We start from the raw sequence: 243,793 nt of genomic DNA, 5'->3' as shown, positions 1-243,793 counted from the left end.
CGTCTATCTGATTATCGATTATAGCGTTAAGTCTGGTTTCATCCTATAATCATTTATATTTATACACGAAGATAACTCGTAGTAAATTATTTGTTTGGAAAGGTACAAAAAAATATATAGACATATAAAAATAGTAACTCATAACGAGGTAAACTGAAGATATCGCCAATACTAAAGCTGATATAACACACAAGATATAACATCAGATCGGTAAAATTTTATAAGTAAGAATATAGAAAATTTAACTGATAGTGTAAGTGTGAATAATTATGCATAAAACTAAATATATTTTCGATTACTGGACTTACATTTTAAACTTTAACAGTCTTGGTTAAATAGCCAGAAGTTCGGTTTTAACAATATTTAGTATGACTATTCTTATACTAAACGTCGGTTTCAGTAGAAAATACCCATATAGAAAGCAGACATAATATATGTAAATATTTGTTGTTACTGTATTTAAAGATGTAGATGATCTCCGATTACGGTAAAACTCTAAACGGTTGAACATTAAATATTGAATTTATCTTGACGTAGCTTTATTGCCCAATTAAGGTCCACCCTAGTAAAAATGATGAAATTTAATTTTTGTTTTACTGAAACTGTAGTTCCAAACAAAAGTTTTAGTTGTTAAGGAGTTTTCAGACAACAAGGAATTCAACTGAATTATAAGGCCCTTTTTCATTATTACCAGACTGCTGATATTATGTATAACTTCTGCTATATAGTAAGCTCTATATCAGAATTTAATAAAAAATTTTTATATGTAGATAGTTATTAACAATATGGCGAGCTACTGTTTATTTTGGATGGCATTGCTTAAGAATTGTTGGGACTCGATCGGTAATGATTTTGTTATTTACCTGTGGACTTTAGCTTTGACATTCTTATGGATTTACTGGATATTTTGTGTTCCAATTGTATGGAAAAAGGTATTTATTTTTAATTACTGTTAGTATGATTGAGTAAAATATATGAATTTATTATATAGATCGGAGAATATATATAATATTTTATATAAAGTCGCTCTCTTTCAATAATATATCGAAAGATTCTAAAGAGTGGCTCTACATGAATATTTAACTGTTTTTTGATAAATTTGGCAAGCTTAAGAGCTATAGGCTTATTAGGTATAATTATAGTTACACTATTTGAATCGATTTTGCCATATCCGGCCGACTGTCTGTCCGTACGAACGTTGAGATCTCAAAAACTATAAATGCCAGAGTGATAATAAACAAGAGAGAACGCTATAGTCGAGTTCCCCGACTATCTGATACCCGTTACTCAGCTAGTGTAAGTGCGAAGGACAGTTTTTGGCGGTTTGTGGGCGTTAGAGTGGGCGTGGCAAAAAGTTTTTTGGCGAATAGATAGAAATTTACAAGACTAATACAAAAATGAAAAATATCAAAACATTTTTCAAAAGTGTGGGCGTGGCAGCTTTGGGCGGTTTGTGGGCGTAAGAGTGGGCGTGGCAAAAAGATTTTTTGCAAGTCGATAGAAATTTTCAAGACCAATACAAAAATAAAAAAATATTTAAACATTTTTCAAAAGTGTGGGCGTGGCAGTTTTGGGCGGTTTGTGGGCGTTAGAGTGGGCGTGGCAAAAAGTTTTTTTGCAAATCGATAGAAATTTACCATACCAATACAAAAATGAAAAAATATTAAAACATTTTTCAAAAGTGTGGGCGTCGCAGTTTTGGGCGGTTTGTGGGCGTTAGAGTGGGCGTGGCAACATGAATCGACAAACTTGCGCTGCGTCTATGTCTCTGGAGTCTGTGTGCTTAGTCTCAACTTTCTAGCTTTTGTAGTTCCTGAGATCTCGACGTTCATACGGACAGACAGACGGACAGACGGACGGACAGACGGACATGGCCAAATCGACTCGGCTATTGATCCTGATCAAGAATATATATACTTTATATGGTCGGAAACGCTTCCTTCTGCCTGTTACATACTTTTCAACGAATCTAGTATACCCTTTTACTCTACGAGTAACGGGTATAAAAAGTAGGAAGTTGAGATTAAGCATACAGACTCCAGGGACATAGACGCAGCGCAAGTTTGTCGAATCATGTTGCACGGCCACTCTAACGCCACAACCCGCCCAAAACTGCCACGCCCACACTTTTGAAAAATGTTTTATTATGTTTTCCATTTTGTATTGGTCTTGTTAATTTCTATCGATTTGTTAAAAAACTTTTTGCCACGCCCACTCTAACGCCCACAAACCGTCCAAAGCTGCCACGCCCACACTTTTGAAAAATGTTTTGATATTTTTTCATTTTTGTATTAATCTTGTAAATTTCTATCGATTTGCCAAGAAACCTTTTGCCACGCCCAATCTAACGCCCACAAAACGGCAAAAACTGTCACTGTTGAAGACTCTCCTTTGCACTTTCACTATCTGTGTAACGGGTATCAGATAGTCGGGTAACTCGACTATAGCGTTTTCTCTTGTTTTAGACATGTTTTTTTGAATGATTTAATTGTATTTCGAGGTGTTTGTGCGATTCTATAATTTTGTCTAAAAAAGACAGTTTTTCACCCCCCTTTTTTATATTGTTTTTATTATATTACAAATGGGTGCATCTGCGCTATTGGTGATGCATGTAAATAGATTGGTGGTAAGGAGCTTTTGTCTAATGGCGAGAGGCGCAATGTTGGCCTCAAGAGGCAAATTTCCTAATAGCTCAATGTAAAGTTGAGTAAACTTTATTTAGGACACTTTTTGGGGCAGTTCCATATAGTGGTAAAGCGAAATCAATTTTTGATACTTTTAAAGCTTTCACTACAGAAATTAGTGTTAATGTGCTACAATTGTATTTTGGATTAGATAGCCATTTAATAATATTAAGCAGTTTCAGCAGAGCAACGACAAAAAAGCCTATGTGTGATTTCCACTTGTGTTTATTGTTGTATATCAGGCCTAAAATTTTGAGTGAGGTAACATTGGGAAGTTGAAAGCTGTTAAAAGATACATCGTATCTGCCATGGTTTTTGTTGCATATATGCATGTGCTTATACTTTTCGGGTAAAATGACAGCACCAGAATAAGAGCACCAGTTGGCTATGTCATTGTATAGCATATCTAAATTTAATATCCCATTTTTTGTTTTATTCATTTCAATAATCAAGTTGACATCCTCAGCATAGACGCTTATTTGTATTTCTTTGTGCAATGCTATCAAATCAAATCAAATGCTATCAATTTTAGTAAGCTATGACAAATAAAGGCGATCCTTGTGGGATACCATTATCGAGTGGCAGTGTGTTGGAGAAATGTTGGCCAACTCTAACTTTTATCTTCCTGTTGGTCATAAAATTGCGAACATAATTAATGATTTTGGGTCCAAGTTTCCACTTTAATAGTTTGTTGATAATCGCATGTAAACCAATTTTGTCAAATGCTTTGCAAAAGTCGAGCAAGATAATAGAAAGGTGATTCTTGGTAACCAAGGTTTTGTTAACAAGAAAGTCTATAAAGAGTAGACTATCCATAACTGATTTGCCTTTCCTAAATCCTTTTTGGCTATTGTGGAGAAGTTTGTAGTTAGTTACAAACCAGCCTTCTGCCCACAAGTTTATGGAGAAGTTTGGCCAGTTAAGCGAAATTGGGCGGTATGATAATGGGTCGGTTTTATCTTTGTCAGGCTTGAGAATGGGAATGATTACACTAATTTTATATTGTTGCGGTATGTGGCCGCGTAGTATAAGATTATATAAGTCGATTACCTGGTGCTGGAGATTCATATAATCATAATTAATCATATCGTAATTAATTCTCTCAAAGCCTGGAGTTTTTGCTGAATAGAATTTAATAAAGTTAACGTCAAGCTCAACTGGCAGAGCTCGGGAGTGTGTCGTGTGCTGTCTTGAATTATTTTAGTTTTGTTTTCATTAATTTGGGAGAAATTGCAATCGCGTGATTCAGATGACAAATTTTCGCAAAACAAGCCAGCTATGTTTTGTTGGTAGGTGATGAATTGGTAAGGATTGTGTGGGTGGTTTAGACAGTGAATTTGCTTGGTAGAATTTAGCCCACAAAATCGGCGGATATTACTCCATATCTTTTGTATGGACGTCTTAGGATTAATCTCCTCGGAAAACTTGGTACTTGCGTCTCTTTTTGAGATTCCAAGGGCGCGCTTAAGGATCGCTGATTTTTAATGTTTTTGGTGGTAATATTTCTTTTAAGAGCATGCCATGCAGTATTTTTGGCAATGCGTAGGGTTTAGAGCTCTTTGTTCCACCAAGGTAATGACCTTTGTGCTTTTAAAGAAAATTTCGGTATGAATAAATGAGTTGGTCAGCGATTCAAACAATTTCCAGTCAGCTTTGTCTGTATTAAATGGGGATCTATTTATCATTGAGTTGTTTTGGGTGGAATGAAATAAATACGTGATGATTGGAAGATGATCACTTCCGAAAAAGTTGGTTTCTATTTCCCACTCTGCATGTATTGCCAGCTCTGCTGAGCAGTGAGTGAGGTCTATGTGTGTGAGAGTATTGTGTGTGCTCAAGTGTGTGGGGCTCTTGTCATTAAGAATGATATAGTTCGACTGCATAATGAATTCTTCCAGGATGGTTCTTTTTTTGTTGTTAGTGGGGAACCCCAGCTTCTATGCCACGAGTTGAAGTCTCCAGCAACTAGAGTTGGTTTGTTGTTTGAAGGCAGCCGTACTGCTTGCAAATTTTTGATATTAAACATGGATTTTGTTTGGAGGTAAGTGGAGATTATATTAATTTTTTTTGGGAGCATATCTCAATGCAGATTGCGTCAAAATCAGTCGGGAGAGAAATTTCTTTGAACTGGATTGTCTTACTAATAAGTATTCCAACACCACCATAAGAAGGTGATGAGTTGAGTGTAAGAAAAAGATATTTTGTGGAAATAGGGTACATTGAGTTGAATCTAAGATGAGTCTCTTGCAAAGTTAGTATATATGTGAGTTTGATGTTCTTTATTAATGTTTGCAGCTCAGTAGTTATTGACATAGCCATTTATGTTCCATTGTAAAATTTTTAGAGACATAAGATTCGTAGGGAATTAGATAAATGCTATTAGAGACGGAGTTAAGATGGTATGCAGATGACTGGAAGCCTACACTCTCCGACATGAACTACAGTGAGTACCGCTGTAATTCAGAGCCACTCTCCCTCCCCCGCCAAGCACCAGTCCCCACGCCTAGCGCAAATCGATTGATTTGCCGGCACTGGGAGGAGCGCTCGGCGGAGAAAGGGGAGCGGACTCAGTGAACTACGGCAGTTCATTAATGTCAACATCTAAGTTGTCGGTTACATGTCTATGTCTGAGAAGTTGACTTCATTGTCTTCTCATAGATTGAAAGTGCGTCGGAAGGTAAATTAAAGTGTTTAATTGTTTTTTTTCTTTCGCTTAAGTAGGGTCTTCGCACGATTAGATAAGTTTTTGGGAAATATTTTTAACGGGGGAGTTGAGAGGGGTAGTTGTAGCTGAGGTGGAAAAGGGTTTGATTTCACTAGTGGTATTTTGTGGTGTAATATAATTGTATGTGATAGGTTTTCGAGCCAGCAATAATTGCAGCATCTTTGGCTGTGGATGGGCTTATATCAGATTTATGCGTTGAATCGGGGTTAGTGGGATTTTCTTTCTTATAATAAATTAGTTTGATAGGTTGGTCTTAACTATACTTGAGAACATTGATCCGTAGTGGGCTTGCCTCGAGTTGTAGAGTGAAGTAGCCTTTTCAACATCGACTTTTTCTAAAGTTTTTCTGGCTTGGATATATTGCTGCTTGACAAAGATCCTCTGTGTTAACGCAAAGATGTTGGAGATGTGTCCGAACGACAGTAATTGTTGCAGCGAAGTGGTGAAGGTATGTAAGCCCGGACTTTAACTGATTCGTAGCCGATTTTTATATTCTCTGGAGTTGAGACAGAGGCGAAAGTAAGGATGACTAAACCAGTATCGACTTAAACTTCATTATTTTTTTATTTTTGACGTCACATATGTATAACGAACACGACCTTTTATCTACGCCCGAGGTCTTCTCTGTCTAACTAACTTGCCGGCTAGGTTCAGGGCTCGGGTGGATTGTTTTGACTCTCGAATTTTGTAAACCGTTCCTCCCTCAGGTGACCTTTTATATATTTGCTGAATCATATTAATTTCCATTGTGATTATCTGCATTTAATTATTAATCGTTGAATACATTCTAGTAGTTACTAGTAATAATAAAAATAAAATAAAAGTATTCTTCATTGAATTTCAAATTTAAATCGTTGCTTCAAGACTATCGCTACTATATTAAAATTTATTACATTAATTGTCGCTTAGTTCTAATCGATATTTACTATTTTCACGTTAATATTTAAGCTACGTGTAATTTGTCGGACGCGAGTTCCTGGAGGAAACATAATAATAATTGCGGCTATGCAGTACTTACAAAGGATCCCACGAAGTCAGCAGGCCTGATGACGTCCGATGTTAGGTCGATTTATGCGTTAATAGTGATTTTATGAACAAATGCTCTCTACAGGCTCGAAGTCCAACAATACGTACACGTTAAAGCTACATCTAATGTTCGGCTTATCCAACTTTCTACCATAAACCGAATGCTACCAACATTTAATTGAATTTAAACATTTTAAAGTGCCAAGTTCTCTTCCGTTTAAGTCCTCCAATAAGTACATCGAGTTTCCTATTCGTTTTATTACTTTTGCCTTATCAACTAAGGGTGCTAATTTGGCGTTAAAATGATCTGCCAGTTTGCTTATCGAAAAAGTCGCTTTAACCAGCTGTCCTAGTTGAAAACATCGTGGTCGGCTGCGAAGGTCATAAACTTTCTTATACTGCACATAATCCTTTTCCATGTGGCGATGAATGCTTGAATGAATTTTGTCAAACTCATCGGGCCGCCTTACTTATGCCGTATTATCCTCCAGCAGGCAGAGGTTTCTAAGAACGTTTTAATCCTATCATTAGTGACCATGTGTTCCATACACTACCATATAGGGTGACTGTCCGATTGATTAGTGTATGCTATTACGCAGAAACAAGTTTATGCTGTTCTTATATTGATCCCAATCCCGTTGGTCCGATCGAATGTACGTACGCAAGGCTGCGTTAATAGATCAATTGACTCTCTCAGCCGAATTGCATTGCGGCGAATAGACTCTAGTAAACACTTGGGTGATCCCATAAGAGGTCAGAAACGAAACAAACTCATGGATTTTAAATGGAGTGCCATTGTCGCTTACTAATGTTTCCGGCAGTCCTATGCAAGAGAAAATATCCTCCCTAAGATACTGAATAATAACCTTCTTACAGGCTTGAGGAAGGTAAATTTCGAAAAGTGATCAAAGATTATGAAGATTCCAATATTTCCTCGTTTAGATTGCGGGAAGGAACCTATAAAATCAACGTACAGCCTTCAAAAGGGCCGATGCGTAACGACTGGAGATCCCATCGGTGGCTTTAACGATCGCGTGGGATATTTTTAATTCTGACACAGTTCACACTTGCCTACAAAATCCCATACGTCGACAACCATACGTGGCCAGTATAAATACCTTCGGATATGTTTCAGAGTTTTAGCGATCCCGCAATGAGCAGCTATTGGTTGACAGTGCGCAGATTCCAAAACGGATTGTCTAAGACCAACCGGAACAAACAGCTTCCACTCGGTGTCGATATCTCCTTTAAGTGATGGAAATTTGGGACGATGATATAAATACTTATCAATAACTTGATAATCGGGAATAGCAGCCTTTAAAAATTTTTCTTTTAACTCTAGATATTACTTGTCTAAAAATGCGGAAGAGTCTAATTTGATTGCAGGGACATTTTCAATGTCGATGGCTGAGATATCGGTTTCTACTTCGTGTGCTCGTGAGAGCGCATCTCCCACTATATTTTGTGATCCTTTCCTATGTTCGTTCCTATGCGCTAGACGCCTGCTAAGATCCTTTTGTTTTATCAACCACTTAGGACTGGCGTAGTCGGTGATTGTTTTAAACGGGTGTCCATCGATGTACATACGAAATTTCTTTATTTGCCACTGCCAAACATCCCAACTCAGTCACCAAGTAGTTTCGCTGAGCTTGGCTTAGTTTCTTTGACATATAAGCTATCGGAAGCTCGTTTCCCTCGTCGTCAAGCTGTGCTAATACTGCACCAATACCAAAGAAAGACGCATCGCATTGGATGATGAATGGTCGGTGGTAATTGGGATGTCGTGGAAAGGGTGCCCAACACAGTTTGGATTTTATCGCCTTAAAAGATTATTTGAAGACCTTTCCTTTCAGTCGGTCAGAGAGTGCCGCAGTCACTGAGTAGTTTAAGAAAAGGTCTAGTTAGGCTGTTTAAAGACGTGTCTGATGGGGTTGGAATATTCTGTCCGAGGCTGGGCTCTTGCACCACACGCCTCGGGTTCTGGGGTCTCTATGATGACTTGTTGGTAACGTGCCAATAGAGTCCGACAATCGGATACGCAGGGTATCTGCAATCTCCAACTTCGAGTACAAAAAATCGTCGAAGCTCTCATTCTGTTTCTGCATTCGTCGCACAGTGGCGCATCCAAGAACTGATTTAAATCGGTTCAGTATTTTAGAAGTTACACGTGTTCAAAGTTGAACCTTTTTTGGGTTGTAAAAAAACAGGAATTTTTGGTAGAAAAATCTGAATTTGCGGTCGATTTTTAGGTTTAATATGTAACCTACCGGCTTGGTTATGGTCTCTATGGAAAGGGTCATCAAATCTCGGTAAAATAAATGTATAATATTCTTATATTATACATTTTTTCAACTTTGATGGAGAATATAAATCGATTCCCTTCCATTCCCTTGGTTTGGAGTATGAGGTGTTGTTCTTGAATATGTTCTTTATCAGAATCAAAGATCGGTACCCCCACGTCCCACCCCGAATTTCCTAGGCAAAAGATACTCAGCGTAAAAAACGCGCGGCTTAGTGAAAATTCTGCTACAAGCGCACTTGCTGCGCAGTACAAAACTGTATGGCGGGCATACATTTTTTCCTATATTGGCGGTTTGTTTTTCAATCCCTGACTTTGTAATGATTTTAAAGGAATGTGTAATGATTAACTATTCTTCAAAATTATTAAATTAAGAAAAATTTAATAATTATTTTAAATGGTTTGTAAAAAATAGGTAAAAATATATGGAAGATTTACAAAATAAAAAAAATAAATGTTTTTTCTTTAAAATAGATTTATTTTTTGTTTTTAAAACATAAAAATTACTTTTCATTTAAAAAAAATTAAGAAAATGTCTCAACTAGTTCAAGATTTATAATTTTTGTAACCCAAAAATTTCTAAGGCCCCTTGATGTCTTCATCTGAGCGTTGTGGTGTACGTAGTTCGACAGATTTTAACTAACTGGTCTTTTAATAGTGGGTGGTAATTACTAATAAAGAGGACCTTGTACTTCCTTCGCTAGGGATGCGCACTCTTGCTATGCTCGGTCTAGCTCGCCGTAGGTCGGGTTCTTCTAGCTTAGGATAGTACGAAACGCCACTACATTTAACAATTGCACATTATTCAAAACTCTACTTATTGATTAATAAAAGAAATGGCTTTATATTGATACGACGGATACACGCAACACGTGTGAAAATAAGCTACAGATTCTGATAAATATTGGGAATTTGGATGTTAATAATTCCCTAAGTCATTACCCTCCCTACCATGAAATGATACTTAAAATGTTTACATTTGGCCAGTCAAATAACTCTACCACATATTTAAGAAAGTGTTCAACATAAGTACTCGACAAACCATTAAATCTATTTATTCACAATTCATTTTTTTCAATATATCTTCAATTATAATTCCATTTATATTAATTCAGTTTAGTAAGCTATTCCATTAAATTATTTTACAAACAAGAGAAACGCTATAGTCGAGTTCCCGACTATCTGATACCCGTTACTCAGCTAGTGGAAGGGAGAAGGAGAGTATTAAACAGAGTATTTTTGGCGGTTTGTAGGCGTTATAGTGGCGTGGCAGAAAGTTATTGGCAAATCGATAGAAATTCACAAGACCATATAAAATGAAAAATATCAAAACATTTTCAAAAGTGTGGCGTATCAGCTTTGGCGGTTGAGGGCGTTAGAGTGGGCGTGGCAAAAAGTTTTTTGGTAAATCGATAGAAAATTACAAGACTAATACAAAGTGAAAAATTTTCAAAACATTTTTTCAAAGTGTGGCGTAGCAGCTTTGGGCGGTTGAAGGCGTTAGAGTGAGCGTGGCAAAAACACAAACCAGCCAAAACTGCCACGCCCACACTTTTAAAAAAATGTTTTGAAAAATCTTTATTTTTACATTAGTCTTGTATTTTTCTATCGATTACCAAAAACTTTCTGCCACGCCCACTATAACGCCTACAAACCGCCAAAAACTGTGTTTAAGACTCTCCTTCTCCCTTCCACTAGCTGAGTAACGGGGTATCAGATAGTCGGGGAACTGACTATAGCGTTCTCTCTTGTTTATAACTGATTATAGCGGTCTATTCGGTATTGTAAACGCAGTGTATTGCTAAGAATTTCGTCGAGCGGTATCTGCCAGTATGTATGCTTCATATCGATACCACTTATGAATTTAGCTGGTGGTAACCGGCTTAATATGCCGTCTATATGAGGTAGAGGATATGCGTCCCGCTGAAGTAACCTTGTTTACCTCTCTAGAATCAAGACATAGACGGTTCTTGTCTCCTTTCTTTACTTACACGCAATTACTGCTCCAAGCGCTAGTTGACTCTCGATAACATCTAAAGCTAGCATGTTATCCACTTCACCAAACATTAATTTTCAATGACAGGTGAAACTGGCCAATGGCGTTGTTTAACAGGACTCGCATTTCCTATATCAATGCTATGTGTGGACAAGGTATTACGCCCTAAACCTTCAGAAGCAAAGCATGGAAATATTTTTATTACTGTCTCCAGCCGAAGTCTTTCTCTTTCGTTTAGCTCATGATATTTTGGAGAATTTTCATCATCATCCAAAGTACTCAGCAATGGGTCGATTGCTCGTAATTTTTGCGAAAAATCAATGCCTAAATATACATTCTGTTAATGTTCTGGTATATAAATAATTAAAGATTGTCTATCGCATCTCCATACTAATGGAAGTTGTAAGTTTTGACACTACTTTGCTTTTAGTTCCGTTCGCAGGCGCGAATTTCGCCAGAACATTTTTTTACGTTGTTGTGTTTAAGGAAGTTTCTGAGCAGCTAATCCGCCTACACCAACTTATTGTTGCTCCAGAATCTAATAAAGCCTTGTAGGTTTGACCCTCTATATTGATATCCCTATAAAGTCTTCGGTCAGAGCTAAGTACTATAGCGGAAATAAGTTTCTGTCGGTCACGACGAACCTTCTTTCAAAATTCTCTCAATCGGCTAGTAGATCGTCTGGGCTTTAAATGAGTCCCTAACTATCTATTTACCAAATATTTCTCTACGCTTATTATTGTACTTTTGAATTCTTATGTGTAAGGGTATAAAGGAATAATGAATATCAGGCTGACCTAAAGGTTTACCTCCTGAAATTCACGGGCTTCAGTGGTTGCCTTTGACTTAGCAATTTCTGAATCTACGGATGTATCTTGTTGCTCAGAGAAACATCCTTTTGTCGGTTTCCCGGATTACAGTTTGGGCAAGTCGGGTTGTATTTTTCTTTAAGTCCGCAACCGTAACAAAATACAAGAGAGAACGCTATAGTCGAGTTCCGCGACTATCTGATACCCGTTACTCAGCTAGTGGAAGGGAGAAGGAGAGTCTTAAACAGAGTATTTTTGGCGGTTTGTAGGCGTATAGTGGGCGTGGCAGAAAGTTTTTTGGCAAATCGATAGAAATTTACAAGACTAAACAAAAAATGAAAAAATATCAAAACATTTTCAAAAAGTGTGGGCGTGGCAGTTTTGGGCGGTTTGTGGCGTTAGAGTGGGCGTGGCAAAAAGTTTTTTTTGCAAATCGATAAAATTTACAAGACCATACAAAAATGAAAAAAATATCAAAACATTTTTCAAAAGTGTGGGCGTGGCAGTTTTGGGCGGTTTGTGGGCGTTAGAGTGGGCGTGGCAACATGAATCGACAAACTTGCGCTGCGTCTATGTCTCTGGAGTCTGTATGCTTAATCTCACTTTCTAGCTTTTGTAGTTCCTGAGATCACAGCGTTCATACGGCGGACAGACAGACGGACAGACGGACAAACGGACAGACGGACATGGTCATATCGACTCGGCTATTGGTCCTGATCAATAATTATATACTTTATATGTCGGAAACCCTTCCTTCTGCCTGTTACATACTTTTCAACGAATCTAGTATACCCTTTTACTCTACGAGTAACGGGTATAATAATTATTTTAGCCATACAATCATCAAATCTGTGGCCTTGTTTGTCACAATTCCAACAAGTTGTGGTATTTCGACGTTGAATTTGGTTTACCTCTTCACCTACTCTTACTAAATCTGTCTCCTCTTCTTTGGGGTTAATTCTGCCACGCAGGAGCGATGGGGTTTTGGCTTAAACGTCCTGAGATTGTTTATAAAACTGTTCATGCCTGCGCACTTCGTATCGGAGTTGTGTTCTGTTTGGGATTTTAAGATGCAGCAACTCATGATGTAAGCTAGGCTTCGAATTTCTAACCAATAACTCAACTAATTGTGCTTCGGAAACTCCATTTTGCAGTCTGTCAATCAACCGTTCCATGGTTTCCTGGAAATCTTCAAATGCTTCATTTTCTTCTTGCTTGCGTTTTCGGATTCCCTCCCAAATATCATAATCTGTCTCTATATCTTCAAATCTGTTCCTAAATTCGCCACAAAATGTGTTCCAATCGAAATTTGGATTGTTTCGATGAAACTTCCAATACCAATCGCTTGCTTTTCCTGCAAACAGAAGGTACAAATGGTCACATAGAAGTCCATAACCATTACCTAAATTTTGTTTGGTAAGTGAGCATATCATGTAAATGAATTCATCTATCTTGATGCTTGTTTTGCTACCATCGAACATTAATCCCATTTTTAAATAATTCCTGATGCAAGTTGTCCAAATGACTTTTAATAGATGTCTCTATAGTCTTCCCTGTTGTTGGCTAACAGTAAACTGTATAAAGTTCATCAACTCTGGGTGAGTACTAAGAACCATACTGGAATTCGTTTGAGGTTCTGTTAAGATCCTATCCAAATTTCCTCTGTATGTATTTCTTGTAGACACTCCTCGTCCAGGAGGTGTACCTCGGATCCTGCCTGATCTGGTATTTCTCCTTAATGGGATATTATCATTATTATCCTGACATTCGCTTACGCCGGATGTACCAGCTGTTGCAGCATCTAATTCAGCGAACAGAGTGTTAATAGAGTGAGATAAATTCGATTCATTGCAATCAGCATTGCAAATTGGACGTGTTTGTGTACTTTTTAAGTGTTTTATAATGCACTTTTTATGAAATGTATGCCGGCACGATGGTGTTGCTGACAAAACGGTTGGTGCTAAGATTTATTTACATATGGACAGCTATTTTTAACGCCTTGTGAAACTTCAAATGCAATACCTGCACTATGCTTAGCTGAGATATTATTGTTATTAAGATATGTTGTAATTATTTGGATTGTCTTTCCTTATGTCAATCACTTCTATCAAAAACTTAGTGGTATCCCTATTTGTTAGTGGATTGTAGCTGGTCTATTGCCTCATGCTTTTGTTTACTTGAAAATCGGACACTATTCGGTCTTATTGAAGTGTAAGTATAATGTATTCCAAAAGGTATTCGCCGTAGGTCGAGGTTCTTTTAGCTTAGGATAGTACGAAACGCTACTGCATTTAATAAGTGCGTCTTATTCAAAACAATATTCAAAACTCTACTATTGATTAATAAAAGAAATAGCGTTATATTGATACGACGGATACACGCCGCCAAGTGTGAAGATAAGCTATAGATTCTCATAAATATTGGGAATTTTGGATGTAATTAATTCCCTAATTCTTCACCCTCCCTACCTTGAAAATGATACTTAAAATATTTACATTGTCCCTTGGCCAAGTTCAAAATAACTCTACCACATATTAAGAAAGTGTTCAACATAAATACTCGACAAACCATTTAATCTATTTATTCACAATTCATTCTTTTTCAATATATCTTCAATTATAATTCCATTTATATAAATTCAGTTTAGTAAGCTGTTCCATTAAATTTCATTTACACACTAACAAGTTTTAACCTTCGCATAATTATCCTAGTCTTTCTCTAACTCTTCATTTTCGTTTATATATAGTGAGTAAAAAAAGTTATATAAAAGTAAAGTATAAAGCAAATAGATATAAGTAATTGAATATAAAAATTAGCAAATATGGTTATACAATCCTTAGCCAAATGCAGATCTTATTTTATTTAGACGTTCGAGTGGCGTTTTGTAGAACTTTAATATAGGTAATTCATAATAATGTTTTTATAGTTATTGTTTTGTAGTACTCACGACCTTAAATATCCTATGATGTGCGTAAAGTTGGGCCCAAGTTCACGTTGACATTGTGGAGCTCTAGGTCAAATTTTAAAGGTCCTAATTTAAATTCCTATTCAAATGCCAAAAGTTCCGTCAATCTGCGAGTATTTAATTCAATTTTAATTGCAATACAAAAGAAAATCAAGAATCAAAACAAAACACCGAAATGCAACTGCAGCACTACAGCGATAGGACCTTAGGAGACCGCTGGCAGCTACGCTGCGCTGCGGCTGTAGAGCAACCAAATACCTTTATATAACCCTTGGCCTTCTTTACGCCTTGGGCCTTCTTGGCCTTCTTGGCCTTCTTTACGCCTTGGGGCCCTATGAAAACTGAGTTAGAAATGGGCACTCACTATATCGTATTGTTTACCTTTTTCCACATATATTTTCCATAATTTTAATGTGGTGTTTAATTGGGCAGCGTCAAAAATTGGGAGCGTTCGCCAAGAGGTTTTATCTGATAATGAATCAAGCTCTGGGAAGCTGCATGCCGGTGTTCAATGCTATAGGCTTTCCTTTCCCTAACTGTACAATCCCAAGATCATATTCTGTCCTGATTTGTCTAAGACAATTATCTCACTTTTTGGGTTATACAAAAGCTGCTATAATTTAGGGCGAGGGTATCTTGAAGAGTTATTGCAGTATAAAGCTTAAGTTGGTCACTACACCCACAGATAAGGTAATAAGACTATTTCAAGGAAGCCTTATCTGAAGAAATTCCTTGTTTTCTAGCTTGTATATCCTTCAAATGGAATACTCATAATTTCTTTCCTTTCTCATCCTCTAATTCGTAGTAGTACGAGCTACGTTTCTTATAAACTTTAGCTGGGATAAATACGGGTGCCAATTTACTACTGAATTTCTTTACGGCATTACTTTGTGTAAAGTTTCTAGCGCAAACGAAATCGCCGTTTTTAAATTCTATCTGCCGAGTGCGTAGGTTGTATCTATTCGCGTTTTCTTCATGGGCTCGGTTTAGGTTCAGTTTAGTTGCCGTCTCTGTAGTTCTAAAGCCTCCGGTTTAGATAACCGAGTGTCGTCCGCTAACATATTTAGAGTACGCAGGAGACTATAGTCCTTGCCGTTAAGGATCATATTTTGTCCAAATGTAAGGTGACGAACCTGTCTTCTATGTAACGACGCTCTTTAAGATCCGCTAATTGCGTCAAGTTGTCATCCCAATTTGCGTTAGCCTGTAGAGAATATATGGCTGTAAGTTTATGCTGTACGGCAAAACTAGTAAGGAAAGCTTGGAAATAGCTTGACTTAAACTGACTGCCATTATCAGAAAGTATTACTTCTGGAACGCCAAACGTATAGAATATAGCCCCCTTTAAGTAATCAGAGATTTTAGGAGCGGTGAACTTCTTAAGAGGTAACAAAAAGTGGAAACGGGTGTTATGGTCAACGACAATCAGCAAACCTATGTGACCTTTTTTCTGCGAGGGTATGGCCCTAAGAGGTCAATATATAATTTTTGGAATGGCCTGTCTGAGGTTAACGGTTTACCCATTGGCGGTTTTAGAACCGTGTTTGGACTTTTTGTGGTACGACAAATCACACAATTGGATATATAGTTGCGTATTTGCGTAACCATACAAGGCCAAAACAAATATCTTTCTAGTTTTTCTACAGTTTTACTCATGCCACAATGAGATGAGCTTCGTGCATCATAAGCCTGAAACAATATATCGGGTACTAACGCCGAAGGTATCCATAGTTTCCAAAGATTTTCTTTCTTTATATCGTCTGATACAGAAGTAGTTCTTTTGTAAATATATCCATCCCTGATTTGTAGATCGGGAAATCTTGATTGATTGTTTGATATTGTCTTTATTAAGTCCAAGTATTCCGTGGATTTGAAATGTGGAGAATCTACGTCAACTATGGGTCCATTTTGACAAAATTCATCGATGGCTGGGTCGTTCTGTCAGGATAAGGAGTCTGCAACGACGTTCTGAAAACCGCTACGATGTTTTATAGTGAACGTAAACGCTCTCAGCTTCATTGACCATCCTTCTGCCGCATTAGCCATTCAAGGGCTGCATGGTTTGCTATGACTAAGAAATCCTGGCCCTCAATATACGGAAACTTAATAGTTACGTTGCGCTTTGGACAATTTTTCAGACATATACGAAATCGGAAGTTCTACTCCATCTCGCTCCTGAGCCAGTACGCAACCAACACCAAAAGAGCTGGCGTCACACAACAGAATGAATTGCTTGGAAAAATCTGGTGTTAGTTGACTCTTCGATAACATCTAAAGCTAGCATGTTATCCACTTCAGCGAACATTAATTTTTCAATGGCAGGTGAAACTGGCCAATGGCGTTGTTTAACAGGACTCGCATTTCCTATATCAATGCTATGTGTGGACAAGGTAGTACGACCTAAACCTTCAGAAGCAAAGCATGGAAATATTTTTATTACTGTCTCCAGCCGAAGTCTTTCTCTTTCGTTTAGCTCATGATATTTTGGAGAATTTTCATCATCATCCAAAGTACTCAGCAATGGTCGGATTGCTCGTAATTTTTGCGAAAAATCAATGCCTAAATATACATTCTGTTAATGTTCTGGTATTATAAATAATTAAAGATTGTCTATCGCATCTCCATACTTAATGGAAGTTGTAAGTTTTGACACTACTTTGCTTTTAGTTCCGTTCGCAGCGCGAATTTCGCCAGAACATTTTTTTACGTTGTTGTGTTTAAGGAAGTTCTGAGCAGCTAATCCGCCTACACAACTTATTGTTGCTCCAGAATCTAATAAAGCCTTGTAGGTTTGACCCTCTATATTGATATCCCTATAAAGTCTTCGGTCAGAGCTAAGTACTATAGCGGAAATAAGTTTCTGTCGGTCACGACGAACCTTCTTTCAAAATTCTCTCAATCGGCTAGTAGATCGTCTGGGCTTTAAATGAGTCCCTAACTATCTACTTTACCAAATATTTCTCTACGCTTATTATTGTAATTTTGAATTCTTATGTGTAAGGGTATAAAGGAATAATGAATATCAGGCTGACCTAAAGGTTCTACCTCCTGAAATTCACGGGCTTCAGTGGTTGACTTTGACTTAGCAATTTCTGAATCTACGGATGTATCTTGTTGCTCAGAGAAACATCCTTTTGTCGGTTTCCCGGATTACAGTTTGGGCAAGTCGGGTTGTATTTTTCTTTAAGTCCGCAACCGTAACAAAATATAATTATTTTAGCCATACAATCATCAAATCTGTGGCCTTGTTTGTCACAATTCCAACAAGTTGTGGTATTTCGACGTTGAATTTAGTTTACCTCTTCACCTACTCTTACTAAATCTGTCTCCTCTTCTTTGGGGGTTAATTCTGCCACGCAGGAGCGATAGGGTTTTGGCTTAAACGTCCTGAGATTGTTATAAAACTGTTCATGCTTGCGCACTTCGTATCGGAGTTGTGTTCTGTTTGGGATTTTAAGATGCAGCAACTCATGATGTAAGCTAGGCTTCGAATTTCTAACCAATAACTCAACTAATTGTGCTTCGGAGACTCCATTTTGCAGTCTGTCAATCAACCGTTCCATGGTTTCCTGGAAATCTTCAAATGCTTCATTTTCTTCTTGCTTGCGTTTTCGGATTCCCTCCCAAATATCATAATCTGTCTCTATATCTTCAAATCTGTTCCTAAATTCGCCACAAAATGTGTTCCAATCGAAATTTGGATTGTTTCGATGAAACTTCCAATACCAATCGCTTGCTTTTCCTGCAAACAGAAGGTACAAATGGTCACATAGAAGTCCATAATCATTACCTAAATTTTGTTTGGTAAGTGAGCATATCATGTAAATGAATTCATCTATCTTGATGCTTGTTTTGCTACCATCGAACATTAATCCCCATTTTTAAATAATTCCTGATGCAAGTTGTCCAAATGACTTTTAATAGATGTCTCTATAGTCTTCCCTGTTGTTGGCTAACAGTAAACTGTATAAAGTTCATCAACTCTGGGTGAGTACCAAGAACCATACTGGAATTCGTTTGAGGTTCTGTTAAGATCCTATCCAAATTTCCTCTGTATGTATTTCTTGTAGACACTCCTCGTCCAGGAGGTGTACCTCGGATCCTGCCTGATCTGGTATTTCTCCTTAATGGGATATTATCATTATTATCCTGACATTCGCTTACGCCGGATGTACCAGCTGTTGCAGCATCTAATTCAGCGAACAGAGTGTTAATAGAGTGAGATAAATTCGATTCATTGCAATCAGCATTGCAAATTGGACGTGTTTGTGTACTTTTTAAGTGTTTTATAATGCACTTTTTATGAAATGTATGCCGGCACGATGGTGTTGCTGACAAAACGGTTGGTGCTAAGATTTATTTACATATGGCACAGCTATTTTTAACGCCTTGTGAAACTTCAAATGCAATACCTGCACTATGCTTAGCTGAGATATTATTGTTATTAAGATATGTTGTAATTATTTGGATTGTCTTTCCTTATGTCAATCACTTCTATCAAAAACTTAGTTGTATCCCTATTTGTTAGTGGATTGTAGCTGGTCTATTGCCTCATGCTTTTGTTTACTTGAAAATCGGACACTATTCGGTCTTATTGAAGTGTAAGTATAATGTATTCCAAAAGGTATTCGCCGTAGGTCGAGGTTCTTTTAGCTTAGGATAGTACGAAACGCTACTGCATTTATTCAAAACAATATTCAAAACTCTACTATTGATTAATAAAAGAAATAGCTTTATATTGATACGACGGATACACGCCGCCACGTGTGAAGATAAGCTACAGATTCTGATAAATATTGGGAATTTTGGATGTAATTAATTCCCTAATTCTTCACCCTCCCTACCCCGAAAATGATACTTAAAATATTTACATTGTCCCTTGGCCAAGTTCAAAATAACTCTACCACATATTAAGAAAGTGTTCAACATAAATACTCGACAAACCATTTAATCTATTTATTCACAATTCATTCTTTTTCAATATATCTTCAATTATAATTCCACTTATATAAATTCAGTTTAGTAAGCTGTTCCATTAAATTTCATTTACACACTAACAAGTTTTAACCTTCGCATAATTATCCTAGTCTTTCTCTAACTCTTCATTTTCGTTTATATATAGTGAGTAAAAAAAGTTATATAAAAGTAAAGTATAAAGCAAATAGATATAAGTAATTGAATATAAAAATTAGCAAATATGGTTATACAATCCTTAGCCAAATGCAGATCTTATTTTATTTAGACGTTCGAGTGGCGTTTTGTAGAACTTTAATATAGGTAATTCATAATAATGTTTTTATAGTTATTGTTTTGTAGTACTCACGACCTTAAATATCCTATGATGTGCGTAAAGTTGGGCCCAAGTTCACGTTGACATTGTGGAGCTCTAGGTCAAATTTTAAAGGTCCTAATTTAAATTCCTATTCAAATGCCAAAAGTTCCGTCAATCTGCGAGTATTTAATTCAATTTTAATTGCAATACAAAAGAAAATCAAGAATCAAAACAAAACACCGAAATGCAACTGCAGCACTACAGCGATAGGACCTTAGGAGACCGCTGGCAGCTACGCTGCGCTGCGGCTGTAGAGCAACCAAATACCTTTATATAACCCTTGGCCTTCTTTACGCCTTGGGCCTTCTTGGCCTTCTTGGCCTTCTTTACGCCTTGGGGCCCTATGAAAACTGAGTTAGAAATGGGCACTCACTATATCGTATTGTTTACCTTTTTCCACATATATTTTCCATAATTTAATTATATCACCACCTGTATGTGGTGTTTAATTGGGCAGCGTCAAAAATTGGGAGCGTTCGCCAAGAGGTTTTATCTGATAATGAATCAAGCTCTGGGAAGCTGCATGCCGGTGTTCAATGCTATAGGCTTTCCTTTCCCTAACTGTACAATCCCAAGATCATATTCTGTCCTGATTTGTCTAAGACAATTATCTCACTTTTTGGGTTATACAAAAGCTGCTATAATTTAGGGCGAGGGTATCTTGAAGAGTTATTGCAGTATAAAGCTTAAGTTGGTCACTACACCCACAGATAAGAGTAATAAGACTATTTCAAGGAAGCCTTATCTGAAGAAACTCCTTGTTTTCTAGCTTGTATATCCTTCAAATGGAATACTCATAATTTCTTTCCTTTCTCATCCTCTAATTCGTAGTAGTACGAGCTACGTTTCTTATAAACTTTAGCTGGGATAAATACGGGTGCCAATTTACTACTGAATTTCTTTACGGCATTACTTTGTGTAAAGTTTCTAGCGCAAACGAAATCGCCGTTTTTAAATTCTATCTGCCGAGTGCGTAGGTTGTATCTATTCGCGATTTCTTCATGGGCTCGGTTTAGGTTCAGTTTAGCTTGCCGTCTCTGTAGTTCTAAAGCCTCCGGTTTAGATAACCGAGTGTCGTCCGCTAACATATTTAGAGTACGCAGGAGACTATAGTCCTTGCCGTTAAAGATCATATTTTGTCCAAATGTAAGGTGACGAACCTGTGCTTCTATGTAACGACGCTCTTTAAGATCCGCTAATTGCGTCAAAGTTGTCATCCCAATTTGCGTTAGCCTGTAGAGAATATATGGCTGTAAGTTTATGCTGTACGGCAAAACTAGTAAGGAAAGCTTGGAAATAGCTTGACTTAAACTGACTGCCATTATCAGAAAGTATTACTTCTGGAACGCCAAACGTATAGAATATAGCCCCCTTTAAGTAATCAGAGATTTTAGGAGCGGTGAACTTCTTAAGAGGTAACAAAAAGTGGAAACGGGTGTTATGGTCAACGACAATCAGCAAACCTATGTGACGTTTTTTCTTCGAGGGTATGGCCCTAAGAGGTCAATATATAATTTTTGGAATGGCCTGTCTGAGGTTAACGGTTTACCCATTGGCGGTTTTAGAACCGTGTTTGGACTTTTTGTGGTACGACAAATCACACAATTGGATATATAGTTGCGTATTTGCGTAACCATACAAGGCCAAAACAAATATCTTTCTAGTTTTTCTACAGTTTTACTCATGCCACAATGAGATGAGCTTCGTGCATCATAAGCCTGAAACAATATATCGGGTACTAACGCCGAAGGTATCCATAGTTTCCATAGATTTTCTTTCTTTATATCGTCTGATACAGAAGTAGTTCTTTTGTAAATATATCCATCCCTGATTTGTAGATCGGGAAATCTTGATTGATTGTTTGATCGATTTTGACAAAATTCATCGATGGCTGGGTCGTTCTGTCAGGATAAGGAGTCTGCAACGACGTTCTGAAAACCGCTACGATATTTTATAGTGAACGTAAACGCTCTCAGCTTCATTGACCATCCTTCTGCCGCATTAGCCATTCAAGGGCTGCATGGTTTGCTATGACTAAGAAATCCTGGCCCTCAATATACGGAAACTTAATAGTTACGTTGCGCTTTGGACAATTTTTCAGACATATACGAAATCGGAAGTTCTACTCCATCTCGCTCCTAAGCCAGTACGCAACCAACACCAAAAGAGCTGGCGTCACACAACAGAATGAATTGCTTGGAAAAATCTGGTGTTAGTTGACTCTTCGATAACATCTAAAGCTAGCATGTTATCCACTTCAGCGAACATTAATTTTTCAATGGCAGGTGAAACTGGCCAATGGCGTTGTTTAACAGGACTCGCATTTCCTATATCAATGCTATGTGTGGACAAGGTAGTACGACCTAAACCTTCAGAAGCAAAGCATGGAAATATTTTTATTACTGTCTCCAGCCGAAGTCTTTCTCTTTCGTTTAGCTCATGATATTTTGGAGAATTTTCATCATCATCCAAAGTACTCAGCAATGGTCGGATTGCTCGTAATTTTTGTGAAAAATCAATGCCTAAATATACATTCTGTTAATGTTCTGGTATTATAAATAATTAAAGATTGTCTATCGCATCTCCATACTTAATGGAAGTTGTAAGTTTTGACACTACTTTGCTTTTAGTTCCGTTCGCAGCGCGAATTTCGCCAGAACATTTTTTTACGTTGTTGTGTTTAAGGAAGTTCTGAGCAGCTAATCCGCCTACACAACTTATTGTTGCTCCAGAATCTAATAAAGCCTTGTAGGTTTGACCCTCTATATTGATATCCCTATAAAGTCTTCGGTCAGAGCTAAGTACTATAGCGGAAATAAGTTTCTGTCGGTCACGACGAACCTTCTTTCAAAATTCTCTCAATCGGCTAGTAGATCGTCTGGGCTTTAAATGAGTCCCTAACTATCTACTTTACCAAATATTTCTCTACGCTTATTATTGTAATTTTGAATTCTTATGTGTAAGGGTATAAAGGAATAATGAATATCAGGCTGACCTAAAGGTTCTACCTCCTGAATTTCACGGGCTTCAGTGGTCGACTTTGACTTAGCAATTTCTGAATCTACGGATGTATCTTGTTGCTCAGAGAAACATCCTTTTGTCGGTTTCCCGGATTACAGTTTGGGCAAGTCGGGTTGTATTTTTCTTTAAGTCCGCAACCGTAACAAAATATAATTATTTTAGCCATACAATCATCAAATCTGTGGCCTTGTTTGTCACAATTCCAACAAGTTGTGGTATTTCGACGTTGAATTTGGTTTACCTCTTCACCTACTCTTACTAAATCTGTCTCCTCTTCTTTGGGGGTTAATTCTGCCACGCAGGAGCGATAGGGTTTTGGCTTAAACGTCCTGAGATTGTTATAAAACTGTTCATGCTTGCGCACTTCGTATCGGAGTTGTGTTCTGTTTGGGATTTTAAGATGCAGCAACTCATGATGTAAGCTAGGCTTCGAATTTCTAACCAATAACTCAACTAATTGTGCTTCGGAGACTCCATTTTGCAGTCTGTCAATCAACCGTTCCATGGTTTCCTGGAAATCTTCAAATGCTTCATTTTCTTCTTGCTTGCGTTTTCGGATTCCCTCCCAAATATCATAATCTGTCTCTATATCTTCAAATCTGTTCCTAAATTCGCCACAAAATGTGTTCCAATCGAAATTTGGATTGTTTCGATGAAACTTCCAATACCAATCGCTTGCTTTTCCTGCAAACAGAAGGTACAAATGGTCACATAGAAGTCCATAATCATTACCTAAATTTTGTTTGGTAAGTGAGCATATCATGTAAATGAATTCATCTATCTTGATGCTTGTTTTGCTACCATCGAACATTAATCCCCATTTTTAAATAATTCCTGATGCAAGTTGTCCAAATGACTTTTAATAGATGTCTCTATAGTCTTCCCTGTTGTTGGCTAACAGTAAACTGTATAAAGTTCATCAACTCTGGGTGAGTACTAAGAACCATACTGGAATTCGTTTGAGGTTCTGTTAAGATCCTATCCAAATTTCCTCTGTATGTATTTCTTGTAGACACTCCTCGTCCAGGAGGTGTACCTCGGATCCTGCCTGATCTGGTATTTCTCCTTAATGGGATATTATCATTATTATCCTGACATTCGCTTACGCCGGATGTACCAGCTGTTGCAGCATCTAATTCAGCGAACAGAGTGTTAATAGAGTGAGATAAATTCGATTCATTGCAATCAGCATTGCAAATTGGACGTGTTTGTGTACTTTTTAAGTGTTTTATAATGCACTTTTTATGAAATGTATGCCGGCACGATGGTGTTGCTGACAAAACGGTTGGTGCTAAGATTTATTTACATATGGCACAGCTATTTTTAACGCCTTGTGAAACTTCAAATGCAATACCTGCACTATGCTTAGCTGAGATATTATTGTTATTAAGATATGTTGTAATTATTTGGATTGTCTTTCCTTATGTCAATCACTTCTATCAAAAACTTAGTTGTATCCCTATTTGTTAGTGGATTGTAGCTGGTCTATTGCCTCATGCTTTTGTTTACTTGAAAATCGGACACTATTCGGTCTTATTGAAGTGTAAGTATAATGTATTCCAAAAGGTATTCGCCGTAGGTCGAGGTTCTTTTAGCTTAGGATAGTACGAAACGCTACTGCATTTATTCAAAACAATATTCAAAACTCTACTATTGATTAATAAAAGAAATAGCTTTATATTGATACGACGGATACACGCCGCCACGTGTGAAGATAAGCTACAGATTCTGATAAATATTGGGAATTTTGGATGTAATTAATTCCCTAATTCTTCACCCTCCCTACCCCGAAAATGATACTTAAAATATTTACATTGTCCCTTGGCCAAGTTCAAAATAACTCTACCACATATTAAGAAAGTGTTCAACATAAATACTCGACAAACCATTTAATCTATTTATTCACAATTCATTCTTTTTCAATATATCTTCAATTATAATTCCACTTATATAAATTCAGTTTAGTAAGCTGTTCCATTAAATTTCATTTACACACTAACAAGTTTTAACCTTCGCATAATTATCCTAGTCTTTCTCTAACTCTTCATTTTCGTTAATATATAGTGAGTAAAAAAAGTTATATAAAAGTAAAGTATAAAGCAAATAGATATAAGTAATTGAATATAAAAATTAGCAAATATGGTTATACAATCCTTAGCCAAATGCAGATCTTATTTTATTTAGACGTTCGAGTGGCGTTTTGTAGAACTTTAATATAGGTAATTCATAATAATGTTTTTATAGTTATTGTTTTGTAGTACTCATGACCTTAAATATCCTATGATGTGCGTAAAGTTGGGCCCAAGTTCACGTTGACATTGTGGAGCTCTAGGTCAAATTTTAAAGGTCCTAATTTAAATTCCTATTCAAATGCCAAAAGTTCCGTCAATCTGCGAGTATTTAATTCAATTTTAATTGCAATACAAAAGAAAATCAAGAATCAAAACAAAACACCGAAATGCAACTGCAGCACTACAGCGATAGGACCTTAGGAGACCGCTGGCAGCTACGCTGCGCTGCGGCTGTAGAGCAACCAAATACCTTTATATAACCCTTGGCCTTCTTTACGCCTTGGGCCTTCTTGGCCTTCTTGGCCTTCTTTACGCCTTGGGGCCCTATGAAAACTGAGTTAGAAATGGGCACTCACTATATCGTATTGTTTACCTTTTTCCACATATATTTTCCATAATTTAATTATATCACCACCTGTATGTGGTGTTTAATTGGGCAGCGTCAAAAATTGGGAGCGTTCGCCAAGAGGTTTTATCTGATAATGAATCAAGCTCTGGGAAGCTGCATGCCGGTGTTCAATGCTATAGGCTTTCCTTTCCCTAACTGTACAATCCCAAGATCATATTCTGTCCTGATTTGTCTAAGACAATTATCTCACTTTTTGGGTTATACAAAAGCTGCTATAATTTAGGGCGAGGGTATCTTGAAGAGTTATTGCAGTATAAAGCTTAAGTTGGTCACTACACCCACAGATAAGAGTAATAAGACTATTTCAAGGAAGCCTTATCTGAAGAAACTCCTTGTTTTCTAGCTTGTATATCCTTCAAATGGAATACTCATAATTTCTTTCCTTTCTCATCCTCTAATTCGTAGTAGTACGAGCTACGTTTCTTATAAACTTTAGCTGGGATAAATACGGGTGCCAATTTACTACTGAATTTCTTTACGGCATTACTTTGTGTAAAGTTTCTAGCGCAAACGAAATCGCCGTTTTTAAATTCTATCTGCCGAGTGCGTAGGTTGTATCTATTCGCGTTTTCTTCATGGGCTCGGTTTAGGTTCAGTTTAGCTTGCCGTCTCTGTAGTTCTAAAGCCTCCGGCTTAGATAACCGAGAGTCGTCCGCTAACATATTTAGAGTACGCAGGAGACTATAGTCCTTGCCGTTAAGGATCATATTTTGTCCAAATGTAAGGTGACGAACCTGTGCTTCTATGTAACGACGCTCTTTAAGATCCGCTAATTGCGTCAAAGTTGTCATCCCTATTTGCGTTAGCCTGTAGAGAATATATGGCTGTAAGTTTATGCTGTACGGCAAAACTAGTAAGGAAAGCTTGGAAATAGCTTGACTTAAACTGACTGCCATTATCAGAAAGTATTACTTCTGGAACGCCAAACGTATAGAATATAGCCCCCTTTAAGTAATCAGAGATTTTAGGAGCGGTGAACTTCTTAAGAGGTAACAAAAAGTGGAAACGGGTGTTATGGTCAACGACAATCAGCAAACCTATGTGACGTTTTTTCTTCGAGGGTATGGCCCTAAGAGGTCAATATATAATTTTTGGAATGGCCTGTCTGAGGTTAACGGTTTACCCATTGGCGGTTTTAGAACCGTGTTTGGACTTTTTGTGGTACGACAAATCACACAATTGGATATATAGTTGCGTATTTGCGTAACCATACAAGGCCAAAACAAATATCTTTCTAGTTTTTCTACAGTTTTACTCATGCCACAATGAGATGAGCTTCGTGCATCATAAGCCTGAAACAATATATCGGGTACTAACGCCGAAGGTATCCATAGTTTCCATAGATTTTCTTTCTTTATATCGTCTGATACAGAAGTAGTTCTTTTGTAAATATATCCATCCCTGATTTGTAGATCGGGAAATCTTGATTGATTGTTTGATCGATTTTGACAAAATTCATCGATGGCTGGGTCGTTCTGTCAGGATAAGGAGTCTGCAACGACGTTCTGAAAACCGCTACGATATTTTATAGTGAACGTAAACGCTCTCAGCTTCATTGACCATCCTTCTGCCGCATTAGCCATTCAAGGGCTGCATGGTTTGCTATGACTAAGAAATCCTGGCCCTCAATATACGGAAACTTAATAGTTACGTTGCGCTTTGGACAATTTTTCAGACATATACGAAATCGGAAGTTCTACTCCATCTCGCTCCTGAGCCAGTACGCAACCAACACCAAAAGAGCTGGCGTCACACAACAGAATGAATTGCTTGGAAAAATCTGGTGTTAGTTGACTCTTCGATAACATCTAAAGCTAGCATGTTATCCACTTCAGCGAACATTAATTTTTCAATGGCAGGTGAAACTGGCCAATGGCGTTGTTTAACAGGACTCGCATTTCCTATATCAATGCTATGTGTGGACAAGGTAGTACGACCTAAACCTTCAGAAGCAAAGCATGGAAATATTTTTATTACTGTCTCCAGCCGAAGTCTTTCTCTTTCGTTTAGCTCATGATATTTTGGAGAATTTTCATCATCATCCAAAGTACTCAGCAATGGTCGGATTGCTCGTAATTTTTGCGAAAAATCAATGCCTAAATATACATTCTGTTAATGTTCTGGTATTATAAATAATTCAAGATTGTCTATCGCATCTCCATACTTAATGGAAGTTGTAAGTTTTGACACTACTTTGCTTTTAGTTCCGTTCGCAGCGCGAATTTCGCCAAAACATTTTTTTACGTTGTTGTGTTTAAGGAAGTTCTGAGCAGCTAATCCGCCTACACAACTTATTGTTGCTCCAGAATCTAATAAAGCCTTGTAGGTTTGACCCTCTATATTGATATCCCTATAAAGTCTTCGGTCAGAGCTAAGTACTATAGCGGAAATAAGTTTCTGTCGGTCACGACGAACCTTCTTTCAAAATTCTCTCAATCGGCTAGTAGATCGTCTGGGCTTTAAATGAGTCCCTAACTATCTACTTTACCAAATATTTCTCTACGCTTATTATTGTAATTTTGAATTCTTATGTGTAAGGGTATAAAGGAATAATGAATATCAGGCTGACCTAAAGGTTCTACCTCCTGAATTTCACGGGCTTCAGTGGTCGACTTTGACTTAGCAATTTCTGAATCTACGGATGTATCTTGTTGCTCAGAGAAACATCCTTTTGTCGGTTTCCCGGATTACAGTTTGGGCAAGTCGGGTTGTATTTTTCTTTAAGTCCGCAACCGTAACAAAATATAATTATTTTAGCCATACAATCATCAAATCTGTGGCCTTGTTTGTCACAATTCCAACAAGTTGTGGTATTTCGACGTTGAATTTGGTTTACCTCTTCACCTACTCTTACTAAATCTGTCTCCTCTTCTTTGGGGGTTAATTCTGCCACGCAGGAGCGATAGGGTTTTGGCTTAAACGTCCTGAGATTGTTATAAAACTGTTCATGCTTGCGCACTTCGTATCGGAGTTGTGTTCTGTTTGGGATTTTAAGATGCAGCAACTCATGATGTAAGCTAGGCTTCGAATTTCTAACCAATAACTCAACTAATTGTGCTTCGGAGACTCCATTTTGCAGTCTGTCAATCAACCGTTCCATGGTTTCCTGGAAATCTTCAAATGCTTCATTTTCTTCTTGCTTGCGTTTTCGGATTCCCTCCCAAATATCATAATCTGTCTCTATATCTTCAAATCTGTTCCTAAATTCGCCACAAAATGTGTTCCAATCGAAATTTGGATTGTTTCGATGAAACTTCCAATACCAATCGCTTGCTTTTCCTGCAAACAGAAGGTACAAATGGTCACATAGAAGTCCATAATCATTACCTAAATTTTGTTTGGTAAGTGAGCATATCATGTAAATGAATTCATCTATCTTGATGCTTGTTTTGCTACCATCGAACATTAATCCCCATTTTTAAATAATTCCTGATGCAAGTTGTCCAAATGACTTTTAATAGATGTCTCTATAGTCTTCCCTGTTGTTGGCTAACAGTAAACTGTATAAAGTTCATCAACTCTGGGTGAGTACTAAGAACCATACTGGAATTCGTTTGAGGTTCTGTTAAGATCCTATCCAAATTTCCTCTGTATGTATTTCTTGTAGACACTCCTCGTCCAGGAGGTGTACCTCGGATCCTGCCTGATCTGGTATTTCTCCTTAATGGGATATTATCATTATTATCCTGACATTCGCTTACGCCGGATGTACCAGCTGTTGCAGCATCTAATTCAGCGAACAGAGTGTTAATAGAGTGAGATAAATTCGATTCATTGCAATCAGCATTGCAAATTGGACGTGTTTGTGTACTTTTTAAGTGTTTTATAATGCACTTTTTATGAAATGTATGCCGGCACGATGGTGTTGCTGACAAAACGGTTGGTGCTAAGATTTATTTACATATGGCACAGCTATTTTTAACGCCTTGTGAAACTTCAAATGCAATACCTGCACTATGCTTAGCTGAGATATTATTGTTATTAAGATATGTTGTAATTATTTGGATTGTCTTTCCTTATGTCAATCACTTCTATCAAAAACTTAGTTGTATCCCTATTTGTTAGTGGATTGTAGCTGGTCTATTGCCTCATGCTTTTGTTTACTTGAAAATCGGACACTATTCGGTCTTATTGAAGTGTAAGTATAATGTATTCCAAAAGGTATTCGCCGTAGGTCGAGGTTCTTTTAGCTTAGGATAGTACGAAACGCTACTGCATTTATTCAAAACAATATTCAAAACTCTACTATTGATTAATAAAAGAAATAGCTTTATATTGATACGACGGATACACGCCGCCACGTGTGAAGATAAGCTACAGATTCTGATAAATATTGGGAATTTTGGATGTAATTAATTCCCTAATTCTTCACCCTCCCTACCCGAAAATGATACTTAAAATATTTACATTGTCCCTTGGCCAAGTTCAAAATAACTCTACCACATATTAAGAAAGTGTTCAACATAAATACTCGACAAACCATTTAATCTATTTATTCACAATTCATTCTTTTTCAATATATCTTCAATTATAATTCCACTTATATAAATTCAGTTTAGTAAGCTGTTCCATTAAATTTCATTTACACACTAACAAGTTTTAACCTTCGCATAATTATCCTAGTCTTTCTCTAACTCTTCATTTTCGTTTATATATAGTGAGTGAAAAAAGTTATATAAAAGTAAAGTATAAAGCAAATAGATATAAGTAATTGAATATAAAAATTAGCAAATATGGTTATACAATCCTTAGCCAAATGCAGATCTTATTTTATTTAGACGTTCGAGTGGCGTTTTGTAGAACTTTAATATAGGTAATTCATAATAATGTTTTTATAGTTATTGTTTTGTAGTACTCATGACCTTAAATATCCTATGATGTGCGTAAAGTTGGGCCCAAGTTCACGTTGACATTGTGGAGCTCTAGGTCAAATTTTAAAGGTCCTAATTTAAATTCCTATTCAAATGCCAAAAGTTCCGTCAATCTGCGAGTATTTAATTCAATTTTAATTGCAATACAAAAGAAAATCAAGAATCAAAACAAAACACCGAAATGCAACTGCAGCACTACAGCGATAGGACCTTAGGAGACCGCTGGCAGTTACGCTGCGCTGCGGCTGTAGAGCAACCAAATACCTTTATATAACCCTTGGCCTTCTTTACGCCTTGGGCCTTCTTGGCCTTCTTGGCCTTCTTTACGCCTTGGGGCCCTATGAAAACTGAGTTAGAAATGGGCACTCACTATATCGTATTGTTTACCTTTTTCCACATATATTTTCCATAATTTAATTATATCACCACCTGTATGTGGTGTTTAATTGGGCAGCGTCAAAAATTGGGAGCGTTCGCCAAGAGGTTTTATCTGATAATGAATCAAGCTCTGGGAAGCTGCATGCCGGTGTTCAATGCTATAGGCTTTCCTTTCCCTAACTGTACAATCCCAAGATCATATTCTGTCCTGATTTGTCTAAGACAATTATCTCACTTTTTGGGTTATACAAAAGCTGCTATAATTTAGGGCGAGGGTATCTTGAAGAGTTATTGCAGTATAAAGCTTAAGTTGGTCACTACACCCACAGATAAGAGTAATAAGACTATTTCAAGGAAGCCTTATCTGAAGAAACTCCTTGTTTTCTAGCTTGTATATCCTTCAAATGGAATACTCATAATTTCTTTCCTTTCTCATCCTCTAATTCGTAGTAGTACGAGCTACGTTTCTTATAAACTTTAGCTGGGATAAATACGGGTGCCAATTTACTACTGAATTTCTTTACGGCATTACTTTGTGTAAAGTTTCTAGCGCAAACGAAATCGCCGTTTTTAAATTCTATCTGCCGAGTGCGTAGGTTGTATCTATTCGCGTTTTCTTCATGGGCTCGGTTTAGGTTCAGTTTAGCTTGCCGTCTCTGTAGTTCTAAAGCCTCCGGCTTAGATAACCGAGAGTCGTCCGCTAACATATTTAGAGTACGCAGGAGACTATAGTCCTTGCCGTTAAGGATCATATTTTGTCCAAATGTAAGGTGACGAACCTGTGCTTCTATGTAACGACGCTCTTTAAGATCCGCTAATTGCGTCAAAGTTGTCATCCCTATTTGCGTTAGCCTGTAGAGAATATATGGCTGTAAGTTTATGCTGTACGGCAAAACTAGTAAGGAAAGCTTGGAAATAGCTTGACTTAAACTGACTGCCATTATCAGAAAGTATTACTTCTGGAACGCCAAACGTATAGAATATAGCCCCCTTTAAGTAATCAGAGATTTTAGGAGCGGTGAACTTCTTAAGAGGTAACAAAAAGTGGAAACGGGTGTTATGGTCAACGACAATCAGCAAACCTATGTGACCTTTTTTCTTCGAGGGTATGGCCCTAAGAGGTCAATATATAATTTTTGGAATGGCCTGTCTGAGGTTAACGGTTTACCCATTGGCGGTTTTAGAACCGTGTTTGGACTTTTTGTGGTACGACAAATCACACAATTGGATATATAGTTGCGTATTTGCGTAACCATACACGGCCAAAACAAATATATTTCTAGTTTTTCTACAGTTTTACTCATGCCACAATGAGATGAGCTTCGTGCATCATAAGCCTGAAACAATATATCGGGTACTAACGCCGAAGGTATCCATAGTTTCCATAGATTTTCTTTCTTTATATCGTCTGATACAGAAGTAGTTCTTTTGTAAATATATCCATCCCTGATTTGTAGATCGGGAAATCTTGATTGATTGTTTGATATTGTCTTTATTAAGTCCAAGTATTCCGTGGATTTGAAATGTGGAGAATCTACGTCAACTATGGGTCCATTTTGACAAAATTCATCGATGGCTGGGTCGTTCTGTCAGGATAAGGAGTCTGCAACGACGTTCTGAAAACCGCTACGATATTTTATAGTGAACGTAAACGCTCTCAGCTTCATTGACCATCCTTCTGCCGCATTAGCCATTCAAGGGCTGCATGGTTTGCTATGACTAAGAAATCCTGGCCCTCAATATACGGAAACTTAATAGTTACGTTGCGCTTTGGACAATTTTTCAGACATATACGAAATCGGAAGTTCTACTCCATCTCGCTCCTGAGCCAGTACGCAACCAACACCAAAAGAGCTGGCGTCACACAACAGAATGAATTGCTTGGAAAAATCTGGTGTTAGTTGACTCTTCGATAACATCTAAAGCTAGCATGTTATCCACTTCAGCGAACATTAATTTTTCAATGGCAGGTGAAACTGGCCAATGGCGTTGTTTAACAGGACTCGCATTTCCTATATCAATGCTATGTGTGGACAAGGTAGTACGACCTAAACCTTCAGAAGCAAAGCATGGAAATATTTTTATTACTGTCTCCAGCCGAAGTCTTTCTCTTTCGTTTAGCTCATGATATTTTGGAGAATTTTCATCATCATCCAAAGTACTCAGCAATGGTCGGATTGCTCGTAATTTTTGCGAAAAATCAATGCCTAAATATACATTCTGTTAATGTTCTGGTATTATAAATAATTCAAGATTGTCTATCGCATCTCCATACTTAATGGAAGTTGTAAGTTTTGACACTACTTTGCTTTTAGTTCCGTTCGCAGCGCGAATTTCGCCAAAACATTTTTTTACGTTGTTGTGTTTAAGGAAGTTCTGAGCAGCTAATCCGCCTACACAACTTATTGTTGCTCCAGAATCTAATAAAGCCTTGTAAGTTTGACCCTCTATATTGATATCCCTATAAAGTCTTCGGTCAGAGCTAAGTACTATAGCGGAAATAAGTTTCTGTCGGTCACGACGAACCTTCTTTCAAAATTCTCTCAATCGGCTAGTAGATCGTCTGGGTTTTAAATGAGTCCCTAACTATCTACTTTACCAAATATTTCTCTACGCTTATTATTGTAATTTTGAATTCTTATGTGTAAGGGTATAAAGGAATAATGAATATCAGGCTGACCTAAAGGTTCTACCTCCTGAAATTCACGGGCTTCAGTGGTTGCCTTTGACTTAGCAATTTCTGAATCTACGGATGTATCTTGTTGCTCAGAGAAACATCCTTTTGTCGGTTTCCCGGATTACAGTTTGGGCAAGTCGGGTTGTATTTTTCTTTAAGTCCGCAACCGTAACAAAATATAATTATTTTAGCCATACAATCATCAAATCTGTGGCCTTGTTTGTCACAATTCCAACAAGTTGTGGTATTTCGACGTTGAATTTGGTTTACCTCTTCACCTACTCTTACTAAATCTGTCTCCTCTTCTTTGGGGGTTAATTCTGCCACGCAGGAGCGATAGGGTTTTGGCTTAAACGTCCTGAGATTGTTATAAAACTGTTCATGCCTGCGCACTTCGTATCGGAGTTGTGTTCTGTTTGGGATTTTAAGATGCAGCAACTCATGATGTAAGCTAGGCTTCGAATTTCTAACCAATAACTCAACTAATTGTGCTTCGGAGACTCCATTTTGCAGTCTGTCAATCAACCGTTCCATGGTTTTCTGGAAATCTTCAAATGCTTCATTTTCTTCTTGCTTGCGTTTTCGGATTCCCTCCCAAATATCATAATCTGTCTCTATATCTTCAAATCTGTTCCTAAATTCGCCACAAAATGTGTTCCAATCGAAATTTGGATTGTTTCGATGAAACTTCCAATACCAATCGCTTGCTTTTCCTGCAAACAGAAGGTACAAATGGTCACATAGAAGTCCATAATCATTACCTAAATTTTGTTTGGTAAGTGAGCATATCATGTAAATAAATTCATCTATCTTGATGCTTGTTTTGCTACCATCGAACATTAATCCCCATTTTTAAATAATTCCTGATGCAAGTTGTCCAAATGACTTTTAATAGATGTCTCTATAGTCTTCCCTGTTGTTAGCTAACAGTAAGCTGTATAAAGTTCATCAACTCTGGGTGAGTACTAAGAACCATACTGGAATTCGTTTGAGGTTCTGTTAAGATCCTATCCAAATTTCCTCTGTATGTATTTCTTGTAGACACTCCTCGTCCAGGAGGTGTACCTCGGATCCTGCCTGATCTGGTATTTCTCCTTAATGGGATATTATCATTATTATCCTGACATTCGCTTACGCCGGATGTACCAGCTGTTGCAGCATCTAATTCAGCGAACAGAGTGTTAATAGAGTGAGATAAATTCGATTCATTGCAATCAGCATTGCAAATTGGACGTGTTTGTGTACTTTTTAAGTGTTTTATAATGCACTTTTTATGAAATGTTGGCACGATGGTGTTGCTGACAAAACGGTTGGTGCTAAGATTTATTTACATATGGCACAGCTATTTTTAACGCCTTGTGAAACTTCAAATGCAATACCTGCACTATGCTTAGCTGAGATATTATTGTTATTAAGATATGTTGTAATTATTTGGATTGTCTTTCCTTATGTCAATCACTTCTATCAAAAACTTAGTTGTATCCCTATTTGTTAGTGGATTGTAGCTGGTCTATTGCCTCATGCTTTTGTTTACTTGAAAATCGGACACTATTCGGTCTTATTGAAGTGTAAGTATAATGTATTCCAAAAGGTATTCGCCGTAGGTCGGGGTTCTTTTAGCTTAGGATAGTACGAAACGCTACTACATTTAATAAGTGCGTCTTATTAAAAACAATATTCAAAAACTCTACTATTGATTAATAAAAGAAATGGCTTTATATTGATTCGATGGATACACGCCGCCACGTGTGAAGATAAGCTACATATTCTGATAAATATGGAGAATTTTGGATGTAATTAATTCCCTAAGTCTTTACACTCCCTACCATGAATATGATACTTAAAATGTTTACATTTGGCCAAGTTCAAAATAACTCTACCACATATTTAAGAAAGTGTTCAACATTAGTACTCGACAAACCATTAAATCTAGTTATTCAAAATTCATTTTTTTCATTATATCTTAATTATAATTCCATTTATATAAATTCAGTTTACTAAGCTGTTCCATTAAATTTATTTTACAAACAAGAGAGACCGCTATAGTCGAGTTCCCCGACTATCGTTACTCAGCTAGTGGAAGGGAGAAGGAGAGTATTAAACAGAGTATTTAGTAAGTTTCAGTTTAGGAAGCTATTCCATTAAATTAATTTTACAAACAAGAGAGAACGCTATAGTCGAGTTCCCCGACTATCTGATACCCGTTACTCAGCTAGTGGAAGGGAGAAGGAGAGTATTAAACAGAGTATTTTGGGCGGTTTGAGGGCGTTAGAGTGGGCGTGGCAACATGACAACTTGCGCTGCGTCTATGTCTCTGGAGTCTGTATGCTTAATCTCAACTTTCTAGCTTTTGTAGTTCCTGAGATCACAGCGTTCATACGGACGGACAGACAGACGGACAGACGGACGGACAGACGGATATGCCCAGATCGACTCGGCTATTGATCCTGATCAAGAATATATACACTGTTACATACTTTTCAACGAATCTAGTATACCCTTTTACTCTACGAGTAACGGGTATAACTAATAAATTTTAACCTACGCATAATTATCCTAGTCTTTCTCTAACTCTTCATTTTCGTTTATATTTAGTGAGTAAGGTATATATAAGTAAAGTATAAAGCAAATAGATATAAGTAATTGAATATAAAAACATGAGAGAACGCTATAGTCGAGTTCCCCGACTATTAGATACCCGTTACTCAGCAGCTAAATTTAAAATACAATAAATATGCCTTCATATATGTACGAAACTTTTCGCCGCTCGTATTAGCTTCCGATTAAAATTTAGAAATCGGTACCCAGGAAACACAACGTGGAGGCCGTTGAGTTACAACGGGGTCGTTTAAACCAAAATCAATTTTGGGGACCTACGACCTACGAGTCGACTTGAGTTTTTAAACTTTGGAAAATTAAATTATTAGACTTATTTTAAAATATTAATTATTTTTGTAGGCTTTTTTTGTTGTTATTTATTTTTTTGTGCTTTTTTTTAATTTAATAACAAATACATCTAATAACTAAAAAAAAAATAAATAAAATTATCATACTTATTTAAAAATATAAATTATTTTTTTAGCCTTTTTTTGTTTTTTTTTATACCTATTTATATACCTATTTAGTTTTTATAAAAAACTACAAAACCTAATCTGCCTCCCTAACGCTAACTACTATACCACTGTGGTAACTATTATCGAAAATATTTGAAAACGCCCAATCAATATCAATTGGTTGTAGACGAATTGAAATCTAGCAACGAACTAAAACCCTTTACATTTACTAAAAAATCGAAAATTTGCTTGCAGCAGCCAGAGATGGAGTGGAGGCACAAGTTAAAATCTCCTAACTTTAAACAATTACTATTTAAAAATGTGTGCTGCTGAAATAACTCCTTAAATTCAGTTTCAAACTTTATTAAGGGATAGTTCGGACTTTTATATAAAACAAGAATCCCTAAAGATCGGTACTTAAGAATAGCAAACTCAAACACTGGAGAGGCTAAATTTGAAAGATTTGAAAAAAATCGACCACTTGAGCAAAGACTAACATTCTCAAATAGTTTGTTTCGAATAAAAACGAGAATGCCTCTTTTGGTGGGGCTCCCCTAGCTACTGACTGGCAATCTACTCACTGCTGTGGTAAAGCCAGGAATTTCATAAACCTTATTTGAGTATGTTGATGCTTTAACGAAGCACAAGAGAGAATACCTAAGCATTAGACGATCGGAACAAACATCGCTAATGTGGCAGTGTAAACTTTCCGTATTATGGAAAAAAATATGAAGGTTCGGACTATTGATTAAACAATCGAAATGGGTATTCAGTAGCTTAGTGGAACGCAATTCTCGGAGCTCTGCTTCTGAAACTGAATCCTGAGCGGATCTTGGGGGGACAAAAGGTCCAATAATGAAAAGACCTGCCGCACTTGTGGCTCTACTACAGGCTACATACAGCGCAGCTCTCTGCATGCTGGAGTTAGTGTGAATGACCACTTTACTGTTCCTTGACTTTTATGAATAGTAATTGCTTCTGGAGGAACCACTGGAAACTGCTTTCGGTCAATTGTAGTTGCCTAATTAGAATTAATTTGAAAACTTTTTACAGTTTTCAAAATTGGCGTCGATGAAGCCTCCTCACAATTTCTGCGCTTGGAACGCGCATTTACTCCTATGCTTTTATCTAAAAATTGTATCCAAAGAAGATCTGGTGTGTTGGACGTACTGAAGCCTATCTCTCTAAGAACACCAGTGGCTCCGTTTACGAGACCATCTGATGTATCTACATTGACCGTCATCATATATTTGGCAGTGGTTTTTAAAGTGAGCGAGGTACATAATCCTTGTGTCTCAGATGTTTTTAGGGACCTAGCTTGTTCCAGACATCTGTTCCTCTGCTCCAAGCTTATTTGAGCAGACTTAACTGAGTCTATAGCTTCTGAGAGAAATTGTGCAGTGGGAATCGAGTTAAGCTTCTCCCTATTGTACCGATCTGTGTCCTGATTACTTGTAAAAAGGTGAATTGAGTCATTTGGAATTTGACTTTCATCGGAAATTCTAGATCTCGCATTATCTCTGTGAGTTCATAAAACCTAAAAGGACTCCACAGATACGATCCAAATATAGCGCTGTATGGATCATGCGACGGGGCCTGAAAAATCCAGCAATCACATGCGGGCCGCAATTGTCTAAGATCGCCGAATACGATAACCGAAATACCTCCGAAAGGGGTTTCAACATTAGAAACAATTTGCTTTAGGCGAGAGTCCAAATGAGAAAACATTGTTGCACCGACCATACAAATTTCGTCTATTATAAGAATTTTAAGATCAATAAATCTTGAACGAAGTTATTCAACAAATCAGGGCTTAAACTTCTAAATGCGGACCCAGCCTGATTTACAGGGAGAGAGAACATGGAATGAAGAGTGGATCCTCCGATTCCGAAAGCAGCTTTGCCTGTGGGAGCACATAGTAAAATTTTTACCGCAGTTGGTCGCATCCTACTCTACCATTATACTCCTTGGATAGGGACTGAAATAATGTTGATATTAATCTACTTTTGCCGACACCTGCTCTGCCACCGTCGAACTCATAAAAGTTTCGATTTGTCCTTGCATTATGCAAGACATGAGTAAGGAAAGTTTTTTGCTCCAAATTTAGAGATCTAACTAAATTGGCTAAGTTTAATGGCGATATAAGTGGCGGAAGCTTTATTACCCGGATATTGCTATGCGGATCAACATCTAACAAACTGTTGTTTAAGTTTAAAACATTAATTTGAGAAGATATTTCAGGAATAGCTAATGCCCTAAACTCCTCATTAGGTTCGCCCTCCTCTTCTTCATTTTCTTCTATATTATCGGCTTCCATGGCCCTTCTAAGCGCGTCTTCTAAACTATCAATGGCATTATACTTTTTAAAGTTGGCTTTAATAGCCTCCTCATTCTCATTGTAAAATTCCTCGCAATTTTTTTGAATCAAATCTACCTGTTCGTTTCTCCACGGAGAAAAAAACCTTACTAGTGTTCTAAAATAGTTTATCCTATCTGTATTAATATTAAATGGCCTATACCTAATAATACTCGCCCTATTTCTTTCCCTTATAAAGACGCTTCCATCTCGGAGCGGAAAATATATATCTCCTACGGCTTTTACAAAACTCATAATTTGCAGAAAAATCGGCTAAACACAGGCCTTCATGGAAATCTGGTCTTTCTTCTTATCTATCCAGCAATCCTTTCAGAAATATGTCAGTTGAATTCTGAGGCATATTTTGAAGGTCGCGTGTAGGTCTAAGCATACGAACTCGTTATTCTGGAGGGAAGGTGTTGATATGAACGCACTTATTACTTGCTTCGTACAACGCCATTCCCAGACAACAATACACGGCTTCCTGAGCAGATATCTCAGTGCCTGAAATAAACTTGTGACCGAGATACTGTAGCTTTTGTCGAATGCTTGAATTGCCTCTTCTAATGTCATTAGCTGCTTCTCGCATTAACTTCGAAATACCCCGTTGGGATTTGTTATTATAATTAATAATGTAGTTACAGCAAGCAAAAGAGTCCAAAATTAACTGGATATCCATATTTGCCCTTTGCATAGAAAGAATGTGTTTATTATTAGCATTTACTTGAATTTCCGCAAATTTTCTCTTCAGAAAAATCTGTGGTTTTTTCAAACTAGACCTAATAGCATAAATGTAGTCCTCGTAACTCACATGACTGTGAGAAAGAAAATTTTCAAATATGCTTAAATGGCTAATCATGTCTCTGCATGATTGCGAAGTAGAAAATCTCGAATTTTTTTTAAGTTTTCGTGATGAAGAGAATTTTGAGTTGCTTAGGGAAGTGGATTTAATATTTCCGTCCGGGGCATTGGAGGGTATGGTATAGCGAAACGACAAATAGATTGTCCCCGCACTTTTTGCCCGTGCCTTTGTTTTTGGTATTCAATATACGGAGCCAAATCTGGGTTTGTAACATCCACAGTTACAAACTGATCAATTAAGGCTATTACAGTACGCATAGACTCTTCATTGTTTAAATCCACTTTTGGGGCATCTTTCAGCCAAAACATGCCGTGAATATAAGGCGAACCTCTCTGTTGAAACTCAACTCGCCAGTAATAGGTAGTAACGAAATTACTTCCAAAGACACCCCCAGGCTTTTTCATAAGTTTTAAAACTTCTCTATATCTATAATCAAAATATCTAGCGCACGTCACTGGGTCTGTTCTTATAAGGCGCGCCTTTTCCCTAAACTGCAAGTTTGAAGCTTCTTCTTCATTTATATTAACCCTATCTACATTGCGCTTGAGCAGTACTAACAGCCTAGTTTCAGCGGCCGATAAAGTTATGAAAAAAGTTGGCAGCCCAAATTGGCGAATCATACCATGACTTTTTTCTTCTCATCTTCCCAGTGAGCAGGAGACGTGCGAATATCCCTAAGGATCCTATATCCTCATCATGACATTTGATGTTGCCCATAAAATCTTCATTTAGGACATTAGCAGCTGTAATGGCACTGGTTCTAATATATTTTCGAATTTTTAATAATTCCAACTTCTTATAATTGAACAATAACTTATCAGTTCGACAACCTTGTCTATCTACATTCCTAAGTTCAGATCTAACTATGGTTGTGTAGCTTTCTGAAGATGGTCTTTTAATGCCAGCATATATGCTAGGGAATGCCAGTTCTTCAGAATTAGCATCGAGAATTACGTCGAGAGGCTTTTGGCCCTCACCTGGAGCTATTGTAATTCTCGTCATTCCTACATATGTGTCTGGTTATTCTCAAGCAAAGTTTCTTGACCTGCAGGATTTAGTTCTTCGGCTTCTGTATTCTGATCCGAATTACGCGCCTCCGAATTTTCATCCCCCTGCTGGATGGCTAGTTGTCCCTCTACAAAGGCTACATCAGCTTGAGATGCTACGAATGGAACAGTATCGGATGTGAAGTCAGAGATCCACTGCTCGTTAACTAACACATTGTGCTTTTTATAAAGCTCAGTATTAACTAAATACCTAATAGCGTCAGCAATTTTGGCAGGCCGTATGGTTTCTGACATGAAATCATGTCCGTATTCCATTCTTCGTTTGAGGTGGAGCTGAATTACCTCTGCTTCATTGAAAGCTCGTGGAAGAGACGTCACGATATTGCTTACTGGAAAAGGGACATTAACAACTGCTCTTTTGATAGCACTTTGACGCTCATGACCTATTGACTAAATAATCATAAATGGAAGGGGAGGTGAAATCAGTTGTTTTTCCAAGGGAGTTAGGCCCCTCAAAGTGTTATGAATTTCTGGAAAATCTAAGCCATTTCAAATGGCCCCTTTGGGCTTTCGGCCGGCTTTAATGTTGCTGTGACAAGTTTTGCAAAACTTGAAAAGATTACCAGTGAAAGCAAGATGTCTTACATTTTGGAATATCTCTTCCCTGAACTCGCAATGTTTTTCCAGATACGACCTAGAAAGCTTACTTATTTGCTTGGGGAACCACAATCCTTTGCAACAAAAGCAAATCTGATCTGGGCCAAGCTTAACATTCCTATTGAATGTAGCTATGTGAGCTTTTATTTCAATAGATTCTAATGATTGATTCTAATAGTCCTATTTTCCTGAGCTATATCAAGTCTAATCTCCTGACTTCGAAGTGCATTCCGAAGATTTTCTACTTCCCTATTAGCACTAAGGCTTCTATACTGACTAACTCTTTGACTTATATTTCTAATTGCATCGATCGCTGCTTTTCGAGCAGCTAATCGTGCGCTTTTTCGAGCAAGTGTGTTTCTCGCCTGCTCGACTGCCCTGCGATCCCTACCGGCCCTAGCCCTATCACGCTCTCTTTCTAATAAGCGTTCCTGTGTATCTCTTGCCAGTGCTGGGCGCAGGGTATTTGTTTCTTGCTCACGCGCGCGATACATGGTATCCAAGCGCCTTCTTCTATGGTTGACAGTGTTTTGTTCCTGCTCCATAGCCCTTTATATTTTGTGGCCTTTCAGAACGACGTCGAGTATCGGCTGCTTGATCAACTGCGCGAAGAGCAGGATCCAAGCGCCTTTCGCTATGGCCAGCAGTATTTTGAACCTGCTCCACCGCTCGATTCTCGCTATTTTGTCGCCTTGCAGAACGACGTCGAGTATTGGCTGCTGGCTCAGCAGCTCGATTCTCGGTGATTTGCCGTCTTTCAGAACGACGACGAGTATCGGCTGCTTATTCAACCTCACGAATCGCGGAGTCTATACGCATTTGAAAGCGTCGCAGAGTATGCTTGTTCAGCTGCGCGAATAGCAGGATCTTACCGCCTTTGAGAATAAGACTGAAAGTTAGATTCTTGCTCAAGCGCACGAACAGGACGATTCAAGCGTCTCGACCTTCGCGACACTGTATTAACGCCCTGTTCTGCATTCCTGACTAACGAGTCTTCCCTACGCCTACTCTGAGATACTGTATTTGCCACCCTCTCCACCTCTGAATAGCCTTCATTTTCCCTATTTATCCTATTTCACCTTCTTGCACGTTGAGAAGCAGTGGGTCTATTTAGACGAGGCATTGCTAAGAATTATATAGACGACCTAATAAAATATTTATAAATATATATATCAAATATTTAGAAATTATTATTTATTGAACACAGAAAAAATACTTAACAGAAAAATAATAATATAAGAATAAGTATTTAAAAAGAATCAAGCTTATATTATTATTTAAAATATCAATATAATTTAATTAATAGTATTAGAACTAGTATTAGACTAACGCTTGCAGCACTATTAAACAAATACGTGTAAATATGTAAAATATGTATGTATAGAAATATAAAAATTATTATTTTAAAAAGTATAATTCTTATATTTATAAAGACTTAAACTTTTAGTACTATTATGTTTATATACGCGGAATACGTATATGGATAAAAATATAAGAGTAAGCCTTTAAAAAGGCTCAGTTCTTATATTAATATGGGTAGAAAAGCGTGGGCGATATAAAAATAAAGAAAAATTAACTACAAATTTGATACTTATCAATGAGCGCAGCGACGAGACAGCAGCGGGCCAAACGGCAGCGACGTCAATCGAAGCAGCGACAGCACTCACGATCGCGTTATAATTTAAAAATCTAATTTTACTTAATGTATGCACCTTTTTATTAAAAAATCGAATCTTTACGTTCAAAAAGGAGCTTAACACTTATTGGTTGGCAAAAAAACGTTTAAATCTGGAAAAATCGATTAAAAATCGCACTCGGCTCTAAAAAAGATGTTGTTATAGCAAAATTTAGTCTTCGACTGACTGACTTCTTCTATCTTTTCTTTTACTATTTACTTTTTCAAGAAAAGCGCGGGAAAGCACCGTAAGCTAAGAGCGTGTTCTTCCATTTAGATTTAACATTTTCTAAGAGCAATGCTCTTATTAAAATTACATTCTATTCAACACTGGATCAATATATATTCAGTTATTGAAGAGTACCTGAGAAAAGCCAATTACCATAACCTATGATTGCCTAATGATTGTAGCGCCTGCCAGAAAACAGACTTCAAGCTTTTAGAATTTTACTTTTGTCTTACCAAAAGGGAATAGTTTAGACATATATTTACTATAGTAAAAGAAGATAAATAAAAGGTCAGAAAGGAAAAATGCCACATATTGATAATATTATATTTGTTCAAAAACCGAGTTTCTCTCTTTATAAAGAGTGCTCATCGATTTCTATTTTCAAAGTGTCAACATAGACGTCTCTCTCTCTCTCTACATTCACCTGCCACGCACTTGTAAATAACGTGGAAAAGCGCCCTAAGAGAGAGAAGCTAAGAGCGAATTTAACACTAAAATTCTTTTCAACACTATATCTTTTCAAATACATATGTATATTAAATTATTGCAAAGTGGGAAAGAAAGGCAAAACATATGATTTCATTTATTTAGCATCATATATCAGCTACTTAGATATACATATGTATCAGCTACTTAGATAAAGCATTGCTCCGATCAAAATTATATAATAAGATAATATTTAAACAGATATTGATATTGGGGCTTATTTCGTGAGGCAGAACAATCATATTTCAAAGGGGTGTACTTAATAATACAAATATTTTATTTGTGCCACAAAATATCGCTTTAAGCATTTTTGCAGTTTTAAATATTGTTAGCGTCTGCCAAAAAGTCGATGCTCCGATCTATTACGTCATCGGCTGGCTGTCTCTGACGTCATATGCCACTCCTTGAAATCTTACACTCTTACAAATTTGCAATGTAATGGAGTTTTGGGCATTAAGTGTAAGAGTGGGCATTGCAAAAAGTTTTTTGGCAATTCGATAGAAATTTACAAGACTAATACAAAAATGAAAAAAATATCGAAACATTTTTCAAAAGTGTGGGCGTGTCAGATTTGGGCGGTTTGTGGGCGTTAGAGTGGCGTGGCAACATGAATCAACAAACTTGCGCTGCGTCTATGTCTCTGCAGTCTGTATGCTTAATCTCAACTTTCTAGCTTTTGTAGTTCCTCAGATCTCATCGTTCATACGGACGGACAGACAGATAGACGGACAGTCAAACGGACGGACAGACGGACATGGCCAGATCGACTCGGCTATTGATCCTGATCAAGAAAATATATACTTTATATGATCGGAAACGCTTCCTTCTGCCTGTTACATACTTTTCAACGAATCTAGTATACCCTTTTACTCTACGATTAACGGGTATAAGTAGCAAATATGATTATACAATCCTTAGCCAAATGCAGATCTTATTTTATTTAGACGTTCGAGTGCATTTTGTAGAACTTTAATTAGGTAATTTATAATAATGTTTTTATAGTTATTGTTTTTAGTACTCACCTTAAATATCCACTCCATGATGTGTGTAAAGTTGGCCCAAGCTCACGTTGACATTGTCGAGCTGTAGGTAAAATTTAAAGGGTCCTAATTTAAATTCCTATTCAAATGGCAAAATTTCCGTCAATCTGTGAGTATTTAATTCATTATTAATTGCAATACAAAAGAACATCAAGAATCAAAACAAAACACCGAAATGCAACTGCAGCTCTGCAGCAATAAGACCTTAGGAGACCGCTGGCAGCTATGCTGCGCTGCGATAAGACGGAAAATCACTAAGTTAGACCTCCGCTGGTCATATGAGGTGATCCTCACTGCGTAACGTTGATAATGTCCAAATATAATTAAATCCGATCCGCCCGTCGAAGCTTCTGCACAGCTGAATAATCTGGATGAGCTCTAGTCTTCCAATATATTTGGGCAGCTATCATTCGGCAGGTGGCCGGGTTGCGTAACTTGTTGGCTGAAGGTTATGTCGGAGCGAACTGGGTTTAAACAATGAGCTTATGCGGGGGTCGACGAGACGGGGGCAACCAAATGCCCTTATATAGCCTTGACCTTTTTACGCCTTGGGGTCGAATCCCTGTGAAAACTGAGTTAGAAATGGGCACTCACTATATCGTATTGTTTACCTTTTTCCACTTTCACACAAATCACACACGGAAATTTATTTAATATCCCTCTCGTTTGGATTGGATTTATATAATTAAATTATATCACCACGTGTATGTGGTGTTTAATTGGGCAGCGTCAAAAATTGTGAGCGTTCGCCAAGAGGTTTTATCTGATAATGAATTAAGCTCTGGAAAGCTGCATGCCGGTGGTCACTGCTATAGGCTTTCCTTTCCCTAACTGTACAATCCCAAGATCATATTCTGTCCTGATTGGTCTAAGACAATTCTCTCACTTTTTTGGTTATACAAAAGCTGCTATAAATTAGGGCGAGGGTATCTTGAAGAGTTATTGCAGTGTAAAGTTTAAGTTGGTCAGTACAGCGTTGATGTTGGTATCTTTCTCTGATCGGGTACACAGATTAATCCAATTTCTATCAGCCGAATGTCGATGAGAGCGCGAGTAGAATTTTAAAGTGGTCCTGAGAATAACAGATAGGCGAATTGGTACAAGAGTGGTTTCAATGATCGGAACTTCGCCAGCTACTGTATCGTTACAAATGGTGCATTCAGGATTTCTAACTGCATGGTTGTCGCTGCTTCTTGTAATAGGCATATTGGTACAAAAAAATTTTCTTGAAATGACGATATTAAAGAAATTTACATGATAAAGTTTGGCCTTGTTGGATACGGTTTACAACAATTCAAGCTAGGTGAGTTATCCTTCTTTTCAACTTTGTACACTATTCTACTCCTAGGGTTTTAAAAATATTGTCTGGTTAAAAGAGGAGTATTCTGAGATAATCCAATATCAAACAGTCTCGATTTCCACCGTCCAAATATACGTCGTCAAAAAATTCCCCTTTGTTGTAAACCGTTCCTCCCTCAGGCGACCTTCTATATATTTACTAAGTCATATTAATCTCCATTGTGATTATCCCCATTTAATTATTAATCGTTGAATAAGTTCTAGTAACTTAGTAATAATAAAAATAAAATAAAAGCGTTCATCATTGAATTTCAAATTTAAATCGTTGCTTCAAAACTATCATACTATATAAAAATTTATTCCATTATTTGTCGCTTAATTCTAATCGATATTTACTATTTCACGTTAATATTCAAGCTACGTGTAATTTGTCGGACGCTAGTTCCTGGAGGAATTATAATAATAATCGCGGCTATGCCGTACTTACGAAAGATCTCACGAAGTCAGCAGGCCTGATGACGTCCGATGTTAGGTTGATTTTTGCGTTAATAGAGATTTTATGAAGAAATGCTCTCTACAGGCTCGAAGTCCAACAATACGTACACGTTAAAGCTACATCTAATGTTCGGCTTAACCAACTTTCAACCTTAAACGAATGCTACCGAAATTGAATTGAATTTAAAAAATTTTTATAACGATCACATGTCGCAGACATCGATCAGCGCGGTGTGGGCAGATTCCGCCCACATGATGATCCGCATGTGGAATGCGCCGTCCGCTGGGGTGTGCACGTGACGCCTTAGATGCAACGGAGGACTTCGCTCGTGCCCAGTTTTGAATTTCAATCCTGTGTCCATTAATAACCTTAATTAGAAGGCTGATCCCAAACTGTACAGAATCCACATACTTGATTTAGTTCAAAAATAAGTATCACCAGATGCTGTCTGAATCGGTGCTTCAGCTGGTCTTTACGATTTGCACGTGACTTTGAACACGCGATTTAATTAAATTCGCACAAGCAATACGTTATACGCTTTCTTAATTCAGATCAGTATAACAAGGGACCGAACTGACGCCGACAATAAAGGCGGTAAGCTTTTAACAGCCGCAGAGTTGCATTTCGGGTGATCTCGCGTTAGAAATGTATAACAAGAGACCGAACTGATGCCGACAATTTTTTTTTATACCCGTTACTCGTAGAGTAAAAGGTATACTAATTCGTTGAAAAGTATGTAACAGGCAGAAGGAAGCGTTTCCGACCATATAAAGTATATATATTCTTGATCAGGATCAGTAGCCGAGTCGATCTGGCCATGTCCGTCTGTCCGTCCGTCTGTCCGTCTGTCCGTCCGTATGAACGTCGAGATCTCAGGAACTACAAAACTAGAAAGTTGAGATTAAGTATACAGACTCCAGGACATAGACGCAGCGCAAGTTTGTCGATTCAGGTTGCCACGCCTACTCTAACGCCCACAAACCGCCCAAAACTGCCTCGCCCACATTTTTGAAAAATGTTTTAATATTTTTTCATTTTTGCATTGGTGTTGTAAATTTCTATCGATTTGCAAAAAAACTTTTGCAACGCCCACTCTAACGCCCCACAAACCGCCCAGAGCTGCCACGCCCACACTTTGAAAAATGTTTTGATATTTTTTCATTTTTGTATTAGTCTTGTAAATTTCTATCTATTCGCCAAAAAACTTTTGGCCACGCCCACTCTAACGCCCACAAACTCGACTATAGCGTTCTCTCTTGTTTTCTTTTAACTTATTGCGTTATTAATTGATCTTCTCTTATTATGAGACTAACAATAATTATTCAAATCTTATTATATAAATTAGTTTAAGTACAATATTAAATAGTTGTATTAGTTAGAGACGGCCCTAGGATTTCTTTGCTGGCTGGAGAATCTTTGCGCTATAGTCTGCTGTGACTACATACACGCGTGAGCGACTTCGCGAGAGATTTTCGTGTGCGGCGAGCTTTGCTGATGTTTACTCTTTCTCATCTGGATTTCCTCGTTGACGAGGTTTATGTTGAGGTCTCTATGGATGCTTTCGCTGCGTAGACGGTATCAGCACGGTATTGTACAGAAGTACTTGTATTCCATACTAAGCGGACAGTTGCAATTAATAAGCCAGTGGAGATTGCCTGCTTTAAGCTCATATGAGTCCTTTTAGATTCTATATGTCGCCGCCAGTGAGGCGTCTATCTAGGTGAACCCCGAGATATGTTACTACGTCTGATTGTGGATGAGTGTATGTTTAGGGTACATGGCGGGCAGGTTTGTCTATCAGTGTCTCGGAGAGGAGCATGACGTCATTATTTTTTTTTTTCGGATAGGAACTGGGTTTTAAACATTGGTTGTGAATTCTTAATTTTTGTTAAGTATGTTCATGACCATTTTTGCATTAAAGTTCTTTTCCTTGAGCGCTTCTACGATTTCATGTGTCGAAACAGTTGCCTCAATCCCGTTGAGAACAACCTATAGGCCCCTTGCGCTTTTAGTTGGTATGTATAAAAGTTTTTCCTGCATCGTCCAGGAATTTGGTTAGGATACGATGGCTAGCCTCGGTGTAGTTTGAACTTTTGTTTCATTAATGTTCCCTTTTCTTAGGGGGATTATGTAGAACGAGTTTCCTCCTATTAATGTCGCTATTTTGTTCACTAAGGCACTTGAGCTTTTTCGCGAATGTATATTGGAGGAGGCTTAAACCTCTTAGGTTCCTCTTTGGATGCTTTGCCGTTTGTACACTTTCAGCAGTAGAATTTGCCAGAAGCTCAAATCTGTGGTGTTTGCTGGCGTTTTATTAGTGACATCGTCTCGTGTAATTTTTTGCCTTATTTTTCGGATTGTTGATTTTATTATTTTGAGGGCTAGTTTTCTTTTAATTGTTATGTAGCGTTCCATTCCAGTCTGTATGGTCGACCCGGCGTTCTTGTTTATGTTTGGTTTTCTGCTAGCACAGGCGGAACCGTTGAGTTGCGTTTTGTTTTGATCGCTGGCTCAGGGCGAGCAAGTACTTGCGTTGACGAAATTGAGCAAGCCGATGATACCGTTCCAGTTGTTGTTGGATTGCAGTTGCAGTGGTTGTTGTTGTCACAGTACTATCACCGTAGCTAGCGTAAAGAAATTTCGCAAGTGTTTGGTGCTTGCGGTTTTGTGACGAAGCTAGTAATGAGGGAGAGCAAGAACGCGCTCTTCTTGAGTGTTGCAAAAGTAAATTCGTCGGGTTAGGGTGATTGACCGCTCGCTGTCTGCAGAAGTCGCGGAGACGTATGAGAAGTACGCGTTGTTTCGTTGTAATGAGAGCCCGGCGTCGTCTTGCTCGCGTTGACGCTGAGCGCGAACGTCGTTCTAAACTCATAGTTGTTGTTTTTATTTGCTTTTATTTTTTTGTTTTTGCTCTTTTGTTTGAAGATGTAAAAAAAAAAAAAAGGCGGTAAGCTTTTAACAGCCGCAGAGTTGCCTTTCGGGTGATCTCGCGTTAGGAAATGTTAATTACTTATCCTAGACAAAGTGGTAGGGCTGCCATATCAATTACCTGGAACTCCACTAGTTATCGCTTTAGATAATAAATCGAAATCTTGAATTCTTGAAAATGGTTTAAAACCGCCCTCACATATGTTTTGTGCTTTTAATTACTTTTTATTTCTTCTGCAGTAAGGGGTCGTAAATCATTAGAGTAAATAGCACCTTTTGTGGTATTGAGCGTTGAGTGTTCCGAAACTTCATTTTCGAGCCCTTCCATGATTTTAAATCCTAGTAGTTTAAATGCTTGGAAGCCATTTTTGGTTTTAGCCAAAAGATTCCCGTCACCTGTCTTTTTAGCAAATATAACTTCTCCATTACAGGTAAAGTCAATTTGTTTTTTTTATCAAAAACGGTGAAACATTTTCCATAGATTCATTGTCTTTACGTTTTATAATTAGAAACCTTGGTTCGGACCGAATTTGTTGATAGCGTAACTGTATGGGAACTGTTTTTTTTATTTCTTTGTTTTAATTTTTGGTTCGTAACTTTTTGGTTAACTGTGATTAGAGATAACGCGCGAATAAACACTTGCGAGACACGTCTGGTCAGTACGAAAGTCAAACTCGAACTGAGTGGGCTGAAAATATTCTAACACGTAAAACGAAGCGTGTCCGACCATATTTAGTATATACATATATCCTACTAGTTAATGTGCTAAATTTCGCTAAAATAAAATTTTCAATTGTAAGTATGCACACATACTCACTACCAAATAAAGTGGCTGCATAGTGCAAAACCAATATATGGCCGTTACGCAACTTGTTATTTTAATGTGTTACTTCAGACCAAGTGTACCGGCTGTGCTGAAAAGCGGCCAATCCGGTCCAAGCCCAATCCAGAAGCGAAGCACCGCCATAGACTCCTTGCACCCCCAGCGCTGGTGCGCTTCGTGAATAGACAAACGATCACACATTTTCCGGGCTGCCGTTGGGAATCCTTGCCATCAAACAGGTGCCAAAGGTCAAGTAGCAGATCTACAGCCAACCTCAACGCTGACGCCGCACACTGCAAAACGGGGCACTGGCTACTGAGAATTCAACTCCCCCCCGACTACCGGAAAAGCAAGTCCATATAGCGTCTGACGGTCTTTCAGCTGATATAAAATTGAAAAACAATCGTGGCAGAAAGTTTTCAATTATCATAGCTTTCGGGTCTTTCAGCTGCCAGAAATTCCTAACTATGTTATTTGTAAACATGACAGCTGTGGAGACACAGTCTAACAGCCTTATCTTTGTTATCAGTTGCGTGAGCATCTAAGCTCTTCCCTTTCGCGCTCTACCTTTTTATACCCGCTAATCGTAGAGTAAAAGGGTATATTAGATTCGTTGAAAAGTATGTAACAGGCAAAAGGAAGCGTTTCCGACCATATAAATATATATATTCTTGATCAGGATCAATAGCCGAGTCGATATGACCATGTCCGTCTGTCCGTCTGTATGTCCGTCCGTATGAACGCTGTGATCTCAGGAACTACAAAAGCTAGAAAGTTGAGATTAAGCATACAGATTCCAAAAACATAGACGCAGCGCAAGTTTGTCGATTTGCCACGCCCACTCTAACGCCCACAAACCGCCCATTACTGCCACGCCCACACTTTTAAAAAATTTTTTGATATTGTTTCATTTTTGTTTTAGTCTTGTAAATTTCTATCGAATTGCCAAAAAACTTTTTGCCACGACCACTCTAACGCCCACAAACTGCCAAAAACTGTCAGTGTTGATGTCTCTCCTTCGCACTTCCAATAGCTGAGTAACGAGTATCAGATAGTCGGGGAACTATAGCGTTCTGTATTGTTTTTATTACTCTCGCATCTACACCTTTAGCTTAGCATCTCTTTTTTGAAAAAAAAACTAATAAAAATGCTCAACATTTTGGTGACCCCGACGTGATCTATGCATAAACAATGTGTAGTGCAAATTATACAAAGGTATTTAAAGCTTCAACTTTTATTCGCTGTTACTCATGAGTGATTTGTGCGTAAACAATTATAGTGCAGTCATACAAATCTGCTTAAGGCTTAAACTTTAATTCGCTGTTACTTCTGATAAGTGATTTGTGCATAAAAAATATTTATCTACAATAATAAAAAATTAAAGGCAGTGATCCCTAAAGCCAAGTAACGGAAGCTGCCGCTAATTCTTCAAAAATTGTTGTTGTGCTGTTGCCATGACTGCTGAAAATTGTGGAAACGTTACCGCTGATGCAAATTGGGTGACATTTTTGAGGCGCAAGGTGACTGCAATATATAATAGAGTGGAACCTTTAGCATATTCTTTATCAAGTTCTGCGTTAACTTCGCTTGACGAATCCGTTCATCATGTGATAGAGCTGATCGATAATCTGCAAAAAAACATTTCGGAGCGAGCTTTAAAAGCTTAATTTGGATGAAACTAAAAGCGATTTGAGTGGGAAATTTGATGATGTTGTCGTGCGCTTAAATCCTCAATCTGGGAATGTAGGCCTCGCCTTCTCCTCATGAAAGATCGCAGGCTGGAGAAACCCTTGCTTCTGACTCACATCATGCCGTATAGCACTCTGAATTGCCTGAAACACCTGCTGCTCTTCTTGCACAGGATCTTATTAAAGATGTTGCGCTCCTAGCCACTGCCACCGTATTAGTGACGAACCGTTCAAGAATCTTCCTTCCTGGCCGTGCCCTGCTCGACTCTGGATCTGAGCTGCACCTTAAAAGTGCCAGATGGTTCGTCAGTAAACATTTCAATGCGATCTCGAACGTGTAACTACTCGGCCGACGTCAATGCTGCCACCAATATTATACAAAGTAAGCCCTGCTTAGACATTAACATTTGCAACTGGAACATTCCCAAAAATCTTAAGCTCGCGGACAAAGAGTTTCATCAAAAGAGTTTTTCAAAAGCCTCTCATGGAAAATCTCCGCCCACTATGAGATCAGGACAGCCATCTAGCTTACGTGTCTGGCTTTTACACTCTGTTAACCAAGATGGCCTTCGTTGAGTATATGGACAGCTAGAGACGTTTTCGTTGGAGTCAGTGACCAAAATTCAATCAGCGTCACGATGGACAATACAGCAGCAGGATCGACGAAGCGAGCACTGAATAAGCCGCGTCTGCTTTCAACGGGGGAGAGTATGTCGGGTCTCGCAGTTGCCATTTGTAAATAACCCAAGAACCACAAAATTTCTCGAAGAAAAAATAATCTTGGACTTCTGCAGTGGCCATTGACAACCCTGGATTTGTTTTGAAGAATTCGCAGCAATTTTGAATGGGCACGAATATTCCATGCCTGGGCGGGAAAATGGTGCTCAGGCGAACACTACAGGAAGCCTATGCATCGGTGGACGTTGCTCTCCGAAACACACATTTAGCTAAACCAGAGCGGTTCCTAGTGGACCAGCATTCTGTAGTAGCTTGCGCCTGAGGATGTAATTAACACGGATAGGATCCACACGGCAATATTCTGCGACACATCAGAAACACGGCTTACCACAACCCTACTTCCATCCAAAGTCTCTCCACCGAGATAAATCCTGGCACCGCCGACAATGCAGAAACCAGCGTGGTGGGTAGCACTCATGGCAGCCCTCATTAGGGCCAATGTGAAAAAACCGAGGAGCCATCACCGCCACCGGCAACCAATCTACTAAATTAAGTCCCTGCTCAAAAGCGAGACGACAGCATCTAAGGGGCAATCAAAGAGCTTACAAGCCACGTAGAAGACAGCTCTGCAGTACTGCCCAAGCTCACCAGGAATATGCCATTAAAGATCCAGGACCTGGTGGAATCCAAAATCGTTGTGAAAATAGGAATGCTGGCGCACACAGGAGCTTTCGTTAACGGTTTTAACAACTTTCCCAAACAAACACAAGGAGGCATCGTAGCGTATGTATGTTTGTTTGTCTGCTCGCTACGGAATACGTGCGGCTAGCTCAGTAGAGTTTGTGCGTTCGTCGCACCAAATTTATAGAATAACGTAATAACAGTAATAACACTCGCAGTTACGTTCTTGGATCTTTATTTGTGCTTGGACTTACAAAAGAATCTGATTATCCGGCCTTGGTGCTGGATGGATTGTCCACCGGCCTCGTTCCCCTGTCTCGCCGCTCCTGTCGTCCTGAATGTGGCGGACCTTCGTTGTTGGGCGCTCGTCGCTTGGGCTGAGAGTTGTTATCTTACGCAGACTTACGGCAGCTAACGGCTGTGATCCCCAAGGCCTGTGGAACAGCAAAACGTCAACCCCACGTCTGGTTCGGACTGGTGGCGCCGGTATCATGTTTGGATCGCACGGACACACCTAGGCGATCGCCTGGTTCAAGTTCGCGGTCTCCTACAGAGTTCTCCGGGTCTACACCACAATCCCTGCCGCTTATCCTGTGCCCTCCTTGGTTTGGCTTCGCCAGTTGGGCGCTTCTGGACTACTCGTGCTTCGTCGTACTGGACCTCAGCTACCTGCGTCTCAATTCGGAGACCTTCTCGTCCCGAACGTCTTGACGTAGCGATCTTGCTCCTTGTTGACTACCACGGCTGTAGCTCCTCTGCTGACTTCGTTCTCACGTTGTTGACTCGTACACTTGTTCTCCTCGACTGACTGTCGCGCTTCCAGCATTCGGCCTGTTTATATAGGCCTCCTCTAACGGTTTACCCCTTTGGTCTCCAGTCTCCGGATCCACGATGTCCCGTTATTTGCCTTTGAGCCTGCTGACTCTCCAAACTCTCTTCTCGGTAAGTCCGGAGTCTCCACCCTCTCTTCTCAGTAAGTTCGGAGTCTCCACCCTCTCTCTCTCCATTTCCCGAGTCTCCAAACTCTCTTCCTCTAGAGTCTACAAACTCTCTTTCTCCAGCCCAAAGTCTCCAAACTCTCTTTCTCCGGGCTTCGCACTGCCGTTACTACGCTTTGCCTTGTTGCGTAACTGGCAACGGCAGGCCCTCCTCATGCGATCACCATCCGCATTTGTGCGGAGTTTCAACTCCTCACATCTCCCCCTTTCTTCGGGAAAATGTAGAATCCGGCCTTGCAGCTACCGCGGAACACTCCTGAGATCTCGTTGACGCTTCCAGCTCCGTGACGCTACTTCGTCCACCACTCTTCTTCCCGAATTCCGCGTTTTCGTCTTCTCGCTATCTGGTCACACTACTAGCCGTCGTTCGATTGTTTCCGATAACCTTTGATGGCGCGGCGTTGCCACTCGATGACCATAGTGTTTCCATAGTGTGACCCGCCATGTGCTGCCTTTTCCGATGTTTCTGCCCATCGATTGACACTATCGAGTGCCGATCGACCGCCTTGTGATCGACGCGCTCCCTTCCCTAAACTTTGATGACTATACAAAAAATTTTGGCGGTAAGTTGGAATATAAACAAAACGTTTCATCCTTGTAATCCTCGACTTTTTTTCCCGCAGATTATTTGGCATGCCTTGCGGTACTGCTGTACCGCCCCTCCCCTTTCCTCGGGAGTATTGGGTTCCTTGGTCCGGTGGTTGTTGAGGCAGGATTCTGGTTCGTTCGTGGTCCGTTTCCGTTGACTCTCGCCTTGGCCTGACGCTAGAACGGTTGCTGGATACGTAATCTGCACCCGTTGACTCTCGCCCTGGCCTGACGCTAGAACGGTTGCCGAGCCTAGTCCGTTCTCAGGTGCTGTCACTCTCAACTTCCCGTTTGTGCCTTACTCTTCCCTGGTGGTGGTTGTCGCGGCAACACTCTGGTTCGCTCGCGGTCCGCAGCCGTTGACTCTCGCCTTGGCCTGACGCTGTAATGGTTGTCGGACTCGCAGTCTGCATCCGTTGACTCTCGCCTCGGCCTGAACGGCTGCCGAACCCAGTCCGTTCTCAGGTGTTGTCGTTCTCCTGCATGCCTGCTTCCTTCCGATGGATCCGACTCCACGTTCTTGCCACCATTCTCCTCCTGATCCTGCTGTTTTAGGTCGCTGACATGTACCGTGCGTTCCTTTTTGTTCGTCCGTGGAATTACATATCACTGGCGATATGAAATCCACAATTTGGTACGGTCCATCGAACCTCGGAGCTAGTTTGGCCGCAAACCCTTCAGCCGCTTTAGACAAATGGTTCCTTGGCCCACACCACTTCACCAACGCTTGGCTTCCACTGCCTTCTCCGCAGGTTGTAATGCCTTGCTTGGTCCTGGGACACCCTCTCTAGGTTCCTGCGCACAATCTCGAAGACCTCTCTCATCTTTCAGCGTTTCCTTCCGGTGACTCTGGTTGCCTTCCCGTACCTAGCGTTTCTCTGTCATAGAGTGCGTTCGGTAGCCTTGGCTCGCGGCCTGTGTCAAAAATGCCGGTGAGTAGCCTGTGGAATCTGAAACACTGGAATTCACCAGCATGATTCGGGCCACCTTTCATCCCAATTCCTCTGGTTCTGTCCGGCAAACTGCGCTATCATTGTCTTCACAGTGCGGTTGCTCTCTCCATCGGATTCTCCTGTGGGATATACGGTGCCGTAAATTGCTGCTTTATCCCCATGTCGTTGAGGAACTTCTTTAAAGCCCGGCTCGTGAACTGCACGCCGTTGTCCGTGATCACCACCTTCGGTACTCCAAATCGTGAGACTATGCGTTCCCTGAACGCTTTCTGCAACGTTTCCGCCGTGGCTGTTCGCAAAGGCACCAACTCCGTCCATTTCGAAAACCTGTCGATCAGTACCAACAACATACTGTTTCCGTGCTCGATCTTGGTAGTGGTCCGACGAAATCGGCGCCCAGGGTTCCTCCGGGATCTGTGTCAACATCTTTCCCGCCGCCTGCCGCTGATTCGGTTTGAACCTGCGCAGTCCTCGCTTCCGAACGTAGGCCCTTGCGTCTCTCTGCCGTGCAATCGTTTTCCGACAGCCTACATGTCCGGCTGCTGGGGAGTCGTGGTTTTCGCGCAAGACAGTTTCTCCTCAGCTGCCGCAACACATAGCTTCCAGGTCACTATATCTTCGTTCCCTGCTCTATGCGGAATCTGCCTGTAAAGGGTGCTACCCTCCCACACGTAGTCTGGGAACTTTTGAGGCTGTGCTTTTAGTTTTTCTCGCATTTCCTTGATCCAGCTGCACTCTGATTCGGCCCCTTGTCCTGCGTTCTTCTCAGCAATCGGGTTCTGCTGAGACCGACTCTGGCAGTGGCTGCCTCGACAATGCGTCTGCTACCACGTTCAACCGGCCTTTCCTGTATGCTACCTCGAAGTCGTACTGCTGCAGCTCCAACGCCCATCTGGCAATTCTTCCCGAAGGGCTTTCTATGCTGTTCAGCCACTTCAGCGCCATATGATCCGTCACCACCTTAAAGTGGTATCCCTCAAGGTACGGCTTAGCTTCCGAATAGCCCACACAATTGCCAAGCACTCCTTTCCGTTGTCGAGTAGTTCTTCTCGGCTCCGTTTAGGGTCCGGCTGGAGTATGAAATGACCCTTTCGCCATCTTCTGTGTCCTGCGTGAGGATTGCCCAATCCCGTAGTCACTGGCGTCCGTTTGCAGATGAACGTTTCCCGAAGTCGGGGCACGCCAAGACTGGGTCGGTAACCAATCTGGCTTTTACCTCCTCGAAGGCTTGCTGGTGGTCCTGTGACCATGTCCACTTGGTACCCTTGCGGAGGAGGTCGTTGAGTGGCCTTACATGCGCGCGAAGTCAGGCACGAAACGTCGGTACCACGATGCGACTCCAAGGTATTGCCTCAGTTCTCGGACCGATGACGGTGGTTCTAGCTGGGCTATCGCTGCTACCTTCTCTGGGTCCGTGCCTATCCCTTGGCTTGTGACGCGGTGCCTAGGTACAGAAGTTCTTGTTTGAAGAACTGGCATTTTTCCGGGTTTATTTCAGGTTCGCTTTCTTCAAGCGACTGAATACCTCCCTGAGGTTTCTCTTGTGTTCCTCTAGGGTGCGGCCAATCACGATGATGATACGCAAATGCATGCGGCGACATTTCCGGTCCAATCACCTGATCCAGGGCCCGTTGAAATGTGGCCGACGCGGAGTGTAACCCAAATGGCATCACCTTCCATTGGAACAGCCCTTTCCCTGGGACCGTGAAGGCCGTGAAGCCCCGGCTTGACTCTTCCAGTGGTATTTGCCAATACCCATCCTTTAGGTCCAGGCTGCTTATCGCGCCTCCCTTAGTTGATCGAGGATGTAGTTTATCCGTGGCATCGGGTAGGCATCCTTTATGGATTCGCGTTTATCTGCCTGAAGTCCACGCATAGTCTCCATTTTCCCGTTTTCTTCACCATGACTATGGGTGAGCTGTACGGGCTCCTTGAATGCTCTATCATCCCCCTCTCCAGCAGTTCGTCCACCTTCGCGTTGATCTCCCCTTGAATCTTTGGACTACTGCAACGACAACTTCTCCTCGAGCCACCCATTGCGTCTGCCTCTGGCCGGTATTCGGATTTCATGCCCGGCGCACTTTATCTCGGCCACGACTTGCGTGAGGAAATTCCACCCCAACACCAACGTATCCACAATCCTGGTAATATTAACAGGCTCATGACGAGTGGCCTGTTGCCGAACTCCACTCCTATTTTGAGCTTTGCGTTGATTTCGCCGCACCTTCCATCTGCCAACCTAACCTGCCGTCGTATCCTTGTAATCGCTCCACGAGCAGCCAGCTTGTCCGCCAGCTCTTCACTTATGAGGCTTGCTGTTGCCCCGGTGTCGATCGGGGCCTTGTACGTGTCCCACCGATCGTTACCATTGCGTACAACTGCTGCTCCTCGATTAATTTTCCAGTTAGTTTGAAGAGGCGGCACCCTGCGACCCCTGCTCGCCTCTCTGCGGCTGAGATCGCTGACCGTTTCCCGCTCTCTGGCAGCATTCCGTACTTCGGACTCCTATTTTTCCGCACATCCAGCAGAACAGCAGCCTCTGTTGTCGTCATCCTCTTGCCCAAGTATCCCCTGGGCAGGAAGTACGTCTGGAAACTGTCTATGAACTCGGCCAAGTCCTCCAGTGCTTGTTGTTTGCTATGTACCATTTCAGAGCCTTCCCCTGCATTAATTCCGGCATGGCTCGGGAATCATGTTCAGGTCCAAACCGTACGTGTTTGCAGACCACTCCACCTTCTCCAGGAATTCGAGAGGCTTTTCTTCTCCGTCAAAACGAAAAGACCATTCTCTAACTTGCTTCGCCACTTTTCCGTAGTCCGGCTGGCTGGGCCTGGGTCTTTCTGTACTTGGCCTCCTTTCCCTGCTCGTCTCCCTCCGCTGACCTTCCCGCTGCATCTCCTCCATGCTCAGACTTGCGATGAGGTCTTCGCCCTCGGGGTTTGTTACCTTTACGCTTGGACCTGGTCTGTCTGGATATGCCGCCTCCAATTCTGTCCAGACTGCTGTGAGCTGTGGGTCGTTTTGTCTCTGCGTAGTACTCCGCTAGGGCCTTTCGCATGTCTTCTGTCCTTCCTGACAGCGATATGCGCAACCTCTGTGCGACATATGCAAAGTCTTCCTTTTTAAGACGATAGATCCAATTTCTACCCATACTGCTGTCTCGTTCCGCTGTCTCGCCGCTCCTGTCGTCCTGAATGTGGCGGACCTTCGTTGTTGGGCGCTCGTCGCTTGGGCTGAGAGTTGTTATCTTACGCAGACTTACGGCAGCTAACGGCTGTGATCCCCACGGCAAACGCCAGTGGAACAGCAACACGTCAACCCCACGTCTGGTTCGGACTGGTGGCGCAGGTATCACGCCTGTTTGGATCGCACGGACACACCTAGGCGATCGCCTGGTTCAAGTTCGCGGTCTCCTACAGAGTTCTCCGGGTCTACACCACAATCCCTGCCGCTTATCCTGTGCCCTCCTTGGTTTGGCTTCGCCAGTTGGGCGCTTCTGGACTACTCGTGCTTCGTCGTACTGGACCTCAGCTACCTGCGTCTCAATTCGGAGACCTTCTCGTCCCGAACGTCTTGACGTAGCGATCTTGCTCCTTGTTGACTACCACGGCTGTAGCTCCTCTGCTGACTTCGTTCTCACGTTGTTGACTCGTACACTTGTTCTCCTCGACTGACTGTCGCGCTTCCAGCGTTCGGCCTGTTTATATAGGCCTCCTCTAACGGTTTACCCCTTTGGTATCCAGTCTCCGGATCCACGATGTCCCGTTATTTGCCTTTGAGCCTGCTGACTCTCCAAACTCTCTTCTCGGTAAGTCCGGAGTCTCCACCCTCTCTTCTCAGTAAGTTCGGAGTCTCCACCCTCTCTCTCTCCATTTCCCGAGTCTCCAAACTCTCTTCCTCTAGAGTCTCCAGACTCTCTTTCTCCAGCCCAGAGTCTCCAAACTCTCTTTCTCCGGGCTTCGCACTGCGTTACTACGCTTTGCCTTGTTGCGTAACTGGCAAGGGCAGGCCCTCCTCATGCGATCACCATCCGCATTTGTGCGGAGTTTTAACTCCTCACACGTACTACTGCAGCGACCGCGTGACTTGTCCGACGCTGTCCAGAGGCTGCAACCAGGGAGAAAAGTGTCGTGGGCTTAGCTGACGACATTACCATTGTAATTGTGATTTTGAATGATTATGTTTTATTTGTTGGTTAGAACGAATTTTGCATCGATGCGCGCGATTCTTAATCTGAGTTTTTCATTGACTGTTTGCGCGGTCTTACTGACTGGTTGCGCGTCTCCTCTGACTGCTTTCTTAGTATACGTTTCTCATGGACTATTTACGCGTTCTAACTGATTGACTCCGCGAAATGTGTTTCGACTGTCCAGCTGCACGACCGCGTCATGACTGCACGACAGGCACCCGTACTCTGCTTTGACTTACGGTCAAAGGTCCAAGGTCCACCAATGTTCCGTTAGTTTGCGTCATCTTTTTGCTTGTCCAATGTCCACACCCTTCGCCAACTCGAGCCAAAGGCCCAGCGCGGTTCCGGTACGGTACTGTTTCTCCGCTTTGCCGGGGTTCATGATCCATTATTTCCCGTCTCACCTGCCCGCTCTTGAATCGTCCTGCATTACAGCCTTCTTCGCTGTTGATAGGCAGCTCTCCTGCACACCGATTTGTGGGCAGTTTTAAGATTCCTCACATTGTTTGGATCCATTTGAAATAGAGAGTCAACACTATACCTCAAAATCCTCTTCGGATGCCCATCGATTTCATCCGCTTACAGCCATTACGGCTTAAAACAGCTATTGTAACCCCAACGAAAAGGATTTTCTTTTTTTTTTCAAACAAGAACAGGGCGGATCGGACAACTGTATGCATAGACTTTACTTGTTCGCTTGACCACTTGAACAACCGGACTTGGCATATCTACAAGATTAATACCGCAAACCGCTAAAAACTGTCAGTGTTGAAGAGCCTGCTTCGCACTTTCACTAGCTGAGTAACGGGTATCAGATAGTCGGGGAACTCGACTATAGCGTACTCTTTGTTTTTACAAAATAAAAGAAAACACGACGTTTGCTGGTTTGTTCGGTAGTAGGAACATAAAAAAAGCCTGCAAAACAAATAAACAAAGGTTAAGTGTACCGATGAGACAAAGTAACAGCAGTGACTTTCCAAACAAGTGCATATTTCAAGTAATCTAAGAGTCGGATAGCGGCCGAAGCGAATAGATGGCAATGGCTGAGAGCTCAAGTTTGGGACCTATGACGGAGTTCAAAATTTGGTGGATGGTGCGGAAGGGTCATGATTTATATGCCAGATTGAGTGGTTCTTCATGCGACAATAAATACTGCTTACATTGCTGCAAACTATGCCCCTTGCGCCAACAGTTAGGGTTCAGGTGTACCTTCTTTGCAGGTTGCTAAAGCGAGGCATTTCTGCCAGTATTCTCAGCATTGTGCCACTGGAGCGAGGTTGTGGCTGCGCAAGGCAGCGGATTTATTGTTTTGGGGAGAAACCTTGTCGAGACGCTCTGCATCGGGCGCTCGGCGATAGAGTCCCTGAGGGGAGCTCCTGTGGACGTTTCAAGGGGATCACCATGGACGATTAAAATTTTGACCAGTTTCTTCTTCATTCGGAGTCGTCTCCTCGAGGGATCCCCAACGTTCCGTGAGAAGTTTCTACTGAGGAGGTGTCTCTGTGACCCGTAGCTGATTAGTGATTGTGTGAAGAGGAACCGCAGCTCCAAAGCCGGTTTTAACCTCGTGAGGTCTTCCCTCTACCAGCCATTAGGGAGCACCCATGTCTCCGCCATAGAGTCGCGTGTGCGCCTATAATATTTGACCAGGAGATTCCTGTTAGCCACATTTTCGTTCGTTAGACTCCCGTAGAACAGGAACTTCGTTCAGCCGTTGGATGCCTTTATCCAGAAAATACAGTATTATATTCGAGCCGTATACCTCCGATAATTTGATGATTTAAATGCCAGTGAGTCTTTCAAGGGCTTTCCGTGTCGATCAGCAGAGCTGTATCTATTTAGTGGGACCTGATAAATTCGGTCGCCAGGACAACAACTAATGGACATGAAGCCTGTCCTTAATTGAATTCCTACGTATATATATCTGCCTAAAAATAGATTAAGTTTACATTTTAGTTGCTATCATTCCGTTCCAAGTAATATCTTTAATCGCATAGGTCAAGGCAAGAGCTCCGACTACATGGCTATTAAGAGAGTTGTTAGGGAAATTCCTATAGGATACCTTCTCGTGCTGAACAAATGGCTCGCGTGATCTCTCATTTCTTTCAGATTATACCATCGGAAGATCGATCTTCGTCGTTGGATATGAAATTGAACAGTGAGTTGTTGAAACCAAAGTAAGAATTTTCCGACGTCTCTTAAAGATAACTTGCCGCGACCAACGCAACGATGAATGATGAAGTTACTCCGATTAGAGTTGAACGATTTTTGTTTAAAGTATTGAACTAAAAGAGTCTAAATTTTGAATACGACTTAAGTTTTTAAATTTTAGTGAATAATAATGTGGCGTGTGCCTATTAAGAATTTAAGAGTAAACTAATGAAATTGTGTAGAGTCGAATTCTCATAAGCATTGAATCCATAGGATACGAGGATAACATTGAAGTAAACTCTAGCCCAATTGTCCAAATTCTAGTTCTTTAATTCTATTAATTACTGGAGGATAATGTTCCAGTCTCTCCTTATTCTAAGAATTAGTATAGAGCTTATCACCCTAGGACAAAGACAATAAGAATAAATCATTGATGTTAAAATTTAAAGTGAACTGAACTCAGTTGATGTATTCGTGTGCGTAGGAAAATTCAAAGGGGTCACCAGAGCCGAGCTCTAAGGCGCGTGATCATAGGATGGGATGGCACAACGCGACCCTAATAACAGCCGTGGGTTCGCATCTCTGAATATCTCGTCATCTTTCTTATTTCATAAACTGTTTTGGAACAGATGATTCTGTTCTCTTTTACCGGTTATGTATTGCTCATTCTTTTGTCACAGCAGATAGTCGTGGAACTCGACTACAGCGTTCTCTCTTTTTTAATGTTTTTTCAATTAAATCTTGTTTTTCTTATATCTATTAGTATGCCAATATATTTTGAAAATTTCTCGTTCGCACTATCACTAGCTGAGTAACGGATATCTGATAGTCGGGGACCTCGACTACAGCATTCTGTCTTGGTAATAATTTTACCAGTAAGTTGGCAAAACAAATTTTTTAAATTGATAAATAACTAGTCTTTTTTCAAACTTTTTAGGATCTGGACATCGAAAAACATTCATTTTTAAGAAAAACAGAAAATGGGATTCAATACAATCCAAAACGAGATACAATAAATCGGTTAAGAAAAGTAAAAGTTAAAAAATTGTGGATGTGCCTCCCCTTATCCAAATGGTTGGTTATGGTATTCTTAAATCGTCTCAGCTTAAAGCTGGGGAAGCAACTTGTGTATCGTGCTTGGGGGAAGATCTAGTCATCTTTCGCACACAAAAAGATAACGTTTTTATCCTGGATGCATATTGCCCGCATTTAGGAGCTAATTTGGGTATTGGGGGAAGAGTTGTTGACGACTGCGTTATATGCCCTTTTCATCAATGGAGTTTTCGAGGGACAGACGGCTTATGCATCAATATTCCATATAGCACATCAGGTATGTAATCAACGTCTTAAGTTATAGTACAATTATATTTATTGTTATCGGACCAGGGGCACAAGCTTGTACTACGGTGATAAATTAGCAATTATACCAATAATAACAACAAATTTTAACAAATCGAACAAATCGAATATTTACAAAACTGATAAAATATGGAAAAAACGCTACCTTTTTTCTGGTTTATTTTGGATTTAAGAAAAAAGTTGAGTTCGGTGCACCAATTAGATCAAGGTAAAATTTACCCCATTTGCAAAATACATTAAAGATGCAAATTATTATACCCGTTACTCGTAAAGTAAAAGAATATACTAGATTCGTTAAACAGTAAATAACAGGTAGAAAAATCCATACCGAGCATATTAGGTATACATCTAAGTATTAGAATAATACTTTCGTTATCACGTCGCGAATACTGAGTCGACTTAAGGATCAGTGTCGCCGCTGAATAACTCTGATACAAATAAAACACGAAGAGAATTTCTGTTGAAACCGTTTTATTTCAATATCAGTTTAAGACTAAACTTTTTATTTTATTCTATTGTGGCCGCAAGCTGGCCAGCGTGGGATATGCTGACGTAGCGACAGTGGAGCGACTACAGCATTGGAGTTCGCTGGCTTAGCGTCTGGCTGATGTGCGGGCTACCTAATGGTTATTGTAGATAGGTCACTTCCCTGCCCTTAAGAAAGAAGATCGAGATCTCAGGAACTATAAAGCTAGAATGTGGAGATTAAGCATACAGACTCCAGAGACATAGACGACATAAAGGTTTTGATATTTTTTAATTTTTTTATTAGTATTATAAATTTTTTATCGATCTGCAGAAAAACTTTTTGCTACGGCCACCCTAACGCCCATAAGCCGCCCAAAAATTCCACGTCCACACTTTTGAAAAAGGTTTTGATATTTTTTCATTTTCTTATTAGTATTGTAAGTTTCTTTTGCCTCGCCCACCCAAACTCCCACAAACCGCCCAAACCTGCTCCCCACCACACTTTGGAAAAATGTTTTGATATTTTTGTATTAGCCTTGTTAAACCACAAACCGCCAAAAACTGTCAGTGTTAAAGTCTCTCCATCCTACTTCCAATAGGTGAGTAACGGGTATCAGATAGTCGGAGAACTCGACTATAGCGTTCTTTCTTGTTTTATATTTATATCATATTTTTTCTACATCTTTAAATCCTTGCATATTTAAATATATTTCTATAGTTTTCTTATTTATAAAACTAAAAGGATTTACTGAAAAAACTTCAGATTTTGAAGTCTGAATCTTCTTGTGGAACGTGTTAGAACCAAACAGATTCCATATCGATCTCAGGGTTCGGATCATGGATAGACATTTTTATTTATTTATTTTAGGAATGGTTATCTTATGTTATAGTTTTTTAGGAGTTGTAAGTTGATCAAGTCGAAAGGGAAGTTGTCCTGGTTGCAAGACTAAGGGAGACTCCGCTAAGCCCCAGCTTCAGGAAAGCAAGCAGTTAGCAGCATTGAAGCAGAAGGGATCAGCAACATATTAACGCAACAAATAAAGGCTCTGCAGAATGATATGCTAACCAAGCTAACAGAACAGATGGAGCAAATAATACAGGTAAATTTCGGGGCACATATACAGGTGCCACAAAGATCAGCCGAATCTATCCAAAACTTTAGAGGTTCGCCAGAATTAGGGGATACTAAGCTTAAGCAGATTTGAACAACCGTCAGGATAAGATCGGACAGATCATCAGCAGCTGGAAGCTGCGATTCAATGGAGCTCAAGACGGTCTTGGTGTGGATAAATTCTTATATCGAGTTTATCCTCTTGGGTTTCTTAACCCGGCAGAAGCTCAATTCCCGATTTGATTTGGTCTACGGCAACTCCAGCGTGCTCTTCGAAGGGAAGGCACGAGAGTTTTATTGGCGTTTTCACAAAGTGTCAGATAGATTTGGGATTGGCAGACAGAAGCTTTACGCCAGCGAATCTAGATGTCAATTAAAAAAGCAATTTGAGGAATTAGACGTAGATACTGACGGCAACCCGCCGATTTTCTGGCCACAGATTTTGAAGAATAAAACAATACCGGACATAACGACTAAATTAGATTAAACTTACTCTCGAAACATACAAAGAACTAGGAGCTTTTGCTGAGCAGGGAAAACTATTGGGGCTATCAGACATAAAAGTCAGGATAAGCGCCCGTATGCTGAAGTTCGCCTATTAGATAGAGCAGTACATGGCCTTTAGATACTGATGCGTCCATAAGTGCCGTGGGTGGAAGATTGGCCGAAGAAATTATTAGACAGCGAATGTGAATGTAAGAGGGTGGCAAAGACTGTAAATACGGCCGATGGCCAAATGCAAAAAGTGATAGGTCGATTTAAAACGCCGGTTCAGGAAATGACATAAGCGATAGAATTATATATTATTCCTTCTCTGAGCCAGGCTTTATATTTGGGAATTGATTTTTGGACCGTGATTGGACTCTTGCCACAAGAAATGAGTGTAGGGAATTGACCAGTGACGCTCTTGTCTTGTCTGACATAAAACGAGCATCAGGCAATTATTGATCAATTTCTTTCTTTTGTTGTTTTGGGTTTGGGGAAAACAAGCATGCTTTCCCATTCTATAGATGTTGGCGAAGCCAAGCCCGTAAAACAAAGACATTTTCCTGTTTCACCAGCTGTTGAGAAGTAACTCCTCGAGGAAGTTAATCGTATGATTCAGATCGGCGTAATTAAGGAATCGGAAGAGCCCTTGGTCTTCCCCTGTAGTGTTGGTGCAGAAACCAGGGAAGGTGCGACTGTGCCTTGACACCAGAAAGGTGAACGCAGTGATAAAGAAAGTCGCGTATCCCTTGCCACAAATAGATGCTATATTGAGTCGCCTACCTAAAGCCAATTTATTTTTAGCCAGGATCTGAAAGATGCCTATTGGCAAATTCCACTAGAATGCGGGGTTTGTCGCACGATTCCTGGCAAGCCATTATATCAGTACAAGGTGATGGCTTTCGGTTTAACGAATGCGTCGCAAACAATGACTAGGCTGATGGATAAAGGTATACCGGCTGAACTTAGAAATTAAGTTCTTGTGTAGCTGGATGATCTCCTCTTCGTCTCAGACAGCTTTGAGGGTCACTTAATGGTTCTGAACATAGTTCTAGTCACATAAAAGCTGTTGGTTTGACATTAAACGTGGATAAGAGCAAATTTTGCATGAAAAATGTTAAATATTTAGGTCATGTTGTGGGTAAAGGGTAGTTCGAACGGACGCATACAAAATATCTGCAATGACGAATTTTCCATTGCCAAATGGGAATTTAAATGCGTTGATATGGTCGGTTCATTAGCAAAAGATCTTTTAAGGACCAGGCAAAAATTTGTGATGACTCCGGAAGGAGAAGAAGCGTTTGCGAAATTAAAGAAGATGCTTTGTTCTACCACAGTTCTTCGTAGCCCAGATTTCAGCCAGCCATTTTACATTCACTGCGATGCCAGCAACTCCGGGGTGGGAGGAGTGTTAGTGCAGAAGTCCGAAAGTGACGAAAAATGCCCAATAGCATTTGTCTCGAAGAAGCTGAACAAGGCGCAAAAATCGTACGCAGTCAGAGAGAAAGAGTGTTTGGCTGGCATTATCTGCATAAAATGGTTCCCTTCACGTAAGGCCATGATGGGCATTAAAACTTCAAGGCTTTAATTTTAAAATTGAGCATAGAAGCGGCAAGCTCAATGTTGTCCCTGATTTTATCCCTGCTTTATCACGGGTTAATAAGGAAGAGGTTGCGGCCTTAGGTGCAAGTCGCGGGCTGTTAGTTGATTTTGAGTCTGAAAATTTAGCGATCCTGACTATACGGAACTTGTGGAGAGTCTTCCGGACTTAAAAGTAGCTGATGGATTTCTCTACAGAAAGACAGAGCACTTAACAGGAGACCCAATGCATGATTTTTTGTTGGAAGTTATGGATTCCTAGGGGCCTAGTGCCCGAAATTCTTAGAAAAGCTCATAATGATCCCTTAGCTTCACATGGAGGTATGCATAAAACGTAAGAGAGGCTAAGGAGGTTTTATTATTGGCCCAGGTGCCACAGGTGCGAAACCTGTAGGACGACCAAGGCATGATAGCGCTTTGAGACCACCCATGGGAATAGCTCCTGAATCCGCAAGGCCATTCTAAAAACTTTCCGTCGATTTTTTAGGCCCGTATCCGTAGATCATTACAGTAAATTCGTTTTCCTAAAGGCAAAAGGTAGCAGCTGATGTAGTAGTTAAATAATTGCAGCATGAGCTATCTCAGATAATGGATCTCAATTTAGATTTTACGGGAGCATAAGATTGGCCACACTCTTACTACCGTTTACTCGCCACAAGCGAATGCATCCGACCGGGTAAATCCATCCGTCATCGCTGCCATACGATCGTATGTGCGTAGCGATCAAAGGATTTATTAAACGAGTTCAGTGACATTCAATATTGCAAAAATGAAAACCTTACATTTACAAGTATAATACCTCATGATATAAAAACCGCTCACGAAAACCCAGTTTACAAAAGACCATACTCGTATACGTTTGCCTACGAAGAGAAAGGTTTTTGAGAAACTTAAAGAAAGCAATCTTAAACTCCAATTGGACAAATGCGAATTTTTACAAAAGCAAACAAATTTCTGGGTCATATTAAAAGTCCAGAAGGCATACGACCTAATAAAGAGAAAGTTAAGGCAATCGAAAAATTTCCTCTCCCAAAGACACCAAAAGAAATCAAATCTTTCTTAGGCTTATGCGGATACTACCGTAAGTTCATTCCAGACTTTGCAAAGATTGCAAAACCTCTGACAATATTTCTAAAAAAAGAAACTTAAATAGACACAAGAAACGAAGAATATAATAAATCATTTAAAATATTAAAAACAGTCATAATGAACGACCCAATTTTGATTTGTCCTGATTTCACAAAAACATTTCATGGGACTACTGTCGCTAGCAATTTTGCCATAGGAGCCGTGTTACCGCAAGACAATAAACCAGTAAAGCAGAACTTTAAATGATCATGAACAAAATTATAGCACTATTGAAAAAGAACTACTAGCAATCGTTTGGGCAACCAAATATTTCCGCCCATATCTCTATGGAGTCCCCTTTGAGATTTTGAGCGATCACAAACCCCTTGTTTGGCTAAATAATATTAAAGAGCCTAACATAAAACTACAACGTTGGCGAATTAGACTTAGCGAATATAATTTCAAAATCAAATATTTAGAAGGTAAACTTAACCATGTAGCAGACGCTTTATCTCGCGTCAAAATTGAAGAAAACATGGTAGGCGAAGAAGAAAATATTTCAACAGCAGCAACAATACACAGTTCATCAGAAAGCAACGAAACCTACATTGAAATTACAGAAGAACCTATAAACTATTTTGCAAGACAAATTGAATTTATAAAATATAGCGTAGACCAAGTAGAGACAACAAAATACTTTTCCAAAATAAAATTGACCATCAAATACACTGACATGACCCTGACAAAGGCAAAAGATATCCTTATTATATACTTCTTAAGCAGTGTTATTTGCCTGGAAAACGATAAAGACTTTTTAGTTTTTCAAAAAGCATATCGAGAAACCATTAACCCACATAGTAACGTGAAAATTCTGAAAAGTATCATAATGTTAAAAGACATAAAATCTTATCCTGAATTTAAAGAATTCATTATTACTTGGTACTGAAAAAATAATACGATTATTTAAAGAAACTCACTATTTTCCCGATTATAATAAACTAATTCAAAACATTATCAATGATTGTAAAGTCTGTAACCTTGCAAAGACAGAACATAGACCAACAAAACTAGTTTTCGAAATAACTCCAGAGACAAATAACCCCACGCGAAATTTATGTTATTGACTTTTATGCTATTGACAACGAACAGTATTTATCTTGTATAGACGTTTATTCAAAATTTGCTTCACTTATTAAAATAAACAGTAGAGATTGGTTAGAGGCAAAACGAGCCCTTACTAGAATTTTTAACGACATGGGAAAACCACAGAAAATTAAAGCAGACAAGGACTCCGCGTTTATAAGCACTTCTTTAAAAACTTGGCTAAACAACGAAGACATACAAATAGATATTACCACAAGTAAAACAGGAATAGCAGACATAGAACGCCTTCATAAAACCATAAATGAAAAAATCAGAATTATCAATACTGAAAACAATAGAGAAAATATAGAAACACGAATGGAAACAATTTTATACCATATACAACCACAAGATAAACATAACACAACCGGACAGATACCGGCTAAATCCTTCTTTACGCAGACACACCTACTTATGATACCCAGATGATTAAAGAAATGAAAATCAAAAATCTTAACAAAAAACGACAGGATTTCGAAATCGACACAAAATTTAGACAAGCACCCTTAACACGCGCAAAATCAAAGAATCCCTTTAGAAAAACAGGCAGAATAGAACAATTAGATGGAAAACATTATAACGAAAATAATAGAGGTCAAAACGTTATTCATTATAAAAGCAAATTTAAAAAGAAAAATAAAGTTAATGACAGCAAATACTTGCCAGCAAACCGACACCTCCCAATCATCGGACTCATAATCACTATAATAACTTGTATTGCGACACAAACTACAGCAGGAACAATCGAAATCAACCCAATAGAAAACAATCAAGGATTTATATTGTTTGAATCTGGAACAATACAAATTCCCATCACCTTTATGCATCACTGTCTCACCATAAATATTACAGAAGTTGAAGAAACATTTAATAGTATAATTAAACAATGTCAAGAATTTAAAAATGTCACACAAATTAAATATTTAACCGAGAAAATGGAAAGAGAAATAAATGGCATACGCATCTCAAAACGAAACAAACCAGGACTGGTTAACTTTGTAGATTACATTAAAATATCGTTTTGGCACACTACACGAAGACGGCAGGCAACATATTGAACAAAAAATTTCGATTCTATCACAAGACACAGTACCAAATTATTATGGAAGATATTGAAGCCAAATTCTACTCACATAACAACTATGTATGTTCTAAATACATTAACAAAGAATATTGTCAAAGACCATTGCATAGCTAACATAATAAAACACGAAACACCACACCACGAAAATATCGTAAACAATCCTATATTCAATACATTAAACCAATTATTCGTATAACCTATGACAAGAGAAAAACTTTATCACAATTGTAACGGTCAAGAGATATTGAAAATAATAAAATTATAAAAATATCCAGGTGCACAGCAGAATTTAAACAAATTACAATATCTAATAGTATTCAACAATACACAAATATAATATTTACTGAACACAATGTAACAAAAATCAAACCAATGTCACACATAGAAATTAAGGAAAGGATTTTGTTAAACAATAAGAGGAACACAATTTAAAGAAACATACTAATAATCTTCATATGTGTTTTAGTTTAAATTTACATATTTTACTTTTATATGAAATGTAAAAAAGCGCCACACAAAATTATTATCTCTTACCTAAAACCAAGTAAAACCACTTACAAAAATATCGAAAAAGAAACAGAATCAAAAACAGATAGCTGAAATTGAAAATCCAGTACCACATTTATATCCAGAAATAATCGCTTGAAGACAAGCTAATATCTAAAAGGTGGGGGATATTCACTCTTCAAATAAAAAGCTAAAGCCTATCGTTTGGAAAGCCTCACTCTTCAAAAGACTCATAAATAACATTCTCCCAAGATACGAACCGCTTAACGGTAACGAGCTTAACGATCCGATAAGCTTGACATATAAAGCTAAGTAGAACTTAAAGGCTCGTTACTCTACGAGTAACGGGTATAACAACAACCATAAATGAAAACCGATCGTATTCGTTGTTATAAAAAATAATTTTTGTTCACATTGAATTCTGTTGAAAATATTTTTTTTTTGTTTAAAATACTTGCTGTTGAAAATAATTTTTTTGTTTAAAATAATTTCTGCTGGAAATAATTTTTTTCACTGTAACATTGGCATTGATTAACAATTTTTGTATTATTATATATATTTTTTTTTTAAACGCTTCTGTGCAGCGGTTTGTGGTACAAAAATATTAACAGACTTAAAATGCGTTTAGCATCGGGGCATTTTTTTCGGTGTGTATGTCATTTCCTCACTTATTCCCTTCACTTTTCCCGCGCCGCTGTCTTTTGCTTTGCCGCAAATTTAGATGCTCTGTGGGTGGTGTTGGTGATGATGGTGGTTGGTGGTGGTTTTTACCACTAGTTGAGCGCCAATTATTTGAAGATGTATCGCACCGGCCTCCTTCGCTGGCTGCTCAGGGGGTCCGGGGAGCATAGAAAATTATTATTTACGTTGAGAGGAACTTTTCTCTTTTAACTGCCAGCCTTGTGGTCTGGCAGAGTAATTAATAAAAATGTGTTTTTACGACGTTTAGTCGGAGTTGACGAGCTGCCGCTCTTTATCCTAGTAAATGCAAATTCAAACTGAGCCAACTGCTCTAGCTCGTTGGCTTGTGTTAACTTGCACACAAAAACAAAACCAAACAGCACTGCCCACAACCGCACGGAAGACGGAGTCAAGAAAATAAATTTATTTAAACTAGATTCCCTCGCCAAGCAAACAGAGTTGTAATAATTAAATATACAAAATAAAATTATTAATAATTTATTAAAAACCGCCGCTGGTTTTGACAAACGCAAAATAAATTCGGAGCGCAGAAAAAAACAGAATCCCCATTATCAGAGAATCCTGCAGACGATCACAACCGGATCTAGCCCAAGAGTTCGTCTCGGATGACGACGATTAATAGTCATATACCAATGGTGCAGAACCTAAATCGAAGCTGATTCCTGCAGCGGCTCCGAGGGCCAAGGAAGACAAGTGACTGCAGTGGTCAATTGTCGCGGATCGAACATTGTAATCGATAGTTTGTATTTTTAATTGTGAACTAGTCCGAATATGTTAGGATTGTTATCGCCATCGCAAGTTGTCAAAAAAGCCGGGAAATCTTAGCATTTTCATTATGGCGCGAAAGCTTGGGGGTCACACTGCGGTGAGCTAGGATTAAGTTAGTTCCAACTGTTATAACCCTTAATCCCTACAGAATAAAACGAGTCTACTGCCACGGAATAAGTTTGCCTTTTGTTCGGGATCCATGGTGGAGTAGCCGTTTAAGCCAACCTCGTTCGCGCGACGACATCTTTTATTCGAAGTCCGAGGGCGACTGCAAGGGCAACTTGCACTGGATGACGGCTTAGACGGCCAGCTAGAAAGTTGCCAGGAGCCAGCAAGGAGGAGCGCAACCAGCGCTACATGCCGGCAAAGGACTCGCAGTCAGCGACAGAGTCGTCGCAGCCAGCGACAAAGGCGTCGCAGCCAGCGACAGAGGAGCCGCCACCGTCGGATGGCGGTACAACCGGGTCGCAGCCAGCGGTCACGAGGCGCAAGGAGCGCCAAACATCGGCGACCGCAGACAGCGGAAATGTTAGCGCCGTGATGAAGCAGCTGCGCTTTAGGTTTGGCCGACCGGAGCAGCTCATACGCAGCCAGCACAACAGCGTGCGAGAGGTGCCACTGATTTCGGAACACAACCTGGCGAAGATTATTCCCTTCGCCACCCAAGTGAGCAACCTGGCGGACTTCTTGAAGTCAGCGAAGGCGGAGCAGCACCTCGGGAACCCAACTCCAAGCTTTCTACAAGCAAACGAGTGGAGTGGGCCAGGCATGCTGCAACGATCGTGCCCTTCCCCACTGTAGTCCACTTCAGCGCTTGGCTACAGAAGTACGCAAACGTGGAGTGCACGGTTTTGGACGTCGAGGGAAAGGAGCCGAGGTGTCGAGTTCTGCATGCGAGCGTCGACCACTACGAAGGCGAACAGGATGATCGCCATGGCAGTTGTCCCATCTGCCGAGGACAATACGGAATCACGAATTGACAAGAATTTGTTGGAGCTTCGCCGCCTGGAAGGTGGAGCATTGTAAAGAGGCACCGAGTCTGCTTCACATTCTTACGAAGCGGGCACGCTACTGCCATATGCAATCTGAGTGCCATATTAACGGATGCCGGAGGATGCATCATCGTCTGCTACATGGCGCGGACGAAGAGCGAAGGCCGCAGCAGCAAGATGGTTTTAGACGCCACGGAGGGAACCAGCAGCCAGCGGTTTCCAGAAACAGCCTGGAGAGAAGTGCTCCGCGTGAAGCGAGACCGCCCACCCAAAAGAACCTAAGCTGCGTTGACGCCGAAGGAGGATGCCAACTGCCCGTTACGCTATACGGTGCTGGTCAGTGGGTGGATATATGCGCTCCTAGACAAAAGATCCTCGGTCACGATGATCGATGACGAGCTGCGAAGGGATCTTGGAGTGCAAGGAGAGCGTCGGCAGCCAGAGAGCCTACCAACGTGGTGTGCCTGCAGATAAGTGGAGTCGGAAAGACCACTTGCCACGCATTAAAAAACGTTAATGCCGTTTTAAGCCTGAGTCTGCCGATGCAGACATTAATTCGACAGAATGTCCAGGGCGTGCAGCGAGATGCGCGTCTGCCGATGTAGCCTTACAGCTACGCGGTGCCGAAGCTGCTCATCGGTCTGGATCATGGACTTAGAACGAGGCGGTTCTCTAGAGAGGGACCGTACGCGGACGCAACCGAGCTGGGCTGGGTTGTGTTCGGACCTGAATGTGGGCAATCGACCATGCCATCACCGAGTTCCTGCCTACTCGCCGTGTCAGTGGACGACATAATGGAGCAAATGCTGGAGGACTACTTCAACGTGGAGAACTTTGGAGTGAAGCCCGCACCACAGGTCGCAGCCAGCGACGTTGTTCGGGCCCAAAAGGATCCTCGAAGACACCACGGTAAGAGTGGGGCGTCGCTACCAGACAGGATTGCTGTGGAAGGACGACCACGTTGTGCTGCCACAGAGCTACGAGATGGCGCACAAGAGGCTGGTCAACGTTGAGAGGAAATTGAAGCGCAACAAGCCGTTGGCGCAAGAATATGACCGGATCATCAAGGATTACGTCTCTAAAGGATATGCGAGAAAGTTGCAGCCGGATGAGTTCGCGCTAAGGAGCGACCGACTTTGGTATTTGCCACACTTTGGTGTCGAAAACCCCAACAAGCCCGGCAAGGTGCGGCTTGTGTTCGATGCTGCAGCCAAAGTTGGAGATACATCGTTAAAGGAGCTGGACAAAGGGCCTCAGCACTATAAGCTGTAACGAACTGATTTTCTTGGTCTGCTCGCTACGGAATACGTGCAGCTAGCTCAGTAGAGTTTGTGCGTTCGTTCCCACCAAATTTATAGAATCCGGTTCGTTCTTGGATCTTTATTTGTGCTTGGACCTACAAAGAAATCTGATTATCCGGCCTTTGTGCTGGATGGATTGTCCACCGGCCTCATTCAGCCATGTACCGTGCGTTCCTTTTTGTTCTTCCGGTGGCGAATCTTACATATCACTGGCGATATGAAATCCACAATTTGTTACGGTTCCTTGAACCTCGGAGCTAGTTTGGCCGCACCTTCCGGAGACTCTGGTTGCCTTCCCGTACCTAGCGTTTCTCTGTCATAGAGTGCGTTCGATAGTCTTGGCTCGCGGCCCTGTGTCAAAAATGCCGGTGAGTAGCCTGTGGAATCTGAAACACTGGAATTCACAGCCAGCATGATTTCGGGCCATCTTTCATCCCAATTCCTCTGGTTCTGTCCGGCAAACTGCGCTATCATTGTCTTCACAGTGCGGTTGGCTATCTCCGTCGGATTCTCCTGTGGGGTATACGGTGCCGTAAGCTGCTGCTTTATCCCCATGTCGTTGAGGAACTTCTTAAAAGCCCGGCTCGTGAACTGCACGCCGTTGTCCGTGATCACCACCTTCGGTACTCCAAACCGTGAGACCATGCGTTCCCTGAACGCTTTGAGCAACGTTTCCGCCGTGGCCGTTCGCAAAGGCACCAACTTCGTCCACTTCGAAAACCTGTCGATCAGCACCAACAACTTACTGTTTCCGTGCTTCGATCTTGGAAGTGGTCCGACGAAATCGGCGCTTACTGTCGCGACACTGGGCGACGCCCAGGGTTCCTCCGGGATCTGTGTCAACATCTTCCCCGCCGACTGCCGCTGATTCAGTTTGAACCTTGCGCAGTCCTCGCATTTCCGAACGTAGGCCCTTGCGTCTCTCTGCATTCCTGCGCTCTTCTCAGCATTTCGGGTTCTGCTGAGACCGACTCTGGCAATGGCTGCCTCGACAACGCGTATGCTACCACGTTCAACTGGCCTTTCCTGTCTGCGTACTGCTGCAGCTCCAACGCCCATCTGACAATTCTTCCCGAAGGGCTTTCTATGCTGTTCAGCCACTTCAGCGCCATATGATCGGTCACTACCTTAAAGTGGTAGCCCTCAAGGTACGGCTTTAGCTTCCGAAGCCCACACAATTGTCAAGCACTCCTTCTCTGTTGTCGAGAGGTTCTTCTCGGCTCCGTTTAGGGTCCGGCTGGAGTATGAAATGACCCTTTCGCCATCTTCTGTGTCCTGTGTGAGGATTGCGCAAGTCCCGTAGTCCCTGGCGTCCGTTTGCACGAAACGTCGGTACCAAGATGCGACTCCAAGGTATTGCCTCAGCCCCGACTTGCGTGAGGAAATTCCACGCCAGCACCAACGTATCCACTATCCCTGGTAATATTAGTAGGCTCATGACAAGTCGCCTGTTGCCGAACTCCACTCTTATTTCGAGCTTGGCATTGATTTCGCCGCACCTTCCATCTGCCAACCTAACCTGCCATCGTATCCTTGTAATCGCTCCACGGGCAGCCAGCTCTTCACTTATGAAGCTTGCTGTTGCCCCGGTGTCGATCGTGACCTTGTATGTGTCCCCACCGATCGTTACCGCTGCGTACAACTGCTGCTCCTCCTCGGTTAACTTTCCAGTTACTTTGGAGAGGCGGCACCCTGCGACCCCTGCTCGTCTCTTTGCGGCCGCAACGAAGCCCCTGCCACAACACACGTCACGTGTAGAAGGTGTGCGGACTCAGGAGAGGGCAGCGACTCTCCTGTTGTGGCAGGGGCTTTTGTTGCGGCTGTATTTGTGTTCTTCCGCAAAGGCTTCCCGTTCCCTGTGCAGTTCCTCGTACACATCTGCCAGGATCATGAGTGCCTCTAGTTCGTCCACGTGGTAGGATATCAATGCTATTCGGAGGTCTGGCGTGCAGTTCTCCTTGATGAGTTCCAGCGTTTCCTTTTTTTCCATACCCAAGGGGTCTTATCAGGGTCTCCATCTCGACCATGTAGTCCTTGAATGCCTCCCTAAACCCTTGCTTCCTTTATCTCACCTTGTACGCGGGCTTCGTGAAGTATCCCCTGGGCAGGAAATACGTCTGAAAACTGTATATGAACTCGCCCAAGTCCTCCAGTGCTTGTTGTTTGCTAAGTACCATCAGAGCCTTTCCTTGCATTAATTCTGGCATGGCTCGGGGATCATGTTCAGGTCCAAACCGTACGTGTTTGCAGACCACTCCAACTGCTCCAGGAATTCGAGGGGTTTTACTTCTCCGTCAAAACGAAAAGACCATTCTCTAACTTGTTTCGCCACTTTTCCGTAGTCCGGCTGGCTGGGCCTGGGTCTTTCTGTACTTGGCCTCTTTTCCCTGCTCGTCTTCCTCCGTTGACCTTCCCGCTGCATTTCCTCCATGCTCAGACTTGAGATGAGGTCTTGGGGTTTATCAGCTTTACGCTTGGACCTGGTCTGTCTGGATATGACGCCTCCAATTCTGTCCAGACTGCTGCGGGCTGTGCGTCGTTTTCCGTCTCTGCGTAGTACACCGCTAGGGCCTTTCGCATGCCCTCATGCAGTTTCGATCTTGGATCTTTTTTTGTGCTTGGACCTACAAAGAAATCTGATTATCCGGCCTTGGTCCTGGATGGATTGTGGCTCGTTCCGCTGGCTCGCCGCTCCTGTTGTCCTGAGTGGCACGGACCTTCGTTGTTGGGCGCTCGTCGGTTGGGCTGAGAGTTGTTGTCTTACGCAGAGTAACGGCAGCTAACTGCTGTGATCCCCAAAGGCTTCCCAAATGGAGAAGGGTGCCTACAGCCGACAATACAACGGATGATGCGACGACGGAGTCGACCTAAGCCAGGATTCAAGGTGGATAAGAGGACCTGAGTTTTTAAGGCAGCCAGCCATATTGTGAGACATTTCCACACCAGGATGAAGCATCAAAATGTTGATGCTGCAACTGCCGAGATCCGGACGAGATTCTGGGTCACGAAGATGAGGCCGTTGATGCGGAGAGCCATCTCATCGAGATGGAAAAGATTCAGGTGAGTTTAATTGACCACTGAACCCGTCGGAGAGCGGATGGTGCTGTGCGTCAAAAGAATACTGCGTCATACCCTGAAGGAAGTTGCGCCATGGGACCATGTATTGGAGAGTCTCCTAATTGAGGCAGAGAACATTGTGAAATTTCATCCGCTTACCCATTTGCCTGTGGATGCGGACCAGGACCTACTCAAGGGAGTGGCCAGTCTGCCTGGATTGGACGCGGAGCCGCCCAAGCAGGGTTATACGAAAAAGCAGTGGACGATTACTCGCCTCCTCTGTATCCAATTATCTGTATTTTGTTAAGTAAACTTATATTGTGAACCAGTTTAAATGTGATAGGATTTGTTAGGCAAATGTGTGTGGGCTCGCTGTCTTGCCTTTCTAGTTAGAAATAAGGAAAACTTAGCATTTTCATGTTCGTGCGAAAGTCTGGAGGACAAACTGCGGTGAGCTAGCGTTAAGTTAGTTCCAATTGCTATAACCATGAATTCTTACAGAATAAAACGAGCATACTACCACAAGTTAGTTTATCCCTTTTTTATGTGATGGAGTAGCCGTTTAACGCAACTCTGTTCGCGCGACGATAGTAGTATGTACTGTAGTATGTACCGCAGTAAAACGCGGTACGCTTCAGCCGCTATCTGATTCTGCAATTACTTGGCCACCGCACTTGTTTTGGATGTTATTGATGTTACTTTGTTTTAGCTGGCATTAAAAAAGAAGAATAGGATCACTATTTAATTACTAATATTGTAGTTATTTGATTTAATTTGCTGGTTATAATCGTCACGGCACTGCTTATATATGCTAAGCACGAAAGTCGGTAGTCTCGCTTTGGACACGAAATCTACATCTCTCAAGACTGTCTTCTTCACTCGCGACTGTCTTATCATTTAGTGGGCTGAGGTCTTTTATACCGGACTAGAGCCTTTTCTTTGCCAACTCACGTAATTGGATCCATGTGTTCCCACCTAGGAGTATATTTCACAATTTTTTATATTTTAAGAATCAATGCCCTACTGCTAAATTTTGCCAATAGGTGCAGTATAATTTCATTCGTTTATTGTTGAACTGCATTTTTTTTTGTTGCATTCAGTCTCACTTAAAGAGGTATTTATACATAAAAAGAAGTCGAAACATAATCATTCGCTCTGGCCAATTCAATGCGACCGGCTTTTTTTTTTGAAACTCGTGGCGGTTATCGCGGCGTAGTTGAAAATATTCAACACTTTGATGAGGAAGGGGCCCCTTCTTGATTATGTATTGAAAATTGTTTTGGTGGCGGGCGCAATTTACTACATTTTTCAGTTAAGTTTTGACCAAAATGCGGATAATTTCCGTTATTTCAAGGTTTGATGATTAAGAAACTAAATTAAGTATTCAGTTCAGAACTTGGAGCGATAGCGATCAACAATAAAATATAACTGGTTGTGTGACAAAGTGATTGTAAATAGCGAAAAAGAGAAAATTATAAAACAGCAGAGCAGATTATTTAACGATGTCCCCTGAAGACATACTTACTTCCAAGAAAAATGCTGTACCATGCCCTACAAGGTTCTTTAATGCAATGGGCATGAGCCAAATGGCTTCTACAAATTAAAAGGGATTGGTCAACAAAATAATTAATAAACAAGAGAGAACCGTATAGTCGAGTTCCCCGACTATCTGATATCCGTTACTCAGCTAGTGGTAGCACGAAAGAGAAATTTCAACGTGGCAAATAGACTTTTGGCAAATCGAAAAGAATTTACAAGACCAAAAAAATGTAACAAAAAATCAAAACATTATTCAAAAGTGTGAGCGTGGCAACTTTGGGCAACTTTTTTGCCGTTAGCCTGGCGTCTGGAGTCTGCATGCGCCTAATCTCAATGCGGAAAGACGAACATGGCCAGATCGACTCGGCTATAGATCCTAAATAAGAATAAATTTACTTTATATGGTCGGAAACGCTTCCTTCTGCCTGTTACATAATTTTGAACGAAGTTAGTAATCTACGAGTAACGGGTATACAATCTTATAATGACCGTAATCGTCAATAGAGTGCATAATTGTTCTTGAAGTTTTTGAGAAACCGAAGAACATACCCACACTCAGATGGACACAGATAGCTCCTGTAAGCTTGCTTCGTAAGCGAAAGCGCTTCCATCTACATGTAAGTTACAAGTAGCTAATTAACAAATGTGTTAAGTAAGAAATAACAGTTTTGCTGTTCGTGGACATGGAAATACAACAATCTGTAATCTAAACATAAACTTATTGTTGCCAAGATGTAGACATGATATACGAACATGCCTAGATCAACTTGTACTTGTTCAACTTGTACATTTTTAAACAAATCCATAACACTATAAATAACGGGTATATTGGATGCCAAATATATTAATATGTCGGAGAAGGGAATGTTATTTTGAAATGGCGCCCTATCGATTTGAGTCGATTGTGAGATCTTGGTAACACTGAGATCGAGTGTGGCCCTGCTGACCCAGCTCACACGCGGCGGCAGAAATTGAAAAAGGGGAAACTACAGGGACTCGCTACAGAAACAATAACTAAAGAAATTACTATACTCCGTCAAATTTGCAAATTACTTTAATAAAATAACATAAATTTAAAAATGATTTTTTTCAATAGTCTTCTATTTTCTTCGAGACACAGTATTTACTTAGCCATCGTTTAGTAAAACTTTAAATTTCAGTACAAATTTAGCTACCAACCAATATTGGTTGCTTCAGAATATGATTTGCTGTTCGACGAATAGAATTGGGAGAACCACAGCCTAAACTTCTTTATCGATGTATCTTCCTTAGCTAAGATAGGATTCCGATGAAGTACTTTATGATTCCATATGTTAATATCACGTTCGAACTAATGGTAGAAAAATCTTTATTATATTGATGTGGTATAATATTTATACAGTTTACTTACCATGACACTTTCTCCATAAACAAAAATTTTCATAAGTGGTGCACTCCAACGAGGACCATAGAACTGATGAACAACTTTTTGCAACAAAGGCTCGATTGGTGTAATATATTGAAAAACTTTAATCTTTCCAAATGTATTTGAATTAACTTCAAGACACACACAAGACGGTCCAATCTTACAAAAAAAGATTATTTAAAACACTGAAATTTAAACACATAAATGCATATGGCTTACCTGTTTGCCAGAAATTTCCATACGAAAACAGCAAAACTTTCCAAACAGTTGCAATGAATGACTTAGGTTAACTTCCGCTAAGTATTTTAATTTTCCAACAAATGGAGACCACCTTGAGGGAAAACAAGAGAAAACGCTGTAGTCGAGTTCCCCGTCTATCAGATACCCGTTATTTAGGTAGGTAGTGGTATCGCGAAGAACTTTAAACATTTTCTGGAGTATCGGTTGTTGATAATATATCAATATATCGATATTTTTCTGAAAATGTTATATTTATTTATTTTTTTTTTTAAATGCTTTGCTTTTATTTATTGAATCTTCTCATTTACGAGACTAACAATAAGTGTATCAAATCTTATACTATAACCTAACTAGGAGTCATGTAGACTGAGACAGTGGCCCTGACAAGTTATGGCTGGGTTGGAAGGTCTGTACGTTGCAGCGGGTTCGGCTGGAGACCCGAGTCAAGACCCTTGCTAGAGGATTTGGGTGGACAGAGAGTTTTTCATTGTACGACGCTTTTTGCTTGTCTATTTCATCTTTTACTGCGAGAATGCCGAGGTCCCTGTGGATGTTTTGGTTACGAATATACCATGGTGCCCCAGTGATAGTTCGCAGGATCTTTGATTGCGCTGCTGAAATGTCTATGTTGGTTCTGCTCGCGTTCCCCCACAGCTGGGAGCCATACGTCCAGATTGGCTTAAGAGTGGAGTTGTAGAGCAGGACCTTGTAGTCCAGACACAAGGGCGATCGTGAGTTTATAATCCAGTGGAGGCTGCTGGCTTTCAGTTTTAGTGCAGTTTCTTGATTTGATATGTCTATGCCATGTTAGACGTCTGTCGAGGTGGATGCCAGATACGTTACTTCATTAACTTGGGGATCTGCGTGCTATTCATACAGAGCGGAGGGCAAGTTTGTCTGTTAAGGGTAAACGTTATGTGTTTACACTTTTGTTCGTTTATTTTAATACGCCAGTCAGATAGCCACTTCTCGACTACCACGAGTGGTTGGCGAGTTGGGTTGTTGCACGGACTGGGCATCTGGAGCGGCTAAGGATCGCAGTGTCGTCGGCGAAGGTGGATGTTGTTAGTCGGTCACTCGTGGGAATATCTGCTGTGTAAAGGACGAATAAGTTGGCCCAAGTGCGCTACCTTGGGACCCCAGCTTCGATAGTGTAGCTGTCGGAAATTGTTGTATTACATCTTACTGCGAAGGCTCTATTGTAGAGGTAGGATTCAAGGAGTTTATGGTGTACCCGGGCAAGTGTGTTTTGATTTTATGCATGAGACCTTTGAGCCAGACGCGGTCGAATGCTTGAGATACGTCGAGAAATATCGCGCTGCAATATTCCCTATGTTCGAAGGCTGTGCGAATTTCTGATGTTATTCTGTTTACTTGCTCTATAGTTCCGTGTTTTTCTCTGAAGCCAAATTGATGGGCTGGATAATGTTGTGGGCCCATATATGGTATTATGCGCGTTAGAAGGCATTTTTCGAATAATTTGGACAGGCATGATATAAACTTATTGGTCTGTAAGATGACGGAATCGTGTGATCTTTTCCGGGCTTCGGTATCATTATAATAATTGATTTTTTCCATTTCCTTGGATAGTAGCCGAGACTTATGATTCCATTGAAGAGTTTACAGATGACCTTAATAGCACAGTACGGAAGTTCCATTATCATTTTTGTAGTTATTAGGTCACCGCCTGGAGCCTTTTTTGGTTTTAGCTCCCTGATGACTTTTGATCTCGTTCGGCTGAAATGTAGTTGGCGTGGATTCAGTTTCGAGGTGGATTTGCGGAGGAACATAATCATTTGCTGCAGGGTTCGGCTGGAATACGCCTCTGAGATGTAAGGCAAATGATTCGGCTCTATCTTTGTCGCTGCGGGCCCAGCACCCTGAAGAATTCCTTATAGGGGTGACGGTTTGAATTGGAGAGCTTAGATTTGGGTGAGCCCTCCACAAGGGATGCTTTGTGCTAGTTGGCGAGAGTTTTCCAATATATTTAAGTTGTTCATTTTCAGCTTCTTGCTTCAGGGCCCGGTTTAGATTGCGGGTGGCTTCAGTAACGTTGCTTTGAACATGGCGATCTGCTGGTTTGCCACGCTCGTCGCAGACGCCTCTTTTCCAGAACCAGCTGTTCAATTTGCCGGTTGGTTTTGAACTTCTTAAATTCCCCATCCTTCCGTTTTGGGGTTGAGATCCTAGCTGCTGTGACGAGTCTTCCAGTGCGGCGGTGGAGCAGTCGATGTCCGCTTCGATATTTAGTTGGGGAGTTAGCTCAATGTGGGAACTCACATACTTTCTGTATTTCATCCAGTTAGTGTTGTGCGACGTCAGCATGTGGGGGTGGTCCGCAATTTCTGGGCTTTGAAGAAGGCTTATCAACAAAGGCGAGTGGTCAGATGAGAGATCCGGTAGTGCTATGGCGCTTATTAAATTGCGTGGGATTTTTTGTCACCGCGAAATCAATTAGATCTGGGATCTTTTTTGGGTCTGCAGGCCAATATGTGGGGCTACCAGGGGAAACGTAGTCCAGTTTATTGCTCACCTTTATAAGTGCATTATACAGTTGCCTTCCCTTGGGAGTCACGAGGCGTGATCCCCAGTGCGTGTGTTTGGCGTTGTAGTCTCCTGCGGCTATGAAGCGATCCCCCAGAGTGTTGTAGAAGTCCATGAATTGACCTTCAGAGATATTAAATCGAGGTGGGCAGTAGACAGCGGCAATGCAAAGGTTGCCGTTTCCTGAGATCACTTTTATGGACGTGGCTTGCAGGTAATTTGTTGCAAACCTTTGATGAAAGTGGTGTTTGATGCGTTCTCTGATTAAGATGCCCGTTCCGCCGTGGGCCTTGCCATCCGGATGATCTGTGCGGTAAAAGGTATAGCCTCTTATATAGAAGTTATATCTCCCTGTGAGGTGCGTTTCAACCAGCAGCATGGCGTCGATGTGATTTACGTTTAGGAATTGAGTTATTTCAAGTTTATGCCGTGAAATACCGTTGGCATTCCACATGGATATACGTAGGTTAGTCATTTATTATTTGGACTGTTGTGCTACAAGCAACTGAATTACCATGTTCTGGTTCTGAACAAGGGTTTGCATGGTTGTTTTCATGAATGACATAAGTTCCATCATACTTTGTTGCATGGTGAACATCATAGATTCCAATTTGCTTTCTGCACTGCTGAGCTCTGAGTGAGGCTGGCGGATTTTCCATGCCTGTTCTTAGTGCTTCGGCGTAGGAGATTCCCTTGGTTGTATCTAGCTGCCCAAAAGATGATCTGGCTGCCTTGGCGAAATGTTGTTGGTGCGTAGCTGTCGCTCGTCGCATGCGACTCTTCAGCTCCTTGTAGACCGCACAGCCTCTGTAGTTTGCCGTATGGTTTCCTCCACAGTTGCCACATTTTTTCATTTGGGGGTCTTCTTTGTTTGCGGGGCAGTTTACGGAGTTGTGGAAGTCTCGCAGACTACGCAGACCGTCCGAAGTGTGCAGTATGTCTTGGTGTGTCCATACTCTTGGCAGTTTGTGCATTGAACAGGGCCGTTGCGTTTGTGGGGTTCTTCCACGGGTGATTCTTCGATGCAGTAAGAGCTGCAGCTTGTAGATCGGGTGCACTTCGTTTTTCTTTAAGGCTTTTCTATCTGGTTCGAGCTCGACCTTGAAAAGTGGTTGCGGTTTTTTGTTTCTGTTAACAATATTGCTAACATTTTTGGCACAGAAGCCCCTGGCCTTAAGGGCTTCTTAAATTTTAGAGGGGGTGACGTCAGGTTCTATACCTTTTAGCACAACTTGCAGTCCCTTGCTGCTTTTTAGTTGATAGGTTTAAAAGTTCTTTTTTGTGTCTTCCAGGTACTTAGACACAGCTCGGAAGTGTTCTTCAGACTTTGTTTGAACCTTTGTTTCGTGAATGTTTGTCTGAAGAACACTTCCGAGCTGTGTCTAAGTACCTGGAAGACACAAAAAAGAACTTTTAAACCTATCAGCGGCATAAACTTGAAATAACTCAATTCCTAAACCTAAATCACATCGACGCCATGCTGCTGGTTGAAACGCACCTCACATGGAGATATAACCTCCATATAAGAGGTTATTCCTTTTACCGCACAGATCATCCGGATGGCAAGGCCCACGGCGGAACGGGCATCTTAATCAGAGAACGCATCAAACACCACTTTCATCAAAGGTTTGCAACAAATTACCTGCAAGCCACGTCCATAAAAGTGATCTCAGGAAACGGCAACACTTGCATTGCCGCTGCCTACTGCCCACCTCGATTTAATATCTCTGAAGGTCAATTCATGGACTTCTACAACACTCTGGGGGATCGCTTCATAGCCGCACTGGGGATCACGCCTCGTGACTCCCAAGGGAAGGCAACTGTATAATGCACTTATAAAGGTGAGAAATAAACTGGACTACGTTTCTCCTGGTAGCCCCACATATTGGCCTGCAGACCCAAAAAAGTTCCCAGATCTAATTGATTTCGCGGTGACAAAAAACATCCCACGCAATCTAATAAGCGCCATAGCACCACCGGATCTCTCATCTGACCACTCGCCTTTGTTGATAAGCCTTCTTCAAAGCCCAGAAATTGCGGACCACCCCTACAGGCTGACGTCGCACAACACTAACTGGATGAAATACACAAAGTATGTGAGTTCCCACATTGAGCTACTACCCATTGATATAACTACCCATATTGCGAGTTCGGTCCCAACGGCCGCACAACAAAATAAAATGGCAACAAAAACAGTTAGCTTCGATAAGCAACAAGCGGTCCCGGCTATACAGACCGGTATGGACCGCTACATCCAGCACAACAAAAGCACCGATCAAACGAGGAGCTCCAATGATCCGCTTATTAAAGGGAACATTCACGAAACAAAGGTTCAAACGAAGTCTGAAGAACACTTCCGAGCTGTGTCTAAGTATAATTTAATTATTGGTGGTGATTTTGCTGCGACTGCAGAAATTTTATCGCTGCTCATTTTTTCGAGCTTGTTTTGCCTGACACATTTTGTTTAAATTAAATAAGCACTTGTATTAAACATAACACTAGTTATGATTATATTTTTATTTGTTTTTTTTTAATTGTTAGCGTGTTTTCGCACTGTTTGGATGTTTCGATTCAAATAATAAATTGAAATTAGTTATTGTTTGAATATTATTTTTGGGTACAGGTACAAGATTCGGCTGTTGGAGCAGCCCTGGCAGTGCCGATGGTCTGGCAACGCCACTAAGCTCCGATCACTTGCCGACGTAAATTGGCAGCGCTGTCAGCTGTTGTTCTCAGCTGCATCGAATTGCAAAGTCATAAAAAATTTGGCAATTTGCCTGTCGCTCGCGTTTTTTTTTCACTGTTTATCGCGCCGAAATGATGCACATTAGCACCGAGTGTCTTTGGGCAGTTATTCCGCCAAACTCGCCCAGCCGTCTTCGTGATAATGGATTTTTTTCGCGCAGCGTATCAAAAACACGTCCGATTTTTGAAGACTCCAATTCGCAAATGTGATAGGATTTGTTAGGCAAATGTGTGTGGGTCACTGTCTTGCCTTGCTAGTTAGAAACAAGAGAGAACGCTATAGTCGAGTTCCCCGACTATCTGATACCCGTTACTCAGCTAGTGTAAGTGCGAAGGACAGTTTTTGGCGGTTTGTGGGCGTAAGAGTGGGCATGGCCAAAAGTTTTTTGACAAATAGATAGAAATTTACAAGACTAATACAAAAATGAAAAAATATCAAAACATTTTTCAAAAGTGTGGGCGTGGCATCTTTGGGCGGTTTGTGGGCGTTAGAGTGAGCGTGGCAAAAAGTTTTTTTGCAAATCGATAGAAATTTACAAGACCAATACAAAAATGAAAAAATATTATAAAATTTTTTAAAAGTGTGGGCGTGGCAGTTTTGGGCGGTTTGTGGGCGTTAGACTAGGCGTGGCAGCATGATTTGACAAACTTGCGCTGCGTCTATGTCCCTGGAGTCTGCATTCTTAATCTCAACTTTCTAGCTTTTGTAGTTCCTGAGATCTCGACGTTCATACGGACAGATAGACGGACAGACGGACGGACAGACGGACATGGCCAAATCGACTCGTCTATTGATCCTGATCAAGAATATATATACTTTATATGGTCGGAAACGCTTCCTTCTGCCTGTTACATACTTTTCAACGAATCTAGTATACCCTTTTACTCTACGAGTAACGGGTATAATAAGGAAAACTTAGCATTTTCATGTTCGTGTGCGAAAGTCTGGAGGACAAACTGCGGTGAGCTAGCGTTAAGTTAGTTCCAATTGCTATAACCATGAATTCTTACAGAATAAACGAGCATACTACCTACCACAAGTTAGTTTATCCTTTTTTATGTGATGGAGTAGCCGTTTAACGCAACTCTGTTCGCGCGACGATAGTAGTATGTACTGTAGTATGTACGCGGTACGCTTCAGCCGCTATCTGATTCTGCAATTACTTGGCCACCGTTTTGGATGTTACTTTGTTTTAGCTGGCATTTAAAAAAGAAGAATAGGATAACTATTTAATTATTAATATTGTAGTTATTTGATTTAATTTGCTGGTTATAATCGTCACTACACTGCTTATATATGCTAAGTAGACCTCGTATTTTAGTTCGGTTTTTACGATGTGACTTATTGCGGATGTGGGATGCGGGTTACGTTCTTTTCCAACGCATTGTGATGGTCAAGACGCCGCTGCACTGATCGCTTGTTGGTCATCATTAGTTTCATTATCGAGAGAAACACCAACACTATTGCTGCACGCTTAGGATCTTGTTCTTTTGGTCTATTACTTTCACGGTGTTGATTCCATTGACGGTAATGTCGGAGGCTTTAAACTCCTTGGAACTTCCTGTCTACTGGCTCGAAAAGCCGTTGTTCTTTTACAAGGTGTCCTTTTGCATTCACCGATTCATCCCAATCCATCTATCGTCCACCTTGGATACGAAATCTATCGTGCAGTTTGAACACGAAAGTAGGTAGTCTCGCTTTGGACACGAAATCTACATCTCTCAAGACTGTCTTCTTCACTCGCGACTGTCTTATCATTTAGTGGGCTGATGTCTTTTATACCGGACTAGAGCCTTTTCTTTGTCAACTCACGTAATTGGATCCATGTGATCCCACCTAGGAGTATATTTCACAATTTTTCATATTTTAAGAATCAATGCCCTACTGCTAAATTTTGCCAATAGGTGCAGTACAATTTCATTCGTTTATTGTTGAACTGAATTTTTTTTGTTGCATTCAGTCTCACTCAAAGAGGTATTTATACATAAAAAGAAGTCGAAACATAATCATTCGCTCTGGCCAATTCGATGCGACCGGCTTAATTTTTTGAAACTCGTGGCGGTTATCGCGGGGTAGTTGAAAATATTCAACACTTTAATGAGGAAGGGGCCCCTTCTTGCTTATGTATTGAAAATTGTTTTGGTGGCGGGCGCAATTTGCTACACTTTTCAGTTAAGTTTTTTTGCTAAGAATTTTAAAATCCGCTTTTCCGCCTCTACTATGATCAAATAATCTTTTTGACCAAAACGCGGATCATTTCCGTTATTTCAAGGTTTGATGATTAAGAAACTAAATTAAGTATTCAGTTCAGAACTTAGAGCGATAGCGATCAACAATAAAATATAACTGGTTGTGTGACAAAGTGATTGTAAATAGCGAAAAAGAGAAAATTATAAAATAGCAGAGCAGATTATTTAACGATGTCCCTGAAGACTTACTCAGCTAGTGGTAGCACGAAAGAGAAATTTCAACACTAACATTAGCTTTTGGCTGTTTTTGGGCGTAAGAGTGGGCGTGGCAAATAGACTTTTGGCAAATCGAAAAGAATTTACAAGACTAAAAAAAATGGAACAAAAAATCAAAACATTTTTCAAAAGTGTGAGCGTGGCAACTTTGGGCAACTTTATTGACGTTAGCCTGGCGTCTGGAGTCTGCATGCGCCTAATCTCAATGCGGAAAGACGAACATGGCCAGATCGACTCGGCTATAGATCCTAAATAAGAATAAATTTACTTTATATGGTCGGAAACGCTTCCTTCTGCCTGTTACATAATTTTGAACGAAGTTAGTAATCTACGAGTAACGGGTATACAATCTTATAATGATCGTAATCCTCAATAGAGTGCATAATTGTTCTTTAAGTTTTTGAGAAACCGAAGAACATACCCACACTCAGATGGACACAGATAGCTCCTGTAAGCTTGCTTCGTAAACGAAAGCGCTTCCATCTACATGTAAGTTACAAGTAGCTAATTAACAAATGTATTAAGTAAGAAATAACAGTTTTGCTGTTCGTGGACATGGAAATACAACAATCTGTAATCTAAACATAAACTTATTGTTGCCAAGATGTAGACATGATATACGAACATGCCTAGATCAACTGATACTTGTACTTGTTCAACTTGTACATTTTTCAACAAATCCATAACAATATAATAACGGGTATATTGGATGCCAAATATATTAATATGTCGGAGAAGGGAATGTTATTTTGAAATGGCGCCCCATCGGCGCAACTGCTCACGAGACTTATCGATAGTACGGCTTTTAGTCGGTTGTGAGATCTTGGTAACACTAAGATCGAGTGTGGCCCTGCTGGTAGAGTGGCCGTGCGTGATTTATCGAGAGGGAGAAGAAGAAAAGCTCACACGCGGCGGCAGAAATTGAAAAAGGGGAAACTACAGGGACTCGCTACACAAACAATAACAAAGAAATTACTATACTCCGTCAAATTTGCAAATTACTTTAATAAAATAACATAAATTTAAAAATGATTTTTTTCAATAGTCTTCTATTTTCTTCGAGACACAGTATTTACTTAGCCATCGTTCCAAAGTTGGTTGCTTCAGAATATGATTTGCTGTTCGACGAATAGAATTGGGAGAACCACAGCCTAAACTTCTTTATCGATGTATCTTCCTTAGCTAAGATAGGATTCCGATGAAGTACTTTATGATTCCATATGTTAATATCACGTTCGAACTAATGGTAAAAAAATCTTTATTATATTGATGTGGTATAATATTTATACAGTTTACTTACCATGACACTTTCTCCATAAACAAAAATGTTCATAAGTGGTGCACTCCAACGAGGACCATAGAACTGATGAACAACTTTTTGCAACAAAGGCTCGATTGGTGTAATATATTGAAAAACTTTAATCTTTCCAAATGTATTTGAATTAACTTCAAGACACACACAAGACGGTCCAATCTTACAAAAAAAAATTATTTAAAACACTGAAATTTAAACACATAAATGCATATGGCTTACCTGTTTGCCAGAAATTTCCATACGAAAACAGCAAAACTTTCCAAACAGTTGCAATGAATGACTTAGGTTAACTTCCGCTAAGTATTTTAATTTCAACAAATGGAGACCACTTGAGGGAAAACAAGAGAAAACGCTGTAGTCGAGTTCCCCGTCTATCACCGTTATTTAGGTAGGTAGTGGTATCGCGAAGAACTTTAAACATTTTCTGGAGTATCGTTGTTGATAATATAAATATCGATATTTTTCTGAAAATGTTATATTTATATCGTAATATTTTTTTTGCCCAAATATCGGTATTGCGATATTTTTTTTGATACATTATTGATATTTTCCATTCGCTCACTCTGATTGCGACGCGATACCAAGTACACGAGCACGTGATAAAATGAATATCAAATTACACAGAAATAAAAAACAAAACTGCAATATGCAAACTGAGCGAAAGAATTATAAAAACCAGTGGTAACACAACCATGCATTTTAAAATAAACATTACGAAAATGTGCGAAAAAGAAGTTACATATGTATGTAACGTATTTGAAATTCAAAATTTCACTGAAAATTTATTATTAGTATTATTATATTATTATTATGATCTGTATTAGATCCATGAATTTAAGTTATGATATATAAAGTTTAAATGAAAATATGAAATGAAATATGAAAATGAAGTTAATAAGAAACTTTTTTTATTGTGGGGAAAAAATTTTATTTAAAAAAAATTAAATATATTATATATTTTTTATATATATTTAATATATTATCATAAAAAAAATATATATATAATGATTTTTAAAATCACGACATCCCTAGTAGAAGGTAGGGAAAAAACAATATCTGATACCCGACCATATAGTGGAAGTGCGAAGAAGAATTTTAACACTAACAGTTTAACATCATTAACATTCAATGTTACTGAACTGCAAGTGAAATTGATAAACATTTAAAGACAAATAATAAAATTCAAAAATCTCAAAACCTTTTTATACCAACTACTCGTAGTATAAGGGCTTACTAGATTCTTTGAAAAGTATGTAACAGGCAGAAGATAGACCGTATAAAGTTATATATTCTTGATCAGGAGAGAGTCGATGTTATTTATTTTATCGATGATAAAAATTGGCAAGGCGTCTTAGTGTTGGGTGTCTTGTGTGCATTAAAGTGGGCGTGGAATCTTTCTGAAACAAACTCGCGCAGCGTTGGTCACAAGTCTGTATGTCTAGTCTCACTTTCTAGTTTTATACATAGCTCTTATGATCTGAATAAGAATAAAATATATTGTTTATAGGGAAGACAACCAATATGGTACCCTTAGTGTTATAGTTAACAGAACGCAAGAATAGGTTTTATTCGGGATGCAGCCTGCCTAAGCAAATACTTGGCTTCAAAATATAAACTATAGTCATAAGCTTACAAAAGTAGTTTAGCTGAATAGATAACGCGACAGAACTTAAGGAAATGTTATGGCGTGAAAACCCGTTTAGCATTTTCTGAAATTGGACAAGGTGGGCGGGAGTTAGGCAGAAATCTCATACGCCAAAAGATCTTAATTCATTGATGGAGGATCACCAAGGACTCTGCAGAAAGGGTGCATCGACGCATTATTAATGACGCTTCCAACGAACTTACGGTCTCCACGGCCAGAACTTTGCGTAATGTGGAAAGCAACGTCTGTGATGTGCATGGAAATATTTCTCATGATAATATAAAGGATGAGGCTTTGGTGATGATCGTTTGGTAAAAGTATCGGATGCCTTTTAAGTATTCAAGTTTGCGTTCTAATTAATCCCAAACCATACAGGTCCGTATATACATATGTATACCCGTTATCGACAGTAAAAAAGAAAAATATGTAACATACAGAAGGAAGCGAATCCGACCATATTAAGTATATATATTCTTGATCAGAATCAATAACAATTCGACATGTCCGTCAGTACGTTTAATGCCTAGCGTATGTCAGCTTTGTTCGTGATGAATTTCCCAATTATTTATGGTGGAAGTAGCGTTTCAATATATGTACAAAGTTTACTTCCTGTAAAAAAGACGATTAAGCCAATCAGAGATCAGTTTAGACCTACTGTTTCGATAACTATTTACAAAATCTTAGGAATTTGTCCGAAAAGTGGAGTTGAAGGGATGTACGCTTAGAATAAAAATAAATGTACAATTCATTGTGATATTTTTCAAGAACACATTCATTGTGATATTTTTCATTTTTTTTATTAGTTTTGTAATTTTCTATTTATTTTCCAAAGAACTTTTTTCCACGCCCACTCTACCGCCTACAAACCGTCTTCTCAATGTTACAAAAAGTAATATGTGAATTGCGCTGCGTCTGTTTTTGGAGTCTGCATGCTGGATCTCTTTCTAGGTTATATAGTTCCTGAGATCTCGACTTTCATACAGACAGAAGGACATGGCCAGATTGACCAGATCTCGATCTAGTATACTCTACGAGTAACGGGTATAATTAATTGAAAATACGTATTGCACAGGTAAAAGGTTAAGGGGCTTAAATGCTTCAAGCATTTTTTGGTGACCAGATTATTAATATTTTTATTATATATTTTGTCCCCGTCAATGTAAAAAGAATGTTCTTATTATGTAACGTAATGAAATGCTTGAAAACTTTTTGACCCAACAAAACGATATTTAACAAGAGAGAACGCTATAGTCGAGTTCCCCGACTATCTGATACCCGTTACTCAGCTAGTGGAAGGGAGAAGGAGAGTCTTAAACACAGTTTTTGGCGGTTTGTAGGCGTTATAGTGGGCGTGGCAGAAAGTTTTTTGGCAAATCGATAGAAACTTACAAGACTAATACAAAAATGAAAAAATATCAAAACATTTTTCAAAAGTGTGGGCGTAGCAGCTTTGGGCGGTTTGTGGGCGTTAGAGTGGGCGTGGCAAAAAGTGTTTTGGCAAATCGATAGAAATTTACAAGACCAATACAAAAATGAAAAAATATCAGAACATTTTTCAAAAGTGTGGGCGTGGCAGTTTTGGGCGGTTTGTGGGCGTTAGAGTGGGCGTGGCAACATGAATCGACAAACTTGCGCTGCTTCTATGTCCCTGCAGTCTGTATGCTTAATCTCAACTTTCTAGCTTTTGTAGTTCCTGAGATCTCGACGTTCATACGGACGGACAGACGGACGGACAGACGGACATGGCCAGATCGACTCGGCTATTGATCCTGATCAAGAATATATATACTTTATATGGTCGGAAACGCTTCCTTCTGCCTGTTACATACTTTTCAACGAATCTAGTATACCCTTTTACTCTACGAGTAACGGGTATAAAAATGCTGTTGATTGTCCACGAAAATAGTTCAGGACACAAATTAACTATATATGTATTGATATCCATGAAAATTAATTATGTGCCAGTCCGAGGTGGGAAGGTGCGGGTTGCAGCGCTGCAGCATGGTGAGGATCTGGTCCGGCACCTTGATGGATGCCGGGATCCAGATCCTTGCACGGGGTCGGCAAGGTACGTCGGACCAGCTCAGCTCAACAAGTCCGGCCCCTCATACACCTCCACTAGCTCTTTTACTGCGGCTTTGTATAGCTCTGCAGAGCGTTCATCGTCACAGGCGATCACCTTGACGCCGCCTTGGAACCATCCCACGTCTTTGCAGACAGGAGGGTGGCCAGGTTCCTTGGCTAGAATCTCGAAGCATTTTATGGCTAGGCTGCCTTCACCAACTTCCACTTATTACGTGGAATCCTGCCACTCGGTCGTTTCTGTCGACCACGCCCAGGAGAATGCGGTTTTTCGCGGGGTCGCTTTGCCGAGGGTCGGAGGGAACGTCCTGGAGCGCTCCCTCTTAGGTGAAGGTCGCTTTTTGACCTTTGTAGGCTTGGGTGGTTTGGGGACTTCCTTGCCGAAGTTGGGCAAAACGGATTTAGCCCGAAGGAGCCGTTTTCGATCTCTCCTGGCTGCGTAGGATTTGACCTGCAGATCGTTTCTCTGCGTAGGTGTGTTTGCCTTTACCGGTTGCCACTGGGTGCTTGCCGTCCTTGGCTGCGCCTGAAAGGGGCATCATGGCACTACGGCCTGGAGATGTTCCATGGCGAAGGCTTTGGGCGGCTTGCACTCAGTCGCCTCAGATTTGAGGCGGGACTCACTCAAACCCGATCCTATGGTGTTGGCCAGGCAGGTGGGCTCACTCGCCAACTTCGCCGCCTTGAAGTTTGTACGGCCAGGCTCAGTCGTCACTGCCGTTTGAGTAGGTTTTTTGGAAGATCCTGACTCCTTTTTATTTATTTTTATTGACTCCATGTAATTCCCACGAGTTGCGGAGAAGAGAAGCGTCCGAACTACCATTTGCCAGTATCGTCTGGCAGGGACATAACCTTGCCAGGGACCTGTTTCCAGCCGCCCTCGTGTGAAGAGTATAGTCGCACTTCCGGGCGTATGGGCAATTACGGCGCGTTCTTCTAGCAAGCTTGAAACTACACGTTATTCCCCTTGTCCATCACCCGACTGACGGCCAATAATTATAATAATTAATAAATACTAACTTGGAATCGCTGGATCGCACAAGTCTTGACAAAGTGACTTAGGCCGTGTTTGTGTTTGAAACTCTGATAAAAAAAGAACCGTTTTAAAAGTGACAGCCGACTTATAGAGAAGGAATAAACGGAGTGAATGCAAATCTGCACGTTCCAACAGAAACCAACTTATGCTATAATTATTCCCATTCCTCTTTCGTTCGCACACACGCACTCCGCTAAATAGGCTAAGTAAGGAAATTCCCCTTTACAATCCTTACAGTTGCTGAGTAAGAGAGACACTCTCTAGCAACCAAAGAAAACCAAAGAAAATAAAAAGTTTTAAGGCCGAGTACGCATTACAAGCTCTAAAGAGAGAAGCAGAGTAATGGTGCAAGCCAAAGCATATATAGAATAGCAAAATAAAGAGTTTTAAGGCCGAGAACGCATAACCACCTCTAAGGAAAGAAGCTGAGTAATGGTACAAGCTAGAGCATATTAAGAAAAGCCAGACAGGGTATTTTTGAAACCGAGTACGCATTAAAGAGAGGAGAGGAACCTGAACGGCCGATTACCTAAGTCCGACAGGAGCAATATAATAAATTGCTTCGAGTTATTTGTATTTTCCAGGCAGCAACTTTCGTTAAGCCAGGTACCGAAGAGATTGCTTTATTTATAGTTCCACCTTGGAATATATATTCCAAAAAACTTACTCTCCGATGTAATATCTAGCTTTTGCCCCAAATTATTCGTAGCCCATTCTAAGAAGATACTTATAACACTTGATTTTATTTTTATCCCGTCATTAACGTCGTTAGGCACAATCACATAATCATCCTATCAAGTATTACAATGCACGAGCATCTCTCGTAAAACAGACTTTATAAACCTAGTAAAAACTGCAGGCGAAATGCCAAACGATACAAATAAAAATTTGTACTGCCCACTTTGAGTCACGAACGAAGTGTATCTTCTTGAACTGCTCTACGGGCACATGAAAAGACCCATTAGTCAAATCAAATGTTGTATATGTCTTCGCCTTCTAAAGCTTGCCTAAAACATTGACCATGTGTCATCTGAAAATTATTTTGTATAATTTTCTCATTTAATTTGCGATAGTCGCAGAAAAGGCGTTTTTTCCCATTTTTTTAGCCACCAGGACAACGGGCGAAGCGTACTCGGATGTACTTGGCTGTATTACACCTTGCTCATTTACAAAGTTTTGGTCACTATAAGGCTCTATCCTGGGATGCTGATAAACTGTAACGTCAATTGTTTCAAAATAATTTTCATCTCGACAGCGTCTGTGTTACGAATTGGACAAAATTGTTAGATCATCTCCAATACCGTTTTAGCTTTACGCCGATTAGGATGAGGCACAGTTATTTTGACGAAATTTTCTTTCGTGTTCATCAGTACTCTTTGATCAGCAGCGTTCAAAGAGTGCGCACAAATTCACAAATAGCATATTAATAATAGCAATTAATAAAAAGTAGCAAGAATTTTAGTTCAAGTTGATCAAAGAGTACTGAGAAACACGAAAGAATAGTTCGTCAAAATAATTTTTCCTACCAGTGTAGACCCGCTGATCCACAATTCGAATAGCTTGAAATTATTTAGTTCCATTGTTGTTTTCGTTTTAAAAGTACAAATAAGACTGAGCTCCTCAATGAATTTATATTCAATTTCATATTTATTACCTGTAGTAACAATAATAAGAGCCAACCCCTTTTTATCCTTTATTACTGCACCATAAATCTCGAAAACAATATTTCATACCACATATTATATTAAAAAGGGGGATCAGGTAGCTAAAATGTATGCTCAAAATAATCATTCAATGTTACTTCATTTAATATTTTTCTGAAGAATAGTTTATCATTATACATTCATTTAAAATCATTACAAAGTCAGGGATTCAAAAACAAGACGCCAATACAGGAAAAAATGTATGCCCGCCATACAATTTTGAACTGCGGAGCGACTGCGCTTGTAGAGAATTTGCACTAAGCCGCGCGTTTTTTACGTTGAGTTGAAAGTATCTTTTTGATTATGATAAATAATATACCCCAAACCCAAAATCCGGAAAAATCCCCTTCACGTGAACAGAATATTATACATTTATACATTTATTCTACCTTTTACAGAGATTTGATAACCCTTTCCATAGAGACCATAACCAAGCCGGTCGGTTACATATTTTATCTAAAAATCGACCGCAAAGTCCCAATTTTTCATAAAAAAACACCTTCTTTTGCAACCCAAAAAATGTTCAACTTCGAGCACGTGTAACTTTTAAAATACTGAACCGATTTTAATAATTTTCATGGATTCAACCCATTGAACTATTGCCAGTCGAATGCGATATCCTCTGCAACGATCCGTTGTCATCAAAAATTTGATTTTTGTATAGTATCTGTATCTTTTGCGCCATTGTGCGTCGGTCATCCAACGGTTCAATTTGACCGATCACTGGTAACTAAAACGAACTGCGTCAAAATTTTGTCTTTACACTTAAGTACATTCCGGACGAGCCGCCAATTTGTAGTTCTTAGTTTATATGGTTTTTATTAAACGAGTTATATAGCTTAAATGTGTAAAAAATTATTTATGTTCTTCCAGATTTCACAGTTAATTATATAGACTTAAGACGAAATTAATTATTTAGGTTTAGTAACAATCGCTCTTGACAACCTTTTCACTCGACTATACACCCATTCCTTTCTATCGATAACTTGCTCTTGGGTAGTGATGCATTTTAATCAGGGCTGCAATGTAGAAGTATCAAAACATTAAAACCTGTTACCACTGTGAGTAATCTTACTCGAACCAATTACCAAATGATAGGATTTGTTAGCTAAATGCGTGCAAATATGTTTTATCGGCGTTACTAGTTGAAAATTAGCCGGAAAAACTAAGCATATTTATTGTCGTGCGAAAGGCTGGAGGACACACTGCGGTGAGCTAGAATTAAGTCAGTTCCAATTATTATATCCATGAATTCTTACAGAATAAATCGAGCGTACGACCCCAAGTTAGGTTATCCCTTTCTATTGGGATCCATGGTGGAGTAGTCGTTTAAGGCAACTCCATTCGCGCGACGACAGTCCGAGGGAGTTGCCAGCCACTAGCAGACGCAGTGGATCATCAGCCAGCGGTCACAAGGCGTAAGGAACGTCAAGTATCGCAGTCCGGAGCCAGCGGTAACTAGGCGTCGGGGACGCCATTTAGAGCGCGCACAAGCGCCGCCATATTGAAGCCGGAGAAGATGCAGCATTCTGCCGTTACAGCTGCGATCTTCGCGACGGAGATGAACCAGTCCCTCACGTTGGATTCCATGTAGGGAGGATCGCAGCATTGGAAAAGAAGCAAGTCACGACTACGCCGCGACTACGCCGTATGGAACCCAGGGAGCACAAAAGCTTCCGGACTTGCATGTATTTGGAGGGCAGGCCGAGAAATGGCCCATCTTCACCTGCGCGTTCGTGGAGACGACCCGAGCGTACAATTGCACGGATCTGGAGAACAACCAGAGGTTGATGAAGCCGCTGAAGGACGCGAGACGGTGAAGGCGCTACTAATTCATCCAGGAAATGACGAAAAGGGCCTCAGCATTATAAGTCTTTGCCTGCTGTGCACTTCCACTTTAGAGGGGAGCAGTCGGAGTCTGCGGTGAAATCAAGGAGATGTTCCACAAAGTACTGATCCGTCCCGAGGACGGAGAGATGGCGACAACAAGAGAGATCCAGATGACTACTTGATGGACGTAATGACCTTTAAAGCAGCATGCTCGTCGAGCGCTGCACATTACGTCAAGACTGTGAATGCCCTGAAGTTTCGGGATTCGGATCCGAGAGCAGTCAAGACCATCACCGACTACTACTATGTCGATGATTATGTGGATAGTTTCGTGGCCAGCTGTTTGTCGGCAACCGAGTGGCGGAGATTCTGGATTCGTCAAAGGCTTCCCAATGGAGAAGGGTGCCTACAGCCGACAATACGGCGGATGATGCGACGCGGTCTCAGAGAGGAGTCGACCTAAGCCAGGATTCAAGGTGGCCTTACTGCAGCAGAATGTGAGGTCGCAGAGAACCTGTTGGTCAGACAGGCACAACTGAAGTCGTTACCCGACGAGATAAGGTCGGCAGAGGCCAAAAAGGACGTCGATAGCTCGACGACATTCGAGGGTTGGTGCCTTACTTTGACGAGCACAGGATTCTGCGAGCCTATGGCAGAATCGACGCCGCAATGTGCATGCGTATAGTGCGAGAAGGGCCATCATACTCTCACGCAGGCACTGTCTAACGGAGTTGATTGTGCGACACTTCCACGCCAGGATGATGCATTAAAACGTCGATGCTACAATTGCGGAGATCCGGACGAGATTTTGGGTCATGAAAATGAGGCGTGTGATGAGGAGAGTCATCGCATCGTGCAACGAGTGCAAGTTGCAACGAGCATGGCCGATGCCGCCAATAATGGGACCCCATCCAGAGGACAGATTGGATGCGGGTGGATGGCCATTTAAGTACACTGGATAGGTCTACTTTGGGCCTGTGTCCCGTCACAAGGAGAAGCGTTGGGTCGCCTTGTTTACGTGCTTGACAACAAGGGAGATATTTTTGGAGTTGGCGCATGACCTGTCGACGGATTCCTGCATAATTGCGATCAGAGGGCAAGTACATAGACAGCGCAGCGATAACGGCAAGAACTTCGTGGGAGCTGACAGGGAAGCCAGACGCTTTGGTAAACCCGTCTGACCGCCGTCCGGCGGAGTATAGGAGCGCATGGTACAGTGCGTTAAACGAGTACTGCGTCATACCCTGAAGGAAGTTGCGCCGAGGGACCACGTATTGGAGAGTTTCCTGGTTGAGGCGGAGAATATTGTCAACTCGCGTCCGCTTACCCACTTGCCTGTGGATGCGAACCAGAAGGCGCCGTTGACGCCTAATGACCTACTCAAGGTAGTGGCCAATCTGCCGGATACGCCTGAATTGGATCCGGAGCTCCTCAAGGGGTGTTTTACGAGAGGATTGCTCGCCTCCTTTGAGACCGTTTCTGGAGGAGGTGGGTCCTGGAGTATGTACCTACGCTTGTGCGCCGCGAGAAGTGGTGCCCAAGAACGGAGCCCATCCACCAGGGTGATCTGGTCTTCGTCTGCGATCCTGCCTTGCCCCGACGAGAGTGGTGCAAGGCATCTAAAACGCTCAAGCGGTTTTTCAACGTTTTAGTAACAACAATTTCGTAAATATGATTCTCAATTTCCGAAAAAGGCATCAGAGCAGATGATAAGGGCATTGAGGCTGTACAAAATTTTCCGAATTCTTCTAAAGTTCAAGCAGTGCTAAGTTTTTTGGGTCTTGCCTGATGTTTTCGAAGGTTTATAAAGGATTATTCAGCAATAGCAAAACCATTGTATGACCTTTTGAGAAAGACAAATCATTTCAATTTGGAGAACAAAAAATAAATGGTTTTAGTAAGCTTACAAAAAAATTTATCGAGGCACCGGTACTAGCAATTTATACAGTAGAGTCCGGTTATAGCGACCTTCAAGGGACCGACGATTTTACGTCATTATACCCGGAAGACGCACTAAAAGAAAGGTGGAAATCAAAAATTTTGTTTTTGTTTATTCTATGGTTGCCATGTTAGTAATATGTTTTGACATAAAACAAATTAATTGTTTAATCAAACAAAAAATGTAATAAATTTAATTAATTAACATGGTTTTTCGTAAGAAAAATGCAGAAAAAACTAGAAATATAACGGGACATCTCATGGAATATAGGCATGAAGTCTGCACACGCACGCTGTAAACATTTTTGTGACATCGGTCACAGATATTTACATTCATTACTAACAGAGTCGTTTGATGATTAAATTTGTTTGGAACGTCGCAATATCCGGTTGAATTATGAAAAATCGGTTTGTCGCTAAAAACGGAGACGTACTAACCGGAGGTCCTTTCATACAACTTTGTATGGGAACCAACCAAGCGATCGAGTTTCCGTCGCAATAACCGGACTGACGCTATAAGCGGAGTCGTTATAACCGGATTCTACCGTAATTACAAAGGTGACATAAAATTATATTGCGAAGCGAGCGCTTTAGGATTTAGTGCAATACTTTAACAAATGAAAAACGATAGCAAATTACATTCCCCATTATATTTTTCTATGCGTACATATCCGTTACTCGTAGAGTAAAAGGGTATACTAGATTCATTGAAAAGTATGTAACAGGCGGAAGGAAGCGTTTCTGACCATAACGAGTATATATATTCTTGATCAGGATCAATAGCCGAGTCAATCTGGCCATGTCCGTCTGTCCGTATGAACGTCGAGATCTCATGAGCTACAAAAGCTAAAAAGTTGAGATTAAGCATACAGACTCCAGAGACATAGACGCAAGCTTGCGCAAGTTTGTCGTCCACTCTGACGCCCACACACAGCCCAAAGCTGCCGCCTCCACACTTTTAAAAATTGTTTTTATTTTTTTCATTTTTTTTATTAGTTTTGTAAATTTATCTCGATTTGCATAAATTTTTTTGTCACGTCCACAAATTACCCAAAGCTGCCACGCCAAAACTTTTGTAAAATGTATTGATATTTTTCACATTTTTGTTAGTAACGTAAATTTCTATCGAAAGCATATGTGTTAGTATATAGCCTAATAGAGGTTAGTGTTCCAGAAGTAGCGTTTTCACGCATACGCTTTTGTTTAGAGGTCTTAACATTATGGCAATTAGAGCATTGGTAGTAATACAGCTCAAATTGAGTTTCTTCGGATCACGAAGTTTTCGGTCTATGTCATCTAATTTTTTCTGATGTTGCTCTCTTTCTCCCTCGTTGGCTGCTAAACGTATTAGGTATTTTTCTAACCTACGTTCTTGCAGCATGCAGATCCTCCGGCCGCCTCGTTATTTCTGTACTCAGCTATCGTGAGTGGGCGTGGTCCCTCGTTGGGATTAACCTTTAAAGCCTCTTGTAGGCTTGGTGGATCCCTTTGTACGACAGGTGTAGTATCCTCCAGTTTGCTGCTTTTCTTGTTTATAAATTCCAGCGTTGGTGTTGTAAGCGGACTGCCTATTCAGTGTCTTTCAATTGATTTTCCCTCATGACCGTAGACGTCGGTTTGCCTCCTTCACTTTTCCAGCATCCGTGTTGTTGTCTTGATTTCGATTTGTTGCACTTTTAGTGTGATCTATCGCTTTGGATGTGGTTTAATTTATTATCTTGCTTCTCGTCTTTGAAAATGATATATTGTAGCGAAGCAGCTCAACTAATCGTTGGTTATTTCTCGTAGCGCCTCTTCTAGGTCGCTCTGGAATTTGAATGATATTCTTTCAGCTTCTAGGTCTTCCATATCATGAATTGATTAGTTTATTTGACTGTTAGTCATTTTTCCGTTACTAATGCTGGGTGTTGGTTTTATTACTGCTGCTCTGCTGCCGTATGTTATATTGTCTTTATATTTGATTGATGGAAACCATTTCACTCAGTATGCACGTTTGTTTTCATTATTTTTATTACTGCATAGTATTTGCATAGCCGAGAGGAAATATCTTAGTTGTATGTTCCTTATATATATTTTATGCGCAGTACTTTTTACTTTATAGTTTGTAATACTTTAGTTGTACTTTCAAAATTTATACTATTTTTGCTTGTGACTCGCAGTCACGGTCGCCATGTCACTTCCAATACTTTTATTTAAGCTGAAACATTCGACTTCGGTACTTTGCCGGACATAGGTCCGTACCTTGTTCTTTATTTGGATTCTCTGCATGCTTATGTCTAAGTACAAAGGGTTTTTATATCATTCGCGTCTAGGCCGGCAGCGTTGCCCCTGGAATCATTTTTTATGGAGTCTCTACTCCATGATGTGCACATGTCAATTGCGTTGTCGGCATGGTCAAACATGCAGACACTGCATTTTTTCATGCCACTTGAGATATGCTTATGCCTTGAAGAGGTTTACATAAACATTGTGATTTAATGTGAAAATGTTTGTACAATGTATGTGCCTCACTAGGATCAGTATTCTAACGTATAAGTAACTTTCGGGATTAATATATGTAGGATATTTTAGGACAATATGAATGTCATATATCTGTGAATGAATAAAATTATTTACGGCTCTAAATAAAATATTCTTTATTTATATTTTGTTTCTTGATATTTAATACTATTGTAATTAGCAGTACTACAGATACTCGCTAATATTACTTCTGAAATAGTGTCCGACGTATACTGCATGTAGAGGTTGGGACCCATCCAGCTGGCAAGGGGCTCCGTCCTGAAACACGCTGTTGTGGCATTTGACTACGAAGGAACGTTTGCAGAGATTGTCTTTAGCAACTTGTGATATGGTCGGAAACGCTTCCTTCTGCCTGTTACATACTTTTCCATATCATCGATAAAAAAGACCGCTTAGAATAATTAGTAATCCAACCGTTGGCACACCGAGCCGCTCGGTCTACCGGAACTCGTCTCACTGGTTGCTGAGCGGGTTTTATTTCATAATCGATGGAATGTTTTACTTCGATATTTTTCCATTTTGGAAAAGGCGCCATTTCTTCAATCCGGTTAATGTTTCTTTCCAGTTTAATGGCCGTGTTTCGGTCCAAAAGAGATTGTTTCCCATTTTCAATAACGTAAAATGAAGCAATATACGTACGAGGCCTTTTTAGGTGGTTCCTGTCGGACTATGGGAATCGGCTGTTCAGATAAGTTCGGCATTTCTTAGCTAAGTGGCTAAGGGCTTCAAGTATTTATTGAAGGTGAAATTTCTTGCCGTAATGCGTGACCAAACTTTCCGCACCTGGGGCATTCCCTGCTTTAAACCTCGAATTGCAATTTTACAGATGGTTTCTGCAACTGGTCTTATTGTCATTGCTTTTGATTCCTTGTTTATCTATTCCTCAACCTGACACGCTTCGATCACATCTTCTAGTGATTTTTTTTTCCTGGAATCTTTTTCTAAGGGGTAGGGGTGCGCGGAACTATGAATTTATCTTTAAGGCATATTTCCTCAACCTACGTCTTTGTAGATTCGAACGTACATCTTTGCATTGGCTGACGGAGTCGCATCAAGACGTGTCAGGCGTCTAAATAGATGTCTCTCAAACGTTGAGCTCTTGTTCGGTAAGAAGTGTTTATTTAGATGGTCGATGAGGATTTTGTAGACAGTTTTATTTATTTTCGTCGGTGGGCTCAACCAGCGCACCAGGTAAAGAATATACTACTGACTTTTACTGGACTCACAAGCTGGACTCCCAAGAGTAACAGCTTACTCCATTTCTGATCTAGAGTTGGCATTTACAACGAAAGCAACTATTAGATTTAAAACTTGACTTGTAATTGTTTTGTGGTTGCGAAAAGTTCTGGAGTCCTGCGGTACTAATTCGCAGGGCCAGGAAGCGCCCTGTGTTCCCTAGCTAGAGTCCTGTTGTCTCCGTGCGGTTCTTTCTCTTTCAGCTTCACGCAGCCGCTTCATCGCCACTGCAGCGAAGTTGCTGATCTGGCCCCAGAATGTCTGGTCCGAGATCATGCGCTCCCCTAGGGTCGACGGGTCCACTTTGTCCTCCATGAAACCTTTCCTGTCGTGGTCAAGCCGCAGGCAATTAGAAATTATGTTCTCAACGGTTTCCTCTACGCCGCATTCTGGGCAGTCGTTGCTAAACCTGATCAGATAGCTCCTGAAGCATCCATGCCCGCTTAGAATCTGGGTAAGCCAAAAATTAACCTCGCCAAGCTGTATTCGAGTCCATGTGATCATATCCGGGATAATTCTAAAGGTCCATCGCTCCTTCGTCGACTGCTGCCACCGTCTTTGTTACCTTCCCAAGCTGTTAGCTCCGGTGTTTGCTTTTATGGCTCGCTCCTGAGCAGTGCTGCAATCTTGTTAACCTTGTCGTATATCTCCTTTGCCTAGGAGTAGTTTACTTCCCTGCCTTAGGTCCCTGCAGTAGGGCATTATTCGCGCTAGAGCCCTAGCGACGCTCGCCGCCTTCCTGTACGCTTCCGCCAGATGCTCTTTGAACGATAGCCTAGTGTCTAGCATAACTAGGTATCTTATCGCTCGTGCCGACATGACCGTGGTGCCTCCGACTTGGATGGTGGCTGGCTCTACCTGTTTGCGGCTAGATATAAGACCGTCATCCGTTGAGCCATGAGAGCCACTCCCCTATGGTGCAAATAGATGCATTAGCAAGGCTCTCGGTTTCTTGGACGGTTTTTGCTTCAATTACCGCTGCAATACCATCCGCGAAGCCAATCACCTTGGTTCTTCCCGTAGTGGCAACCTGAGCACCCAAAGCAATAAAGGCCCAAGCCTTGGGGGACACCGCAGATTACCCATTGCTCATGTGTGCCTCCGTCTATCTCGTACAGTAGTACTCTGTTGCTGAAATAGGACTTAAGTATGCCCACTAAAGCGTCCGGTACCCTAGGTGCTGTAAGGCTCTTATGGTAACGCCCCATTTCGCTGAGTTGAACGCATTTCTGATGTCCAGCGTCACCACCAAGCAGTACTCCTTTCGGCCCTTGCCATCTTGTACCTTTAATGGTCTTCGAGGCGATCTCCTTAACCTTTGCTATACCATCCACGGTCGATCTCGCCTTTCTAAAGCCCAACTGCATTTGCTCCCCTGCAGCGGACATGGCTTTGTGCAGTCTGAGGCTGATACTGCTTTCGAAAGCCATGCCATATGGTCAATAAGGCATATCAGTCGGTATGAAGATGGGCTCTCGGGAGGCTTGTTTGGCTTGGGGAGCAGTACTCATTCATGCCTAGCTAGACAGTGAGGTCTGGGCAGGTTGCGGAGCCGAGGGCACAGAGGGTGGAACGAGAAGGGAAATAATTTTTTCATGCAAAACTGATTGCACTTTGTGCTCAAAGTTGGTTTCTGTTGGCAACATGCAGATTTGCATTCACTCCGTTTAATTAATGTCTCCTTTTCTTTATTATTTCCATGTATATGCCTTTTCCCGACGGCACGTTCCTGGCAACCTTATGAATTTCATTCGGTTGGCAACATGCAGATTTGCATTCACTCCGTTTATTCCATCTCTCCTTTTCTTTTTTATTTCCATGTATATGCCGGCTGACACATTTAAGGCGGTTCTTTTTTTTTAAAGTTTCAAACACACACACGGCCCAAGTCACGTCGCGCGTGACTTTCAATTCCGCGTTTTTTTTCTTCACTTCTTTTTTTTCTGATTAGAAAATGTACCAAATTTTTTTCTAGTTATTATTATTATTTACCAATTCTTTCACTCGTCGCCAATGTAATGACCCGCTTCTTCAGTGATGTAACACACAATAAGGGCTTTCGGTTGAAGTCAGGACTACTAATTATTCATATCGCTTAGAATATTTAGTAGTCCCAACAATAATGATAAGTGTTTATTTCGGGACGGGAATCGAAATACTCTGTAGACGATTTCCTTGTCTATTAGGTACCCGATACTCATTTAATGGGAGTGGTAAGAATATATGTCGAAATTTAAATAGAAAGTAATATAATGATAAAGCAAATGATTAAATCAAAGAAAAAATTTAACACTATGGTCCAAAATTAGTTTTTTTTTGTCATTAAGTCCAAATTTTTATTTCAGTATATCGTATCAGTATGATTTATCAATTAATATAAATAAAAAACAAAAACAATATGGGCCGAAACCTTCACTAAAGCCTTTTATGAGCTTTTAAAAGTGCAGTGTTGAACAGCTGATTGCGAGAAGGCGTTTCGCAAATTTGCTTACTTTTGCACGTGATACGATTGTAAAACCCATCCATTAATTATAGTAAAATATGGAAAATAAAAGACAAAGTATGTAGTTCTTAACTTTAATATGTAGTCAATACATGTGTAGTTGTACTGTTTTTTTGTTGCTTAACATCAAATTTATGAGTGTTTTTTAAATAAAAAATTCTTACGTGGAGTATAGTTCGTTTTCTGACAAAAGTTAAAAACGTCAGTTTGTACCTTTAACTATTGTCTTTGACGGTAAAGTATATCTTTTGCCCATTTTTGCTCGTTTTCTAAGAACTTGATTTGATAGGCAAGTTCGAGTTCAGATATAGCGACCTCCTGGACATTTGGAGGCGTAACAATCGGCAAATAAGTTATGTTTCAGATTACGTTTATTCCGCAATCAACAACAATAATCTGGAATCGAAAAAGACAGAAGAGATTGACAAAAAAATAGTCAATTTTGAATTATTCATTAAAAAAAAACTGCCCGAGTGTAACAGACAACTAGACCGATTTACTTCCAAACATGCTAAGTGGATGGCGTCTAAGATAACAATTCTTCCTAGTGATTTTGAAAACTCCAAAACACCACAGCAAATGGGACGCCGAAACTTATCTTACCAAAATGCTGGAGCAAGATTATGTACACGTATACACATTTATTATATTTAAAAAACAATAATACCAGTAGTTAATATGGGAGGCAAGAGAGGGCGTGGTTGCACGGACTCCTAATTATACCCGTTACTCGTAGAGTAAAAGGGTATACTAGATTCTTTGAAAAGTATGTAACAGGTAGAAGGAAGCGTTTCCGACCATATAAAGTATATATATTCTTGATCAGGATCAATAGCCGAGTCGATCTGGCCATGTCCGTCTGTCCGTCCGTCTGTCCGTCTGTCCGTATGAACGTCGAGATCTCAAGAACTACTAAAGCTAGATTGAGATTAAGCATACAGACTCCAGGGACATAGAAGCAGCGCAAATTTGTCGATTCATGTTGCCACGCCCACTCTAACGCCCACAAACCGCCAAAACTGCCACGCCCACACTTTTGAAAAATGTTTTGAAATTTTTTCATTTTTGTATTGGTCTTATAAATTTCTATCAATTTGCAAAAAAACTTTTCGCCACGCCCACTCTAACGCCCTCAAACCCCCAAAGCTGCTACGCCCACACTTTTGAAAAATGTTTTGATATTTTGTCATTTTTATATTGGTCTTGTAAATTTTTATCGATTTGCCAAAAAACTTCCTGCCACGCCCACTATAACGCCTACAAACCGCCAAAAACTGCGTTCAAGACTCTCCTTCTCTTTTCCACTAGCTGAGTAACGGGTATCAGATAGTCGGGGAACTCGACTATAGCGTTCTCTCTTGTTTTGTTTGCAAACTAGTTTTGATTTAGCAAAAAAAATATACATTTCATCCTAATTTTTAGACTTTCTGCCAATAAAATCGAGTTCTGGACCACAGTGCATTGTTCAAAACCGTGGTCGTAGCTGTCTTGGGCGTTTTGTTTTAGAGTAGGTGTGTCGAAATCGCTCCTTTTTTACCAATTCAAACGCCCTATATCCTAAAATAGTGAGGTAGAAACGAAATTATAAATCTGCTTCAGATCCTGTGCGAACTGGACTGAGAATTATTATTAAGAAAATACAGACTGATTACCGGTATTTTTCCATTTGTTAAACACTCTTAACTTTTTATTTCTTAAGTGTGTCAAATCCTTATTGAACCAAGGAGGTTACTTATAGCTAGACGGTAGAACATCGAAACGCATGAGTTCATTTAAAATAATTTAAAAAATTGTTGTTAACTTTTAATTGTAAAATATATACATTTTCTAAGTGACGTATACGCCAATGCCCGGGATACGAAATCCAGTCAACATGAATTGAATAGGCCAAGATACCTGTTCATAAATAAACCGCCAGTGTTACTGTTTAGTTTGATTTATTGGTTAATTTCCGACACTTAATATTAATTAGTTCGATACCGATGCGTACGATTTCTTGTAGATCAAAATGTGACTGACTTAAGCTTTGGCTGTACTCACGCCATACGATTGAACTAACATAAGACGTAGTTACAGGTTGAAAAAGTACTGGGCACAATTACATTGATTCCGCTGATAAGCTCCGCTGCAGCTGCAGAAAATGCAAATGTAAATGTAAACAAAGATAAAGGGTGACTTGTTCGCGCGGTGTCTCGTTCCCAAACAATACCCATTACCCCAATTGAAAACTTTCCATACGCCTTTGCCGTAAACTGAAGATATAAACAATTTTCACAATTTCAGACAAAGGGCTTGGTCTTCAAACCCACTGGACAACATGCTAAAAACGTATTCATAGTTTCGGCCAATCGAAATTCTTCTGATCAAAGTCAATTTTAGAATCGCGTCGCTGTCACCGATATAAGCCAAGATTATTTGACTCTAACTTAACTGACTCTAACCATCTAACTTAAATAAGCTTAGCAAAATAAACCCCGCTCTAATATTAAAAATTATACCCGTTACTCGTAGAGTAAATGTGTATTCTTTTATATTTAAAATATTCGTTAAAAAGTAACAGGCAGAAGGAAGCGTTTCTGACCATATAAAGTATATATATTCGTGAGCAGGATCAATAGCCCAGTCGATCAGGCCATGTCTGTCTGTCCGTCTGTATGAACGTCGATATCTCAGGATTTATAAAGAAAGTTGAGATTCAGCATCCGGACTCCAAACATAGACGCAGCGCAAGTTTGTTGATTCATGTTGCAACGCCCACAAACCGCCAACAACTGCCACTCCATACTTTTGAAAAATATTTTGATATATTTAAATTTTTTTATTTGTCTTGTAAATTTCTAAAGATTTGTCAAAAACTGTTTGCCACGCCCAAACATTTAACAAATGTGCCGGCGTGAAGTCTTTGACCACTTTTTGGTGTCAGAAGACAAACTTGCGATACGTCTCAGGCAGAAGGAAGCGTTTCTGACCATATAAAGTATATATATTCGATAGCAGGATCAATAGCCCAGTCGATCAGGCCATGTCTGTCTGTCCGTCTGTATGAAAGTCGATATTTCAGGATTTATAAAGAAAGTTGAGATTCAGCATCCGGACTCCAAACATAGACGCAGCGCAAGTTTGTTGATTCATGTTGCAACGCCCACAAACCGCCAACAACTGCCACTCCCATACTTTTGAAAAATATTTTGATATATTTAAATTTTTTATTTGTCTTGTAAATTTCTAAAGATTTGCCAAAAACTGTTTGCCAAAACTTTTAACAAAAGTGCCGGCGTGAAGTCTTTTGACCACTTTTTGGTGTCAGAAGCCAAACTTGCGATACGTCTCTTAATCTTTGCATTCCTGCATTCACAATCTAAACTTTTTAGCTTGATACGGACGGACGGATAGCCATATCGACCTATGTATACTGATCTGATTAAGAATATATATACTTCATAGGGTTGAAAAGCCTAATTTTACTAGGTATACATATTAAGTATAGGTATAGGTTCAGAGTGGCGTAACAGGTTGCGCTTTTACCTCACTGCCCTATTCCTTTACTCTTTGTCGTCCTGTTGCGGTGTGTTTCAGCGCCGTTAGCGGCTGAAATCTTGCAGTTCAACTCCAACTTGATTGTAACAAAGTTTCTTAGGATGATAATGGTGGCTCAGTAATTTTACCAATAGTAGACAAAGTCATTTTTCTTTTATACTCAAAGCTTTCGGATATTAGACAGAGTTAAAGTACAAAACAAGATAGAACGCTATAGTCGAGTTCCCGACTATCTGATACCCGTTACTCAGCTTAGTGGAAGGGAAAAGGAGAGTCTTAAACACAGTTTTTGGCGGTTTGTAGGCGTTATAGTGGGCGTGGCAGAACGTTTCTTGGCAAATCGATAGAAATTTACAAGACCAATATAAAAATGAAAAAATATCAAACCATTTTTCAAAAGTGTGGGCATATCAGCATTGGGCGGTTTGAGGGCGTTAGAGTGGGCGTGGCAAAAAGTTTTTTGGTAAATCGATAGAAAATTACAAGAAATAAAAATGAAAAATTTCAAAACATTTTTCAAAAGTGTGGGCGTGGCAGTTTTGGGCGGTTTGTGGTTGAGTGGGCGTGGCAAAAAGTTTTTTGGTAAATAGATAGAAAATTACAAGACTAATGAAAAAATTTCAAAACATTTTTCAAAAGTGTGGGCGTGGCAGTTTAGGGCGGTTTGAGGGCGTTAGAGTGGGCGTGGCAACATGAATCGACAAACTTGCGCTGCTTCTATGTCCCTTAATCTCAACTTTCTAGCTTTAGTAGTTCCTGAGATCTCGACGTTCATAAAGACAGACGGACATGGCCAGATCGACTCGGCTATTGATCCTGATCAAGAATATATATACTTTATATGGTCGGAAACGCTTCCTTCTGCCTGTTACATACTTTTCAACGAATCTAGTATACCCTTTTACTCTACGAGTAACGGGTATAAATATATCAAGCACTACATAATTGCTGAATCAAATATATCCAGTGCTCATTTTAGTTGTTAACTTACTGTCCTTTATTCGTATTTATTTTATTTTTTTTTATATTTTACTTTATAGTTCCTAAAGGATCAAGGGTAAAAAAATGGATTTCGCAGGAAGTGGACGGATTTATTTTTATTTGGTATCATGCTGAACCAACAGAATTACCTTGGGATCTGCCTTCACCTATGGGAGAGGTTGACAATAAATTTATCTATCATGGTCACAATGAGTTTTACATTAATTGCCATATTCAAGAAATACCGGAAAATGGCGCTGATATTGCGCACTTTAATGCTATTCATAAAAATAGCTTTATTAATGACAGATGGGTTAAAAAATAAGTTCATTTGGTTTCGGATCTCATCATTGGAGAGCGAGGTAATGAATTAAATAATGTTTTAATCTACGCACATAATTAATTTTCATGGATATCAAATACATATATTTGTGTCCTGAACTATTTTCGTGGACAATCAACAGCATTTTAAAATATCATTCTGTTGGGTCACAAAGTTTTCAAGCATTTCATTACGTTACATAATAAGAATATTCTTTAATTACATTGACGGGGACAAAATATATAATAAAAATTAATAATCTGGTCACCAAAAATGCTTGAAGCATTTAAGCCCCTTAACCTTTTACCTGTGCAATACGTATTTTCAATTAATTATACCCGTTACTCGTAGAGTATACTAGATCGAGATCTGGTCAATCTGGCCATGTCCTTCTGTCTGTATGAAAGTCGAGATCTCAGGAACTATATAACCTAGAAAGAGATCCAGCATGCAGACTCCAAAAACAGACGCAGCGCAATTCACATATTCACATATTACTTTTTGTAACATTGAGAAGACGGTTTGTAGGCGGTAGAGTGGGCGTGGAAAAAAGTTCTTTGGCAAATAAATAGAAAATTACAAAACTAATAAAAAAATGAAAAATATCACAATGAATGTGTTCTTGTACATAACAATCTATCTGGCCTTTTATTCCTAAGCGTACATCCCTTCAACTCCACTTTTCGGACAAATCTCCTAAGATTTTGTAAATAGTTATCGAAACAGTAGTAAGGGTCTGAAACTGGATCTCTGATTGGCTTAATCGTCTTTTTTACAGGAAGTAAACTTTGTACATTATATGAAACGGTACTTCCACCATAAATAATTGGGAAATTCTTCACGAACAAAGCCGACATACGCTAGGCATTAAAACGTACTGACGGACATGTCCAGATCGAATTGGTTATAGATTCTGATCAAGAATATATATACTTAATATGGTCGGATTCGCTTCCTTCTGTATGTTACATATTTTTCATACCTTTTTACTGTACGACTAACGGGTATACATATGTATATACGGACCCTGTATGGTTTGGGATTAATTAGAACGCAAACTTGGAATACCTTAAAAGGCATCCGATACTTTTACCAAACGATCATCACCAAAGCCCTCATCCTTTATTATCATGAGAAATATTTCCATGCACGATCACAGACGTTGCTTTCCACATTACGGCAAAGGTTCTGGCCGATTGGAGACCGTAAGTTCGTTGGAAGCGTCATCAATAAATGCGTCCGATGCACCCTTTCTGCAGAGTCCTTGGTGCATCCATTTTAGCCATCAATGAATTAAGATCTTTTGCATATGAGATTTCTGCCTAACTCCCGCCCACCTTGTCCAATTTCAGAAAATGCTAAACGGGTTGATGTGGTCACGCCATAACATTTCCTTAAGGTTCTGTCGCGTTATCTATTCAGCTAAACTTCTTTTGTAAGCTTATGACTATAGGTTTATATTTTGAAGCCAAGTATTTGCTTAGGCAGGCTGCATCCCCGAATAAAACCTATTCTTGCGTTCCTGTTAACTATAACACTAAGGGTACCATATTGGTTGTCTTCCCTATAAACAATATATTTATATTCTTATTCAGGATCATAAGAGCTATGTATAAAAACTAGAAAGTTGAGACTAGACATACAGACTTGTGACGCCAACGCTGCGCGAGTTTGTTTCAGAAAGATTCCACGCCCACTTTAATGCACACAAGACACCCAACACTAAGACGCCTTGCCAATTTTTATCATCGATAAAATAAATAACATCGACTCCATTGATCGTGATCAAGAATATATATACTTTATACGGTCGGAAACGCTTCCTTCTGCCTGTTGCATACTTTTCAAAGAATCTAGTAAGCCCTTATACTACGAGTAGTTGGTATAAAAAGGTTTTGAGATTTTTGAATTTTATTATTTGTCTTTTAAATGTTTATCAATTTGCACTTGCAGTTCAGTAACATTGAATGTTAATGATGTTAAACTGTTAGTGTAAAAATTTCTTCTTCGCACTTCCACTAACTGAGTATCGGGTCGGGTATCAGATATTGTTTTTTCCCTACCTTCTACTAGGGATGTCGTGATTTTAAAAAAGCATCGTATCGATTATATTTTTTTAACAAAACAAAATGATAATAATATTTAAAATATCATAAAAAAATATAAATATATTTAATTTTTTTTTAAATAAAATTTTTTTCCCCCACAATAAAAAAAAAAGTTTCTTATTAACTTCATTTTCATATTTCATTTCATATTTTCATTTAAACTTAATATATCATAACTTAAATTCATGGATTTCTAATACAGATCATAATAATAATAATAAGGATAATAATACAGATAATAATAAATTTTCAGTGAAATTTTGAACTTTCTGAAATCAGAACATACGCACACATACAAATATGTACATACATATGTAACTTCTTTTTCGCACATTTTACGAAAACATCGTAATGTTTATTTTTAAAATGCGAGGACATGGTTGAAGTGTTACCACTGGTTTTTATAATTCTTTCGCTCAGTTTGCATATTGCAGTTTTGTTTTTTATTTCTGTGTAATTTGATATTCATTTTATCACGTGCTCGTGTACTTGGTATCGCGTCGCAATCAGAGTGAGCGAATGGAAAATATCAATAATGTATCAAAAAAAATATCGCAATACCGATATTTAGGCAAAAAAAATATCACGATATAAATATAACGTCTTCACATTCGTGGAAGCGGACGTCTTTCGATAGCGCTGCGCGAAAATCTTGTGTTAACGTGGTTGTGCTGAACAGTGTTAGCGGCAAATCTGCAAAAACAAACGGTGGACTTGTGCCATAGTTCTGCGCGTAACCTAGGCGTGCTGAATGACCGCGTGTTGCAGGTGGTTAGCAAAATATATAAGTTTGCAATTTTGCAGCTGATAAAACAGCTGACAGCGCTGCCAACTTATCTCGGAGGGCGATCATAGGCGAGTGGCGTTGCCACATCAACTGTAAGACCAGTGCTGAGGTGCGAACGTTGGGCGCGTAATTTCAAAATTAAATTCAAAATTTGATTTAATTTAATTTAAACAAATAAGTGCCACGCACAACAAGCTCGAAAAAATGAGCAGCGATCAGCGTAGAAGCTCCGTCAACCCAAGAAATGCTTGCTACTCCTATTTCTCAACTAGAGATATAGATCAACATCAGAAGTCGACAAAGAGCAACTCGACTCTACTGACCGTCGACAGCAAGAGAGCCAGCTCTTGCTACCCTCTCTGCTCACCCCAACTCCCGCATCATGGACTTACCAATGCCAAACCCCATCACCGCCGGCTTCGCTGAATGAAGCTCCAACAACAAGCAGTGCTAAAATTTCTGCAGCAAACTCACCACCAATAATTAAACCAACTACCAATACTGCGAGTTCGGTCCCAACGGCCGCACAACAAAATAAAATGGCAACAAAAACAGTTAGCCTCGATAAGCAACAAGCGGTCCCGGCTATACAGACCGGTACGGACCGCTACATCCAGATTAAGCGCAAGCTTAGTCCACCCAACACGGTTGGCAATAAACCAAAGATCAATCGAACCAACAAAAGCACCGATCAAACGAGGAGCTCCAATGAAAACCGATTCTCCATCTTAGCAGAGGTCGACAACAACCAACCAGAGTTGGGGCAGGAGACCCAAAGGAAACCTAAGCCCCCCCCTATTTACGTAAGGGAAAAAAGTTCAAGCGCCCTGGTCAACAAAATTGTTGCGCTGGTCGGGGACGAGAATTTCCATGTTGTTCCGCTTGTTAAAGGGAACATTCACGAAACAAAGGTTCAAACGAAGTCTGAAGAACACTTCCGAGCTGTGTCTAAGTACCTGGAAGACACAAAAAAGAACTTTTACACCTATCAAGCAGCAAGGGACTGCAAGTTGTGCTAAAAGGTATAGAACCTGACGTCACCCCTCTAAATTTAAGAAGCCCTTAAGGCCAGGGGCTTCTGTGCCAAAAATGTTAGCAATATTGTTAACAGAAACAAAAAACCGCAACCACTTTTCAAGGTCGAGCTCGAACCAGATAGCAAAGCCTTAAAGAAAAACGAAGTGCACCCGATCTACAAGTGCAGCTCTTACTGCATCGAAGAATCACCGTGGAAAAACCCCACAAACGCAACGGCCCTGTTCAATGCACAAACTGCCAAGAGTATGGACACACCAAGACATACTGCACACTTCGGACGGTCTGCGGAGACTTCCACAACTCCGTAAACTGCCCCGCAAACAAAGAAGACCCCCAAATGAAAAAATGTGGCAACTGTGGAGGAAACCATACGGCAAACTACAGAGGCTGTGCGGTCTACAAGGAGCTAAAGTCGCATGCGACGAGCGACAGCTACGCACCAACAACATTTCGCCAAGGCAGCCATCATCATTTGGGCAGCTAATACAACCAAGAAAATCTCCTACGCCAAAGCACTAAGAACAGGCATGGAAAATCCACCTCAATCCAGCCTCACAAAGCAAATTGGAATCTATGATGTTCACAATCCAACAAAGTATGATGGAACTTATGTCATTCATGAAAACAACCATGCAAACCCTTGTACAGAACCAGAACATGGTAATTCAGTTGCTTGTAGCACAACAGTCCAAATAATAAATGACTAACCTACGTATATCCATGTGGAATGCCAACGGCATTCGTCTTTTTTACAGGAAGTAAACTTTGTACATTATATGAAACGGTACTTCCACCATAAATAATTGGGAAATTCTTCACGAACAAAGCCGACATACGCTAGGCATTAAAACGTACTGACGGACATGTCCAGATCGAATTGGTTATAGATTCTGATCAAGAATATATATACTTAATATGGTCGGATTCGCTTCCTTCTGTATGTTACATATTTTTCATACCTTTTTACTGTACGACTAACGGGTATACATATGTATATACGGACCCTGTATGGTTTGGGATTAATTAGAACGCAAACTTGGAATACCTTAAAAGGCATCCGATACTTTTACCAAACGATCATCACCAAAGCCCTCATCCTTTATTATCATGAGAAATATTTCCATGCACGATCACAGACGTTGCTTTCCACATTACGGCAAAGGTTCTGGCCGATTGGAGACCGTAAGTTCGTTGGAAGCGTCATCAATAAATGCGTCCGATGCACCCTTTCTGCAGAGTCCTTGGTGCATCCATTTTAGCCATCAATGAATTAAGATCTTTTGCATATGAGATTTCTGCCTAACTCCCGCCCACCTTGTCCAATTTCAGAAAATGCTAAACGGGTTGATGTGGTCACGCCATAAATTTCCTTAAGGTTCTGTCGCGTTATCTATTCAGCTAAACTTCTTTTGTAAGCTTATGACTATAGGTTTATATTTGAAGCCAAGTATTTGCTTAGGCAGGCTGCATCCCGAATAAAACCTATTCTTGCGTTCCTGTTAACTATAACACTAAGGGTACCATATTGGTTGTCTTCCCTATAAACAATATATTTATATTCTTATTCAGGATCATAAGAGCTATGTATAAAAACTAGAAAGTTGAGACTAGACATACAGACTTGTGACGCCAACGCTGCGCGAGTTTGTTTCAGAAAGATTCCACGCCCACTTTAATGCACACAAGACACCCAACACTAAGACGCCTTGCCAATTTTTATCATCGATAAAATAAATAACATCGACTCCATTGATCGTGATCAAGAATATATATACTTTATACGGTCGGAAACGCTTCTTCTGCCTGTTGCATACTTTTCAAAGAATCTAGTAAGCCCTTATACTACGAGTAGTTGGTATAAAAAGGTTTTGAGATTTTTGAATTTTATTATTTGTCTTTTAAATGTTTATCAATTTGCACTTGCAGTTCAGTAACATTGAATGTTAATGATGTTAAACTGTTAGTGTAAAAATTTCTTCTTCGCACTTCCACTAACTGAGTATCGGGTCGGGTATCAGATATTGTTTTTTCCCTACCTTCTACTAGGGATGTCGTGATTTTAAAAAAGCATCGTATCGATTATATTTTTTTAACAAAACAAAATGATAATAATATTTAAAATATCATAAAAAATATAAATATATTTAATTTTTTTTTAAATAAAATTTTTTTCCCCCACAATAAAAAAAAAAGTTTCTTATTAACTTCATTTTCATATTTCATTTCATATTTTCATTTAAACTTAATATATCATAACTTAAATTCATGGATTTCTAATACAGATCATAATAATAATAATAAGGATAATAATACAGATAATAATAAATTTTCAGTGAAATTTTGAACTTTCTGAAATCAGAACATACGCACACATACAAATATGTACATACATATGTAACTTCTTTTTCGCACATTTTACGAAAACATCGTAATGTTTATTTTTAAAATGCGAGGACATGGTTGAAGTGTTACCACTGGTTTTTATAATTCTTTCGCTCAGTTTGCATATTGCAGTTTTGTTTTTTATTTCTGTGTAATTTGATATTCATTTTATCACGTGCTCGTGTACTTGGTATCGCGTCGCAATCAGAGTGAGCGAATGGAAAATATCAATAATGTATCAAAAAAATATCGCAATACCGATATTTAGGCAAAAAAAATATCACGATATAAATATAACGTCTTCACATTCGTGGAAGCGGACGTCTTTCGATAGCGCTGCGCGAAAATCTTGTGTTAACGTGGTTGTGCTGAACAGTGTTAGCGGCAAATCTGCAAAAACAAACGGTGGACTTGTGCCATAGTTCTGCGCGTAACCTAGGCGTGCTGAATGACCGCGTGTTGCAGGTGGTTAGCAAAATATATAAGTTTGCAATTTTTGCAGCTGATAAAACAGCTGACAGCGCTGCCAACTTATCTCGGAGGGCGATCATAGGCGAGTGGCGTTGCCACATCAACTGTAAGACCAGTGCTGAGGTGCGAACGTTGGGCGCGTAATTTCAAAATTAAATTCAAAATTTGATTTAATTTAATTTAAACAAATAAGTGCCACGCACAACAAGCTCGAAAAAATGAGCAGCGATCAGCGTAGAAGCTCCGTCAACCCAAGAAATGCTTGCTACTCCTATTTCTCAACTAGAGATATAGATCAACATCAGAAGTCGACAAAGAGCAACTCGACTCTACTGACCGTCGACAGCAAGAGAGCCAGCTCTTGCTAACCCTCTCTGCTCACCCCAACTCCCGCATCATGGACTTACCAATGCCAAACCCCATCACCGCCGGCTTCGCTGAATGAAGCTCCAACAACAAGCAGTGCTAAAATTTCTGCAGCAAACTCACCACCAATAATTAAACCAACTACCAATACTGCGAGTTCGGTCCCAACGGCCGCACAACAAAATAAAATGGCAACAAAAACAGTTAGCCTCGATAAGCAACAAGCGGTCCCGGCTATACAGACCGGTACGGACCGCTACATCCAGATTAAGCGCAAGCTTAGTCCACCCAACACGGTTGGCAATAAACCAAAGATCAATCGAACCAACAAAAGCACCGATCAAACGAGGAGCTCCAATGAAAACCGATTCTCCATCTTAGCAGAGGTCGACAACAACCAACCAGAGTTGGGGCAGGAGACCCAAAGGAAACCTAAGCCCCCCCTATTTACGTAAGGGAAAAAAGTTCAAGCGCCCTGGTCAACAAAATTGTTGCGCTGGTCGGGGACGAGAATTTCCATGTTGTTCCGCTTGTTAAAGGGAACATTCACGAAACAAAGGTTCAAACGAAGTCTGAAGAACACTTCCGAGCTGTGTCTAAGTACCTGGAAGACACAAAAAGAACTTTTACACCTATCAAGCAGCAAGGGACTGCAAGTTGTGCTAAAAGGTATAGAACCTGACGTCACCCCTCTAAAATTTAAGAAGCCCTTAAGGCCAGGGGCTTCTGTGCCAAAATGTTAGCAATATTGTTAACAGAAACAAAAAACCGCAACCACTTTTCAAGGTCGAGCTCGAACCAGATAGCAAAGCCTTAAAGAAAAACGAAGTGCACCCGATCTACAAGTTGCAGCTCTTACTGCATCGAAGAATCACCGTGGAAAAACCCACAAACGCAACGGCCCTGTTCAATGCACAAACTGCCAAGAGTATGGACACACCAAGACATACTGCACACTTCGGCGGTCTGCGGAGACTTCCACAACTCCGTAAACTGCCCCGCAAACAAAGAAGACCCCAAATGAAAAAATGTGGCAACTGTGGAGGAAACCATACGGCAAACTACAGAGGCTGTGCGGTCTACAAGGAGCTAAAGAGTCGCATGCGACGAGCGACAGCTACGCACAACAACATTTCGCCAAGGCAGCCACATCATCATTTGGGCAGCTAAATACAACCAAGAAAATCTCCTACGCCAAAGCACTAAGAACAGGCATGGAAAATCCACCTCAATCCAGCCTCACTCAGAAAAGCAAATTGGAATCTATGATGTTCACAATCCAACAAAGTATGATGGAACTTATGTCATTCATGACAAAGAAAACAACCATGCAAACCCTTGTACAGAACCAGAACATGGTAATTCAGTTGCTTGTAGCACAACAGTCCAAATAATAAATGACTAACCTACGTATATCCATGTGGAATGCCAACGGCATTCGTCTTTTTTACAGGAAGTAAACTTTGTACATTATATGAAACGGTACTTCCACCATAAATAATTGGGAAATTCTTCACGAACAAAGCCGACATACGCTAGGCATTAAAACGTACTGACGGACATGTCCAGATCGAATTGGTTATAGATTCTGATCAAGATATATATACTTAATATGGTCGGATTCGCTTCCTTCTGTATGTTACATATTTTTCATACCTTTTTACTGTACGACTAACGGGTATACATATGTATATACGGACCCTGTATGGTTTGGGATTAATTAGAACGCAAACTTGGAATACCTTAAAAGGCATCCGATACTTTTACCAAACGATCATCACCAAAGCCCTCATCCTTTATTATCATGAGAAATATTTCCATGCACGATCACAGACGTTGCTTTCCACATTACGGCAAAGGTTCTGGCCGATTGGAGACCGTAAGTTCGTTGGAAGCGTCATCAATAAATGCGTCCGATGCACCCTTTCTGCAGAGTCCTTGGTGCATCCATTTTAGCCATCAATGAATTAAGATCTTTTGCATATGAGATTTCTGCCTAACTCCCGCCCACCTTGTCCAATTTCAGAAAATGCTAAACGGGTTGATGTGGTCACGCCATAACATTTCCTTAAGGTTCTGTCGCGTTATCTATTCAGCTAAACTTCTTTTGTAAGCTTATGACTATAGGTTTATATTTTGAAGCCAAGTATTTGCTTAGGCAGGCTGCATCCCCGAATAAAACCTATTCTTGCGTTCCTGTTAACTATAACACTAAGGGTACCATATTGGTTGTCTTCCCTATAAACAATATATTTATATTCTTATTCAGGATCATAAGAGCTATGTATAAAAACTAGAAAGTTGAGACTAGACATACAGACTTGTGACGCCAACGCTGCGCGAGTTTGTTTCAGAAAGATTCCACGCCCACTTTAATGCACACAAGACACCCAACACTAAGACGCCTTGCCAATTTTTATCATCGATAAAATAAATAACATCGACTCCATTGATCGTGATCAAGAATATATATACTTTATACGGTCGGAAACGCTTCTTCTGCCTGTTGCATACTTTTCAAAGAATCTAGTAAGCCCTTATACTACGAGTAGTTGGTATAAAAAGGTTTTGAGATTTTTGAATTTTATTATTTGTCTTTTAAATGTTTATCAATTTGCACTTGCAGTTCAGTAACATTGAATGTTAATGATGTTAAACTGTTAGTGTAAAAATTTCTTCTTCGCACTTCCACTAACTGAGTATCGGGTCGGGTATCAGATATTGTTTTTCCCTACCTTCTACTAGGGATGTCGTGATTTTAAAAAAGCATCGTATCGATTATATTTTTTTAACAAAACAAAATGATAATAATATTTAAAATATCATAAAAAAATATAAATATATTTAATTTTTTTTTAAATAAAATTTTTTTCCCCACAATAAAAAAAAAGTTTCTTATTAACTTCATTTTCATATTTCATTTCATATTTTCATTTAAACTTAATATATCATATCTTAAATTCATGGATTTCTAATACAGATCATAATAATAATAATAAGGATAATAATACAGATAATAAAAATTTTCAGTGAAATTTTGAACTTTCTGAAATCAGAAATACGCACACATACAAATATGTACATACATATGTAACTTCTTTTTCGCACATTTTACGAAAACATCGTAATGTTTATTTTTAAAATGCGAGGACATGGTTGAAGTGTTACCACTGGTTTTTATAATTCTTTCGCTCAGTTTGCATATTGCAGTTTTGTTTTTTATTTCTGTGTAATTTGATATTCATTTTATCACGTGCTCGTGTACTTGGTATCGCGTCGCAATCAGAGTGAGCGAATGGAAAATATCAATAATGTATCAAAAAAAATATCGCAATACCGATATTTAGGCAAAAAAATATCACGATATAATATATACACGTCTTCACATTCGTGGAAGCGGACGTCTTTCGATAGCGCTGCGCGAAAATCTTGTGTTAACGTGGTTGTGCTGAACAGTGTTAGCGGCAAATCTGCAAAAACAAACGGTGGACTTGTGCCATAGTTCTGCGCGTAACCTAGGCGTGCTGAATGACCGCGTGTTGCAGGTGGTTAGCAAAATATATAAGTTTGCAATTTTTGCAGCTGATAAAACAGCTGACAGCGCTGCAACTTATCTCGGAGGGCGATCATAGGCGAGTGGCGTTGCCACATCAACTGTAAGACCAGTGCTGAGGTGCGAACGTTGGGCGCGTAATTTCAAAATTAAATTCAAAATTTGATTTAATTTAATTTAAACAAATAAGTGCCACGCACAACAAGCTCGAAAAAATGAGCAGCGATCAGCGTAGAAGCTCCGTCAACCCAAGAAATGCTTGCTACTCCTATTTCTCAACTAGAGATATAGATCAACATCAGAAGTCGACAAAGAGCAACTCGACTCTACTGACCGTCGACAGCAAGAGAGCCAGCTCTTGCTAACCCTCTCTGCTCACCCCAACTCCCGCATCATGGACTTACCAATGCCAAACCCATCACCGCCGGCTTCGCTGAATGAAGCTCCAACAACAAGCAGTGCTAAAATTTCTGCAGCAAACTCACCACCAATAATTAAACCAACTACCAATACTGCGAGTTCGGTCCCAACGGCCGCACAACAAAATAAAATGGCAACAAAAACAGTTAGCCTCGATAAGCAACAAGCGGTCCCGGCTATACAGACCGGTACGGACGCGCTACATCCAGATTAAGCGCAAGCTTAGTCCACCCAACACGGTTGGCAATAAACCAAAGATCAATCGAACCAACAAAAGCACCGATCAAACGAGGAGCTCCAATGAAAACCGATTCTCCATCTTAGCAGAGGTCGGACAACAACCAACCAGAGTTGGGCAGGAGACCAAAGGAAACCTAAGCCCCCCCCTATTTACGTAAGGGAAAAAAGTTCAAGCGCCCTGGTCAACAAAATTGTTGCGCTGGTCGGGGACGAGAATTTCCATGTTGTTCCGCTTGTTAAAGGGAACATTCACGAAACAAAGGTTCAAACGAAGTCTGAAGAACACTTCCGAGCTGTGTCTAAGTACCTGGAAGACACAAAAAAGAACTTTTACACCTATCAAGCAGCAAGGGACTGCAAGTTGTGCTAAAAGGTATAGAACCTGACGTCACCCCCTCTAAATTTAAGAAGCCCTTAAGGCCAGGGGCTTCTGTGCCAAAAATGTTAGCAATATTGTTAACAGAAACAAAAAACCGCAACCACTTTTCAAGGTCGAGCTCGAACCAGATAGCAAAGCCTTAAAGAAAAACGAAGTGCACCCGATCTACAAGTTGCAGCTCTTACTGCATCGAAGAATCACCGTGGAAAAACCCACAAACGCAACGGCCCTGTTCAATGCACAAACTGCCAAGAGTATGGACACACCAAGACATACTGCACACTTCGGTCTGCGGAGACTTCCACAACTCCGTAAACTGCCCCGCAAACAAAGAAGACCCCCAAATGAAAAAATGTGGCAACTGTGGAGGAAACCATACGGCAAACTACAGAGGCTGTGCGGTCTACAAGGAGCTAAAGAGTCGCATGCGACGAGCGACAGCTACGCCCAACAACATTTCGCCAAGGCAGCCACATCATCATTTGGGCAGCTAAATACAACCAAGAAAATCTCCTACGCCAAAGCACTAAGAACAGATGGAAAATCCACCTCAATCCAGCCTCACTCAGAAAAGCAAATTGGAATCTATGATGTTCACAATCCCACAAAGTATGATGGAACTTATGTCATTCATGAAAACAACCATGCAAACCCTTGTACAGAACCAGAACATGGTAATTCAGTTGCTTGTAGCACAACAGTCCAAATAATATGACTAACCTACGTATATCCATGTGGAATGCCAACGGCATTTCACGGCATAAACTTGAAATAACTCAATTCCTAAACGTAAATCACATCGACGCCATGCTGCTGGTTGAAACGCACCTCACAGGGAGATATAACTTCTATATAAGAGGTTATACCTTTTACCGCACAGATCATCCGGATGGCAAGGCCCACGGCGGAACGGGCATCTTAATCAGAGAACGCATCAAACACCACTTTCATCAAAGGTTTGCAACAAATTACCTGCAAGCCACGTCCATAAAAGTGATCTCAGGAAACGGCAACCTTTGCATTGCCGCTGTCTACTGCCCACCTCGATTTAATATCTCTAATGGTCAATTCATGGACTTCTACAACACTCTGGGGGATCGCTTCATAGCCGCAGGAGACTACAACGCCAGTCACACGCACTGGGGATGACGCCTCGTGACTCCCAAGGGAAGGCAACTGTATAATGCACTTATAAAGGTGAGCAATAAACTGGACTACGTTTCTCCTGGTAGCCCCACATATTGGCCTGCAGACCCAAAATTTCCCAGATCTAATTGATTTCCCGGTGACAAAAACATCCCACGCAAATCTGACCCGATCTCGCCACTTTGTTGATAAGCCTTCTTCAAAGCCCAGAAATTGCGGACCACCCCACAGGCTGACGTCGCACAACACTAACTGGATGAAATACAGAAAGTATGTGAGTTCCCACATTGAGCTAACTCCCCAACTAAATATCGAAGCGGACATCGACTGCTCCACCGAGGTACTCGTCACAGCAGCCAGGATCTCAATCCCTAACCGGAAGGATGGGGAATTTAAGAAGTTCAAGACCAACCGGCAAATTGAACAGCTGGTTCTGGAAAAGAGGCGTCTGCGAAAATCTTGGCAACCAGCAGATCGCCACGCTCAAAGCAAAGACTTACTGAAGCCACCCGCAATCTAAACCGGGCCCTGAAGCAAGAAGCTGAAAATGAACAACTTAAATATATTGGAAAACTCTCGCCAACTAGTACAAAGCATCCATTGTGGAGGGCTCACCCAAATCTAAGCTCTACAATTCAAATCGTCACCCCTATAAGGAATTCTTCAGGGTGCTGGGCCCGCAGCGACAAAGATAGAGCCGAATCATTTGCCTTACATCTCAGAGGTGTCTTCAGCCGAACCCCGCAGCAAATGATTATGTTCCTCCGCAAATCCACCTCGAAACTGAATCCACGCCAACTACATTTCAGCCGAACGAGAATACAAAAGTCATCAGGGAGCTAAAACAAAAAAGGCTCCAGGCGGTGACCTAATAAATACAAAAATGATAATGGAACTTCCGTACTGTGCTATTAAGCTAATCTGTAAACTCTTCAATGGAATCATAAGTCTCGACTACTATCCAAGGAAATGGAAAAAATCAATTATTATAATGATACCGAAGCCCGGAAAAGATCACACGATTCCGTCATCTTACAGACCAATAAGTTTATTATCATGCCTGTCCAAATTATTCGAAAAATGCCTTCTAAAGCGCATAATACCATATATGGGAGCCCACAACATTATCCCAGCCCATCAATTTGGCTTCAGAGAAAAACACGGAACTATAGAGCAAGTAAACAGAATAACATCAGAAATTCGCACAGCCTTCGAACATAGGGAATATTGCAGCGCGATATTTCTCGACGTATCTCAAGCATTCGACCGCGTCTGGCTCAAAGGTCTCATGCATAAAATTAAAACACACTTGCCCGGGTACACTCATAAACTCCTTGAATCCTACCTCTACAATAGAGCCTTCGCAGTAAGATGTAACACAACAATTTCCGACAGCTACACTATCGAAGCTGGGGTCCCCAAGGTAGCGCACTTGGGCCAACTTTATTCGTCCTTTACACAGCAGATATTCCTACGAGTGACCGACTAACAACATCCACCCGCCGACGACACTGCGATCCTTAGCCGCTCCAGATGCCCAGTCCGTGCAACAACTCGCCAACCACCTCGTGGTAGTCGAGAAGTGGCTATCTGACTGGCGTATTAAAATAAACGAACAAAAGTGTAAACACATAACGTTTACCCTTAACAGACAAACTTGCCCTCCGCTCTGTATGAATAGCACGCAGATCCCCAAGTTAATGAAGTAACGTATCTGGGCATCCACCTCGACAGACGTCTAACATGGCGTAGACATATCAAATCAAGAAACTGCATCTAAAACTGAAAGCCAGCAGCCTCCACTGGATTATAAACTCACGATCGCCTTGTGTCTGGACTACAAGTCCTGCTCTACAACTCCACTCTTAAGCCAATCTGGACGTATGGCTCCCAGCTGTGGGGGAACGCGAGCAGAACCAACATAGACATTATACAGCAAGCGCAATCAAAGATCCTGCGAACTATCACTGGGGCACCATGGTATATTCGTAACCAAAACATCCACAGGGACCTCGGCATTCTCGCAGTAAAAGATGAAATAGACAAGCAAAAAGCGTCCTACAATGAAAAACTCTGTCCACCCAAATCCTCTAGCAAGGGTCTTGACTCGGGTCTCCAGCCGAACCCGCCTGCAACGTACAGACCTTCCAACCCAGCCATAACTTGTCAGGGCCACTGTCTCAGTCTACATGACTCCTAGTTAGGTTATAGTATAAGATTTGATACACTTATTGTTAGTCTCGTAAATGAGAAGATTCAATAAATAAAAGCAAAGCATTTAAAAAAAAAAAATAAATAAATATAACATTTTCAGAAAAATATCGATATATTGATATATTATCAACAACCGATACTCCAGAAAATGTTTAAAGTTCTTCGCGATACCACTACCTACCTAAATAACGGGTATCTGATAGACGGGGAACTCGACTACAGCGTTTTTCTTGTTTTCCCTCAAGGTGGTCTCCATTTGTTGGAAAATTAAAATACTTAGCGGAAGTTAACCTAAGTCATTCATTGCAACTGTTTGGAAAGTTTTGCTGTTTTCGTATGGAAATTTCTGGCAAACAGGTAAGCCATATGCATTTATGTGTTTAAATTTCAGTGTTTTAAATAATCTTTTTTTGTAAGATTGGACCGTCTTGTGTGTGTCTTGAAGTTAATTCAAATACATTTGGAAAGATTAAAGTTTTTCAATATATTACACCAATCGAGCCTTTGTTGCAAAAAGTTGTTCATCAGTTCTATGGTCCTCGTTGGAGTGCACCACTTATGAAAATTTTTGTTTATGGAGAAAGTGTCATGGTAAGTAAACTGTATAAATATTATACCACATCAATATAATAAAGATTTTTCTACCATTAGTTCGAACGTGATATTAACATATGGAATCATAAAGTACTTCATCGGAATCCTATCTTAGCTAAGGAAGATACATCGATAAAGAAGTTTAGGCTGTGGTTCTCCCAATTCTATTCGTCGAACAGCAAATCATATTCTGAAGCAACCAATATTGGTTGGTAGCTAAATTTGTACTGAAATTTAAAGTTTTACTAAACGATGGCTAAGTAAATACTGTGTCTCGAAGAAAATAGAAGACTATTGAAAAAAATCATTTTTAAATTTATGTTATTTTATTAAAGTAATTTGCAAATTTGACGGAGTATAGTAATTTCTTTAGTTATTGTTTCTGTAGCGAGTCCCTGTAGTTTCCCCTTTTTCAATTTCTGCCGCCGCGTGTGAGCTGGGTCAGCAGGGCCACACTCGATCTCAGTGTTACCAAGATCTCACAATCGACTCAAATCGATAGGGCGCCATTTCAAAATAACATTCCCTTCTCCGACATATTAATATATTTGGCATCCAATATACCCGTTATTTATAGTGTTATGGATTTGTTTAAAAATGTACAAGTTGAACAAGTACAAGTTGATCTAGGCATGTTCGTATATCATGTCTACATCTTGGCAACAATAAGTTTATGTTTAGATTACAGATTGTTGTATTTCCATGTCCACGAACAGCAAAACTGTTATTTCTTACTTAACACATTTGTTAATTAGCTACTTGTAACTTACATGTAGATGGAAGCGCTTTCGCTTACGAAGCAAGCTTACAGGAGCTATCTGTGTCCATCTGAGTGTGGGTATGTTCTTCGGTTTCTCAAAAACTTCAAGAACAATTATGCACTCTATTGACGATTACGGTCATTATAAGATTGTATACCCGTTACTCGTAGATTACTAACTTCGTTCAAAATTATGTAACAGGCAGAAGGAAGCGTTTCCGACCATATAAAGTAAATTTATTCTTATTTAGGATCTATAGCCGAGTCGATCTGGCCATGTTCGTCTTTCCGCATTGAGATTAGGCGCATGCAGACTCCAGACGCCAGGCTAACGGCAAAAAAGTTGCCCAAAGTTGCCACGCTCACACTTTTGAATAATGTTTTGATTTTTTGTTACATTTTTTTTGGTCTTGTAAATTCTTTTCGATTTGCCAAAAGTCTATTTGCCACGTTGAAATTTCTCTTTCGTGCTACCACTAGCTGAGTAACGGATATCAGATAGTCGGGGAACTCGACTATACGGTTCTCTCTTGTTTATTAATTATTTTGTTGACCAATCCCTTTTAATTTGTAGAAGCCATTTGGCTCATGCCCATTGCATTAAAGAACCTTGTAGGGCATGGTACAGCATTTTTCTTGGAAGTAAGTATGTCTTCAGGGGACATCGTTAAATAATCTGCTCTGCTGTTTTATAATTTTCTCTTTTTTCGCTATTTACAATCACTTTGTCACACAACCAGTTATATTTTATTGTTGATCGCTATCGCTCCAAGTTCTGAACTGAATACTTAATTTAGTTTCTTAATCATCAAACCTTGAAATAACGGAAATTATCCGCATTTTGGTCAAAACTTAACTGAAAAATGTAGTAAATTGCGCCCGCCACCAAAAAATTTTCAATACATAATCAAGAAGGGGCCCCTTCCTCATCAAAGTGTTGAATATTTTCAACTACGCCGCGATAACCGCCACGAGTTTCAAAAAAAAAGCCGGTCGCATTGAATTGGCCAGAGCGAATGATTATGTTTCGACTTCTTTTTATGTATAAATACCTCTTTAAGTGAGACTGAATGCAACAAAAAAAAATGCAGTTCAACAATAAACGAATGAAATTATACTGCACCTATTGGCAAAATTTAGCAGTAGGGCATTGATTCTTAAAATATAAAAAATTGTGAAATATACTCCTAGGTGGGAACACATGGATCCAATTACGTGAGTTGGCAAAGAAAAGGCTCTAGTCCGGTATAAAAGACCTCAGCCCACTAAATGATAAGACAGTCGCGAGTGAAGAAGACAGTCTTGAGAGATGTAGATTTCGTGTCCAAAGCGAGACTACCGACTTTCGTGCTTAGCATATATAAGCAGTGCCGTGACGATTATAACCAGCAAATTAAATCAAATAACTACAATATTAGTAATTAAATAGTGATCCTATTCTTCTTTTTTAAATGCCAGCTAAAACAAAGTAACATCAATAACATCCAAAACAAGTGCGGTGGCCAAGTAATTGCAGAATCAGATAGCGGCTGAAGCGTACCGCGTTTTACTGCGGTACATACTACAGTACATACTACTATCGTCGCGCGAACAGAGTTGCGTTAAACGGCTACTCCATCACATAAAAAAGGGATAAACTAACTTGTGGTAGTATGCTCGTTTTATTCTGTAAGAATTCATGGTTATAGCAATTGGAACTAACTTAACGCTAGCTCACCGCAGTTTGTCCTCCAGACTTTCGCACGAACATGAAAATGCTAAGTTTTCCTTATTTCTAACTAGAAAGGCAAGACAGCGAGCCCACACACATTTGCCTAACAAATCCTATCACATTTAAACTGGTTCACAATATAAGTTTACTTAACAAAATACAGATAATTGGATACAGAGGAGGCGAGTAATCGTCCACTGCTTTTTCGTATAACCCTGCTTGGGCGGCTCCGCGTCCAATCCAGGCAGACTGGCCACTCCCTTGAGTAGGTCCTGGTCCGCATCCACAGGCAAATGGGTAAGCGGATGAAATTTCACAATGTTCTCTGCCTCAATTAGGAGACTCTCCAATACATGGTCCCATGGCGCAACTTCCTTCAGGGTATGACGCAGTATTCTTTTGACGCACAGCACCATCCGCTCTCCGACGGGTTTAGTGGTCAATTAAACTCACCTGAATCTTTTCCATCTCGAAAACGTCACCACTACGTCTGGCTTTCCTGTCAACGAACGGCAAGAACCGTTGTCGCTGTGCAGTCTATGTACTGGCCCTCTATGGCAGACGTAGTTCCTGATCGCAATTATGCAGGAATCCGTCGACAAGTCATGGCCAGCTCCAGATGAATTGCCTTTGTCGTCCATCACGTGAACAAGGCGGGACACAGCCACCAACAGTGGCCCAAAGTAGTCTAATCCGGTATGTTTGAATGGCCATCCAAACGCATACAATCTGTCCTCCGGATGGGGTCCCATTATTGGCGCATCGGCCGCGCTCGCTGCAACTTGCAGACGTTGCACGATGAGATGGCTCTCCGCATCAAAAGCCTCATCTTCGTGACCCAGAATCTCGTCCGGATCTCGGCAGTTGTAGCATCAACATTTTGATGCTTCATCCTGGCGTGGAAATGTCGCACAATATGCTTTGTGAGACTGTGCCTGTGTGACAGTATGACGGGCCTCATCGCACTGTATGCACAGTGCAGCATCAGTTCTGCTGCCGTAAGCTCGCAGAATCCCGTTCTGGTCCAGGTAGGGCACCAACCCTCGAATGTCGCTCGAGCTAGCGACGTCCTTTTAAGCCCCTGCCGACCTTATCTCGTCGGGTAACGACTCCGGTTGTGCCTGTCTGACCAACAGGTTCTCCGCGGTCTCACATTCTGCTGCAGTAAGGCCGTATTCCTCGAGATCGCTTATCTGTTTGCGGCACCGGCGCGCAAACCGTAAGACCCAGGCTGTGGTCCTCACCAGGCGATTAAAGCATAAGAATTTCTGAAACGGGAGTACGAAATCGTTTGCCGCAACTAACGCAAACTCACTGGGCATCTGTCCTTCATCCGGGACATCTGAAACGCGTTCAGTTCCTTTCTCAGGCTCGCTGCTGGCTACCTTAAAAACGCAGGTCCTCTTAGCCACCTTGAATCCTGGCTGAGGTCGACTCCTCTCTGAGACCGCGTCGCATCATCCGCCGTATTGTCGGCTGTAGGCACCCTTCTCCATTGGGAAGCCTTTGACGAATCCAGAATCTCCGCCACTCGGTTGCCGACAAACAGCTGGCCACGAAACTATCCACATAATCATCGACATAGTAGTAGTCGGTGATGGCCTTGACTGCTCTCGGATCCGAATCCCGAAACTTCAGGGCATTCACAGTCTTGACGTAATGTGCAGCGCTCGACGAGCATGCTGCTTTAAAGGTCATTACGTCCATCAAGTAGTCATCTGGATCTCTCTTGTTGTCGCCATCTCTCCGTCCTCGGGACGGATCAGTACTTTGTGGAACATCTCCTTGATTTCACCGCAGACTCCGACTGCTCCCCCTCTAAAGTGGAAGTGCACAGCAGGCAAAGACTTATAATGCTGAGGCCCTTTTCGTCATTTCCTGGATGAATTAGTAGCGCCTTCACCGTCTCGCGTCCTTCAGCGGCTTCATCAACCTCTGGTTGTTCTCCAGATCCGTGCAATTGTACGCTCGGGTCGTCTCCACGAACGCGCAGGTGAAGATGGGCCATTTCTCGGCCTGCCCTCCAAATACATGCAAGTCCGGAAGCTTTTGTGCTCCCTGGGTTCCATACGGCGTAGTCGCGGCGTAGTCGTGACTTGCTTCTTTTCCAATGCTGCGATCCTCCCTACATGGAATCCAACGTGAGGGACTGGTTCATCTCCGTCGCGAAGCTCGCAGCTGTAACGGCAGAATGCTGCATCTTCTCCGGCTTCAATATGGCGGCGCTTGTGCGCGCTCTAAATGGCGTCCCCGACGCCTAGTTACCGCTGGCTCCGGACTGCGATACTTGACGTTCCTTACGCCTTGTGACCGCTGGCTGATGATCCACTGCGTCTGCTAGTGGCTGGCAACTCCCTCGGACTGTCGTCGCGCGAATGGAGTTGCCTTAAACGACTACTCCACCATGGATCCCAATAGAAAGGGATAACCTAACTAGGGTCGTACGCTCGATTTATTCTGTAAGAATTCATGGATATAATAATTGGAACTGACTTAATTCTAGCTCACCGCAGTGTGTCCTCCAGCCTTTCGCACGACAATAAATATGCTTAGTTTTTCCGGCTAATTTTCAACTAGTAACGCCGATAAAACATATTTGCACGCATTTAGCTAACAAATCCTATCTTTTGGTAATTGGTTCGAGTAAGATTACTCACAGTGGTAACAGGTTTTAATGTTTTGATACTTCTACATTGCAGCCCTGATTAAAATGCAACACTACCCAAGAGCAAGTTATCGATAGAAAGGAATGGGTGTATAGTCGAGTGAAAAGGTTGTCAAGAGCGATTGTTACTAAATCTAAATAATTAATTTCGTCTTAAGTCTATATAATTAACTGTGAAATCTGGAAGAACATAAATAATTTTTTACACTTTTAAGCTATATAACTCGTTTAATAAAAACCATATAAACTAAGAACTACAAATTGGTGGCTCGTCCGGAATGTACTTAAGTGTAAAGACATAATTTTGACGCAGTTCGTTTTAGTTACCAGTGATCGGTCAAATTGAACCGTTGGATGACCGACGCACAATGGCGCAAAAGATACAGATACTATACAGATACTATGCAGAGGATATCGCATTCGACTGGCAATAGTTCAATGGGTTGAATCCATGAAAATTATTAAAATCGGTTCAGTATTTTAAAAGTTACACGTGCTCGAAGTTGAACATTTTTTGGGTTGCAAAAGGTGGTGTTTTTTTATGAAAAATTGGGACTTTGCGGTCGATTTTTAGATAAAATATGTAACCGACCGGCTTGGTTATGGTCTCTATGGAAAGGGTTATCAAATCTCTGTAAAAGGTAGAATAAATGTATAATATTCTGTTCACGTGAAGGGGATTTTTCCGGATTTTGGGTTTGGGGTATATTATTTATCATAATCAAAAAGATACTTTCAACTCAGCGTAAAAAACGCGCGGCTTAGTGCAAATTCTCTACAAGCGCAGTCGCTCCGCAGTTCAAAATTGTATGGCGGGCATACATTTTTTCCTGTATTGGCGTCTTGTTTTTGAATCCCTGACTTTGTAATGATTTTAGATGAATGTATAATGATAAACTATTCTTCAGAAAAATATTAAATGAAGTAACATTGAATGATTATTTTGAGCATACATTTTAGCTACCTGATCCCCTTTTTAATATAATATGTGGTATGAAATATTGTTTTCGAGATTTATCGGTGCAGGTAATAAAGGATAAAAAGGGGTTGGCTCTTATTATTGTTACTACAGGTAATAAATATGAAATTGAATATATAAATTCATTGAGGAGTTCAGTCTTATTTGTACTTTTAAAACGAAAACAACAATGGAACTAAATAATTTCAAGCTATTCGAATTGTGGATCAGCGGGTCTACACTGGTAGGCACAATTATTTTGACGAACTGTTCTTTCGTGTTTCTCAGTACTCTTTGATCAGCTTGAACTAAAATTATTGCTATTTTTTTTAATTGCTATTATTAATATGCTATTTGTGAATTTTGCGCACTCTTTGAACGCTGCTGATCAAAGAGTACTGATGAACACGAAAGAACATTTCGTCAAAATAATTGTGCCTCATCCTAATCGGCGTAAAGCTAAAACGGTATTGGAGATGATCTAACAATTTTTTTCAATTCGTAACACAGACGCTGTCGAGATGAAAATTGTTTTGAAACAATTGACGTTACAGTTTATCAGCATCCCAGGATACAGCCTTATAGTGACCAAAACTTTGTAAGTGAGCAGGTGCGGGAATGGTTAAAAGAAGGTGTAATACTGCCAAGTACATCCGAGTACGCTTCGCCCGTTGTCCTGGTGGCTAAAAAAAGGGAAAAAACGCCTTTTCTGTGACTATCGCAAATTAAATGAGAAAATTATACGAGATAATTTTCCGATGACACACATGGTCAATGTTTTAGGCAAGCTTTAGAATGCGAAGACATATACAACATTGGATTTGACTAATGGGTCTTTTCATGTGCCCGTAGAAGCAGGTTCAAGAAGATACACTTCGTTCGTGACTCAAAGTGGGCAGTACAAATTTTTATTTGTATCGTTTGGCATTTCGCCTGCAGTTTTTACTAGGTTTATAAAGTCTGTTTTACGAGAGATGCTCGTAAGTGGCATTGTAATACTTGATATGGATGATGTTATTGTGCCTAACGACGTTGATGACGGGATAAGAAAATAAAATTAAGTGTTATAAGTATCTTCTTAGAATGGGCTACGAATAATAATGGGGCAAAAGCCAGATATTACATCGGAGAGTAAGTTTTTTGGAATATATCGTTCAAGGTGGAACTATAAATAAAGCAATCTCTTCGGTACCTGGCTTAACGAAAGTTGCTGCCTGGAAAATACAAATAACTCGAAGCAATTTATTATATTGCTCCTGTCGGACTTAGGTAATCGGCCGTTCAGGTTCCTCTCCTCTCCTTAATGCGTACTCGGTTTCAAAAATACCCTGTCTGGCTTTTCTTAATATGCTCTAGCTTGTACCATTACTCAGCTTCTTTCTTTAGAGGTGGTTATGCGTTCTCGGCCTTAAAACTCTTTATTTTGCTATTCTATATATGCTTTGGCTTGCACCATTACTCTGCTTCTCTCTTTAGAGCTTGTAATGCGTACTCGGCCTTTAAACTTTTTATTTTCTTTGGTTTTCTTTGGTTGCTAGAGAGTGTCTCTCTTACTCAGCAACTGTAAGGATTGTAAAGGGGAATTTCCTTACTTAGCCTATTTAGCGGAGTGCGTGTGTGCGAACGAAAGAGGGAATGGGAATAATTATAGCATAAGTTGGTTTCTGTTGGAAACGTGCAGATTTGCATTCACTCCGTTTATTCCTTCTCTCTCTCTATAAGTCGGCTGTCACTTTTAAAACGGTTCTTTTCTTATCAGAGTTTCAAACACAAACACGGCCTAAGTCACTTTGTCAAGACTTGTGCGATCCAGCGATTCCAAGTTAGTATTATAATTTATTATTATAATTAGTATTATAATTATTGGCCGTCAGTCGGGTGATGGACAAGGGGAATAACGTGTAGTTTCAAGCTTCCTAGAAGAACGCGCCGTAATTGCCCATACTGCCCATACACCCGGAAGTGCGACTATACTCTTCACGCGAGGGCGGCTGGAAACAGGTCCCCTGGCAAGGTTATGTCCCTGCCAGAGGATGCTGGCAAATGGTGGTCCGGCGTCCCAGGCCGGACTAAGGTGTCATTCGACACCCTTCAGGCGCAGCCAAGGACGGCAAGCACCCAGTGGCAACCGGTAAAGGCAAACACACCTACGCAGAGAAACGATCTGCAGGTCAAATCCTACGCAGCCAGGAGAGATCGAAAACGGCTCCTTCGGGCTAAATCCGTTTTGTCAAACTTCGGCAAGGAAGCCCCCAAACCACCCATGCCTACAAAGGTCAAAAAGCGACCTTCACCTAAGAGGGAGCGCTCCCAGGACGTTTCCTCCGACCCCTCGGAAAAGCAGCAACGCGTACAGCCGATTTGCGGAGATCGCGAAATACCGCATTCTCCTGGGCGTGGTCGACAGAAACGACCGGCCAACAAACCAGGCCATCCTCACCCTAAACAAGGAGTCCCTAGCTCCCATTGAGGCCGCTCACGCGGAGCTAAACTTCGGTTTAGCTCAGTGACCATAAAGGTCTACAAATCGGACTCCGCCAAGGAGGTTCAGGAAGGCAGTGGGAGTGATCGAGGAGATTGCCTCCGAGATCGAGGCATCGGAAACCGAGGACGGCTACTCGACCGATGCCTCAATCCTCCGCAGCCTTGCGAGCATGGGTCAAATGACGGACCTAGACACATCGGACGAGGAGGGAGCCGATACAACCGTGGTGGAGAGGCCCACAGCAGATGTCCGTGCGGCTTCTGCAGATAAACCTCCACCACAGTAAGGCAGCTTCCGCTGCTCTTCAACTCCATCTGGCTGAAGATGGAGTCGACACAGTCCTGATCCAGGAACCTTGGATAGTGGGGGGAAAGGTTTCAGGATTGGGGACTAAGGAATATAAGCTTTTAACAGCTCCCAGCGAAGGTAGGAAGCACTCTTTTTCGGACCACAGGTATATAGAAACGACCCTCACAGCCAACCCCTCAAATCCAGCAGTTTTCACAAACCCAAGAAAAACAGACTGGCAAAAATACAAAAATATTTTAAGGGAAAAAATCCCAACGGATCCCCCTCCATACCCCCAAACAATCTCTAGTCTAAACGAACTAGTTTCAATTTTCACAGAAACCTGCACTAAAAAGGGCCTGCCCCAATAGCCCAAAAGAAAAAGAAAACCTCCCTGGTGGTCAGCAGAACTTTCCCCCCTCCGAACCCTTTTTTAACAGGGCCAAGGCAGGAAATGAGGAGGCCCTGTGGACCGCCTACAAGAGAGCCCTTGCAAACTACAAAAAAGCCATTAGGAAAGCAAAGCGATCCTCGTGGCATTCCTTCTGCTCAGAAATTGAAAATACAACTGAAGCAGCCAGACTAAGAAAAATACTATCCAAATCGGCCACAACCCTAGGCTACCTTAAAAGAGCAGATGGCTCCTGGACCAGCACGAGTGAGGAATCTCTGGAGATACTTCTAGACAATCACTTCCCAGGAAACAGCCAAAACGCTCTCAACTCCCAACAAACAAACGCCACACTGGCAAGTATCAAACTGTGCATAGACCCAAAGGTCCTCCATTGGGCCATAAACAGCTTTAAACCATACAAATTTGCAGGTACAGACAAGATCATACCCGCACAAATCCAGCATGCGGGAAATATAGCCATAATCTGGCTTCTTGAAATTTTTAAAAGGTCCCTACTTCTTGGACACTGAAGTGGAGTGGGCGGAGTTTTTGTCCAAGATAATTTGGCTTCTGACGTCGTTGTTGTTGCTGTTGCGGCTGCTGCTGATCAGTTCCTCCAGAAATGAAAAGTCACGGGATCGACTTCAATTTCGCACTTCATTACAACACTTGTAAATTAAGACTAACTTAAAACTAACATTGGGAGTACCGCGGGACCGCGGAGTGGTGAATAGAGCGAGAGGAGAGAGAGAGCGCGAGGAGAGAAGGAGAGCGCGAGCAGCGGTGCTTGCGAGCCGTGGAGGAGCTTTACACTGCTTACACTGCCGCTCAATTGTTTGCGCCCTTCTGGCGTGAACATTCTCCCCCCCCTTGCGTATGCAAAGGTATCCCTGGCCGGCTAGACAGCAGGATCGGCCTCTTCATTCCGTGCACGCTCCAGAAACGGTCCATCCGAACACCGTGTTCTGCGCGACGGGCAACCCATCCTCAATCTTTAGGAACCCCGGTTGGATCAGATTGGCATATACATCTGATCCCAACACGAGGGAGATGGTGGCCGGCCGGTGGAAGCGCTCGTCCGCGAGACGAACACCGTCAAATTTGGCCCTTGCGGCGTCGCTCAGAGTCCGGATCCTTAGACTGGGTTCGATCTTCAGGACGACGTTGAGTCGGAAGGTGCTTGTTCGGGACCGGAGTGTCACCGAGCAGACCTCGTCGTCTCCCAGCCGTGTGATGGGCAGCCGGAACACAGCCGCCAACGACCGGTCGATGCTGCTCACCGGCATGCATGGGTCGATCATGGCCCCGGTCTCGAAAGTCTTCGAGCCCGTGTCCAGCACGACGACGGCTGTAGGCAGGATGGGGACAGCCTTCTGCTGCCCCGTTGCCACCGAAGACGGAGACCTTCGGACGCGGGCGATTGTTGGCGACTGGGGCTGGTGGCGGAGTGCGGGAAATCCGGACCGGACGAGGTGCAGCGGGATGGCGCTCTCTGCGCGTCGGAGCTGGTAGCGCTGCCGGGGTCGGAGCGGGGAGGACCTCGTGCATGTGGAGTAGTGTGTGGTGGTCTCCTCCACACTTCTTGCATCCGTCTTGGCTGCGGCAGTCTCCTCCTGAGTGCTGATGGGCGAGGCAGTTCGAGCAGTACTTATTAATAAGTACTGCCCGAAGGCGCTTTTCAGCGCTCAGTTTGTGGAACCTCTTGCACTTCCGAAGAGGATGGATTCCAGAGCAGACTCGGCAGCGGTAGGATTTAATACCTCGAGTACGTCTGCTCTCCAACGACTGGGTGGCACGAGGACGAGGAGCCATTATTGTAGGAAGTGAATAGTAAGTCTGCCAATAAAAGAAATAAAAAGCTTAGTATGAGCCGACTACTATTTGGGCCCCGGAATGGGGGAAGTGCCCTAATCCCTAGGAACGGAGGACTCTTTGTCCTCCATCGGTAGAAGAATAACCTTGTGGATAGGGCGTTTTATGGTGCCGCGAGACGTACGGATCTCAACGACTCGAATGCGGTCGTCGGCTCCTGGAAAGGCAGAAACGATTCTGCCGAGCCGCCATTCGTTCGGTGGTAGATTGTCCTCCTTGACAACTACCATATCGTCGGCTTGGAGGTTCCTGGTCGGAAATTGCCATTTGTACGTTTATGGAGTTCTTTAAGATACTCCTCTTTCCACCGTGCACTAAACTGCTGATGTTGTGCCTTGAGGTGTTGCCATCGATTTATTATCGACTTGGCTTCGCCCTTTATCTCGGGTTCCGCCGTGGAAAGCAACGGCCCTCCAATAAGGAAATGGCCTGGTGTGAGGGCCAGCAAATCTGAGGGATCTTCGGACATAGGGGAGAGGGGTCTAGAGTTGAGGCAAGCCTCAATCTTAGCGAGAAGCGTCGCCAGCTCCTCAAATGTGTATTTGCGGGCTGACGTCGATTTAAGGAACAGGGTTTTGAAGCTTTTCACCCCTGCTTCCCACAAACCCCCCATATGTGGAGCCCCTGGTGGATGAACCGCCATACGAGTCCCTGATGGCTATATGCATCAGTCACGGACTCTTTGGTAGCTTGGAGAAAGTCCCTGGAAATCAAAGTTGCCGCCCCCACAAAGGTCTTACCATTATCCGAATGGACCCGCTGAGGACAACCGCGCCTTGCTACGAAACGAGCAAAGGCCGCTAGAAATTTCTCGGTTGTTAGATCGGAAGTGGGTTCCAAATGGATAGCCTTCGTGGAAAAGCACACAAACACACAAACATATCCCTTCGTATACACCTTCCCTGTATAATATTTCGAAAGGGCCGGCATAGTCGACCCCCGTGTAGGTGAACGCCCTCGAGAAGGAGACCCATCAGCTGTTTTGGAGTCTCTTCTTGTAAATCGTGCAAATCTTACACGGATTGACCACAGCCTTCACCAGATTCTTGATTTTAGGAATCCAATACTTCGATCGGATCAGGCGTACGATCAATTGACTACCGCCATGAAGAGTAATCTGGTGGGTAAATTGGACGATGAGGCGCGACAGTCTACAGTCATAGGGGAGAATAATCGGATGACGTTCATCATATTGCAGGGTTTTGGAGGCAGTGAGACGGCCGCACGCCCTTAAAAGGCCGTGTTGGTCAATGAACGGGAACAAATTCACCAAAGGACTTGACACTGGAAGAGGCCTTTTCTCGGTCAAATGCTGAAGCTCTTGGCCATATGCTCTGCGCTGCGCAATGGAGGTCAGAGTTCGTTCTGCCTCCCGGATCTCTTCACTTGTAGGGCGTGAATTGGGCAAGAACGAACCTTTGCGGCAGCGTTTAAGGAAGCGTTGAACATAGACCAGAACTCGCAGGGCCTTGTCCAATTTGGAGAAACGTTCGAGAAAGTCGATGGACGGGGCCTTGACAAAATGCACTTTGACCGCGCGCTGCTCTAGCTCTGTCACTGGAAGAGTGTCGCTTTGTGCTGGCCATAGCTCTCGTGGCCCTTGCAGCCACTCTGGTCCGTGCCACCAGAGATGGTTTTCTGCCAATTCATGTAGGGATACGCCTCGACTGGCTAGATCGGCGGAGTTTTGTTCTGAGCGAACGTGTGCCCAACAGTCGACTGGCGTCGCCTGCGTGATCTTGGCAACTCTGTTGGCCACAAATGTGGTCCAGTTGCACGCAGGCTTTCGTAGCCAGGCTAAGACGATTGTGGAATCTGTCCAGCAGCGGATATCTGAACTGGCGGAGGGCATGTGCGGAAGGATTGCTGTCACCATTTCGGTTAACAGCACGGCACCACAGAGCTCTAGCCGAGGAAGGGAGACGGTTTTTACCGGGGCCACTCGTGTTTTGGCTGTAAGCAGGCGAGTCAGGATCTTTTGCCCCATCTCGACGCGGATGTATATAGCCGCTCCATAGGCTCTCTGAGACGCGTCACAGAAACCGTGGTGCTCTATGATTACCTCAGGCTGGTACCAGATCCATCTCGGAACGCGGATCTGGTTGAGGTCGGAATACTCGTCTAAAAACGATTGCCACCGCTGACTCATTTCAGTGGGAAGCTTATCGTCCCAGCCTAAGTTCTGCAACCAAATCTCCTGCATGAACATTTTTGACCGGATTATGAACGGCGCGAGCCACCCGGCAGGATCGAACAACCTAGCGATTTGGGACAAAACTTCTCGCTTTGTATAGGAGGGTTCCGCAACTATTTCGGGGGAACGAAATAGAATTCGTCGGACTTTGCCCTCCACCGAATACCGAGCGTCTTGGCCGTGCTTTCGGCATCGATGTCGAGGAACTCGCTATGAAGGAGGTGTTCGGCCGGGACGTCTTTAAGGACGCTTTTGTGGTTCGAGGTCCACTTTCTTAGCGGAAACCCGGAGGCACTTAGGGCTGCTTGCAACTCTCGAATCGAACTTTGGGCTTCGTTTACGGAATTCGCCCCTGCCAGAACGTCGTCGACGTACATGTGCTGCTGGATGATGCGGCTGGCATTTGGAAATGGCACTTGGATATCCTCTGCCAGCTGTTGCAAGACTCGAATGGCGAGGAAGGGGGCGCAGTTGACCCCGAAGGTAACTGTTTTTAGTTCAAAGTCTCGGATGTCTCCTTCCTTGTTTCGGAACAGAATTCTTTGAAACGGGGTATGTTTTGGATCGACCCAGATCTGACGATACATTTTCGTAATGTCTGCACTGAAGACGTATTGAAAATAACGCCATTTCAGGACCTGGATCGTTAGATCGGATTGTAGGACTGGACCAGCATGAAGGATATCATTTAAGCTGGTCCCATTTGCCGACGGACTTGAAGCGTTGAATACAACGCGAAGCTTTGTAGTAGTGCTTTCGGGCTTAACTACCGCGTGATGAGGAAGATGATACGAGGGAGAATTGTGAGTCGGCGGAACTTCTTTCATATGACCCAGATCCAGGTACTCCTGGATCACGCTGTCATATTGCTCTTTTAAGGGAAAGTCTCTTTTTAAACGATTTTCGTTTCTAAGAAACTGAGCTAACGCAATGGACCTTGAATATCCTAAATCGGATCCGGTATTCTCGGGGTCCCGGAACGGGAGCGTCACCACGTACCTCCCGCTTGCGTCTTTTGTTGTTGTTTGGAGGAAGTTCCTTTCACAATAGGAGTCCGACTCTTTTACCATCTTTACTGGTAGATCCTCCACCTCCCAGAACTTGCTGAGAAGCGTGTCGAGCGAATCAGGGTCGCCTATTTGGTGCACCTGGGTCGTGAAGGATGGACCCGTTTCGGCTTACCCTTGAAATCGGCCCCGTTAGCACCCACCCGAAAAATAGTTTCTTTGGCCCAGGAGCGAGCCGCAAATATTTTGTCGGGTGCCATCCATCATTATGGATGGTAGAAGTCAGCCCGATCAGTACATCAATTTGAGAGCTCTCAAAAAGGTAGGATCTGCCCAGCGAGTGCGGGCAGGTCCTTCAAAGAATTCCGGAGGGATCGGATAGGAGGGCAGTTTGCCTGAGAGCTCCGGAAGGACGTCGCTTCAGTGTCTAACTGTAGACCTGGCTTAGTAGGAGAGCGAATCCCGAAGTGACACAGCTTCGAGGATTTCGCGGAGACCGAATGATTTAACCCGGAGACTTGGGTCTGGGGTGTTGCGGAATGGCAACTTGATGAGGTTGAACAGGCGTTCTGAAATGAACGTCGCCTCGGATCCCGAGTCGATTAAGGCTCGGCTCGGTAGTTCGTCCCAAATGGCACACGTCAATGATCGCTGTGCTCAGTAGGACGGCTGAAGTGCCGGACGCGAAAAAAGTTTGCCACCGCTGAGGTGCTTGCCGATGCATTTCTGCTGGAGGGTCTCGGAGGTTGCTGTGTAGGGGGCGAGGTTGAGGAACTCGCATTTTCGGAATTTGGGGGCTGCGATGCAGCAGCGTATGTGCCTGCCCTTACATGTAAAGCAGCTGTGTGTCTTGCAGTCGCGTACTGTGACCTCTGGCAAAACAATTCAGACATAGCTGCTTCTTTTTTATATAGCCGGAGCGCGAGTCAACAGACATTTGAAGAAAACGCGGGCACAATCTGACCGGATGGTTCTCCTAGAAACATAAGTCACACCCTTTCTGTTTGGTGCTGACCTTTGTCTCGAAGGATTGAAGCCTTTTTGGAACTGCCTGAGTCGGTTTCATATCTTCGATGGCTTCCAATGTCCGATACCTTTCGCTCAGGAAGGCATTCATTTCTTCCCAAGCTGGGATCTCGGATTTGGCAGTTAGCGACTGTTCCCATAAGGACAGGGTCTGCTTGGGCAGTTTGCTCGCGCAAAGGAAAACCAAGAGCAATCCCAGTTTTCTGTGGATACCTGGGAATGCGCTAGTGCTGTTAAACACCCCTGAATCGTGGATTGTAGCTCTTTCAGAGCATGACCAGATTCTTGCGAAATTGAACTCAAGTTAAAAAGGAGCTTGAGCTGGCTGTTGACTAAAAGTCGCTTGTTTTGGAACCGATCTCGAAGCGCCTCCCACGCTGAAGCAAAACCATCATTCGTGAGAGGAGATTTCGCCACGATGGCTTTTGCTTCGCCACTTTTTTCGTTAGGAGATGGAATAGCTTCTCGACCGGAGTCAGCCTGGGGTTGTTTACGTAAATTGCCGTGAATAGGTCCCGGAAAGTGGGCCATCGGAGGTAGTCGCCATCGAAGACTTCCGTGTCGCATGGAGGTAAGCGGCAGCCGGACGAAATTAGCGGCTGAGAGGGTGCTTGCGCGACTTGAGGCGTTGCTCTGTCGATTGTTTCGCCAATTTGTGCTGCACATGACTCGTATACTGAGTAGCAGTAGTCATATTTGGCCTGGAGAATAGACACTGTGTCGAGGGATCCTTCTTGGGCCATTAGGTCAGAGCATGTTTCGTACTCTCTTTCCACTTTGTCCCATAAGGCTCGCACCTGTTGCAGACGGACTTGTAACGTGTGTAGGGACGGAGAGGCTTGATCAGGAGTGTTGATCTTCGCTTCGAAAAGGCTTACGCGATCGCTGACGGCGATGAATTTATGCAACGCTGCGGTTGCGGGCGTTGGCTGCTCAGAGGATGCCATTTTCTTTGTGGTAGAGCGTGTGACGCGGAGGAAATCAGTCCCGACAGCGGAGGGACTCTCGGATTTTCTCGATAGAGAAGACTCACTAGACGCTCGCGTCACTGGTCGGAAATGACAATCCTAGGAGTTGTCTTCGAACTGGTCGATGGCAAAACCTTTGCTTTCGGAGTGGGAGTCGCGGTTTTGACCCTGGGACTAACGGACTTGGGTGCTGGCTTACCGCGAGTGGATAGCGGAGATTGCGGGTTGAACTTTTGTTCTTTTCCAGGTGCGGGTGTCTTTTTCTTGTCTCCCTCTAGGGGCATGCTCAGCTATGCCCTAGGAGAAGGAAGTCAAGAAGGCCTGCCCGCCGCAAAAAATGTGGAATCGAAAAAGAACCAGACACAGAGAGCACCCAAATCTGGATGGACAAAGAATCCCGTCGGAATTCGGGAGAAAGTTGCAATTGGGATCTGGAAACAATAGCTCAAATTTATAAAAAAAAACTATGAATTGCAATTTCTAAAAATAGCTAAAAAAAGCTACCAGCTGGAGTCTGGATAATAGCCAATGATTTATAAAAAATCGCTACCGATTGGAAATCCCGAAAAAAATAGCTAATATATAGAAAATAGCTATAAATTGGAATTTATGGAAAAAATAGCTAAATAATAGCTACCAGATGCAGTCTGGGTAATAGCCAATAATTTATAAAAAATCGCTACGACTTGAGATCCCGAAAAAAATAGCTAATATATAGAAAATAGCTATAAATTTGAATTTATGGAAAAAAATAGCTAAAAAATAGCTAACAGATGGAGTCTGGGTAATAGCCAATAATTTATAAAAAATCGCTACCGACTTGAAATCCCGAAAAAAATAGCTAATATATAGAAAATAGCTATAAATTCGAATTTATGGAAAAATAGCTAAATAATAGCTACCGAATAGAGTTCGGATGATAGCTAATAATTTATAAAAATAGCTACCGGATTTAGGACCACAACGAAAAATCGCGACAAACGGATGCGAAACATAAACACCAAAAAAAACCAACACAAAAAAGCCAAGTTGGGAGGCTGATAAATTTGGGTGGAACTGATAAATAATTATTTTAATTTAGGAACCAGAAATAGGAGCCAGAAATAGCTTGTAAAAAATTATTATTTGGCTTAAATAATTATTAAATAATCGGGTCAGTTTTTTCTTAAATTTTGTCGTCGGACTTATTTTTTTATTTTATGTTTCGATTCTAGGGTATTTCTCGTCGCTATGCGCCGGTTTTTGTCAGGGCAATAAAGAACAAAGAGGAGACGAAAGAACTTGCACTTGGCAAGCCTATGTAAGTCGCGACTGTGTGTATGTATGTATGTATTATTTGGAGTTTAAACATATATATGTAATGTAATAACGGAAGAAAAAGTCAGTTTTATTTTATTCTGTATGTCGAGATTTGTGTTTTATTGAGCCAAGAGATAAAAATTGTTCTCAGTTCGCATTCGATGTTATTTATTATTTTTGGAAATATTTTATTTGTGTATTAAATTGGTTAAATATGGAGTGATTTTTATATATGTATGTAGATGTAAATTTTATTGGAATATGTAATTGTATATTTATATGTGTATATATATGTGTATGGATATATATGTATGGATATGTATTTATGGGTATGTATAATTTTATGTGTATGTAAAATTTTGCTGAATATGTATATGTGGTTTGTATTTTTTTATTGAGGCAAAAAAAACAGCAGTTTAGCAGCGGACGATAATAGTGAATTTTGGACAGTGTTTTAAAAAAATGTATATATATATATATGTACATGCGCTTGGATATCAGCGGAGCACCGTGAGACGAATTTGGGGGCCGGTATTGGCAAAGTGCTTTTTTATGCACTTAAAAAAAGAAGTAATCACGGTGGCTGGGCGCATGTACTTTTATATTTTCACTTAATTTTCACTTTTCACTTGATACGGATGGACGGAAAGAATAACGCCGTTGGAAAAAACGAAAATGGCGACCACGGACGGAATAGGATATAAAGCCGTACTTATCTTGATTTTTTCCGCAAGGAGCGCTGGTAGGATGAGGATGTCGCGGGCTCGAAGGACCATGAAGTGGAGTGGGCGGAGTTGTTGTCCAAGACAATTTGGCTTCTGACGTCGTTGTTGTTGCTGTTGCGGCTGCTGCTGATCAGTTCCTCCAGAAATGAAAAGTCACGGGATCGACTTCAATTTCGCACTTTATATCAACACTTGTAAATTAAGACTAACTTAAAACTAACATTGGAGTCCGCGGGACCGCGGAGTGGTTGAATAGACGAGGGAAAGAAGGGAGAGCGCAGAGGAGAGAAGGAGAGCGCGAGCAGCGGTGCTTGCGAGCCGTGGAGGAGCTTTACACTGCTTACACTGCCGCTCAATTGTTTGCGCCCTTCTGGCGTGAACAGACACCTACCACAATCGTAACTAGAGTCCCGTATTGTCTTCATCCCCAAAGCTGGGAAACCATCACACGACATACTTTATACTAAAGACCCTTGAAAGAATCATCTGTCTGCATCTGAGATCAACTCTCAACCCTAGTCTCATCACAGACACGCAACACGCCTACAAGAAAGGGAAATCGACAGAGACAGCACTACACTCTCTCGTCTCCAAGATAGAAAAATCAATCTTCCAAAAGGAATATGCACTGGTAGCTTTCCTGGACATAGAAGGAGCTTTTGACAACGTCATCCCAACGGCAATTACCGGATCCCTGACAGACCTTGGGGTGGACCGCCACTTGGTGGGACTCATAAACCAACTGCTCACCTGCACGAAGGTGTCTTCACTAGGCGCGACAACCCTCACTAGGCACGTCAGCAGAGGCACTCCGCAAGGAGGCGTCCTCTCCCCACTTCTATTGAACATAGCAGTCAACTCGATACTACGCGACATAAAAGGGGATGGGGGGCTGCCGGATAATAGCCTATGCGGGTGACGTTGCTATCATCTTCACAATCAAATACCCCCAAACGCAATGCGATCTCATGAGCGAAAAACAGGCTACAGTAGTGGCAATCAGGCTTAGAGATACCAAACAGTGGAACCCACAAGAAGTGGGTCACTTATGTATCCTAAAAACATTCAAATAGTCCCCTCCAGACTACTGCACTCCAACGGAGTACATACACACACCTTTCAACACAATCATCCCAGAGAGGGACGATTGGAACTCACAAAAACCTGGCTCCCAGAATGCTATATGGGTCAAAACTATAGAACAGAGTAGGAGGAGGAGTTTACTCCGAACAGCTAGGACTACGCACCTCGTTCAGACTCCCCTATCATTGCAGCGTCTTCCAAGCTGAAGTGGCAGCAATAAGGGAGGCCCTAAAACACTTAAAATCACTAAAGCCGGAAGGCTCACATGTAAACATTTTCAGTGACAGCCAAGCAGCTATTAAATCGATTGGCTTAATCTCAAGTCACTCGAAAACAGTATCGAATTGCCGATCATCTTTACACGAGATGACACAACAATTCGTAATCAGCTTTATGGGTACCCGGACACAGGGACATAGAAGGCAACTGCATCGCAGATGAACTAGCTCGAGAAGGCACTACCGCACCACTCATACAAGAGATGGAGGGCATGAGTATGTCTTTAGCCACTTTTAAACTACTACTTAGGGAAATCCCTAAACCGTAACAAACAGACAATATGGGAAAACACCACACACTGTCGCCTAACACGCCAAATATGGCCAAAAATAAGCTCAAAGAGAACGTCAAAACTTTTAAATTGACCAGAGCAAACCTTCAGCACTGCTATGAGAGTCATCACAGGGCATTCGTTAATAGGCACCCATGCCAGAAGACTAAATGCCCCGAATAATGATTTCTGCCGTAGCTGTAGGGACGAAGAAATGGAAGAAACGGTAGAGCATCTACTATGCCACTGTCCAGCACTGCAAGCGAAAAGACTTGCTCAATTAGGAAGCAGATTCCTGATAGACACGTCCGACCTGTCCGACACCGATCCACATCGGATACAAAAATTCACCAGCTCCTCTGGCTGGGGAAACTGCTAACTTCACACGAACCTCTACGGGCAAAAGGGGAAAACATACACGGTATCACACCTAACCTAACCTAACCTATTATAATTATTTATATTTTTACACTTGTCGCCAATGTAAGAAAGTTAACTGTCAACCGCTTTGTGTCAACGTCGCGTTGCCGCTTTCCGATGCTTGGTTGTTGGAAATACCGGTCGCCACACATTCCACTGACAAAAAATTAAATGTTTTATAAGTAATATTTACTTTTATCGACAAGCATCAGCCTTTTTATGTATGCATAAAGGAAGCGCCTTAAAAGCGACGTTGCTCGGTGGTAAACTCGATACTCCCCGCCAAACAAACTGTCATGTCGAAACACTGCCCGATCGCTTAACCATAAAGCGATAACTAAGCTTGTTGGGCAGTGAGGTCTGATGACTGACGCACGGTACAATCATAATATTTTACAGCACTTTTAATATTTATTATGTTGGAGAGGTAAACGGCTTACCAAGATCAATATTTATAAAACACTGGACTTACATAGGTGGTATCAATGCGCGCTTGCTAATTAATTATATTATTATATTCGTAAACAGCGTAACATAAAGTCCGAAAATTCTGCGACAGAGAACATGTGTAAATGTGTTAGAATATATTATTATTGTTATTGGAATAAATAAATCTTAAATTCCTTAAATCAAAATTATGTGAGATTTCCTTGTTATAATACCAACCAGCTAAATGCAGACCGACCTTTGTTTTTAATTGTTGAGAGGTTTAAATTGAGAGGTCCAATTCCAAAATGAGCAGAAGCGTAGATGTAATCGTAACGCATTTAGCAATGCGGTGCGGATCTATAGTTTGTTTGTCAATCGTGGACAGAAAGGTGAGAAAACTGAACGGACCGTTAAAGCTTCCTAAGAAGTGGAAAATGCAGACATATTGGCTGGGTGTAACCATGCCATGGAAACGACCAAAATCCGGTTAATTATTTGATTCTATTTTTGGGGCTAAAATACCTGACGATTTTGACGTTATCAGTAAGTTTTCGACTAAAGAGAGATTTCTTGATCGCATAGCTGCGCCACAGTTTTTTTTTATTTATATACCCGTTACTTGTAGGGTAAAAGGGTATACTTAGATTCGTTGAAAAGTATGTAAGAGGCAGAAGGAAGCGTTTCTGACCATATATATTCTGATCAGGATCTATAGCCAAGTTATCTGGCCATATCCGTCTGTCCGTCGTGTCTATCCAGAACATCGAGAACTCAGGAACTATAAGAGGTATAAGCGGTTTGTGGGCGTTAGAGTGGGCGTGGTAAAAAGCTTTTTGGCTAATCGAGAAAAATTTACAAGACTAACAAAAATGTGAAAAAATATCAACAGCACTTTCAAAAGTGTGGGGCGTGGACATGTCCACAATTTTTGGTACCATTAAATTTATGGACTTGTGTAACCCATACAAAAACACAAATTAAATATCTCTCCCCGTTCTGGAGTTATTAATTTATGCCAGAAAAAAGTGGTCAAATTTCCCATAGTGCATCTGTGAGCAGTGTGGATGCAACATTTTTATATGCTTGCAAAACGAATGCAGTACCAGTCGAGTACTGTATGGTTCACACGTATGCTCATGTATTTTAAGTGTAGTAGATTAGTTTGAAAGTGTTGTAACAAGCAGAAGGAAGTATAAAGTATATATTTTATTGATTGTACGTCCGTCCCTATAAACGTCGAGATCTCAGGAACTAAAAAAGCTAGAAAGTTAAGGGCAAACAATTACGTAAGATATTTTAAATTAATTTTATGAACTATTCAAAGACAACATTATTACAGCATGCCTTAAAGACACGGAAAGCCCAATTTTGTTCATTAATATTAGTAAAGTACCGAAAGATATTATTAAATTCATCTTATGAATTAAATAATAGTTCCTTAAAAACATATGGAAAAATATAGTGTTACGTTATGAAAAATTTTGATGAAATACACTTCAATTTAATAATTGTGGAAAACGAGCCTATGTGCGATGTAGTTTTGGAAAGAGATTCATGGAAGCATGCAATTAAAATTTCAGTTTTGACACCTAGAAAATATCCACAGAAAAGTGTATAAAATTGAAAGTTAATGTTAAAGCCAATAAAATGTAAAATAATAATAAAACAGTTAGAGATAGTGTTAGTCAGGGTAGACAAGATTAGGAAAATCTGCAAATTTTGAAAAAGGCACAGTGGAGAGGGAATTGTTTGAAATTTGTGTAATAATAATGTAATAATAATTGAGATAGATAATAATGTGAGATGTCAATTCACTGAGTTGGTAGAAAATTGTTATGTTAATAAAGTAAGACCGAAAGAACCGGAGATTCTGTGTTTAGTTGTTCGCCGAGAAGATTAACCAAGAAAAGAAAAGTTGCAGATTATTTTAGATAAGTATTTAAGAAAAGGAATCATTAAATCTACTGAATTAGAGTATGCATCTCCAATAGTGTTAGTAAAAAAGAAAACAGGAGATCTAAGGTTAAAGTTAATATATATATGGATTAAATAATGATAGCTAGCAAAGGAATAAAGGAACATATGGAAGTACTTCGTAAAGTTTTTGACAGATTAACGAGTAACAAATTAATACTGAGAATGGACAATCGAGTGTACTATACTTAGGATTTTTAATAACAAGTAAAGGAATACAGGCCAATGACAAGGGAATAGAAGCAATTAGGGATTTTCCAGTACCAGATAAGTTGCTTTGGTGTCAGAAGCTTTTTGGGATTGTGTGCATATTTCAGAATATTCATTAAGGGTTTTCAACTATTGCAAAACCCTAACATGACTTAGAGTTAGAATGCAATGAAACACCTAGGAAAAAGTTGGTGGAAGCTCCAGTGCTAGGTTTTTATTATTATAAGGATGAAATAGAGTTATATACAGATGCAAGTGCACAAGGTTTTGGTGCAGTGTTATTGCAAAGGAAAGAGGATTAAAATGGCACCCTATATTTATACCCGTTACTCGTAGAGTAAAAGGGTATTCTAGATTCGTTGAAAAGTATGTAACAGGTTGAAGGAAGCGTTTCCTACCATATATATATTATATATGTATATATATATGTATATGTATATATATTCTTGATCAGGATCAATAGCCGAGTCGATCTGGCCATGTCCGTCTTTATAAATGTTGCCGTAATGCCGTTGTTACCACAACGCATGAGCCACGGTTTTAATGTCTATAAATTAATAGGTGCTGTTGAAAGCTTGTTATTTAACGGTCGGCTGCAACATTCTTTAAAAAATCTTGGTAAACGGGTACCTAGCAATCAAGTTCCAGCAAGTAAAAACAAATAATATCTACTGTGACGAATACCAAAAATATAGATTAAGTACAAATAATATGTATATAGTAATACAATGGAGTTAACTATGTGTAAGGGGGCTCGTCCTCCAAGATGTTTTGAGCTGAGTGTTGAAATTGGGACAAATTCCCACGACGCAAACGAATATATCGAAAAGGGGACCACCGAAGAGTAAGCGGGGACGTCGTGGGCATATGTTGTTTATTCGGGTGCATACATGAGACTAATTGTAGCTTAAAACTAGAGCGGCGCTCTTACCCGCTTTACATCGCTAAAGCGGCTCTGGTGGTCGGGTGCGCTTGAAGAGCGCGAGCTCGGATGAGAGCGAGAGCGTAAGTGCGTAAGAGGGGCGAGCCGCGAACGAGAGCGAAAGCTCTGTGCGCAGAGGCCGTACAGTGGCCCCTCACATAAACAAACTAGATGAAATAAATGGTAATAAATAAATAAGAAAATAATAATGATGAATAATGAATAATGAACATTCGGTGGGCACACTAGGCCTAGCCGGGGCCTATATAAAATGATTGACCAACGCACAGTTCCCAAGTCGTTTTCTCTTGCGTGGCTGACCTTCGCGGTCCCCGATATATGGTTATCTTCCGCTTGCGGATGACCCTCGCGGTACCCAGGTGATTCTTTCTCTTGCGAGGCTGAACTTCGCGGTTCCCTGGATAGGATTCTCTTGCGGATGATCTTCGCAGTCCCCATATGATTCTTCTCTTGTGTAGTGCCCAATTTAGGGTTCTCTTCCCGTGCGGATGACCTTCGCGGTCCCCAAGTGATTCTTTCTCACTCTTGCGGTTGACCTGAACAACCTCTCAAGGATTCCACGACGCTCTCGCCGTTCCGATGCCGGACGACGGTTCGCCGAGGAACGACGCTGCGCCGCGGCTCGACGCAAAACGACGCTTTGCCGGACGTCGAGTCCAGACCAGCTGCGCGGACCGTGGCGAACATAATCCAAACTCTGTGGTTATTTTCTCTTAAATAAACACGTCCATTACTTAAGAACCCGACTTCTACCCTGGACCGAATCGGCTTGCTATTCCAGCAACCACATCTGACACAAATAAATACCTGCGACGACCCTGGGCCACCCAAGAGCCGACCAAACCATCGACTAACCGTCCCAATACATAAACACATATTTGTATATGCACATAGAACAATTATGTTCCGCATGTGCAAACTAAAACTAAATATATTCAATTAGTTTGGAAATAAAAAAAAATGGGTCTAGAAAAATTATGTTCCGCAACTCATAATTCCAAGACCCGTTGTTTGACACATTAATTCACCAATACACACAAAGATTGAAGCAGTTATCCTGTGTTATCTTGTAAGCCAGTGAGAGCGTTTTCCCCAAAAAAGCTATGTTTTCTCGAGACTACAATAGCTCTGTGTGTACAGTTTTCAAACGAGATCGCACCGATACAGACATTATTTGGGTACAATGTAAATCCTGGTACCACTTCGAATGTGAATTGCGATAAAAATGTAAGAGGTGTCGATTGACAGTAATTTTTCACCATGTCAAGCCCGCTAACGGTGAACAATATTTTTGAATTGTCCCTTTACGGTTCGAAACGACCATATTACCGTCGAGACCTACACTCTCTTGAATGAGGGATTCTCGATGACAGACAACGCGTTCTTTAAGCATTTAAGCACATAAGGGAATTTGGATCTACTATGCATGCAGTGGACCAATCTAAGTGGTTGGAAATAAACTCAGTTCGCTTTAATATTCCAGTCTCTGGGGCAGACGATACAAAATCTTACTGGCTAAATGACATCCACACCGTCAAAAGTTTGTGTTTACCCAAGCAGACCATCGAAGTAAATATCACCTAATACCAACATATAAATAGAATACCTTTAAAATCCCATTGGGTAGGTTCTGCTTGGCTAGGGACTACAAGGCTCCGTCAGAACCAAATCCGTATTTACTATGCATCTCTATAATGCAACTGTAACGAAATTGATTAAACCATAAAAGTCAGCTATACCGTCGACTCTGTTTATCCAAAAACGTTTCGTTCCATCAAGGACGAAAAAGCTCTTGGCATACTAGAAGCTAATGACTTCTTTGCTCGGACTTCTTTGGCGCGATTCAAACCCTCTCCTACCGGAAAGCTATAACACCGCTTGGAAGAGACTAAACTGTCTAAAAACAAAATCAGCTGAGCATCTAATTTTTACACTAAAAATGAGCTACAAATTAACAACTTCCTATGGAAGGGATATGCTGTCGGGTTGTCCAGTGACAACATGATTGAACAAAACGAGCGCATTTGGTACTTACCAATATTTATAGCTCACAACCCAAATAAGCCGGAAAAGGTAAGGTTTATATAGGATGCTGCAGCTAAATCTCACGGAAAATCCCTCAACGGTTTCATGTTCACTGGTCCTGACCTATTCAATCCGCTCACAGACGTTTTACAGGCTTTTCAGGTTGGTAAAGTTGCTGTTTGCAGAGACATTGGTGAATTGTTTCCGAAAATTAGAATTGGTTCAACAAGGGAACGCAAGCTCCAAGAATATTTGTGATAAAATTAATGACCCTCGGAATATCCTGTGCTACATGCATTGCACACTGTGTTCGAGATTAGAATGCGAGGGAACTCAAATTAGAAAGCCCACGAGTATTCGAAGCAATTACAGAAGCACACTTCGTCGATGACTACATAGACAGCCTAGCAACCGTTAAATGTCACCTTACAAGTCCGAGACATACAAGCAAACATTCAAGGAGCTCGGAGACGCAGAGAAAGTCCTCGGTATGTATTAGGAACCGAAAACTGACCTGCTTAAATATTTTTTTTAATTTAAGCGAATAAAAAGAAACGTTTTCTCCAAAGCATCAAACCCAACGAATCGAGAGGTTCTGCAAATCTTAATGTCTATACTTGACCATTTAAGATTCTTGTCCTGCTTCACCATTCTTCTTAAAATAATTCTTCAAGATATGTGGCGTACAGGAATAGGCTGGCATCCAACTTTCTGTTCGACGCTTGGAACTACTCGCTGCACTAATCGGCGCACGCATTGCTAAAAGTGTTTTCAAAACTCGTAATATGAAAACCGATCACAAAACATTTTTGATTTATTCAAGGACGGTACTCTCCTGGCTGACAATGGACCCGGGCAACTTTTACTCCTTTGTAATGCACCGAGTTGGAGAAATTATAGAGACCACGAGCGCTAATTAATGGCGCTGGTTTCCAAAGTAGCAGACTCGGCAACACAGTTCATCTCTGTGCCCAACGTCGCCGAATGGGTTAGTGTTCTGCAGTTTCTTCGACAACCAAAGGACCAATAGCCATACCCGCCCACCGTTTCTAATAGAGAGCGACGAGCTTCGAAAAACGGACTTGGTAATGCAGAGGGCCAACATACCAGCGATTCTATTAAACGTAAAGGGTTTTTCCCACTGGAAGCGCTTATATAGAGCGACCGCTACGTTCCTTATATCAGCGATTCTTCGACCTAGATGCAAACTTGAACAAATTGCGAAGACTGTAACCTCTGAGCAAATAATGGTCGCAAGAAAGCTCAACGAGATACCTTCAAATCAGGAATCGACATACTTTAGTTAAACGAAGTCATAAAAAAGCACTCAAGGCCGGTCAGATTCCATAAACCAAAACTTATATCAAATTGGCGCCATCACATCACTCATCTTATAGTAATGAACGAATAAAATCATCATATGCTTCATGAAGGGACCATTAATTTAATACGAAGCCATTACTTTATTCCACAATTGGAATAAATGGAATTTTATAAAGAGGTCCGAAAATCTTGTCAAAAATGTCAAAACATTTTCGCCGTCCCGGCCATGGACGCCTTGTATGAGAGGCCATTTACCTACACAGGAGTAGATTTTTTTGAGCCTATCCTCGTGACCGTGTGACAACACAAGGAAAATTTAACTTTACGCGCCATTCATAAAGAAATGTAATATACTTAGATTGGATACCAGGTCTTGTGCAATGTGCATTACTAACTTTATGTCTCGGCGAGGAAACCAAGGGTCATATTCTCAGATAATGGAATTAATTTCAAGGCGACGGAGAAGGAAGAACTTAAAAGACTTCGAAAAACATGTGTTTAAACATGATTAGATTAAACAGCGCTTTAATCTACCTGCAGCGCCCCATATGGGCGGAGCGTGGGAGCTCTTGACCCGATCCATTAAAGTCGTACTAAAATCGGTTTCGCCCAGATTCAACTACAACGACGAGACTTTTAGGAATGCTCCAAGGAGTTTTACCTTTGCATCCCACGAGGCAGAGGACGATGACGCACTGACGCCCAATCACTTAACACTTGGATCTGCAGATGGCTACAAGCCTACTACAAGGAAATAGCAGCTCTGTTTTGGAAGAGGTGGGTAAAGGAGCATCACGAGACAGTTAAAATGGATTTTAAAACAACCACACCTATGCGTTGGAGACATAGTAATTATAGTGGACGATAAACTCCCAAGGAACCGTTGGCCCAAAGAAAGAGTCTTAGAAGTCTGTACAGCTAAAGATAGTCAGGTACGATCTGCTACCATTAAAACTGTAAATGACGTTCGAGTTGGACCAACTACAAAAATAGCTGTTGTAACGAACTGATTTTTATTGGTCTGGCCGCTACGAGATACGTGCGGCTAGCTCACAAGATTTTGTGTGTTCGTCGCACCAAATTTATTTTAAAACGTTATCACCCGGTTACCAGTAAAAACACTTTGCAGTTCTCGTTTCTTTGATATTTATTCTTGACTAGATTTATACTGACTAGATTAATACTGCGATTCTGGACCTAGACCCTCGGTACTGCCGCGGCCACGCGTTATCGGTGGCGAGGAGAAAGGCTGTGGGCTTAGGGAAGCGTTCCAGACTAGGGTGAACAAGTACTGGGTTCTCAAATGAACGCCTTGCTAGCCGCTACCTCCTGTTCCTGCTCTGTCCCGGCCGGTCTCGCCTGTTCAGTAGCTACCGGTTTACGCTGCAGTGCCTGTAGCAAGACGCCCAGTGAAAGACGAACGTTCCACCCTAACCCTTTCCTCTAGCTGGTTCCAAGTGGTGCGGACCGTGTCGCTGGGTGCCCGTGACATGGCCTGAGGGTTGCCGTCGTATGCGGACTCACGGTATCTAACGGCTGCGGTGAAACAACAATACGCCTGCTCGGCTCGCACTGACTCACCAGGCAATCGATTGGTTTACGTACGTAGTCTCCGACACACTCGACCGGGTATTCAACACCGGAATTCCTGCTGCCTATTCGGGTCCTTGTTAGGCTTGGCCTCCTCAGCTACCTGTGTATGAATTCGGATTCCCTTGTCCCGAACGTCTCGACGTAGCGATCTAGTTCCTTACTGACTATCAAGGCTGTAGCACCCTTGCTGACTTCGTTGCTTTACGTTGTTTACTCGTATCCTCGTTCTCTTTGACTGTCCAACTTCCAGCGTTTGGCCTGCTTATATAGGCCTCCTCCAACGGTTTTTTTCCTTCTACAGTCTCCGGATCATGTTACCACTACGGTTTAGCCATTTTTTTATTTAGTATTTTGTAATAATCTCATGTTTATATTGATTAAAAATCCAAAAACTTCGCACAGGCGCGGGTCCATTCTTAATACAGCATCTAGACACACTAACTCGCCAGTTTGGTGCAACTGCACTCAAGTGGGGAACATCTTGTGGTATTAGAGGATGGATGAACCAACGCGGTAGCAATTCGACACCGCCTAAACCGAAGTCGATACCACGACCTAAATAGGTTGTGCTGATGAACGATTTGCGCCTATATTGTATTACCTGTATCACCTGTAAAATATACAAATTTTAGTATTTCTTTTGCGCTGTGCCGCACGTAAATATGATATTTTTTTGAGTCGCCAAGAGGCGGTCACACTGAAATAAAACACTCCATTAAATTTGAGTGCTTTATTCTTCATCATATCTGTGGACCTTCGGTGTCGGATCTGCTGAACCTATACAAACTACTTTTTAATTACCTTTTCGACATGGATCAGTTTAAAGTGTTAAAGTCTGCTAGAAGTCGTGCAAAATCAAGCATATCGTGCCTGCTGACTAACCACCTGGTCACTGAATCCACGTGATGGATATATACTGGAGGAAAGAACCTCACAGTTGGACAGACTGGGTTCAATTTGGAAAGATTTCGAAAAATTTGCAAACCAAATGGCTCTTTACGACGAGTTTGAAGGGTATATGATCAATCTAACGAATGGATTAGCAATTTTCTGGAGACTAAAAGGAATGACCAGCATTTAAGAACACATCCGAAAGTACTATTCACAGCATGCAGCACTGGACGGACATTCAGAAGTATCACCATAAAGAGTCACATGCCTATTACGGAATTAATTGAACGCTACAACCGTCCTCGATACATTGTGATCAATCTGCTGGATACATGGAGCTACTGAAATTGTACGCGGCTTGGATCCAGGGACTACTGGATAATCCACTCCATTCTGGCCAAGGTTGATGCTGAAACTCGACTAAAGTGGATCGAAGGCAGCCGCGATCTGGATACTCCAACTATTGACAACCTCTAGCTCAGCAAAAGTGGAGCTGACACACGTTTTAAACTGCCATTCAAAACTCATAACCAACACATAACAGACACTCTACAAGGAGCACTGGCATGGCTCCGAGGTGTAGAACGCCATCTGAAACAAAACTCCGATTTGCATACACAGTATGTTAAGTTTATGCGTGACTATTTGGAACTTGGCTGGGACACGCCACGTCGATCTCGATGATATTCCACGCAATGCATGGCGTCAAGTTAACACCTTTGAAAATCCTGTGAACTGCGTGTCTCGGGGCATGCTGGCATCTGACCTGCTTAAATTTGACCTTTGGTGGACGGGCCCATCGTGGCTGGGCGATCCGTAAAGACTTGCGGTACAGTTAAAGTCCTCAATGTTCTGTTCTTTACTTTCAGAAAATCACGGACAATAGGATATGAGCCCTTTGTCTTTGGTCACACATTCCAGAAGGACATCTAACTCATTTGCTAATTTATCGCTTGGACTATTGTCAGCATTTACAATCCATGTACCAAGGATTTTGGAAAAGATGATAACAAGAATATTTAACAACAATGCAACAGCGTCTCAAGTGGAATAATAAGAAAGCCAACATATCTGGTACTTGGCAAGGATTCTAATCAGCCACCAGCCGCTTAGCTCTTAGCACGCGTAGTTGAAACTTATCCTGGACCAGATGGACACGTGCGCTCTGTAAAGCTAAAGACAGTAACTGGAGAGATAACACCCCCGATCCTGAAGCATTACTCCCTTCATCAGAAATCATGTTTCAAGGGAACCGTGATGTTGATCAATAAAGTGCGCCTATATTAATGTTCAACATTATTATATACGAATTTTATTATTTCAGTTGCGCTGCGCCGCAGCCAAGACGCCAAGAGGGGGTCACACTAATGAAATAAGAGTTCCGTGAACTTTGAATGTCTTATTCCATGTCTTCCCAGAAAATCACAACATAATTTAGCATAGTTGTTGATTCATCGACGGAAACATAGCACGGGCCCACAGGCAAACTAAACTTCTGTTTCTAACAATGAGTCACGACTCAGTCAGTGACTCACCACTGTAAGTAGTTCCTCTAAAATTGCCTGTTTTTTTTTTTTTTTTTTTGGTGGCCACTGACTTTTGTATTATTTGAATTTAATTTGCCTGTTTATATTTTAGGGAATTTATCGAGGGAACTGGATGTTCCCTGTACTATCGAAATTCCTAACCATAATGTAATCTCCTACTTTGTACTGCGTACTTGCTTTCTTCTTACTATTATATCTTTTTTCATTATCACTCTGTGCTCTTAATTGCGATTCCGCTCCTTTATTTCTAATTTCTTTCAAGTCTCTTATTTCACTAAAGTTAAGTAACGCTTCTAATTTTGGTCTTAACTCATCAATAACTTTCCCCTTTTGCTCAGTTCCAAACAATACTTCTTGTTTGGTATTATGTATTAAAAAAAAATGCTACATCTTCAATAATCGTTATCTACCGGTCCATTATGATCGATGTGTAGGAGTGAAGCAATCCCCTCTGCGTGTCGCCAACGGTCACACCTCTGGACGCAAGGGAAGCTAAGCCGCTCAGGTGTTATTGTCGATACAGCTTCGGACCTGGAGAGCGTGCAGCTCTCTAAAGAAGAGCAGGAAAGCCTTCTCCGCTCGCCGAAACCAGGCACCATCTCCCCGCGCAGGGACGGGCCGAAGCGTTCAAGCGAGGGGATGAAAGCTAAGGCGCAGTACAAAGGCGCCCTTCGCATCGTGAGCCGGCTCAAGGGTAAAGCCGCCCTATCCCCACAGGAGAAGGCAAAGCTTACCTGGGCCGAGCATAGGGTCGCAGAGGGCAGGCTGCACTTCGCCAACCTCCCTAACATGGCATCCACGGCGGATTCGCCAACAAGGTGGAAGAGTTGCTTGCCAACAAGAGGCAACGCTCAAGCGAGAGCGCCAATAAGGACGCACCGGGGAGCAAGCGGCGACGCTGGCCGAAGGAGGCAGGACCTGTACTTGCCGTACTTGTACGAAAGGGCCTGCATGCAAACCTTATGTCTCATTACAGCACGGATGACCTGACGTTGTGATGCTGGAGAGCGAGAGGAAGCGCCTTCTGGTAGCTTCCTGCTACAAGGCACATGATAGGACGGCCCACCGAAGGAACTCAGGAGCATGGTGGAAGCCAGCCCGAACGACCAGCAACTGATCATGGGTGCAGACGCCAATGCGCATCACTGCGTGTGGGGGAGCCCCGACATCAACAACAGAGGTGAGTCACTCTTAAACTTTTTACTATCAACTACCCTACGCATAGCTAACGGTAAGAGCATACCTTTGTAGGTCCCACCTCCTCGAACGTGCTAGACCTAACACTCGTAAGGGGACAAAGTACTATGGTTTCAGAAAGGAGAGTCCTGGAGAGACCATCTTTCTTAGATCATAAGTACATACGAATTCGACCACTCTCCCAAACCAACCTCTTTCAGAAACCACCGGAACACTAACTGGGGAAAGTTCAAAAAGATAATCTCGACACGACTCGCGACTGGCCCGGGCCTCGTACGATCCGCTGAATACATAGAAAAGTCCCTAGAGACCCATGCCAGGAAGAGGACCAGGCCACCATAGTGGAACGGTAATCTTTTGCTTCTACGCAATAACCTCCGAGAATTTTTAGAATAATCATATAATCAATGGGGAATACATGATTCTACTCAGGAATTACAAGAAGGAAATACGCAGGGCACAAAGAAGATCGTGGATAAACTTCGAGACCCCAGAAACGGCTAGACTCCGAAAGCTGCTATCGAAGCAGCCAACCATACAGAGTCAGCTCAAACGCGATGACGGACAGTGGAGTGAGGGCAGCGAAGAGGCCCTAACAGCACTAATGCATGCTCACTTTCCAGGATGCACCGAGATATTCGATGCCAACAAGCACCAGGACCTCGTAACTGCAGAAAGCATCTCCCAACAGATCTAATATCCTCTAGAAGAATCCAATGGGCTATAGACTCCTTTGCGGGCAAAAAAGTACCGGGACTAAATGTAATATTTCCAGCCAAGCTACAGGTGACCAAAGAAGTGATCACCCCATGGCTACACGCTACACTCACAGCTTGCTTAAGCAGGGGCTATATCCCTATCCAATGGAGGACCTCTAGGATTGTCTTTCTGCCAAAAGCAAGGAAGTGCAGCCATAAGAGCCCCAAGGATTAAAGGCCGATTAGTCTAACCTCTTTCTTACTCAAAACGTTAGAAAAGCTGCTGGACATATACATCAGAAACGATGTGTAACGACTGATGTCAGACGGCACTACACTCATTAGTAACCACCATTGAGAAAGCCCTGCATAACCAAGAATATGCTCTCGAAGTGTTTGTGGATATATCCGGAGCATTCAACAACGTGACCACAGACGCTATAATGGACCGCCTAGAAGCGGCCAGCACGCCCCCCGCTATCAGTTTGTGGATAAGAAATCTTCTAAGCTGTAGACGGGGGTCCTGTCGCCTCTCCTGTGGAATCTGTTGTTAGATGACCTGATCAAGAGATTCGAGAGGAAGGTCCCAAAGATAGCAGCTTATGCTGACGAACTAAGCATAATTATCACGGGAGTCTGTCCATCGACACTCAGCTCGATTATGGAATCAACGCTCACGGAGATATGTGAGTGGGCGAAGAAGGTAGGACTCACTATCAACGCGGACAAGACGGGCCACATTTTCTTCACCAAGAGATACAAGGTGCCGCTATGGGTCCCCCCGAAGATTAACTTAACCAGGCTAACCGCGAAGACACAGGTCAAGTACCTCGGAATTGTTTTAGACAGCAAGCTGACATAGAAGCCCAATGTAGAGAGGGTTGAAAAGGTCACCATAGCGCTATATGCATCCATAAAGATGCTTAGCAGCACATGGGGCCTCTTACCCGCTCTAATGCACTGGGTTTACATCTCTGTGGTGCGTCCAACTCTGATAAATGGAGTCTTAGTGCCTGGTGCCAGGCCATGGAAAAGACGACATACAACAAGCTCATGGAGAGAACTCAGTGGCAGGCACTCTGCATAACAGGGGCGCTGAGGTCAACCCCCACAAAAGTAATCGAAACTATAATTGGAGTTGATCCCCTAGACATCCACGCGCAAATGATTGCAGGAAAGGCTGCACAACGCCTAGTTGCATCAGGGAATATGTCTCTACAAGGACTCGGGCATAGTTGGTCGAGACATGAGCAGTATATCTGACTACATTGTCACCAGAACGTGCCCGGATGTAAGAACAACAACATTCATGGGACCTGACGACTGGAAAACAGGTCAGGACCATGCTCAACACCTCCATATATACACCGACGGCTCCAAGATAAAAGGAGGAGTTGGAGCGGCCATATACTGTACAAACCCTGAAATGAGACTGTCGTATAAGCTACCAAGCCAATGCAGCATATTCCAGGCGGAAGTATTCGCCATAGGGAAAGCGGCAGAGCTTGCGCAGAGCATTGACCGCGCACATGAAGTGGTCAACTTGTTCGTAGACAGTCAAGCGGCGATCTACTGGGTTCCCAGCCACCAGGGCATTAATGATAATGAGTCGGCAGCCGAACTTGAAAGGAAAGGCGTCGGACTGGCGAATGAAAGATCAAAAAACATTCCTGTCTCCCTTAGAACGCTACAAAGCGAACTGGAAATACGGGCGGACACACGAGCCAAAAGCATGGAGGAGAACTTCACCCACCTGCTAAATTTAAAAAATCATGTTCAAAGAGCGCCACGCAAAGCTCAGCCACTACGTGCTGCATCTTCCAAGGAAAGACTGCAGACTGTTAGTGGGAATTCCTACAGGTCACTGCCTAGCTGCGGCACACGCAGTCAAACTGGGCATTACCGACAACGCCAAATGCCGGAAATGTGATGAATTTGAGGCAATCGAAACCTTGGAGCATCTCATTTGCAAATGTTCGGCCCTAACAAGGGCAAGAATAAACTACCTAGGCGCTCCGGTTCTGGCATCGCTAAAAGATGCCTCCAGGAAAAACCAGGCGAACTACTTGACGCCGCGAAAAATACCTCGATCCTAAAAGATTTCGAAAACCGCATAAACATTCTCTAAGTCCATAAAGAAACATTCGGACACGGCCAGTGCGCGGCCCCGTGAGGGCCTTCCGACCTAACCTAACCTTTCTCTAAAACTATTAGTTTCTGTCACTAATATGTTCGCATTAATACTTAATACATTTACATGCTGCATATGCTACCAAACTTTAGGAACTACCTCAAAACCGTACGCTAATATTTATAATGCCCATCTCGCAATCCGAGGGTTTAATTTCACTTTAACGTTTCACGTTAACGTCAATGCGTTTTAAATCTCTTTCCCTGCACATAAATTCGAAATCTTAATACAGGCCTTATCCTTTGTCGTGGCTTTCGACTAATAAAAAGAGAGAACGCTATAGTCGAGTTCCCCGACTATCTGATACCCGTTACTCAGCTGGTGGAAGTGCGAATGAGAGTCTTAAACACTGAGAGTTTTTGGCAATTTGTGGGCGTTAGGGTAGGCGTGGAAAAATTTTTTTTTGCAAATTGATAGAAATTTACAAGGCTAATACAAAAATGAAAAAATATCAAAACATTTTTCGAAAGTGTGGGCGTGGCAGCTTTGGGCGGTTTGTGGGCGTTAGAGTGGGCGTGGCAAAAAGTTTTTTGGCAAATCGATAGAAATTTAGAGTACCAATACAAAAATGAAAAAATATTAAAACATTTTTCAAAAGTGTGGGCGTGGCAGTTTTGGGCGGTTTGTGGGCGTTAGAGTGGGCGTGGCAACATGAATCGACAAACTTGCGCTGCTTCTATATCTTGGGAGTCTGTATGCTTAATCTCATTTTTCTAGCTTTTGTAGTTCCTGAGATCTCGACGTTCATACGGACAGACAGACGGACAGACGGACGGACAGACGGACGGACAGACGGACATGGCCAGATCGACTCGGCTATTGATCCTGATCAAGAATATATATACTTTATATGGTCGGAAACGCTTCCTTCTGCCTGTTACATACTTTTCAACGAATCTAGTATACCCTTTTACTCTACGAGTAACGGGTATAAATATAGGGTGCCATTTCCTATATTATAACACTGCAACAAAACCTTGTGCACTTGCATCTATATATAACTCTATTTCACCCTTATAATAATATAAGCCTAGCACTGGAGCTTTTATTTTTTCTAGGTGTTTCATTGCATTCTAACTCTTTTTCCTCAAACTTAAATTCTGTGTCTTTCTTCAATAAGTCATGTAGGGGTTTTGCAATAGTTGAAAAACCCTTAATGAATCTTTTGAAATATGCACACAATCCCAAAAAATTTCTGACACCATGCACCTTATCTGGTACTGGAAAATCCGTAATTGGCCTGTATTCCCTTACTTGTTATTAAAAATCCTAAATATTGCGCAATAATAAATCCATATTTTGCTCAGCTTGTCCTACTGTATATCGTTTTCCCTCGCCGCATTCTTTATTGCCAGCATTCCTTCGTCGTGGCTTTCGAGTATTAAATAAGAGAGAACGCTATAGTCGAGTTCCCCGACTATCTGATACCCGTTACTCAGCTAACTGTCGACCTCTTTAACCCTGACAACGCAACAGAACGTTTTATTTTTCGCTAATCGGAATTTTATACCGTTTTCTCGTATACAACTGCCAACACTTTAATTTAAACGGAAACATTCTACTTCCGTAGTTTGTCGGACATAGGTCCGTTCTCTGTTCTTTAATTGGATACTATATGCTTATGTCTAAGTATGTGCTGTTGGCAGAGACGTCGCTCTTATGTATTAAGTATTAACGGAATCGTTTTTTATGGAGTGGTAAAACATGCCGACACTGCATGTGTGGTCTTATTTCATGCCAATTAATAAATGCTTGTGCCTTGAAGAGGCTTACATACACATTCTGATTTGATGTGTGCGCCACATCTCCAACCCTTTAAAAAAAACGTAATTTTATAAAGCTATTTTAAGTAATATTTTGATATACTTATTAGCATTATTTATTATTATTTAGTTATAAGATAAAGATATTATTTGTAAACAAAATTTTTTATATTCTTAAATATGCAGGGGTATAAAATATATACCCCCCTTGAGTAAAACGCAAACGCACAACTCAGTTTCTCGCTTTAATTTATTCGCACTTGTAGTAGCATTAGCCTTTCACTGACTCTCTCCGTTCGCGATCTGCCTCTTCGCATGTTGCTAGAGAGCGATGATGCGAAACAAACTTATAAACAATGTTGATATAGCAAACTGATACACAATGTGTAAGTTAACAAATCACTCGGTTGGTAGTTTAATATTTTGATAACTTTATTATCCGCTCTCCCGTTAGGCCGAGGGTTTAAATTAAATTGTCGAGACTGTTAAACCCGGAGTACAAAATTAGACTAAATTAAAGAGCTACCCGTTTCCCAGCTTGAGGCCTCTGCCTCGCTGCAACGCAGTCTCCGAAGCGAGTGCTCCGATTGGGCTCCGGGCAATTGCCCTTGGAATGCGCCACCGCATATGGTGGCCTGCAATTCGACAGTTTCTCTCCGTGAGAACCGCCTGTGCTAACTTCTCCCCTTTTCAAGTGGTCGCCGTCCCGATGACCTGCTAGCTCCACATCAGTGCCAGTTCCCGGTTTTGTTCGCCTCCTGGCCTTCAGGTGATGGTATCCGAGCCAGACGGTAGAGCACAGTAGGAAGGCGATGAGTACGGCGAGTGAGTTGCTGAGGAGGGAGCCTGAAGTGAGTTCACCCTGAGGGTCCCTATGTGGTGGAGGCTGGGAGGTGGGCGCAGATAATTCGTCATCGTTTCTGTCTGGTCAGCGTAGTCTTCATAAGTCATCATGTTCGTTGAGTGCTGTAGGTAACCGTAAGAATCCCAGATGACAATTTTGCCATCTTCTATTGGGATGTAGTCTTATTGTCGCGTTCGTTCTAGCGGTCGTAAGTACGAGGAATAAAAGATAATTTCGTAGCCTAAAAAGAATAAGGAAAAAAGTCAATAATCTCGCTGGAGTGTTTAGCGTATATTGTCCTTATGGATCAACCTCCCTTTAATGAGAACCGAGGTCCCCAGATCTGCTTCGATGTTTTTGTTCAGAGCAACGAAAGTTTGTTTCCCAAGAGCTCGTTTGACTTTAGGAATTTTTTACTTGGTAATTTTTATCTGTCCTCTCTTTATTGGATGTTTCCAAGCTCTTATTCTGTGCTTGTTAATATTTTTCGCTGATTTTTTTCTCGAATTCTACTGGTGTTGAGTGTATTATATTTATTGGTTATTTGTCCGTTACCGAATGTATGGTTCTATTATACCAGGCAGTTGCTAATAGAATTATCTCTGTCGTGTCGTTAATCCCTTTTTCTATTTTTTGAGGCATCGGGCTATTTCTGCGAGTGTGCCGTAAAACCGTTCTACTTGTCCGTTGGAAGTACTATGTCTAAAGATGTGTTTAGACATGATAAGTAGACAAACTATAAATATGTTCTTTTTATGGGCTGCAATAAACATGGCATGGGACAACATAAGTGGCAACTACAGATAAGTACGATTGCAGGGGTCTATTGCCGAAGTGTTAAGAGGTATGATCACGCGGGAGGTGATTAGCGCGGTCATAGGTCACAAATATAGATTTAAGATAAACCTCAGCTGCATTGACCAACGCAGACTGCAGCGTCTTACAAGCGCTGCATTATATAATTAGATGATAAGAACCTATGTAAGAATGAATAAAAGGCGATGCCCTCGCAGTAGCGAGTCAGTTAGATTCAAACACCCGAATTGAACTCATTAAGTGTACGCATTAGTTTATAGTGTGTACATTTTGGTCCTTCGAGAAATGCTGTTGTTTTCCCCCACCAGTGGTAAGAAACACAGAAGAAAAAACCAGCGCCTTAAAGTAAAAAGAGCAAGGTTATTCGAGTGATTCTGTTGTTTCCCCCACCAGTGGTAAGAAACACAGAATAAAAGACCACGCCTTAAAGTACTAGGACTATAAGGTGAAACATTGTGTTCTTGCTTTTCTTTGGCTGATCAATCAGCTGTGAGTCGAGGCACAGCTAGGTCAACTGGGCGACCAATCAAAAAATCCTCCAACGGATCACGCCAAAGAATACAAGCAGAAAGTACAAGTCACAGTGATTGTTTTCCCAACATGTTGTCGGAAAGATCTGTGAAATTGATGCAAGACCAAGGAGTGCTGCAGAACAAAATACTGCAAGCCATCAAGGACAAGGCATCTATACCAGCAATAGAAGCATTGGTAGACCAATTTACTACTAACAACAATGCGCTGGTAAAATTGGGAGTTGGCGATCATCAATATTTTAATGACAAAATATTTATTAAAACTATGGATGCTGTCAAGGCCTACAAGGAGTCGCAATTAAAGGTAGAAACACTTGAAGAGGTAAATATACCAAGTGGATCAAAATTATCTGATTCCGCATCAGCTCGGAGCTCCAGTCCAGTTGATAATCTGGTTCAACTGGTGGACAGAAGAGCGGACAGGGTGAGGCAACAGATAAGCCTAATATACGAAACCCTGGATAGTTCAAGTGAGATTGAACTAGTCAAGCAGCTGGCAATGATGAAAAGTCATTGGTCCAACGTGACGGACACACTGAAACTGCTTGAAAACAAGTATGACAGAACTGCCTTTGATCAAGATGAGGTAGACATTCTGCAATCTGATGTTGCCGCACTAGAGATGGTACTTCAGAGGAAGTTGGAACAGTTCAAAAGTTCCAACTACGACGTGCCAGAACTCCCAAAAGTGGACCTTCCAAAGTTCAATGGAAATGCGAAGGAATGGCCAACATTTTACGAGCTGTTCTCTGAACTAATAGACAGCAGGAAGGATCTCAGCAACGCAAGGAAGCTGGGATATTTAAGAGCCTGCTTAAAAGGAGAAGCTCAAATGGTGGTTAGCCATTTGTTAACGGGATCAGCGGGTAGCTATGCAGCAGCGTGGGAGCTTATCTGCAAACGCTATGAGAATAGCAGAAAAATATTCTCCCAACACTTCAACAAATTAATGGAACTGGAGTGCTTGCTGCCCCACGATGAGAAAAATTTAGGGAAGTTTTTGGATACTGCGACCGAGAGCATATTCATCATAAATCAAAAAGGAAAAATAGGAAGCTCTGCTGACGTAATTTTAGCTGAAATTCTGCTGCGGAAATTTTCGCCAGAAGCCTTGCAGCTGTATGAACAGCATGTAAAAAAGGCAAGAGCTATACAGTCCTTACAAGATGTACTAGAGTTTATTGAGCAACAATACAACTCAGTAAATGCCATTACCAAAAATACCGCTCAGCTTGCTACAAGAAAAGTGCAAGTTAGATCGTGTGCCTTTTGCTCTAAGGATGGCCACGATATGATAAAGTGTCTCAAATTCAGAGCACAATCAATCGAAAAAAGAAAAGAATTCGTTCAAAAGAACAGCATGTGCTTTAGATGCTTTGGAAAGCATAATGCTATCGATTGCAGAAAGGAAATTACATGCAATCGATGCTCCAAAAGACACAACAGCCTTCTTCATGAAGAGACAAAACGCAGTATCAACAGCAATAGCCTTAAGCAAGGGCAAGACACACTATTGGCTACAGCTGTTGTTTTAGTGAAAAACAAAGCTGGAGGTTACAACGAGTTGAGGGCGCTTATGGACGGTGGATCCCAGAAGACGCTGATTTCAGAGGAAGCAGCACAAATATTAAGGATTCCCAGAGTAAGAAGTACTATAGAGGTCGAAGGTATCTCCCAGACTACTCAATTGTCAAAAAATAGTGTCCACCGGACGATCAAACCAAAAATTCCAAGCAGCTTCAAAGCATCAACGGAAGCATTGGTTTTACCAACACTCCATAGAGCCCTTCCCAGCAAAAAGTTTGATATTGATATCAACAAAGAGTGGAAGGGCTACAGGCTAGCAGATCCACGATTCAACGAGCCAAGCAGAATTGACATGGTGATAGGTGTGGATCTATTTCCCCTGATTATGATGGAAAAAATAAAAACCGTGAATGGAATCTTGGGACAAAAAACCAAATTTGGATGGATTGTGTCTGGAAATATAACTCGAGCAGCAAAGCACAAAATTATAAGTGCCACTACCACAATAAATCTAAAGGACCTGGATCGATTTTGGGAATTGGAAGATGAAGCCGATGAGACGATTGCAGACAATGCCGAATGCGAAAGAAAATTCCAAGAAACAACTGTCATCAACGAGGAAGGCAGATTTGTGGTGTCAATTCCATTCCGCCAAGAGGCAAAGCTGGGGGACTCTCGCAAACAGGCAATGGCAAGGCTCATGCAAATGGAAAAGAAGTTTCAAAGAAACCCAAAGAACTGGGCTGCATACAACGAATTCATGAAAGAATACCTTAAGATGGGACATATGGAATCTGTAAAGACAACGGGTCATTGGATGTTTCCAAGCTCTTATTCTGTGCTTGTTAATATTTTTCGCTGATTTTTTTCTCGAATTCTACTGGTGTTGAGTGTATTATATTTATTGGTTATTTGTCCGTTACCGAATGTATGGTTCTATTATACCAGGCAGTTGCTAATAGAATTATCTCTGTCGTGTCGTTAATCCCTTTTTCTATTTTTTGAGGCATCGGGCTATTTCTGCGAGTGTGCCGTAAAACCGTTCTACTTGTCCGTTGGAAGTACTATGTCTAAAGATGTGTTTAGACATGATAAGTAGACAAACTATAAATATGTTCTTTTTATGGGCTGCAATAAACATGGCATGGGACAACATAAGTGGCAACTACAGATAAGTACGATTGCAGGGGTCTATTGCCGAAGTGTTAAGAGGTATGATCACGCGGGAGGTGATTAGCGCGGTCATAGGTCACAAATATAGATTTAAGATAAACCTCAGCTGCATTGACCAACGCAGACTGCAGCGTCTTACAAGCGCTGCATTATATAATTAGATGATAAGAACCTATGTAAGAATGAATAAAAGGCGATGCCCTCGCAGTAGCGAGTCAGTTAGATTCAAACACCCGAATTGAACTCATTAAGTGTACGCATTAGTTTATAGTGTGTACATTTTGGTCCTTCGAGAAATGCTGTTGTTTTCCCCCACCAGTGGTAAGAAACACAGAAGAAAAAACCAGCGCCTTAAAGTAAAAAGAGCAAGGTTATTCGAGTGATTCTGTTGTTTCCCCCACCAGTGGTAAGAAACACAGAATAAAAGACCACGCCTTAAAGTACTAGGACTATAAGGTGAAACATTGTGTTCTTGCTTTTCTTTGGCTGATCAATCAGCTGTGAGTCGAGGCACAGCTAGGTCAACTGGGCGACCAATCAAAAAATCCTCCAACGGATCACGCCAAAGAATACAAGCAGAAAGTACAAGTCACAGTGATTGTTTTCCCAACATGTTGTCGGAAAGATCTGTGAAATTGATGCAAGACCAAGGAGTGCTGCAGAACAAAATACTGCAAGCCATCAAGGACAAGGCATCTATACCAGCAATAGAAGCATTGGTAGACCAATTTACTACTAACAACAATGCGCTGGTAAAATTGGGAGTTGGCGATCATCAATATTTTAATGACAAAATATTTATTAAAACTATGGATGCTGTCAAGGCCTACAAGGAGTCGCAATTAAAGGTAGAAACACTTGAAGAGGTAAATATACCAAGTGGATCAAAATTATCTGATTCCGCATCAGCTCGGAGCTCCAGTCCAGTTGATAATCTGGTTCAACTGGTGGACAGAAGAGCGGACAGGGTGAGGCAACAGATAAGCCTAATATACGAAACCCTGGATAGTTCAAGTGAGATTGAACTAGTCAAGCAGCTGGCAATGATGAAAAGTCATTGGTCCAACGTGACGGACACACTGAAACTGCTTGAAAACAAGTATGACAGAACTGCCTTTGATCAAGATGAGGTAGACATTCTGCAATCTGATGTTGCCGCACTAGAGATGGTACTTCAGAGGAAGTTGGAACAGTTCAAAAGTTCCAACTACGACGTGCCAGAACTCCCAAAAGTGGACCTTCCAAAGTTCAATGGAAATGCGAAGGAATGGCCAACATTTTACGAGCTGTTCTCTGAACTAATAGACAGCAGGAAGGATCTCAGCAACGCAAGGAAGCTGGGATATTTAAGAGCCTGCTTAAAAGGAGAAGCTCAAATGGTGGTTAGCCATTTGTTAACGGGATCAGCGGGTAGCTATGCAGCAGCGTGGGAGCTTATCTGCAAACGCTATGAGAATAGCAGAAAAATATTCTCCCAACACTTCAACAAATTAATGGAACTGGAGTGCTTGCTGCCCCACGATGAGAAAAATTTAGGGAAGTTTTTGGATACTGCGACCGAGAGCATATTCATCATAAATCAAAAAGGAAAAATAGGAAGCTCTGCTGACGTAATTTTAGCTGAAATTCTGCTGCGGAAATTTTCGCCAGAAGCCTTGCAGCTGTATGAACAGCATGTAAAAAAGGCAAGAGCTATACAGTCCTTACAAGATGTACTAGAGTTTATTGAGCAACAATACAACTCAGTAAATGCCATTACCAAAAATACCGCTCAGCTTGCTACAAGAAAAGTGCAAGTTAGATCGTGTGCCTTTTGCTCTAAGGATGGCCACGATATGATAAAGTGTCTCAAATTCAGAGCACAATCAATCGAAAAAAGAAAAGAATTCGTTCAAAAGAACAGCATGTGCTTTAGATGCTTTGGAAAGCATAATGCTATCGATTGCAGAAAGGAAATTACATGCAATCGATGCTCCAAAAGACACAACAGCCTTCTTCATGAAGAGACAAAACGCAGTATCAACAGCAATAGCCTTAAGCAAGGGCAAGACACACTATTGGCTACAGCTGTTGTTTTAGTGAAAAACAAAGCTGGAGGTTACAACGAGTTGAGGGCGCTTATGGACGGTGGATCCCAGAAGACGCTGATTTCAGAGGAAGCAGCACAAATATTAAGGATTCCCAGAGTAAGAAGTACTATAGAGGTCGAAGGTATCTCCCAGACTACTCAATTGTCAAAAAATAGTGTCCACCGGACGATCAAACCAAAAATTCCAAGCAGCTTCAAAGCATCAACGGAAGCATTGGTTTTACCAACACTCCATAGAGCCCTTCCCAGCAAAAAGTTTGATATTGATATCAACAAAGAGTGGAAGGGCTACAGGCTAGCAGATCCACGATTCAACGAGCCAAGCAGAATTGACATGGTGATAGGTGTGGATCTATTTCCCCTGATTATGATGGAAAAAATAAAAACCGTGAATGGAATCTTGGGACAAAAAACCAAATTTGGATGGATTGTGTCTGGAAATATAACTCGAGCAGCAAAGCACAAAATTATAAGTGCCACTACCACAATAAATCTAAAGGACCTGGATCGATTTTGGGAATTGGAAGATGAAGCCGATGAGACGATTACAGACAATGCCGAATGCGAAAGAAAATTCCAAGAAACAACTGTCATCAACGAGGAAGGCAGATTTGTGGTGTCAATTCCATTCCGCCAAGAGGCAAAGCTGGGGGACTCTCGCAAACAGGCAATGGCAAGGCTCATGCAAATGGAAAAGAAGTTTCAAAGAAACCCAAAGAACTGGGCTGCATACAACGAATTCATGAAAGAATACCTTAAGATGGGACATATGGAATCTGTAAAGACAACGGGTCAAGGTAAATACTATTTACCCCATCAAGCAATCATCAGGCCTGGAAGCTTAACTACGAAGCTACGAGTAGTTTTTGACGCATCCGCAAAAACGACAAATGGACTAAGCCTAAATGACGTTATTATAGCTGGTCCTAAGATTCAAAAGGATATATTCGATATTCTAATTAAATGGCGCAAGTGGCAATATAGCTTAACTACGAAGCTACGAGTAGTTTTTGACGCATCCGCAAAAACGACAAATGACTAAGCCTAAATGACGATATTATAATTGGTCCAAAGATTCAAAAGGATATATTCGATATTCTAATTAAATGGCGCAAGTGGCAATATGTTATGGTAGCTGACATTGAAAAAATGTATCGCCAAATAAAGGTTGCTGAGAAAGACCAAGAATACCAATATATCCTATGGAGAGATGATCCAAAACTGCCGATCAGTGAGTTTAAGTTAACAACCGTAACGTATGGCACCTCGGCAGCACCTTTCTTAGCAGTCCGATGTCTACGAGAGCTGGCAGATCGGTTTTGCCAAGAGGATAGCGTCTTAGCAGAAACAATAAGAGACGACTTTTATATGGATGACCTCATAACTGGTGAAAACAGCTTTACATATGAAGAATTTGCATCACTGCTATGTCAAATCGAAGCAGTACTAAACGATGGTGAGGAAATATTAACGCCGGGTCATTTTCTGGTGGGAAGACCTCTAATTGGAGCTCCTGAACATTTTGACGAAAGTAAGACAATCAGCTCTTTGGATAGTTGGAAGCTTATTCAACGCATCAGAGGTGATTTTTGGAAGAAATGGAAAGAGGAGTATCTGGTGTCATTGCAGCAGCGAACCAAATGGCGCCAGGTAAAGCCAAATCTGAAGGAGGGACAGTTGGTTCTTATAAAACATGAGAACACTCACCCTGCAAGATGGCCAATGGGAAGAATCATTAGTACGACTAAAGGACAAGATGATAAAGTCCGGGTAGTCACGGTTAAAACAAGCGATGGGGAAGTAAAAAGATCGCTAAACAAGATCTGTCAACTTCCTGTTAGCGAAGCAAAACCAGCTGGAGCTGCAACGCCATCTAGAACGGAGTCAATGCAGCTACGCAAGGACAAGAAGCAGCGAGTTCCAAAAGGCAAAAGGAATGGCACTGGAAGCATAGCTACTGTGCTATGCTGTTTATTGATGTTGCAAGCTACAACTGCGACAAAAAATTCGGAAGAAATTCCCAAAGAACTTGGAAAAATTTACGACATCGACACAAAAGCTGCAGTTATGGTAAACAAAATTGGTAAAATTGAAGTCGCTACATCCAGTTGGCAATTACTGTTTTATTATGACATGCAAGCCTATTTTGATGTCATAAAACAATCAGAGGACTTCCTGGAAAAATCCCGCCTGGTTTGCGAAAAAATGGGAGACTTCAAGGACTACTGCGATTTCTTTGGCACGACAATAAGGACAAAAATTGACAACATAAAAGAAAAAGACAAAATACTACGGCACCGTACCAACCGAAAGAAAAGGTTTATACTGTTCTTTGATATCGGAAATGCAAATAGAATACAGGAAAATATGAAAACAATCATAAAAAACGAAAACCATCTAATGGAATATGTTGACAATCAGACCTCGGTCATCAATGCCACGGAAGAATTAGTAAGAACAACTACGATAGAAGCAAACCGGAATTTGGGAAAACTGACCCAACAAGTCAATATTATTGCAGAAACCATGAAGGAGCACTTTATGGTATATAAGGAGTCAATTAAATTCCTTATGTTATCAAATCAAGTGCGAAACTGGATTGAAGAGGCAGAAAGCCTACAAGCAACAGCGATCTCAATGGTAACGGACATTAGTGAAGGAAGAATTCATCCTACACTAATTGCGCCTAACAAAATGCTGGAGGAGCTCGAAAAAGTTAAGCAAAAATTAGGACGAAAACAAATGCTACCGGGTGGAAATTCAGTTATACAATTACCACTGATCTATAAACTGATGAAGGCACAAGCTATGTTAAAGGATAATGTCCTATTCATTGAAGCAAAATTGCCGATATACAACAATCAGGAAACGGATCTCTTTGAAGTAATCCCAATACCACTGTGGACAAACGGAACAAAGCTTATTCCGAAATTGAATTCTAAATATTTTGCGTTCAATACCGACATAAACGCATATCACCTAATGTCTGAAATGGAAATTAACCAATGCAGACAAGAGGATTCGACAACATGGCTTTGCGAAAATAATTGGGCATGGAATAACGCGGATGATCACTCTTGCGAAATATCTCCATTGAAACCAAGCAAGGCACACTCATGCGAAATGATGGAATTCCAAGGCAATTCGTTCATCAAAGAGATAAGTGGATCCAACCGTTGGCTATTTAGACTGTTTCGGAATACAACAGCTAATATAAGATGCAACAAACAGCATCAAGTTATAAGACTGCCCAATCAAGGCATTATACAACTACCTGCAGGATGCACAGCAATATTAGGGGATACAACAATAATTACTCCTCAAAAAGTAATTTCGACAGCGTCTGAAATGTCTATCTTTCCCAGTTTACGAATTATAGATGACAAGGAGACATGGAACGTGGTCCCGCTGAAGCACTTGATTGTCAACAACACTAATGAACTCTAGCGTTGACAGCGATTATCATAATTATAATGGTAATTTATATCCGGAGGCAACGCATAAATGAGAGACAACTACTGGCCGTACACTTTTCCCCCCCGGAGAATGTCTAAAGATGTGTTTAGACATGATAAGTAGACAAACTATAAATATGTTCTTTTTATGGGCTGCAATAAACATGGCATGGGACAACATAAGTGGCAACTACAGATAAGTACGATTGCAGGGGTCTATTGCCGAAGTGTTAAGAGGTATGATCACGCGGGAGGTGATTAGCGCGGTCATAGGTCACAAATATAGATTTAAGATAAACCTCAGCTGCATTGACCAACGCAGACTGCAGCGTCTTACAAGCGCTGCATTATATAATTAGATGATAAGAACCTATGTAAGAATGAATAAAAGGCGATGCCCTCGCAGTAGCGAGTCAGTTAGATTTAAACACCCGAATTGAACTCATTAAGTGTACGCATTAGTTTATAGTGTGTACAACTATGTAAAGGTGGTGCGATAGAAATTTTAAAATTGTTAAGGAGGACTATTTAATAGTTTCTGAATTTAGTGACCTTTCGTTGTCGCAATAGATGGTTTTTATGTTTGGAAAAAAGTTGGCTATATTTAATAATGGTGAGTTTACGTCCACCATTGCCCTTGATGCGATTGCCTGTACAATGGCGAATTTTGAAAATTTGTCAACACACGTAAGGAAGAGGGTTCGATCTGTTGAGAATATATCGATGTGGAGTATTTCTCCAGCATAAGAGAGAATTGGCGTCTGTCCGATTTTATATTTATTGGGGTACCGACTATATTTGGCCATAGAGAAGATCTTGCAGTTAGATGCCGTTTCCGTTGTTAGGCGAAGCATTGGGCCCTATTGTGATCGGCTGTGGCGTTTTCACTTTCTTTTGTTTTGTCTGTAATATGTTGCACCACATATTTTGAATATCTAAATGTGGTATTTGGGAATGCTTCAATTAGTGAGTGTTGAATAAATGCTAGGATTGTAAGTGTGCAATGTATTGCGTTGACGACTCCCGCATTCACCACATCTTTAATGGTGTTTATAAGGTTATCCCGTTCAGAAAATCTTATTACGTGCCTCAATTTGTTTTTAAAGAGAATAAGGTTACTCACTGAAGATACGCGCAATAATAACTTACACCGTATATGTAATTACGAAGGTTGTTAAGCGCCCAAACTATTGCAAGAATCTCTCGCTCTCTGGTTGCAAATTTTTTTCGTTATCACGCAGCGTGCGCGATATCATTGTAATTGGGCGCTTGTCTTGGGATAATACGGCTCCAAGTCCGACCCAGATGCATCCGTCGTTAAGTCGAAAGGTTTTTTGAAGTCTGGGTATGAAAGAAGAACATCTTCTGATGCCAGTACCTCTCTTAGCCTCTTAAATGTTGTTTTTTGTTCTTCAGTCATATTTATATTAATTTTTTTGACTGATACTTGCTTGTTTTCCCGTTTTCGCCTTTAAGGATTGCCGTTAGGGGGCCTGCGATTGATGCGAAGTTTTTGATAAAACACCTGTAGTAACTTGCTAAGCCCATCTGATCTGAGATCAAAAAGAGAGGAACCAAAACATCCTTATTCAAATGCTCGTTTCTTCTAAAACAGTATAATGACTCCCCTAATAATAGCAACCTGGAACGCTAATGGCGTTTCGCGGCACAAGCTAGAACTGGCTCAGTTCTTAGCCGACAGAAACATTGATGTTATGCTACTCTCAGAGACTCACCTTACTGAAAAGTACAATTTTCAAATACCAGGATACAAATTTTACTTTACGAATCACCCGGATGGCAAGGCCCATGGAGGCACTGGCATACTAATACGATCGCGAATCAAACACCACTTTGTTAGTAATTGGCAAGAAGACTGCCTACAATCTACCTCTATAAGCCTCCAATGCTATAACGATGCTCTCACTCTGGCTGCTGTCTATTGCCAGACATCGATCAGTTTGCTGGTAGCCTAGAATCAACACTAGTTGCAGCAGCAAAAGCGTCAACTCCACAAGATACCCACGGATACAGTAAAAAGTTCAACATGACAAGTCGAGATACCGAACTCCTTGTGCTTGAAAAACGACGACTTCGAAGGGAGTGGCAGGAGCACAGACTTACTAAAGCGCTTAAGAAAAAAGAAGCGGACGCACAACTGCGTTACATCGAGAATCTCACGCCCACTAGCACAAAAAACTCATTGTGGAAAGCCCACAATAATCTGCAGGCACCAGCAGAAACTGTCGTACCCCTCCAAAACTCTACCGGAAACTGGTCTCGTAGTGACATGGACAGAGCAAGAGTCTTCGCTGATCATCTCAAAAAGGTATTCCAACCAAATCCAGCCACTAACTTATTTACTCTCCCACCCTTAACTGCATCTGACTTAGCACCACAAGATCCCATAGAATTCCGGCCAAGCGAAATAACGAAAGTCATTAGAGAGCAACTGAAGACTGGAAAATCGCCTGGCTTCGATTTAATAACACCAAAATTGATCATCGAGCTTCCAATGTGTGCAGTTCTACAAATCTGCCTACTCTTCAACGCTATTACCAAAATTGGATACTTTCCTCAAAAGTGGAAGAAATCAGTTATAGTTATGATCCCTAAGCCTGGGAAAGACGAAACACAGCCATCATCATACAGGCCAATAAGCCTACTTACTTGTCTTTCAAGGTAATTTGAAAAAGTACTGCTGCTACGAATCAGTCCCCACCTTAAAACACACGACACACTCCCATCGCACCAATTTGGTTTTCGGGCAAAACATGGAACTATTGAGCAGGTTAACCGCATCACAACGGAAATTCGCACTGCTTTTGAGCATCGTGAATATTGTACAGCTTTATTCTTAGACGTTGCACAAGCATTCGAAAGAGTATGGTTGGATGGACTTATGTTTAAAATAACCAAACTGCTGCCTCAAAACATACATAAGCTTCTAAAGTCTTACTTATACAAAAGAGTGTTCGCGGTTTAATGTAGTTCAAGCACTTCAAGCGATTGTACTATAGAAGCTGGAGTGCCCCAAGGAAGTGTATTAGGTCCAATTCTATACACCCTATACACGGCGGACATCCCAACAGACTACCAGCTAACAATATCCACATTCGCTGATGACACTGCAATACTGAGTCGATCCAGATGCCCAGTAAAAGCTACGATGCAACTAGCACGCTATTTAACATGTGTAGAGAATTGGCTTGCAAATTGGCGCATACGAGTAAACGAACAAAAATGCAAACAAGTTACGTTTACCCTTAACAAACAAAACTGCCCGGCCTTTGTTATGAACCACACGCGCATCCCACAAGCCGATGACGTAACATACTTAGGTATTAGGTTCATGGGGTGCGGGTATGATTTAGAGTATACCGGCTCTCCGTTTGTTTTTATGGTTGCCATTGTATTTATGTTGTATGGTAGGACTTCATCTGTGTCGGCGAAGGCCCTACAATTTTGTGCTATCATATTGTCAAATGCGGGTTTTATTGCCGGTGGGACGTCTTTGTCGTCTATTTGGATGAAATTAACGTTTTCGGTTTTGGAGAATTCGATTTTTTCTACCCCGTTACTAGTTACTAGTATATTTTTGGTAACTTGTTTAAGTAAGTCAAGCCCGATGATTCCATCAAAGTCCTTAAGAACTTTATATATAAAAAAAGGTGACTTTAGATTAAACAGAGAAATTAGGCACTTTTTTTCTATTCTTGTCTGGCCATGAATTGACCTAACGCAAAATGGTTTTTCTGCTGCCACAATGCCTGTAAGGCCTGGGCATGGTGCTATGCAATTTTTTGAAGTGCCAGTATCAATAAGTAATTTGATTTCCCTCCCTTCTAACGTACGAGTGATATACGGGAGCAGGGATTTTACCCTAAAAAATTGCAGACGTCGTCTTCCTCTCCTGACCCCTGTTCTGGCATATAGTTAATTCTTTGTTGAGTCTGTGTGGACTGGCCCCTTTGCCAAGTAGCAGGCTGCCTGGACCGAGATGAGTTATCAACCTCCATTGGTTCGGGTGGGGCTGCTGGCTCTGGGTGTTTCCCACATACGGACGAGACTGCTGCCTAAGCGAGCCAGTTTGATGGTTTCCTCCCCTTTGGGTTTTTATGAAATGGGGATTCTGTGTTTTTCATTGAGAACGGCTGCTGCGGCCGCGTCATGTGCTATAACTGTTTTCATTGTTAGAAGCGTTAGCTTCCGTTCTACCTCATCGTAATATTTGAGTAAGGGTAATTCTCCCTGTCTTGACAAACTTAATTCTTGTTTGATTACATGTGTCGGAGTCTTGTCCGCGTATGTAAAGTCTAAGCGTGCTATTATCGCATGGAAATTGAAAGCAGTGTTAAATGAAGCTAGCACGGCGGCCGCTGGCCCTCTAACTTTATTTTTCAGAATTCCGACACTTGGTAGTGTCGGCTGCTGCCTTCGTAAGGTTCAAATACTTTGTATGCCGCAGTTGCGGCCTGTCTCCTGTCTTTCCAGTCAAATTCCGGGACGGATTTTATTATGTCGAGAGGTTCGTTGCACTCGCTTCCTGGTCTTCTTTCAATTTCGCGATATATCTGGACTTTTGGAGTTTTGCCTTTAAGCAAATTTAACTCCCCCGCAATGGCGGCTAATTTTTCTTCGAATATCTCTCCCTGCCTTTGGAGCGCACCGGCTATGGCGGCCTCCATATTTGCAATCTGTTCTGCTTGCATTCCTAACACTTGCTACTTTCCTGAATTTCTACCGTCGAGAATGCTGTCCCGAATGTGTGCAGCTCTATTGGCTTGTTTTTGTACTTCTGTTTCTAGATATTTTTTATTAGCGAATCACTTTAGACAAAACGCCTACTCACATGTTCCTATTTTATCGTCTAGATTTGCGTTTTGCCAACGGCCCCTTGCTGCTGGTGCTGCTGCTGTCATCGCTGCTGCCGTTGCTGCTGCTGCTGCCGTTGGTATAGGTCAGGTGTTGTCGCCGCTGCTGCCGTTGTCGCTGGTACTGTTGTTGTTGTCGTAGCTGCTACCGCTGCTGCCTTTCTCTTGTGTGGGAGGTCTTGCATTTCCCCTTTGTAGTTTTGTATTTTTATACCCGTTACTTGTAGAGTAATAGCGTATACAAGATTCGTTGAAAAGTATGTAACAGGCAAAAGGAATCATTTCCGACCATTAAAGTATATATATTCTTGATCAGGATCAATAGCCGAGTCGATATGACCATGTCCGTCTGTCCGTCCGTCCGTCTGTCCAAAGACATTAGAATAACAAGATGCGTAACGCCATACGATTTTTTTGCACACGATTTTTTCGTGGTGGCTTTTCAAGTGGCTCCAGGCTCTCTCGAAATTTTGTTCAAAAGCCAGTGAGCGGAGAGCTCTAGAGCCAGCAGCTCTCTTGTACGCATACAGCGACAGCTGACCACTGTATTGGTGCACACGTATGCACATGCATTGTAAAAATGACAAAATATGCCCTTCATTTTAGAAGTTCTTAGACTTTAAATCTATATTATTTTTTATAAATTGCCACCACTTAAAAACTCTAGTTTTGCATTGCCTTAACATAACAATTATTTAAATTCAAAATAGAAATAATAATAGCACAATCTATGTACCTAATAATGCATAATAATTTTCAAATATGATTTTATATTAGAATAGTTTTTATTAGAGTATTCAGCGTGCGACGTGTGAAAAATATAAGACGTCAATGATTCTTCGGTGCTTATGTCCGCACTTCGTGCATCAATGAAATCAATTTTGCAATAAAGAGTTTCCATATTTTTATTTATTTTATAATTAATATTTTAGTTTATAAATTATTTTTATGAAATATTTTAAATGTAATTTCTTTTTTTTTTTTGAAAATTCTTTGTTTTAAATTACAGTAGTTTTAATAATTTACTTTATATACATTTTAATTATTTACTATAGTTATTTAGTCAAATTACTAGTATAAAAATTACCAATTTTCAGTATTTAAAATGCAAATAAGATTCACTTAAATTTTTAAAAAAGCGCGCAATTATGGGTGGTAGGAAATGCTCTACGAGTAACGGGTATAAAAAACTTCTTTCAAACCAAAACATTAATCAAATTTGTTTCTTAGATCAAAATTGATTTCGGCCCTAAAATCGTCTGCTAGCATAAGCACGCACACATGCACACGATCTCCTTTATTGTTTTTACTCATACAAGCAAGACAATTCTATTTTTAGATTTTAACGCTCACGATTTTAGGCGAGCGAAAGGAGAGCAATTTTGGTCGTCACCAAAAAAGTGGCTGCATAGTGCAAAACCAATGTATGGCCGTTACGCATCTTTTTATTATAATGTCTTTGGTCTGTCTGTCCATCCGTATGAAATCTCAGGAACTACAAAAGCTTGAAAGTTGAGACTAAGCATACAAGCTCCAGAGACATAGACGCAGCGCAAGTTTGTCTATTCATGTTGCCCACAAACCGCGAAAAAACTGACACGCCCAATCTTTTGAAAAATGTTTTGATATTTTTTCATTTTTTTATTGATCTTGTAAATTTCTATTGATTTGCCAAAAAAATTTTGGGCACGCCCCCTCTAACGCCCAAAAACCGCCCAAAGCTGCCACGCCCACACTTTTGAAAAATGTTTTAATATTTTTTCATTTTTGTATTAGTCTTGTAAATTTCTATCGATTTGCCAAAAAACTTTCTGCCACGCCAACTGTAACGCCTACAAACCGCCAAAAACTGTCAGTGTCTAAGACTCTCCTTCTCCCTTCCACTAGCTGAGTATCGGGTATCAGATAGTCGGGGAACTTCACTATAGCGTTCCCTCTTGCTTTTTTTGTCGTCGCGGTTTGTTTGCCAACGTCTTTTGGTTTCTGGTTATGCTGCTGTTGCCGCTTGCCGTTGCTGCCGCTGGTACAGGCGCTGTTGCTGCAGTTGTTGCCGCTGGTACCGCTGGTATTGTTGTTGTTGCTGTAGCTGCCACCGCTGCTGCTTTTTTCTGGTGTGAGAAGTTTTGCAGTTCCCCTTTGTAGTTTTGTATGTGTTAATGTTCTTCTGCACTTGTTATACCCGTTACTCGTAGAGTAAAAGGGTATACTAGATTCGTTGAAAAGTATGTAACAGGCGTTTCCGACCATATGAAGTATATATATTCTTGATCAGGATCAATAGCCGAGTCGATATGGCCATGTCCGTCTGTCCGTATGAACGCTGTCTTAGGAACTACGAAAGCTAGAAAGCTGAGACTAAGCATACAGACTCCAGAGACAAAGACGCAGCGCAAGTTTGTTGATTCATGTTGCCACGCCTACTCTAACGCCCAAAACTGCCACGCCCACAATTTTAAAAAATGTTTTGATATTTTTTCATTTTTGTATTAGTCTTATAAATTTCTATCGATCTGCCAAGAAACTTTTTGCCACGCCCACACTAACGCCCACAAACCACCAAAAACAGTCAGTGTTGAAGACTCTCCTTCGCACTTCCACTAGCTAAGTAACAGGTATCAGATAGTCGGGGAGTTCGACTATAGCGTTCTCTCTTGTTATACCCGTTACTCGTAGAGTAAAAGGGTATCAGATAGTCGGGGAGTTCGACTATAGCGTTCTCTCTTGTTATACCCGTTACTCGTAGAGTAAAAGGGTATACTAGATTCGTTGAAAAGTATGTAACAGGCAGAAGGAAGCGTTTCCGACCATATAAAGTATATATATTCTTGAACAGGATCAATAGCCGAGTCGATTTGGCCATGTCCGTCTGTCCGTCCGTCTGTCTGTCCGTATGAACGTCGAGATCTCAGGAACTACAAAAGCTAGAAAGTTGAGATTAGGCATACAGACTCCAGGGATATAGACGCAGCGCAAGTTTGTCGAATCATCCTGCCACGCCCGCTCTAACGCCCACAAACCGCCCAAAACTGCCACGCCCACACTTTTGAAAAATGTTTTAATATTTTTTCATTTTTGTATTAGTCTTGTAAATTTCTATCGATTTGCCAAAAAACGTTCTGCCACGCCCACTATAACGCCTACAAACCGCCAAAAACTGTGTTTAAGACTCTCCTTCTCCCTTCCACTAGCTGAGTAACGGGTATCAGATAGTCGGGGAACTCGACTATAGCGTTCTCTCTTGTTTTATTATCCGCTCTCCCGTTAGGGCGAGGATTTAAATTGAATTGTCGAGACTGGTAAGCCCCGGAGTACAAAATTAGACTAAATTAAAGAGCTACCCGTTTCCCAGCTTGAGGCCTCTGCCTCGCTGCAGCGCAGTCTCCAAAGCACCAGGTCAGCATTCCGATATCCGGTGTCAGTCACGCGCTCCGCGAGTGCTCCGACTGGGCTCCGGGCAATTGCCCTTGCAATGATTGATCAGCAGTTGTTCATTGGCCACCATATCCGGTGACTTGCAATTCGGCAGTTTCTCTCCGTGAGAACCGCCTGTGCTAACTTGTGTGCATACTTTCTGACATTTCCTGACATTTAAGATCTGGTCTTGTCAATATTTATAACTTATAGCTATTACATGGACTTTAGTCGATATTTGGTTATTTCTTTTATTAAATTTAATTTTATTATACTTAATTATACAAATTCATTTTCTAGTCCCTTTTCAATGTTTAATATTTTGACTACTTCAGACACCTTGATATTGATTACATGCCAATTGAAAACCTTTTACATTTTTAATCAAAAACCTAGCATTTTTGAATACCTTCTACATTTAATATGGACCCTTATTATTTGGTATTAGTTTTCTAGAAACTCCTCCTGTACTATCGAAATTCCTAACCATAATGTAATCTCCTACTTTGTACTGCGTACTTGTTTTCTTCTTACTATTATAAATTTATTCATTATCACTCTGTGCTCTTAATTGCGATTCCTCTACTTTCTTTCTAATTTCTTTCAAGTCTCTAATTTCACTAAAGTTAACTAACGCTTCTAATTTTTGTCTTAACTCATCAATAACTTTCCCTTTTGCTCAGTTCCAAACAATACTTCTTGTTTGGTATTATATATTAAAAAAAAATGCTGCATCTTCAATAATCTACCGGTCCATTATGATCGATGTGTATTATCTCAAACGGCACGTTCCCCTTTGGAATGCTATGCAGCATTCCTTCTTCTTTTCCAGACTTTGGTGAAAATGCCACACATCTCAAACAATTTCCTATATGCCTAACAACTTTTTCTTTTATATTCGAAAACCAATAATTCTTAAGAATAGCATCAATAACCTTATTCCACCCAAAGTGCCCTAATACATAGTGATATTTGTATAAAATGTTTTCTTTCATTTCTTCTGGCACACAAAACTACAATCTACAATCTGCCAATCTACCAATCTACTTTTCTATAAAGTACAATTTTAAATCTCTTTCCCTCTACATAAATTCAAAATCTTCTTAATGCAGGCCTCATCCTTCGTCGTGGCTTTCGAGTAATAAACAAGAGAGAACGCTATAGTCGAGTTCCCCGACTATCTGATACCCGTTACTCAGCTAGTGGAAGGGAGAAGGAGAGTCTTAAACACAGTTTTTGGCGGTTTGTAGGCGTTATAGTGGGCGTGGCAGAACGTTTTTTGGCAAATCGATAGAAATTTACAAGACTAATACAAAAATGAAAAAATATTAAAACCTTTTTCAAAAGTGTGGGCGTGGCAGTTTTGGGCGGTTTGTGGGCGTTAGAGCGGGCGTGGCAGGATGATTCGACAAACTTGCGCTGCGTCTATATCCCTGGAGTCTGTATGCCTAATCTCAACTTTCTAGCTTTTGTAGTTCCTGAGATCTCGACGTTCATACGGACAGACGGACAGACAGACGGACGGACAGACGGACATGGCCAGATCGACTCGGCTACTGATCCTGATCAAGAATATATATACTTAATATGGTCGGAAACGCTTCCTTCTGCCTGTTACATACTTTTCAACGAATCTAGTATACCCTTTTACTCTACGAGTAACGGGTATAAATATAGAGTGCCATTTCCTATATTATAAGACTGCAACAAAACCTTGTGCACTTGCATATATATATAACTCTATTTCATCCTTATAATAATAAAAACCTAGCACTGGAGCTTCCCCCAACTTTTTCCTAGGTGTTTCATTGCATTCTAACTCTTTTTTCTCAAACTTAAATTCCTTATCTTTCTTCAATAAGTCATGTAAGGGTTTTGCAATAGTTGAAAAATCCTTAATGAATATTCTGAAGTATGCAAATTAAAATTGATGTTAAAAATTATTTAAAAAAATATTTTATTTTTATATTTTAATAAATTTATTGGTGATAAACTTTTTCACTCAAACAATATTACAAGACACTATTATCTGATTTTATCTTCGATCGTTCTCGATCCGATCCCGAAACAGACTGACTCTTAGATTCTGAATCCTGATCCATTCAACCTCGGCCAGAAGCTTTTCTTTGGAAACTTCTTGAACTTTCAATTATGTTTACAATAAAAGCTTGATGCTGAAATTATTTCTTGCATTGTGAAATTCAATTATGCTGACCGATGCAGTTTGATTGAAGCGCAATAAGTTGACCATGGTTTGGTCTCCAAGCGGAAGCTGTGTTTTTTTGGAGTTTGATTGTTTATCTGAGCGGGGAGCTAAGCGCTGGCAAAGGCAATGACAAAAACAAAGACAAAGGAAATGCCGCCTAGGTTGAAATTTAAAATTTGTTTATAAACTGGGATAGAGTGCTATGTTTACGGGTTGGATAACTTGCACACAATCCCAAAAAGCTTCTGACACCATGCACCTTATCTGGTACCGGAAAATCCGTAATTGCCCTGTATTCCCTTACTTGTTATTAAAAATCCTATATATTGCGCAATAATAAATCCATATTTTGCTCAGCTTGTCCTACTGTATATCGTTTTCCCTTGCCGCTTTCTTTATAGCCAGCATTACTTCGTCGTGGCTTTCAAGTAATAACTTGGGGGCGTTAGAGTGGGCGTGGCAAAAAAAAAAATTTTTTGGCAAAACGATAGAAATTTACAAGACTAATACAAAAATAAAAAAATATCAAAACATTCTTCAAAAGTGTGGGCGTGGCAGCTTTGGGCGGTTTATGGGCGTTAGAGTGGGCGTGGCAACATGAATCGACAAACTTGCGCTGCGTCTATATCCCTGGAGTCTGTATGCCTAATCTCAACTTTCTAGCTTTTGTAGTTCCTGAGATCTCGACGTTCATACGGACAGACGGACAGACAGACGGACGGACAGACGGACATGGCCAGATCGACTCGGCTACTGATCCTGATCAAGAATATATATACTTAATATGGTCGGAAACGCTTCCTTCTGCCTGTTACATACTTTTCAACGAATCTAGAATACCCTTTTACTCTACGAGTAACGGGTATAAATATAGGGTGCCATTTCTAATCCTCTTTCATTTGCAATAACTTGCATCTGTATATAACTCTATTTCATCCTTATAATAATATAAACCTAGTTTCCACTAATTTTTTCTTAAGTGTTCCAAAGCATTCTAACTCTTTTTCCTTAAACGTAAATTATTTGTCTTTTTTCAATAAGTCATAAAAGGGCTTTGCAATAGTTGAAAAACCCTTAATGAATCTTTTGAAATATGCACACAATCCCAAAAAGCTTCTGACACCAAGCAACTTATCTGGTACTGGAAAATCCCTAATTGCTTCTATTCCCTTGTCATTGGCCTGTATTCCTTTACTTGTTATTAAAAATCCTAAATATAGTACACTCGATTGCAGAAACTCACATTTGTCCATTCTCAGCATTAATTTGTTACTCGTTAATCTGTCAAAAACTTTACGATGTACTTGCATATGTTCCTTTATTCCTTTGCTAGCTATCATTATATAATCCATATATATATTAACTTTATCCTGCCTTATCTTACCTCAAAAATTCTATTAATAAATCTCTGAAAAACCGCCGGTGCATTTTTCAACCCCATCGGCATCTTTAAAATTTCGAACTGTCCTAAAGGTGTCATAAACGAAGTGTATTTATTCCTTGTCAGCAAAAACATGAAGGTAGCCATGTTAAAGATCTAACTTCGAAAATATCGTTTTATTTACTAACTTATCTAACAAATAATCTATCAACGGCAGAGGATAATTATCTTTAACCATCGTTTTATTAAGTTTTCTGTAATCAACCCTTAACCTTAGATCTCCTGTTTTCTTTTTTACTAACACTATTGGAGATGCATAATCTACAACTTTTCTTTTTTGGTTAATCTTCTCGGCGAACAACTAAACACAGAATCTCCGGTTCTTTCGGTCTTACTTTATTAACATAACAATTTTCTACCAACTCACGAGATTGACATCTCACATTATGATCTATCTCAATTATTATTACATTATTATTACACAAATTTCAAACAATTCCCTCTCCACTGTGCCTTTTTTTAAAATTTGCAGATTTTCCTAATCTTGTCTACCCTGACTAACACTATCTCTAAGTGTTTTATTATTATTTTACATATTTGCTTCTTCTAACATTTTATTGGGTTTATTATTACATCAACTTTCAATTTTATACACTTTTCTGTGTATATTTTCTAGGTGCCCAAACTGAAATTTTAATTGCATGCTTCCATGAAATCTCTTTCCAAAACCACATCATAATTTATAGGCTCGTTTTCCACAATTATTAAATTGAAGTGTATTTTATCAAAATTTTTCATAACGTAACACTTTATTTTTCCATATGTTTTTAAGGAACCCTTATTTAATTCATAAGATGAATTTAAAACTGGAAATTTAATAATATCATTCGGTACTGTACTAATATTAATGAACGAAATTGGGCTTTACGTGTCTATAAGACATGCTGTAATAAATGTTGTCTTTGAATAGTTCATAACATTAATTTAAAAATATCTTACGTAATTGTTGCCCTTTCTAATCTTGTTTTTTGGTCACGCAGCTAGAAAGCGCCCCATCTCACCACAGGCATAACACGATCCATTTTCGCGCTTTGGCTTATTTCACTCCTTGGCCCAGTGTCCCTTCGAGTTGCAATTGAAACAGCGCGAGAGTGTGCTGCTTTTCTTTTCCACCGACCCCTTCTGCTTCATATGCTTTCGAAAGCTTCACTTCCGCAAATGCTCGCATTATGTGCCGAACATCTGCAAAGCATTGAATACGAGCTTGGTTACGTTGCATTTGATTTTGAATGCCTTCAATGAGGAGCCCAAACAATTCTTCCTCGTCCATATTTATGCCATTTGCAAAAATGACCTTATCGTCTGCATAAGTAACAAAGTTTTCACCCGCCGTCCATTTTCGATCCTAAAATTATCGCCTTGCTTCTAATATTGCCTTTTTCTCGCCAAACATTGATATCAGCTCAGCCACCAACTGCTCCGTTGGTAGCAATACACTCGCCGGATCTGCATTTACTCCATAAATGCTGGCTTTATTCTTGACTTGTGCACCATTTGCGTGCACATGTATCTCCCGAAAATTCGGTTAATACAGCGGATGCCAAGCGTAATAATAAATCCATATTTAACTCAGCTTGTCCCACTGTATTTCGACTTCCCTTCCCGCATTCTTTATTGCCTTTTACCGTTGCCTTCGTAGAAATTTCGTCTTTTCTCATTTGTTTATTTATATAATCGCAAAATCAATTCTCTCTTTGTTACTGTGGTTGGCTTCTTTAACACGCCCAACCACCCTTTTAATTGCGCCGTCGATGCATTGTTTATATTGAAATGTTTGTCTTTTTTTATTTTTATTTTAATTTGGTCGTGATCGGCCCACTTCTGATATTGTAGGGGTATAATATATATCCCCCGTCTTAAGTAAAACGCAACCGCACAACTCAGTTCTCTCTCTTATATACAACGTTGATATAGCAAACTTATATACAATGTGAATGCTACATACCCTAGCCTACTGCAAATATTATTTTTTTTTTACATTTTCATGTTTAAATTTTTCTTACATTTTTTTTTTTAATTAGTTTTAGCCTATATCTATTAACAAATTGCTCTTTATTCTTATTGTTTTTAATCTTAATACAATTTCTATCTTCTATTCCTATTACCTCGTAAGGTCCTGTATATATTTATATTCTAACTTATGCCTCGTTTCGTTTTTTAGAAGTTCGAGGCTACTCGCTTTTCTATCTATGTCCTTACTGTTTTGATCGTATTCTACTATTGTTTTTCTTTTTTATTAATAACTTGGCTCTATGCTAAGCTACTTGTAATCTATACTTCAATTCCTTAGCGTAATCTTCTATATGGTAAATCGAATCTATTCTACCTAAATTATTAAATTCTATGAACTGTCTCGGCAATCTGCCGTAGACGAGTTCATACGGACAGTATTCATGTACTGTCGACGATGTTGTGTCACCTTTGTCAATCGAAATGTATGATCTTATGTATTTATTGAATGTTCGATGACTTCTTTCTACCGTCCCTAACGTCTGCTGGTGGTGTGCTGTTGATCGTATATTACTAATTTTAATTTACTTGCATTTTTTTTTTTTTTAATTCCTTCTATTCCTCTCGGAAACTAAGGGCTTCTTCGAGAGCTGAATTTCTCGTATTAGTTTCAGTAATCGTTGTTAGTTTTTCGACCGATCTGGTGATTGGCCAGATTCGGCTTATCCCAGTGGTGGGGCTGCCACCTGTCGCCATCGGGGATTAGCCTACGGTGTTGGGTTGTTATTCGTAGAAAAAGGAACAGTCTGGTAACGCGCTTGCCCTGCTGGGTGTTGTTCCTGTTCGCAGAAAAACACAGGATGCGATTGGTACTATGTGGGTGCCGCCGTTTTTCCTCCCATGTAGTGAGGAGGGGGGGTGGGGCGTTGGGACAAGTGGAAGTTGCCGAAAATTGTTGTAATAGGCATTTTTTATGTGGAAGAATACTTTCTAAGAGTTAGAAAAGCATTTCAGAGAGGAAGTTTTGTATGGCCATGTTCTCGTCATGGGTGGGGTTTGAACACACGACCCCGTGGTTAGCAGGTAGTTGCGCTATTCACTACACCACGAGGCTTCACTTGCATTAGTGTATTTTTATATTCTGTACCAATATCGGTTATGAATATCTTTATAGTACCGTACATTAGTACAAAATATTCGAATATTGCCTGCTATTACTGGTCCTAGTATTAAAACTAGATATTTTTCCAGGTCACATATTATAGTGCCAGCGTACTCGTTGCCATTTTCCGTTTTAGGTAATGGACCATCGGTGTCTATTAAAACAGTTTCGAAAGCTGTGTTTGGTGTATCTGTTATAACCATTGCCGCCTTGGTATGTATTGTTTCTTTTTATTTTTAGCAGGGTACGTGGAAACCCTGTTTGACTTTCGTAATTTTTTCTGTCTATGTTTGTTAGCATTGTCAATAGCGCTATTGTAAATTTTGAATTTTTGTTGTCAATTTTTTAAATTCACCAAGGACAGCTTAACGTGATTTTATGTACCCCGGCTTCTTTACTAAGCCTATAAAAGAATTGTCCTAAGTCAAACTTTTCTTTAGACTTTAACTCTTTTGCCATGTTTGAATTGGCATTTTTGGTAATTAATTTTTAAACTCACAAATTTCTTTACGTCATTATTATTAACGACTTCACAGACCTTGATAAAAAGAGCCACCTTTCTTAAGCAATTTTTGTTTTCTTAAATAGATCTTGTTTGGACCATCAATATATTTCTATTTATTTTCTTTAATTTGTTTATGCTTATACATGATAAGGCATCTGTGACATAGTTATTTTTTCGCTTGAGGTATTCTACTGTAAACTCATATTCTTTAAGATCCAACATCATTCTTGTTAGTTTGGAGCTGGGATTTTTAATCGAAAAGAGATATGTAAGTGGCCGATGGTCGCTTAAAACCAAGAAAAATCTGCCATATATGTATGGTCTAAAATGGTTTATTCCCCAATGTGTTGCCGCTAGTTTTTGTTCTGTTTAGGACTTATTACTTTCACCTTTTATAAAGGTTCTTAATGCGTATGCCACCGATAGTTGTTGACCGTTAGGGTCTTGAGATAGTACTGCTCCACATGCTTGTTTACTAGCATCTGAGGTTATGCAACATTGTTTGCTGAAATCTGGGTACTGAATTGGCGTGATTGGTCTGAAAAATTTGTGATAAATCTATTGTAATAGTTGCAGAACGCAAAGAATCTATAGAAGCTATACTGTGCTGCGATTTGCCATGTTGAGTTGTATTAAGAAGTTTGGATGCCTGGATCAGATAACCTCTTGTCAACAACCCTTTATTTTGGTTTAATAATTGGCGTGCCTTATTAAAGCTTTCTACCAATATTACTGCGTGTCTGTCAAGAGTTCCTTCTTGGATAACTCTATTTTGTCTCACCATATACACGACTTATCAAATGTAGTTTTTATTTTTTTTTAGTTGTGACACTCTTAGTTGTCTGGCACTCTTTTTTTTCGGTATTCACGATGTAAATTAGCGGTGCAGACGAACTTTTATGATTAATGTAGGACCCATGTAAACATATGTTTTCCTCTGTTACATCTACTACTCTTACGTAGGGTAACGTCGCTAACTCTATTTTCGTCTCCATTTTGGAGCTGTGCATGAGAGGTAAAAATCTAGTTTGGTGCGTTTCAAATTCATATGCGTATGAAATTGTCTCAATACACTTAATGTTCTCAATATAAATAAAGGGTCACTATCAGTGGTTTTGGTTATGACATATGTATGTCATTTAAATTTTTATTTTCTTCCCTTTTATTTTTTTTAGATTTTGTCTAAATTGTTTGCTTTGCTCATGTAGCATTTCTTTATAATTTTGGTATGTTAAAAGAAACTGAGCTACGGACACTATTGTCAGTATCAAGACCAATATCCACAGTGATTAAATATCTTCTGTGTGATCGACAATCTTGACATTGTTTACGACGCTAACCGTATTATCTTTGATCTGACTATCGTCAAAACCAAACCAACCCATTTATATTTCTTGTTTTCTAAAATTGAAGTTCTGTTTTTGAGTGTAAATACACGAAACTATTAACTCTAAACCTGTTGTTCGAAACTATTAATGGAAATTGACTCAATTTTTGAAAAATTTGTTTTTATGTTCATGTTTTTATTGCGATTATGTCGCACATAGTATTTCAAAATTGGAAGAAAGTTTTGCTGTTAGTGTTTATATACTTGGTTTTATATTTTTTTATACTTGTACGAGTACAGTAAAAGGGCATACTAGATTCGTTGAAAATGATGTAACAGGCAGAAGAAAGCGTTTCCAACAAAATAAAGTATATATATTTTTGATCAGGATCAATAGCCGAGTCGATCTGGCCATGTCCGTCCGTCTGTCCGTATGAACGTCGAAATCTCAGGAACTATAAAAGCTTTTTAAATTCAGCATGCAGACTCCAGAGACATAGACGCAGAGCTAGTTTGTCGATTCACGTTGCCACGCCCACACTTTTGAAAAATATTTTGATATTTTTTCATTTTTGAAAATTTCTATCGATTTGCAGAAAACTTTTTGACACGCCCACTCTAACGCCTACAAACCGCCAAATTTTCTCTTTTTTTTTTAGTCTTGTAAATTTCTCTCAATTCGCCAAAAATATTTTTGCCACGAACACTCTATCGCCCACAAGCCACCAAAATCTGTCAAAGTGGAAATTTCTCCTTGTACTTCCACTAGCTGAGTAACGCGTATCAGATAGTCGGGGAACTTGACTTTAGCGTTCTTTCTTGTTACTTTATATAAACTTAAGAACCAAGCATATGTGTTAGAGCATTGGTAGTAATGCAGCTCTAATTGCGGATCCAAAGAAAAATCACGAAGTTTTCGGTCTATGTCTACTAATTTTTCCTGATGTTGCACTATTTCTTCCTCATTGGCTGCTAAACGTATTAGGTCTTTTTCTAACCTAGGTTCTTGCAGCATGTAGATCCTCCGACCTTCGGCCTTTTCCCAACGTGGTCCCTCTTTGGGATTAACCTCCAAAGGCTTTTGTAGGCTTGGTGGATCCCTTTGTACGATAGGTGCAGTATCCTCTAGTTTGTCGCCTTTTTTGCTTATCTATTTCGGAGTGAGCGGATTGCCTACCACACTTAGTGTCTTTCAATTGATTTTCCCTCATGACCGTAGGCGTCGGTTTGCCTCCTACACTTTTCTAGCATTCGTGTTGTTGTCTGGATTTCGTTTTGTCGCACTTTCATTGTGATTTATCGCTTTGGATGTTGTTTAATTTTTCATCTTGCTCTTCGTCTCTCAAGATATTGTATTGATATTGTAGCGAAGCAGCTCAACTAATCGTTGGTTATTTATCGTAACGCCTCGGGCGCTCTGGAATTCGAATGCTATTCTTGTAGCTTCTAGGTTTTCCATATCATAAATTGATTAGTAGTTTTTACTGTTAATAATCTTTCCGTTACTAAAGATGGTGTGCTGTTGATCGTATATTACTAATTTTAATTTACTTGCATTTTTTTTTTTTAATTCCTTCTATTCCTCTCGGGAACTAAGGGCTTCTTCGAGAGCTGAATTTCTCGTATTAGTTTCAGTAATCGTTGTTAGTTTTTCGACCGATCTGGTGATTGGCCAGATTCGGCTTATCCCAGTGGTGGGGCTGCCACCTGTCGCCATCGGGGATTAGCCTACGGTGTTGGGTTGTTATTCGTAGAAAAGCGAACAGTCTGGTAACGCGCTTGCCCTGCTGGGTGTTGTTGCTGTTCGCAGAAAAACACAGGATGCGCTTGGTACTATGTGGGTGCCGCCGTTTTTCCTCCCATGTAGTGAGGAGGGGGGGTGGGGCGTTGGGACAAGTGGAAGTTGCCGAAAATTGTTGTAATAGGCATTTTTTATGTGGAAGAATACTTTCTAAGAGTTAGAAAAGCATTTCAGAGAGGAAGTTTTGTATGGCCATGTTCTCGTCATGGGTGGGGTTTGAACACACGACCCCGTGGTTAGCAGGTAGTTGCGCTATTCACTACACCACGAGGCTTCACTTGCATTAGAGTATTTTTATATTCTGTACCAATATCGGTTATGAATATCTTTATAGTACCGTACATTAGTACAAAATATTCGAATATTGCCTGCTATTACTGGTCCTAGTATTAAAACTAGATATTTTTCCAGGTCACATATTATAGTGCCAGCGTACTCGTTGCCATTTTCCGTTTTAGGTAATGGACCATCGGTGTCTATTAAAACAGTTTCGAAAGCTGTGTTTGGTGTATCTGTTATAACCATTGCCGCCTTGGTATGTATTGTTTCTTTTTATTTTTAGCAGGGTACGTGGAAACCCTGTTTGACTTTCGTAATTTTTTCTGTCTATGTTTGTTAGCATTGTCAATAGCGCTATTGTAAATTTTGAATTTTTGTTGTCCATTTTTTAAATTCAATAAGTGATACAAATTCGAAAATATGCTCACCAAGGACAGCTTAACGTGATTTTATGTACCCCGGCTTCTTTACTAAGCCTATAAAAGAATTGTCCTAAGTCAAACTTTTCTTTAGACTTTAACTCTTTTGCCATGTTTGAATCTATAAACTCTTTACTGAAAAACAGCTACCACATTGACATTGAGAACGCGGCCCCGGTTCATAGCTCGTAAAACGGTCAAGTAGAACGGTTCCACAGCACCTTGACAACATTCACCAGGTGTCTTAAGCTAGACAAAAAAAATCAGCGATATTGTAGAATTATTCTTGAGGGCAACGGAAGAGTATAACAAGTCTCGAAACTCGGTAACTCAGGAGTAACCGGTCGAGATTCTCCACACGGGTTCCGGTGAGCGCTGCCTAGACATTAAAGACTGGGTGATAAAGGCCCAGAAACACAATATCGAAAGATGTAGCCCAGCTAGGCGAAACCGTGTTTTTAAAGTGGGAGAATAGGTATTTGTCAAAAACAATAAAACGTTAGGAAACAAGCTAACGGAACAAAAAGTGCAGGCAGACCTGGGAACGTCTGTTCTTATTAAGGGGAGGTTGGTTTATGAGGACATCCTCAAATAGGTCCCCCCACTTCTAGTAAGACATATTTTTTAATAGTAAGCCAGATTTACCGACTGTTCTTACGCCGACCCATCCCAGTCGTAGATGAAGATTTGCTAGTGTTTGAACAACGTGACTGCATGAGGCAAAGGCTGCTAGCTTTCCGAATTGATTAGTATGGTAGATGAGAATCCGCTAAAATTAGTGTTCTCCAGTCTGATGACATTATCCATATACTAATAGCCTATCCTATAGTTAAAGTCTGAGACTGACTTAACGGCCTTATGTTAAAAGTTAAAACAACCCTACCCGAAAACACTCATAAATACTGCAACACTGCCATTTCCGCTGACCATAAAATCGAGGACCCAAGGCAGCGTTCTTGGACCCACTTTATACCTCATCTATACAGCCGAGATTCTTACAAAAAGTCGCCTTACGGTATCCACGTTTGCGGACGACACAGCTATCCTAAGCCGTTCAAGGTCCCCAATCCAAGCTACAGCACAGCTGGCATTGTACCTCATAAACATTGAAAAGTGGCTCTTTGACTGGCGAGTAGAAGTAAAGAATAAAGAATAAAGCTACAGCACAGCTGGCATTGTACCTCATAATCATTGAAAAGTGGCTCTTTGACTGGCGAATAAAAGTAAACGGGCAAAAATGCAAGCATGTGACGTTTACGCTAAACAGACAAGACTACCCACCACTTTTGCTAAACAACATGCCACTCCTGAAATCAGATGAGTACATATCGACAGAAGGCTCACATGGCAATGTGAAGCCACAGAAAATTCAACTTTAACTTAAAGTCAACAACTTACGCAGGCTCATCAACGCTGGGTCTTCCCTAAGCCTACACCACAGGGTCTTACTCTACAATTCCGTATTGAAACTTATATGGACCTATGGCTCACAGCTATGGGGTCAATGCAAGCAACAGCAATATTGACATCATACGGCGAGCACAATCAAAGATTCTCAGAACCATCACCGGGGCACCGTGGTACGTTCTGAATGAAACCATCCAACCAAACTTAAATATTCCACCTGTCAAAATGAAATTACGGAACTTAAAGGAAAATATCATAGCAAGCTCTCTGCGCACCCTAACCACCTAGCGAGAGGTCTAACACAACTCAGCAGTCGCTCCCGCCTCCGTCGAAAGGACCTACCATCCTAGCGAAGAAATTTGTAGGGTCTTATAATCAAGGAACACTTGGAAAGATAAAATAACTGTTCAAAAATGTGTTATTGTTTAGATTTTTAAACTTATTGTTTAGGCAGCAAAGCTACTAAATAGGCTTTGAAAAAATCGGCATACTATAAAACGCAGATATAATTTAAATTTATTAGTACCTTAAATTTTGGATAGTCTGATAGCTATTGAAATAGAATAATCACAGGATTTAAAAAAAAAAATCTTCACAATCTAACAACACAAGCGGTAATAGAATAACCAGTAGTAGAAGAGGAGACTTCTTACCACTGAAGAAAAATCAGCCACAAGGACAGACAACTCAGCCTCGTATATTGATGAAAGTTTACCGAATGATCATGCTAACAGATTAGATACCAGAGACGCTATTGATGTAATAATTAAAAATGCCGAACACGAACGTATAAAAACCGGTCTGTAACGTGCACAACTGTGGATGCAGCCATAGGTGCATTAATCAGAACTAGTACGAGAGTTACCGGAAACCTGAATCTAGTGATGTATTCCAAAAGAGGTAAGTCTAATAGAGGCCATGGTTATAAAGGTATCGGTCGCGGCATAGTATAGAATAATAGAAACTGTAACAAAAACGATACTAATAATGGTAACTACGGCAATAATTATAAGAAAAATATTGGTAATAATTATAGAGGTCGTAACAATAGATGGAATAGAGGTAGCCAAAATAACCAGAACAGGAATAATAATAATAACAATAATGGAAGTGTGAGAGTAGCCCAAAATAATTTGGAAAACTCCCATCACCCCTCAGATACAAAGGAATAGACACAAAAGGCACAGTACAGGATTATTCAATCAATCTCAGTATAAATATATTTGTTTCGGTTAAGCGCCTGGCAACAGGAAAAATAACGATTTTCAAATTTTAAAAGAAGACACAAATTATACTATATGACAGTATATAAATATCCAAAACATAAGCCAAGAGATTATTAAATCTAAAGGTTTGATGTCAATCGAGATACAGACTGATAGTTATATAATTTCACACAATTTTTATATAGTTAATCAGCAATTTTGAATACCATGTGATGTAATAATAGGCATTGATTTTAAAAAATGTAAATTAGACTTCAAACCTACAGAAGATTGGTTTATTATTAGACCTAACAATTTACATCGCCCGATTTATGTTCCAATAACATATAATTCTGGTAATAACAGAATTATAATAGCTGCAGGATCGCAAGTTGCCCGAAAAATCAATATAAATTCAAATGAAGATACAAATATACTGATCTCAAATCAAGAAATGGGAAAAGGAATTTATATAGCATAAACAATTTCATCCTCACAGAATGTTTTTGTCAGAATACTAGTACTGATAATACTGAATACTATACTGATTAATTAAAAGACTTGAGTAACTTAGAATAAAATCCGCTTTCGTGGCTTTTGTGGCTCAAAATAACAAAGAAACAAGAGACCAAACTGTAATGTCACAATTGTCAAAAAATGTTTAAATCACAGTTGGAAAAGCTGTGTGGTAAATATACAGATACATTTGGACTGACAGCAGAACCAGTAACGCAAACAATTTGTTGGGTCATGCAGCCGCCAAAACTGTGCAGTAGACTAATCTCATACTCGTAATATTGTAAGTCGAAGTAGTCAGTGGTAGCAGTTGCGATGCCCATAGTGCAAACCGCTGTTCTCGCACGCATTTATCTGTACGGCGCTCATTCCTTGTTCTCTTTGTTATCTACCTACGTTAAGCTTGGGCGCTGCATTTCGGCTGTGTATCCCGCCAATTGTCACTTCTTCATTTTTCGGCAAAGACTCGACTTGTGCATTCGATATAGCTCTTTGTCGGCCCTAGCTGCCGTAAACAATTCGCAAAATAAACGGCTATTTATAATAAACAGCTATTGAAAAAGCTCAATAGCTAAACATTGGTGACCCCGACGTGATAGTGTTAATTTGCATGCATTAATTAATGCACTTATCCCGTTTATAAATAAATATAAATACATTAAATCGCAATCGGTTGGACAAGTGAGTGGTGATTCCGGTGATAGTGGCTGTGTTTAAGCGAGCTAGCATTACATATATACATACATACATTGCTACATCTTTACGTGCATTGACTTCGCTTGCATTTTCGGCATTTATTTTGTGCTCATCTTCCCGCTGAACCGAATTAAAAGGGATTTGTTGCTATGCCCGCTGAAAGTGACAAAAACAGGGTGACCTTTTAAAAGGGCAAAGCCAATGCGCTTTTCAGCAGGTTGCAGAGGCTACAAACGTCGCTGTCTAATGAGACGCTAAGCGGATACGACGAACCCACTCTTACGGTGAGGCTGGAGCAGATTGATGAGCTGCAAAGTCCCTTCAATGTTCTGCATACAGAACTGGAGGAATTGGATTTCGACAAAATTGGCAGTGAAATGAGCGATGAATTCATCGTTGAATTCAAGGCTAGTGTGCGCGAGTTACCTCCGGGGAGCTTCGTGAGGTATTGTAATGCGGAAGAGAGGTTGTGAGGTCCAGAACGAAGTCACGGCTATCTCCGAAGGATTCAATCACTAATTTGTTGCGAGAGGAATTCAATCAGTAATTTGTTGCGAGAGGAGTTCAATCAGTCATTTATTTGCGAGATTTAATATAGATATGTCCACAAGTGCTTGGTGCTCAACATCGACTGATCGTCGCATTTTTCCCTTAGTCTTAAATAAGCTAATAGTGAATATGTATGTATGTGTTACAATGTTAAAGTTCTTAGAAATCAAGTATCTGACACAGCAGAAAGTATAAGTATGTTTATTAGTATGTATATGGAATCGTATGCGTTGCCCTGTCTGAGCGAAAAGAATGTGGTGTTAGCTCTCTGGGCGGATGACGGCGGCTGACTCGCCGTTGATGTTTATGTTGCAACTTTGTATCGCAAAGCTTCCCGGTTCGATGTCTTCTATTTGTGTAGGCGAGGTGGTTTAGGTGGAGGGGTGGTGTATAGTACCGATGGGTCGGTAACTCGCGCGGAAATAGCCAAACGCAATGTTCATATCGCGCCGCACTCAACGCTTGCGGAAGGTGTTGTGCCCCACCAGCGTAGTGGTCATTAAACGCAGCCGCGGCCGATGCCGTTGCCGCCTGTCCAGTTTGGCGGAGGCTACGCAAACTGGGCGGATTTTTACTCCGAATTCACGAGCATAATCGACAGCCATCCGGACCTCTCTAACATTGAGAAATTTCAACATCTGCGGTCATGTTTGAGGGATTGAGCGCTGGAAACTATCCGATCATTGGAGATCTCAAACAGCAATTACAAAGCGGCTTTCGAGTTGCTTCAAAAAAGGTTTGATAATCGGCGTCTCGTTTTTCAGGCGCACATCACCGAGATTCTGGGTTTAAAGGTAGTACGGAATGGTTCAGTGGCATCGCTTCGGGCATTGTCGGACAAGTTCAACGCTCACATTCGTGCGTTGAAGGGTTTGGGCACCACTGAGCAAATCGCTGGCTGCATCATAGTGCAAGTGCTGCTGCAAAAGCTGGATGCGGCGAGCCAAGCTAAGTGGGAGGAGCGCTTGAAGGATCCGGTCTTTGCCAACCTTATTCCGTCGTGGGAATCGATGGCTGCATTCCTGGAGCAGCGATGTAGGACTTTGGAGGCCGTGGATTGCGCCATGGCAACCTATGCGCCAGGCGTTCAGGTGGGCAGAAATCGTTTGACGCTAGTTGCTACCACCCAAAATTCTCTTGGTTGCATGCTTTGCTAAGGTGCAGAGCATGCCATATATTATTGCCCGCAATTTAGAGACTTAGCGCCAGTAGATCGTCTGCGCGAGGTAAAGAGACTAGCACTTTGCCTAAATTGCCTAAAGGCAGGTCATCAGCTACGGTAATGCAGCTCGAGCCGCTGCCGAACCTGTGGAATCAGGCATCATACGCTGCTCCATCTAGATGGTCCGCCTTCCTCGCAGCCACATGTTCCGGCATAACAGCAGTTATCGCTCCCAATATCACGGATCGCCAGCCAAGTTTTATTGTGGACATTGGGGACTGGAAGATTCCAGAAAACCTGCAGCTCGCCGACCCGGAATTTCATAAAGCTCAGCGTCTTGACCTGTTAATAGGAGCTAGCCTGTTTTATGAGCTGCTGTGCGTAGGTCAGATAAAGTTGTTGCCAGGACTGCCAATCCTTTAAAAAAACTCGTCTGGGCTGGGTTGTGTCTGAAGTATGCGCGCGCCCTTGCGGTAGCGCCTTAATAGCTTCTTCAGCCAGCAAGGAAAACAGCATTGATGTTGAACTTGATTCACTTCTGCAGCGCTTTTGGGAGGTAGAAAATTGTCCCGGCCCAATAGTTCAAGCCACTAAGGAGGAGCTAGATTGCAAGGCCCACTTTGTTAAAAATTACACCCGACTGTTAGCTGGCGATAACTCGGTACGGTTGCCGCTAAAACTCCATTTGGACTCTTTAGGAGATTCCTATCCTCAGGGTTTGCGGAGATTCTTGTCGCTGGAAAGGAAGCTTACAAAGCACCCTGGCTTGAGGGTTAAATATGCGGCGTTCATGAAGGAATATCGTGATCTGGGACATATGTCGCCTGTGCCTGCCTCCGAGGCCAGCTCGTGCCGATAGTTTTTACCACATAACTGCGTCATGAAGAAGGATAGCACTACCACCAAGCTTCGCGTTGTCTTTGACGGATGCCACTTCCACTGGTTACTCGCTTAACGATGTGTTAATGGCTGGCCCGGTCATCCAGCCCAAGCTATTTCATATCCTAATTTCACATCCAGGAGACATATGTAAAATGTACCGATGTGTAAGGGTCTCGCAAGAAGATAGCTATTTGCAGTGCATTGTATGGAGGGACTCCCCGATCGATGACCTTCAAGTATACAAACTCGACACAATTACCTACGGCATCAAACCAGCCTCCTTCTTGTCCGTAAGGGCTATGCAGCAGTTGTCAATCGATGAGCAGGCATCGGTTCCCATTGGATCAGAAATCCGCGATTTTTACGTGCATGATCTTATCTCCGGCTCAGGCACGGTAAAGGATGCTATCAGCATAATGCAGCAGACGGCTGGCATTCTTGCGAAGGGCAAGCTCAAGCTAATGAAATGGTGTTCTAACATTCCGCTTGTGCTGGAGGGTGTGCCCGCCGAGGACAAGGAGTCATTCATGAAGTTTGAAGATGGTAGCGATTTCACCAAAACTTTAGGTCTCGCTATTGTTTTCGTTCTCTGCCTTTCAGTCGCCATTGAGACCCTGCAGGCGCTCTGTTTTGTCTGCGATTGCTAAATTTTACGATCCTCTCGGCCTGGTCGGTCCGGTAATCACAAGGTGTAAAATCTTTTTGCAGCAGCTCTGCAAGGAAAAGCTGTCCTGGGATGAATGCCTCCCGGAAACTCATAACACGAAATGGCTTGATATATGTCGCAGTTTTGAAATAATAACGCATGTTAGTTTCCCTCGGTTCGTGTTTAGCGCAGAGTCTGGTCTTGAGGTGCATTGTTTTTGTGATGCAAGCATTGATGCCTATGGAGCCTGCGTTTATGTGGTTTCTAAAGGGAATCAAAGTTTTAGCCATTTGCTTTGTTCGAAGTCGCGCATAGCTCCATTGAAGACCATAACAGTACCAAAGCTGGAGCTTTGTGGTGCGGATCTTCTGGCTAAAATCATGAGGGAAATAGTTGCCTTGAAAGTATTTAAAGGACGCTACTATTGTTGGTGCGACTCGACGGTGGCACTTTCCTGGATCCAAGATGAGCCCGCCAGGTTCAACATATTTGTGGCAAATAGGGTTGCTGCCATTCAGGAGCTGACAGATGTCACGGCTTGGCGTTATGTTCCAACAGCCGTCTGAGCTTAGCGAATCGTCACTCTGGGCGCATGGACCCGCCTATCTTACGGAGCCTGAAAGAGATTGGCCAACAGCTGTTTGTCCTGACAAACCGGTGCTTGAGCTTCGTCGAAGTGTGTTCATCATCGCGCGCAGTTATGGGAGGACATGAGGTCCCTAAAAGCGCTGGGAAGTGTTTCCTCGTCTAGTCCCACATCCTCGCTTTCGCCGTTCCTGAATCAATTTGGACTTCTTAGAGTAGGCGGTCGCCTCCGGAATTCGTCATTGGACTTTGATGGTGACTCTGGCAATTATTTCGCATGAAAGCAATCTTCATGCCGGACCTCGAGCTCTTCTAGGTGAAATTCGATCCCAATATTGGCCTATTGGGGGGAGGAAGACGGATACCAAGGCGCTCGGAAGGATCCCACGCTTTTGAGGTTGCTGGTATAGAACTCTGTGGACCCTTCTTTCACAAGTCGAATACTCGCAACAAGCCCGCGGTTAAATGCTACGTCTGCGTATTTATATGCTTTGCAACCAAGGCAGTGTACCTGGAGCTGATCAAGGATCTCTCGACAGTTGCGTTTCTGTGCGGACTCAAGAGGTTCATATGCACCCGGCGGAAGCCGAAGCAAATTTGGTCAGACAACGCCAACAACTTTGTCGGCGCCAAAAATGAACTTCTGGAACTTCGAAGGTTTTTTCTCAGCAGCGAGCATCAAGGCTCCGTTCAGAATTTTTGCCTTTCGGAGACGATTGACTGGCGGTTCATCCCTCCACGGCCGCCCCATTTCGGTGGACTGTGGGAAGCAGCGGTGAAAACGGCCAAACATCATTTCTACCGCGCTGTGGGTACGGCGGTTCTGACCTTCGACGAACTATAATCGGATTTACTCTTGGCAGCGCATCTCCTTTCTTCAGGAAATATTTTGGTCGCGATGGAAGGAAGAGTACTTGACGTTGCTCCAGCAGCGCTCCAAGTGGCGCACCCCAAAGTCTGGCGTAGCCGTGGACAACGTCGTTCTTGTTAAGGACGAGAATCTACCCCCAATGAGATGGCCTTTGGCGAGAGTCATGCAGTTGATTCCTGGCAGAGACGGCGTCGCTCGAGTTGCAGAATTGAGGACCGCGTCTGGAGTAATAAGGCGGGCAGTGAACAAGCTGTGTCTGCTTCCCCTTGAGGACTCTGTTGGAAGCCAAGCTTCCAACGGGGGGAGGATGTTGGGTCATGCAGCCGCCAAAACTGTGCAGTAGACTAATCTCATACTCTTAATATTGTAAGCCGAAGTAGTCAGTGGTAGCAGTTGCGATGCCCATAGTGCAAACCGCTGTTCTCGGACGCATTTATCTGTACGGCGCTCATTCCTTGTTCTCTTTGTTATCTACCTACGTTAAGCTTGGGCGCTGCATTTCGGCTGTCTGTCCCGCCAATTGTCACTTCTTCGTTTTTCGGCAAAGACTCAACTTGTGTATTCGATATAGCTCTTTGTCGGCCCTAGCTGCCGTAAACAATTCGCAAAATAAACAGTATCGGAAAATAAACAAACTTTCTTCGGCTATTTATTATTCGCAACAGATATTGAAGAAGCTGAATAGCTAAACACAATTTATACAAGCAAAACTGAGATTGAAAGATAAACAACCAGTCTCTGTAAAAAATTATAGAAATCCTCATACTCAGAAAGACGATATTCAAGCAAAGGTACAAAAATTTGATCGATGATAAGATATTCGAACCCTCAGTATCGGCATATGATAGTAGACTTGATGTCGGGTTTTTACCAAATTGATCTAGAGGAGAGTTCAAAAAATATAACTTCATATTCAGCAACGAACGGTTCATATCGCCTATATGCTTTCAAGGAATGATGACTATCGCATTTTCTGGTCTCAAACCTACACAAGCATTTGTCTATATGGACGACCTGATGGTCATAGGTTGTTCCGAAAATCATATGTTTAAGAACTTACTAGAGGTTTTTAACATATGCAGGAAATAGAATCTAAAATAACATCCTCAGAAATGTTCATTTTTTCATGCGTGTAGTCACCTTTTTGGGACAAAAATGCACGGATAGAGGGATATTGCCAGATGACAAGACGTTTGTCCAAAATGGTCCATGTTCCCATAATGCAGATAGTGCAATTTGTTTTTTAGCATTTTGTACCTACTATAGGAGATTGTTGAATTTCTATATTATATATATTTAAGGCAATGCAATCCCTATTCCTCTTCCTGTCGTTCAACAACGAAGAGACCCTTAGCATACGATCAACCCTTTAACTTCGAGTCGCACTAAAGCAAGGCTCTCTTATATTAACTCGTATACTCTCAACTGCCTGTGGGCAGTCATATTGTTTCCCACTTTACTTAGTTTTACTAAAGTACTCAAGGATTTAGGCCATCGCGAGTAAAATAAACTGCAAAAATGAATATTTCTGAGTTTGTAGAATATTTTGGACTTTTTGATATTGACATTGTGAATATTTGTGATTGACAAAATGAGTTCGTAAATACATATGATAGACAAATTAGATGATGATAATTATAGTGCGTGGGCCGTACACATGAAAAGTGTGTTATTCCATTCGGACTTATGGAAAGTCACGTGTGGTCGAGTCGTCAAAGAGGAAAACAATAGAGCCGAGAAAAAGGCTCTATTTGACGAAAAGGATGAAAAAGCCCTAACCACATAATGCATTGTGAAACTGCTAGGGAAGCATGGCAAAAACTGGGAGAAATACACACACTTACGGGACCAGCACGTCGTATTTGCTTATTAAAGCAGTTGTTGCAAATTAGGATGTGTGACACAGACACTGTGGGAGCGCATGTGACCAAATATTATGACATGGTAGAAAAATTAAAAGCAGTGGCTGAAAATTAAATTGCACGAAGAAGGGCAAAGACGAAAAATACAAGAGAATCAAGTAGTAAAATCTGAGCAAACGGTTTTTGGTATTCGGTCCACGAATGCAAACGAGAAGAGCGAGAATAAACGAAACGGTCAAGGAGAACACAAACAAGAAGCAAACGGTGAAATAACAGTTGCATGCTGGAACACAGCATGAACGCACAAAGCTGCAAAGTGCAAGGCAAAGATGAAATCGCAAGAGAGTGAGAGCCCAAACCCGAAATCATGTTCTGTATTCTGCTCTGTCGCTCAGCTAGACAAATTGCCGAAAAACATGTGCTGTTTGGACTCGAGAGCAACTGCTCATTTGTGCTCTGAAAGAGCATATTAGATATATATTTACTGGAAATAATTACATTAAAGCTAATGGTCGCGGAACAGTTATTTTAAAGAAGAAATATTCTACTACGGAGCTGATTAACGTACTGTACGTAAAAGACTTGCAATGCAATTTTATGTTAGTAACGCAAGCAATTGAAAATGGGTTCCAAGTAAAATTTGAAAATAAAAGTGCGGTTATCATAAAGAAAGAGAACAAAATTATTTTGGTTGCTGAGTTGCAAAATGAATTATTTCTATTTAAAAATGAAGCAAATGGTGCTAAACAATCATGTTTTGCTGCACAGGCCAATCCATTAGAAATATGGCATCATCGATTAGGACATCTAAATTTTGCGAGTTTGAGTAACGTGATCAATAATGAAATGGTATATGGTTTGAAAAAACAAGAATTTATTGGTACGAAAGAACTGCAATGTATCATGTGTGCAAAGAGCAAAATATGCGTGAAGAAGTTTTCAAGAGCTAGTGAAAGTCGTGCCACCGAAGTGCTTGAATTGGTGCATACCGATATATATGGTCCTATGCAAGCTGTTTTCACGGGAGGTGCACACTATTTTTCTACATTCATAGATGACAAGTCTCTATATGTGTCTGCCTGTTTCCTGAAGACGAGAGATGAAATTCTAGCAAAATTTAAAGAATTTAAAGCATTTGCAGAGAATCAGACATACAAGAAGAAGCGACAACGGGCGTGAGTATTTAAGTAATGCATTTCACTCTTTCTTGACAGAAAATAGTATCAAGCGACAGTTGACGGTTCCCCACACCCCTCAGCAAAATGGTGTGGCGGAACGTGCTAACCGAACTCTGGTAGAAATGGCTAGAAGTATGATGCTGCAAGCTGGTGTTGGTGATTGGCTATGGGCAGAGGCTATTAACACTGCTGCTACGTCTACTTTAACAAGAATGACTCCATTTGAATCATGGACAGGGAAGAAGCCAACTGTGCCGCACTTGAAGGTTTTTGGGTCTAGAACTGTCGTGCTAGACAAAACCCAGTAAAAGAAGTTCGCTCCAAAAGGCCAGGAACATGTTTTGGTAGGATACTCTGAAACTACGAAAGCTTATCGTTTGTATAATCCTAGCAAGCGAAACATATGTGTGGCTCGGGACGTCATTGTATTTGAGAATGCTCAGACCAAAGAAGATTTAGCTACTTCCAACGTTCAACTCGACAAGCTGAAAGCCGCTTCAGTTGACGTGTTTGATGAAATTCGGACCTGTCTATTAATCGAGACGATGATGAACCTGTCGGCGAGAATCTTGCTGAAGAAGAAGCAGAGCTTTCTCCTGATGGCCTGCCTGGACGGCCACGTAAGCAGTACAATATGGTCAGTGCAATCAAAGACATTAGAATAACAAGATGCGTAACGCCATACGATTTTTTTGCACACGATTTTTTCGTGGTGGCTTCAGGCTCTCTCGAAATTTTGTTCAATAGTCAGAGGAGCGGAGAGCTCTAGAGCCAGCAGCTCTCTTGTACGCGTACAGCGACAGCTGACCACTGTATTGGTGCACACGTACATAATAATGCATAATAATTTTCAAATATAATTATACCCGTTACTCGTAGAGTAAAAGGGTATACTAGATTCGTTGAAAAGTATGTAACAGGCAGAAGGAAGCGTTTCCGACCATATAAAGTGTATATATTCTTGATCAGGATCAGTAGCCGAGTCGATCTGGCCATGTCCGTCTGTCCGTCCGTCTGTCCGTCCGTCTGTCTGTCCGTCTGTCCGTCTGTCCGTCTGTCCGTATGAACGTCGAGATCTCAGGAACTACAAAAGCTAGAAAGTTGAGATTAAGTATACAGACTCCAGGGACATAGACGCAGCGCAAGTTTGTCGATTCAGGTTGCCACGCCCACTCTAACGCCCACAAACCGCCCAAAACTGCCACGCCCACATTTTTGAAAAATGTTTTAATATTTTTTCATTTTTGTATTGGTCTTGTAAATTTCTATCGATTTGCAAAAAAACTTTTTGCCACGCCCACTCTAACGCCCACAAACCGCCCAAAGCTGCCACGCCCACACTTTTGAAAAATGTTTCGATATTTTTTCATATTTGTATTAGTCTTGTAAATTTCTATCTATTTGCTAAAAAACTTTTGGCCACGCCCACTCTAACGCCCACAAACCGCCCAAAGCTGCCACGCCCACACTTTTGAAAAATGTTTTGATATTTTTTCATTTTTGTATTAGTCTTGTAAATTTCTATCTATTTGCCAAAAAACTTTTGGCCACGCCCACTCTAACGCCCACAAACCGCCAAAAACTGTCCTTCGCACTTACACTAGCTGAGTAACGGGTATCAGATAGTCGGGGAACTCGACTATAGCGTTCTCTCTTGTTTTATATTAGAATAGTTTTCATTAGAGTATTCGGCGTGCGACGTGTGAAAGATATAAGAAGACAATGATTCTTCGGTGCTTATGTGGGCACTTCGTGCATCAAGAAATTAATTTTGCAATAAACAGTTTCCATATTTTTATTTATTTTATAAATAATATTTTACTTTATGAATTATTTTTATGAAATATTCATTTTTTAAATGTAATTTCTTTTTTTTTTAATTCTTTGTTTTAAATTACAGTAGTTTTTAAAATTTACTTTGTATATGTTTTTATTATTTATTATAGTTATTTAGTCAAATTACTAGTATAAAAATGACCAATTTTCAATATTTAAAATGCAAATAAGATTCAGATAAATTATTTTTTTTTATTTTGATGTTTTTAAAAAAGCGCGCAATTATGGGTGGGAAGAAAAGCGCGCCAATTTTTTTGTTTTTCCTTTTAATACGTTTTCTTTTTCTCTTAATACGTATGCTTAAAGCTGACTATACGTAGAGCTCCTCGATTTTTTTAAATTTCGCTATAAAATTGTGTTTATAATCAATTAAAGTTGTTTGGTTGCATTGCTAAAGTACGGAAATATATGTGCGAATTATAAATTGCGATTGGTAGTGATAAATAAGAGAACATTTCAGTTAACTGAATTAAACTTAATTTCGTAATTTTACGCGCTAATACTACGTGCTGCTGCTACTGCTGCTTTTTAAAAAAGGTTAGAGCTAAAATGTATTATTTTTAATATACAAATATTTTATTGGCCATTTGGAATTGCCTGGCTATGGCCGAAAAGAAAAGGAGAAACATAAGTGGGAACAAGTGCAGTTTACATCACTGCCAGAAATCTCGGCTCGATTTCCCCACCCTTAAATTGTTTAGGTTTCCGGAAAAGGATCCAACAATTTTAATGAAATGGGCGGAAAAGTGTCAATTTACGGAGGATTTTGTGGCAAGCACTTCATCACTGTTTTTATGCCACGATCATTTCTCCCCAGATGATATTGGGGTAAGATATCTAAGGAAAGGAACAATTCCAGATCGAAACCTAATGACATATAATAATAATGATGAAATTAATTTTAATGCTGTAGAGTCGCCTGCGCAAAAAAGATATCGCTCACAGTCCCCTGTTGAAATATGTCGTCAGTGTCATAAAAACACTAAAACATTAAAATTGTTTCAAAAAAAATATATTTCTTATAAAAAAATGTCTGATGAAAGACAAGTTCGAATTAAAATGCTGAGGAAAGAAAACTAAAATTTAAAACGAAAGATAATAAGGTTGGAATCTAAGTCCGAAAAAAACCTACTTTCTCAAATTGAAAAAATCAATTTAACGGGAAATGAGGAAATATTTTCAAAAATGCTTCTGAAAGAAAAAAAAAGGCACAAATACAAGATGGAATGTTTCCGAAAAATTGTTTGCTTAGAGCATATATTACAGGTCGACTTCCACATATACGTTTTAAAGGGACTCTTTAATATTAAATTTTCCCAGTCTATCATCATTACAAAAGTGGAACAGCATTAAAAAATTACAGCCGGGAGACTCAGCCCTTAGAGAAACCATTAAGGAAATGAATGAATCGGATAAAGAATGCATATTAACTTATGATGAAGTAGCAATAAAAAAAACTTAACATATAATGTATCAGTTGATATAATAGATGGACTAGAGCATTTAATTGATCGCTCTAATAAAATGGGAAGCCACATTTGCGTTTTTGTGATTCGGGGTATTTTAAAGAAATGGAAATTTATATTGAACTATTTCGTGCCGGAAACAAATATAAAAGGCGAATGCTGAAAAAAGTTTATTTATAAAAACATTAATATTGCTGAAAATATTGGGTTCAAAGTAAGGGGTTTTGTTTATGATCAAGGAGGTAACAACAGAAAATGTACCAATGAGAAACCTTACTTTACCTTAAATAGTAAGAAATATTATATGTTTTATGACATTCCGCATCTTTTCAAGTCTATTAGAAATAATTTTCTAAAAACTAATTCTAAAACCCCTGACGGACGAGTTGACTTTGATGTCATCCGAGAGGTTTATGAATTAGATCAGGGATCAGTAACGAGAATGACTAAATTAACAAGGAGTCACGTTAATCCAACTAGACTTGAGCTAATGCGGGTATGTATGGCAACTCAGACACTTAGTCACACAGTTGCAGCGGAAATTAAAACTTGTAACCAAAACAAGCAATTTAATCGAAATAGTCCCGAAGTTGCAGCTTCTACTGCTGCATTTGTCCAAAAAGTTAATGATTACTTTGATTGCCTGAATAGCAGAGTATTAACTGCCAAAAACCCCATGAAATGCGCACTTCAAGTAAACAATACTGTTTGGCATAAACTGAAGGAAATGCAGAAATACCTAAAGAGCGTAAAATATCACGGTAATAATATATATTGTCTGGATGGCTTGATCCAAACTACTGAAGCTATATTTGGACTCGTCAAAGATATATTTAAGGACCACATGGACCACTTTTTCTTTTTAACAAGTACAGTTAACCAGGATCCCCTTGAAAATATATTTGCGTGCGTTCGAGCAAAAGGTGGTAACTGCAGAAATCCTTCAGTTAATGAAGTTAATATAATAATTACCAAGCTTATATACCTACACATTTTTAAATTTTCCCAAAACTCTAATTGCGAATCAGATGATGATGTGATGTTGCCAATAGAGTTCGATTCGATTATATATATTAGCCTTGCATTGAAAAAATAGAAATACAGCAGCAAGAATACTCTGTATCATTTTCTGAAATTGTAGAAGGCAATGAGAGGTACTTTGACCAAAATATAGATCATTTTTTGTGCAATGATATACCCATTGAATTAACTTCGAGTAGATATTTTGTTGGATATATTGCAAAGGGATCCAGTTGCGATAAATGCAGATCGGTAATTTTAAAAGAAACCGAACAACGAGCTTTTTATACATGAGAAAAACTACTCGACAGAATGGGACTTTGGAAAACTAAAGGCACCATCTGATCTATTTTTTAATATTTGTAAAATACACATTAAAGTTTTTGAAAATATTTTTAAAAATAATAAAAAACAAATGTGTATACAAAAATTTATTATAGACCAATGCATAAAGTGCACAAATGAGAGTAGTGATTTCTCATTATGATTTCATGTAGAAAATGAATGTTATGAGCATAAAATAGATCTTTTAAAAAAACTTATAAAAGTTTTGCTTTTTAAACATTGCAAGTGGACTGTTATTGCTAATAGACAAAAAAGTCAAGCTAAACTCTGCATTTTATCTCATAAGTGAGAGAAATGAAAACATTCAAATAATTGACGACTTTAAAAATTAAATTATATAATTATAAAAAGAGACGATATATAATAAAAAGCAATAGTTAGAAAACTAGCTTAGTTGGGGAACATGGAAATGTTTTAATGTTGAACATTTAAACATTTCAAGTCGACTCGAAGGTAATATAAATATATGACCCCATTACAATTGTAATGGCCTCCCCGATCCTACCGATTATAAGATATATTACATATTATTAATTATCAATATAAATATAAATATGTAAACGGTAGCTAATTCGAGCTGCGCTTTTATCAAACGAATATTAAAAAAAATTCTTTCAAACCATAATAGTTACGAATCGAAATTGACCAAAACATTAATCAAATTTGTTTCTTAGATCAAAATTGATTTCGGCCCGAAAATCGTCTTCTAGCACAAGCACGCACACATACACACTATCTCCTTTATTGTTTTTACTCACAAAAGCAACTCAATTCTATTTTTAGATTTTTACGCTCTCAATTTTTGGCGAGCGAAAAGAGAGCAATTTCGGCCGTCACCAAAAAAGTGGCTGCATAGTGCAAAACCAATGTATGGCCGTTACGCATCTTGTTATTTTAATGTCTTTGGTGCAATCTATGTTGAAGAAGTCCCCGTCCCTACGAGTGTGAACGAGGCAATGGGAATGGATAATTCTAATGAATGGAAGGCTTCTATGCAGAAGGAGATAGACAGTCTTCAAGCCAATGCGACCTGGACTTTGGTGGACCTCCTAGAGGGTCAGAAAGCCATCGGATCGAAATCGGTGTTTGCAGTGAAGCGTAAAAAGACGGGCCAGGTAGAGCGACTGAAATTTCGACTAGTTGCTAAGGGATGCGCTCAGCGATATGGTGTTAATTTTACGGGACGTTCTCTCCTATGTCGCGATATTCGTCTATCAAACGTGTCATCGCTCTGGCAGTGGAAAATGTTTTTTTCGTGCACCAAATGAACGTGTCGTCTGCCCACTTGAACAGTGATCTACATGATACTGTTTACATGCGTCGACCAGAAGGATTTATCGATAAACAATATCCGAAACGAGTGCTGAAGCTACACAAATCTCTGTACGAAAATGAAATGAGCAATTAAATGCAGTTTTGCTCGAAATTGGATTTGTACCGTGTCTTAGCGAACCTTGTGTCTATGTCCAATATGCTGGGAAGAGGCGAAAGAAAGAGGCGAAAAGGCGTTGTATATGTAGATGACCTTATTATTGCCAGTTCGAGCAAGGATGAACTTTTGCAAATAAAGCATCTAATTGCAAAAGATGGTGAGACTGGCGGCATAAGGATTGGTCATAAGCAGTATATAGAGAGGCTGACTATAAGATGCAGGATTGCAAGCCAAACGTTATACCCCTAGAAGCCAGGTTCCAAGTAAAATGTGACAAAGTCGATTGCGAGAGGGTGGATTTGGGTGGATTTGGAAGTCTGCAGGTGGTCCAGATTTATGACTTTCCATTCACGTAGTAAACATATTGGTATTAAATATCAATATATTATATTAGAGAATTGTATAAGGAAAAGATAATTGAAATTAACTATGTTCCAACAGAAAACATGATATCAAATGTATTAACAAAAAATTTAAATCGAGTTAAGCATGAGAAATGTATTAAAATGATGGTATTGTATTGATTGCGTTAAGAAGTATTGTTGAATTTCTATATTATATATTATATTTATAAGAGCAACGCAATCTCTATTCTTCTTTCTATCGTTAAACAACGAAGAGAACCTTAGCATAAGATCAACCATTTAACTTCGAGTCGCCCTGAAGCAAGGCTCTCTTATGCCTGTGTGCAGTCATATTGTTTCCCACTTTACTTAGTTCTACTAAAGTTCTCAAATGAACAGAGATTTATTAAAAACTTCTCCGAATTTTTACGACACATAACTAGATTATGTAAAAATAATGTTCCCTTTGAATGGACAGAAGACTGTCAAACAGTATTATTACATTTAAAATCTAAACTGACAGAGCCTACTATCTTGCAAAACTCTGATTTTAGTAACTCGTATGAGATTTGAATTGGAGGAATATATTTTAACAGTTAAGTATCTGAGAGGTAAGGTAAATTATGTTACTGATGAGTTTTGAGGAATTAAAATACATTACTACTAATGAAATGGAAGTCACTACACGATTACAAAGTAGACAAAAATGCTGCGCAGGAGAAACAAATAAATTTGAATTGCATACGTAATTGATAGAAAGAGCTTCAATGCCCAACGTATACCAAGTCATCAAGAATGACGAGGTACGTAATGTAGTAAGCTTGCAACTCAAAAATATGATACATATATTTCTTTAAACAACGAAAAAAATTTACTGCAACATATGTCGTTGATGATTTATATACAAATGGAGTTATTGATTTATATTAATTTTTCCAAAGGCTTGAAAGGCAGGCTGGTACATATAAAATCATTCAACTTTAATTGGCACCGTGGAAAAATATCATTGAATACGATTCAATTGATAATTTCCAAAAAAATTGGCAATAAAATATTAAACAAAATTAAGATTGGCGCTACTTAACCCAGTGGCCTTAATAAATAATGAAAAAGAATCAATTTTTCCTACGCTACTTGAGATCCATTATAGGGAAGCTATACTGGCATTTCAAAAACCTTGGCCAAGGTCAAAAGACATTATTACTGAAAAGGTATGTCTAAACAAATAACAGATTACATCAAGAAATGTCAAAATGCCAAAAAGCTAAAATAAGTAAGCATACAAAGACTCCCACATGCATTCGAAAGTGATAGTGGATACTATAGGTCCTCTAAATGAATACTTGCGATCCTACATATCGGTTGACAAAACTGATTGGGACGTATGGCTTAGTAGTTGTCTATATGAGTTAGTTTTTGGTAGACTAAATAAATTACCCAAAAATTTTAATAATATAAAAAGCATAGAATATAACGCGAAGAAAAGTAAATTAGGTTGAAAGAAGCAGAGAGCTAGAGCGAAGAGAGGAGAGAGCTAGAACTATGCTTAAAGCGCATAAAAGAAAGAATAATGAAAATACTTAAATACAAAAAATAAATAGAATAGTTGTTAACATTCTTTAGCATAATTAATTACAACCTAATTCCGGCAAATGCACTTCTACCAACAAAGCAATTAAATTAGGAAAGAAAATAAAGGAAGCAAAAGCCTCCACCAGATTTTATCCCTGAGAAGAGCTCAAGCACTCTAGTAAATCAGCTGGTTGACCTGATTGGCAATAACAATTTTCACATAAATCTACTAGTAAGGGGCACACTCCAGAAACTCAAAGACTACTACAAAGAGCTCACGAAGTATCTGAACGACAAAAACCAAAATTTTCACACCTACCAGCTTAAAAGTAGCAACCATTTTTTTAAGGTTGAATCGAATCTGAAACCAAGCCCCTAAAAAGATACGAGATTCATCCAATCTAGAAGCTACTGTTTCTTCTAGATTGTAGAAGAGCCCCGCATAAGCGCAAGACTCCTGAACAATGTACGAACTGTCAAGAATACGGCTACACCCGATCTTACTGTATACTGCGCACTGTATGCGTAATTTGTGGAGATCTCCCCGCCTCTGCACACTGGCCAGCAAACAAAAACATAACCAGCGAGAAAAGGTTCGGAAACTGTGGTGGTAATCACACAGCAAACTACACAGGCTGCCCAATTTACAAGGAGCTGAAGAGTCGTCTCCAGCTACGAACCACTTCATTATGTACCCAACAAGGAATGCCCAAACTACATAAACAAGCAACCGAACTCCTCCAATAATGTACACCGAGTCTGACAAGGACCAAAATCATCATCCCTCATAACAAAATAAAACGAAAAAATAGAAACCATGATGTACATCTTGCAAAAAAAGCATGATGGAGTTTGTTTGGTTATGCAGCCAGCAGCATAAATTTGATTTATTTTATTTGTATCATTTTTGTACATTGCTCTGTGCAGCAAAAGATTTAGCATACCCCTTTATGCTGTGTTCCTTTCTCTCACAATGGAGATCGAGAACAGCTGTTAAATCTTTATCTTGTGACACTTTCTCATTTGCCTTCTGCATAGCAGTCAGTGACAAAGTATGTGTTGATCACACCGGTACTGCGTGATACACTTTATTTTCAATCGGTTCGGTACGGGCACTGCCGTCTTTTTTATAAATTACAGCCCTCTGTGACAAGAAACATATTGAAAAATATAATTTAAATAAAAACTGAAATATAAATTGAAATATTATTATATTTTAGTATGTAAGCTCCTTAACCGGGCTTATGTCGTTTATCAGAACCACCACAGATATGATGCGAAACCAAAACCTCCTGATACAAACCTCCAAAACCTCCTGTTGTATCACAACAGTCTATATAAATAATAGCTTCCCTACGTATAGCCAAAGACATTACAATAACAAGATGCGTAACGGCCATACATTAGTTTTGCACTATGCACCCACTTTTTTGGTGACGACCAAAATTGCTCTTTTCGCTCGCCCAAAATCGAGAGCGTTATCTTGCTTGTATGAGTAAAAACAATAAAGGAGATCGTGTGCATGTGTGCGTGCTTATGCTAGAAGACGATTTAAGGGCCGAAATCAATTTTGATCTAAGAAACAAATTTGATTAATGTTCTGGTCAATTTCGATTCGTAACTCTTATGTTTTGAAAGAAGTTTTTTATACCCGTTACTCGTAGAGCATTTCTTACCACCCATAAATGCGCGCTTTTTTAAAAATATGAAAATAAAATATAAAAAAATAATTTAAGTGAATCTTATATGCATTTTAAATACTGAAAATTGGTAATTTTTATACTAGTAATTTGAGTAAATAACTATAGTAAATAATTAAAACGTATACAAAGTAAATTATTAAAACTACTGTAATTTAAAACAAGAGAGAACGCTATAGTCGAGTTCCCCGACTATCTGATACCCGTTACTCAGCTAGTGTAAGTGCGAAGGACAGTTTTTGGCGGTTTGTGGGCGTTAGAGTGGGCGTGGCAAAAAGTTTTTTGGTGAAAAGATAGAAATTTACAAGACTAATACAAAAATGAAAAAATATCAAAACATTTTTCAAAAGTGTGGGCGTGGCAGCTTTGGGCGGTTTGTGGGCGTAAGAGTGGGCGTGGCAAAAAGATTTTTTGCAAGTCGATAGAAATTTTCAAGACCAATACAAAAATGAAAAAATATTAAAACATTTTTCAAAAGTGTGGGCGTGGCAGTTTTGGGCGGTTTGTGGGCGTTAGAGTGGGCGTGGCAAAAAGTTTTTTTGCAAATCGATAGAAATTTACCATACCAATACAAAAATGAAAAAATATCAAAACATTTTTCAAAAGTGTGGGCGTCGCAGTTTTGGGCGGTTTGTGGGCGTTAGAGTGGGCGTGGCAACATGAATCGACAAACTTGCGCTGCGTCTATGTCTCTGGAGTCTGTGTGCTTAGTCTCAACTTTCTAGCTTTTGTAGTTCCTGAGATCTCGACGTTCATACGGACAGACAGACGGACAGACGGACGGACAGACGGACATGGCCAAATCGACTCGGCTATTGATCCTGATCAAGAATATATATACTTTATATGGTCGGAAACGCTTCCTTCTGCCTGTTACATACTTTTCAACGAATCTAGTATACCCTTTTACTCTACGAGTAACGGGTATAACAAAGAATTAAAAAAAAAAAAATTACATTTAAAATGTTTCATAAAATAATCTAAAATATTATTTATAAAATAAATAAAAATATGGAAACTCTTTATTGCAAAATTGATTTTATCCACTTGATTGTGGATGTGCGAAGAAGAAATTTCAACACTGACAGTTTTCGGTTTTGATAGAAATTTACAAGACTAATACAAAAATGAAAAAATATCAAAACATTTTTCAAAAGTGTGGGCGTGGCAGCTTTTGGCGGTTTGTTGGCGTTAGAGTGGGCGTGGCAAAAAGTTTTTTGGCAAATCGATACAAATTTGCAAGACTAATACAAAAATGAAAAAATATCACATTTTTCAAAAGTGTGGGCGTGGCAGTTTTGGGCGTTAGAGTGGGCGTGGCAACATGAATCGACAAACTTACGCTGCTTCTATGTCTTTGGAGTCTGTATGCTTAATCTCAACTTTCTAGCTTTTGTAGTTCCTAAGATCTCGACGTTCATACGGACGGACAGAAAAAAGACAGAAACTCAAAAAACTTTCTGCCACGCCCACTATAACGCCTACAAACCGCCAAAAACTGCGTTTAAGACTCTCCTTCTCTCTTCCACTAGCTGAGTAACGGGTATCAGATAATCGGGGAACTCGACTATAACGTTCTCTCTTGTTTTATGTTGAATTTAAATAATTGTTATGTTAAGGCAAACTAGAGTTTTTAAGTGGTGGCAACTTATAAAAAATAATATAGGTTTAAAGTCTAAGAACTTCTAAAATGAAGGGCATATTTTGTAATTTTTACAATGCATGTGCATACGTGTGCACCAAATACAGTGGTCAGCTGTCGCTGTATGCGTACAAAGGAGCTGCTGGCTCTAGAGCTCTCCGCTCCTCTGGCTTTTGAACAAAATTTCGAGAGAGCCTGAAGCCACTTGAAAAGCCACCACGAAAAAATCGTGTGCAAAAAAATCGTATGGCGTTACGCATCTTGTTATTCTAATGTCTTTGGTATAGCTATGTGGAATGCTAATGGTTTTCACAACGTAAACTTGAACTGACTCAATTCCTATACGAGAACCACATCGACGTGCTCGACTCACTGGGCGTTCACTACAGAGTAGAAGAGAGAGAAATAATCAAATTCACAAAAGCGCAGTTAATAAATGCAAACAATAGAAGTGGTAATTATAAAAATTGTTTTAGATTTATACATATACGCAGTGTGCAGCGTGTTTCTAAGCGCAAATGAGCTGGCAACAGTCTTCGTATTAGAGACGAGGCACCGGTGCCTGATTTTAGCACTACAAATACTTGCAAAAGCGATGGCGGTGTTCCTCACACCGCATAATATGAGGTTAGGGTATTACTTACTAATATGCGGTTGGCGGTGATGTACCACCGCAATGTCTGTGTGTAGGACAAAGGCAATACACAAAAATATGCGGTGGATAAAGACACACTCAAAAATTTACCACACATTTATCGCCGAATAAATTGCATGTCGATTTTACTCGTTGGAGCCGAAGCAAAAGGAAAAGAGTTTCGTCTGGAATGTCTTTAAATTTAGCCAGGCACAATTATTTCGTTGAATGCAGTTTCAAAGTATAGTTATAGTATATCATCAAATGCAGCACTTCCTTGGTGTCACTATGCATTTTGAAAAGGACTTTTAGATGGTCAACCTAATCTTGGGGCTTAGATCGATGGATTTTCAAAGCTCAACCGCAGCAAATGTACGCGATTTTTGGGGATTCGGTGGTTTGCGGCTTGTTGGCATATGTAGACCTGCGACTTTAGAAAACCCCAGAAGAAAAAGTCTAGCGGGGTCAAATCGCACGATCTCGGTGGAAAGTTCACGTCGCCTCCGCCCAAGATGACCATGTCCGGAAATGGATCGTGCAGAACATCCATCATATCGTGTGCTGTGTGGCACACCAGTTTGTAAACTGGTTGTCAAGATCCATATTTTCAATTTCAGGCCAACAAAAGTTGGTTATCATCGTTTTTGAAAAATATGGACCAATCAAGATTCCGGCCCAACATCCGCACCAAACAGTCACTTTCTGCGGATGCTTTGCCACTTGGTGAACCTCGTGTGGATAGGTCTCCTCCCAAATACCACAATTTTGCTTGTTGTAGAAGCCATTCATCAAAAAATTCACCTCGATCATCGCGACCGTACAACGAGAAGATAACACACTGCATTTGACATCTGTCACTCAAACAACATGGCCGCAATAAGCTTTCAATAAGTTCGAGCGTGGCTATTAGAGAACCCTTTATTAGTTGATTACAAACAAGTTATCAAATACTTTAAAAAAGCTAATTTGCAACACAAGCTAGTCACTTCATTAAAAAATTCTTGCCAAACGCGGTGGAACTCAAATTATACAATCTATAAATCTATTTTTGATAATTGGCCTGAAATTAGTAATATATTAATAAATAATAATAAACGCAGAAAATAAAAATAAATACCCTAAATGTTACAATTGATCTCTTCAAAAACTTTAAAATTATGTAAAGAAATGCAAACTTGCAGTTCACCATCGATTTGTTTTGTAATCCCATCAATTTTAAAAGACAGCCAGACACCTTTTTGGGTTAGCCAGACAAACTGCGAGAACTGTCACCACTTTCATAGGTGCAAACAATGAAAAATTGCTTGATACGATCTCTACGAATAATGGTGTGTTCGATGTTTCCGATTTACCCATCACTACTTAGCAGGGAAAGAGCTTGTTAAGCTAAACGCGTTTTTTTATCAATTCAATAAAATAAACTAAAATAAATGATCAGATTATTATAGATTGTGATTAAAATTGGTTTTGGCTCTTGCTTTAAAAAGTAGAATTTCCAATCCATTTAATTCCTCCCAAGGACTCCAATTTTTTCTTTCAACAGATATTAATGACAGTGCATTCAAAACTTGCGTCTTGAAATACTTACTAAAAGTGATAGGACGTTTTGGAGGGCTTGTTGTGAACGAATCGCGAAGCTCGCTCAAAACTAAAAATGTTGATATGATCTTATTTCTAAGCAAAAATGACTGAATACCCTAGTTTTAGAATGTAACTTTCGTCCTTTTTTGTTTGAGTTGAACTTGATGTTTTTTTTTTGTTTTCGTTTAAATTAAATTGATATTTCATTATAATTTTTACTTTGGACGAGAAAGTTGTTTTACGTTTTATATTGATTCTCAAGAAATAAATAACGCAACCTATGGATCTCAAACAGAGCGTAATTTTTTTATAACTAACATTTACCGATTTTGATTTCTTATGGTGTTGACTTATAATATGAAATGCTCCGGTTTTCGAAATCGTAAGAATTTCTCGATTTGTAAAACGGACACTTTTGCCTGGCCGAAATGCTTTTTTTTATATCAAATCAGATCTCATTTATTAAGGCAAAAAAATAGTTCACCTAGTCTATTGATATTTATTCCACATCACCACAAAACAAATCATTGTTTAATTAAAAGGCGGGCCAAATTTTTTGTTGATAAATAATGCTACTTAATTTAAGTACTTAAATGGTCAACGTGCAGTAAAATACGAAATGCGAACTTAAAACTGTGAAAAAAGGAAATTTTGCATGCCCCTCAAATTCTGTCTCTTCTGGCTTCAAAACAACGTATCAACTTTTTTTCTGAAAAACATCGAATTATCGATGTAGGGCAAATGATGTTTTTCCAGCTCTACTTGGAATCAAGTGGAAGGTTAGATTCTTCTAATATTAAGTTGTGGAAGTTGTGTGTGCGCATGTTCATAAACCACCGTTCCCCCATAGCTGTAAACTCATCGTCGCTACTTTGATGCACATAAGTACTTTTTTGTCTTGCTTTATACTATATACTATAGGGCATTTATACTATACTATACTATAGGGCATTTTCTCTAAGCGACGTATTTTATACAAATTTTGTTCTTTTTGAATCCTCCCAGATGGATCTGTCATCAAGAAATTTAATCTCCCCATATGTTCTGAATGTAAAATTTAATCCGGCTTGATTTCAAAGAACACTTTTTTAAAAATCAATATGGTATTATAGTGGGTGGAGCTTGTCTAACTAGTTTTTTAATTTCTAATTTTCCACTGGCTTTTAAAAATATACTGACTTAAACAATTTACATGCTTTTAATGTTTAAAAATTGTAAAATTTGCGTTCCATACATGTTTATTTTTCATGTCAGAATATATTTAATATGTTCAACTTAAACTAACATTCAAATAATTAAACAAGAGAGAACGATATAGTCGAGTGCGGGCGTGGCAGCTTTGGGCGGTTCGTGGGCGTGGCCAAAAGTTTCTTTGGCACATCGATAGAAATTTACGAGACCAATAAAAAAATTTAAAATTATCAGATCATTTTTCAAAAGTGTGGGTCTGGCAGCTTTGGGCGGTTTGTGCTCTTTACAGGGGGCGCGGCAAAAAGTTTTTCTGCAAATCGATAGAAATTTACAAGACCAATGTAAAAATTAAAAATATCAAAACATTTTTCAATAGTGTGGGCAGTTTTGGGGAATGGCAACATGAATCGACAAACTTGCGCTGCTTCTAAGTCTCTGGAGTCTGTGTGCTTAATCTCTTTCTTTAATAACTTTCTAGCTTTTGTAGTTCCTGAGATCTCGACGTTAATACGGACAGACGGACATGGCCAGATCGGACATGGCCACATCGTCTATTGATCCTTATGAAGAATATATATACTTTATTTGGTCAGGCTTCCTTCTGCCTGTTACATACTTTTCAACGAATCTAGTATACGCTTTTACTCTACGAGTAACAGGTATAAAAATATTTATGTATAACAAACATTGTTACTGCCGTAAAAACCTTGTTTGATTTGTTATTTTCAATTGATCTGTAAGACCCCGTCATATTCTCCGCATCTTACCATATTTCTGATGAGCCTCTACAAACGTGCTGTCACGTCCACTTTTTATATGTATCAACAATTTTGTAAGATATCTAAAATAAAACATATATATCACGTATAAAATGTAAACAACCCAACTTGTTTTATAATAATCTCGCTCAAAACTATTTTTGAGCATTTAAACCTTATCTACTCACTAGCTTTGATGAACTACTAACATAGTTTGGGCAGGTCTTAAAGCATGATTTATATTTCTTTTCTTTTTGTTTCAAGTTGGACTTATTTTAGTGGCGATACAGCAGATATATTTGTATTAATACAAAAAAAGGACAGTAACGAAACGTCTAAATAAATTTAATATCATGAGTCAAACATTAATCTGTCGGATGATCAATCGAGCTTGCTGCAGAAATAATTTTAATTATACTCAAAGCTTGTTATTTTCCAATGAACGCATTTTATCAAATCACTTAGGTTTACGTAATATCAGCTTTTTTAACAAATGTAAGTACAATTTTTCAGTTGTAATAAAGGGATTGTGTTTATATAAGATACATATAAATCCAACATTGTTATTTTAACGTCCAACTCAAACATATTTTGCATAAGTGAAACGCATGTGCTGACTGACTTAAAATACAGTGAGTTATTAATGTTGCGAATTTATATTTGTTTACTTCATCTATTTTTTATAAATATGGAATTAATAATAAAAAAAACTTATTAAAAGCTATACATATTATTACAGAAGCTATACATAAATTAAAAGCACGCAAACTTAAAGAATTACTTAGCGGATATGGCCAAATATTTCCAAAGTTAATTAAAATCTGAAGTACCAATGGTCCTATTGGCTGCTTAGTCAAGCGATTCGTGTGGAAAGTTAGGTAGCCGCCGTTTCAGTGCAGCCTGATTTAACCTTGCACGCTGATTAGTCTAGTCGGTTATGCCTGATCCGCTGGGTAAATACTCTCTTGATGGGTGATCATGTTAACCCGCTTAGACGCAGGACGCCCCAGAACTGCTTAAAATCAATTATAATGACTTGTAGGCCATGCTGGCGAAGGGCTAACGAGGACGTCTTCCACTTTGACAATGTACCGGAAATTCTCCATACCTAACTTCTGTAAATATGACTTCAGTATTCTCTGGTGACCCGTTATGTTAATGAGCTTTATCAACAGCAGAATTTTCTGGTGACCCGTCATGTTAATAAGCTTTATCAACAGCAGTCATTGGGGGTTTTTGGACGGAGTTTTAAAGTTGCGGAATACGGAGTCGTTCACGTTTAATTCTTCGTCGAATGTTAAGAGAAATGTTTCCACTATAAGTAGTTCATTGACCAAAGCTTTGCCATTATTGATTATTATGCCGTCGTCTATAACTTGTATCGGCTCAAGATGACATCCGAGTGGTGAAGTGTCTTCAAAATATTGTGAGTTGGGTCATTTTCGGCAGATATTTGTAAGTGCTGCGCTGCAGTTTTCTAATAATACCACCATATTATCTCATTCGATTGTTTTCGTATTCCGCAAAAATGTAATAAAGAGAGAGAGTATTTTATTATAAAGTGTTAAAAATTATCATTTGGTAACACTTTAACTTGGGCTACTTCCATTAGATCTGTAAATGTAGAATGCTCATTACTTATACTTTGCATCGTTAGAATCTAAAACAAGAGAGAACGCTGAAGTCCCCGATTATTTTTATTTGTCCTCAATGGACTCCTAAACCACCCAACCGATTACAATAAAATTCGCACACCATGTGCAGTTCGATCCAACTTGAGAGATAGGATAGTTTAAATTCTGGAAAAAGTCAAAAGAAAAGCGGGAAAACCGTTTTTTACACGCAGCGCCATTTCTAAAACATAGGATGTCATTCTTCTCTGCTCATTTTGTTTTATTTAATTCATGAGACAAACTTTATTTGGTTCATAAATAAATTGTAACAGCAGGCATTTGTTTTTGAGGTGGTAAGTTGAACTGTGTTAATTATGTGTTTCGTGCATTTGAGGTTAAACTCACCACTTCCACCTTCTTCGACTTCCTCATCTTCTTCATCAATTAGAAGATACACGAGCCGAACGCAATAAAGTAAGAACACTAAAGCATCAACAATCACGCAGGTTTTCAGAAGAAGGGGAGGAAGAAGACGAAGAAGGAAGAAGAAAGAGTAAGAAGAAGGAGGAGGATTAAGAAGATGGAGGAGGAAGGAGGAGAAGGATTAAGAAGATGGAGGAGGAAGAAGGAGGATGAAGAAGGAATAAGGAGCATGAAGAAGTCAGAAGAAGAAGGAGAAGGAAGAAGAAGAATGACCCATAAAAAAGCATTAAACAGAACAATGCAAGATCTACGTCGCAATCAACAAATTTTGGGTGGTGCAATAATACCTCAGGGAAATAAGTATATGTGGATGCATTTTTTTCCAAAAAAGTATACTTTCAACAAAGTGAATCCGGTCAAGTTTTTTTTTAATTTATAGGCCTTTTGAACCGCTAACAGAATATATAATAATACGACATAGTTTAATGGAAACTTATAAATATATTTTATTGAATTTAACAAGTCTTTAGGAAATAAGTATATGTGTATTTTTCATTTGGTTCTCTTAATCTTATTAATTGTTTCTGTATTCAATTATTGTTTTTTATTTTAGTAATTTATATGCTTTCCCTTAGCCATAAGAAGCTTATGAATGCGATTTGGCATAGAGTCTGCTAAATTTTGGAGAGTTTCATTGCTTATTAGCTCCCACTCTGCAACCAAAACGTCTTTTAATTGTCTGATATTGTCAAACTGCCGTCCATTCTTATAAATTCTTGCTGAAAGAATTCCCCAGAGGTCCTCAATAGGGTTTAAGTCCGGACTAATCGCTGGCCACTCCAAAAGTGGTATAGATTTTGAAGAAAAAAATGTTTTTGTAGCACGTGAAGTATGGATTGGAGCGTTGTCCTGCTGAAAAGTCCAGTTATCGGCGTAAAGCTCCGTTGCAAAGTCTATTAATTCTTCTTCCAGCAACTGGGTATATATCTCGGAGTTTGTTTTGGTTGGAATAAAACAAACAAGAGACTTTCCTGCATATCCAAAAGCAGCCCAAACCATCAGTGATCCGCCGCCAAAGTTCCTTTTGTGTCGTGTCTCTCGGGGGTGTCGTAAATCACGCCAATACTTATGACACCCATCTGGGCCATCCAAATTCCACTTTTTCTCATCCGAAAATATAACACTGCGGAATTCTTCGGACCAAAATTTGTATTTTTCGGCAAATGACAAACGTGTGCTTATGTGACGTGGTAGTAGCATTGGTACAGGCACCCGAGAGCTATATTTAACTGTCTTATTTTCTGCCAAAAGCTGATGAACCCGTCTCCTAGACACTTTGAGCTTCAAATGGCGCTTAATGTCGTTACAAGACATTTGCTTGTTAACAGCTAGACGCTTAATCTCGCGCTTGCACCTCTCGTCGATGGTACTGGGTCTGCCACTGCGTTCGGCTTTTCCATAAGATTCCACGTTTTTTAAGAAATTTGCAACCGTATTTGGATGTCTCGAAACTCTGGAAGCTATTTCAGAAATTTTGGCGCCACTTTCGCTCAAACCCATAATCAGACCGCGCTCTTCAACAGACAAGTGTGTTCCACGAGGCATTCTTAGAAAAAAACTGCATTTTTTATAGTGTTACATGCGATTAATTGATTACTTACATATTATTTTTGTGTAATTAATTTATTTTCTTTAGAATACAGTCAATTAACACCAATTTACTCGATCCAAATAACACGCTGATTGACAAATGCGCACAAGCTTTTGTGTTCACATATACTTATTTCCTAAGAAAAAAAAATCGCAGCACACAATTTTTCTATAACGGTGCTACGAATTGTGAGCAAAGAAGAATTTTGCATTTGCATTGTAAGAACAGAAGGCAAGAGTTAGAGTATTGCATACCAATAATAGAATAAAAGCTACGATTATAGAAGATATAGGCTCATAAACAGTAAAAATAATCATACACATATACTTATTTCCCTGAGGTATTTTTGTCAGGAGATTTCCGACAAACAGTGCCCGTCATTCCACGTGCAACGTTAGCAGATCAGGTCAATGCTTGCTTGAAGTATTATTTCATGTGGCGATATGTCCAAAAATTGACATTGAAAATAAACATGCGTGTTCAATAGCACTATGATCAATCTGCAGAACGGTTTTCGAAGCAAATATTAGAAATCGGAAGTGGCAAAGTTCCAAATACAAATGGCTTGATCACTTTGCCAAACAATTTTTGTACAATTCTACAATCTAAAGGGGAATTAATAGAAAGCGTTTTTCCAAATATAATTCAAAATCACAGAAATCACGATTGGTTGACAGAACGAGCAATATTGTCACCAAAAGATGTACATGTCAATGAAATCAATTTTCACATTCAAGAAAAATTGCCAGGCGCACTGATATCATATAAATCTTTTGATAGCGCAATGAAAAAAGATGATGCAGTGAAAAATATAGTTTATCCAAATGTTTTGGATTGAAAATAACAATTTTCAAATAAAATAAATGACTTTCATATAACAAATTCTAGGAATTTTTCACTGAATTTAAAGACTGCATGCGGCGAAGCGCACAGGGCCAACTAGTATATATACATATATATATATATATATATATTTCATATATTTCATATATATATATATATATATATATAAATGCAAATAAGTTTTAATGCAAAGACAAAAGAACGATATATATAAGTAAGATCTAATTTTGTGATTAATAAGTTAGTAATGATCGCTTTAAAAAAGTCATATTTAGAGATAATATTGTAAAGTCTATTATAGTCGGAACTCTGTAGGGGTCATGCAACTCGTAGTTAGAACTACAATGATTTAAAATTAGGGGTATGTAATTTCTAATAAATCTGCTACGAACAGAATTTTTGCCGACTATCCAAGTCGGGACTTTCAACTTCACCACGAATAAGATTACAAATAAAAACTTGTTTTAAGCATCGTTCTGCTTTTAGCTAGGGAAGGCAAGTTAGTTAATATAAGTCTACTGGACTTATGAGGAATTAATTTAGGCGTCGTAAGGCAAACAGTAAGAGGTTTTTTTTAAACCGATTCAATGCAGTCTCAGTGAACTTCGTACTATGGACTCCGAACATGTGATACTCAAGAATCGGATGGACTATCGATATGATTAAGATGTTAGTCATGAATGGTTCATTAAATTTCTTTGACAACCTTTTTAAAAATACAAGAACACCCCTGACCTTACTGACAGTAGACGAAATATAATCTGAAAATTTATGTTTAGGGTCCAGAAGATCAGCAAGATAATCATCCCGAGCTATTCTGTCCAAAGAGCACCCACTTAGAGTGTAAGTCGCGTTTATTCTTCTTCATATTTATGTTTCGGAGATAAATACACACATACGCGCTGCTCTGTATTTTGCGTTAAATGATGCGGCTTCATTATAGTCGTAGGTCATAAAAAATTTTTTTCTTTCTCTACTTCCTTGTAGAGATTTATTCCCTATTAAAGAGAAGTAATATTTCCATGCAGGAGTGTTAACATTTCATTCTCCATCAGGTATACTGGTTGTTTGTATGAAATGTAAACGGTCTATTATGGCCTTAAAAATGTGAGGTGTGTCAAAATAAGAAAAAACCATATCATCTTCCAAGGATTTTGGTAATGTCTTTAACTACTTTTATATTTTTAACACTCTAATGCCAAATTCTAAAATAATGAATGAAATTCAATAAAATAATAATTTTTTCTAAAGTAACTTGTGCCTTCTGAACTCAAATATGCTAATAAAAATAACGTAGAAGCTTTCGTTTACCTGTAGGGTGAGAAAAAGTGATAGGTGCCTCAAGGCACTCTTGGGCTTTTGAGAGTAAAAAAAAAACAAAAGAGAACGCTATAGTCGAGTTTCCCGACTATGTGATACCCGTTACTCAGCTAGTGGAAGTGCGAAGGAGTCTTCAATACTGACAGTTTTTGGCGGTTTGTTGGCGTTAGAGTGGGTTTTTGACAAATCGATAGAAATTTACAAGACTAGTACAAAATGAAATGGGCGTGGCAGCTTGGGGCGGTTTGGGGGCGTTAGAGTGGGCGTGGCAAAAACTTTTTTGACAAATCGATATAAACTTACAAGACCAATACAAAAATCTTAGAATATCAAAACATTTTTCAAAAGTTTGGGCGTGGAATGTAAGTTGCATTTAGTGCTAATGCATTGTGTCTATGATGAAACAAATCGCACTTTGCTACAGCTGAAATTGCATACGCGGTGTAACACATGTTCTGCGCAAATGTAAATAAAACGTACCCTTAAAAGCTTTTGAGAGCTTCTATACATACAGCTGTGTTCACAAAAATAGCAGTGCGAGAAATGCAATCGAGTAATGTTATTTTTTTTCAAGTTCCGCTATGATTATTCCAATAAAATCGCATTCTTGTTGTCGAATGGAATGTCTATAAGGAAGAAACGAAATTGATGGGATCATGGATCGTACTGTATATGTGAACATACATATTAGAAAATGTTGTTTCCTTAAGCCGATTGGGAAATGACACTAAAATGGACGTTTCAGCAAGATAACGACCCCAAACATACCAGCGAACTGGATTCAACATATCGATCATAGCTTTGGGTGGTTGTTCAAAAATCATGGGAGGGGATCCCTGTCAAGCGCTTTCAGGACTTGGTGGATTCTATGCCTTGCAGATGCCAGGCCGTAATAAAAAATAAAGGGTTCACGACTAAGTATTAACCCAAACAAACAAATTAAAATAGTTTTTGGAGTACAACAATGTTTTTTTTTTTCAACTAATTCCACTGTTTTCATTACTCACTGCTATTTTTATGAACAGCTGCAAACAGCACCTTTTTGTTTAAATTAATAATGTAAAAAAAATTAAGAGCATTTTGAATAATAAATTTCTTTGTTTTTGTTTAAAATAATCACAAAGTTAAAACAAAATTAAATTTGTCAACATTCACTTACTTTTTGATATATAAAACAAGAGAGAACGCTATAGTCGAGTTCCCCGACTATCTGATACCCGTTACTCAGCTAGTGTAAGTGCGAAGGACAGGTTTGGCGGTTTGTGGGCGTTAGAGTGGGCGTGGCCAAAAGTTTTTTGGCGAATAGATAGAAATTTACAAGACTAATACAAAAATGAAAAAATATCAAAACATTTTTCAAAAGTGTGGGCTTGGCAGCTTTGGGCGGCTTGTGGGCGTTAGAGTGGGCGTGGCAAAAAGTTTTTTTGCAAATCGATAGAAATTTACAAGACCAATACAAAAATGAAAAAATATTAAAACATTTTCCAAAAGTGTTGGCGTGGCAGTTTTGGGCGGTTTGTGGGCGTTAGAGTGGGCGTGGCAGCATGATTCGACAAACTTGCGCTGCGTCTATATCCCTGGAGTCTGTATGCCTAATCTCAACTTTCTAGCTTTTGTAGTTCCTGAGATCTCGACGTTCATACGGACAGACGGACATGGCCAAATCGACTCGGCTATTGATCCTGATCAAGAATATATATACTTTATATGGTCGGAAACGCTTCCTTTTGCCTGTTACATACTTTTCAACGAATCTAGTATACCCTTTTACTTTACGAGTAACGGGTATAATTAAGTTTAAAGTTGCAGCTCATGAGCACTGCTATTTTTATGAACACAGCTGTACATATTTAAACATATATTTTTAACTACTAAAAACTATTTAAATGTTAAAAAAGCTTTTATTATTTTTGGAAATATGAATAAGTGCCTCAAGGCACTTTTGGGGCTTAGAAGGTTAAACTTCATGCAGCTTTTATTTAAAACTTACTTTCTATGTCGCGAGTGCGCTTGGAACTGTGTCTTCTTTACTTATTTTTTGACACTGTGGAATCTGTGCTTCTGAGGTTTTTGAATTTACTTTACCCCTCCAAGTCGCTATAACTCGTCTTAAGTATGTCTTATTAACACAAAAGAGCATTTACTTCATTATACCTGTTACTCGTAGAGTAAAAGGGTATACTAGATTCGTTGAAAAGTATGTAACAGGCAGAAGGAAGCGTTTCCGACCATATAAAGTATATATATTCTTGATCAGGATCAATAGCCGAGTCGATCTGGCCATGTCCGGCTGTCCGTCCGTATGAACGTCAAGATCTCAGGAACTACAAAATCTAGAAAGTGTAGATTAGGCATACAGACTCCAGAGACATAGACGGAGCGCAAGTTTGTCGATTCGTGTTGCCACGCCCACTCTAACGCTCACAAACCGCCCAAAACTGCCACGCTCACACTTTTGAAAAATGTTTTTATATTTTTTCATTTTTGTATTGGTCTTGTAAATTTCTATCGATTTGCCAAACAACTTTTTGCCACGCCCACTCTAAAGCCCACAAGCCGCCAAAAACTGTTGATTACTCTCCTTCGCACTTTTTCTAGCTGAGTAACGGGTATCGGATAGTCGAGGAACTCGACTATAGCGTTCTCTCTTGTTTTTATTTTTGTAATTTTAAGATTTAAGCAACCGTCGTTGTGCAACGTCTCCGGACAATGTTGTCCTTACACGTCGATCAAGCCGTCTTTGCCTGATCCGCTTGGTAACTCCTTTGTTGCTGGGAGATCATGTTAATTTATATAGAAGTGGTGCTGCAGTTGGATCTGGTTATATGGTATCACAAACCACTAAATTCCTACGATGCGCAACGCTTGCTACGCAACGCTAGCTAAAACATTTTAATTTAAAGCAATAATTTGATAGGAAACATTTTTTTTTTTACTGCTATATTGGATTGAGAAAATCAAATCTAAAGTAAAACATTCCAACTATGCCAATAAATTAAACAGAAAATAGAGCATCTTACAAGAAAACGAAATGTCTTAAATCCTAAAGGAGTAATTGTTTCTAATTAATGTAATACAATTTTTATACCCGTTACTAAAAGGGTATACTAGATTCGTTAAAAAGTATGTAACAGGGAAAAGGAAGCGTTTCCGACTATATAAAGCATATATATTCTTGAACAGGATCAATCGATCGACCCGGTTAATCTGGCCATGTCCGTATAAACGTCGAGATCTTAATAACTATAAAAGCGTAGCCCAAGTTTGTTGACCCATTTTGCCACGCCCACAAATCGCCCAAAAGGGTCACGTCCACACTTTTGAAAAATGTTTTGATATTTTTTATTAGTCTGGTAAATTTCTATCGATTTGCAAAAAAAAAAAGTTTGCCACGCCCAATCTAACGTTCTCGAACCGCCCAAAGCTGCCACGCCCAAACTTTTGAAAAATGTTTTAATATTTTTTTGTTAGTCTTGTAAATATCTATTGATTTGCCACTCTTACGCCCACAAACCGCCAGAAACGGTCAGTGTTGACATTTCTCTTCGCACTTCCACCAGCTAAGTAACGGGTATCTAGTATTCAAGGAACTCGGCTATAGCGTTCTCTTTTGTTTTTTCTCTGTTCTGTTAAGTATTGTTATTTCTTCAAAGTTGAAAGTTGATGACACCACTTTTCACATACATAGAACTAAGAGTTGAATAACCGCGTGAGAAAGAGACAAAAGAGGCATTACCGAAATATATTTTTAATTTCATACGAACCTTACATTCACACCTGGTATTACAATTTCCAAGAAGTTTTACTGAAGGGAAGTTTACGCATAATAGGCCACTCTTTCTAACATATATATTTTCCTATTTCCTTGAAAATATACAAATATACGCAAAAAAAAAAATAACAAAACGAACTCAAAATAAACTTTTTCACGGAAATAGAAAATGCAATCTCTGTTTCATTGTTTCCCTATTTCTGTGTAACCTAGTTTCTAATGTATATATGTACTGCATTATTTAATTGAATTAAATATATGATTACTTAATCTTAAACAAATGTACAGGAATTTTACTTTATTATTTATACCCGTTACTCAGTGTAAGAGGTACATTCGTTGTAAATTATGTAACACGAAGAAGTAAGCGTTTTCCCATATAAAGTATACATATTTTTGATCAGGATCAATAGCCGATCTGGCCATGTCCGTCCGTTTTGTGTGGGGTGTGGTTGCAGAAACTGACAAAAATTTAATTCTTGAAAAGTTTCCCAAAATCTTTTTTTTTGGGAATATACTTTGCCCCTAATAAAAAAAAGTTATATGACACGATTTTTTAAATATTTTTTTGGCTCTATCAGCCCAAATTTATATAAATTTTCCTTTTTTCTTACTTTCTTTTAATTTTACTTTCCTTTTCACCTACTTTTTTTTGAACCAATTCCAATCCTTTTAGGTTTTGAGGGACCTTCCGATTGGTCTATCACTCGTTATGATCGGACTACTAAAGCAGATTTTAATTTTTTGGTGTATTTGGACTCTCTTGGTGTGCGTTGTACTTGGACTGCCAGTATATTGTCGATATGCTGGAAATTTAAAAATTTCATGCGCTTTACATAAATGATATACCAAAATGAAATAGTTTTTAAAATTTTATTAATTTCAACAATTTTATTAAAAATGTATAAAGACCACTTACCACTTACTGTTGACAAAACTAAAAATTTACGACAACTGCGGTATAATATAAAGAAAGACCGTAAATGTCGTTAATATAAATTGAATCAACCAATTGAAACCTTTTTTTTTTTTGGTTTTCTTTTAGTACCTGCTGAAGACATTTGGCGAGGAGTAACTGCGGTTAGCAATGCTGGAAAAAAAAGAGGTCGTGGGAAAGGAAGTGGAAAAAAAGTTGCAAAGGATCTTAACAAAGGGCAAACTATCGGATTTGGAAAATGTGGTCGCATATGGCCTGGATTGAATTCACCTCTTATTCGTGGAAACGAACTAATAAATCAAGAGAAACTTAGCGAGAATTTAGATAGAGAAAATGGAATATTAAAATTACGTGATTCAATGGGAAACTTTAAAATGATGAAACTAAATCCAATAGACCGAGGGTGGTCTGGAAGTAAAATGCCCGGACGAAGCATTGGACCTCCTGATCCTGTTGGCGACGAAGAGTTTATATCATTTGATACAAGAGTTTTAGAAAACAAAATTGTTTTCATTATGAAAGGAAATATGGGAAGAAAACGAAGATATTCCGTTCTTTCAGTCACTGGAAATTGTAATGGTTTGGCCGGATTTGCTACCGCTAAAGCGCCAGAAGTTCGTACGGCCCTTCGAAAATCAAAGAACCGAGCAGGCCAAAAACTAATCAACATAAACCTCTGTGAAAATAGAACAATTTTCCACGACTTTCGTACAGATTTCGGAAAAACTAAAATTTTTTGTTTTCAGAAACCTGATGGATATGGCCTAGTATGTCACCGGGCGATTCAAACAATTTGTAATGTTATAGGTATCAAGGATTTATACGCCAAAATTGAGGGGTCTACGAACCTCCAGAATATTGTTAAGGCATTTTTTATTGGTCTGATGACGCAAAGGTCCTATCAGTATATTGCTAACCAAACAAATTCAAACATTGTTCAACAGCAAAAGACAAGAAATAAATTTATTGATGTAAAAGGAATGCCCATTCTTAATTCAACTCGAACTCGTATCACCCACGAAGTTGACTATATGCATTTCACATTAGGAAATCAAATGGTTTTAAAACGAAAAAGCACAGTACCATTTTATTTTTATGGTAAAGGACATAACTTACATAAAATTAAAGCAGAGCGATTTCGGAATCAAGCTAATGTTCGACTACACAAGCTCGTTAATTTGTATGCCTAATTCATGAAGTTATAAAATGTAAATTAAATAAAAAGTAGTTTCATCAATATTTATTTTATATGGAAATAGCGTGTAATACTTAGTTTTCGGTTTGGCCAAGGTATTGCCAAAAAAAATCTAGGTAAGCTAAAGTGGTATAATCCTACATACATAGATAACAATTATTACATTTTCCTAATTAATTTATACGAATTAGGTCCAGTTTTTATCTTATAATATTTAGTGAATATTATAAAAACAATAAATTATTTTTCTTTGCCTTAATTCGGGCTCCAGACTAGCTTGATGTTGATGTGGCTTTTATATTATTAATTATTATTTATTACAAACTCTAAGAACAATAATATTACCACCATTTTTTATTTGTTAAATTTTGTAATGCCACTGTATGGTATTGGAATTTTTAAGTCGAAGCATAATCGCTCTCATTCGCCCAATCTGCAAAGAGGTAGTTTTTAAAAATCTTCTAACAATATTAAATCATATATTGAAAGGGAATTTGTGCGACCAAGGTTTTGTCGGGTACATATACCATATTTAGGAAATTTGTGTGTAATACTAAGCTAACGCGGGGCTGTTGAAATTAAGTAAATGCATTTGCATTTACGATAATGTTGTTCCTATCAAAATAATATTCCTATGATCACCTCGCAATTCACACTTTTGTGTGCGAATAGTACATATTATTATCATATATTATATATCATTAAAGTGTTTTATTCCAACCTTTCGTATTGTTAAGGAGAATTCATTGATTACTATTCCATAATAAAAATGTTAAACGGTCCTCATGCGTATGCATGCATAATTACCATATATGTGTTCTTACACATTAGTTTGTTAACATGTTAGGTTCAGCTTGCGGTTTTTTATTTTTAAACTAAAGGCAAAAAATAGTGGCGTTACATTATTCAAGCAAAATAAAAATGGGAAATTAATCAAACCAATGGCCTTTTTGGTTCTTTTGTTAACATTAGTTTTTTGTATGTTTGTTTTAGGTACTAACTCACTCATTCGTTAAATGAAGACTTTGACCGAGCTTTGATGTTTGTATCGAATTAAAATTCTAGGAGCTCCGCTTATGTAAAGTGTCAATCTTTCTATCTGCCAACACTTACGGTATTCAAAATGCATCAGAGATTACGCAATGTCGTTCTTTAGTGACAAGGTAAGACGATCCGATGTCGTCAATAGAGATCACTTTCAGTACGCGCCGCACAGTGGCGCCTTAGATACAAAAGGTTACAAAAGTCATAACTCTCGAACCAGTTGAGATATTTTCATAATTTTTTTAAAATATTTTTTTTAGTAATTTTAGTACCTTCCGATTATGTGTTGAGATAAATAGTAGATTCTATACTCATAAATTAATGTTTTTGAGGAAGTTTTCTCAATTTTTATCCAATTTCGACAAATACTTTTCATATGTTTTCTCTGAAAATGCTAATATGGTACATATTTAATGTTTTAAAAACAAAAAATACATTTTAAAGAAAAAAAATTTTTTTTTTCGTTTTTGTCAATAAGGTAGCTAAAATGTATGCACTATTTGTTTAAAATAATCATTCAATTTTACTTCATTTAATATTTTTGAAGAATAATTAGCCGCCAATACAGGAAAAAATGTATGCCAATTTCGTACTGCGCAGCGACTGCGATTGTATCAGGATTTGCACTAAGCCGCGCGTTTTTATACCCCTTATGTAGAGTAAAAGGGTACACTAGATTCGTTGAAAAGTATGTAACAGGCAGAAGGAAGCGTTTCTTACCAAATAAAGTATATATATTGTTGATCAGGATCAATAGCGAAGTCGATCTGAAAAGGCCACGCCCACACTTTTGAAAAATGTTTTGATATTTTTTTATTAGTCTGGTAAATTTCTATCGATTTGCAAAAAAAAAAGTTTGCCACGCTGTGAGGAGTTAAAACTCCTCACAAATGCAAATAGTGATCGCATAAGGAGGGCCTGCCGTTGCCAGTTACGCAACAAGGCAAAGCGTAGTAACGGCAGTGCGAAGCCCGGAGAAAGAGAGTTTGGAGACTCTGGGCTGGAGAAAGAGAGTTTGGAGACTCTAGAGGAAGAGCTTTTGGAGACTCGGGAACTGGAGAGAGAGAGGCTGGAGACTCCGGACTTGCTGAAAAGAGAGTTTGGAGAGTCAGCAGGCTCAAAGGCAAATAACGGGACAAATCGAACTTTGGACGGGGCCAACGGTAAAATCATGGACTTTGGATCCGGAGACTGGAGATCAAAGGGATAAACCATTAGAGGAGGCCTATATAAACAGGCCGAGCGCTGGAAGCGAGAGGAAGAGTCAAGGAAAGCAAGTGTACGAGTCAACAACGTTAGAACGAAGTCAGCAGAGAAGCTACGACCGTGATAGTCACCAAGGAGCAAGATCGCTACGTCAAGACGTTCGGGACGAGAAGGTCTCCGAACTGAGACGCAGGTAGCTGAGGTCCAAACGACGAAGCACGAGTAGCCAGGAGGCAAAAAACAGGAGAGGCCAGACCTAAGCGGGCACCCGAGGGCCTTTGAGAGCCCACCAATTGTTCACCCTAGTCTGGGAACGGTGACGCTTCCCTAAGCCCTCGACCTTCCTTCTCGCGCGTCAGCGGCAATACCAGGCGAAGGTCCGACGCTACGACGAGAGAGCAGAGGCGTCCGGACAATTGAAGTACATTGTAAACTGAGCTCAAATAAAGACCTGAGAACGAAACTGCGAGTGTTATTACTGGTAACCGGGTGATCACGTTATTCTATAAATTTGGTGGGACGAACGCACAAACTCTACTGAGCTAGCCGCACGTATTCCGTAGCGAGCAGACAAACAAAATCAGTTCGTTACATCTGGCGCCCAAATAACGTGATTATCCCGGCAGTAAACACAAATAAAGCAGTATGGGTAGAAGTTGGATCTACCGTCTCAAAAAGGAAGATTTCGCATATGTCGCACAAAGGTTGCGCATATCGCTGTCCGGAAGGACAGAGGACATGCGGAAAGCCCTAGCGGAGTACTACGCAGAGACAGAGAACGACCCAAAGCAGCAGTCTGGACAGAATTGCAGGCAGCATATCCGGACAGACCAGGTCCAAGCATAAAGCTTACGAACCCCGAGGGTGAAAACTTAATCGCGAGTCTGAACATGGAGGAGATGTTTCGAGAAGGGCAACGGAGAGAGACAAGCAGGGAAAGGAGGCCAAGTCCAGAAAGACCCACGCCCAGCCCGCCAGACTACGCGAAAGTAGCAAAGCAAGTAAGAGAGTGGCCTTTTCGCTTCGACGGAGAATAAAAACCCCTCGAATTCCTGGAGCAGGTGGAATGGTCCGCAAACACATACGGTTTGGACCTGAACATGATTCCCCGAGCCATGCCGGAATTAATGCAGGGAAAGGCTGAAGTGGTACATAGCCAACAACAAGCACTGGAGGACTTGGGCCGAGTTCATAGACAGTTTCCAGACGTATTTCCTGCCCAGGGGATATTTCACGAAGCTCGCGGACAAGGCAAGACAAAGGAAGCAAGGGTTCAGGGAGGCATTCAAGGACTACATGGTCGAGATGCAGACCCTGATAAGACCCCTTGGGTATGGGAAGAAAGAAACGCTGGAGCTCATCAAGGAGAACTGCACGCCAGACCTCCGAATAGCGTTGAGATCCTACCACGTGGACGACCTAGAGGCTCTTATGATCCTGGCAGATGAATACGAGGAACTGCACAGGGAACGGGAGGCATTTGCGGAAGAGCACAAATACAGCCGCAACAAAGCCCCGGCCGCAACACACGTCACGTGCAGAAGGTGTGAGGACTCAGGAGATCCAGGCACGCATACCCGGGAACAGTGGGCACAATATACCCCGGTCCAGGCCAGGCGACAAAATACGACCCTATGGAGGCCGCCAGTCACCACACAGAGACACACTGGAACAACGTCAGGGGGCAACCCGGGCCAGAACCCAACCCATATTGCCAATCCATAGGAAGCGTGTCGCAGGTGCGGCGGACACGACCATTGGGCAAGAGGCTGCCGAGAACAGAGGCTGCTGTTCTGCTGGATGTGCGGGAAAGTAGGAGTCCGAAGCACAGAATGCTGCCAGAGAGCGGGAAATGGCCAGCGATCCCAGCCGCAGAGAGACGAGCCGTGGTCGCAAGATGCCGCCTCTCCAAACTAACTGGAAAACTAATCGAGGAGGAGCAGCAGTTGTCCGCAGCGGTAACGATCGGTGGGAACACGTGCAAGGCCACGATCGAGACCGGGGCAACAGCAAGCTTTATAAGTGAAGAGCTGGCGGACAAGCTGGCTGCCCATGGAGCGATTACAAGGATACGACGGCAGGTTAGGTTGGCAGATGGAAGGTGCGGCGAAATCAACGCAAAGCTCGAAATACGAGTGGAGTTCGGCAACAGGCGACTCGTCATGAGCCTGCTAATATTACCAGGGATAGTGGATGCGTTGGTGCTGGGGTGGAATTTCCTCACGCAAGTCGGGGCCGAGATCAAGTGCGCCGGTCATGAAATCCGAATACCGGCCAGAGGCAGACACAACGGGTGGCTCGAGGAGAAGTTGTCGGTCGCATTAGTCCAAAAGGACGGCGAAGAGGACCACGTGAACAAATTCCTGGAAACAGAGCTCGCGAAGTTTCAAGCCATGACCGGAACGTCGAGTATAGCCGAGCACACGATAACCATGAAGGAAAGATTCCAAAGATTCAAGGGGAGATCAACGCGAAGGTGGACGAACTGCTGGAGATGGGGATGATAGAGCATTCAAGAAGCCCGTACAGCTCACCCATAGTCATGGTGAAGAAGAAAACGGGAAAATGGAGACTATGCGTGGACTTCAGGCAGATAAACGCGAACTCCATAAAGGATGCCTACCCTATGCCACGGATAAACTACATCCTCGATCAACTAAGGGAGGCGCGATTTATAAGCAGCCTGGACCTAAAGGATGGATATTGGCAAATACCACTGGAAGAGTCAAGCCGGGGCTTCACGGCCTTCACGGTCCCAGGGAAAGGGCTGTTCCAATGGAAGGTGATGCCATTTGGGTTACACTTCGCGTCGGCCACATTTCAACAGGCCCTGGATCAGGTGATTGGACCGGAAATGTCGCCGCATGCATTTGCGTATCAAGACGACATCATCGTGATTGGCCGCACCCTAGAGGAACACAAGAGAAACCTCAGGGAGGTATTCAGTCGCTTGAAGAAAGCGAACCTGAAAATAAACCCGGAAAAATGCCAGTTCTTCAAACAAGAACTTCTGTACCTAGGGCACCGCGTCACAAGCCAAGGGATAGACACGGACCCAGAGAAGGTAGCAGCGATAGCCCAGCTAGAACCACCGTCATCGGTCCGAGAACTGAGGCAATACCTTGGAGTCGCATCGTGGTACCGACGTTTCGTGCCTAACCTCGCGCGCATCGTAAGGCCACTCAACGACCTCCTCCGCAAGGGTACATGGTCACAGGACCACCAGCAAGCCTTCGAGGAGGTAAAAGCCAGATTGGTTACCGACCCAGTCTTGGCGTGCCCCGACTTCGGGACTTCATCCTGCAAACGGACGCCAGTGACTACGGGATTGGGGCAATCCTCACGCAGGACACAGAAGATGGCGAAAGGGTCATTTCATACTCCAGCCGGACCCTAAACGGAGCCGAGAAGAACTACTCGACAACGGAGAAGGAGTGCTTGGCAATTGTGTGGGCTATTCGGAAGCTAAGGCCGTACCTTGAGGGATACCACTTTAAGGTGGTGACGGATCATATGGCGCTGAAGTGGCTGAACAGCATAGAAAGCCCTTCGGGAAGAATTGCCAGATGGGCGTTGGAGCTGCAGCAGTATGACTTCGAGGTAGCATACAGGAAAGGTCGGTTGAACGTGGTAGCAGACGCATTGTCGAGGCAGCCACTGCCAGAGTCGGTCTCAGCAGAACCCGATATGCTGAGAAGAACGCAGGACAAGGGGGCCGAATCAGAGTGCAGCTGGATCAAGGAAATGCGGGAAAAACTAAAAGCACAGCCTCAAAAGTTCCCAGACTACGTGTGGGAGGGTAGCACCCTTCACAGGCAGATTCCGCATAGAGCAGGGAACGAAGATGTAGTGACCTGGAAGCTATGTGTTCCGCGGCAGCTGAGAGAAACGGTCTTGCGCGAAAACCACGACGCCCCAGCAGCCGGTCATGTAGGCAGTCGGAAGGCGATTGCACGGCTTGCAGCCCGGTACTACTGGCCAGGAATGCAGAGAGACTGCAAGGGCCTACGTTCGGAAGTGCGAGGACTGCGCCAGGTTCAAACCGAATCAGCGGCAGGCGGCGGGAAAGATGTTGACGCAGATCCCGGAGGAACCCTGGGCGAAAGTGTGCGCCGATTTCGTCGGACCACTACCGAGGTCGATACACGGAAACAGTATGTTGTTGGTACTGATCGACAGGTTTTCGAAGTGGACGGAGTTGGTGCCTTTGCGAACAGCCACGGCGGAAACGTTGCAGAAAGCGTTCAGGGAACGCATAGTCTCACGATTTGGAGTACCGAAGGTGGTGATCACGGACAACGGCGTGCAGTTCACGAGCTGGGCTTTTAAGAAGTTCCTCAACGACATGGGGATAAAGCAGCAGTTTACGGCACCGTATACCCCACAGGAGAATCCGACTGAGAGAGCAAACCGCACTGTGAAGACAATGATAGCGCAGTTTGCCGGACAGGACCAGAGGATTGGGATGAAAGGTTGCCCGAAATCATGCTGGCGGTGAATTCCAGTGTTTCAGATTCCACAGGCTACTCACCGGCATTTTTGACACAGGGCCGCGAGCCAAAGCTACCGAACACACTCTATGACAGAGAAACGCTAGGTACGGGAAGGCAACCAGAGTCACCGAAAGGAAACGCTGAGAAGATGAGAGAGGTCTTCGAGATTGTGCGCAGGAACCTAGAGAGGGTGTCCCAGGACCAAGCAAGGCATTACAACCTACGGAGAAGACAGTGGAAGCCAAGCGTTGGTGAAGTGGTGTGGGCCAAGGAGCACCATTTGTCTAAAGCGGGTGAAGGGTTTGCGGCCAAATTAGCTTCGAGGTTCGATGGACCGTATCAAATTGTGGATTTCATATCGCCAGTGATATGTAAGATTCGCCACCGGACGAACAAAAAGGAACGTACGGTACATGTGAGCGACCTAAAACAGCAGGATCAGGAGGAGAATGGGGACAAGAACGTGGAGTCGGATCCGTCAGAAGGAAGCAGGGAAGGCATGCAGGAGAAGATGACAACACCTGAGAACGGACGGGCCTCGGCAGCCGTTCTAGCGTCAGGCCGAGGCGAGAGTCAACGGATGCAGACGGCGAGTCCGACAACCATTACGTCGTCAGGCCAAGGCGAGAGTCAACGGCTGCGGACCGCGAGCAGACCAGAGTATTGCCCACACAACCACCACCAGGGAAGAGTAGGGTCAGGAAAAGAAAAAAAAGAAAACAGGAGCGGCAGCCTGAAGATGACAGTACCTGAGAGCGGACGAGGCTCGACAACCGTTCTAGCGTCAGGCAAAGGCGAGAGTCAACGGGACAGACGGCGGGTCCGACAACCGTTTTAGCGTCAGGCCAAGGCGAGAGTCAACGGATGCAGACCACGAGCGGACCAGAATATTGCCTCAACAACCAAACCAGGGGATAATAAGTCCACTAACGGCGGGAAGCGGAAGAACAACGGAACCTGAGAACGGACGAGGGTCGCTAACCAATCTAGCGTCAGGCCAGGGCGAGAGTCAACGGGTGAAGACTGCGAGGCCAACAACCGTTCTAGCGTCAGGCCAAGGCGAGAGTCAACGAAGGCAGGCCACGAGCGAACCAGAGCACCAATGAACATTCCCGACGGAAGCGGGACAGAGGGGAAGAATGGAATAGAAGGATGGACCCAGCTGGGTCAACAGCCCACCACCGGAAAGGGGGACCCGATCCGACTCTGAAGGAAAAAACCCACGAAGGAAGAAACAGACTACGGGTCCAGGACTGAAACACAAAGAGGCTATGCAACCGGGCAATAAGCTCGTTGAATGTCCCGAAAAAAGAGGAGGGACAGTACGAGAGTCAAGGAAACAGTACCGTAAGAACGAGCGTCTGGAGTCGGAGACCGACAAAGTCAGACTAAAGACCGGGCCCGAAGCACCAATACCAGAGAGCAGATAGAAGGTGGGAAGAGATCGACGCCGACGTAGGCCGCCGTGGGACATAACGGTAAAGGTCTAAAAGGGAGCGGCGAAACCGAGGTGTAATGGAGAGCCGAGCGAAGGGCTCAAGTCACAAGAAGTTCGACAACCAAGATAAGCGCAACTGCCGAATTGCACCACACGACGAGGCTGGCCACTAGGGGTCAGAGGGTCGAAGGACCCGACGAGGGGCAAGGACGGTCGGGGGGTAGGCGTATGCCTAACCCTCGGCCCACCCTAGCTCCGAGGCGTGGTGCCGAGGACGATCGGGGAGAGGACCCGGAGCCCGTATTCACGTCGGACGAAAGCGAGCTGGAGTGGGAGGAGGACCCGAAGAAAGAAATGAGGACCTGGCGGCTGAAGAGGGCCAGGAGCGGAGCCGATAACCGGATTCTTCCGGGGACCGCGCCTGTGTTTGAGGAGGCGAGGCAGAACCCTAGAGGAAGCGGGGGGACGTCAGCAGCGATGGCAAACGCCATCGTGAAGATGCGGAGACTGGAGGCCGACAGAGTGGTGGCCAGGGAAGCCCCGCATCCGGAACGGATGGCAGCGAGGGAGGAGTACGAGGCCCCTAAGGGAGCGCGCGTCCGCATGCAGCAGCGGGCAGCCATGGCGGCCATGCACGAAATCCAGCAGAGGGCGAGGACCAAGGAGGAGGAGGAGAGAAGGTGGCTCCAGGAGCTCGAAAGGGCAGAGGAGGAGAAGTGCGCGGCATGGGAGCTGGTCCCCTGGCACGAGGAGGGAGAAGCCGGTGGCAAAGGGGGAGAGGTACCCGCCACTCCGCGGTACATACACTCGGAGGAAGTGGTGAAGGAAGAGACCCCGGAGCCGTCCCCACCCCCGTCACCCATAGCGTCAGCGAGGATCCCACCTACGCCCAGGCCACGGCACTGGCCACCCAGCCCCTCACCCAACCCGGTGCCGACCGCCCGTCCACCCACGGCTCCACCAACCCACCCGGAACCCCAGGACCCCGTGGAAAACAAGGACCCTCCGACCCCGCACGCCAGGATGTCGCACCAAGTGAGGGAGTACACTGAAGGAGGCAGACGATGGCGGCAACAGGTCGTCACGTGGACATGGCCGGTTGGGTCCGAAGGGCCCAAAGAAGAAGAGGCGCCGGTCCATGGCGGTTGGGCTCCGCCAACTCCGGACACTGTGGCCGAGCTGGAGAAGGGGCCATGGGTGTGGCCATCACCCAAGGACACCCCAAGGCCCGGACTCCAGCGGCAGTCATCCGCTCCAGCGGTGGGTGTCCTCGCATCCCGGCCGTCCTGGGTGCTGACGGCGTCTGCATCAGAGGTCCAGCGATGGGCTCCGATTCCGGAGGCGGAATGGCCCGCGGGAGTTATGGATGAGCCGGTGATCCGGGACGCCAAGCGCCGAGGTAGCAGCCGGTGCGTGGTCCTGCACCGCGGAAACGAAAGGTTCCGAGTAAGGGTAGCGGCGACTGGGATCCGATTGTTTGGGTTGGTGAACGATGTCCAGGTAGCTGATCCCGCCCGGAGTTAAATAATAAAAAAAATAATAATACGAAACGCAAACACAAAAACACGTAGCACATTATTTAAAAGGACGGATTACACGAACGCGCACATGTGGGCGAAATCTGGAAGAGAAGAGGAGTAAATGTTAGTGGGCACATGAAAGAGAAGAAAAGCACAGGCAGGAACTCACGTGTGGGTCGAAGGGCGGCCGGAAAGAGAGTCCTTCCGCAAGTGCTGGTCCTTCTCCAGGAAAAGGGGTCTATGTCGATGCCATCTAAAGCAAGGAAGAGCAAAAGGTCAGCATGCGCAAACACAAGAGAAGGAAAATGTATATATAAAACCCAAATAGGGCACTCACGTGTATGCCGAAGGCGAAATCCCGAAGAGAAAGCAGCCATCCGCGACATCTGGGTCCATCGAAGGAGGGGGGGGGAGTCCTAAGCTGCCAAGAGGAAGTGGAATGAAGGAAGGGAAAAGGGAAATTTCTAAGAGGAAAACTTACCTAAAATTCCTTCTGTTGTCAGCATTTGCGGAGTCACCATGTGCTTAGGGAAGGGGGCGCCTCGATTACAAGGCGGTCGATCGGCACTCGATAGTGTAAATCGATGGGCAAAGACATCGGAAAAAACAGCACATGACGGGTCACACTACGGAAAAACCAGGGTCACCAAGTGGCAACGCCGCCCCAACGGAAGTTATCGGGATCTATCGGTAACAATCGATCAACGGCGAATGGTGTGACCAGATGACGAGAAGACGAAAATGTGGAAGGCGGGAAGAAGAGCGTAGAACGAAGAAGCATCACGGAAGTACGAATGAGCGGCAAAGTTTGAAATTAAGAACGAGGAATATACTCAAAGGAGATCGGCGCTGTGGAACTCGAGACGGAGCTGTGAGCGTTGACGGAATCCCAAGAGTGTTCCGCTGTAACCGCAGGGCCGGATTTTCCCGAAGAAAGGGGGAGATGTGAGGAGTTACAACTCCGCACAAATGCAAATAGTGATCGCATAAGGAGGGCCTGCCGTTGC

At 40.8% G+C, this 243,793-nt stretch overlaps 4 protein-coding genes, 1 long non-coding RNA gene and 1 pseudogene across 8 annotated transcripts in view; 5 read left to right on the top strand and 1 right to left on the bottom strand.

Annotated features, from left to right (window-relative positions):
* Positions 1–407: 407 nt before the first annotated feature.
* On the top strand, positions 408–127,608 carry LOC120322353 (annotated as a pseudogene).
* Positions 80,534–90,537, bottom strand: LOC26535881 (cholesterol 7-desaturase nvd-like). 3 transcript variants are annotated; one of them, XM_039377393.2, is made up of 6 exons: positions 90,439–90,537; positions 90,205–90,378; positions 89,981–90,144; positions 81,129–81,240; positions 80,895–81,068; positions 80,534–80,834 (listed from the first exon to the last, which is right to left on the bottom strand). In XM_039377393.2, the coding sequence occupies exons 1-6, from the start codon at positions 90,457–90,459 to the stop codon at positions 80,676–80,678; spliced, it is 804 nt and encodes a 267-aa protein (XP_039233327.1). In that variant the 5' UTR covers positions 90,460–90,537; the 3' UTR covers positions 80,534–80,675. The 3 variants fall into 3 exon arrangements, with proteins under 3 accessions (XP_039233327.1, XP_015044705.1, XP_039233328.1); XM_015189219.2 differs by lacking the exons at positions 80,534–80,834; positions 80,895–81,068; positions 81,129–81,240 and adding an exon at positions 87,495–87,635; XM_039377394.1 differs by lacking the exons at positions 80,534–80,834; positions 80,895–81,068; positions 81,129–81,240 and adding an exon at positions 87,498–87,664.
* A 94,017-nt stretch (positions 127,609–221,625) lies between the features above and the next one.
* LOC26535209 (28S ribosomal protein S5, mitochondrial) lies at positions 221,626–233,138 on the top strand. The gene is made up of 2 exons (XM_015189274.2): positions 221,626–221,826; positions 231,999–233,138. The coding sequence occupies exons 1-2, from the start codon at positions 221,685–221,687 to the stop codon at positions 233,078–233,080; spliced, it is 1,224 nt and encodes a 407-aa protein (XP_015044760.1). The 5' UTR covers positions 221,626–221,684; the 3' UTR covers positions 233,081–233,138.
* LOC120322352 lies at positions 221,971–223,956 on the top strand. 2 transcript variants are annotated; one of them, XR_005562128.1, is made up of 2 exons: positions 221,971–223,297; positions 223,393–223,956. It is a non-coding gene; the product is annotated as an uncharacterized LOC120322352 (long non-coding RNA). The 2 variants fall into 2 exon arrangements; XR_005562129.1 differs by having other exon boundaries at positions 223,451–223,488.
* Positions 233,139–241,494: 8,356 nt separating the features above from the next.
* Positions 241,495–242,790, top strand: LOC122319692 (actin cytoskeleton-regulatory complex protein pan1-like). Its single transcript, XM_043207286.1, has one exon. The coding sequence runs from the start codon at positions 241,495–241,497 to the stop codon at positions 242,788–242,790; it is 1,296 nt and encodes a 431-aa protein (XP_043063221.1).
* Positions 242,791–243,510: 720 nt separating this feature from the next.
* LOC120322354 (28S ribosomal protein S5, mitochondrial-like) overlaps positions 243,511–243,793 on the top strand; it is a 4,028-nt gene continuing 3,745 nt past the window's right edge. Inside the window, exon 1 of the mRNA XM_043207285.1 lies at positions 243,511–243,574. Within this exon, the coding sequence (XP_043063220.1) occupies positions 243,511–243,574 (64 nt within the window). The remainder of the gene's footprint in view (positions 243,575–243,793) is intronic.

The sequence above is a fragment of the Drosophila yakuba genome, unplaced genomic scaffold (assembly GCF_016746365.2).
Source record: "Drosophila yakuba strain Tai18E2 unplaced genomic scaffold, Prin_Dyak_Tai18E2_2.1 Segkk8_quiver_pilon_scaf, whole genome shotgun sequence".
In the NCBI taxonomy this organism is placed as follows: domain Eukaryota; kingdom Metazoa; phylum Arthropoda; class Insecta; order Diptera; family Drosophilidae; genus Drosophila; species Drosophila yakuba.
Note: the sequence above shows the minus strand (reverse complement) of the source record. Positions and strands in the feature narration are given on the sequence as shown.

Bases quoted from the DNA above. Each gene is read 5' to 3' on its own strand.
- LOC26535881 (XM_039377393.2), bottom strand. From the start codon at position 90,459: ATGGAAATTTCTGGCAAACAG. The intron at 90,379-90,438 runs GTAAGCCATATG...TTTTTTTGTAAG, and splicing joins TGGAAATTTCTGGCAAACAG to ATTGGACCGTCTTGTGTGTG. The intron at 90,145-90,204 runs GTAAGTAAACTG...TTTTACCATTAG, and splicing joins TTTATGGAGAAAGTGTCATG to TTCGAACGTGATATTAACAT.
- LOC26535209 (XM_015189274.2), top strand. From the start codon at position 221,685: ATGAGTCAAACATTAATCTGTCGGATGATCAATCGAGCTTGCTGCAGA. The intron at 221,827-231,998 runs GTAAGTACAATT...GTTTTCTTTTAG, and splicing joins TATCAGCTTTTTTAACAAAT to TACCTGCTGAAGACATTTGG.
- LOC122319692 (XM_043207286.1), top strand. From the start codon at position 241,495: ATGCCTAACCCTCGGCCCACCCTAGCTCCGAGGCGTGGTGCCGAGGAC.